The 250,692-nt window shown below is 45.9% G+C and overlaps 1 protein-coding gene across 2 annotated transcripts; it reads left to right on the top strand.

Moving 5' to 3' along the window:
* The first annotated feature begins 53,918 nt into the window (after nucleotides 1-53,918).
* Nucleotides 53,919-206,106, top strand: LOC138566221 (phosphatidylinositol 4,5-bisphosphate 3-kinase catalytic subunit gamma isoform-like). Of its 2 annotated transcripts, XM_069643280.1 has the most exons (12): nucleotides 53,919-54,110; nucleotides 74,457-74,608; nucleotides 76,203-78,117; nucleotides 84,683-84,748; nucleotides 98,424-98,649; nucleotides 104,697-104,791; nucleotides 119,004-119,150; nucleotides 126,930-127,020; nucleotides 155,091-155,224; nucleotides 175,946-176,057; nucleotides 186,056-186,213; nucleotides 202,342-206,106. In XM_069643280.1, the coding sequence occupies exons 3-12, from the start codon at nucleotides 76,210-76,212 to the stop codon at nucleotides 202,603-202,605; spliced, it is 3,201 nt and encodes a 1,066-aa protein (XP_069499381.1). In that variant the 5' UTR covers nucleotides 53,919-54,110; nucleotides 74,457-74,608; nucleotides 76,203-76,209; the 3' UTR covers nucleotides 202,606-206,106. The 2 variants fall into 2 exon arrangements, with proteins under 2 accessions (XP_069499381.1, XP_069499380.1); XM_069643279.1 differs by lacking the exon at nucleotides 74,457-74,608.
* Nucleotides 206,107-250,692: the final 44,586 nt, after the last annotated feature.

The following is a 250,692-nucleotide window of genomic DNA, read 5'->3' on the forward strand; positions in this document are numbered from 1 at the left end:
GGAATTATTTCTCACAAAAATCACTAACAGCTTATGAAAAAATTCCTGATGAGCGCAAATTGTTGAGCAGAACTGCAGTCATGTTCACATCTATGTTCATGCCTGTAATTCAAACAGTGATGAATGCCAAATGGTTACAGGTCACCAAGTGGGAGCTGCTGCAAACTATCAATGCCACTATAAAAGTATGTAATGCCATAAAAGTAGAACTGAAGGTTGATGACCCTCCAGAATAGATATGTCCTTGACATGATTAGAGCTATGGGAGGAGGTGTTTGCACCAAGATCGAAGTATCATGTTGTATATTTATACCATCTCATAACAGCGAGAATGGGACTGTTACGCTCACCTGGTCTCTGTGGAGGCGTTGGGGCATGGTCGCAGCCCTCCCAGGGATGAAACTCCTCTTGTCCGTTCCTCCCTCTGCGTCTGTGTGGGGAATTGCAGTGATGAGCAGTGCGGTTCCTGAGTGAATATAAGGGGGGTCTTATGAGTATGCAGCCTGTGGTCCCTGACCCCTTCTCCAGACCTCTTCTCCATGGATGTGGCTTCCCTGGGGTTGCACTACTTTTGAGGCTCACCTGCTGAATGATGATGATGAGCTCTCTATCCTGCTGCTTCTGGCAGGGGCGCTTGTTGAAGGGAACCGAGTTCCTTCACTGGTCCCTTGTCGTGGAAGTCCAGGCCAGCTGCGACTAGTCCACTTCTCTTGTGGGTGTTTCCCTTGTTTCCACTTGCCCGCTTTTCTTCTGACTGTTGTAATTGTATTTGTAAAGTTTGTTCTCTGTCCTTTGTATGTAATGTCTCTTTTCTCTGCTCTCTCCCCTTGCAGGTTGTGTAGCGGTGCCGGCGGTAGCTGCAGTAGAAGAAGCCGAGCCGGCGGTATGGAGGAGCGGGGCTGAGATGGTCCAACAGCTGGTCAGTAGCCTTTAATGGTGCCTTAGTGTGCACGTTGGGTTTTAAATGCGGCGCGACCCTGGGTTGGGTGTTTTTGGGAGTTCTAACCTTGTCTTGTCTTCTTTTCTCATCTCAGGACTTCGGCTTTGTGGGACAGAGAGTGCAGGTGCTGCGGCGTCGATTCAGGATCTGCCAAGAAGATGGAGCGTTTCCGTGAGATGCGAGCCAGGGTCCAGGTAAGGATGCTGTTGTTTCAGGATTACAAGGTAAGTAGCTGGTCCAGGCGGCGGTGAGCGTCACGTTGCACGGAGGTGCAAAGTATTGCAATGCGTTTGCTTGAGGGATCGGTGGGTTTATATAGTCTTGTTCCAGGCCACGCCCAGTAGCTCTGGCCTGCCTGCTGCCACGCCCTGCCATACCCGATGAGTCAGCACCATAAGACCAGGCCTAGGGAGCCACGCCCGATGAGTCAGCACATGGGATTGTTCTCTGGAATAAAGGCTTCCAGCACCTGGAAAGTTCTTGTAAAATAAAAGCACTCCTGCACTGAAATAAAGTGTGCACTGAAGTAAAATAAAAGCACTCGTGCACTGAAATAAAGTGTTCCTGCTCTCATCTCTACATGAGCCTGGTGCCAAAGGCACCAGGACTGAGTCCAGCCAGGACCCCTGTGTTTATGAGTCCCAAAGGGACATAAGTGAGTCAAGTGACCCATTGCCCCGTCACTAGATGGTGTGGTTTTTGTGCTCTGGGGTCCGTGGCCATGACAGCACTCCCCCTCAAGGCCCCTCTCAAGGGGGTTCCCCCCCTGTACCTTGTTTAGTGGGGTTATTGCGGTGGAACTGCCTGATTAATTGTGGAGAGTGGACATGTTCACTGGGCTCCCAGGTCCGTTCTTGGAGTCCATAACCTTTCCAGTCTATAAGGTAGTATGCACAAGCATTGGCACTCTGCACCTTTCTTCCTCACAAGCATTGGCACTCTGCAAATGTCTGCCGCAAAATCATTTGCACTCTGCACCTTTCGTCTGCAAAAGCATTGGCACTCTGCAACTTTCTGTCGTAAAAGCATTTGCACTATGTACCCTTCTTCTGCACAAGCATTGGCAGTCTGCACCCTTCTACCGTAAAATCATTGGCACTCTGCACCTTTCTTCTGCAAAAGCATTGGTACTCTGCAACATTCTTCTGCCCAAGCATTGGCACTCTGCAACATTCTTCTGCCCAAGCATTGGCACTCAGCAACCTTTCTTCCTCAAAAGCATTGGCACTCTGCACCTTTCTGTCGTAAAAGCTTTTGCACTCTCTGCCCTTCTTCTGCCCAAGCATTGACACTCTGCACCTTTCTTCCAGACACGCCTTGGAACGCTCCACCCTTCTTCCGTAAAAGCATTGGCACTCTCCACCCTTCTTCCGTAAAAGCAATGGCATTCTGCACCCTACTTCTTCACAAGCACTGGCACTCTGCACCTTTCGTCCGCACAAGTATTGGCACTCTGCAACCTTCTTCCGCCCAAGCATTGGCACTATACACCGTTCTTCCTCAAAAGCATTGGCACTCTGCACCTTTCTTCTGCAAAAGCATCGCTACTCTGCAACATTCTTCTGCCCAAGCATTGGCACTCTGCACCTTTCTTCCTCAAAAGCATTGGCACTCTGCACCTTTCTTCCTCAAAAGCATTGGCACTCTGCAACTGTCTGTCGTAAAAGCTTTTGCACTCTCTGCCCTTCTTCTGCCCAAGCATTGACACTCTGCACCTTTCTTCCAGACAATCCTTGGCACTCTCCACCCTTCTTCCGTAAAAGCATTGGTACTCTCCACCCTTCTTCCGTAAAAGCATTGGCATTCTGCACCCTACTTCTTCACAAGCACTGGCCCTCTGCAGCGTTCGGCCACACAAGTATTGGCACTCTGCAACCTTCTTCCGCCCAAGCATTGGCACTATGCACCTTTCTTACAGACAAGCATTGGCACTCTCCACCCTTCCTCCATAAAAGCATTGACATTTTCCACCCTACTTCTTCACAAGCACTGGCACTCTTCACCTTTCGTTCGCACAAGCATTGGCACTCTGCAACCTTCTTACGCCCAAGCATTGGCACTCTGCACCTTTCTTCCTCAAAAGCATTGCCACTCTGCACCTTTCTTCCTCAAAAGCATTGGCACTCTGCAACCTTCTGCCGTCAAAGCATTGGCCCTCTGCACCTTTCTTTCTCACAAGCATTGGCACTCTGCACCCTTCTACTACACAAGCATTGGCACTGTGCACCTTTCTTCCAGACAAGCATTGGCACTCTCCACTCTTCTTCCGTAAAAGCATTGGCATTCGGCACCCAACTTCTTCACAAGCACTGGCACTCTGCACCTTTCGTCTGCACAAGCATTGGCACTCTGCAACCTTCTTCCACCTAAGCATTGGCACTAGGCGCCCTTCTTCCGCCCAAGCACTGGCACTCTGCGCCTTTCTTCCTCAAAAGCATTGGCACTCTGCACCTTTCTTCCTCAAAAGCATTGGCACTGGCACTCTGCACCTTTCTTCCTCAAAAGCATTCGCACTCTGCAACCTTCTGCCGTAAAAGCATTGGCCCTCTGCACCTTTCTTCCTCACAAGCACTGGCACTCTGCAGCTTTCTGCCGTAGAAACATTGGCACTCTACACCCTTCTTCTGCCCAAGCATTGGCACTCTACACACTTCTTCCGTAAAAGCATTGGCATTCTGCATCCTTCTTCCTCACAAGCATTGGAACTCTGCAACCTTCTTCTATAAAAGCCTTCTCCCTCTACACCTTTCTTCCTCCCAAGCATTGGCACTCTGCAGCTTTCGGCCACACAAGTATTGGCACTCTGCAACCTTCTTCCGCCCAAGCATTGGAACTATGCACCTTTCTTCCAGACAAGCATTGGCACTCTCCACCCTTCCTCCATAAAAGCATTGACATTTTGCACCCTACTTCTTCACAAGCACTGGCACTCTTCACCTTTCGCTCGCACAAGCATTGGCACTCTGCAACCTTCTTACGCCCAAGCATTGGCACTCTGCACCTTTCTTCCTCAAAAGCCTTGCCACTCTGCAACCTTCTGCCGTCAAAGCATTGGCCCTCTGCACCTTTCTTTCTCACAAGCATTGGCACTCTGCACCCTTCTACTACACAAGCATTGGCACTGTGCACCTTTCTTCCAGACAAGCATTGGCACTCTCCACTCTTCTTCCGTAAAAGCATTGGCATTCGGCACCCAACTTCTTCACAAGCACTGGCACTCTGCACCTTTCGTCTGCACAAGCATTGGCACTCTGCAACCTTCTTCCACCTAAGCATTGGCACTAGGCACCCTTCTTCCGCCCAAGCACTGGCACTCTGCGCCTTTCTTCCTCAAAAGCATTGGCACTCTGCACCTTTCTTCCTCAAAAGCATTGCCACTGGCACTCTGCACCTTTCTTCCTCAAAAGCATTCGCACTCTGCAACCTTCTGCCGTAAAAGCATTGGCCCTCTGCACCTTTCTTCCTCACAAGCACTGGCACTCTGCAGCTTTCTGCCGTAGAAACATTGGCACTCTACACCCTTCTTCTGCCCAAGCATTGGCACTCTACACACTTCTTCCGTAAAAGCATTGGCACTCTGCATCCTTCTTCCTCACATGCATTGGAACTCTGCAACCTTCTTCCATAAAAGCCTTCTCCCTCTACACCTTTCTTCCTCCCAAGCATTGGCACTCTGCAGCTTTCGGCCACACAAGTATTGGCACTCTACAACCTTCTTCCGCCCAAGCATTGGCACTATGCACCTTTCTTACAGACAAGCATTGGCACTCTCCACCCTTCCTCCATAAAAGCATTGACATTTTGCACCCTACTTCTTCACAAGCACTGGCACTCTTCACCTTTCGTTCGCACAAGCATTGGCACTCTGCAACCTTCTTACGCCCAAGCATTGGCACTCTGCACCTTTCTTCCTCAAAAGCATTGCCACTCTGCACCTTTCTTCCTCAAAAGCATTGGCACTCTGCAACCTTCTGCCGTCAAAGCATTGGCCCTCTGCACCTTTCTTTCTCACAAGCATTGGCACTCTGCACCCTTCTACTACACAAGCATTGGCACTGTGCACCTTTCTTCCAGACAAGCATTGGCACTCTCCACTCTTCTTCCGTAAAAGCATTGGCATTCGGCACCCAACTTCTTCACAAGCACTGGCACTCTGCACCTTTCGTCTGCACAAGCATTGGCACTCTGCAACCTTCTTCCACCTAAGCATTGGCACTAGGCACCCTTCTTCCGCCCAAGCACTGGCACTCTGCGCCTTTCTTCCTCAAAAGCATTGGCACTCTGCACCTTTCTTCCTCAAAAGCATTGGCACCGGCACTCTGCACCTTTCTTCCTCAAAAGCATTCGCACTCTGCAACCTTCTGCCGTAAAAGCATTGGCCCCCTGCACCTTTCTTCCTCACAAGCACTGGCACTCTGCAGCTTTCTGCCGTAGAAACATTGGCACTCTACACCCTTCTTCTGCCCAAGCATTGGCACTCTACACACTTCTTCCGTAAAAGCATTGGCACTCTGCATCCTTCTTCCTCACAAGCATTGGAACTCTGCAACCTTCTTCCATAAAAGCCTTCTCCCTCTACACCTTTCTTCCTCCCAAGCATTGGCACTCTGCAGCTTTCTTCATCACACAAAGGTCATGCACCCTTCTTCCTCAAAAGCATTGGAACTCTGCAACCTTCTGCCATAAAAGCATTCGCCCTCTGCACCTTTCTTCCTCCCAAGCATTGGCACTCTGCAACTTTCTGCCGTAAAAACATTGGCACTCTACACCCTTTTTCCGTAAAAGCATTGGGACTCTGCACCTTTCTTCCCCACAATCATTGGCACTCTGCACCCTTCCTTCACCCAAGCATTGGCACTGTGCACCTTTCTTCATCACACTCATTGGCTCACTGCAACCTTTTGCCGTAAAAGCATGCATTCTCTGCACTGGTCTTCTGCCCAAGCATTGGCACTCTCCACCCTTTTCCCGCACAAGCATTGATACTCTGCACCTTTCTTCCTAAAAATCATTGGCACCCTGCACCCTTCTTCTGTAAAAGCATTGCCTCTCTGCACCCTTCTTCTGTAAAAGCATTGCCTCTCTGCACCCTTCTTCTGCACAAGCATTGGCACTCTGCACATTTCTTCTGCAAAAGCATTGGCACTCTGCAACATTCGTCTGCCCAAGCAATGGCACTCTGCACCCTTCTTCTGCCCAAGCATTGGCACTCTGCACCTTTCTTCCTCAAAAGCATTGGCACTCTGCACCCTTCTTCCGCCCAAGCATTGGCACTCTGCACCCTTCTTCCGCCCAAGCATTGTCACTCTGCACCTTTCTTCCTCAAAATCATTGGCACTCTGCAACCTTCTGCCGTGAAAGCATTGGCACTATGCACCCTTCTTCTGCCCAAGTATTGGCACTCTGCACCTTTCGTCCTCAAAAGCATTGCCTCGCTGCACCCTTCTTCTGCACAAGCATTGTCACTCTGCAACCTTCTGCCGTAAAAGCATTGGCACTCTGCAACATTCTTCTGCCCAAGCATTGGCACGCTGCAATTTTCTTTCTCAAAAGCATTGCCTCTCTGCACCCTTCTTCTGCACAAGCATTGGAACTATGCACCCTTCTTCCGCCCAAGCATTGTCACTCTGCAACATTCTTCTGCCCAAGCATTGGCACTCTGCACCCTTCTACCGCCCAAGCATTGGCACTCTGCACCCTTCTACCGCCCAAGCATTGGCACTCTGCACCCTTCTTCCGCCCAAGCATTGGCACTCTGCACCCTTCTACAGCCCAAGCATTGGCACTCTGCACCATTCTTCCTCACGAGCATTGGCACTCTGCACGCTTCTTCCGCCCAAGCATTGGCACTCTGCACCCTTCTACCGCCCAAGCATTGGCACTCTGCACCTTTCTTCTGCACAAGCATTGGCACTCTGCACCCTTCTACCGCTCAAGCATTGGCACTCTGCACCATTCTTCCTCACGAGCATTGGCACTCTGCACCCTTCTTCCGCCCAAGCATTGGCACTCTGCACCCTTCTACCGCCCAAGCATTGGCACTCTGCACCATTCTTCCTCACGAGCATTGGCACTCTGCACCCTTCTTCCGCCCAAGCATTGGCACTCTGCACCCTTCTACCGCCCAAGCATTGGCACTCTGCACCTTTCTTCCGCACAAGCATTGGCACTCTGCACCCTTCTTATGTAAAATCATTAGCACTCTGCACCATTCTTCCGCCCAAGCATTGGCACTCTGCACTCTTCTACCGCCCAAGCATTGGCACTCTGCACCATTCTTCCTTCGAAAGCATTGGCACTCTGCACCCTTCTACCGCCCAAGCATTGGCACTCTGCACCATTCTTCCTCACAAGCATTGGCACTCTGCACCCTTTCACCGCCCAAGCATTGGCACTCTGCACCCTTCTTCCGCCCAAGCATTGGCACTCTGCACCTTTCTTCCTCAAAAGCATTGGCACTCTGCAACCTTCTGCCGTGAAAGCATTGGCACTATGCACCATTCTTCCGCCCAAGCATTGGCACTCTGCACTCTTCTACCGCCCAAGCATTGGCACTCTGCACCATTCTTCCTTCGAAAGCATTGGCACTCTGCACCCTTCTACCGCCCAAGCATTGGCACTCTGCACCATTCTTCCTCACAAGCATTGGCACTCTGCACCCTTTCACCGCCCAAGCATTGGCACTCTGCACCCTTCTTCCGCCCAAGCATTGGCACTCTGCACCTTTCTTCCTCAAAAGCATTGGCACTCTGCAACCTTCTGCCGTGAAAGCATTGGCACTCTGCACCCTTCTACCGCCCAAGCATTGGCACTCTGCACCTTTCTTCCGCACAAGCATTGGCACTCTGCACCCTTCTTATGTAAAATCATTAGCACTCTGCACCATTCTTCCGCCCAAGCATTGGCACTCTGCACTCTTCTACCGCCCAAGCATTGGCACTCTGCACCATTCTTCCTTCGAAAGCATTGGCACTCTGCACCCTTCTACCGCCCAAGCATTGACACTCTGCACCATTCTTCCTCACGAGCATTGGCACTCTGCACCATTCTTCCTCACGAGCATTGGCACTCTGCACCCTTCTACCGCCCAAGCATTGGCACTCTGCACCCTTCTACCGCCCAAGCATTGGCACTCTGCACCCTTCTTCCGCCCAAGCATTGGCACTCTGCACCCTTCTACAGCCCAAGCATTGGCACTCTGCACCATTCTTTCTCACGAGCATTGGCACTCTGCACGCTTCTTCCGCCCAAGCATTGGCACTCTGCACCCTTCTACCGCCCAAGCATTGGCACTCTGCACCTTTCTTCCGCACAAGCATTGGCACTCTGCACCCTTCTACCGCTCAAGCATTGGCACTCTGCACCATTCTTCCTCACGAGCATTGGCACTCTGCACCCTTCTTCCGCCCAAGCATTGGCACTCTGCACCCTTCTACCGCCCAAGCATTGGCACTCTGCACCTTTCTTCCGCACAAGCATTGGCACTCTGCACCCTTCTTATGTAAAATCATTAGCACTCTGCACCATTCTTCCGCCCAAGCATTGGCACTCTGCACCCTTCTTCCGCCCAAGCATTGGCACTCTGCACCCTTCTACAGCCCAAGCATTGGCACTCTGCACCATTCTTCCTCACGAGCATTGGCACTCTGCACGCTTCTTCCGCCCAAGCATTGGCACTCTGCACCCTTCTACCGCCCAAGCATTGGCACTCTGCACCTTTCTTCCGCACAAGCATTGGCACTCTGCACCCTTCTACCGCTCAAGCATTGGCACTCTGCACCATTCTTCCTCACGAGCATTGGCACTCTGCACCCTTCTTCCGCCCAAGCATTGGCACTCTGCACCCTTCTACCGCCCAAGCATTGGCACTCTGCACCTTTCTTCCGCACAAGCATTGGCACTCTGCACCCTTCTTATGTAAAATCATTAGCACTCTGCACCATTCTTCCGCCCAAGCATTGGCACTCTGCACCCTTCTACCGCCCAAGCATTGGCACTCTGCACCATTCTTCCTTCGAAAGCATTGGCACTCTGCACCCTTCTTCTGCACAAGCATTGGCACTATGCACCTTTCTTCCTCGAAAGCATTGGCACTCTGCACCCTTCTTCTGTAAAAACATTGTCTCTCTGCACCCGGCCAGGCGTACATTCCCAGCGCCCTTTACACAATTTGCAATAAGGAGCGCAAAAAGAAGCCTTAAAGTGATTTTCCTGCCTTTACCAGAAATTGCATGGGTGGGTCCTGTTTCACTCAAGTGCAAATATAATAGGGCCTCAGCGGGCACATTGCAAGGTCCTGGAAAATGGCCTCCACGGAGCCCAATATCCGGGGAAATGAAGGAGTGTGTAAAAGCAGCAGCAGCACCTGATGCCACGTGTGAGGAAGCGGAAAAGAACACATCCGGAGAGCTGGGTGCCTGCAGGGATATAGGCCCACACTCCACTGGCCTTACAACGTGTTAGAAGCAAAATGGCCGAGTGTTGTCATAGCAATAGTATTCATATCAACACAAGGAAGACAAGACTGATGGGCTAGGAAGTCAGAAATATCAAATAGCCCCAAAAATAAATATCTTCCTGTTAAGCTGCCATATTGATAAGGTGAATGGTCCTATATTTCCATCTCTTCCGGCTGGAAAGAACACGCTAGAGCTGACGTAGAAAGCCCCTGCTCTAGTTTAGCGATGCTGAGTCATGCAGCAAACCTTGTGGGCGTTCTCCTGGCACGCAGGTCCCGCTGTGCCTTGCAATGGGTGTCTGCCAACCTCTGCCCTTTTCAGGAGCTGTAACAGGACCCTCCAGCTCCAGGGATCTTGCTCACTTGCCTTGTCTTGTGAGACTGCTTAATGGATGTCATCTTCGCCTCTGTGGCGGGGTTCCCCACTCTAAGCATGAGGGGCACCAACCCTCCTTCATTGGCCTGGGTCTCTCAGAAACACTGTACATCTTGAGGGCAATTTAAAAAGACATTTAAAGGACAAGACAGCATAAGTATCACAGCCATGTTTAATAATACCACGTTTTGTGATTAGGGCTGCATTCATTTAACAGTGTTTTCCGGAAAGGTGTACATGGATCAGTGCATTATGTGGGTGTTGGGAATTGACATCTGGCAAGGGTGTAGAAGCCCTGGCTTTTTTTGATTTTTATTAATTATAAAATGATGCGGGTAATTCCATCTCAGAAAGAATGGCCTGCTAATGAGACCTCCTGTTCATGAGCTCTGTGCCGAAAGCATAACACGCACCTGTGCCCCGAGGCATCAGTAACCTGATCTGCAACCTCTGCTCTCCATTGGCACAGAGCAGGTTCAGATGTCACAGGTGCCCTTTTGGCAGCTGCTGTGTCAGCTAAGTCTCTTAAGCACACAGGCTGCATTTAAAGTCTGCACCTCTACTCCAAAACCACATCCTCACGAGGGATTACTATTCTGGTGGCAGTTTAATCTTTAACCATAAGGTCATACAGAGTTTAGTGTATGGTGGATAGTAATTCGCATAACTATAAGAAGCCACATCTGATTTGTATCATACATATGTCCAACATATGTATGATACATATGTGTGGCCAGGCCAGCTGTGAAAGGTTTGATCAGACAGCCTAGCCCTGCCCGCCAGCAGGGCAAGAGACTGAAAGACGTTGCCGGCCCTTTGATCCTTTATGAGGTCTGGTGAAACCTCTCTCCACCAGGGTGTTGCATACCAAAGGACCTGTTCTCCTATGGGTCACAGAATGGGGCAGAGTTAGTGTAGTCATGGGGAGCTCAGCACAAGTGGGGAAGGGTTCCACAATTTGTTTGTCTCTGTGCCTCACCTTCCTTCCTGCTTCCTTCATTTTCTTTAGTACCAAGCACTTTGGGTATGTGACAAGAAGGCAAAGACCGCTTGTCACAAGAACTGGGATTGGACCCCTTAAAGCATGTGTTTGTCCAAACACCTGTTGACCTTTGCCTATAAAACAGGGGGGCCTTTCACCCCTTCTGTCATTAATCTCGGAACTTTGATACTTCAAAAATAATTTATTTGGACCCTGTGGAGAGAGCAGTCCTTTCCAAAGTCCTTTAGTTCTGTAGTGAAGACAGATGTTCCAAGGCAGATGAAATATCTGCTCCTTAGAGGTCCACAGGGCACGTTGTTTGTGACCTTCTACTGGAGCAAGACCTGCCTCTTTGCCGGCTCCACCGGTGCCCAGGAAATCACTGGAGGTGACGGACCCCTGTATTTTCCAGCCTCCCCTGTGTTTGGGAGAAAATGAACATGGACCTAACTTGCACTGAGCCCCTCACAGCAACCTGGGAGCCAGATCAGGCAGGATCTCTGTGTTTTCGCTGTTGAACCACTTTGAGAAATGTTTTAAATACAGTTTGACACATTCAAAATGCTAGGACCCTGTGGGGCTCTCCCGATCTCTGAACAGCTGTGCTGTACTCTCGAATCAGTTTGTCACCATACTTTGCCAGCTGAGTGTGTCGTTGCACTTGCTCGAAAAAGAAGCTTATTGCTGTAACCGCCAGTTCAAAACGCATGCAACATCATTGTCGATCCACATCGATGATCAAACCGATCCTGGTGGCTTAATTGAACAGAGACCTTCGAACACTGCATTGAACCGGACCATCTAGAATCCCACATCCATTCATCAGAATATGTGCCATAGAACTGACTACCGAACCGACTCTGGTGGGCCTCATGATACAGATTCTTCCAGCCCTGCTTCAAACCACAACGACCTTTAGCTCAGCACTGATCCCCATGTGGAACACCATGACTGCCACATTCGAGCCTGGTTCGAGCCACTTTTAATATGCCAAGAAGTCTGGTTCAAGGTTGTGGAACCTCCAAGAACAGGGAGAAGTTTCTATTGACTCATAATTGCCCCCTTGGTCCATCATTGTGCCACAGAGACTGGTTAGGTCACTGTATATACCTTTTCCTCACACGAGACATGTCCTTTATGAACATTGTGGTTTTTGATTGCTTTTCACCCTTGTTTCATTACCCAGAGAGCTGCACATTTTATCTTTGCATATTCTGTGCTCTTTACACCATGATGAGTTTGTGTCTTGTTTATCTATTCAGTTATTTTTGCAAATTGTGTGTTTAATTAAAGTCTTTATTTTTTTACAAAACCTTGATTGGACATCCTTTTATATTGGGCTGTTGTACTTTGCTGTTTGGGCTGCTACTGGTTCATTTACACCCCCTTTAGTTTCCAAAATTCAAAAGTGTGCAGTTAATGTTATACTCACTTACTTCCATGTTTTGATTGCTACAATGAAACTTGACATGAGCTCTGTACACATCTTGTCAATAGGTGGGTTGTAAGAGCTCTTCCAAGAAAGGGGTCTCCTCTGTGGCAGTAAGGTTTAGAAAGCTGAACTGCTAAAGAGCCTCCAGGCCTTTGAGGAAGATCTTGGGGAGGGAGAGCGCCAAGGGGCCAACAGCGATCTGGTGGTCCCAGCTCTAGACTCATTTCGCTGGGGGTCACAGAAGTAGCAGAGGAGAGCAAGGATGAAAGCAGGCCTCACCACAGCCCCAGTAGAGCAGAGAGTGTAGCCTCTAACCAGTCCCAGGGCTCTGTCAAGTCCCATGGTTTAGCCAGGTCCAAAAGTGATTTCACTAGGACAGAGATGGCTCAGAGAAAATCTAGTGTTATCTTTCCATCTACGGGGGATTACAATGCTCATTGGATTGTGCTAACACCTATTTACAATTACATGGGTTGGAGCGGAACTTATTGAAAACAAAAATGATGGTGTTTGGAAGAGGCAAGAATAATTTTAGTTGGACGATTGTTAACAAGAAAATAGAGGTCGTTGATGAATACAGATATTTTGGTTTGCTTTTTTAAACTGCGGTACATGGCGAAGACATGTAAAGCAGACGTCGAAGAAAGCAACCGTGGCCTTCAGCAGACTTATTCACTTATACAATCAATATGGCGGAAAGCGTTTAGATAAATGCTTTCTGGTTATGAAGTCCAAAATTGATTCAGATGTTCTTTATGGGGCATATGTCTGGGGCGCTTCATCAGCAAAGGAACTGGAGGGTGTTCAAAATCTAGGGTTGCGCAGGCTTTTAGCTTTCCCCCTTAGCTCGCCTGCCGATGCACTCAGATGTGAATTGGGGCTGGTTAATATTACTTTGCTTGCCGAGCAATGGTTTTTGGAATATTTTCTTAAATCACAGATGACTACCTTGGTGAACACGAATCTTATGACGGCTTAGATAAGTAATGACAGGAAAAGATGGTTTACCAGAGGGTGTAATCTGATGATTCATTGGATTTAGCAGATTGTGGCATTTCTGGTCTCTTTCACAGAGCTTCAACGCAAGCCATATCTTTAAAAAAAGATGCAGACCAAGAAACTGCCACATTCTATGCAAGAACCATAAAGGTTCCCTCATTAAAATGTTATATACCATCATTACTAATTACAAACATGTGCCACGGCTAGTAAAACTCAATTCTGCCGAATCAAAGATTTTTGTTGTTGGGTCGTTTGAACAGTTTACCAGCACCATTGCTCGGTTTAGGGAAGATCTGTCCATGTGGGCTGGAAAGACTAGAAGATTTAATGCATTTTTTGATGGTGTGCAGGTGTTTAATAAATTATTTAAGAAAACAACAACTTCGGCCACATTTGATCAGGAATGATATAAGAACATGTGTGGAAGCAATTACTTTTTTAAGCATAGTAATAATGAAATGTTTTTATCCGATGCAGGAAGTTATATTAAGTTCGCTTTTATAGAAATGTGTAGAAGACATAAAGTGGCAACCTAACGAGGACGGATCCCAGTATGTGGTGAATGTTATGCATCTTAAAATCATGTATTTTTATAATTTCTGTAATATTCATAATGTTTTTATATGTACGCATTTTGACTGTTAATGGACTATTTTGTCTGAATAAAAGGCCTATTTATGGTTCTATGATTTTGCAGCCCCAGTTATTTTTTTATGAGTTTTTTTATTAAAACATTTTTTTTAAAACCTAATTGAAAAATATTATTTTTTTATATTTGAGGGGTTTCACCCCCAAGCATCCCATCCCTTATTATATCCCCCCTACCCATTATATTTCCTTACCCACTGCCCTATATTTTTCAATGAGCTTTTCCATTGAAACATTTTCAGCAAAAAACACATAGAAAAATATACTGGCGATGAAACAACGTGGTACCCTATTTATGTAGCCTGCAGTTCTCAAGAAGTGCTGCAAAAGGCCAGAACAATACACCAGGTGCTTTACAGAGCTCAAAAAAGGGGATTCAAACCTTTGAGGTGTTTGCACATCAATCTTTGAAGTATCTGAATGGAGGGGTCACAGGTAACAAAGTTGACCCTTGAGGGCATGTTTAATTTGGTTGCATGCCAGAGTTTCATTGAAAATTGTTAGATGAAGCTACACCAGGATTTAATGGACAAGAGAATCACAGAACCTGGACAGCCAGCCAATGCTGCTGATAGGTTTGTGAGTAAAGTCCATACAAAGGCCCAGACAACCACATCTAAACTAGATATGCAAGCCATTGATAAAAGCAACTCCAAGGAGGGTATGGACACGGTCTTGCCTACCTCCAAAGAAAGGGCCCCAAAAGCATGTTGGGAATTCCACGCCACATGGTTCATCAGCTCCCATAGAAAGGAGGCGTGAGGGTACCCGTAGCATTGGGGCACTCGCCTCTACAGCCCCCATTTATTTTTTCTGTGCAGTGATAAGACACATAGGGGAAGAGATCCAGCTTGCAAGAGTAGAGCAAAACAGGCCATTGTTAGTACTACTCTCATAGTCAATGCAGTAATGTTCCATCTGAGGCCCGGTTCCTGTGAATATGATGATTTTTGAGCATATCTTCATAAATGGGATCAAAGCCCCAGCAGTACTTGATACAGCTGGGAGTATCACGGCTGTCCAGCGATGGTGGGTGCAAGAGTATCAGATCCTTCCTGGCCCAGACAGATTAGTCAGGGGGTGTGATGTCATCACCCGATGCCCACTGGCTATCGTTCAGTTCAGTTAGAGGGGAGAATCTTCCCAGCGCTATTTCGCTGTTAAAGATGCAATTCAAGTGAGCTGTGTTTTAGGGAATTACCTGCCCGATGCCAGAATCATTGCTACGGTCACTAGATCTAAGGCCAAAGAAGCAGCATGAAAGCAGCTCTTCAGGTAATTGGACCAGAAACTCTTCCAGGTGGAGACGGCAAATGACCGGGTCCGCAGGTACTACCCAGCCCACATCCTAAGTCCACTCAGGTGCCTGCTCTTGCCCGACACCACTTAGTGGCCACTGAGGTGCCTACTGAGGTTACACCCCGAGCTCAATGTGGTGACACCCAATTCAGTGGCTTCAGGGTTGCCTACATGCGTAGAAACACAAACTGAGATGGAGGACAAAGAAGTGACGTATCTCTAGGCCTTGCCAGAACGCATTGAGTTGTCAATAGTTGGAGGTCCGAGTCAGGCTGACATTTACAAGGCACAGGGGGATTGTGCCGCTCTGGCTGACCTGTGTGAGCAGGCAGAGAAACAATCTCAGGGAGGGAGACCCTGAGATGTTCAGGGTGTACTGTGAAAATGGTCCCCTGTGCAATGAGCCTAAGAATTTTGGTGCAGGCGCCACCAAAGGTTGGTTGCGCCTCATGCCACAGAAGGTTCCTACTGGACTTCTCATGGAATTCCTTTGGCAGGTCACTTACGAGGGACCAAGACTGCTGACAGGTTGTCTGCCCATTTGTACTGGCCCCAGATGAAAACAAAAAGGAGATTGCCAGGTCCCATCATAGTAGCCAAGCATTAGCTAAGTCTGGAGGGGCACAAAGGCCCCCTTAATTCGATCACCCATTGTTAGACTGCATTTTTAGAGAATAGACATGGACATTGTGGGTCCTTAGGACGCTGAGATGACCCCAGGGAACCAGTACTTCTTGGATGAGGTAGACTATGCCACCCGGTACCCAGAGGCTGTAACCTTGAGAAGCATAAAAGCCCCTGTGGTGGCGAAAGGATTTGATAGGGATATAGTCTCATGTGTTCCCTAAACAAGTTATTTTTGACATGGGATTAAACTTCATATCTGCGAATATGAAGGCCATGAGGGATGAGTGTGGGATTACTTAATAGTTCTCCACTGACTTTCACCCACAGACCAATGAGCTTGTTGTGCGATTCAACAAGACCCTGCAAGGTGAAGGTACGCCCGTGTACGCTCACACCAGAAGGAATGCAACCCGCGAGGGAAAAAAGACCAAGAGATTGATTGCAAGGATATCAAGTTTTATTCGCACAAAGTAAAGGTGCGGGCAAAGGACTCTGCTGCTTGAGAACTTTATGCAGAGTCTGCATGAACAATACATCATAAGGGCACACAGCTTCATCAGTAACATCATTACATGCAGTCGAAAGTCGTAAGACTGCTTGGTGTGAGGGCCTATGCATGGGCCTGCTCCAACGAGGATGCCAGGCGATGATTGGATCCCGTTTCATCCGCTTATCTCTTCTCATGTGGGGTCAGCTGGGCTTGTCTCTCGAGGGACTGAAGGTCAGCCGTTTTACATGTTGCCATTTCAGGGTTACTCTTGTACAATAATGCTACTAAATCATTATGGCATACACTGGTAAACCTGGGGACTGTCACAGGGGGAGGAAGACATTCTCTGCTCGGTTCATATCGCATTCTACGCACCCAAGGCTTCCATCTTCGTTTTGAGCTATGATGTATTCCTCCCTGTACCTCGTACTACGAAGATGTATTTATGGGATAAGGTGAAATGGTCATGTTCGTTTAGATCTTTCATGGCCATTGGTTTTATTGCCGGTGGTCGGAAGTCGCCCAGTATCGTGGAATGCAGGGATTCTTGGACTGGGTCTGTGGTGGGCGCCATTACTCATGGCGGTTGGGTGGGGGTTGGAGGTCTGCTGTTGGCCTGGCTGTGATGAATGTGCACCAAGAGGAGCCTGGTGCTGTCTCATGGCCTTGCAGGGTGCATTCCTTTCTGGTATAATAAGCAATTGCAACAGTTAAGGAACAAAGAGAGGTTTCTATGAGAATCAGCAGCGCAGGTTCATCTGCCCTCAGCATTTGGGCCGGATCAGGTTTCTCCGCCGGGCCTACATTTACCACGCAACCATGTAGGGCTGAATGTGTCTCCCATAATGATAGAATGGCTTCTTTTTTTGCACGTGAACTAAGTCTATCCATCTATAATTCACACAATATTGTATTTGTGCTGGGTTTCTTAGCACAGCCCTTTCCCCCCGGTACATTGCATGTCTATCTATGGGACTTGCCTCACGCTAAAGAGCGTGGGGGGGTGCGAAAGGTTCATTTCCTTCCCAAGATTGGCATAAGTGGCTTTGAAGAGCACCTGAGGAGGAAGTAGGATATTTTCCCAGCATGCCTTCTGTTTGCCTATTAGGAAGTGCCACCAAGCAGTGCAGCGTTCAGCACCTTTGATCACCTGTTTGGCCATACCGTTAGGAACTCATTAAGTCTGGTACGGGAAGAGTGGGAGGGCAGTCCACAATCTCCTTCACACAACATAATCGAGTATGTGCTTGGCATCATATTCAAGATAGGCAAGTATACAGAACAGTGAACCAAGAGTCTGAGGTTCAGCCAGGAGTTTCTGAAGCAATGGCAAGACCAGAAGGTTGCAGTTTCAGAATATACTCCAGGACAAAAGGTCTTAGTTATGGAACCTGTCAAGCCCAATGCCCTTCATGACAAGTGGACTGGCCCCAATGTGGTTCTAGAGATGATCAGTGTGGTTAACTACCTCATTGACACATAGACCCGAAGGCAGATGTGTAGCATCTTCCATGTCAACCAGCTTCAGGGATGACTTTGCGTTGGCTCCGGTCACTGACGAGGAGACAGATCGAGTCCCCGACTTGTTGCACACCTGGTCTGCTGACGGGTCTCTGGAGGGAGTCCAACTCTCCCCAGCTCTAAGTGAACAGCTATTGTACTACAGCCAGCAATGGCTGGGTCAGTATGCAAGTCTGTTCTTATTGACACCAGGTAAAACTGATTAGTGCATCCATGACATTGACAATGGAGACAGTAAACTGGTGAAGAGCAGAATTCACCGGATGTCTGATAAGGTAAAGGACACCATCAAGGAGGAGGTCTGCAGGATGTTGGATTTAGGGGTGATTGAGCCTTCTCACAGCCCATGGGCTAGTCCTAGGGTACTGGTATCTAAAATGTCTAGCAGTGGGAAACCTAAGGTCACACATGCGAGCACACACACACACACACACACAACCGTGTCCTCATATATGCAGTCACCTTCGTATTTATTTTATTTATTGTTCATTTTAACACGCGAGTGTTTTCTAAGCACAGGATTGGGATTCGAACCTGTGTTGTGCCATGATGTCTTGCTTCCAGTACAAACGCGTTGCCCCTGAGCTATCCTTCCTCCTTCATATGGCAATGAAATTAAAAGAGTGCATACAAACAAAACAAGGGCGCAAAGAGTAAATTCAATAGCATAAACGTGCAACTCTTTAGCAGTCCAGGATGCAGGGGAAGAGCCTAATCCAAAGGTTTGAGAGGGGGGCTGAAGGACACTTTTAAAAAACAAGGTGTCACCTACAGTGTCCACATAAGTAGCGGCAGAAGGTGCATTAACCTATTGGGCTGTCAACCTCCCCACTTCCTTTGAGACCAGGATACAGAATATCTATTATGCCTTACATTGGCCCACTAGATCCATCATCATCTCAATTCAGGGATGCGGGGGGATTATTAGAATCACAGAGATGCTAATCATCGGGAGGGTGGGCCATCTATAAGCTGAGCAGAGCATTTAAGTCTTGGGCTTCATCATGCGGGGTTTATTGATATGGGCAGAGCAGGTGCCTGTCCCTCTGATACTGTACATTTGATTGATTAATTGATTTATTGTTTATTTGTATAGCGCCTATACACAATGTGTTTCAAAGCGCTTCAAGGTGGGAGGGAACAAGGGAGAATACAAATACATTCTAAAAAGTCCTTGAAACAAATCATAATGAAAAATAATTATCATAATCATCCTGGCGACATTTCAGATAGTGCAAGGAACAATTAATGAGGAGAGGGGAAAGGGAAAAAAAAGGAGATGTTATGACCACAGGCCCCAGAACACAAACATCACACCATCTAGTGATGGGGCAATGGGTCACTTGACAGCAGTCCCGAGCAGCATCACCTATTACCACCAGTCACCACATAAGCGCAGAGGGCGAACTCGGACACGAGCGACCTCACCCCCGGGAGGGCTGCAACCGTGCCCCGACACCTCCGCAGAGACCAGGTGAGCATCTTCGAATCTCTGCCTGGGTGTCATGAAAACTTCTGAAACGGACCAGTTGCCCCGATTACTGGGAGAGTTACGGGCTGAAGTTCATGCCTCAAGACAGGAAACCAATGCCCTAAGGAGGGATCTAATTGTGAACCGGGAGTGGACATTTGAACTAGCAAGGTAAATGCTCCAGGCACAGGCAGGCCAGGTCCCACTGCCGGGGTATGCCCCTCCAGCCGCGCCTCCACAGCCCACGCCAGTACAGGTGGTTCTTCTAGGGGGGGTTCCCCTGGCCCCACCAGAACGCTTCACAGGCGATCCAAATAAGTACGCCTTCTTTATGAATCAATGTCGCCTACATTTCTTGTGCAGACTTGGGGCATTCCCCAACGATCAAGCGAGAGTGGCATTTGTACTATCATATTTGGGAGGTAGTGCAGCGGACTGGTCAATACCCTTGGTAAACCAGGAGGATCCTTTGCTTCGAGACTTCAGAGGTTTCCAGCGTGAAATGGAGAAACTATTTGCACGGCATACTCAAGGGCGGGCTCTTGACAATTAACTGTTATCACTACGGAAGGGTAATCAAGACTTACTAACATATATCACTTCCTTCAATCGTCTGATAGCACAAACTAACTGGCAAGAGGAGAAAAGAACTACTCTCTTTTACCGAGGGTTGCGAGGGGAACTTAAGGACGTATTAGCCCAAGTAGTAAATCCCCCGGAAAGATGTGCTGAATACATCGACCTGACAGTGCAGCTCAATCACAGATTGCAGGATCGGATATTGGATCAAGCCAAGGCCGAGGGGTAGTCGGTTTTAGGTGCAACCCCGTGAGAATCAAACCAAATTGCACGATCAGTCCCAGCCAATGCAATTCGGAGGTGTGCAGAGCCCACTCACCAAGGCAGAAAGGGAGAAAAGGAGACAGCAGCAGATTTGTTTGTACTGTGGTAAGGCAGGTCACTATCTCCGAGAATGCCCGGTGAAACCACCCAGGAAAGCAGTTGGAGCAACTGACAAGGGTGAAGAAGAAGAACAGAACTCGGGGAAACTCCAACGCCCGGCAAGCGTAGGGGTCCACTTGTCGAGCGGTGAAAAGGAACCTATACAGACCTCACATCTAGTCATCCCTGTGCTCCTGGTAAACCACAAGCAACCGTCAAAAATACATGCCTTGGAGGCATACATTGACAGTGGGACTGTGAGAAAGTACATGGACCAAGATCTGGCTACCCGGATAGGCCTTCCTCTCCGACAGAAGCAGGTTTCGGAAAACGTCACAGCAGTTGATGGATCTCAGCTATCATCCGGCCCAGTGACGCATTACACCTAGAAGGTCATGCTTCTGTGTCAGGGCGGTCACCAAGCGGACATCACCTTCGATCTCATCGGCGCTCCTCAGTTCCAGATGATATTGGGAATGGTCTGGCTGGAGACTCACAATCCCAGGATTGACTGGCGTAAACGAGTTCTGACCTTTCCCTAAGACTGTGCCGACACCTGTTATAGCAAGGGATTCTCATTAAAAGGTCTTACCAACCCAGGTTCGTCGAAGAAAGAAACCATACTGGGCCTCACAAGTTCACTACCACCTGAATACCTGGATTACCAAGATGTCTTGCAATAAGAGCAAGCAAACACCCTACCTCCGCACAGACCGTATGACTGCCAAATTGATCTGGTACCTGGAGCTCAAGTTCCCTGCAGCCGGATTTATGCCCTAACAGAACAGTAAAACCAGCATCTAAATACCTACCTCGATCAGTATCTGGCAAATGGCTTCATTCGTCCGTCCAACTCACCTGCATCCTCGCCCCTCTTTTTATTTGTGCTTAAAAAGGAGGGAGACCTGAGAACTTGCATTGACTAAAGTGCACTTAACCAGAGCACGGTAAAAAAACGGTACCCGTTACCGCTTATCCCCGAGCTCTTGGATCAGGTCATAAATGCTCAGATATATATAAAACTAGACTTACGAGGGGCCTACCATCTAGTAAGAGTCAAAAAAGGAGATGAGTGGAAGACGGCCTTTCGCACGAAATATGGCCTTTCTGAATATCAGGTTATGCCCCTTGGACTGTGTAATGCCCCGGCGGCGTTCCAATTTTTCATGAATGACGTGCTCCGTAAACTGTTGGACGTCTGCTCTCTTGTCTATATTGATGACATTCTTATCTATTCGGCCATCAAGGAGGACCACGTCAACCATGTCCGGGCAGTTTTGGAGAAACTGCGGCAACACTGGCTATATGCCAAATTAGAGAAATGCTTCTATCATGTGACAGAGGTAGAATTCCTTGGCTTTATTCTCACACCATGGCACGTACGGATGGACACGTGCAAGATAGACGCTATCCTTAACTGGCCCTCACTGACATCCATAAAGGGAGTACAGAGTGTACTCGGGTTCGCCAACTTTTATCGCTGGTTCATTCCCGGGATCTTCCAGATCATCCACCCAATCACCTCTTTACTACGGAAAAATACATTTAATTGGTCCGCAGAGGCAGAGAAAGCCTTCCAGGAGCTAAAACAAGCATTTACCACAGCACCAATTCTACGGCATCCTCAACCAGAACTATCATACGTGGTTGAAACTGATGCTTCCAACATAGCAATGGGAGCAGTCCTGTCACAACGAGACCCCGAAACAGGTCAGTTGCCTCCCGTGGCATTCTGGTCTCGCAAGTTTTCAGCCCCTGAATTGAATTATGCAATCACTGATAAAGAACTGCTAGCAATTAAGGCAGCGTTCAAAGCCTGGAGACATTATCTTCTTGGAGCTAGACATACAGTCACCGTCGTCACGGATCATCGCAATCTATAATATCTAAAGACCGCTAAAGCGCAATCATCACGCCAACTCTGCTGGGCTCTCTTCTTTGCGGAATACGACGTTGTCATCACCTAAAGACCCGGAGTATGCAATGGAAAAGTGGACGCCCTGTCTCGCATGAGTGAGGGAGAAGAGGCATTCACTACACCAGACCCCGTGGCCATCATCCCTGAAAGACGATGCACAACACACAGTTCATCGCAACCTGTGGCACCTGTGCACAACACAAGTCCCAAAAACAAAGTCCCGGAGGTCTGCTACGTTCTTTAGAAGTACCCCCAGCACCTTGACATACGCTATCAATGGATTTTATTACAGACCTTCCCTCCTGTAACGGATACAATACCATCTTAGTCATCATAGATCTGTTTTCCAAAATGGCCCACTTTATTCCCCTGAAAGGTCTCCCAACTGCTTCTACTCTGGCTACCGTGTTTTTGGAACAGATTTTCTGGCTACACGGGTTCCCATCAATATTGATATCAGACCGATGAACTCAGTTTGTCTCTGCATTCTGAAAAAGGTGTTGTAAAATTGCCAAAATTGACCTCCGGTTATCTACAAGCCATCACCCCCAAACCGACGGCCAGACCGAACGGACTAACCAGACCCTTGAGCAATACATAAGGTGTATGCTGCAACAAACCGAGGATACCTGGAAGGACATACTTTAGTTAGCAGAAAACACATATAACAACTCCATTCACACCAGTACGGGACGAAGCCCATTCTACATAGTGTACGGTCGACATCCACAGACATCCGTTTTTGACCCACTCGAATCATTAGAAATGCCCACTGTAACGACCTTACACAAAACCATCACCCAGGTTTTTAAGGAAGCAGAAGAGCATCTTGCCAGAGCCAAAGAGAAACAGAAGCAGTTTGCGGATCGACACCGAAGGTAAGCTCCCAACTACCAAGTCGGAGACAAGGTTTGATTAGCATCCAAAAACATCCCACTGAAAGGACCACAGGCGTTCCGTCCCAGATATCTGGGACCCTACACTATCAAGGCTGTGATCAACCCTGCGGCCATGAAATTAGAATTACCGGCCCACATGCGGATCCATCCGGTGTTTCATGTCTCCCTCCTAAAACCATTGAGACCAGGTACGCAGGTCGATACTCCACCGGATCCCGAAATAGTTGAAGGAGAACCAGAATACGAAGTTAAAAGGATCCTAGACTCTAAGATGGTCCGGTCCAAGTTATACTACCTTATAGACTGGAAAGGTTATGGACCCCAAGATCGGACCTGGGATCCCAGTGAGCCTGTCCACGCACCACGATTAATCAGGCAGTTCCACCGCAATAACCCCACTTAACCAGGGCCAGGGGGAAACCACCCATGAGAGGGGCCCTGAAGGGGAGTGCTGTCATGGCCACAGGCCCCAGAACACAAAAACCACACTATCTAGTGATGGGGGCAACGGGTCACTTGACTCACTTATGTCCCTTTGGGACCCATAAACACAGGGGCCCCAGCTGGACTCAGTCCTGGTGCCTTTGGCGCCAGCCTCATATAGAGATGTGAGCATGAACACTTTATTTCAGTGCAGGAGGGCTTTTACTTTATTTCAGTGCAGGAGTGCTTTTATTTTACAAGAACTTTCCAGGAGATCAAATCCTTTATTCCAGAGAACATCCTCATGTGCTGACTCATCGGGTGTGGCTCCCTAGGCCTGGTCTTCATGTGCTGACTTATCGAGTGTGGCAGGGTGTGGCAGGCAGGTTGAACCTGGTGGGCATGGCTTCAGAAGCTCAGCTATACAAGCTGCTCCATCCTTAAGGCCTGTGCTTCGCGTTACTGTGCACTCGCGTGCAACGTGACACTCACCGCCACTTGGACCAGTTTACTTACCTTTGAAACCAGGTGTTCTCCTGCATAATCACCTCCAGGAAATTGGTGCTTCATCGCTTCATCTGCAGACTCATCTCCTGACATCCAGTGATCTTGATCCCGACGCCGCAGCACTGCACTCCGCATCCATAATCTCGTGCCCTGTGAAGAAGAAGAAAGACAGGGTTCGAACACCCGTCCTAGGGGTGCGCCGCATTTGAACCCTGCGCGCCCCCTAGTTAAAAACTTACCAGTTACTGTACCGCTGCAGCTTCGTTCCTCATTCCCTCTGGCTGCCGCCTCGAGCTCTGCAGCTTCTACCGGGCCGACAACATCACCTGCAAGGGAAGAAAGCAAAAAAGCAAACATCAAAAGTGGAATGGACAGCAATACAAGACAACAAACTTTACAATACAACAAAAACAGACGAGGAAAAACAAAGGCAACCAGGAACACTTACCTGATGTATAGTGGCTTAGTCACAACAGGACTGGACTACTACGTGGAAGGGACCAGTGAAGGAACTCGGTCCAGATCATACAAGCACCCCTGCCAGAAGCAGCAGGACAGAGTGCTTGCCAAAACTAATCAACAGGTGAGCTTTCCAGGGACAGCGCATCCCACGGGTACCACGGTTTGGGAGAAGGGGTCTGGAAGGGGATCAGGCGCACAAGCTGGCATACTCACACCCCCTATTCTCCATGCAGGAGCAGTCCCCAGCAGCATCACCTATTACCACCAGTCACCACATAAGTGCAGAGGGTGAAGTCGGACCCGAGCGACCTCACCCCCGGGAGGGCTGCAACCGCGCCCCAACGCGCCCGCAGAGACCAGGTGAGCGTAACAGGAGAACAATAGAAGCAGTAACATTACTATGCCTGACAACAATTGAGGTAGTGCATGAATAACAAGAGGAGGGTGAGGGAAGGGAGGGGGGTAAGGAGAGAGGGAGAAGGAGAGGGACAGAACAAGTAACTATCATGTTAAGCAGAAAGTGCTGGGGGAGTGGGAAGAGAAAGACACAAGGGATGGGAAGACAGACAGGCTGCTATCAAAGGTCATGCATAGCTCTCAACTCACACGCTTTTGGCGGGTTTCACCCGCCTTGTAAAGGGCTGACTCACCCGCCAAGCCTCCTGCACGCCCATACATTCCAATGGGCGTCTCACCCGCCAAAAACAAAATCGGGTGATTTCACCCGCCTTTGCAACACAAATGGTTGAGAGCTATGGGTCATGTGACAAATGATAGGAGTAAGTGCTAGGGGACATAAAAGGGAGGGGGTGGAGGAGGAGAGGGCAGGTGGCTGTGAAAGGAAGTTGACTACAATTACTATGCCTAACGGCAATTGAGGTAGTGCCTGGCTTTAGCAAGAGAAGAGGAAGGGTGGTGGGAGGGGAGGGTAGGTGACTGCGAAAGACAGGCGGCTACAATGACTATGCCTGAATGCAATTGGGGTAGTGCCAGAATTTAACAGGAAGGAAGAAAAGGGGAGGAGGGGAGAAAGGATAGGAGAACACTAATTGAGGAGAGGGGGGAGGGTGGGGTGCAAACAAACGCTCATGGGGGCAAACAGACACTCATGGGGGCAGGGAGGTGGGTGGGTAGCACACACACACACACTCAGGGGGTTAGGGGGTGGGTGGGGGTCACACACACTCATGGGGGGAAGAGGGGTGGGTGCGGGGCAAACAAACCCTCATGGGGGCACGGGGGAGAGTGGGGGTCAAATAAACACTCATGGCGGCAAACAAACACTCATGGGAGGCAGTCCTCCCATGCCTGTTAATGACTTTAATATATGAACACATTACTCTCAGAGGTGAAAGATTTCATAGGCTCTTGCCGTAGCAGCCCTTTTCTATAGGAACCCCAGGCTGAGATGAGAGTCATAGCAGAGTGCTGGCTTCTGCCTTCAACTTCCCCAATTTGGGAGGGCTTAAGCCCCCTCAAACATGTGGCTGCTTCTGCCACTGCCAGGGTGCAACTCAAGCCAGGCAACCGAGAATCAAATACTACCTGACTGCACAGTGAAAGGGAAGACACCCGGACATTAGGACTACAACATGCTCACGGTCATTTGCGCCACAACACTTTCTGGTGGGAGCTCCCCCCACTCTCACACTCAAATGAATTTCTCTGCAAATGGTCAACTACAGGCCTGTCATGGTATCCAGTCAACATATCTGAAACATTACAGACCATAATACCGAAAAACACTGCAAACATTAATTAAATAAATAAAAGGTAGCGGGTTAAAGGGGTTAAAATGTGTCGGGATGGGATTGGGGTGGAGTTATAAGGGTAAAAGAACAGGGGTCTTGAGCCCACCCAAACACATTTTTTTTTAAAATGTATTGTTTTTCAGTATTTTGTCTGTGATGAAATGTCCCACTCTGGTATTGTGGTCAGTAAAATCGCGTATAATCGTGTCTCCAGAGATTTTCTTTCATGAGATGCGAACTTCCATATAAATTGCGCATGTTTTCAAATTCTTTCAGAGAAAACCAAAAAGCAAGTGCTGATTTGATAGCAGATGTGGCTCAACGTATTGATAACCTGGCTACTACTAAATAATCTTCTGTGCGATTAATGGTCATGTTCCGCCATCTAGCGAACACTTTGAAAAAAGCACACGTTCTATAGCCACTCGCCATAGACTGTGGAAGACCAGCCTTCTGATCGATGTTAACGCCTTCCATATATTGACTTTCACTAGATCTCTGGACAGAGAAGTGGTTGGGGTCCAATGAAAAAGTGATCCAGAATCTCAAATGGCAATTCGTGTCTTTCGTGACAGATTGTTTAAGTAGTACAGAAGGATTTTTTTGTTTGATAAAATCTGTTGCAAATTGTGGTTTTTGAAGAATATATTTTTAGTAACATTATCAGAGTGACTAGCTGCACAGTGAAGTAACTCATTAAACTGGCCCACTTTCACAAAATAACTGGCATGTTGGCCACTGCCTTGTTCCCCTATAGGCTGCTCTGAGCATGTCACTGTGAGCACACACATTTTGTTCAGTGTACTGGATTCTGGAACTGAAGGGCGACGTTTTATCAGGGGGCAGATGGCGTCCCCCTGTGTGTTTTTAAAGAATTCAAAAATAAAATGTACTACTTCCACTTGATTCTGTGTGCGGGATTAGAACTGTGCGGCTGTGAGCCAAGAAATCGAATCATGAGACCACAAGAATCTCTTAACCCGGGTATTCTGAAACATTCATATTTTTTTCCTGCTGGACAGGACATAGGCCTTCATTCCGAGTTGGGCGGTAAGGGATACCGGGCACCGGTAAGGAGACCGGTGTCAGTTATTCCTTACCGCCCAATTCCGAGGTCCCTTAGCGGGAACCGCAAAGGACGTGTGGTCGGACCACACGTTCTTTACGGGTCCCGCTAAGGGACCAGGGTGCTAATTACGGGCCTGCCAATAGCAGGCCCGTAATTAGCGCCTTCCCCATTCCCATTGAGCCCTATGGGGGCTCAATGGGAATGGGGAATAGTTGGGTGAATGGGGATTTACCGGGTCCGCACAGGTTGGAATGTCTAGGTAAGTCCTCATTCACCTAGACTAGACACGGACCCGGGTTTGGAGGCAGCCATGGTGCAAATAGCGCCATGGCTACCTCCAAACTCGGAATGAGGGGCATAGTTTTGTACACGTTTTAAGGTATACAAATGTGTTTATCTGCTTGGTAGCGGAAGCAGCTGCGTGTGAGTGCGTTTGCTGAGTTGCAGCGTTGCCCATGTCCACAGTGCGGCTTGCTGCCTGTGGCTTCCTGCTGCAGTTTCCTGGCGAGTTCCTCCCCCCTTCTTTTTGACACTTACAGCCGTGTGCCGGAATCAGCGTTCTGCCTGGCGTAGCCGGCTCGCCGCTGGTTCCGCGTGTGCCGCTTGCCTGCCCTGCCTATTGGCATTCTGCCTGGGTAGCGACACTTGGGCTTTTCAGTGGCGGGCTGGAGCCGGGCTGCTGGCCACATACCTCTGTCATTGCTTCCTCGCTGCTGTTTATTCTGCCTAAGTTATTTAAATAACTAGACACGTGGCATACTGTAGAGGCCATGCTATAACGGTGTGGGTCTCTGAATGTTAATTTATGAACCCCTTCAAGTGATTTATGTGTGTAGTCCATACCTATAACAGACAGTCCTGCCCTGTGCCTTTTGTCACTCTGCCTCCCTGTGTATCCTTAAAGAGAACAGGCGGCCATTTTCTTTTAAATGGCAACTGCAAGGGCTCATTCTGTGAAAAGGATGGGTGGGCAAATTGAAGAGTTCCCTCTCCAGTTCAAAAGTATTGACCTGGGGACCGTGAAGGAATGCGCCGCTGAAAAGTTAAAATCTAAGTCTTTGGAGATGATACCACCTGGGTTAAGGACTTCCCCCACCTGTGTGGGATTAAGAAATGATCACGTGTCCTAGTCCCTGGCAAGAAGTGATCATAGAAGACGACGCCTTCAAGATGAGAGCTGGGATCTAATCAGGGACCGCAATTACTCTCTTTCGTCCATTTCTAGTATAAGCCCAGAGCCGACCACAGGGGAAGTGGTTTGCAGAAATTACCATGTGGGCCCTTTAGATGTTTCATTGGCCGAGAGTCAATTCACTTTGGCTGTGTCCAAGAGCGATGCAGACACCCGCGAAGTGCATGGAGGCCATCGTTGGAGAGTTCCTGGCACATGTTCCATTGATAGAAAGGGTGTGGATGTGGGATCTGCTCGCGTGGTGAGCTGGCAATCCATTAAAGAGAAGATCATGTTGCACACATGGTTTGTCTTCAGTCGATGGGTGGGTGCCTTTCACACAGTGCTACTGCAGCCACTGATTGAAAGGGTTGACTTTCAGTGCCAAACTGATTTAAATGAAAATCAGGCTCCGTCCAATCAGATGGACATAGCCGCTCAAGCAACACCGGTCGATACTAGTCGTGAAGTGACTGGCGTGAATAAAAGCATTGAAATAACAACCAATCCGACCTGCGCTCTTCCAGGTCTTTAATCAGTGCCTGCACCTGGAGACTGGCCATATGCTGCACCTGGGGACTGGCCATGTGCTGCACCTGGGGACTGGTCATGTGCTGCACCTGGGGACTGGCCATGTGCTGCACCCGGAGACTGGCCATGCGCTGCACCTGGGGACTGGCCATGCGCTGCACCTGGGGACTGGCCATGTGCTGCACCTGGGGACTGGCCATGTGCTGCACCTGGAGACTGGCCATGCGCTGCACCTGGGGACTGGCCATGCGCTGCACCTGGGGACTGGCCATGCGCTGCACCTGGAGACTGGCCATGCGCTGCACCTGGAGACTGGCCATGCGCTGCACCTGGGGACTGGCCATGCGCTGCACCTGGAGACTGGCCATGTGTTGACACGTTGGCTGCGCAAAAGACCGTGGCTTCCAAGATTCCCATACAGAGGACCAGCGTTTATCCTCGTGGGAGGGATATTCATTTAAAAAAGTCCACAATGCCAGAGATATTAAATATACAGAATAGATCGCGGTTTGGGGACCATAGGAACATTATTGCAACTGACTTTGATAATCTAATGCCTGCTCGTGTGATTCGCTGGTCAAGTGGCACAGCGAGTAGAGCACTTGCTTTGACATGGGTGCAGAGCCTGCTAACACAGGTTCGAATCCCGGCATGGCCAAACTCAGCCTTTCATCCTAACTCAGCCTTTCTTCCTTCTGAGGTCGATAAATGAGCACCACACACCGTGGGTAATAAAAAGCAGCGCTCAGATACCTGAGGGTTCGTAGCGCTAAATGCCAAATTATTATTAATGCTCAGATGTTTCTATTTTTTGTGTTGTTTTTCTTTGTTATTGTGCATGTGGTATTATTTGTCTAGCGCTCTGAGGCCTACGAGTTAGTGGTGCGTTTAAAAAAAAATGTGTTTCAGACGTATATTCGACTTTTCACGTAACAAAATATTACACAAAAATCAAAAAACAAGAAAAACATTAAGGAAAATTAAATTGTGTTAGTAAACATCTAAAACCAAACTGATTATAATGTAATAAAACCTAATTCATTCAGCACTTTTAAAACTTCTATTGTTAAATATAACTCCTGACCAGATGTCAATCTCTCCCAAAAATCCTCTGAACACACCCATTCCTTTTTTTCTACAAATCGTCTGAAATAATTGATACTCACCTCCACTGTTGCTTGACATTTAATCATTATATGTTTCAATGTCGGCCTTACTCCACTCTTGCAAAGGCACCTTTTCCATTTAGCAAGCAATGGGCCTCATTCTAAGTCTGGCAGTCTGGAAATAAGGGTGCTGCTAGGAACGTACCAGCACCCTTTCTGGACCACCATGCTACAAGTATGCCTGCAGGGGCCGCTGCTCCTGACAGGTCTGATCTGCTGGGGGCACTGGTCCCTGCAGGCATGGTTTTCATGGAAGCACTGGCATCATTAGCAACGGTGCCGGTGCTTCTGTGTCTCCATTCCCGTGATGTCCCGGTGGCACCGGGATATCAGGTGGCGGCACAGTGTTACATGATCTACATGTTTGGCGACTACCCGCCGGTGCCGTACTAGTAACGAGGCCCAATGTTTTAAGAGATCATATTCTCTTGGGAAAGGCGTAATTGTCCTGTGGAATTTCCTGAGTTGGGAAAGACATCTTTGACATGTGCAAATGTATATTAATTTACGTTCACTGCCTGTGATGTCACTCCCCACTGTATACGACAGACTACCCCCACTTTTAGGACTCAAATCCTGCACTTACCTCGTCTAATAGATCCTGGCCCTGCCCCTCGCCTCTCCTGCTTTACAAACTCCTAACACCAAATAGATGTACAACTTTGACACGTACTTTGGTAGATGTAAAACGACATGACCAGAAGAGGGCAGCAGTCCTTTAAAACATACTACAAATAATTAATTTCTAAAAACGCAGTATCTCCTTTAAAAAATCTAAATAAAACACAGAACAATACCAGTTCGTATATGAAGTACAGAATTAGAGTAATTATGTACAATATATGCCAATTAATCATGTATGCAGACTAGACGCGCTTTTAAATGCCATTTATATCTCCCAGAAGGCTGGAGAAGCCCCACCCCATCCCACTGCTCCCACAATGAGAAATATTGTCACACTTGTTATGCCATTTCTAACTGCATAACTGCATGCTCTAACTTTGGTGCGCTCTCCTCACAAGCCAATGACACAATCTTTGACAGCATGCGACTGCCATATTGTCGCAAGGCCATGGACTGCATGTGCAGCTCTGTGCACCCTGCTGCACTGATTTGAAATCTCTGTGCTCTCTGCTGCACTGATCTGAAATCTCTGTGCACTCTACTGCACTGATCTGAAATCTCTGTGCACCCCGTTGAACTGATCTGAAATTTCTGTGCACTCTGCAGCACTGATCTGAAATATTTGTTCACCCTGCTGCACTGATCTGAAATTTCTGTGCTCTCTGCTGCACTGATCTGAAACCTCTGTGCACCCTGCTGCACTTATCTGGAATCTCTGATGCACTGATCTGAAATCTCTGTGCACTCTGCTGCACTGATCTGAAATGTCTGTGTACTCTGCTGCACTGATCTGAAACCTCTGTGCACCCTGCTGCACTTATCTGGAATCTCTACTGCACTGATCTGAAATCTCTGTGCACTCTGCTGCACTGATCTGAAATGTCTGTGTACTCTGCTGCACTGATCTGAACTCTCTGTGCAATCTGTTGCACGGATCTGAAATCTTGGTGCACTCCACTGCACTGAACGGAATTCTCTGTGCACCCCGCTGAACTGATGTGAAATGTCTGGCCACTCCACTGCACTGACTGAAATCTCTGTGCACTCTACTGCACTGATATGAACTCTTTATGCGCTCCACTGCACTGATCTGAAAACTCTGTGCACTCCAGTGCAGTGATCTGTAATCTCTGTGCATTCCGCTGTGTTGATCTGAAATTTCTGTCCACTCTACTGCACTGATATGAACTCTTTATGCACTCTGCTGCACTGATCTGAATTCTCTGCGTACCCTACTGCAATGATCTGAAATTGCTGTGCACTCAGATCTCAAATGGAAGATCTCAGAGAACCATTTGAGACATGAGCAGAATAAACACTACTTTCTCATAAGAACATTATGATAGATTTCTTTCTGCTGGGTGATTCTACAAGATTGAAATGGTAGGAGCCATGAAAGGCCGATTTGTGAAACAGTCTCACTTTCAGACAGGGCTCTGTGTTTTAAAAGCTGGTGTTAGTTTGTTCCCAGATGGCCTGCAATCCACTGGGTGCATAATTGAACTTACCAGCGTTCATATGTAAGACACCACATGCATCAGTAATTGTCATGCCAGCAGCAGTTAGTCCACACAGTACATAACATAAAAGTACATGAAAAAGAATGCAACGCTGTAAATGGGCACATGCAGAAACTGAGCAACATTTTCTCCTGTAGGTTTTTTTTAAAGGTGCATTAACACCCTCACCGGGGGAGCCAGCCAATCAGGTGGCTAGGAAAGCGGGCTTGAACCGCTGTTACAAGCCCACGCTCCAAGCCACCTGAAGGCCGCTCTCCCTGCCGCTCTCCCTGCTGCGGTCTTCCCGCCACCCTCCGCCCTATTTTATTTTGTTCCTGAACCCCCATCCCTCCACTTACCAACGTCAACGTTGACAACATCATACAGCTTATAGTGTTGTGTGAGGCCGGACACACAATGGGCTGAGCCTGGATTCTTCTGGGAGATAAGCTGCATAATGACAAAGATGCGTTATTTATATAGCGCTTTCACCAAAGCGCTTTACAGAGAACATATTTATATACAGTATCACCCAACCGAAACTGGTCCTCATTTATCAACCTCAGAAGGATGTAAGGCTGAGGTAGCCATGTCAGAATTTGAAACTGTGACCGGCAGATCACACACAGATCACAGCAGAGAGCGTGCAACCTGCTGAGCTATCCTACCACCAATCATCCCAACCTTGTCTATCCTTCCCGACCGGGGCTGTAGTTACCTTGTCTGTTTAACAGAGGACTGATGTGTTGATTCTGCTCACCAACTTGCATTCAGGTGTTATAGACCCTTCCTTAGACAGAGTGCAACTCCAGAGAATTATTTATTTATTTGTGTGTTTTGCAGAGTGTTACCTGACACCCTAACATTAATGTGATACGACATGACAGAACAAGTAGCAGAATAACTTGACATGCATCCCAAAAAATGAAGAAGGGGTGAACAGATACATACAAAATAAAAATGATACATTTGCAAAACTCCTTTGAAACATGAGAAATTCACATTTGGTTACAGGGTCACACAGGGGAAGGGGGAATTAAAAAAGGAAAAACACAAGGGCGAAGTGGAGTTAGGTTTAAATTCCCAGGGGGTGAGAATTTGGCAGTCCAAACAGGGGCATGTGAGGGGGCAGGGAGAAGGGCACCCACCCAAAAGGAAAATGAAGATGTACCTCTAGAGCATACATTCAAGTTAACATGCGTTTAGATTTTGAAACAGCAGACAAGCATTGCTGCATATGGCCCTGCAGCTGAAACATCATTTGACGAAGCGTAAGATAGCATAGTGTAGCATACCAAACCCAAGAGAGCATATCATCCTAAAGCATAGAAGGGAATAACGAAGGTACTCGAGCACAGGTACATGCCAAAAACATGTTATAGCCTAGAATTACATAAGCCAGTTTAACAGTCCAGACTGGGCAGAGAGCAACAAATGAACTCAGCACAACACCACCCGAGGCACTCCTTTCAGCTGCCTGAAGCTGCCTGCAGAGGTCAGGGGACCTACAGGAACCATCCATTGTTGATCTATGGGCTGATCAGGTAACCTCTGACCCCAAAGCCACCATCTTTGAAGGGTCTTTCCGTCCTCAGAAGGGCATCTACTGGGCTGAGAGCAACACTGAGCTCAGCCCTGCTGCCGATGGGCATGTCTGCTGTCCCACCTCCTCCCTCCCAACATCGGACGCTCTTTGTCACCACTCCTACTTTACTCCTCGTTACTGGCTGATGTAGGCCTGGGCAACCCAAGCAAAGGGTGAAGAGCAAATGGGGAATCTCAAAGCCTTTATCCAAACCTCTTTGCCTGTGAGTCTTTATGCCACCTCGTCTCCTGCGCCACCCGGCAATACCTAAAATCCACCTAGGACCTTGCCATCTACCCCTGACTGCTACTGTATTAAAATGCATTCTCTCTTCATCTACCTCATCCTGCTATTCTCTCCTGAAGCTCTCTCCAATCACACTACAACCACCCCTTTACTATCCCTTTCCTAAAACTCACAACTCACCACCATCACTAGATCACCTCCATACCCCCTTCTAACAAACAACAGCCGATCACCTACCCGCCCCACCTCCCCTACTCTGACACTAAACTCCTCTACTCTGCCCTGCCACATCAACTGAACAGATCACATCACACATCATTTACAAAGAGAAAAATCACCAAGTAGTACAACATCAAAGAGGTGTTGAGTGACAGTGTATAATATTATTTAGAGTATATATGTGCCAGGATTACTGAGAATTAGGTCATATGAACATACAACCAACTGTAGCAAAAAATACAATGATTTATTCAAACATAAACTTAGATAGGTACAGGACAGAACACCTTCGATATGGACATGTTCTAGGCAAAATAATGACAAGGTAGAGTGCCTATATACAAAATGATGCTAGGTAAGCATTTGTAGAAGAACAGGGTGCCACAGGGTTGTACAGCAATGGACATTCTCTAAAGCACAAATGTAGACAAACTGACAAAAGACACAAAAAGGAAATGGGAAAAGAGAAACCACTAATAGGTACTTTACCCAGGCAACTTAATTGCAAAATTAAATGACTGAATTTGTGTTAATTAATTCTCAGAGCAACATATGTAAAACTAAGTTTAAACATGACATAGATCAAATTGATTAAAACATAGATGAAAAAGTGGCATTGCACTCTGGACACAGTTAATCAATAGTGATGGTTAGGGTCAACGCCATACGCCAAAGGAGAGAGGGCTTTACAAACATTTGCATAGTAATCTAGGCGGAATTAGAATGCACATTGGAGTTTCGGCAGAATTGACAAGTTCAAGCCGCCTTCTTCAGGACCGATAAATCACTACAGGACCCTAAAGAACATGATAAAAACATTGTCTCAGTCTAGTATGAGAGTCACAAAAACACAAATGAAATAATAACATTAACTGAACATTGCACTCTGTAACGCCCAGTCTATTTGCAAAAAGACTTCTTTTATCACTGGCTACTTTCACTCCAGCTCTCCTCCCCTTGGTTTCCTTGCTATCACTGGAAGCTGGATCTCTCCTTCTGACACTGCTGCAGGCCTTCAGGACTCCAATCATTCCTTCTGTCATGCTCCTCGTCTGACGGGCAATGGCGGCGGGGTCTGGCACCCATTCTCTCCTCGCCTTAATATCTTCTCCCCACAAATGTCACGCCGCCTTTGACCGACCTTTCAATTTTCACTCTCAACTATTGCTCTTCCTAACACTACTCCATTTCCATCTATTGCCCTCTGTCCCTAATCGACCATTCTTTGATGAACTTGGGCAATTATTCACAGAAAGTGCTGTAAAAAGCATCATTGCATTGCGACAATATTTAAAAAATGTTCACAGGAAGAACCCTCTCATTCAAAAGTCTTTCTTCTTTCTTTATTGTCGAGTGTCTCTTTCCGAGTGTGTGAAACCTGCTGCATGCGGTCACATGCCAATGTTAACTCGGGCGCTGTAGTTAGTGGAGGCCAACGGGTACAATGAGTTTCTCGTGCCAATCCTGGCGGGCGTAGATTCGCCCCTCTCCTGTGGTCTTTATACTGTCTGAGGACATATTTGATATGTAAAACAAGCGAATGCACTTTCCATTAAACCCAGTCTCTTCTGAATAATAAGAGTCAGGGGTTCAATGTGTGCAAGATGGCGAACGGATCACTTCCGGCTGCCTCTGATTAGGTTCATATACTTGCACAGCACGCATGTTCAGTTATAAACGGTCCTGGCGCGCCTCCTAGCGGGCAAATGAATAACACACCAGTCTGCGAGAAGGCACCATTTTTTTTTCTCTGACAACAAGGATCTACAACGTTGCCCTGGTGTCCACAAGAATCATGCATGAAGAAATGCTTCATTGAATATATTTCAATTGACATTATTTTCAGAATGTCTTGGTCGTTCCACAATCCGAACGGGATAATCTGTGGGTTGTTGAGCCGAACCCCCAGTATAATTTCTTCAATTGCATTTCTTTAGGATGCTGTAAATATTTTTTACGTTTGATAAAGCACAATCCTGGTTTGGTTCAGTGGAGTGCTGTACAACAATATAAATAGCATATTAAGAAATACAAAATTCAAATTACACATTAAAAAAGAAAAATGTGTTCCAAACATCCAGACTACCCATTACTAAATCGAGTTAAAAACAGCACTATGCATGCACAGATGGAAATAAACAAGGATTTAGTTCAGGGCGAAAGAGAATCCAGTCCAGATGGATTGGAAAAGCTGGAAGTGGCGACTATCAAGGATTGGTTTGCCATTATAGTTGTTTTTCGAGGAGGCTATTTGTGATTAATTGACTTTAGCCCTGCCAGAGTACAAGGATGTGTAGAGGCTTAATTGCTCACGCACACTCACACTTCTACAAACCAAGACCCAATGCAAACGGTATAGCGTTCTTTCACCGATGGGTGACATTTGTATGGCTTTTTTTCCAAGTACATTTGACCAAAAAACTAATTGAAATATATAGGGGTTGCGGGGGGGTGTTGGAAAAGTATATATAAGGGGTGGGGGAGGTCGGGAAAAGGTCAAAAACAACAATAGGAGATAGGGGTTTGGGGGAATCCCCCCAAAACCCCACAAAAATAAAAAATAAATCAATTTCAATTTGTTTTTTCAGTAAAAAATACTCTGCAAAAAACCCATTGAAATTTCACCCAACGATGAAATGACATAGAACCATGCAATCATAAAGGTAAAACACGCACAGTCAGGAGATATACCTCCTTTGCCTTTTGTGGTATCGTGTGTCCAGGTAAATATATACTCTTAAGAGGGGTCTGCGTGTGCCTCAGTAGTAACGCAAGCAGAAAAGCATCGCTGTCCAAAATAAAGGAATGACAAATCAAGACTATATAAAAATAGATGTACTTCAATATACTGGCTCTACGGGATCACGTCTCAGTGGCACGATACTCCCTACACTGGTTGCCGATTGAAGCTCACATTAAATTCAGACTTCTAACGATAGTCCTTAAATGCAGACTTGGCACAATGCCTAAATATCTGCAAGATCAAATCTTAGACAAAGCTAACCCAAGGACTCTGAGGTCAAGCAACCAGAATTTACTATTTTACCCACGCTGCAAACTTAAGAAGTTGGAGAAAGGGGACTTTTTTTCTGCTGCACCCAAACTTTGGAATTCCTTCCGTTCCATGCTCGGGCAGCAACCCTCGGTCTCCTCCTTCAAGAAGACCCTCAAGACTTTTCTTTTCTACTGATCATTCACCTCTCTGCTCTCTTTACTGGCCTAGCTTCTTGCTATTAGAGGTTCGACCTCTCCGTTTTCTTTGTCATCTTTTCATCTGTTCGTCATGTCTCACATCCTCACGCCTCAGGGTTCATGGCAGCGCGTTAGAAATTGAATTGAATTGAATAAAACACACCATCTGCAAAAATAACTAAATAGAAAAACACTACACAAAACCCACACCTGAGGAAAGAACAGAGAATGTTATGCTATGCTGTTGTGATTTGAGCCACAAAGTGCTGCCCCTTTCATAGTCTCTAGGCGAGCTGGCCAATCTGAAAAGGAAGGGGGTTGGGAGGGGTTGGTTACTGGGATTGAGAGGGAAAAGCACAAGAGGGCTTTGATGTGCTGTTGATAGCTTCAGTTTGGAGAAAACAGTCACTGTGTGCTGGTTTGTTTTTAGTTGATCGATGTGTGGTCAAGTGGCACAGCGAGTAGAGCGCTCGCTTTGACATTCGTGCAGAGGCTGCTAACCCGGCAGGGCCAAACTCAGCCTTTCATCCTTCCGAGGTCGATAAATGAGCACCACACACCGTGGGTAATAATAAGTAGCGCTCAGATACCTGAGGGTTCGTAGCGCTATATCAATGTCAAATTATTGTTATTATTATTATGGTTGTATATGCATGGTTTATGTGTGTCATGGTTGTTGTGGAGAGTCAGTAGAGTGCTTGTAGTTTGCAATGTTTTATTTTTGTGGCAGAGGTGCGTGTCTGGTTTCTACAGTGTTGGAGAGTGGCTCTGCAGAGTTTTAGAGCGTTTTTAGATTGGCTAGAGACCTTGGCCTTGAGTAAGCAAAGATAGCACAATTCAGCCCTCTGAGAAACAAATCAGGGGTGTAACGCAAGCAATAACAGCCAGGATCTTTAAAAAGGATATATTTTTGGATGCAAAACCTGAATTCATGACCAATGCATTCTTTAGAGCCCAAAACTGGACCAAGGGGCAATTAATAGTCGTTTGTACCTTCTTGAGGTTCTTGGCGGTTCAACAGCATCGAAAACCAGACTTTGTACAGTTGTGTAAGCATGATGAACCAAGTTCGAGCACTGTGTGTCATCGTTGATCCAAGCATGGAGCGGAAGTCAAGCTGGGTCGAATATGGGCTCAGAAGTTCAAAGGTGGCACTCAGGCGATCCAGGTCAGAGTTTTAATCAGGGTCAGTTTGAATTTGAATCGTTTCGAGACAGGATAGCCCCTGTTTAGGGGTGATGAGTGACGCCCCGCCAGTTCAAGTCAAGGTCCAGTATGGGTTCAAAGCTGTATCCCTGAGGTTCCATTATAAGGCTCGGCGAGGTGGCAGTTCAACGTTGAGTGGGTTCCAGTCATTTGGTAACGGCTCAGAGAAAGTCAGCAAAGTGATGTACCACTAGTTCAATTCAAAGTCAAACAAGGAGCAGTTCATTTGAGCTAGTAAGGTGACGGGCACAGCAAGGTATGCGGGGGTGTCGAGGTGGTTTAATATGTGCAACTGAGTTGGGCCGAAGAGTTTGCGTGACTCCAGCCGGTGAGCAGGTGCCAAGCAGAAGCATGTTACAGTTAGAAAATGGTGCACCCTCCACTCCCCACCTAACCGAAGTTTGGACAACCTGCCGCCCGCTGTTTCCTTTGCTGCCTAATTGTCCAACCTGCCTCTACCCCACCTTTAGCTGCGCTCCCTGACATCTCTGCTTCCCTCACTCTGTCCTTCCTCCATGACTTGTAAACCGCTCCGTTGCTTCCCAAAGCTAGGTTTGAGCTCAATAAACACAATAATAATACCCAGCCTCAACTATCACACATATAGAACATTTCTTCAATGCATTCATTCAGCATCCCTTGGGCTCCAATCCACCACCACTCATCAACATTGCAAGCTTCACACTTGATGGCCAGGACTAGCAAGCAAGAAGACAACAGACACAGTCTCTCAGTTGAGAAAGAAAATGACGGATTGAAAGGTCAAGTGGGGACATTTTAAATTACAGGTGGACAAAATCCACCTGATGAATAAAGGTTGACTGGCTCTATCACGGTCACTATCCATACCCCTGAAATGGTTCTTTTGAACACATATTCTAGGCAGCCCTGATCCCATTTGGTGTTGACATTGCTTGATTTCCGCTGGACTCATGGGAGCACGCGGACTGTGGACGGAACTGAGAAAAGTGCTGACCAGCGGGTTTAGTATGCCAAGGCTGAAGGCACCTGCTTGGTGGAATAAACAATGCGACTATTCGTCATGATGAAATCGTCATATGACGTCATAACCACAACCACAAACAGACACTGCAAATGGACTGAATGTTAAGGAATGGGAAGGCGCAGCAGCAGACTCTCAAAGTTTTATTTGGTCAAGACAAACCCAAATTAGGAAAACCTGAATTAAAAAACAGGGAAGAAACTGAACACTCTTACCTCAACTGCCCACCACACCCCTTACTTTCATGATTCACAAGTGTCTCTTGATCCTTTTTTTAAGCCTTCCTCGTCATGGATCCTCTTTCTGCGGTATTTTCTTCTTTCATCTTGTTCACTTGACAATCTTATTTCCTGACTAGAGTCATTACGTGACTCTATGCTGAGCTTTCTCTAGTCCTTAACTCTGAATGCATAGGGTGTCTTCCCTTCTTCCCGTTTCCAGTCTCTGTTTGTTCCTCAGCTGGGGTGGTTAGAACACTTTTTTATAGGTTGTGCATGTCTTTTGTTAAATGATCTTTCTAGTGACAACTCGTCTCCGGGACTGGGAAGAGTTTCCCTCTTCATATAATAGCGGTCTTCCTCGACCAGGTTATTCGTTACTGGCTTTCTCGCTTTCTCACCATTCCAATTATACAGTCTTAGGTTTAATGTCTCGTCCTTAGGAAAGGAACGAGTTTCCTCATATGTATAATGATGTCACGGCCGTCCCTGTGTCCTCCAGTTTCCCCATTGCCTCTCTGTATGCAGGGAAAGGCTGCAGTGTTCGGTGTTCGCTCGTGTGACGCTCTTTGGTATCTGGGATCTCGCGCCACAATCTTGCTGGCGTACCGCTCTCGGCTTCTCGTTGAGTTACTGCCATACACGGGTGCTGGTGATAGGGAGCTTTTCAGGCTTCCAGCAATGGTGCTCTCTGGTTCGCTGTTCTGTCGTACTGCCCTTCACACTGCAGCTGTGGTCACGCCACCACCAGAGACAGGGTTCCTCTCTTCCTTTTTACAATGATTTCTAAACTGTTGCATACGGCGGGCCTCCAGCGTTCTGCTCTAGCATTCTTCGGTTCGTCGAAAGACCTGTGTGGGCTCCACTTCCAGCAGGCGTGATGATATCTGGGGGCTTCCAATGCATCCAATACTCTCCTTTCCACCTTCACCGACTCATCCCAGTTAAATGCAATTCTCTCCTTAAAGAGCATCTCTTTTTCCATATTGATTTCTTGTAGCATTGCCTTTATCCAAATGTAAAGATGCATATTGTTAATCATAGCAGACAGTCCAACATATGCAGCTTGGGTCGGTGGTCTAGGGACTTGCTCAAAGGAACGTGAGTCTTGTTACCCAAAGGGGAGAGTCTCTCCCAGTGTGGTCCTGCTTGCCTTGACCCCTAGAGAGGGTCTTGGGGAGCGGGCTCAATTCCCTAGCATCAATGAGGCAGGCTCACCTTTGGGCATCAGGGATGAATACCTGCGATTCATCACAGCAGACAATGCTTGAGTGACAAGCACAGTGCAGGCAAAGAGTGGAGGAGAAACAGTGGGCAGACAGTGACTGAGGGGGAAGCACAGTGCAGGCAAAGAGTGGTGGAGAAACAGTGGGCAGACAGTGACTGAGGGGGAAGCACAGTGCAGACATTGAGTGGAAGAGAAGGGAAGCAGTGGGCAGACAGTGACTGAGGGGGGAGCACAGTGCAGACATTGAGTGGAAGAGAAGCAGTGGGCAGACAGTGACTGAGGGGGAAGCACAGTGCAGACATTGAGTGGAAGAGAAGCAGTGGGCAGGCAGTGACTGAGGGGGAAGCACAGTGCAGAAATTGAGTGGAAGAGAAGGAGTGGGCAGACAGTGACTGAGGGGGAAGCACAGTGCAGACATTGAGTGGAAGAGAAGCAGTGGGCAGAGAAGTACAGTGCAGACATTGAGTGGAAGAGCAGGAGTGAGAAGATAATACTTGAGTGAGGAGCACAGTGCTTACATTGAGTGGAAGAGAAGCAGTGGGGAGACCATGATTGAGTGAAAAGCACAGTGCAGATATTGGGCGGGTTGCCATCGACCTCGTAACACCATTCTGGCGCCTTATATCCCGGTGCCAATGGGATATTACAAGTCCCAATGGATCGGAATGTCAGGCACCGGAAACTGTGTGTCTCCATTCCCGTGGAGGCCCATAGCACCTGCACCGTTAGCTTCTGTAAATACCATGCCTGCAGGGGCAGAGCTCCCGGCAGCACCGGGCACTGCAGGCATTCTTGTAATCTGGCGGACCGTAAAGGGTGCCGGTACTACCGTCATCCTTATTTCCGGAACCGCCAGACAAAGAAGCAGCGATCATAGAATGATAGAGGGAGAGGTACACAGTGGCTCATTACACGTTTGCCGGTATCCTGCCGCTAATTCCAACGGGATATCAACAAACTGCCCCTACCGTTTCCACCAGCTGATGTCCCGGTATTACTGGGATATTCCAGGTGGCAGAAAAGCCGGTAAATCCCCATTTCATGGAGGGGATTGCTGCAATTACTGGCAACAGTAACACCAGTGCCAGTAATTGCAGCATTCCTTTGCCAGTGGGGGCCTGATTTACCGGCAGCTCAGGACTGGAGGTAAATCAGTGGCCCCCACCTGCAAACTTGCGTTTCGCTCATCTGGAACAATTGCATGTGCCAGAATCACTGGCAATGTTACCAGACTGGCAAACCTGTAATAGGCTGTAGTGGAAGAGCCAGAGTGGACAGACAATAAAGAATCGCAAGGGGAGGGACTATGAAAGACCATAGTGGTACATCCTTCAACGGAATGGCCGAAAAGGGTGCTGCATGACTCCATTTCCCACGGGGTCCTGGTGAAGAGAAAGGAGGTGGACAATGGTGAACAGGCGAATAGGTGATGCGCTTTCCCATGAACCTTTCACCAGGCCACCCTTTCACCGGGACATCCTTTTACCAGGCCATCCATTAAGAGGGGAGAGTGATGGCGTTCACAGGAGACGGCGAACAGCCAATCCGCTGACCTCCTTCCAGAGCGCCGCTGAGAGCCATTACAAGGTGTTCAGGCAAGGCTCCTGGTGGCAGCTGATGGCCACTGTGATGAAAGGGCGTCTTCCAATGTCCAGTGTCTTCACCGCAGGACACAGGTTGCCAGTTTGAAAATTGTGTAGGGTAGCAGGGGGGTATGAGAGGGGGCAGCAGGAGTGTGCAACGGACTGAGGCCGCAGAGAGTTCTTAGTCTGTTGTCAAGCAGATGGCATCTAGACCCGTGGGGCGACAAGCTTTGTGTCTGCCAAACTCCTTCCGGGTCATGCGAGGGTGGAGGGGCAGGTCACCTGATGGCAGTTGAACCCCTGCTTAATGGCTGGGTCTGGATAACCATTCCGCTTATCTCAGGACATAGATGTGCACAGGCCAGCACTTTGACCATTGTGCAGGGCGGCAGAAGAGGCAGGAATGGAGTGAGGCAGATAGTAGGGGGGGAAGTATACTAATCTATACCAACCGATTCAATTCATTTTTTATTCTGTTTTTTTCCCTTCTTTTTTAGATGTTCTTTCTTCTAGCCCTTGCTTGTCTGATTGTTTATTTTCGTGAGCGCCCAGATGCTTTCGGACTTGTTCACTTGGCGTTATACACACAATAAATAAATAAATAAATACATACTGGCGGTGAGCGTTTTTTTCTGTAAGCACTAGTGGTGCAAGGCTCTATGCCACCACAAATGAAGGGCCATGTTGGCCCCTTTCCCTTGCAAGGGGGGCAGATTAGATGTGTTCATGGCTAGTGGGGCCGCTCTTGCTTGTGGCTGCCTAGGCAGCCTGTCAGAATGGCCCTATTGGAGGAGCCCACTTGAGAGACTCAGGGATGGGGCTTCAGCCTGACTGTGCATTAGTCTCTGTCCTCCACATAACCCCCCGACTTCTTCAATAATAATGTCTGTTTTTATATAATGCCTTATTTCAAATTCTTTCCAGTCTAAGTGCTGTAATGACAGGCGGTATTATTACACAATTTAATGGTACTCAGGTTATTTAATTTTTCTTGTTACATGGTTGAGAAAAAGAACTCAACCTTAAACTAGGGAGACCCGATTTTTAAAAAAACAAACCCGGATGGGCCTTCAAAATAGAAGTAGGACTAAGGTAAATACACATACTTTAGTCCTACTTCTATGTCGCTGGCCTGTTGCGGGGTGGGGGTGGAGGTGTGCTAACATGCACACTCCTCTCATTGGAGGAGAGCGCCGGGGAGGGTAAAGGGGAGGAAATGGGGGCATGAAAAGCATTTCACGCCCCCATTCGCGCAAAAAGATTTGCACCGGACCCGACTTTGGGTCCCGACAACAAAAGGGGCCCATATCCGAAACCCCGGATGGGGTGTATAAAAGAAAAAAACTCCCGGGACCCCCGGCCGTCGGGTGATTACCCCGGACTGTCCCGGGAAAACCCAGACGTCTGGTCACCCTACCTTAAACAAACAGTCGGAAGGTAACAAACAGCAGAAAAAATGCAAGAAAAACCATTACATTAAAGTACCATTGTTTCCTTTTAGAAAAGATTCATAGAAATTCATCACAAATGAGTAAAATACATCACCACACAATACATACAATTCATCACATGTTAATCACACATAGTACCCAAGAAACACATATACAATTCATCACAATTTGATCCCATACATCACCGCCCTCTATAAAACATCACAAAACATCACAGAGGGACCCATAGTACATATCAAATATCTACCTTCCAATATCTCCCTTCCATAGAACTCATTACCTCCCATTAAGAGCATAGGTACAGAGCTTCCCATAGTACATATCACATATCTTCCTTCCGTAGAACTCATTACCTCCCATTAAGAGAATAGGTACAGAGCTTCCCAGACTACATATTACATATCTTCCTTTCGTAGAACTCATTACCTCCCATTAAGAGCATAGGTACAGAGCTTCCCATACTACATATCACATATCTTCCTTCCGTAGAACTCATTACCTCCCATTAAAAGCATAGGTACAGAGCTTCCCATAGTACATATCACATATCTTCCTTCCGTAGAACTCATTACCTCCCATTAAGAGCATAGGTACAGAGCTTCCCATACTACATATCACATATCTTCCTTCCGTAGAACTCATTACCTCCCATTAAGAGCATAGGTACAGAGCTTCCCATAGTACATATCACATATCTTCCTTCCGTAGAACTCATTACCTCCCATTAAGAGCATAGGTACAGAGCTTCCCATAGTACATATCACATATCTTCCTTCCGTAGAACTCATTACCTCCCATTAAGAGCATAGGTACAGAGCTTCCCATACTACATATCACATATCTTCCTTCCGTAGAACGCATTACCTCCCATTAAGAGCAGAGGTACAGAGCTTCCCATAGTACATATCACATATCTTCCTTCCGTGGAACGCATTATCTCCCATTAAGAGCAGAGGTACAGAGCTTCCCATACTACATATCACATATCTTCTTTCCGTAGAACTCATTACCTCCCATTAAGAGCATAGGTACAGAGCTTCCCATAGTACATATCACATATCTTCCTTCCGTGGAACGCATTACCTCCCATTAAGAGCATAGGTACAGAGCTTCCCATAGTACATATCACATATCTTCCTTCCATGGAACGCATTACCTCCCATTAAGAGCAGAGGTACAGAGCTTCCCATACTACATATCACATATCTTCCTTCCGTAGAACTCATTACCTCCCATTAAGAGCATAGGTACAGAGCTTCCCAATTCAGAGGTTTAGTAAAATGTACAATGGCTAAAACCGCTAAAGTCTACACGACTTCCTAAAATTCATCCCATATCAATCACACCTGATACCGAAGCAATTCATAGGGATTATTCACAATTTGAAGACAAACATCACAACATTGTATAAAACATCACGACACATAACAATACAGGAAGCCCATCTTCCTCCCCTATGATACAACACCTCCCATTAAGAACACATCTACAAAACCTCCAAATTCAGAGATTTACACAAAAGTGTAATAGCTAGCACCGTGGACGTCATATTTCCAGAGAAAGAGATCTCCCACATGAAGTCATCGTCACCCGATGCAAAGAATCCAGAAAAGTTGTTCATGCAATTCATCGTCTACCTTGAAAGGCTGGACAATAAAACACCAGATGGTTCAGGGTTTCACTTTCCGATACAACCCCACAAACCCGACATCCTGTCTCGGCCCCATATGCAGAACCATATCTTGCCAAAATGTGTTTCGTCTTTAGCAAATTCCAATGAAAGCACAGGAACATATATATGTCTCACGTGCTTTGATGGATATAAGGCCGTGTTCCCTCTGGAGATGGTTATACGAGGGATATGAGTGAAGTTTCTCAATACTTTGAGTCCAATCCCACTAAAGCAGTCATTTCTTAACTTGGGTAGGATTCTCCTTCAGGCCCATGAAAGAACTACGAATGTCCACTAAAAGTGAACTACAAAAGGAGTACATTTCACCCAACGAGACACAGAGCCTTGCCTCCATAATCAATTTCAAGTCCTCAAATAACAAGGCCATTATTGGATTGCAAATTTTTCTCACCAGAGATAGTCATTTCCAACACACTCTTTCACGCAAGGATACAATACCCAATTCGTATTGAATTACATCCATGGGGACAGAGTTGGGTAAGTGTAAAACCCTGCGCCATATCAAGGATTCAAGAAAGGACAAGTAGTCCAATATTGGCCGGGGATATCTGCCACATCCATATAGGATGTTACCTTCGTAAAACATTAGGGTAGGTTTTGGAGAGTAACTACCATAGCTTACATTCACCCTCACTGCTTGATTGGCGAGGGTGACAGAGCGGGACTTCAGCCACGCTTGGAGGCTTGTGTGACCAGGTTTGGATGGAAACTGAAACCCAAGGTAGATCAACAAATCCACCTTTCCAATCAGATCTTGGCCAATCTTCTGGTGAAAAGGGGACTTCTTCCTCCCCCTTGAACAATGCATTATTTTCGATTTTCCTGGATTTATCTGTGGGGCATATTTGTTCATGTAGCCCCAAAAAGTGTCTTTTAGTCTTTGACGCCCCAGACGAGTACAACCGAATAGAAGGAAGCCATCAGCCTATGATATAAAGAAGGGCTGCAAGTGGTGAAGTTTAGGGAAAACAAAAGCTGCCGATTTCAGAAAATCACCAATATCGGATAGCTGCAAGTTGAACAGGCCGGGGGCCAAGACGCAACCCTGCCTGACACCACGATAGGTGGGTATTTGGCGTGATAGTAAGCCGTGATGATTCAAGCAAACATTTGAGGTACAGTATAGGCCCATTATCAACCTCAAAAGTCCCAAAGGCACCGCCCAACTCAGGTTATTGCCCTTGGAAGGGAGAAGAGCTTTACCATCCCTGCCAGGATTCAAACTTGCGATGTCAAAGGTGAGTGCTTAACCTGCGAGCTATCCACCTGGGCATATGACTGCTTTTTTTTCCTCTACCTCCTAGTGCCTTGAAGTGAATTTCCTTCCCATATTGGAACTGTACAAATTACCAATGACATTAAGTAAATAGACTATTCCCTAATTATACTAAAGTCCACCAGCATGAGATCCCTTTCAGTGACTGACACTCACTTCGCCAGTGGCCGCTGATTAAACAAGTATTGGCAACGTGATCAGTTTTGGCTTTTGTGTAAGCATGGGATAGACACTGGGTTCTGCCTTAACGGAACTAACTGGCCATTCATGGTAGCAGGTACTCATACAAAATGGTATGAGTACCTGGGAAATGAGTACCTGGGAATATTAAATTAGGGCCTGGCATATACCTATACAAAAGCCAAAGCAGTTGGCTTTGCTAATGCTTGTTTTTAACAGGACTTTAGTGCATCAACTGCACCCTCCTCATAAATCAAGCATACTTGGCTAATACATTGCTAATACACCAGTGGCAAATTTACAGCTTCAATAAAGCCATTAAATCTTAGAAGACTACAGTGGAAGGTAATAACAATGCACAATTGTATATTATTGCTTGATAAGGCTACCTCAAAGAGATCCAAATATGGCAGGAAGTGGGTGGGAATGTACATAGAGATTAGCAATCTGCTGCCTACTCAACACTCAACCTCACGCAGCACACGAAAGACCCCGCTCACAGGAAAGGTAATATCTTCAACCTCATCATCACTGCCCTGCCCACTCTCGGTCACAACTCTCAATTCACACTCGACTGGTTGGATCATCTGGCAATACCCTTTGACATTAGTCACATCACACCAGTCAAGCAAACCCATCGGGAACCCTACAAACACAACTTCTGATCATTCAAGAACTTCCCAGTGGAGGCTCTCACGGAAGACCTCACCAAACTCCACTTCACATGGTCTGATTTCCCTCTGACTAACCAGGACTGTGACTCACTCCTCCAAAAACTCAACACCACTCTCACAACCAACATCAACCACCATATCCCAATGAAACAACACACCATCGAGCCTAAGCCTTCCGCACCCTGATGCACTCAATAACTCCACTTGAACAAATGAACCATCAGAAAACAAGAGAAGGCTTGATGAAAATCCTGCAGCATATCCGACCTCGCCCTGCTCAAGGAACTCTGTGCTAAACGGAGATGACTGATCATCACTGCCATGGCCAACAATTACCAAAGCACCATAGCCAAGGCCAACAATTAAAGCAGAGCCCTCTTCAAAGCCATCAAGCACTGCATCAACCCTGTTCCAGACCCACCCATACTGCACTCCATCGAGAAAGCCAACACCATCAACTCTTTCCTCAGGAACAAGAACAGCATGATTCACCAGAACACAGGGACACGAACGCTCCAAATTGACAGCACACTACTCATCCCATTTCCTAAAACCACAACCATCTAGACAATTTTCTAGACACTCACTATGGAAGATCTTACTGCCATTCTAGCATCCCTCAAGGCCACATCATATGCGGACAGCACCCCCCCTGCCTCCTTACTCAAGACTCTTCCGACCGAAGAACTCATCCCTTACCTGACAATCATCAGCAGCTCCCAAACTCAAAATTGGACAGGAACGGAGGTGCCTTTCCGAGCCATGTTATATGGACCAATTGAAAGCCTATGCTTGTAAGATGGGCTGCGCGTAAATTGGGCTTTTCGCAAAGTCCACTCGAAAAAATCAAATTTCAACAGGTCACCATAAAATACTATCAGGATATTCAGACTGCCAATGCAAACCTTTTTTACTAAGAAAGTTTAACAAACTCCGAATCAATCTAAGGATCTCCTTTCGGTGGTGAAATTGTTTTCCTCTACCACTCATCTTTCACCTGGGGTCCTGCCTACTCAAGCATTATGTGACTCCCTTTCAGACTTCTTCATTGTTAAGGTGAAAGATATGCAGACAATTATCTCCACAGTTAATCTGTGTAGGGCTGTCCCTTCTTCCTTGATGGACCCTGAGGCTATTGTGAAGGTGTGGGCTAGATTTCCCTTATTTCTCTGTAGATGAAGTTGACAGGCAGTCTCTCATCTTAAATCTGCTGCCCCTTCGGATCCGATTCCACTGGCCACCCTTAAGGCAATCATGCTTGGGATGGTTCCTCTGGTTACTGAAGCCGTGAACCTTGCCTGTCTGTCAGGCTCAATTCCAATTGTACTGTAGAAGGCAATTGTCATCCCCCTCCTGAAAAAAACATCACTGGATGCATCGGTGCTGACTAACTTTCATCCAATTTCTCTTCCTCTGTTTTTCATGAAATTGCTTGAATCTCTGATCTCTCCTCTGCTGTTCTCCTTTTTGGAAGCTTCTTTTTTCTTGGACTCCTTTCTGTCGGGATTCCAACCGGAGCGAGGTACAGGACTGCCCTGGTGTTGGTGGTCGACGATCTGACCATGCTGGTTGACCGGGTGGAGTGGGGGCCCTGATTCTATTAGATCTGTCAGGGGCCTTTGACACCGTCGACCACTCAATCCTGTAGACTCGGCTAGCAGCAGCGGGCCTCTTTGGGCATGCCCTGGCATGTTTTAACTATTTCTTGACTGATAGGAGCCAATCTCTGTTATTGTCACCTTTCTTGTCATCCTCCCATGCACTAACCTGTTGTGTTCCTCAGCGCTCGGTCTTGTCCCCTATGCTCTTCAATATCTATGCTCAGCCGCTGGTCTACCTCATCCACTCCCATGGGCTCTGCTGCTACTCTTATGCAGACGACACCCAGATTCTGGTCCAATTAGATCTGGACTGGGCTGGGGTGGCGTTGGAGCTATGCGAGTGTCTGTCGGCGGAGGGGGGTGGATGAGTGCGAACAGGATTAAGGTGAATGGGGACAAGACAGAAGTCCTGGTGGTGGGTTCTCTCTCCCAGACTCTGCTTTGTGGACGTCCTCGTTCTGGCCCCTCACTCTCAGTGACCTCCCTACTCCCGTGATGGTTGTCAAGAATCTGGGGGTGCTCCTGACATCTTCATTGTCTATAACCCCCCAGGAGAGTGTGGCATGTAAAATGGGGCACTTCCTGCTTTGAGTTCTTCGGAAGGTACTCTCCTTTCTTGCGAGTAATGTGCAGCCGTTGGTAGTGGCATCACTTATCACCAGCTGCATTGATTATTGCAATGCCCTCTATCTGGCACAACCTCTTGTCTCCATTCATCGGCTTCAGCAACTTCAAAGTCTTGAAGCCAGAGGGGCCACCAACTCTCCATAAGGAGCTTACATCAGCCTGTGCTTCGGGCTTTGCATTGGCTTCCGGTGGCCCGGAGAATCAAGTTTAAATGTCGGTGTCTGGTCCATTGGGCAGTCTATGGCCAGGGGGCTAAATATCTCGGAGAACAGTTCTGCTGATATATTCCAGGCCGATCACTCCATTCTGGTGGAGCCAATCTACTGGTGATTCCTAAAATTCTGCGGTCCCGAGTTGGTGGTCGAGCCTTCTCCTTTGCGGCCACAAAATTGTGGAATATCTGACCCCTGCCCGAAGAGGGTTTGTTTTAGCACTCTTTGGAAGGGCTTGAACTTGAAATCATTGTGCCAAGATGCCTTTTGGTGAACGTGCACATTATAAATAGCCCTAACATAAAATAACATAACAAGGTGCCTTCCCCTCAACCCTCAAGAACGGACAAATCCTCTCACTTCTTAAGAACCCAACACTAAACCCTGATGATCTCAGTGACTACCGCCCCATCACCCAACTTCCCTTCCTAGGAAGTAGTAACCATGCAACTCCTCCAACACATCGAAGCCAATAACCTTCGTCAGTCCTACCAATCTGGCTTCAGACCAAGATGCAGCACATAAATCGCTACAGTCCAGGTGATCGACGATGCCCTTAAAATCCTCGAAGATGGCCATCCTTGCCGCCTAGTTCTCGCTGACCTCTCAGCAGCATTTGACATAGTAGACAACCAGACACTCACCAACAATGTACATCGCTGCATGGGGATCAGCAAGATCATCCTCAGCTGGTTCAAATCCCACGTTGACAATCGCCAACAGTTCGTACAAATGGATTCCTCCAGATCACCAACTCTACTGATCAGCTGTGGAGTCCCGCAAGGATCCATCCTGTCCCCAGTGATCTTCACTCTTTACATGAACCCGCTTGGAGCCCTCCTCACTCTGCACAACATCCACATCCACCAATATGGAGATGACACGCAGATCTACCTCACGATATCCTCCATCGAAGACATCCACAGGCTCATGGCCTGCCTCATATTGATCCTGTCCTGGATGTCCAGTGCTTACCTAAAGTCCAACCCCTCCAAGACTGATTCCTACTGCTGACCAACAACACTGAACACTCTGACATCCAGACCTGGCTCTCTGCTATGAATCTCAAAGGATTCACACCCCAGCTGGCCCCCTGTGCCAAGCGCCTTGGGTTCAACATACACCTCGCGTTTAAATGGCACGTAGCAAGTAAGACACAAATGGCCTGGTACCAACTTTCTCTCCTGCGGAAAATCAAGCCCTTCATCCCAGAAAGCAATTTCAGATCCACTGTCCAAGCCTTGGTCCTCAATGGATGGTGTCAATGCCCTTTTGGGAGGACTTCCGGCAACTAGCCTGGCTCTCCTGTGAAGTATTTTGCATGCTTCTGAATGAATCATCAAATGTCTCTGCAGATTCGACATCACCTGACCCTCATCGAACTGCACTGCATCCCGCTGCAATTCTGTATCATTTTGAAATCCTGCTCCATGATCTACAAGGCTGTTACCCTGGAGTCACCAAACTACCCCAACGAGAAACTCAGCTTTCTGGAGACCGACGATCCACCAAGAGTAAAGGCATGTGCAGACTTGAACTCTGCCAGTGAATGAGGGCAAACATCAGAAGAAAGGCCTTCTCTGTCTATGCCCCAAGACTCTGGAACCTCTTCCACATCAACACCCAACGCACCCCGTTCTTTCTATGGTTCAGGAAGACCCTCCTCCTACAAGAATGGCTTCTCCCTAATAGGAGTGAGAAAATGTTCACCCGTGATGCGAAAAGTGCGTAATACGTGCTGGAATGTGCTTCCACCCAGTCCATAAAATCAGCATTATGGTACCGCGGCCACAGAAATTTTGGCCGGATTAATGCGGTTTTGTGTGGAGCATGGCGTTTCGGTCACATGTTAGTCTCGTGTAGCGTGACAAGAATCTTCGCACAGGTTTTGTTTTGTTCAATCCATGATAGTTTCGCGCAGCAAAACGGAAACTTTGTGCAGGTCTTTTTTCGCTCTGTGCTAGGTGTGCGACGCGAGATACTTTGTGCAGGTCTATTTTCGATCCGTACTAGTTTTGTTCAGTGACACGAGAAACTTATTGCAGGTCTTTCTTTGATCTGTTTTAGTTTTGTGCAGCTGCACGAGAATCTTTGTGCTGTTTTCCATGGGCCGCGCTAGTTTTGCGCAGCAACGTGAGAAACTTGGTCTGGCTTATTTTAGAACCCTACTAGTTTTGCGTTGCGGCTAGGTTGGTGCAGCTGCATGAGACACTTCGCTTTGCTTTTTGTTTGATTCGTGGTAGGGTCGCGCAGCAGGCACAAGAAGCTTTGTGCCGTTCTTTTCAATTTGTGCTAGTCTTGTGCAGCAGCATGAGAAACTTTGCTCAGTTTTTTGTTCGATTCGTACTAGGATTGCACAGTGGCATAAGACACTTTGTGCCGCTCTTTTCGATTCGTGATAGGTACGTGCAGCGGCACAAGAAACTTCTTGCCACTCTTTTCGATTCATGCTAGGTTCACACAGTGGCGTGATAAACTTCGTCCCACTCTTTTCAATCCATGCTCGGTTTGCTAAGCGGCATGAAAAACTTTGCACGATCATGTCGGTTCGCGAGACGGCAGAATACCCTTTGCATCGCTCTTTTTGATACGCAGGGGTCGCTGAACAGCGTATTGCAGCAAAACAGATTGCTATCTTAAAGATTATGCTTTTGCAACTGGCAGAACCAAATTTCACATTTTTGCCATGCCCTACTCCCTAAGCCCTAACACCTATGTCCGTACACCATCCACTCCCCACCTTACCCGAGACTGGGTGATCTGAGCCCCACTGTTTCCTGCCGTGGTGACTTGTAGATCTATTGCTGGCTATTACCCGCCATCTCCTGTTCTTAACTCCCCGCTCCATTGTTTCTCTGCTCCCTAACCTTATTCATCCCCATATGATTGTAAGGCGCTCTGCTGCTTTCCGATGCTAGATACGTGCTCAATAAATACCCTATGATAATATTAATAATAATAATAATATTAATTAGCATGGCCATGGGAGGTCAATGGGTGGATAAATATTCAAGCAACACCCCCAAGCTTTGTGTCTCCGCTCATATCCTATCTCCATCTTAGTTGTACTCCAATCCAATTGCTTCATCTTGTAGCTGACCTCTTGGCACACCTAAAAGCCAAAACTAAAAAAATGTTAAGGATTCTAGCGCAGGACTCGCTGTCCTCTCTGAGCTGCCTCCTCCACCTCTGACATCTCGGGAAGTCCTTACATTTCCCTTGGCCAAACCAGCCTTTATGTAAAGGGACTGTCACTTAAGGATTAGCACCACATTATAGCGCTTTCTTCTACTAAAGCCCCAGTCGTTATATACGGCGCGTAATGTAGTACCTGCTTCACGTGACTCGTTAAACTGGACATTGTAACGCCCGCTTGCATTGAGGTGCTCGCCCGTCTGAATTGTTCTTTTCCTGTGTGCAGTGTGTGTGATGCTTCAGTGTGATGTCTGTCTCTTTAAGAAGCTGGCTTCTCACTCCTGCAGGTAAAAGGTTAACCAGGAACGAGGAAGTGGGGAAGCATTAAAACACTCACCTCTGCAGCTGTGCACGGGAAATAAGCGGACATTAGCATAGGAAATCCCCCGGGAGATTCCAGAGCGGACCCACAAAGCAGAATGTTCGCGGACCCCAAACGGCATCGCGCCAGGAGGCCGAAGACATGACCGCAGCAACTTCAGCTTAGTGGGATATTTCATGTTCGTCTTCCAAGTAAGATCCCTCTTGATAAATGCACTTGTTTTTATAACTTTCGATTCTGTATTTGGACGGCTAACGGCATCGTCAGTGTCTCCTCTACCTACAGCGCTCCGTTACTTCTCAGTTAGGTTGGCGCTTTGTGCATGTCACGCATACATACCGCATTTTAGCATACTGTTTTCAGCACTCTCATCGGTGTGACTACATCAAGCACACCGTTCTCTCCATGATTTACTTGTATCAGTTTAGTGCTGATGCACACACAAACATGCAGCTAATATTAATCATATCAGGTTTTGTATAGTTACATAATTGTTCCTTTGTAGCGCCCTTAATACCAGCGAGTGCTTTCTAAGCGCGGGATCGGATTGGAACCTGTTTTGCGCTGCGTTGTCTTGCTTCCAAGACAAGCAGGCATAGCGCTTTAAGGGTGTTTGCCACCTGTTTCTAGGCGTCTAAACATTGCCTTCATTGTTACAGTTTAGCCAACTCAATTGACTAACCTCGGAAGGATGGGTGCTGAGTTAAGAGTGCAGGGAGTCACACCTGTAATTTCAGGCCACACGCATGCGCACGTACTCTAGTCCCTATGCTACCACACAGAAATAACAACTATAAGAAAGTGCTTTAAAAGTGGCATTAACTTTCTTCTCTTATTTGAAAGACACGGTACAGGCACTTCTCAGCATAATGCCCATACTTCTAATGGAGGAGTACCGGCACTTCGTAACAGTAGCCTAGGCACTTCTGTGTTTCCATTTCAAGCGCCTAGATGCTATGTTATTGGGTATTTGTATAGCGCCTTTTACCATTGGTATGATTCTAAACGAAGTGGTGTCCCTATGTTGCCTTCTGGTTCTAGCCCAAGAACACAATATAGTGAGAGGGCAGAGGGAGAGGGGCATGAAGGGCGAGAGAGATTGAGGGAGAGGAGGGCAGATAGGAAATGGGGTGGAGCGAGAGAGAAAGAGGGTAGAGAGGAATGGAGGCAGAGGAAAAATAAGGGGACGGAGGGAGAGTGTAAGAAGAGATGTTGGGGGCCATCTAAGGAGAAGAGTGGAGGAACAGAAGGATGGAGTGAAAGTTGTATGGAGAGTGGGGGAGATGAAGAGACAAAAGCACACTTTACTGATACAGCTTGCGGGAGTGCACAACAGACCTCACTGACAGAGAGAAAACAGAACTCACAGGATCGCACTAAGAGGCACAGATGGGAAGAGAGAGAACCAGGGCTTTAAGTGGGCCGGGGCTAGCTGCGGCCAAACCTGCCTGTCTCCAAAAATGGCTCCTGGGGCGGGGCCCTGCTTGTGCCCACCCCGACTCGCCCCTGCTATGCTGGCACCCCAGGAGCCTGTGCAAGCGAAGTGCTGCACAGTTACACAGACTTCTTTCAGGTGCCAGCACATCAGAAGCACTGACATCTGCAGACAGACAGTGTAACCGTGGCTTCGGGCTGCCAGATGACACTACACTGAAACAGAAGGAGGGATGCAGGACGCCATCTCTCCTTTTGTTCCTCAGCAAAGAGTCATCAGACTGCATGAAGCTCCTCCAGCCCTCTTCCCGCTTCGGAGTACAGAGTCATCAGGCATCAGCAGGGGCATGCTAGGGGGGGCGGTAAGGGGGCTATAGCCCCTGATCTTTTGGTTGTAGCCCCGGATAGAATTTCAGGAGCTACAGCCAAAAGACTAGCTAGCCCCCAGTCCCAACAGTTCCGACATCAGTTTAGCCCTGGGTCTTTTTCAGACCTAGCAACTCCCCTGGGCATCAGGCAGCCTTTTCTTTCAAGGAGCTTGTACATTTTAACCACGCTGCACCTTGAATGAAAGGGCTGCCTGCTGCGTGTGAGAGCTGGGAGGCAATGGTGTCAGACCTTAGTTGCGTCCAGCCCCGAGGACCTGAACACCCCAAAATTAATAGTTCCAGTGTGTCCTAGTTCCCCTGCTTTCACCAGCACCCCATCCCCCTCTGTGGCGAGGCGGGGCTTTCATTAGGGGGCGTGTCCAACATTAGGCCACACCACCTAATGAGAGCCCACCCCTCCAGTTAGCATCCCACTTAATGCAATGGAGAGTACTGAGCCCACAAGAGAGAAAGAGGGGGAGAGAGAGAGAGACAGCCAGACCCCACTGACCCCATGAGAAAAGAAGAGAAAGAGAGAGAGAGAGAGGGAATAAAATGGAGAAACAGAGCTCTCCGCCTGAAACTCAACGAGTGTACCACACTTCAGGGATAGAGTGAATTGAGAGAGTGCACCACACAACACACCTTTCACCCACTCACAGATTGAGCGAGAGAGAAAGACAGCGCATCAAGAGGGCTATACTGACTGTCACACACCACCCTGCCAGCAGGAGAAATAGTGAGAGGTGAAGAAGGAAAGAACGATTGGGGGGTGAGGGAGAGACAGAGGAGGAGCTGGGAAGAGGGAGAGAGACACAGATAGAGGGGGAGTGGGAGAGGAAGGGTGAAAACCAGAACACACTGATGTGAAAAGAAAAAGCATGTGCCATACTGCAGAGAGAGAGATAGAGAGAGAGAGAGACAAAGAGAGAGAGAAAGAGGGAGAGAGCACATCTCACCTCACCCCCACTGAGGGAGAGAGAAAGGGACTGAGAGACAGGGAAAGAAAGACACAGAGAGCGCACACGGAAAGCGCAAGATCAGCCTCTGATATGCAGGGCACAACTATTCCTATTATATAACATTTTAGAGTGCGTCCTTATATTAGCATCCCGTGGAACGATCTGGCCAGGGTAGGGTGACTTAAGCTTTTTCGATTTTTATTTCATAAAATGAAAGAGGTAATTCGTTATTTGAAAAGGAGGTCTACTATCAAGATCTCCCTTACATAAAGGTCCATGCCAAAAGCATTGTGCATACAGGTGCCTTTTGCTGTACCTGTCCCCTGACAGCTGCAGCACAGGGCCTGCAGTGGCACAGGGTTGGTTTAAAGGTCACATGTGCATTCTTAACAACTGCTGGAACACCTAGTTCCTGCAGGCAGATGTGTCTTTTTAACTGACTGCATCTCTGATCAAAATTATAATGATCATGTAACATATGTTAGCCTGGTGACACATACATCTGTGAATATAAGCCATACAGGGTTGTGCCTGGTGGCTACTGAGGTCACACAATTATTCAGCCACAGCTATTTCTTATCCATGCCAGCTCTGACACACCTTTCCCATTGTTCCTCAAACCATCTACTATTATACATCAGTCCTCTCGTAGCTGGGCCCTGCTCAGAGAGCTGACAAATGCATGATATCAAATGCCATGGCTGTATAATTGTGTGTAGCCACCATGCCACAACCAGACATAGCTAATATTAACAGATTTACATGGCACTAGGCTGACTTATTGTTATAATTTGGATCTGCGGTACAGTTACATAAAAGTTATCTCTGCCTGCAAGAAATTGTTGTTTCAGCAGCTATCAGGAATGCTCATGTGACCTTTGAACCCACCCTGTAGCACTGTAGGGTTGGCACAGTGAATGGCAGGTGACCGGTACAGCAAATGCCACTAGCCTCACTCACACCTGTGTGCTGAAAGCTGGAGTCCATTGGAAGCCAACATGGGAAGGGAGTGGAGTTATAGTAGTCAGAGCAGATTAAAGAGGTAGACCAGTCAAGGGGTCCCATCACCTTGATTTCTGTTATGACTATATAAATTCCTGCCCTCTCCCCCATTTCCTGTATGACAAGGCGCTCTGGGTATGATGTCAGAAGGCAAATGTCACTATATTCAGCTACAGTGATTGGACCTCATTCAACAGGCTTGTTTTGAACCACTCCACTGCAAAGGTTTGCCTTCATAAGGAGAGGGCTGCCCCCTCATACTTTGATTAATCTTTGGACCATCAAGAAGAAGGATTCAATGGATCTCTGTCATGAGTGCAGATCATGCCAAAGACCTCCACCATTGAGAAGACAGAGGAATCAGAGGCAAAGGTGAGCTCTGTCCCTGAACCATCTCCAAGAGAAAAGTGGGGGCGAACTGCTGTGGACCAAGCCCTCTCTACTGGCTGGACTTGAACCAGTACCCTGTTCACTGGTGGTGAAGGCCCCCCCCGTAGATGTCAGGAAACCTCCTGGAATGGATGGGCAGAGCTGAAGGAATTACCTTGTTCTGGAGTCCCTGGATTGGAACTCCCAGCCACCCAGAAGCCCGTAAATTGCTGGAATACTGTTCTACCGTATCAAAATGTCTGCGATCGGGCTCTAATGCACCTGACACGCTCTGAGCTGATACCAGACATGTGGCGCTGTTATTCACACGTTCAAACTGCTTGCTGTATTTTGAACCATTCAAATGCTGACTCAAGCCCTTGCCGCGGATGGCCTCAATCAACCCGATCGCTAGCATGAAACCATGGGAACTGACTCAAATGTTGACTTGACTACTGGAAGCCATTATCTCCCCATTTTGGAACGCTTACTAAGCCCAGCAGATCCATCGTCTCGCTGGCAACTGGATCGCTGCCCCAAAACCGTGGAAGCCATGGACTCCCCATCTCGAACGCTGACTCCACCGATGGGGTTTCGTGCCTTTGAAATGACCCGACGCTGACTGTCAGATGGATCGCATAGACTTGAATGTCTTAATTCTGTCTTCACCACAGTAAAAGCGACTAGAAGCCCAGCTTGACACTGTCGAGAACATAGTAACTTTTATGCTCCCCTTCTTTACCCTGCTCTACAAGAAGTATCCTGGAGCGTTGAATATTGACGATAATGTTGCCTGAACAACCGGCTTATTAACCAAGTGTGCTCATTCACATCACGCTTTGTGCTTTCTCTGATTCTTCTACACTGGCAGGTTTTTAGTATTTTTAGTTAGTTTGTTGGCATCTTATTTTTTTTAATTAACGTCTCTTTATGTTTATTGAACTTTGGGCATTATTTTATTTTAGAAGCAATATAGGGTTGCTACTTTTATCAGCTCACAACCCTTCTATAGCCTGTCATTGGCCCACGTTACCTAAAGAAGCAAAGGGGGTATACCTTCGGGGCAGTGCTTGCATCACATTTATGATTGGTATCACTGCTGGTTTAGTAGTAATGTGGGGCTGAGTAGACAGTTGAGGCACTGCTCATCACTGTACTCATGTAGGCTCTTAGCCCTTTCATCGCACTGGGATATGGGGCATGGTTATCAGTTTGGTGCCATGGGGAAGTGCGGTAAGCTTGGCCTTGAAATGGAAGGGTGCCAACATGGCACTGAAGGCATGCCCCTAAACGCTCACACCAGAAAAAATACAACCCACTAGGGAAAAAGGCCCAAGAAACTCTAACAAGGATAATAAGTGTTTATTTCTACAAAATTAGGTACAGCAGCAAAGAACTGCTGCCATGGAACGTTCTGGCGAAAAAGTGGGAAGGCAGAAGCTTAAAAGGGGACACTGCGTCATCGATTGCATCATTTGTATACAGTGAAAATCTGCATGGCTGGTTGGTGCGACCCTATACATAGTCGGCCTACTACATAGGGGATGCCAGGCCATCGGTCGCAGACCAGTCTGTCCGTCTTCCATCACGTGGGGTCTGCTGGGTTCATCGTCTCCGGGGAACCAAGGCCAATGGAGCAATTAGCTACATTTTGTGAACAGTGCTATTCTATTATTATACAGTGCACCCGGCATGCTCAAAGAATGGCGCAGAGGGAGTCTCGAGGTCACCATAACCCACACATACTTCACTCATCCAGATCGCCAAATGGCATCTGCTTTTACACGTGCACTAAACGTCTACATTGAGTACAATATTAATTTTCTGTGGGGACCTTTATAATGCCCTCCTCGCCCCTGGTCTATTATAATTCTTCCAATGGGGCTCGCCTCACCCTAAAGTGCCTGGAGGGCTGGGATGGGTTCACTCTCTTCTCAACATTCCCCCCTTTCATAACTTCTACAGTAACAAACTCCCCTGCACGCATGCACTCATTCTCCCTTCTCACTGCCTGCTCATATCGTGGGCTCCCCTTTTCTGGTATCTAGGCCCTGCACATAGATCGAAAGCTTTACCCTGATCGAGCATATTCCTCAGGCACGCATGTCATATAGATACATTCCCCATCACCTGCCAGATCTACCCATACATACTCATAGTTCTCAGGGTCAGGGGTGGGACAATAGTGGTGTGATACAAATAGTCTACTTTGTCTCCATAGTGGATGGGGATCATGTGGGGGATGGCATTGTCAGTCTGTATTTCACTATCTTTTGTATTGTTAGGTATCTTTGGAACCCCAATTGACACCATCATCATTGCGCTACTAGGTACTACTTTGGCACAACACCGGAAGCCCATTTGGCAGGTACAGAAAATGACCGAGATGAACGTGATGATGGGTACCAGCATCTTGACAATGGCTCCTAACCAGTATGGGGCTTAGTGGAATGCAACGTCAAACCAGTCATTTCCTTGTATTCCTCCTTATTTCTTCATGCGTCTTCCTAGACCATGCACGACTGCAATTATGTGGGATAATGACCCATTCTCCATATCTTCGGAAGGTACAAATGTGCAGCAGGAATCGCAATTGTTCAGCACACACCTACTTCCATCGCCGTCAGCATATCGAGGACATAACGGTTCTGCAACATCATCAGCCTCTGGGCACACAGCTTGACCTTTATGATGTTGAACCCATGCTCGGTGTCATTTGCCAACTGAACCAGCTCCCAGCGTTCAATTTGCGGCCATATTGCATTGGCTGCTGCTTGCACACCGGGTAACAGTAGGGAGGCGAAGAAGGTTTCTGCTCTATTGAGCAGTCTATATTCATCAGGGATTTCAGCAAGTAATGCGACTGAGTCTCTAGATAGGTAGTTTGATCTCTACTTCCTCCGAAGCTTCTCATATTGCTCTCTTCCGGGCAGGATGGAAATTCTGGTGGTGGTAACGGATTCTGTTCTACAAACGTGGGAGAAACAGTCGGGGCTGTATCGGGTATTGGCCTCTCTTGCAAATGTTCTTCTGGGATTACTAATAGGGCTGAAAGCAGTGTTGCCAGCGAACGGTAGCCCCTCCATGATGGTGTGAGGTGTAAGTATGCTTGTTGGTCGCAGACCCAATAATGATCCATCACTGTGGCCGTACTCTCTTCAGGTCTGGAATCAGGAGGAGCTTGTTGCATCGTACGTTCAAGCCAATACAAATAGTTGCTTCACTGTGGAAGCAAAGTTCACATGTTTATTTCTTGATACACCTTCACTGGTTTTCAATTGCTGCAATCCATGTCAACTTTGTGATGTGCTTTGTCCAAATTTGCGTGCAGGTTGCTTCCACTCAAGCCATGAGTTCTTCTTCATATCCCAGGAGGCCCTCTGCCAAGCAGCTGAGTGTGGTCTCTTCCCATCTATTGTTTATATATTTCAGTACTTGGATCACCAGATATGGTTGCTGCAGGCATTAAAAGTCTGTTGGATTTTCGTTACGCTGCAGGGGATCTGGGTTGATGAGCTCAAGTCGCACTCTGTGTTCCTGGAAGGTGCCTTTAACCCTACATAGCGCAAGATGAACCAGGCACTGTGCCTCTATAATTGGTACTTCCTGTGGTACTAATACCTTGGGTTCCACAGACACGTATGGGATTAGTGAACACACGTAGCAGCTGCCATTTGCTGTTTTCTCTCCCTACTGCACTCATATCCTTGTACCAACTGTTGGTCATCACATCGTGTTGCTCAACTTCAGTAGTATCCATGCCTAACCCATGGTATGTGTCATACGTCGCCCTTCGTGCTTTCTGTTTCATTTTCTTATGTGGCTCAATGGGTTCGCTCACAACACTACTATTGCTAATATCATCATAAATGCTTATGTTATGAAAAATATATTTTTTTAAAAATGAGAACATGTTTTCTAATATCATACTTGCACTCATACCTATGTGTACAGGTAACTTCTTGATTTGTTGTCATTGTTTTTACGCTCACTGCAATTGTTATACATATTTACAGTCAGGTTTGTGGTCCTATTGTGGTATTTGGGTATGCCTCCCCTCGCCCCCCCCTCTCTTTTATATGACCTCCGAATATAAATGATGGGCACAAATAAATTCCCAGCAGGGTTATTAAAATGGTAAATAGTCCTGCACCGAAATGCATGCCACACGTATATGAATAGAAACATCTAGGGGCAATTTCATAGCTAACAATTCTCCTAATATACACAGGTTTTTGAAGTTGCTGGTTCTATCGTGTTCTCACCTACAAGGGAAGAAAGAAATAATGCACACAAAACGATAGGAGAGAGAGAGAGAAAGAGGGAAAAAGGGAGAGAGAGAGCTTATACAATTGTTTTCTTTAAATAACTGCGTGTGCGCTAATAAAATAAGGGCCATAATAAATTGGATAATCTGGACATCTACCTAATACTGAGATGCATGATCAATATCTGGTGCATTTAGGGTGGTTGTTCAATGTTTGGGTGTGCCCTGCGGACGTCAGAAAGGTGTATCCAATAGCGAAGCCCCTTTACTTTTACAGCGGGGGGGGGGGGTGGACCATGACATCTGGGATTGTTCCAATTTATGGACAAAACTCCTTATGTAAATGAGTTCTCCTGGTAGCAGCAGTTGTGCCGGCAGGGAACTTGTGGCAGTTGTGTATGTGGTGTTCGATGTGTCTTCTGGTCGGGGCAGTGCAATCTGTCAGGAGATACATTTAATTACATGTGTTAGTGTTGTCAGATATTCTTTCAATTCTTCACCTAAAACCGCTGCTTTCCTACTCCGCAAGAGTGGATACTGGGAGATAAGCCGCCATTTTGGCCACTGCGGCAGTGTTTCCCAGCAAATTTTCATCAGAGTTATTATTATAGGCAGTGCACTTAACGACCACCACTACAAAAGGTTGGGATGTTAATGAACGAAAAGATCAAATCTAAAATGCTGATTGCACATTTAGTGTGCATTCAGCATAGTAGATTAGATCTTTTGTCCATAATACTGAACAGGGGAGGCGGGGTTGCGTGCGTGTCCCCAGCTCCCCCAGTTCGGTATTATGGGCTGCATGGGTTGCGGGGGTATCCCACACATACTTTAAAGGCAGTGCGGGGGACAAACGGGCGAAATCCCAAAATATAAAATTCAAATATACAGGAAAGTGTGCTCCGTGATTTTGTAATTCGATCTTTTGGAATACGTTTGTTTAACGTACATCTGGTTGGGACAGTGCAGGAATCAATATGTCTAGCACCATGACAGACCGGCATACACTGTTGAAGTGACGAATGCAGAGTCAGAATGAATTGTCACGTGGCACCCTTTTGATGCCCGCAGTGCTTCAATGAGCCCTATGAGCTCCGTTGCTTGGGCTGAGTAATGCATTGGTAGTCTTTTCATAATCACTGTCTCATATTCACCTCCCTCGAGGTGCACCACTGTGGCACCGATATGTCTCTGGCTCGTCTCCTGATCAATTGTTGCTGACCCGCCAACAAAGAGAACCTCCCCATCCTTCCAATGTGCTATCTCATGCCTTGGGAATGTCATCTTACTCCCCTTCGTACGTGACACAGTCATGCATTGCTAAGTCCTGTTCTCTACAAATCTTTGTCAGAAAGGCGGCAGAGCTCACTGTCTTGCATAGCACAATATAAATGTCTGGGCTTAAAAGAATAATTTCAAACGCTGAGGCTCTCTGTGTGATCAGGGTGGATTTTGACATTTCTAGAATGGTGAACACTGAATGTTCCATATACAAAGTGTCAGAACATTCCATCACGATTGTGGAGTTTATACTCAATCGCAAAAGCAGCTGCAGCAAAAGCCTGCTCGCAGGCGAACTGTCAATGCATTACTGAGGCCAGTGTCCCACTGTAATAGGCCAATGTCATGCGCCCATTGTACTTTTCTGGGTTAATACTGCAGTCATACGTTGACCGTTAGATTGTGAGAATTTGTAGAACTCCTGTGTATAGTCTGGGGTGCCGAGCACTGGGGCTGAGGATATCACTTTCTTTAAATCATTGAGATTTTTTATCATGTCTGCTGTCCATTCGATTTTCTTATTGTCTTTTTGTGCTTCCTTGAGGGCCTGCAGGAGCGGCCTGGTATATGTGGCATAGTCTAAAATCCATGCTCTGCAGGAGTTGCATAGCCCTAGGAATTTCTGCATATCTTTCACTGTTGTGGGGTGGGGATTGACCTGTCCTAGATACAGCTCTTCCTGCTGACAGTGCTGTAATTTGGCCTTGTCAACCTTGTACCCCTTCCAGGCTAGTAGCTATAGAAGTGTGATGGAGTTTTTCCGGCATTGCTGCTCACTGTCGCTCCATACAAGCAAATCGTCCACGCACTAGATGATCGTACTGGGTACTTGAATCTTTCCTAAGTCAGCGTGCAATATTCAGTTAAAAATGCTTGGGCTCTCGCAATACCCCTAAGGCTAACGAGTGTGTTTGTAGCACTTTTTGCCATGGATAAATGCTGTAAGTTACTGTGAGTCGGGGTGCAGAGGTATCGAAAAAGAAGGCGTTTTTAGATCAACCTCCATAAAGTGGGTTGCCTCCTTGGGGATACTACAAAGAATGGGGTGGGTTCGGGACCACAGGAAAGTCATTCTGTACTACATCATTTAGGGGGCATAAATCCTGAATCATTCTCCTATTGCCCCTGTTGCCTTTTTCACAGGGTATATTGCTGTGTAACATGGTGATGCGGATAGTACTCTTATACCTTGGTTGAGCAGTGCCTGTATCATGTCTTTAATTCCCTCCTCTGCTTCTCTCGATAGTGGGTACAGTTTCACCTGGGGTAGCACTTCCCCCTGCCTGTTATATGCACTGGGGTTACTTCCTTTAAGAGCCTATCATCATGTGGGTTGGTGGTCCACAAATGCTCAAGCACATATTGTAAGTCTTCTACAATGAAGGGGGGAGGGCCACAATGGCCATCAGGGGGCATTGCACTCTTCGATACTGCACCATGATCTCACAGGGGATGCAAATCTCTAGAATAATTTCTCCATTGCTGTCCTTATATGCAAACAATTCTGCATCTATCACCTCCTTAAGAGGTACAGTGGGGTCGATGCAAAGCACTGTATGCCACTCACACTCATGCCTGTCTGTTCATAGTACAACCACTCTCTTCGCTGACACCAACAACCCATCCAGGCCTAGGAACAGGATTGTGCCTGCATCAATTACGGGTACATCACAGGGCGAAGGATGAAATCTGCCAGCACTCTCCAACAACCCATGCCAATTTGTGGCACCGGCTCCACAAGTTCTGTTGTTCAATAAATTAACATATCGGCATCTATGGGTATCCCCGGACCACCACCTCTCCTGCCATTGCATGGATTACCACAATTGCTCTTATCGCACACATTCCTGGCATTGCACAAATAATGCCTTGATCTGTGAATGAGATCATCAAGTTCAACCTGCTGAGCAGATCTGTGCCCAACAAGTTCACAAGAGAACTTTCAGAGTACAATAAGGGAGAGCGCACCTCCCACCTTTACGTCTATATATTTTGTGTACAGAACCATAGCACTAGCCCCAGAGAAGCCCTGCATGTCAAGGGTTTTGCCAAATAATGGGAAGTCCCCTTCACTGATGCATGATTTCTCAGCGCCTGAATCAACCATACAAATGAATTGCTTATTGCCATTCTCTGCCCCCACCAAGGCTTACTCATCTGGGTAGAGGGTCATTGATAGGACTGGGCCACACAATAGTTCTCTCCTATTCATGGTACGTATTTGTACCAGGAAATGAAAATGGGTTTCCCCCACCACCATGGCTGCACCTCGAAAAGGGGCAACCATACCATTTGATGGTACATTAAATGGAGTTGTGCTGCCTCCCTGTTGGAATGTGTGTTGGGGTGTGCATTGTTGTACTGTTTGCTGTTGCTGTGCAGGCGGACCATATATCTGTGGGGACCCATGGGGTTGTGGGCTGTAGTTATATCTCATCCCTTATGAGTTCCTACATTCTCGTGAAAAATTGTGCCATTTCCCACAGTTCCAACTTTGTGAGGATCCCACTCCTCCTCCTCTGGGCCCAATCCCCACAAAACCTCCTCCCCTTGGTCCTCGAAACCCCACTCTTCCTCGCTGCTGTCCTCCTTGTTGCCACTGTTGGCCGGGGTGCTGTGGACACTTGCCCCACTGTCCTTGCCCTCTTTCAGACCAAACTCGAGCTATTCAAGCATTTGAAAACACTTGGGCATTTCCTGCCACCTCTGTCTGCACCGGTGTTGATACTGATGCCTCCACAGCGATTTAAGGTCATTTGTTTTGCAATAGTTTTGCTTCCTCTGCTTGCTGTCTCTGGGCTGTTTCCTTGTCACGCTATTTTATCCTCTTGCAATGGTCTATTATGCTTTGTATTTCAGTCCACCCCTTCGCCTCGATACCCAACATCTAGTCTAGTAACTTTTGCACTTCTTTGGGCAGGCCCTCTTTAATGATAAAGTAGAAAAAGGCTATTGACGGATCCCATGTACTACCCGTCCCCGCTCAACAAATTTCTTGAAACTTAAGAATAAACTGAGAGGGGTCTTTGTCATCAGCCATAGTACACTTCATTATCGATTGTAGGCCAGGTGTGTCAGGGAATTCTTGCTGCAGAGGGTCCCATACTTGTGCCCGGATCTTGTTAAATGATGGTCCATTGTGTGCATCATTTCCCTGAAGTCACTCCCGGGTATCCTGCTTTTACCCACACATCCCCAGCCTGGTTCTAATAGTCGCTACCAATAATTTTTTTATGTCGCTGACTGCCAGGGGGACCCCGGCTGTCTGCTTTTTGAATGCATAAATCCATTTACCCGTCCCTGCTAAAAGGGGCGGGAGCACTTTTATCAAATTATTTTTATCCATCTGCACCCACGGCACATAGTGTGCCCTGCTAGCCCCCTCATGAGTAAGGGGCATTTGCATCTTTGCCCTCTTCCCGTCAACTCTTTTCTCACTTCCTCTTTTCCTTGCTAGTGCCATCCAGCCAACCCTGCTCCTTAACCTACCATTCAACAAACTCTCTACCAAGTGGGTTTGTTCAGGCACTTGCTCCCCTCCTCTTCTTCATCCGCCTCGAGCTCATTGAAGGTGCTCCACCCGTCTTTTTCTCCTCTACCAAGTCCGAAATGTTTGCGCACAGAAATCTTGTCAATACGGCTCTTTTAATTCTTCCTTGCATACAGCTTATACAGGCTATTTATAGCAGCACCCGCATAAATCTTGAAGGTCACTGGAGACAGGCTGGCAAGTAGCAACTTGCAAACCCACTCTTTACTTTAGCAATTGACACAGTTCCTTGAAAGAAGCAACTGGGATGATTCCTGGTCTACTGTTTTAACACTCACTGTTAATAATTCTAACACGATAAGACTTTCTGAGTAATGTAGAAGGGAATTAGTGTTTTATTCACTTTGTTCAACTGCCTTCATTTTGTAGGTTACAGTGTTATTGAAGCATTTTGAATCATGGTCATTCTTTTCACAGTGCTTTTGGATACATGTAGTATTGTGTAAAATGAAAACTAGAGCTGCATTTCTGCTTAATTTTCCTCTGATAGAGGCAGCCGAGTTGCAGCATCATGGGCGTTTCATACTTTGTTTTCTTTTCATCACGAAAGCACATCAATTGCGTTTGATGTCTTGAAGTTTTAGAAGAGCCTACCAGCAAGCAATTGTTTGGCATTTGTGAGAAGGACATTTTTTTTGGTGTTCTACATGAAGGTGTGTTTTATTTCGTCTTAATATTGTACGTGTCTGTGTGCACGTGCATGTATGAAAGGACACTGTACATAGTTTGTTGCCTTGGAGAGCAAGAAATAGCTGGGCATGTAGTCTGACCTTTACTTTAACTCACTTTCTGACCACCCGCCCACTGCAGGCGGGTATGATGGATACAAGTATATATTGTGCTGTGTATATTTTCAGTGGAAAATATTGTACAGGACTGCTATATATTCAGGCAAACTAGCCTAATTTATCAGCAGAGCTGCTATATGCATGTCATGGCACAGTGTTAATTATTCACAGCAGGGCTGATTGAATCACGCCCACATTTCTTAGCAGGACTGCTATGTTTTGGGACAGTACCTGAATTTCTTAAAAGAGCTGCTGTAATGACAGCGCATGATTATGTGTTGGCATTTTCTGCAGGGAGATGATGTACTGAGCAAGAACAGTGTCTGAGCCACTGGTTTCACTACAAAATTCCCGAATCCCATTACTGCGATGTAGAAAACCTTGCATAGAAAACAATAAATGTCCCTCAAAGAATCGATGGGGAGGGGCGTTAGGTACGGGTATTTAATAAAGTGGATGTGTCTGGACGGTGTGTGCAGCGAGCGGTCTCCCACCAGGGACCTCATTTAGGGGTCACCAGAGGTGTCCCTTGCGACTTCTGTGGTCTCCCTTGCGACCTCTAAAAAAAGAAAAATGTTTTTGTTTCCTTTTTCTTTTTTGTAATGCAAGCTCCTGGGCTGTGGCCAGCACCATGTGGCTATTTACTTCTGGAGTGGCTGGCTTTCTTGTTCAGGCCTCTTAAAATAAAGAAGAAAAATAAGAACAGGAGTGCCACAAGTCTAACACTTTCAACACTGACCCTATATAAGAAAGAATAGGAATACCAAATAATGTGCCTTTCTGGAACTCTATACAATAATTGCTAGACTCATTAAAGGTTTATTTCAGGCACACTTCTGGGGGTGAGTCACTGATTTAGTCTGTTCTTAAATGCCTCTACTCAGCCTTTCATCCTTCTGAGGTCAATAAATGAGTACCAATACAGGGTGGGTGATATTGGGTGTATGTTTTTTCTATATACAGCGCTTAAGCGTAAGTGCTATATAATAACACATCATTATCATTTGGTCATGGATGTCTGCTTGCATTCACAGTAATTTGGTAATATGGGTCTATACACACTGATCTTAATGATACATATGGCGATCCATTCTTGTATGAAATGTACATCACATTATAGTGATATCGTAACCATATTTTTCATAGTGTATAATGCTATGTGATGCCACTTCCTGTTTTGTCTACGGGTGAAATGTCGTGTGCCATCGCTTCCCGCGATATCACTTTGGGTGGGGTCAAATTACATCACTTCCTGTGATGTCATCAGGGGGTCAAGGGTCATGTGATGTCACTTCTGCTATGGCTGGCATTTTGGTGAAATGACATCCCTGTCTCCCCCTGCACTAAAAATACAGAACATTTGTCGTTTTACATGCACGATTTTCGACCTCGTTGTAAAAAATCTATTATTTTCACATAGATCCTTCCCACCACCCTCCTGAGCTGGTGTGATGCACACTGGCAGACAGTGTGAGAAGATGACAATGCTGTCATATATTTCAATCCCTTCTACTCTGCCTTGCGCTTTTCAAAACTTCTGCTTTTCCCATGTCACATTACTGAGTCCCACTACCAAAAATCTAGAAAATTTCAAAGCCTCATTATGAATCTACTGACTCATGTAGAATAGTCCAAACAGGCTGAGGCATTTTGACAAGCCAGTTATGTAAGGCAAGCCTCACATGGAACTGCCAGTGCCCTAACCCTATGTGCCTTTCCAAGTCAACAGCCTGTTGAGAAAGGTAGTTCAGTTGGTCAATAACCCTGCTGCAGAGATCATTGTGTAAACTGTTAGTTCAAACCCTATTGATTGGTGAGCTAATGCGTCTGCATCAGAGATATGTGTTTAAGATGCGGGTACCATTCAATTGTAACAGAGCTGACTTAGCTTTCGACTTATCAAAAGGACTACTAAACGTTCAGTGATTCAGAACACACACCTCTCATTGTGATCAAACAATTACTGCGCCTTTTTTACGGCGACCACTGAAAATGATGACTTTCTTATTTCGACCCCATATATATGTGGGGGAATGTGTGCAGTATATAATGAATGTAGGGAGAAGGAGGGGGATATGGGGGGTCTCCCCCTGCATATATATGGGGTGGAAAGGGTGTTGATTCTTATTTTTTTTTTAATCTGCATTTTTGGTGGTTGCATTAAAAACGGCACAGTGATCACATATATCCCCTCTCATCAGGGCTGCTAATGGTTCAGAAGAGACACATCCAATCAGGGCTGCTATACCTCTAATGGCTCAGAAGAAGCACATCCCATGAGGGCTCCTAAACTTGTAATGGCTCAGACCACACACACACATATCTCATCATGGATGCTATACCTGTAATGGCTCAGAACAAGCACATCCCATGAGGGTTGCTACACCTGTAATGGCTCAGAACCCACATCTCATATAGGCTCTTGTACTTGTAATGGCATACAGTGTTTGTAAAGCATCTGCATTCAAGCAAGTTCTGCATCTGGTCAGACACACCTCTAACTCTGTAATTCCCAGCCTAATGGCCAAAAGAAGGTTTGCACCATTTGAAAAAGGAGCACCCAATGGTAAAGCTGCACTGGATTTGTAAATGGACAATTCGTTTTCAGCTTTTTAAATTAGTGCTATGTCAAAAGACAAAAGGGAGAAAACGAGCAACTCTGAACCTAAGCAATACAGGAGAACAAAGTGAGGGGTGGGGGAGAGGCCGCGAGAACAAAGAACAAATGAGACAATCCAAAACAGGAATTCGAGCAACAGGAAGAGAGATACCAATGCGCTACATAAGAGAGCAACAAAGAAAGTGAGAAGGGAACCAGAGGTAAATAATAGAACACACACACACACAGAAGGAGTGAGGGATAGAAGCAGAGCAAAAGAGACACAAAGAGACAGTAAAATAAGAAAACACAGCTCAACAGCAGACAGGGAGATCTGGAAATAGAAAATCCAGATGAGAGAAAGGCAACCCAAAAACATAAGAGGCAGTGCAATAAAGATAATCAAAAGGAGTAGCAAATACAACAGAGCAAATGAAAAACAGACATAGCCAGAGTAATGACATGAGTGAGGAAGAGGAGTTATATCAACCGATATAGAACAATGTAGGTGGCAAACAGCAATATTAGAATGCAGAGATGGAAGAGGAAGAGTGACAGCGCAACAAACCTCAAAACGTGGCATAGCAAGAGTCAGAGGCAGAACATCAGAAAGTGAGAGACTGGGGAGAGATGGAGCAAAAACCTGCAGTGGCTGTCAAGCAGATATTGCCAGGCAGCAACACGAGGCCCGAGAGGCAGAGAAGTGATGCTGCTAGAGTGAGGGACTTGATTTATGATGTAACTAGCTGGCATCTGTAGTAGTTCTTAACAGACTTTTGGTGTCCAGGTATAATGAAGTTGAAGTGGGTAGTGCGCATCGACAAGTTCTTTGTCACTAATATTTTTGAACACAGTTTTAATTTTACGCACAAATTCCAATTCTAAAAACTCGGAGTAAAATACTCTCACGCCAAAATCCCACCTGGAGCACTGGGTGGACACATAAGTCAGGTTGGTATAACCTACTACAGGGTGAGCTGCCAATGGGTATATTCCCCTGTGGTCCGCTGGTGTTCTGCCCTCCTTTCCTGTACAGTCGCCTTTGCTATCCTTCTGCGCACCTCCTCCCTCACAATCTTCTGTATCTTTGAACAATTTCCAGAGTTCTAGTATTTCTTTTCTTTTTTTATAACTGTTTTCCCTTATATTTGGCTATCAAAAATGTGGACATTTGTTCTAGAATACTCTTATTATGGGAGCCTTGCTCTGGCCACGAGTGGGGCATCCCCCTTTTTCTTGTCTCTATAACCTATTGCTTGTGATACTTCTCGATTCTGTCACAATATAGTGAAAGGGCCTTATGCATATTTTCTATAGGCATTTCTCCTCCCATTATATGGTCGTTACTCCTCTGACACGGGGTCACCAATAACCCCAACCTGCACTCTCCTCATCGGTGTGCCCCGCTTCAAAGAGCAGACAGGAATTCTGCAAAGATGGCTCCTGTAAAACCACTCGGTAATACATGTTTTTCGGGACTAGTCGCTGTAGATGGACACGGCCCCTCCGGAGAAGCAGCCTGTACACCTCCCCAGGCACAGGGGGTGCTGGGATCATGTCTGGGTCACCAATTTAAGGCACGCCCCTAAACGCTCACACCAGAAAAAATACAACCTGGTAGGGAAAAAGGTCCAAGAAACTCTTGCAAGGATAGCAAGTGTTTAGTCTACAAAAATAGGCACAGCAGCAAATAACTCTGCTGCCATGGAACGTTCTGGCGAAAAAGAGACTAAGTGGAAGCTTAAAAGAGGTCACAGCATCATCAATTGTATACAGTGAAATCCTGCGTGGCTGGTTGGTGCGACCCTATACATGGTCAGCCTACTGCACAGGGGATGCCGGTCATTGGTCCAAGCCCAGTCTTCCATCACGTGGTTTCTGCTGGGCTCATCATCTCTAGGGAACCAAGGCCAATGGAGCAATTAGCTACATTTTGTGAACAGTGCTACTCTATCAAGGTCACAATAACCCACTCATATCGATGGCGTCTCTCGGCCTGCAAGGCCTTCATCCTCGCTTTTAAACTATAATTTATCCCTCCCTGTTCCTCGCATTACAAATCATGTCATTATAATATAAAGGTGGGACGACCATGCTATTAGACCTTCTATTGTGGATTGGTTTATGGTCGGTGGTCTGGGGTCATTGGGACTGGGACAGTTGTAGGGGCTATAACTCGTAGTTGCCTGGGTGGGGGTCGGAGTCCTGTTCCAGCCTGTTTGTGATAACACGTACACCACAGCGCCCAGTACTGTCTCGCGGCCTTGCAGTGCACATTTTTTCTGAAACAATCATATTGCCAACAATTTCATAACAAAGAGGAATTTCTGTGGCAGTAAGCAGCGTGGGCGCTTGGGCCTATTCAAATTTCCCCTTCAGGCTTGCGGCCTGTGTCTAGCAGACTAAATACTGCATGGCCATGCAGGCCCTATGCTTGACTATGGCCACTTAATATCTGCAAAATGGCATCTGCTTATACACGCACACTACGTCTAAACGTCTACATCGCATACAATATTATGATCGTGTGGGGACCTTTATAACGCCCCCCCCCCTGGTCTATTATACTTCTTCCAATGGGGCTCGCCTCACCCTAAAGCTCCTAGGGGGGTGGGATAGGCTTGATCCCTTCCCACCACCCTTCCGTTATTTTTGCATAGCCTTGCTTAATAGCCTGGCAGTTCATGTTAAGGAGTTAATGGGATGATGATGGGAAAGAAGTGCAAGTATTTAGAACAAGTGAACAGGACATTTTAGAATAAGGTAGGTTCTCTTACTCCTCTCTCTATATTTCGCCAGTTTTTGATTATTTATGACCATTTACACACTCCAGCACAGCTTAATTCATCAAGTCAATCACTCATCCGCACAAATCAATCTATTTTCAGATGGAGTCCAAGTGTGCTTGGCTGCAGATTTCGGGTCTACTCGATCTCCTCATTTGTGTTCCTCATCTTCCGGCATAACTTGTCTACGCTGTTATCCCTTTGCAAACCTAAAGTTCAGCAGAACCGACATAATCCTTCTGGGGCTGAAGTTGTTTGCAATGTCTCTGTCCCATTTCCAAAGGTATAAAGACTTACATGTACCATGTCCATAATTCCATTCTGTGTTGCCTGCCACTAATTCATGGTCTTGATCTCTTGCTGGATTCATAGATAGCCTTGCTGCCACTCCTTTCAGTGTTGACTGCCAATCACTCATGCGCCCCGTAACTCCTGGTCTTGAACTCTCGCTGGATTCATAGGCAGCTTTCTGCCACTCCTTTCTGTGATGGTGAGGGAGAGGGAGAGAGAAAGAGAGAAGGAGGAACAAACCGAGACCATAGAGGGAGAGGGAGAACCGAAGAGAGAGCATAAAGAGAGACAGGGAGAGTGAGAGAGAGAGAAGCAGGGAGAGAGAGAGATAGAGAGAGCGAGAGAGAGAGAGACAGGGAGAAATAGACATAACGATAGAGAAATAGAGAGAGTGAGCAAGAGAGACAGAGATAGAGAGAGAAAGAGACAGACTGGAAGAGAGTGACAGAGAGGGAGAGGGATAGAGAGAGAGAGAGAGAGAGAGAGAGAGAGAGAGAGAGAGCGAGAGTGAGAGAAAGAGAGACAGGGAGAGAGCGAGCAAGAGATAGAGAGATACAGGGAGAGATAGAGAGAGAGATTGAGTGAGAGAGAGAGACAGAGAGAGAGACCGAGAAAGAGACAACATGGTCGCCAAGCGCTAAGACCCTTTCTCGCTCCATGCGCTGGACGTAACGTACTCTATTAATAGACCACGCCTTCCGTGGCTCCGCGCATCTCAATTCTATTGCAAGTAGCCATCAGACGTGTGATCCGTAGCTCGCAGTATTCTTTTTCTGTCCTTGTGCACCTACTCACTCCTTGCCCCTTCCCTTCTTCCTGTTTCCTCTACTCGTGTGCTAGTTGCACTCATCCTAGATCCTTGGATTCCTGGATTCTGCGTACCCAGAACTGAATGCGCCCTGCAGTCGGAAGAGACTCGAGCAGCCTTAGTTAGAACCAGGACCGTCTGCAAGAAGGCAGCGACCAAGGACTCCATCAAAGAACGGACCCAGGTGAGAAGGGGGGCACTCCTTGACACAGGGAGAGAGGGAGGGAGAGAGAGTTTGATCGGCATCTGATATGTTGGAAACAGCCATTTATTAGAACGTCCTCAGAGGCTGAGGGAAGGCGTCTAGCTGGGTTGTCTGGACCCTGACAGGTTTTAAGAATAGTGCTTTCTAGCCAAGATCTGTAAGCCATGCTTAATCATTTGATAAGAGCAGTCCAGAGCTTGATAAAAAGTGGGCTTATGAGCTGAAACGATTCTTTAATTGCTGGGTCCTGCGTGATAATTCATATCCCTGGGTTGGGGGCTTCTTGTAGCAAGCTTGATGTTGAGCGACCCACGGTCTTGGGTTCCTTGTTACCTCCCTGATTAAGGGTTTTGTAGTCAGCCTTTTCAGGGTTCATGATTGAGAAGTTGACTGGCATGGCTTTGCCCTGGCCTATGCCCTTAGTTACAATGATGAGCCCTGCTTGGAATTGTAGCCTGGTCAGAATTGTTATGCCTGTTGTTTGATTGGTCAAGAATTGACCATCTGCTGAAGAGCATTGTGTAACTTACATTTGCATTCATTTGTAGGTAGTGGCCTGATTTCCCTCCAGGTCTTGGCTGGAGGTAAACCCATAACCCCACCAGCAAACTTGTGTTTTGCCAGACCAGTAAAATTGCCGGTGCCAGCATTACCGGCAATTTTACCAGCAATTATTCTGGACAGGCAAACCTGTATGACCCACATTGACTGACGCACAGTTTGTCACACGTAGGTCCAGCAGGCTTAAACCCGAAATCAAGAAGGTGAGGATCCCGGTGAGGTAAGTTCAGGGGCCGGGGAATGCAAGGGGAGAGGGACAGGGGGAGATTGCTGCGGGGCTGCGCAGCAAAAGGAGGAGTGTAGGAGGCGAGGGTCCGATATGGACATGGAAGGAGGAAGTGAAAGCATGACCTTGCGTGAGGCAGCCATTAGCGGACAGCCTTCCGCAACATCGCACTGTCAAAAGCGACATTCGGACTTGGATCCCATTTTGCAGAGAACTCTCCTCTTCGGATATTTCTCTGATAGTCCTCTCTTTTGTGAGCTAATGTTTGACTCGTTACAAGTTGCAGAAGAGTCTGTGGATGTTTCTGAGAAACAAACATAAACTCGTGGATTTATTGAGTGTTTTACTAACTCTTTGAGTGGGCTTGTATAATTTTCAAACTTTCTTGACTTAGCCAAAGCAAAAGAGTCCTACACAAATATATTATCTAGCCTGTTATGTGCTAACCTAGTGAATTTCTAATTAACCCAGTGGTATACAATGGTCAGCACTCAAGAACTGGAACTCCAAGTCGAAATATCCCCACTTATATGCACTATGCTGCCTTGTTGTAACAATGAAGAAATGTCTCTTTTCTTCCTGAGCGCAATGTCTTTAGACTTGGATGTCCAAATATCTCAATAAAGATCACGGTTTGTCTGTAGAGGCAGCACCACATTGGCCCCCACTCCTGTTTCTCATAGGACCAAGGGAAAAGAGCCCCCAGCCGCAGCAATGTCATGAAAGTTTTTATGTGGGTTTAGGACATGTCATATCATTCTGATATTTCTTTTTTTCTTAATACAGAGCTATAATGGCTAAGCGCTCTTTGGGGAAAGTTTTCAACGAAGATCTAAGAAGGCATGATGTTCTGTCGTTCACCATCATTTTACCCACACGGAAGCTGAATGAGAAAGTGTTTGAGAACCTCACTTTAGACCTACCTAGCACCAGCACTGTTAGAAGCCTGCGGCTGAACATTATTCTGGAAGCAAAGAACAAAAGTGCTCAACGACAAGTCTATGAAGTGACGAACCCGGAATCCTACCAGCTCTTGTACAAGAAAGGGGTAGACTGGTATGAGATATACGATGACCAGCAAATTCTCCAGACTCTAGAAGCAGTCAGGTACTGGAAAATGATGGGCGTGCAGAGAGGAGAAATCCACATCAAAAACCGACTGCAAGCTTTCGAAGTCAATGTGGAGCATGAGAAGATGCTGGTAGAACTTATCGGTTGCGATCTTGGGGAGTTACATGTCTCCCAGTCCTACCACGATGAGCTTGCTTTTGCACGAAGGCAACTGGCTCGACCGAGGCAGCTGGAGCTTCGTCAGAGGGATCGAATCTCTTACATCATGGAACCTTGGGCCACATCCATGCCACTTCCGGAAAATCTAAAGGCTTTTGCAACCCACAATCGGCTTGTAACCATATTTCATGGAAAGGAGAGCCTAAAGGTGGACATAAATGTTACTGATCTTCCTGACGCAGTCATTCACAGGTACTTTGTACAGGCGGGCCTCGGACAAAGTGAAACAAAGAACGATTTAGTCTTAAAAGTCTGTAACCGGGAAGAGTATATTGTTGGGAGCAAACCACTGATTGACTTCCTGTGGATACGACATTGCCTGAAATCCAAGCAGGAGATCAACCTGTCCTTGGTCCCGGCTCCTTACAAAGATGAGGATGACTTTACCTCTAACGACTGGCCATTGATCGATGAATTGACAGGCTTTAGAGGCACCCATGAAGACCTACAACTGAAAGACAAAGACGTTGAGCAGATCATAGTGCTCTCCCTATGGGACTGTGACAGGAAATTCCGAGCAAAGATTGTGGGGATTGACATTCCCAACCTACCCACCAAACCTCCCCAACAGGTTTATATTGTGGCCAACATACTCCATGGAAACCGCATTTTGTCATCAGCGACTACGAATCCCAAGGCCTTCACTGATGAAGTTCTGTGGAACATCTGGCTTGAGTTTGACATATTGGTGAAGAACCTTCCGGAATGTGCCAAATTGAACCTCAGTGTGTACGAGGAGAAAAGCGCAGAAACCCTGCTAATGGGAAACAAATGTCCGCAACAGTCGGGCATGGACTGGCAAATGAAAGCCAATTCAAAGCTGCTCTTCTTCGTAAACCTGCTCCTGATCGACCACAGGTCACTCCTGCAGCAAGGCGAGCACGTACTGTACATGTGGCCATACCCAGAGCAAGATGACGAGCTGTTTACGTTTGAGGCAGACAGGATTTCGTCTAAGACTAACCCCAGTATTGAGGACACTGTGGCCATCCACATTTTCCTTGACACATACATCTACCCGGTGGTGCTCCCTTATGCCAGGACCCTAGAGTTGAGTTGCTTGAGTCCAACCGGTACTATTTCCAGTCCCACAAATACAGAGGTGTTCACCTTTCAAGATCCAGACAGTCTTAAAAATATGGACCGATTGAAGGGATTTAAAGAGCAGTGTGCAAACTATGGAAGGAACCTGCCCAAGTACCTGTGTCAGATCCAGTGGGGTGATATGGAGACTGTGCAAGACCTTCATTGGCTGCTGGACCACTGGGATCCCCAGTCCTTGGATATTGCAATTGCCCTGGAACTGCTGAGCATTAACTTTGCCGACAAGAATGTCCGAAGCATGTCTGTGAAGCGACTGGAGGCCTTATCTACCGAGGAGCTGCTGAGGTACCTCCTGCAGCTGGTGCAGGTATTTATATATATACTGTGTGAGCCTTGTATAGTGTCAATGTGCTCTAGCACCTTGAAGCGTCTTTTGTGCTAGATGGAATTACAATAATGATCTTAGACCAAATAATTGGACAGACTCAAAGACTATGGAAAAATACTACTTTATTCTCATTTAATAAAGCAGGGAGAACTGACGGGCATCGGACTGTTGCATGCACACTCACACAGTTGCTTGATTACATTGAGGTCTTATACCCCAATATGCATCACCTATTATGTCATTCTATGTGGCAAATCATGAAACCTAATTAGGGACTTGATTGGTTTAGGGGAACATAGCTACATATAGAATACATAGGGGTTGGTACGGGATACCCCTTATCTTGTCACGATTTATTAGGCGGTCACTCTCTACTCAGGGAGTCCCCTACCTCAAGCAAGGTGGCACGCCCCAAAACCCTTACAGATTCAACTTTAGTGAGGCCTCCAACCTATCTTGCACCACCCCAGCAAATACCCTATGTACCACCAACGAGCTAGGAACCAGGCCGGTGTATTGTAAGGATATATATTTATTTAAGGTTTGTCAAAGAACCACAAATCCACCAAAACATCAGCCACCAATGCTGTGGCACAACGCAATATCACAATTTCAAATTACTTGCACCAATGGACTGACTTGTATTTCTAATTAACTTACAGATACTACAACACACAGGTAACATTTAGAGTATTTACATCAAAACACACACCGAGGATATCTTGCACATTCACAATTATGAAATTCGAAACAACCCCCGGTGATTGATTGGGGTTATCACAATGCTACTCTCTCCCAGCATCCCCCACAACCAGGCTGCAGTTATATATGACCCCTTAATTTAAAGGCAAGGTACAGGGAGTGGGAATACAGTAGCAACATCGTTTGGCTTTTTATTAAAAAGGCAGGGATTGAAACATAGACACAATGAAAAAAAATAGTTTCGGGCTTTTTATTTGAAAGGCAAAGTTTAGGAAAGAAACTCAATAGGAAAATCGTTTTGGGCTTTTTATTTGCATAACATGCAGGGCCTTGGAAAAATCATTTTGGGATTCAAGTAAATAAATGGGACCATTTCATTTTCACACTCTACATTCACTTGAATGGCAGCGTTTTAGGGTTACTTATTTTGGGATTATGGATAATATGCCCACTGCCTGTAGATTGGACAAGGAGTTGGGAGGTGTGGATGGTGGAGGCGGAGGGAGGAGACTTGATTCATCATCCCCAAATGACAGGTGGGTTTAACTTATTCAGTGTCCAACGAGGCAGCTACCCTAATTTTTCAGATAACTGCACACACGTTTATATTTGAGTTCTATATTTTGGGGCGAGTTGGAAAATACTAATCATATCTCGGCACGTCCTTCCTGGGAGGAGCAACCATTTTTATCAATTTACTCCTGAGCCAAAATAGTCACCACCCTGACCCTTCATGATTCAAACCTTACTTTCATAACCTATCATCACCGCAACTTTCCATTCTTCGGAATTATGAGAAGGCGGAATCATAATTGTCTTCATAACTTAACTTGTATACGTCACACAGGATTCATGTTGACATGAAATCCGGCTGGATTCTTATCCCCTTTAATATGAGTCTGGGAGAAGCTCACTCGGACATACGATTCTCTTTTAATTAAAGAAAAGAGGGCCCAATAGTTATCATATGGCAAGGCATCACATGTGTCCCTCAGTTTCACATTGCCCCGCCTATTCCTAGGTTTCATTTCTCCATTGTCACCTGACACGAACATCTGCTTATCAGCGAGGTCTGTTTCATGCACACTGTTTGATCATCCATTAGTGGCTCTGAAGCCATTTCTTGAGGTCCAGTCAGTCCTGAAAAGGTCATTTCTGTTGGCCACTAATGCACAGTTAATGGGCAGACCTGACCTTAAAGGTCATTTCTGCTGGCTGTGTTATCTACAACTCCCACAATTTGGATCTAATTTTCTGTTATTTCTTTGTATTTCTAACTGAACCAGGCCTGCATTTCCTGGGGGACCCGGCCCAGCCCAGGTCATAAATTCAAATTTTCAAAGGCACAGAACAGTTTAGTGGCAAAACACCAGCTGCAGCCATACTTCAGAAAATACAGCTTTAAATCGACAAGATGTGCTAACATGTAATGTTTAACATTATATCTGGGCATGTTGTTTATCATATAATCTTTCTTTACATACGGTTTGGACAGGTTCAAGTTCACTTTAGGCATTATTCACACATAGGCCACAGTTACATAGAAAATCCAACAAGTGGGCCTTTCCCATTTGAATGTCAGTTTATTTGTGAAAATATTGTCTTTCTCTGAAAATTGTCACTTGGCTTCACTTTTTATATGTTAGGCACAATTCCTCCCTGGTATTTGTTGCATGTCTATCATTTCAATGTATCTTTTCCCATCTGTACTGCAGCAGTTTTGAATCTGTCAAAAGGAGCCTTTTCCCTGTTTACACAATGTCAACCTCTGCAGCCCCAAGTTACTTCCCATGCATTGGGCATTTCCATCAGTTTTAGGCTCTCAGGTAGATTCCCCTTCACTTGCTCACCTGTCCATTTTAGTAGATTTGGCTAGGCCAATTTCTTTTCATTTCACTAGGCCGTATGTCAGAAATCACTGTTTTGTATTGGCTTTTATATTTTAATAGAACTTCACATTAGCCAGCTTCCCTCTTACAGTAGGGTCCTAGCATGGCCTCTCAGTCTCTGTCACTCCGGGCTGTATTTTCACCCCGCAATCTGTAGGGCACACCTTGAACTACCTCTAAATACGTATAGTACTGATTATAGTGGACAAAATGGCAGTGGATTGGTCTCTGCAACATTGTATGCTAGGTCGCCCCATACACCCACTGATTGGTTGGCATGCTACCTCAATCTTGGACTTTTGGCTTTTTAGCAGCACATATGTGGAACAAAACTCAGGTGTTTGAATCCTGTCAGACTACTCCCGTTTTCCCAATTAGTCCATCATCTCTCATCGGTCAGCCATGACCCAAAGTGAGCCTGCTCACTGCCCTGGAACATTCAAAGGAGTGTGCGCACACCACTATCGCTGTCTGACACTTTAATTAATATCCCTTATCTTTGACGTCTGAGTCGCATGTAAAGAGACCACAAATGTGTCAATTTCAGTCTCTTATTTACTGCTATTTGATTTAAGTATACAGGGTGCTGTTGCCCCTCTTGGCCTCTATTGCACACTCTACCTTGCATAGATTTCCTACACTTTTAATTGCCTAATACTTAGTCCATTGCAGAAGTGTTCTTCTTCTTTAATCTAAGAGGAATGTCTGCTTCATTCATAATGTATCCTGGTCAACTCCCCTTGTGCCCTGCAATTATTCCTTAAAAAAGAATCCTTGGTCCTAGGCCAACATAGATTTTCTGTTGTTCTGCACATGGAGCGTTCCAGCCTCTCCTGATTCTGCAACCTTGATCTGTCTCCGAGGTAGCTTTTGTTGAATTCGACATGAGCCATCGTCCATTTTCCTATCGTGGTCATCCTAACCACGTAATATGTTCCTTTGTAGGAAGCCACTATATGTTTCCTTTCTACCTTGCGTTACTGCGTATTTACAGCAATTGACCAGTAAGTTACTTCATCTTCTTTGTATTCACGATTACTTTATATATCTTCTTTATGACATCCCTCTGCCCTCGTCAGATTTCACTTTAACGTTCCATGATGTCCAGAGGTGCGTGCTGACATCTTTCCATGCAGCATCCTTCCACACTTTCAGTGCAAGGCTACATTCAATATGGCTGTCTGAGTGCACAGCGTCTGTCATATACTCGATGCCGTATAGGACAAATACAGAGGGTCCCATTTACTGCTATTCTACTATTCCAATATGGCGGCGGTGAGGGGGTGGGAACCAGTGTGAAAGCATCCACCTGCTCCTCTACATCAATATTTCAAACGTGTTACACTCTCCAGGCTTGAGTCACTTCAAAGATACAGAAATAGAAAGAAGCACCAATGGGGAGAGTTCTAGAAAGCAGAGTCTGCAAATCGCATCAATGGCAGATGGAGAGTGCTGGGCTTGGGGCACATTCAATCAACTTTTTTGGTAACATTAGTGGTAGATGGCATTTTAACACATAGACATAAGAAATCAAATGAAACTGCATGGTCGTTACAGATGCAGGAAGCTCACCTGTTAGAGCTCTGTCCAGGCCTCTGGGGCAAAATACATGCAAACCTCCAAACGTGCATATGGATTGCACCAACAGAAGTGACTTCACAGAAAAGGACATTGCAATGAGCATCATCAGTCTTTGATACTTGGAGGCACCATGCAAGTGACTTTAGAATAGTTTGCCATACGTAAGCCAAGTGGCAAATAAGTTTGTGGTGTAAAATACCTAAATTGCACTTTTATGGAGAACATCTATAGTCGGTAGGCTTTTGCTTTATAACAGTATGATATATTAACATAAACTATGAAGTGAATCACTTACAGAGCTGCAGATAAAATAAAGTGTGATTCAATGATTTGCCCATGATCACACACTTTGGTTAAATGGTGAAATTGAGATACGGACAACTTAAGCAACTGTACACATCTTTACAGGTTTACTTGACATAGATATTTACTTTGGGTCTAGTTTGCAATTCACGTGCTTAAGTCACTGTGGGTGCAAACTGCCCTCCCCACCCACGTGCCTGGCACGCCACTGCCCTTATATGAGGTTGTCCCAAGTGATGTAATTTCTGTCCCAACTGCACCGAAAAGGACATGATTCCCCTGACGCTTTGGCCAGGCTTGGGGACCCCTAATGGCTGCCACTGTCTATGGTGTGGTGTGTTCTGCCTAGCGTTCACACTCGCATAGACCTTTGCTCAAACACATAAGAAGACACTGGAATACAAAATATGGATGAAAATGGCAGCATTTATTTTACATTTTATTCCATCCAGCAATTCTGTATGATTGACGGGACCCCTTCAAGTCATTGAAGAATAGTGCCCATTACCTGGAACGACTTCCCATGACCCGGAAGCACTTCCCAGGCCCCAAACAACATGTAGGTCTAACCGGGACAGGTATTGAGATCCAGCAAAATAAAGAACAAATGGGTTTGGTTCCCGGGCCTAAAAACACACCTCTTTTCGTTACACCTGTCTTCTTAGCATTGTTGAATACTGTGCGCTGTTGGTTTATTTTAATTTCATTCTGTCCCATAGAACTCTCATGCATTTGGGTTTCAGCGCTTTAAAAACATACCTTCACATTTACGGTACCCAGTCATTTCACCGAAAACAAACAAAACAGAGTAGTACATTTCACTGAAGTACATAATACCGAAAAACACCTTCACATTTACATATAGGAGGAATACAATTGCGCTTATTAGGCTTGAAACCCAAGTTAAGACTATATGTTGTTCCAATCTTCCCAAAATAAGCTGTAAGAGTTTAAAAGGTTTACACACCTTTGAAGCGAGTGACCTAGTTTTGAAGGCCTCCTGAAACCTGTTCACTGTCAAATATCAGTTCTGAGGTTCTCTTCCCTGGGACGAGAGATACTGTGAACTGATGGCTTAGAATTGTTGAACTCACAAGACAAAAGAGGATTTTTTATACCATGTAGGAACAGATATTGTAATAAAGTCAACAGAAGCGTAGAGACAATTATCCCAAAGGCTTGCAGTTATATAATAGAGAGGTAGCGAATGCGAGAAGGAGAGGAAAATAGAGCGAAAGGAAAGAGAAAGCCACTGAATATGGGGCCGTAGAATATGGCGGAAAGACCTCGATCGCTTCAGTTACCGCAGCCGGTGTACACTCCACCGGATTTAATGATCATCCACATAAACATAAAACATAGTAGAAGGGATAAATAAATATTAAAGCACTTTCAAATAGCTGGCTGTGCCATCTGTTTATAGAATAGTGCAACACTTAGCTGAGGGAATCCGTCCAGAAGGTGAGTCTGGGACCAGGGTTTTGCTCTGGATGAAACAGGTGCTATATCTTTGAGTCAGTACAATAAAGTTAAGGTCTGAACATGTTCATTCTGATTTCTCCCTTAAAAAATATATGTTAATAACATGTTTTGACAAACTCAACGACAATCCTCCATATACATGCGGCTGGTTTTACCATCCTAAAAAAATATGAATTACTAGAAAATATACTTCTTCTCAAATCCAAACAAGAGGTCTCTCAACACTTAATAATTTAGGATTGGCTATTATAGGATATACGCAGGGAGACAGGCCAATACTTTCTTGCAGCACAAGTAGTTCTAAAGTAAAGGTGCTTTTTTATTTAAAAAAACGTGTCTGCTATATATTTAGGAAGTCTAAATCGTAATGTTTTAGACTCTTTGATATTTTAGATGCTTGTCATGGCTATTTTAGACTTTGTTTTTTGTACTTCTAAGTTTATGGACTCCTTATTTTAAAGAGATCCTTTTTAGGATGGTGAGGAGTCAGAATCATGTCCCTAAAGTTTTTGGTAATTTAAATAGTTATGTTGCTGTCCTTCATAATCACATGTATTTTAACACTGATGTCTCTGCTATATTTTCAGGCTTTGAAGTTTGAAACCTACCATGATAGCGCGCTGGCCAGGTTTCTCATTCGGCGGTCCCTGAAGGTAAGCTGAACATAATATGTATAAGGTTTCACTTCCTGTCCGCCTGCTAGCACCTCCCCTCCACCAGCTACGGTATTAGGTATTTTCCTGCTCTATTGAACACAGGCAACAAAGACAGTGTACCTAGGCCCGCAAGCTGGCCAGCCTGCCAAGCCAAAGCCCTTGCCACACACGAGCACATGCAGGGGGTGAGGCTCGGCCATGTTGGATGAAGTAATTCGCAGGTACAAGGTAAGTGTGTGTGTGTGTGTGTGTGTGTGTCTGGGCGCATGAATGTCTGCGTGTGTCTGGAAGTGTTGGAGGTTTATGAGCGCAATGTTTGAGTGAAACCCCCTGATTGAAAAACAGTGGGGCGGATGACGGAGCGGTTCCAAGTGGTTTCGGCGAGTGACTCCCCCTGAAATGGTCATAATCCCACATTTGGAAGACTGCACAAAATTGATCTACAAAGGGATTTATATCGGTGCAGTCTTCAGCAATCATAAAATAAGCAGTACATCCCTAGCTAGGGGGTATTGCCAGGTCAGGTATGCCACGGGGAGTAATTTAGAAGCCCAAGCGAAGTGAGTGCTTTAACGTTATCCCTGGGGCATTACCTTTCCCGGTAATGATCCCCTCCCGTGCCCCGCAGGGAGGGTTGTATTGCTATTAGAATCCCGGCATATTGTACCAGGATACTAAGAGATTTTATTTTCAAGTTGAGAAATGTTGTGCTTGTCGATTCTCAACTTGAAGAAAAAAAAACTACAAACCAAGATGGCCGCCATAGATCAGGGAGAAGGAAACTACACATAGTCCCTTCTCTCCTTTCATGGGGGCCATTGCCAGGAAGGAGATGTGCCGGGAATACTGAGTGTTTCCGGTGCCGGCAAGGGATGCAGGAGCACAAGATAAGCGAGGAAGAGGTGGGTGAGAGATGTGGAAATTGAGGGGTGTGGGGAGCAGGGTAAAGGTAGCATGCGCACACTTATCTGATTCCTGGTGGGGAAGATGGTGGCCTCTCACTGTTGAAGAGGCTCAAAGCGGGGGTTTTACCATGTGGTAAAGCCACCGTTCTGAGCCTCCTGATTGGATGGGAGGCCTCCACAACCCCCCCCCAGCCGGGTGCTAAAATGTGATAGTAGCCCTGCTACCTCGTCATTAGAAGGACCACATGTGGTTCTGAATTCCCGGGTTCAATGCCACCTTGCTTTATGTGTCATGCTGGGGAACAACAGAACAGCAGACACACATGGAATGAAGGTCACTGCTTCTTATATTTTTGTGCATGTCTTCCTACAGGATCTATGTGAGTTCTCCAGACCATACCAAAGGAAAAACCTCATGTCTAGAGGTGTCTGGATGGAGTGGTAGCAAAATATAGGCACATGTCTACCCTAGAAGGACGAGTCCAAATGTCTACCCAGAATGAAGCGCAGTTCCAGGGATGCAGACCTTGCGTGCTGCTATTTCCTAGTCACTCATAGTCGCAGGTTGCGTATAGCTCCACAGCGCACCTCCTTGGATCTACCGTCTCCTGGGTAGACTCCTGTGTGCGGGTATCACGACCACGGTTAGCATTCCTTGGCTTCCAATGTGTAGACCGATCGACATGCCTCTTGTGAATCCTCCTGGCCCTGGATGTTGCCCAGAAACAATTGCCAGCAGGTATTTTTCTACCCCTGTCAGGGGACCTGGGCAGACTGAAGTTATAATGACCTACCAGTCAGGGGTCACCCTAAGTTGCCTTTCGTGTAGAGCACATTAAAGGCACTAGTGAAGCTTCTCCCACTTGGGTGTCTCTAGGTCCTGCCTGCCTCTGGTCTACAGCCCCCAGCAGGCTTTCAGGCATTTTTTGATTCCTTAGGTAGCTTCTGGCTCATGCAAAATCTGGTTGTAGGTGACTTGTTCGAAATACAAAGGATCGAATGCCTTTTTTTCGACACCAAAATTGGCGGCAAAAAAAGTCTTGAATGCTTTTTTTTTCATTTTTTTATTAAAGGGGAGGGGTCCCCCCAACCCATGTTTTCTTTTTAAAAAAAACTTTTTTATGCATACTAAACTAAAAAAGATCTAAATGAATAAATAAAAAAAGCATTCAAACTTTTTTTCGGTCCTTTTGGTTTTGAAAAAAAGGGCATTCGATCCTGTTTTTTTCAAAACTGTGACTGGACACCATAAAATCCATTGTGCCCTTGGCCTCGTGTCCCTAATACTCATCTGTACAGCTCAGGAGTCTGGTCTCCAGGCTCCTTCTCGTCTTCTCCTCTTTGTCACCATCTCACCAACCCTTCTTCTTAACTCCTTCACTGCCTTGCTTTTTCTGCCTGCTTTTATACTGCATTCGACCCTCTTAAGTGACTTAAAAATGTTAGTGATTGGTTAGTTGGTTAATCCTCCCTCCTGTTAGTCCACAGCGGCATAACTGATTATGGCATGTCGCCAATTCTTACCTTCTCCCCTTTTACTATTCACGTAGCTCGCGAGAGCCTGGATCTCCCTCTGATCCCCCATCCTCTAGTGAGCAAGCAATGAGGAGCGCATACGTTGCTGTGAGCCTCGTACTCACTTCTCTGTGTTTTTCCCTGAGTCGATGTATGCATGTTATTGCAGCAGAACTGCTCAAGATCTTTCAGAACTATACATGATCCCTAATCGTTATCTCTTGCACCCAAGACATTACTCAACTCAAGACTTTGGGGAGGCGAGAGAGGTTCTGGGAGATCCTTAATTTACTGCCTTCAAAGATCTCTTTGTGATGCTGGTGGCTATCCTGTCCCCCAGAGCCTTGTGCCCACCCTGTTTCCTGTGCCAATAATCGTGCCTAGCAGGCCATCGTGGCACCTACTAACGAGGGAGGGGTCCTACAGTTAGCACCGCTCTGGCACCAGACAGCAATCGCATTGTTTTAGGCCATCATTACGAGGTTGGTGGTATCCCGTTGATAGTACTGGCGGGATACCACCAAATGGAATTAGCATTTCCGTCGCCTGATAGCCCGGTATTTCTGGGATATTACACTCTGCAGGAATGCCATCAATTCCCCATTCCATGGAGTCCTACAGGAGTCCCTAATACTCCGATAATACCGGTGGCGGATATTCAGAAAATTCCCCCCATGGAGCACATTTTATTTTCGGTGCTGGTAACTCCGGCAGTTTTCTGCCAGTGGGAGTGATTTATCTCCAGCTCTTAGCTGGAGGTAAATCAGTCACCCCCATGCAAACTTGTAGTTTCCTGTGTGGGAAAAGTGCCGTTGGTTTCCTGTGTGGGAAAAGTGCCGTTACCGGGTCCCGTGTGGGGACCAGGGAGCTAACAACGGGCCGGTCTTAATCGGCCCGTTGTTAGCTCCCTCTCCCATTGAGCCCTATGGGGGCTCAAATGGGAATGGGGAAGGTCCGGGCCTGGCTTCCCTGAGGGTTCCCTGAGGGAGGAATTACCGGGCCCTCCGAACTCAGAATGGCCCGGTAATTCCCCATTCAGGGAACCCTGTAAAGGATCCTGGTTTGGCGGCAGCCATGGAGCTAGTAGCTCCATGGCTGCCGCCAAACTCGTAATGAGGCCCAGTTAAACTTTGTCTTATGGCGGGGTTTTCCGTTCTTGGGGCAGGGGATTTCCAGGGCCCAGATCCTCTTACGTGTAAACCAGGAGGCTTCTATTAGTCCCCTGACCGCCATTACACTCTGCCTTCAGCTTTTGCCTCCCCCTCCTCAGGTCCCATTTGCCAGGCTGTTAGCAAGCAGGTTCTTTCGCCACAAATTATTACTATCTCTCTGTGGCCATCTCTCCTCTCCTCCTCTCCCTCCTCCACCTCCTTCTTAATATTCCTCATTCTTGACATTACGCTCAACCACCTTCTCTTGGCTTCTAAGCTCCCTCCTGTTCGTTTTTCACCACTCTTCCTCCTTAGGACTCTCCGACTCTCTTTCCTTGATGTCTTTCGCAACCCATATGAATAAATACTCTTCTCCCTTCATGCTGATCTCTCCAACATCATCCTTATTTACTTCTTCCGCCCTTCCTTCTTTATCTCACTGTCCAGCCACAAACCCCTTTCTGATATTCCTCCTTGTTTCGGTTACAGGTCAAAGGTTCAAATGAAAAAGAAATGAAAAAGGATCGAATGACAAAAGGGTCGAATCAAAAGGACCGAAAACAAAAGGGTCGACATTTTTAAAAAAAATTTTTTAGGGGTGTCCCCCGCAAAACCCCTTTTTTGTGGTAAACACACTTTTGTTTCCTATATGGAAACCCCCAAAAGATATATATTCTAAAAAAAAATGTGAAATGTGTATATAAAATAAGTATGTTTTAGGTCCTATTGACTCGACCCTATGGCATTCGATCCTTTTGGATTTGAACCTTTGACTGGACACCCCTTGTTGCTCCTTCCCTCCTCACCGCTTTGATCTTCACCCCCTCTTTAATCTCCACCTCCTCCTTCCACTAGACTTCCTTTTCCTTTGCCACTTCCTCTGCATGCCCTCTGCCCTCTTCTCTCCAGCCACCTTCATTCTTTTCTCAACCCTAGTACTCTCCAAGACTGCTCCTGCATCTCTACACACCCACTCTGCTATGGTAAAGCCCCTGGTTGTTATAACAGCTCAGGACTAACCCTGGGGGTCACTCCCCCTAGGTTTTATTGAATTAAATCAGCTGTTCAGCCTGATTTTTCTCCAAGTGGGAATGGATACACCATAATAGTCTGTGGGTTTTCTGCCCCTATCTGGCCACAGCCCCCTTCCAGCGATGTGGTACAGGTCTTGGTGTAGGCCGGCCATCATTTTGAAATGCCAATTTGCTTGTGTGTGGAGCGGGCTGCTTCATGCTCCTCTGTCAGTGGTGTGTCCAGACTCTTTTAACTGAGGTGGCCCAAGTGGCATGAAGTACACGCACACACACACATAATGATCATAGTTTAGGATAATGGCGTGGCCAATCAAATTCCAGTGGTAGCATGTGCCAGCCCAGGCCACTTCCTGGACACGTCACTGTCCATCTGTAATTGTGCAGTAGTGCATGCGACTCCCAAGATGAGAGGATTCCCAATGCGAGGTTGCGTGTGCACACGTGTGCCTGCCAGACCTTGCACTGCTATACCCGGTCATAGATTGCTCTGCCTCAAGCGACTCCCAATCTCTATCGCTCTATGAACAGAGTCAGTGACCACGCCTTCTCCAGTAGCCCTAATGTGGCCATACCCAGGGTTCCAGCGATCTTGAAGGACGTTCTCTTGGGAGATGGAGTCCCTGCTAAAACCACAGGAGCCCTATTTTGCCAAAAGAAGAGCTAGTGTTTTCGATGGTTCCTCTAGAAGTAGAACGTCTCTTAAAGGGATACTGCGGGACTTTATTTACTGTGACCAGCCCCTGCCCTTGAGGTCTATGTGCTAAGTCCATTGAAATCTTGCCACAGCTTTTCTTTATCCCTCCCACTCCTGCTGGGAGATGCATTTTGGTTGGCCCACGCTGGGAGGGGAACTCATAAAGAACTCTTTCTTGTTGTGATTTCCTAGTTTTGAGGAAGAAAAATTACTGAGGCATCTCGAGTTGCTAAAGTTAATGATTATTGAAAAAAAAAAGTCATTACCTATCACACAAAACGATGCATACTAAATTGCTTCGTGGGGCAGTCTTTTCTAAATTAAATCATTTGGCTTGTTTTGAATGCTATCCAAGAAAGAAGTAACCTGTACACCATATCATGTGGTGGTAAACGAAGCACAAGTAACTTTCCACTTTTATACAACTGTTTTGACAATTTTAGATTCCTTTCTGTATTTATTTCAGGACAAAATAGAGCTAGGCACTGTAAGACATTGTTTTCAGTTTATATCATGCGGCGATTTCTTGACTGTGTTAAAATGGCCACTGTGGCGTAGGAGTATAAGGGTGCATGGCATACTCAGCCCTCACAGCTCTGCAAAACAAGAGCAGTCCCAATTATGGTGGTAAAACATACACCTTTGTCTTTTGCGGTAGTGTGGGCCGAGCGGAGCAAATGTGATCCATCAGCAACCCAAACAGCAACGTATGACAGTCCAAAATAAACAGAATGTCCAATCAAGTTCCTTTAAAATATATTCACTTTAACTAAACACAACTGCAATAATAACTAGATAGAAAACACACTTCACAAAACCCACTCCCATGGAAAGAACACAGAATATGCAAAGATCGAAAGATGCAGCACTCTGGGTAAGGAAAAAAGGGGAGGGAGGCAATAAAGAACCGCAATGTTTGTAAAGGATATTTTCTGGTGTGAGAACGAGATTAAAGGTGCCTTAACTAGTCTCTAGGTCGGGCGGGGCCGAAGGATGGTCCAAGGGGGCAGTTATCAGTCAATAATATTCGACATCATTGAACCAGGATTCTCCGTACTGTTTGTTCCGTTCAAAGCAGGCCAGTCTGGAATTTGATGGTTGTGTTGTTTCAGACAGGGACTGGATTTTGAGCTTGGGTCGAGCTGAAGTTTGCTGCGCCTCAAAGCAGCCTTCGAAGAAGTGGGCTCCAAACACATATAAAGTGGGCGACCCTGTGTATGAGTAAATCTGTGTATGGGTTTCAAAGGGCTGCAGATATTGCAGGTACATCAAACAGGAACCCAATGTCATTTGACAAACAAAACAAATTGCGACTGTGAAGAGGAAACCACATCATGAAATGTCAAACACTTTTAGAAAAATAGTCATGGAGTTATTTTCATGAATAAATGTGCTGTCAATTCATAGAAATATATCAAATATTTCAGACAACTGGCTCATTAACAGTCACACAGACTGTTCTATCCCCAGACTAACAGGCAGGCAGAAACTCAAATCCCCTTTAGTGGACCGATCCCCATAGTGTACAGAAAAGGACCCAAAATTCTCATTCTCATGGAGAAATATTATATGAGCCATTGACACGTCTCTAGATTCTGATTTAGTGCAAGCAACATAGGTCCATTAGTCCATATTATACAGTATTGCTTAGAGAGAAAACATGGCGACCTATCTAAACATTTGATCGCATTGTGCAAATATAGGACATAGTTTAAGGTAAGGAAAACCATTGGCACCAGCAGCCAAAACTTAAGTTGGCTATTTATGAAATAAAATACCTTAAACTATGTAGTTTAGTGCAGATTGTAAGGGTCACCTGGGTCGGTTCAATACTCGGTTTGATGGCAACGATGCTGGTGACTGGATGCACAGTTTGAGTCAGGTGGCTCGGTGTGGCGTTCAATGATCACGGTTCGGTTTGACTGTTGATGAAGAACAGAAACCAAGATGCTGGCGGTTTGAAAGGTGGTTGGACATGGCGGGGACAAGGTGAGCTTCAAGTTGGAGCTGAGACAACCAGGCGCTCAGATGACACAGTGCAGCGGCAAACGGGTTCAGGCATGTGATACGGTAACACAAAGATTGGTCGAGTGCCAAATCCGGCTCTGGAGGGTCCTGTGGATTTGATGGGGTAGAACAGGCTTGAATCACTGCTTGCAGCAGTTTGATTGTAAACACACAAGCAACCTGGCTGTCTTGGCTCTTGGGTGCTGTGAGTCTGACTCCGGTGCCTCAGGAACAAGTGTAGTCATTGTTCCTGGGTTCCGAAGCCTGGGGGGGCGGTCACACACCTTCACCACACCTTTAACATGGTGATGCCCTGGGCAGCAGTGTGACTGGCAGAGATGAAGGCCTTGCTCCAGCAACAGTCACCCTCAATATGCCCTGGGGATGGGTAGGGAGCAGGGCTTGCCTCTGCGTTGGACACCTCACTGGCAGAATTCAACTCTCACAACAGAGGTCCTGGAAGGATTGGGAGACCCCTTCTTTTAAAGACATAAATCCACAAGTTATTGAACAAATGGAAGCCTGTGTTAAGGGGTCAAGCCCTGTTCTTGAGGCAAGTGGTCTTTGCCTTCTGATATCACAGAACCAAAGTGATTTGTGTTACTAGAAGTGTAGGGAACAGAAAGGAAGAGCGCTCTAGTGAGAAACAAGATGGTGGAATCTTCCTCCGGCTACTCTGAGCTGCCTACACTAAGTATGCCCACTTCCCTTGGCAATAGCATTTAAGACCCTTTTGATATGCAGCACGCGGGCATGAGGTTCCTCCTTTTGTATAGAATGCACCCTTTCACTTCTGTTTCCCAGGATAGCTGCTGCTGGGAAGCTGTCCTGCTGGAGAGAGGTGTTACCACATCTCACAAAGGATCAAAAGAAGAGGCTCAGCGATTCAAGCCCCTGCACTGCAAATGGCAGGGTCAAGCTGTCTGAGCAGAATACACATAACCCTACCAAGGTGGGCTGGGCTCACAGCGATGACTCATGTATGATATACATTTGATGTGGCTTTGACAAATATGAAAGATACTAGCCACCATACCTTCAACTAAGGTATGGGTTATATTTAAAGTTTGAAACTGCCACCGGTATAGTGAGTCTCATAGTTATGTGGTTTGGGAACAAAGGTGCATGTCTTAAATGCAGCCCCTGTGCTGAACTGACTTGGCTGTCAGTGGAGCTGTCAAAAGGGTACCTGTGCTCACTAAAGCTGCTCTGTTCCACTGGAGAGCAGGCACTGCAGATCAGGAAACTGATTCTGAAGGACACAGGTGTGAGCTATGCTTTTGGCATTGAGTGCGCTGAAAGGGAGGCCAGGTTTTCAGGCCACCCTTCCTGAGATAGAATTACCTGCATCATTTTATTATTATAAAAATCAAAAGTGCCAAGGCTTCTACACCTTTGCCAGATGGCAATCCTTCACATTAACATTAGAACGTGAGACCATAATTAGTTCTACAGGTTTATTAGGTGGACATGTTATCCAGGTGTGCAGAACTCACTTTGTTCCATCATCACAGTGCTCTTTTCCTTTAAATCTTGCTAACCCTTGGGGCCAGTCTTCCAATTAGCCAATGGATTTGGGAACTATGGATTCAAGTTCCGGCATGCAACTTATCTCCTTCCAGTCCCATTTGTCTTTAGGAACCTGGCCTTTCATTTCCAATATGCAGCATTTCTCCTTTCAATGAGTTCCTCTGTGGGCCCTAGGAACATTGCCTGAATGTTCTAGCATGCAGCATTTCTCCTTTCAATGAGTTCCTATGTGGGCTCTAGGAACATTGCCCGAATGTTCTAGCATGCAGCATTTCTCCTTTCAATGAGTTCCTCTGTGGGCTCTAGGAACATTTCCCGAATGTTCTAGCATGCAGCATTTCTCCTTTCAATGAGTTCCTATGTGGGCTCTAGGAACATTGCCCGAATGTTCTAGCATGCAGCATTTCTCCTTTCAATGAGTTCCTCTGTGGGCTCTAGGAGCATTTCCCGAATGTTCTAGCATGCAGCATTTCTCCTTTCAATGAGTTCCTATGTGGGCTCTAGGAACATTGCCCGAATGTTCTAGCATGCAGCATTTCTCCTTTCAATTAGTTCCTCTGTGGGCTCTAGGAGCATTGCCCGAATGTTCTAACATGCAGCATTTCTCCTTTCAATTAGTTCCTCTGTGGGCCCTAGGAACATTGCCCGAATGTTCTAGCATGCAGCATTTCTCCTTTCAATTAGTTCCTCTGTGGGCCCTAGGAACATTGCCCGAATGTTCTAGCATGCACCATTTCTCCTTTCAGTGAGTTCCTCTGTGGGCTCTAGGAACATTGCCCGAATGTTCTAGCATGCAGCAATTCTCCATACAATGAGTTCCTCTGACTCTCCTCCATCTCAGCCACTGACTCTCCTCCATCACGCAACTGACTCTCCTCCATCTCTGCCACTGACTCTCCTCCATCTCTGCCACTGACTCTCCTCCCTCTCAGCCACTGACTCTCCTCCATCTCTGCCACTGACTCTCCTCCATCTCTGCCACTGACTCTCCATCTCTGCCACTGACTCTCCATCTCTGCCACTGACTCTCCTCCATATCTGCCACTGACTCTCCTCCATCTCTGCCACTGACTCTCCTCCATCTCAGCCGCTGACTCTCCTCCATCACGCAACTGACTCTCCTCCATCTCTGCCACTGACTCTCCTCCATCTCAGCCACTGACTCTCCTCCATCTCTGCCGCTGACTCTCCTCCATCTCAGCCGCTGACTCTCCTCCATCATGCAACTGACTCTCCTCCATCTCTGCCACTGACTCTCCTCCATCTCTGCCACTGACTCTCCTCCATAGTCTCCTCCATCTCAGCAGCTGACTGTCCTCCATCTCTGCCACTGACTCTCCTCCATCTCTGCTGCTGACTCTCCTCCATTTCAGCAGCTTACTGTTTTCCGGCTACCTGGGTATGGTGGTGCTCGTCTTCTTCTCACTGCTGCTTGCATACACATCTCGCCACTGTTCACATCTTGCCCACCTCTCCTGATCTGCAGTTCTGACAGTGACCATCAGTGTTACCTACCATACCTAAGGGCAGTCAGGAATGTATCGCACCTTGCTGCTGGCACGGAGGGCATTTGAATTTTATTTTCTAGGAGCTTTAAGTAATATACCATGTAGCACCATGTGACATTTCACACCCTAACATATTACATCCTATAAACGTGCAGCACAAATTACCCTTCTATGCAATGCCATAAATCCTGCCATAACACGCCATACACCTTATCATGATATAGCATATACTGCAAAACACATGTAGGCTGCCATGTAACATAGCATACAGTTTAGAATAACACTACAGACCATGCAACATAAAATACCTTGTTGCATCAAATGGCATTCTAAGTAACATGTCATGCCTTGTAGCATAACACATCATGTCATTACACACCTTTTTTTTTTAGAAATGATATAACACATAGGGCCTCATTACACGGTAGGCGGTGAGCCATGGCACTATTAGCGTCATGGCTCATGCCGGTAAAATACCGGCACCGCCTTGGCGGAAAGGGGATTTACCGCCCCATTCCAAGGTTAGTGGGGCGGTAAATCCCCCTTCCGCCATTGCCCTTCCCCATTCCCATTTCTGCCCCATAGGGCTCTATGGGAATGGGGAAGGCGCTAATTACGGCACCGCAATTTTGCGGTGCCGTAATTAGCTCCGAGGTCCCTTAGTGGGTTGGTTTTTAACGCCTGCAAAAAGCAGGCGTCAAAGCACCAACCCGCTAAGGGACCTCGTAGTAAGGCGGTAATGGTTAACGGTCACCGTTACCATTAACGGTGGCCGTTAACCATTACCGCATTCCGTGTAATGAGGCCCATTGTCTCACATAGCATAGCATTGCGTATAACGTATCACGAAGTATAATATGACACACCAATAACATAGCTCTCCTTGTATGTATCCTAATATAACATACCAGGTAACTTAACTCCCTTTTAGCATTATATAACATACCATATAAAAAAGTAAACATTGTATAATTTAGCATGCTAACGCATATAACATAATTTGTAATGTAACATACCATAGACCATAACTCACCTTACAGCATTCCATAACATACCTTGTAACAACATATCTTAAAACCTAATACCAACACGGCAGCCTGCAATATCTGTATAAAAGTCTGGGCATTGTTTTCTTATTATCACCCTGGCAGGGGAAGCCAGCCAATCAGGTGGCTAGGAACAAGAGCTTCATGGGCTTAATCCGCCGGTGAATGCCCGCGTTGACACGCCACCATCTCCGCCCCAACCCTCCATCTCTTTTTTGTGTGTTTTGTTTCACCCTTCCACCCCACACCTTATTTCTGTGGCAGAGAGTGGTGCCGCCGAAGCTGCTCCTTCTCCCCAGCTCCCGCTGCCCACCAATGAAAGGGAAAATGGGCTACGTACGGAGCCCCACCTTCCCTTACCACGGCATCCATCTTGGAAAAGTATTTTCTGCCGTTCAAGGTGACGCATGCGGCGGTCCGTAGAACGAAGGAAAATACTTTTTTCTTTTTAGCACTCCGGGTTGCTAATAGCCTTAATTTGCTGTTCCAAGGGCTGAAACGGGGGTAACAGCCCGGTGAACTCGTTATTTGCCCTCACTTGGCTTGGGCCCTTAACTTGGGCTGCCGGGTCGTTACACCGGTTCCAGGCCTTGGAACGGGTAGTTAAGGCTTAAAAATACCCCCTACCAGTGCTGGAAATGGAAAGAATTTACTGGGGGATCCCTCTTATCCTTGGAGGGTCGGAGCAGCAGGGAGGATTGGGGCAGGGCCGAGGGACGTGACTGCAGGCTAGATCACGCAATACAATATCTCTTCATAGAACCCAACCCTGGCAATTTGCCTGAAAGCAAAGAGCATTATGGGAACATAAGAATGTCCACAATTTTCTATTTGACTAGATCTTATAGAGATTCAGTGAGAAATCCTTTTGAGTGAATAATGGAAGTTGGGCTCTGCAGTTTTTATTGGTCACAATACTCACCCTATCAAACATGTACATTGCAGGACATATATAACAGTTTGGACAGCTGCAAAAAAGTGTGTGAGGCTTTGGCAGGTTCTGTAATACTGTTCAGTGCCGAGTCTAGAAGTGTCTTGCAGCTCGGTCTTGTTCTGGTCTATTTCTATAAAAAGAATATTGCAAGCCACCTCAGTGTGGCTATAAGAACAGTTCCTCTATTTGGTCACGGAACTCCTCATTGACTTGCAATACCCTAATAAAGTACGGTAAGGGGGTACAGTACCCCATATATTAGCTATCATACCCTGTACCACAATAAAGCCTACTGCATGAGACCGCTCACCTTGCATCATAACACAGCATAGCTGTGCACGTGGCATAAGATAAGGTGCCACTGCACAACACAAGGGTACAGTGCCACACAGAGACAACATTCATTTCAGCATAATAACCCATCTAGCAAAGCACGCACCGTTATCCACAGTGCAGCATAACATAACATTGCATGCAACGTAACCCTCCTCGTAGCATAAACTAACATGCCATATTACATATCTTGTAGCATACTGTGACTCATCACGTAACATAGCTCACTTACTAGCCTGGCATAACGGCCCAGGCAGTAACATTGAGTTCAGAGGATATGCTGCGGCCTGCCATCATGTCTCAATTTTCCTCCTTTTCCTCCTGCCCTCGCCTCTTCCAAGCACAAAGAAGTGGTGTGTTTTTGTAAGTGGCACTATAAAATGACCAAATAAATAAATATATAAATCCATTCCATGCCAGCTGATACTGTAGTTGACATAGTAAGGTACCATAACTTAACATACTCTACAATTAATCGGTACGACGTTCATCCATCGCCTGTTTTTTTTCGCAGCACTTTTTGGCGAACAGTTTTTGCCAAAAAATCTATTCAAAATATGGAAGGGTGGTAAGGGCATATAAGGGGTAGGGTAGGGTGGGGTATAGGAAATAAATAAAAGGGGCTGGGGTGTTTGGGGGAACCCCCCCCCAAAAATGACATTCGATGCATTTTTTTGGCAAAAGAAATCGGCAAAAAAGCTGCAAGAAATATAACCCAATTAATCCTGACGCTCTATGACATGACACACTCAGTAACAAAGCCTAACACTCGATAACACAACACACCCAAACACAGTACAGGAAGCCATGTATTGTGCTTGCTCTAGCCCAGAGGCGTAGCCAGGATTGTCTAACAAGGGGGGCCTGAAGCCCACCGCAGTGACATTAACACCTGTAAATGTAGACACAGTGCTGCTGAGTGAGCATTTGCAGATTTTGGGGGCGGGGGGCTTGCCCACTGAGGCACTACCCTGTGCATGCCCCTGCTCTAACCTTGTCTGTGGATCTTCTCTAGAGTAAGCGGCTTGGGCACTTCTTCTTCTGGTACCTGCGGAGTGAAATCAGCGGCTCGCCGTGCTACCGCGATCGCTTTGCCGTCATCCTTGAAGCGTACTTGAGGGGGTGCCGGCGCTCCATACTCGAGGGATTCCAGAAGCAGGTGCAGTTGGTGGAGAAACTGCACCGAGTGGCCACAGACATCAAAAAGGTCTTACCGGAGAGGGGTGACATCCCGGCTGATGGTGCGTATCACACAATAGTCTCAAATGCAGAGGGTATGTCATTGCTCATCTTAGAATAATTACAATGCATTTTCATTTCTAGAATTTCGATAAAAGTGTATAAAACTGTTAAAGCTATTGAGCCAAATCCTGCTACATAGGCAGTGGCGTGTCCAGGGAGTGGCCTGGCGTGGCACGTGCTAGCCCTGGAATCTGATTGGCCACCCCCAGGTGCCATTCCATCATCCTAAACTATGATCATTCTGTGTGTGTGTGCTTGTACTTCATGCCACCTCTGCATATGGCAGTGCTCCACCTGGCCCACCCCAGTCACAAGAGTCTGGTCACGCCACAGGCCCAAGCGAGTGAGACCTTTCAAGCGCTTAATTTGTGCTGGTGGTTGCCGGTGCTCTCCCGGGCTTGGCACTGGAACATATTTCCGACCATGACTACCATTACTGATGGTGAAAAGCAGTGACGTAGCTGTCCCGCTTCATTTACGTTCACATGAAAAAGTAGCGCAGGTCCGCCCTGGATCGTTGTTTTTTATGAACATGGAAATGAGCCTGGCTTGCAGCGGGCTGAGGCTGAAGTGGACACTCGTGCTGTGTGAGAGGCTCACCTGCACCCCTGACTTTCATCGTCACTGAGCTCTGCTTCTCTGACACCCTCCTCCATGCGCTCTGTAACCTATACACATCAAAAAGTGATATCTGTGTGCTGTGCTTTCATCACACAGAGGTGTTTGCACCAAGTTAATGCTCCACCGTCCACACTCCATCCCCTTCCCACCTAACCTTAGAGTGGGCGATCTGCCTCCCCACCCCCCATTTCCGCCCCCTGCTTCCTCTCTCCCTGTTTCCGCCCCCTGCTTCCTCCTCCACCCCCTGCTTCCGCCCCCCTGTTTCCACTCCCTGCTCCCCCCTGTTTCCACCCCCTGTTTTCCCCCGTTTCCTCAATCTGCTTCCTCTCTCCCTGTTTCCTCCCTTTGATTGATTGTAGATCCCTTGTTGTCAGTAACCCACGTTTCCTCCACATCCTCATTGTTTCCCCTCCTCCTCCGATCCCTTGTATCTCTGCTTCCCTCACTGTGTCCTTCCTCCTATAGCTGGTAAAGCGCTCCCTTGCTTCCCGAAGTCAGGTCCGAGCTCAATAAATAGCCCAGTAATGATTTGATCGCTTTAAGTTCATTTGTGGTTGAACTTGCTGTGGCAGAGGGCACTGCATCTGGGCGCAGATGTTCATAGAATTGTGAGCAAGAATGTGCTTAAGGACGAAAAGAAGGCTGAATGGGTTATCTGAACAACTGGGCTCTTAATTGCCTCTGGAATATGAAGAGGGATTCCAATATGAGCTTGAGCTGGTAATAATATGGCGTTAACCTCCCATTCCAAGGGCAGGAATGGGTGTTAACGCCCCGGGCCCTGACCAAACCGAGCTCATGGACTGAGATCGCTGGTTTCAGCCCACATTCCTAGCCACTTGATTGGCTGGCTCTCCCACGCAGGGTGCTAATATTAATGACAATAATAATAATTCAGGGGTATTTTTCACAGGTTTGGAAATTGCCCCAATCTTGGCAGAGAAACGGGCTATGGTGTACCTCTCAACCTTTGAGGGACACAGGGTGGCATGGAAGCATTGGCTGCAGGGAGTCCATGAAGGCAGATAGTGCCTATATGTGAGCCAAAACCTCATATATATCGCAGAAATATTTATATATAGTACATACCTTATGTATAGGTTACGTGTGCTGTATTTCTCACCGACACGCTGCCGGAGAGTAACAGCACGGTACACATGAACACAGGCCCAGTCCACTGTTAGTCCCCCTTCCTCCATCAGCACTCGGATGGATGGAGCACCGCTGTTAAAAGTTGCTTTTACAAACTCCTTGGAGACAGGCAGAGGGTCCCGCCCTCTTCCATGCAGCCCTTGGACCCAATCAAATGAGACCCTGGGTGGCCTGGCCAATCATGGCACTCCAAAATGGCCCTACGCATGGCAGTGCAGCATGGTAGGTGTGTGAGGAACTCAGTTCAAGGCACAGATAGAGATCGACCCAGGGGTGGAGTGGGTACCAAAAATAATGATCAAAGTGGCCCCATATTACATATTTTCAGCCAGCCCAACCCATATCCCATGAGAACATGTGGAAATAAAATGGGTTATTACACAAATAGGCCCATGGGGCACAGGCCTACCAAGAAATCTTCAGAGGTCCCTAAAGGCCCGTCCAGTCTTAGCACGACCACGTAGCGCAACCTCATGCGCGGCCCCACTAATGACATGCCCGACCAGTGCAAGCGCAGGCGTGCCCGGCCAGAACAGCAGAAGCAGGCTGAGTGATAACATGAGGACAGGAATCATTATTGCATGGGTGGTCTGCGATGAAGGTGCAGGGCGGAACACAGGGTTGACTTGAAGCCAATAGGGCAGTCGCCCCTAGCAGTAGTGTCTAGTTCCGCGCGCTGCCCCTTAGCCGCTTGCATTACTAGAGTTGCAGGCAACAGTTACCAATAAACAGCGAGCAACAATGTATGGACAGCACATCAGCCCTTGCTGTTGGCAAACACGCTGTATTTATGTCCGCCTGAGAAGTATGGCTTAGGATCTGAGGGCCTCTCAGACCAAACTAGTCTTCAGGACGTATTGGACCGCATAATTAATGTTTAAGAGACGCCTTCTGGGGCGTGATCAAGGTTGGAAATGTGAGCAGACATGGGGTACGTTGAGCCAACCCCTCTGGTTTGGCAACAAGTCTAGAGAATTTTTGGTAAGGGGTGAACCATTCCTAGAAGGGCTTTCCTTTTGATTCTTGAGGACGTCGCCATGCCGGCTGCTACGAAGTTGCCAGTTTGCGTTGGTGGAAATCCTCCAATTCCCTCTGTGTTGGTGATTGGGAGGAGGACTGGTTGACTTTGCCCAAGTACGAGAGGGCCCTTTTCAGGCATAGAGGGGAGACTCAGTGACATTTGGGGACTGCTCCTGAATGTGTAGGGCTAATGTGCCTACAGACTATGTGCTTTGTAATGATTCATTTTATGGAATGTCTTGCCCTGCTGTTATTGCAGCGATGTCCTGCTGCGTTGATTATCTGTGTGTTTTCATGATACATGATCTGTTCCTTTTGTATCGGGAGGCTAGGTCAAGGACAACGCGCTCGCCTTGGAAGCAGGACGACCCCGAGCACCACAGGTTCGATCCCCGGGTCCGCGCTTAGAAACCTCTGGGTATTAAGCACGTTATAAATAACCTATCGTATATCGCCACCACATGGTTATCCTACTTATGGTAATTTGTGTTACTCTGGTTCTGCTTCTTCCAGGGATTCTGTTTTCAATGTATTATTGATACTCAATCTTGCCTTTGTGTTATTGATGTTTAAAATAAAGAAATTAATTACAAATGAAAACAATGCTGCTGCCTGTCCAGCAGGTCACACCTTTATAGAACCCAGTGAGGAATGTATGTATTTGCTTGCACTTACTATAGCGGGGGTGTAGGGGCTCCATGGAGACTTGGGGGCTCTTTTAAATAGGCACTAGCAGGGTAAGAAGTGAGGATCATGGGGCTCAGCCCCGGAACTCAGACTCTCAACATATGGTAAGAGAACATGATCACCATTTTACCCTCCCAATCTCAAGGCTGTCCAAACAAGCATATGTGTATTATTGTTACCAACACTTCTATATTCTGGTGAGTGAGGACCAATTCCTGTGTCAATTATGTACTTCGTGATTCAAGAATGCAAGCCTCTTATCAAAGATATATTGTGAAATATAAAGATCTGTGGCTATTCTTATCTTCCCAAAATGCTCTTTGATTTTATGCAAAGCAGCCAGAAACCCTCATTGCTGCTTTCTGTCTCCTCCCCCTTTCTCGTGTGGGTATTTTGACAGAGTCCAAAAGGAGTGTTGCAAACTGTTCATCCTGGAATGATCTCCTTCCCTCGGAAAATATTTTGTTTGGTTATTTTAGATTTTGATAACATTCCTATTATGCACTACAATAAATACTGGAAACGATCATTCCATGATCATGTGCTTTGCTCAGTAACACAAGTGTAACATTCCTATCATGACCAGAATATATCCTGCATGTGATCATCAAGCATGTGCATTGCAACATTTGAATCAGACCAACCTGCAATGTTAGCACAATTAAATATGATATGATAGGTTATTTATAACGTGCATAATAGCCTGAGGTTTCTAATCCTGGGGATCGAACCTGTGTTGCTCTGTGTTATCTTGCTTCCTAGGTGAGCACGTTGCCCCTGAGCTATCCTCACGTTGCCCCGAGCTAGCTATCAATGGATTCTTTTGATGAGAACACATGCCTTTGTGTCTGTCAAAATGTCCTTTCTTTGTTACAATGGTCTTGCACCGATTCAAACCAATGATCTGTTTTCTTTTCTGAGCACTAAGGCAATGTTTCATTTGGCCTGCAGGCCACTGATTGGTTGGTTGTGCTGCTAAAGCCACACACGCGTTACAGTATGCACAAACACCAATAATTAACAAGAATAGGAAATAAAAATGTAGACCATGCGGCATGCTCCCCAGGTTCGTCAATAGCCAACCACACATTGCAGAGCCTTTAAGTGATCCTGTTACCCAACTCAAACGGATAACAAGCCATCAGTGAGATGGCGCTATGCGCAGGGCAAACACAATGCTTGGCTCCAAATTTAAATCCATTCCCCACTTTGAGAGCTGCCTCTGCCAATGTTGCCCTCCTCCTAGTTTTAAGCATACAATAACACCCCCCTTAACCCCCCCCCCCGCCTTCAAGACATCTGTGATTTTCCTCTGGTCGCGCTGCTGTCAGCAACAACTGGGGTGGCTCTAGTAAAAGTACACTTTACATGGGGATTCTCGGCCACAGGGAGTGATAGAGAGACAGAGACTGAGTTAGACAAAGAGAGAAGGGGAGCGAAAAGAGAGAGTGAGTGAAAGGTAGCAAACTAATGCAGGGGCACAGAGAGCTACAGTGAGAGCACTAATCTGCTTATAACGCCCTGGGTAAGCTCGTGCTCACTATTCCCTGCAACCCTACATGGTATGCCAGTATAACATTCTGTCTTGTACGGGCCATTCACCGGTGACCATCTAATGTATGTCTGTAGAGACTACCAATGTGTCGCTCTTTGTTGCTGCCTGAAGCTAAGTTTGCACCAATACATATAGAAATGAAAATACATATTGTATTTTATTTGGTTATTTATATAGCACTCTTTCCCATTTGTATGACCTCAATGCGCTTTATATAAATGAAACATACTGGCCATCGCTTTAGCACAGTAGTCATCAGCACTGGCTTCACATGCTCGCAAAAATAGTGTGAACTCAAATCTAGACCCGTTGTTGCCTTTGTTGCATGTGCCCTTTGTCTTGTTTTACACACATCACACTGGATTTTCCCACTCACGTTGTTTACTTACCGCACTATGATTGTTGTGTCTCATAAAATCATCTTGGTACAAGGATGTAATTGGAGACATGAATATAGAGGAGCACGCCAGCTGAGGGGGTTCAGTGCTCGCCGCTGAGACCTGTGAGCGAGCGAAGCTCTCGCTGCATAAACATGTGCACAGGGTTGGAATGGGACCAAAAATGGGCTTTCAGCACCAATAAAAAAAGGTCGCATAATTGCAAATCACCCTTCACTATATGCGTTGGGTGTAGCCGGTAGTGACTTTTAATGTCTATTGGTCAATAACATTGCTCAACACTACAAGCTGCTCAGTGATTATCTCAAGAAAGGAGGCCCCTTTGTCCCAGAAAAGCGATCCACATTGCCCCAGAAAAGTGGTCCTTACTTAGCAGATGGGCCAGCCTTTCAGCATTGCCCTATTGCCCTCAAGGCCAGTCCTATCCTACCTTTTTACATGAGCCAATCCAAGGCCCGGCTGATGTCCGGTAGTAAAGAGAACAAGGTATTCTCGTGAGACTGCTTCCTGCATAATGACCCCATTGCTCGCACCTGCATCTGATTCGAGCTTCCTTGCTTTTGCCCTGCTGAGACACTGCTGATAATCCATCCTATGCTTTGATTTCCCTCAGCCTCCACCCAGCTCCAAGAAATGCTGCAGGCTGCAGACCTACCCAAAAACTTCCAGGTGCCCTTTGACCCCCGGATTCAAGCGGGAGAAATTCTGGTAAGGCACGCTTAAGAGGTTCGTTCTCTTGTGGTTCCCCAGAGCTGTTAATGATCCGACTACATGCAGCTGTTAGGCGTCTTTAATTACTCTCACGCGACACACCTTCAACGTGATGAATCTATGCCACGCGCTTCTTGCCTACACAGGGCATGGACGTATGGTGCCATAGGCAAAGTGTTATATTAGGGGGAGCGCCCTCCCCGGACAGCGATTCCTTCCTATTGTAGGACTGCCACTGCCTACCAGCCTTTCATAGCCTCTCTTGGGGTGTCCAAGGAATTCATATGGGAAAACCCCAAGACACCACTCGAGTAAATCTCGCCACAAACTCATCCCAAGAACTAAATAAACATTATATTTTTAAAGGGAAATTTCTAGTCCTTCTGGTTAGGGGTTGAGTTCCCACACTCCTGTGACCCACACGTCCTATTTTACGTGTTTCAAGTCTATTTCATTAAAAAACAACACATGAAATAACATTAAGGAGATGAGCTGAGTGAACCCATCCTGCAAAACGCGTGCCATTCTCACGCACACACGCACGCACCCACGCGCATATGCAAACACACACGTGCACACGCACACTTTCACGCACCCACCCATTACACGGGAAAAGCGTTCTGCACTTCCAAGTTCAAATCACAAGTCAGGGTAAGTTTTTTTTTTTTTTTTTTTTTTTCTTACGAGTTTTATACTTGCCCCTAGGAAATAGTAACACCTGTTATTGCAGCGGCTAGAAACTGGAGGTGCCTGGCTTGAAGCGCTGTATACAACATCATTATTTGTTTACGCTATGTTGAATGTGTACAATGTACCTTCTAGAAGTCTCCTTGCTGCCAGTCCGTAGCCGCCATGTTGGAAACGCGACCTCGCCCCTTCTGAGAGGCAGGGCTTGAAGGGTTAAGTTAGAGGGCTCGGTTTACAGACAAGAGGCCCTTACAAGATAAGTGTGAGTGAGTGAGTGAGTGAGTGAGTGAGGCACATTGAGGTCAAAGCACTTCTTTAGCTGTCCCAAAAAACTGAAGAGGTTATGAAACATCACCCACCCCAGAGAGGCGCACAGAAGCTGACACTCTTTCCATTGGCTGTTTGGAATCTCAGAGATGTGAGGGTTTTATATTTAAAGTTGCAGTGAAGTGTACTCATTTATTTATTTATTTATTTATTTATTTATACAACGCGCCGAACCCTGAGGTAGCTGGCCTTTTCCCAGTCAGCCCTTTTGTGCTATGTGCAGTCTTGGTGTTTGAAATGCCGGGCCTGGTTCCTTCCCTCCAACCCCTTTTCCAAAATTAACTGTAGGAATCCTGTGATTGGGCTCCCCCGAGGGAACACTTTCTATGGAAAGTGATGTGTGCGGGCACAGGAGACAGCAGGCAGGAACCAGGCGGAGACCGTAGGTACACAAGGAAAAGATGGTTGGGTAGGAAAATAGGGGAATGCATCCTTGTAGACCAGGCTCCCATGTAGAAGTCCTCTCTATCTGTCACCTCTGTACCATGGAGGGTCTCCAGGTTCCAACCAACCACAGCATTCCATTAGTTACTACATATGCACACTACAGAAAAGCATCAGTAGCCTTCCAGAAGCTCCTGGCCAACGGCAGATCACTTCATTCTAGGTGCCAGACCGACAGTGGGATTTTGGCCAACAGGATTTGGCCCGATTGTTTTCAATCCAGAGTACCCTGGTGGCATTTTCACCAAGCCCCTGTTTGACCTCCTGGACGCCATCGGCATATCGTACACCAACTACGCGGATGACACCCAAATCCACCTCCCGTTGTCCAGCCATTATGAAGAAGGTTCCCTATCCATCAAAAAATATACTCGACTATCCAAGCAGGGATGGCTACCAACTTCCTCTGCTTAAACGATGATCAGACCGAGATCCTATTGGTGGGATCACCAGCTATACTCAAGAAGCTCAACGCTCAATTCTCAGCATTGACAATAGATGGAAACCACATCCCCATCTCAAAGTCAGTAAAAACATTGGGTGTCCACCTAGATGCCTCACAATCCCTCACCAAACAAGTGATAGCAATCGCCTCTTCAGCTGCATACACAGCTAAACTTACACGTCCAGACAATTCCTCGCACCTACCAGCTGCCTCACTGCAAGATAGCAAGAGCAGTCACAGAGGCAAGAGTAGACTACTGCAATGCACTCTTTGCAAGGACCTCCAAAGCAAAGATTGACTAGACGCTGGTCATTTAAAATAACGCCTGAAAAGCAGCGCTCAACATTTCCAAAAGAGACCACATCTTCGCAGCGCGAAAGGAAGTTCATTGGCTTCAAATTCGAGAAAGAATTATATTCAAAACACTCTCCATTACACACGAATGCCTAACTAATGCTACCCCACAATATCCCAGAAAATCGTGATGTCCAACTCAACTAGACCGATAAGGTCATTCCATGCTCACCGCCTTGTACCATTGAAAATGTAAAAGAGCGAGAGGAGGAGGCTCCAGTTTCCTGCCACTGGCAGGGAACCTCTGGAACAACCTTCCATCTGCCTTAAGATCTGAAGACCTATCTGGCCATTCTGCAAGGCCCTCAAAACCCCGCTGTTCGCCTAAAATGATGCTCCACCAAAACACTATATCCTAATTATCTATTCATTGTATGTAGCTCTTCTGCAACAGTACCCTGATGCCCCCAAGTTCATGCGCTTTACAACTTTTAAATATAAATAAATAAATGAACTTGGACTACGAATCCCAAGAGGCATCAGAGCTAGCCATGTTCTCCTTCCAGCAAGGCTACACCACTAATTTGTAGCAGGCACTTTTTGATGTTATTACTCAAGTCTCATTGTGTGCCTCATGTAGTTGGCTTTGTTCATGGACCTCTTGCCATTGCTACCTGTGAAGAGGAAGAACCTCTAGCTCACAACAACCGGCAGCCGGTTGACGAGAGCGGTCACGAGTCAGTACCCGAATGCGGCCGCGAGTTGCTTGAACGAGACCGCTAGACAAGCAAACCTGGCCGCGACTCGGAAAGGAAAAGCATTTGCGGTTCAGAAATTGACCGCGTGTCAGAACTTGGCAAGGAAGCAAACGGCGCCCGCGGTACGGAATTCGACCGCGGGTCGCACTTATACAACGTGTCGGATGAAACCGATAAGAAACATAACACACCCAATACGCCACGCAGAATTGGGGTTGGTCGGATAGCCCGGTCCCCGAACATGAGGCAGCAATAATACCTGCTCCTGCCTGTTACTTACTACACTCACCTGAAGTTCTCCCCAGCAACAGTCAGAACCAGACAGGAGGGACATGGGAGAGTGTAACGGAGCAACCCTTGACCAGAGAGAAAGGGGGCAGGGCGTCAGGGAATATTTATAGACGTGACAACAAAGATGCCTCTGATTGGTTGATTAGTGTTTTTTCCCTATATAAGAGTGAAACTGACAAAGGACGGTGTGTGTTTCTTCCACGCTCTTTCAGAACATTCGACCTTAGGAAGTGAGAGTCACACCAGAGAGGCTCTGGGCCTATGAAGATTGAAAGGAGGAATTTGAAGACTCATCCATACCGAAGAAAACTGAATTAGTGTTATTTTTTTTTCTTCCACCTGAATAAAGGATTTTAATTTTCTTCATCCCTGCCTTCCTGCCTCATCCTTACAAATTTGGTGGCAGCGGTGGGATATGGCAACGCAATGGAGGCTATTATAAAAGCGCTGGCGGAAGTACAACAACTGCAGCAGGCAATACAAGTGCACTCTCACCAAGCCCAAACTGATCGCCAGGCATTGCAGCAGGCTTTGCAATTACAAGTCGCCAATCAAGATGCTTTAAAAAAAGTGACGGAAGCAGTGGTTGCTAGAGGGAACCCCTCGGCGCCAACAGCAGTCTTACAAAAATTCCAACCTGGCGAGGACCCCTGCTATTTTTTTACTAACTTTGAGAGGGTTGCCAGGAATGCTCAGTGGCCAGTGGAGAAGTGGGGACACTTCATAGCACCATTGGTAACCGGAAGCATGCAAGGGGCCTCTCAGGCAACCAACCCCGCAGGAGATGCATCTTACACAGAGATAAAAAGGACAATCCTAGAAAGGATGGGAATGGATGATGAAGCTTATCGGATAAAACTACAGGAGACAAAACTTAAGCCGGGGGAAACCCCCAGACAACTCTACTACCGCATCCATGACATCACTGACAAATGGTTGAAACCCACCAGTAGTAGTGTACAAGAGGTAGTAGACAAAATAAAGCTGGAGCAGTTTACTGAGCACTTCTACCTCCCATGCAATGATGGGTAAAGCGGTTTATAGTCATAATGTCGAAAAAAAATGTCGACAAACAAAAATGTCGAAAAAAAATTTTCAAAAACAAAAATGTCGACATCCTATACTTATAATGTAAAAAGTCATTTTTTAGAAAAAAAAATGTCGAAAAAAAAATGTCACTTAGAACTATCAACACCTCACCCAACACCCCCCTGCCACCCCCCTCCACACCCCCCACCACCACCCTCCCACCCCTCATACTCAACACATTCTAATCATATATTTAATTAATTAATTTATTTATTCATTTATTATTTTTTTCAATAAATAAATAACCAAAAAGAGTATCATTTACTATTGGGGGGGTCCCCCCCAACCCCCCTCACCCAACACCCCCCTGCCACCCCCCCCACACCCCCGTCCAACCACCCTCTCACCCCTCATACTCAACACATTCTAATTATATATTTATTTATTTATTTATTTATTCAATAAATAAATAACCAAAAATAGTTTAATTTACTATGGGGGGGTCCCCCCAAACCCCTCACCCAACACCCCCCTGCCACCCCCCACACCCCCCCAACCACCCTCTCACCCTCATTCTCAACACATAGTAATTATATTTATTTATTTATTTATTTATTTATTTATTCAATATTAAATAAATAAAAAGAGTATCATTTACTATGGGGGGGTCCTCCCAAACCCCCTCACCCAACACCCCCCTGCCACCCCCCCACACCCCCCCAACCACCCTCTCACCCTCATTCTCAACACATAGTAATTATATATTTATTTATTTATTTATTTATTCAATAATTAAATAAATAAAAAGAGTATCATTTACTATGGGGATGTTCCCCCAACCCCTCTCACCCAAGACCCCCTGCCACCCCCCCACACCCTCCACTCCTCATACTCAACATATCTTAGTTATATATATTTATTTATTTATTCATACAATAAATACCAAATTTCAAAAAAATATCGAAAAAATGTCGACATTATTGTTTGTCGACATTATTTTTTTCGACATTTATTTTTCGAAATTTTGACTGTCGATATTTTGACTGTCGACATTATGACTGCCCACCGGGTAAAGCAACACCATCGACCTACCATACCAGAAGCTATAGATATCGCCTCCGCCTTCCAGAAGGCCGGTACTTCCAAGGGTGGGCCACCAGATATACCCAGAGCTACACTCATGAAGGGGACAGGAGTCGGAGAACTGAAAATCCCTAGGGGAGATCCAAAAACTGTGTCCTGGCCTAACATAAATCGACAACCACAGTGCTTCGATTGTGGCAACTGGGGACATATTGCAAGGTTTTGCCCCAGGAAGGTCAAACCGGCTGAACCTATGGAGATCGGGTTTCTACAAGGGAAAGAGTATCGCAGAAGTCGAGATCCATACTTCCTAGATGTGAGAGTAAACGGAACAAATAGACGAGCCCTCCTTCACAGCGGAAGTGAACAGATAGCAGTCCGACCAGAAAGTGGGTCAGCGTGAGGGGCTGTGTCACAAATCCCAATCAAATGTGTACATGGGGATATTAAGACCTACCCCTCGAAAGAAGTAGTCATAGAGGTAAAGAGGGTTGAAAACAAGATGAAGGTTGCCATCATGCCCCACTTAACCACCCCGGTTTTATTAGGAACAGAACTCCCTTCTTTCCAAGAGTGTTTTCAAGAAGTTGAATGTTTACAAAATGCATCCTTCTCCCATGTAGACATTGGGGGTAATCCAATTTACAGACCCAAGAAAAGCAGGAGTGAAGTCAGACGAGGGAAAAGGGAGTGGGCTGAAGGAACCAAATATACAGGGTTCATAGATTGGATGCCAGAGGCCAAGTGTCCCACATACCGCAGTGAATTAAGAACTGACCCTACCTTGAAGGTGGCATGGGAGCAATCTATTCCCTATCCCGAGAAGGGAATAACCTATCCCTGGTTCAAATCCACAAAGGGTTTATTATATCGAGTGACTAAGGATCAACCAGATAGCGAACTTGAACAATTATTAGTGCCCCTGAGTTACCGAAAGACCGTAATAAAACTGGCCCATGATGACACTACGGGAGGCCATCTGGCCAGAGAAAAAACCTTGGAGAAAGTGTTAAAAAGGTTTTACTGGCCAGGACTCTATAGGGACATTGGGTGGTATTGTGAAGAATGTGCAGTATGTCAGAAGACCAATCCCAGGCTACCTCCTTAGGCCCCGTTACAACCTATGCCATTGATAAAGGAACCCTTCTATAGGATTGGGATTGATATTGTGTGATCTCTGGAACCTAACAGTCACGGCCACAAGTACATCCTAGTCCTTGTAGACTATGCAACGAGGTACCCCGAAGCCTTCCCAATGAGAGGCATCAGTGCAACTAATGTGTGCAACGTCTTGGTACCTTTCTTTGCCCGGGTTGGGTTACCGGCGGAAATCATCACTGACCAAGGAAGGAATTTCGTCTCTGGCGTCATGCAGGCCGTATGTAAACAACTGAAAATACGTCAACTCAGAACGTCGGTATATCATCCTCAAACAAATGGTCTCGTAGAGAGATATAACAAAACTATTAAACATATGTTAAAGAAGATCACTGAACCAGCAGGTGCAAATTGGGATAGAGTTCTACCATGGGTACTCATGGTGCTCAGAGACACTCCTCAATCCTCCACAGGGTTTTCTCCGTTCGAACTGTTATTTGGACAAAAACCCAGAACACTGTTAGACATAGCAAGGAGTGAGTGGGAAGACCAAGAAGAGGAAATACCACTTACCGATTATGTCTTAGAATTACGAGAAAACCTGTCCAAATTAAGGGACCTGGCACAAGATAATCTGGGTAAAGCCCAGCTAACCCAGGAGAAATACTACAACCGCAACTCCAGAATACGATCTTTTAAAAAAGGGGACAAGGTGTTGGTGTTGTTACCTACATCCTACAACAAGATGTTGGCCCAATGGAGAGGACCTTATAAAGTATTGGATGTCTTGGGCCCAGTGAACTACCTGATCGAACAACCTGACAGAAAGGAGAAATCAAAAAACTACCACATAAATCTGTTAAAAGAATGGAAAGAAGGCTCGGAGAAACCTATTGACATCAAAACCATGAATGTGACGCAGGCCACTAATATGCACAATCAAACAGCCCTTCAGTCAGTTCAATGGGGGTCTGAACTGACAGAAAAGGAAAAGAAAGAACTGCTGGATGTACTTACCCCGCTAGAAATGTATTTTCCTCTGTACCTGGAAAAACCCACCTAATAGAACATAAAATAGAGACCCTCCCAAACCAGTTCGTGAGGGTACGACCATATAGGTTACCCGAAAGCAAAAGAGAGGCGGTCCAGAAAGAGGTGGACGAAATGTTGAAAATGGGAGTCATTGAACGATCCACAAGTCACTTGTCATCCCCAATCGTTCTAGTTCCAAAACCGGACGGATCCACTCGGTTTTGTATGGACTACAGAAAATTGAACGGCATATCAACATACCAAGCCTACCCTATGCCCCGCGTAGACGAGTTGTTAGAAAAGCTGGGTGTTGCACATTATCTGACTACAATAGACCTTACCAAAGGTTACTGGCAGATCCCTTTAAGACTGGAGGACAAAGTCAAAACTGCCTTTTCAATACCATCAGGATTGTACCAGTTCACGGTCTTGTCGTTTGGACTGCATGGAGCGCCGGCTACGTTGCAATCCCTTATGAATCAAATATTAGCACCACATGGTGAATATTGTTCAGCCTACTTGGACGATATAATTGTATATAGCACTTGTTGGAACGACCATCTCATACACCTTCAGAAAGTAATAACAGACCTCGATGTGGCAGGGTTGAAAATCAATCCCAAGAAAACAACTATAGGGGCACAACGTACTAGGTGTCTAGGGTACCTGGTGGGGGGAGGAAAAATTAGACCATAGTTGGACAAAGTGGATGCCATCCTAAAACTTCCTCTATCGAACAATCGCAAACAGATACGTGCCTTTCTAGAGTTCGTAGGCTATTACCGGAGTTTTATTCCCATGTTTTCATCAATAGCAACGCCTTTGACAGAAGCCTTGAAATCATCCTACAAACGGGATATTCACTCCGATCCTAAAGCGCTCCAAGCTTTTCAACAATTGAAACAAGCCATTTCGGTGTTACCGGTTCTCAGGCCCCAACTTTAAAGAGGAGTTCTTTTTACAGATGCCTCAGGTTCCGGTCTAAGAGCAGTATTTTCCCAGGGCACTGAGGAGGACTTATATCCCATTGCTTTCATAAGCCGAAAACTCCTGAGACATGAGGAGACTTATTCTACAATCAAGAAAGAGTGTCTAGCCATCAAATGGGCAGTGGAGACTTTGAAATATTATCTACTAGGACGAACATTCACAGTTTTTACGGACCACGCACCCTTACAGTGGCTAGCAGTTCAAAAAAATTCAAATCAGCGTGTTCTGTGGTGGTTCTTGACTCTACAAGCGTTTTGTTTCAAAACCATTCATAAGCCCGCTGCCTTCCAAGTGGTCCCAGACTACCTATCCAGAAGTGTTGATCGTCCCGACCGGCTCGATTCTTCGGGGAGGGTTTGTGAAGAGAAAGAACCTCTAGCTCACAACAACCGGCAGCCGGTTGACGAGAGCGGTCACGAGTCAGTACCCGAATGCGGCCGCGGCTGCGAGTTGCTTCAACGAGACCACCAGAGAAGTAAACCTGGCTGCGACTCGGAAAGGAAAAGCATCTGCGGTTCAGAAATTGACCGCGTGTCAGAACTTGGCAAGGAAGCAAACGGCGCCCGTGGTACGGAATTCGACCGCGGGTCGCACTTATACAACGTGTCGGATGAAACCGATAAGAAACATAACACACCCAATACGGCCACACGGAATTGGGGTTGGTCGGATAGCTCGGTCCCCGAACATGAGGCAGCAATAATACCCGCTCCCTGGGCCTGTTACTTACTACACTCACCTGAAGTTCTCCCCAGCAACAGTCAGAACCAGACCGGAGAGACATGGGGGAGTGTAACGGAGCAACCCTTGACCAGAGAGAAAGGGGGCAGGGCTTCGGGGAATATTTATAGACGTGACAACAAAGATGCCTCTGATTGGTTGATTAGTGTTTTTTCCCTATATAAGAGTGAAACTGACAACGGACGGTGTGTGTTTCTTCCACGCTCTTTCAGAACATTTGACCTGAGGAAGAGAGTCACACCAGAGAGGCTCTGGGCCTATGAAGATTGAAAGGAGGAATTTGAAGACTCATCCATACCGAAGAAAACTAAATTAGTTTTTATTTTATTTTTTTTCTTCCACCTGAATAAAGGATTTTAATTTTCTTCATCCCTGCCTTCCTGCCTCATCCTTACACTACCGTAAAGGCTACATTGTAGAACTAACACACAGTAGCCAAATTGTCTTGAAGGATATCAACTGTGGACCCTTATGATTGAAAGATTTTGGGGCAGTGAACCTGCTTTGCAAGGCAAGAGCAGCACTTGCCAAGGAGCCCGTTTTAGGGCTAAAAAGAACTTTCAGGGTGCACCTGGCTAGTCCCTTGCCAGTCAACACTAACAGAGTATTGGGAGGATAGCTCAGGGGCAACGTGTTCGCCTTGGAAGCAAAACGACATGGAGCATCACGGGTTCAATCCCCGGGTCCACGCTTAGAAACCTCTGGGTATTAAGCGCGTTATAAATATCATATCATATCATATCATGGTTTGCGCTGATGGATTGGTTTGGCCACAGAAAGAAGAGCAGCTGGGAGCTCCTAGAAACCATGGCAGGCAATTACTCCACTCCCTGCAGTCCAGAGGTTGGGAGGGTCGGCTATCCAAAATCAGGCAGTGACTGATGCCTGCGGCAGATCGGCAAGAACTGTGGTTCTTGCCACACCAGCCTATGCCGCAAAGTCACCTAGGCCATCATGTTATCTCCCATTACTTCGTTGCCAGGATACGTACCACCAAGGTACCCAGAATTGACCTCTCCCGAGGATAAGTCACACCCAAGGCAGCAAGTAGACCTGCTCTCCATCCTTCTCTAGCTGATGCAACTGATGGTACCACCATCCCGACATATTCTTGGAAAATGTTGTAACCTCCAGCCGAATGAGGCCAGGCCAGGTATGGGGTTGCCTATCGTCACAGGTGTAATTGTATCAGCGGAGAAGGGAGGCTAGTCCTAGAAGTAACCACGCAGACACAATGAAAGGATTGGTAAAGTTGCTTTAGTACATGTGTTTGTGCCTCTGCCCTGCCAGAGACTGTGGGCTAATGTGCCACGAAGATTCCATTCCAGGATCTTGAGGATATTGGATATTGGTGTTCCCAGGGGTGGGGTGCAGGGGGTTATGGAACTTGTAGTAGAACCGCGCCATGTTTGACAGGAATAAACTGGCATGATCTGTGAGCCCTGGGCATCCCGTGCACCTACGGTGACTATAGGCATGTCGTATGCCTGCGCAAGGCCCAGAAGACCCAGACCCAGGCTGTGTGTAAGGCGGTCTGCGGTGCCATGTAGGGATGGCGGGCAGGGAAAGATCCGGGCTTCCCAGTGCCGCTGCAGGAGCGAGGCGGGCAGCGACCAGACGGTGCCGCTTTGGGACAGGACGGCACCCGTGGCAAGACAGGTCAGGCTGCAGGTGTGGACTGGGAACCAAAAGGAACCATGGAAATAATTTTCAAAATAGCCCCATATTACAGATTTTCAGCAAACCCAACCCTTTTCCTATCAGAAAATGTGGAAATATCACACAAAAGAGGCCCAGGGTGCAGAGGCCTCCCAGGAAATCTGAAGAGTTCCCCATAGGCCAGTCCACTCCTGCCCAGGGTGCAGAGGCCTCCCAGGAAATCTACAAAGTTCCCTATAGGCCAGTCCACTCCTGCCTAGGGTGTGGAGGCCCACAAGGAAATCTCCAGAGATCCCTATAGGTCAATCCATCCCTGGCCAGGGTGCAGAGGCCCACCAGGAAATCTCCAGAGTTCCCTATAGGCCAGTCCACTCCTGCCTAGGGTGCAGAGGCCCACCAGGAAATGTCCAGAGTTCTCTATAGGCCAGTCCAATTCTGCCCAGGATGCAGAGGCCTACTGGGAAACCCCAAGAGTTCCCTATAGGGCAGTCCACTCCTACCCAGGGTGCAGAGGCCTACAGGGAATATTCCAGAGTTCTCTATAGACCAGTTCACTCCTGCCCAGGGTGCAGATGCCCACCAGAGCATCTCCGGAGTTCTCACCAGGAAATCTCCAGAGTTCCCTATAAGCCAGTCCTTTTCTTTCCAGGGTGCAGAGGCCCACCGGGAAATCTCCAGAGTTCCCTATAGGCCAGTCCACTCCTGCCCAGGGTGCAGAGGCCTACCGTGAATTCTCCAGAGTTCCATATAGACCAGTTCACTCGTGGCCAGGGTGCAGAGGCCCACCAGAACACCCCCAGAGTTCTCTATAGACCAGTCCACCCCTGCCCGCAAGCAGGGGTTGGGCACATAATATGTCCTGGGCAGTAGATTGCGATGGCTGGTGGGGGGCAGGCAGTCTTCCCTGGGGCCAGATGGAGTGGCCTGTGAGTATCTACAAGACCCCACCGCCCGGCTGCTTAATCAGATTATCCTGCACCTGTGAACTGGAGGCAAGTGAAGTCACCGGCCGTTGTGTCCGATGTGGCAATGGAGCGTCGGAGGAGTCTGGCAGGTTTGTCAGTGTCCCCAGAGGTAGGTGGACTTTGAACAGAGACCAACGAGGGACTCGCCTGCAGGAGGCTCGCCCAACTCAAGCAGAAATGTGCGGGATGCGGGAAGATCAGTAACCTCCCCCTCCGCAGTGGAAATGAGCCAGTGCTTTAAGTGGCCTGCCAAATCAAGCTGGGGTCCTTATGAGGGCGTGCCCGAAAAGGGGCGTCGCCTGGCAGGGGGTCGGTGCCACAATTAAGAGGCAACACTTGTCTAAGCTGAATACCACGTGTTAGGCCCCTGTTAGAGCCCCGGGTCAATTTTGCAAAAGGTGATGTGGCCTAAAGGACGCATTCAAATCAGGTAAGAGTTGCCTCCTAATTTTGGCACCGAGCCCCCTGCCAGGCACCACTTTGCACTGATTATCACCCTCGCACCTGGGGTGAGAGGGTGATGATCCCTGCATTTCTAATGTCTTGGCTTCTAGTGGGCTGGGGATAGCAGGGATCATTAGGGATCCCTGTCACGGCCCAGTCTCTGACACAATTGTCAGAGCCTGCCAGGGCTCTGCCCCAACTAGCCCTGGCCCACTTAAACCCCTGGATATAGCCCTGGGATTGAAACCTGCACTACCATGGAGGAAAGGAGTGCACATTAATCAGAAACTGTGAGGTAGGATGAGCAACCCTTGAATACCACCTTGGCAGCTCAGGGTTGGGGCAATCCATGGTCTAGTGTTGGACTCCAATGTCAAAAGGACTAAGATTGTCCAATGACAATGTGGGCTGTGCATAGACCATGGCTTTGCCGTAAGGAGGCAGGACAATTAGTTAGGGCAGACTACAGCTGCCAATATTAGTTCATAAGAAGGGTGTTATGACTCGTTGAAGAAAGGGATGAACTGTGACGCGTCCAGAAAGATATGTGTTTGGGCCTGTTCAAGGTTCACTAGTTGAGGAGGTTGCCAGAGAGGTCTTTCACTTAACCCTATCAATAAATGGAGCAATCAGTGATATACACATTTATTTTTCTCTAACCTCTATACATTAGGATCTGGGGTCCTATTAAACATACATTAACTTAGTAGATGATCTGGGCTAAAAGAACAGGATGGTGATTTCATTTGTTCAAAGAAAAGGTTTTTTTATGCAGTAGGCAATGATTGATTCAAGAGAACGAGCCTACAGGTGTTTCAAGCTCTTCTTCGGGGCTCTTAAACATTGATCGAAAACGCCATGATTAGTAATTAAATTCACCACTAAACATGTTGGTTTACACATATCAAGATATATCTAACATACAAATGTAAAACACAAGAAAAGATGGACAGCAACAAACAATACCATTTATGTATTTACTGGATCTTAATTATATAGAGATTATAGCAGAAATACCCGTGTAGATCACTGAATTTTGGGAACGCGCCGTTCGAAACCAAACCATTGTTTGTACCGTTTATTAATATAATTGCCCTCAAGGAATAAAAACTCCCTCCCGCCCCCGTGTACTGGCCTCATTACAATCATGGAACACAGAACGTAGCCCACCGCCTGTTGGAATATTGAACATGTCGGTGTTGTAAATTACTCTGCACACCTTCTTGTCCAGCTGGTCTGGAGGGTGGGATGGCTCCAGTGCAGTCCCGCCCTGGTCTGGGGGTTAGGAAGGTGCACAAGCAAACAGGCCAGGGCAGAATACACCAGGTCTACAAAGTAGCTCTAAAAAGTAGCTCTATGGACGATAGGTTGGTTGTCAAAACTTTAAATTTAAGAATGTTTACCGGCACCGCCATACTTGAAATGATCCCCATATTTCTTTGCCCCAATGGTCATGTCTAGAATGGTCCTTTTAAGGACAAAGAAATATGGTAAAAAGAGTGTCTTTCGCTATGAGCATCTTCCTCCTCATACTACTGCCCGATGGCGTTGTGGAAGAGATGATAAAGGTCATGGGGCCCCAGGGCCCTCTTCACTGGAACATTGCATTACACATTCCTTTTTTCCTCAAAGAAACATAAGATCGTTAGTTCCCGGCACTACGTGAATTAATTTTAAGAAAACTACATTTTTGCTAACATTATGTCATTTCATCACTGGGTATGGAATATGTATTATTTAAAATATGTTAAATTAAATTTGGATCTCTTCTCTGTAGTTCTATATTCATAAACTTTGAGTCAGCTATGTGAACCTCCTATTAAATTAATCAGGTTTGCTTATATGTGCTTTTCCCTTTGGTATTACATTTATTATTTCCATAAGGTTCACAGAGAGACCATTATTATAATTCTTCTTTGCAGGTGAGCAAGTGCAAAGTTATGGCCTCCAAGAAGAAGCCGCTTTGGCTGGAGTTCAGCTGCCGCGAGTCGGACGTTGTTGATGGCCCACCAATCGGCGTCATCTTCAAGCACGGCGATGATCTGCGGCAGGACATGATGATTGTCCAGGTAATCGGGATGCCTCACTTTAATGAGGACTCTGGGCTCTGGGATGAGGGGAAGAAGGCCAGGTTATCATTCTCTGTGTGGGGCGGTTTAGTGGACATGCGGATTATGCTATGCGAAGTAGCAAGATATCAGACCATTACTGGTGAGCAGGACGTTGGATCAGGTCGGGTGAAGAAAGAAATACAGACCATATAGAGGAACAGGAATGTAGGTAATAGGGAGTGATGCTATGCCAGGTTGTGATAAGAGATTAGGAAAACTAGTAAAAATTGAAGGAAATTAGGCTATCATAGGAGAATTTAAAATCGGGACATGGGGAATACCAGGCAATCATCCCATGATAGTGGACGATGGAGGTCTGTACGGAAGGGAGAGGTCCACTACACAACCAGGTGCTGAGGAAATACTAAGTCAACACACAAGAAATATTACTGTCAGAAATTCTACAAAAAAAGCATATCATTATCAATTTTTATCAATCATCTAAATGCTCTTATTCATTGGCATCTGAAAATGTTTATATCCTGTTAACTAAATTAGGGATCTAACATGTACAATTGTTGACAACCACTTTAGTTCATGTCATCTATTGTATCACTTGAAAACAGTCATTCATTTTCATTTTACTTAAGGGTATTTCTTATTCTGTTTTGAATTATTTCACAATTAAAAAAATAATAAAATATACATTATTTAATTATTTTTCTATTACATCACTTAACAATACACACTGTTTTGTTTACATCCCATAACAATTCAAAGTGTGTTTTGTTATACACTTTGTATTGTTATGGGATGTAAAAAAACATTGTGTATTTCTATGTGATGTAATAGTAAAAAGGTGAAAGATTTTTGTTTTAAAATATTTTAATTAAGAAATAATTCAGAACAGAATAAGAAATAAATGGATGTAAAATAAAAATGAATGACTGTTGCAAGTGATTCAATAGATGAAAGGAAGTAACCGGCTCAATGAAGAAACTGACAGAAGCTGACTGCAGGGTACGGTACACCACGTGGGCGCCAAAAGCAGACTAGAAGCTTCGGAGCGTTTGCCGGTACCGAAAAGGCAGCTTTGCATCACCTGAGCCCGGAGAGATGCTGAACAGAAGAGCGGGAGTCATGAGAGGCACCGAAGCTGCAAAGTAAAGATGCCAAGATGGAACAGGATGCTGAAGAGCCGCAGGATTACTGCGGGTGAACCGAGCCAGTGAGTTCACCCAAGGGAAGCTGGGACACTGGTGCGTTTTGTCAACCCTCTCGAAAGCAACTAACATTGAATGAAGTATGTGTGATATAGCGTGCATGGAATCTTACTTAAAGAGACAGAATGAAGGAAATATAAAAGACTGTCAAGTTTTAAATGGATGCCTTATACCAATAAGGAAAGCCATGGCAGGATAGTATATCAGGAGAGTCAAGGCAGAACAGAATAAATATAACAGACTAGTACATCTGTAAATGCATGCAGTGCACATATGAGGAAAGCCCTGGCAGGAGAGAATACCAGGCCAATTCAAGTTGCAAGAGAAATGCTCTGGCAGGAGAGAATACCAGGCCAATTCAAGTTGCAAGAGAAATGCTCTGGCAGGAGAGTGTACCAGGCAGATTCAAATCACAAGAGCATACATATGAGAAAAGCCCTGGCAGGAGAGTATACTAGGCACATTCAAATCACAAGAGCATACATATGAGAAAAGGCCTTGCGGGAGAGTATACCAGGCAGATGTAAGCTGCAAACATATTAATATAAGAAAGTCCTGGTAAAGAAGCATACCAGGAAAGGTCAAGTTGAACAGTGTGTAAAATACATCACCTAAGGAGGTACTGCCAAGGATACAGCAGGACTGGCAAAAAGCAGAGTTAAAACATATCAAAGAGAAGAGAAAACCTGGCAGAAGAGTACACCATGTATCCTACCAAGATACAGACTAACAGCCAAGTTGTTATGTATACCAATTGTGTTGTTGATCAAGATAAACCTAAGGAACTTATATTCTATTCCTGAAAGTATAAAACAGAGTGAAGAGAAATCCAGGGGAAGGGAACCACACTCTGGAACAAGGAACTCTATCCTTCTGGAACCTTCTGTGTTGGAGTTACGCATTGCCTTTTCGAACATGTATACACTACACAAGTCCAAAGACATTTTTCCCTTTCACCTTAGAGTACATTTTTTTAGAATGTGAAGGCTAGAAAAGTTATTTGGACAAAGGACGTTTTGCTTTGGACATCCTGACATTGGACGGATCCTTAGTTTTGTTTAAGGCAGGGAAATACTTCTTAGAGTAGAGATAGAGGCATTTTTCAACCCCCTTTTCATTTATAATTAAGGTTTCTGGTCAAAACCATGAATCCCCTGTGTCCGCGTCTCATTCCTGGCTCCTCACAGAAGGCAGATCATTACTTTGTCAATAAGGACTTTTTACAGTAGTGTTGTTCGCACTAGAATGTTCTGGAGATTTGAGCACTTTGTTTGTCCCTCTACCAAGGATGCACCTGCTTCAAATATCTTTTTTGATGCAGTGTATTCCACTGAGGACGGTCTATAGCCAAATTTTAGCTCACTGCATCCTTCACAGAGGAGAAATAGCAATTTGCATATCAGTCTGGTCTCACCCAAAAGGGCAGTCCAGCAGTGAAATGCTGGGCAATTCTTCTCTGAACAAAAGTACCATCAGCAACCCAGACACGTGTTTCGGCCTTGTTGGGCTTCATCAGTGAGACAAAGCCAAGCTTCTAGATTACCCGTACTTACTTACGTACTTTTTGACCTGGTTTTACTGTGTAAACCTTGGGCACTTTGGCTTATCTATGCATATATAAAAGTAAAAATGTGTTTGTGTGTGGCAGGGTTTGTGTCGAAGCCTTGTTACTTATACAATTCCACACTGTTTCACCAATATGCACCAAATTTCACATAATTGACTGTGAGGACAATCCGGAACATTACTGGCTACATGACATTTGGACACCCCACCCGTTTCCCTGGATTTCAGCAAAAGTCAACATTTGTTCGTGGGTTTGTGGCTTGGCGAAGCATTGTTCCTTACACAATTCCACAACGTTTCCTCAATCTGCACCACATTCTGCATAGTTACCTGCTAGGACCCTTGGGACATTAATGGCTACATGACATTTGGACAGGGTTAACATCGGGATCCTCTCTTTATGATATGTTTGTGGTGAATCCTAAATGGGTACTTTGAGCCTATCCGACAGCTCCCCGATATGCTTAGCTAACACAGTTTGGTCTCACTCAACATTGTGTGAACACGTTTTCATTCACATATGTTTCCTTTTTGTGATTTTGTAAATGCCAATAAACGAAAACAAAAATGTTGCCAGGAATCAATCAAAATTCACAATTGGGTATATCATGCAGCCTTGTTAATTTGTAGAACATGTCCATTTAAATAATCTTCTGCCTTTTGGTGGAAATAATACATTGTACTAGTTGTCTGTATTTTCATTGGCGGTGTAGTGTTGTTGTGAGACTTTTTCAAGGTATTAGAGAACTTAGGGGGTTATCTTCAACTTCTATCACCCAGTCATGAAAATGTAGGGTTGTAGGACCTGGAAGTGGGCTGCTATTAGCAGATCACATGATCGGATCTCTTTCTCCCTTCCTAACTAACTGCAAATGATGCATTGTTTTCCATCAGAGTAGGGGACTCCAAATGACATTTGAAGCCTGAAGTTGCCAAGCCCCAAAATGTTTCGGGTTTGTCAAATCAGTCTATCAATTATTAATATTATTATTATAGGGTATTTATTGACCGTGGACCTAGCTCTGGGAAGCAACGGGTCGCTTTGCAATCCTAGGGGGAAGAACACAGCGAGGGAAGCAGAGAAAAAAAGGAGCAGGGGCTAAGAGGGAAGAGCGAAGGTTGGCAATTGGCAGCAAGGGCTCTACAAGCCAACAAGGGGACAGGCAGTGGGGAGCAGAACATTGACCCATTCCAGAACAAGCGGTCAACCATTCTTTTAAAAAAAATGTCATTATTAACTTTGATTTATAGATGCAACAACTGCAGAAAAAAGCTGCTTTGTGATGCTAGTCTGCCACAACAGACAACGAAACGCAGACGCCAATTTGGTTCAGCATTCTTTATCTGGTATCAATATCTTTGTGTCGCTGCATCTTTAATATTTGCTGTGAGCACATACATTTGATGACAGTCAATATAATTGTCTATGTGAAATTTTGAAGATGACAATTTCCATACAAATGAGGACATTAGTGAAGCACAAGACTCACAGAAGAGCGCTGTTAGGCAAAGTGTGTATGCAGTACCCTTTGGGACCACTACACAAAACTAGGACTACAGGTGTAAGGAAAACCAACCATTGGTATAAGTCTGTACTACACAGTTTTGTGGTAGCGCTGCTGAGCAGTCAGGCTTATCTCAAGGGGGAATGTGAGCGGTAAGGATGTTACACAGAGGTCTATAATTACGAGTATTTAAATAGACTCTTATAATCAAGGTTGCTTGGTAAAACACTTATTAATTTATTTCACAGTCATTTATAAAACATTCACTAGAAGGAAGCAATCTATATCACACAAAAATATACTTCAGTACTTTACACTATCAGGTTCTGAGGCATTTACACTACTTTGAAGGAGGAGCAAAATGACATTCAGAGGATTTGAAGTAGGAGCAAAAAGGCATATGTTAATAAAACAAACATTACGTTTACTCTAAAACAGTGCAAATAGTTTGAGTTCCCCAGAGGAGTTGGTTCTATGCAATAGGTTAGGCCAAAGTCAATGGGCTAAAGTCTTGTATAGGATAAAGCAGTTCTGGAAGTTAAACGGAAAAGTCTTTGCCAAAGTTCCCAGAAGTAGTTCGTAAAAATAAAATGTGTATGTTGGGTCACAAGCTGACTAGGCCTGCAAGTTGCCAAAGTTTCAATCACTTTTGCAGTGAGAGGTAAGTTCTCTCGGTTGGGTTTTCACAGTACCTTACAATGAAGAAAAAGAGGCAGCTGAAGACATCTGTTCCTGGCAGTTCCTCTAGATCTCACTGTTCCTGAGCCTCAGTCATGGGGACAAGAGGGAGGATGTCGGGGGACTCCTGCACTGCACAGGGACTGGTCAAAAAGCTGGCAAAAGCTAAACTTCGATTCCGGTAGCGGTAGTCAAGCACACAAACTGGTGTCCCTCTCCCTGGCTATTCGGTTTCCTGCAGCACTCTGAGGAAAATACAACGAGCTCCGAGAATGGTATCCAAGTGACTTACGAGTTGATTGGTCCCACCAACTCAAAGGGAGAAGTCGTCCTTGAAGGGTTTCTCTGTCGAGATGAACTTGGCAATTCAGACCTGCAGCAGGGCTTCACCGCATAAACCAATTGTCCAGGAGTTGCATCAGCCGTCCTCTTCCAGCTCCTCTTCGGTTCTTTCGTTCCAGTGATCGACTCTGCCTTCCAAGCCAAGAGACTCACCTTTTATCCAGTTTCCTCCCATTCATCCCAGCCTAGTTGCCACTCACCAAGCAGGGTGGCTGTCCTTGCTGGACAGTCAGCCCGCCAATCACGCCAGAGTGCATTTGGGTCTCCTAGGAGACTAAACACAGGGAGTTTCAGGCACCTCCCTCACTTCCTGTGCACCCCAGACACTCGGGTGCCAGAGGCGGTCTTCAGTTGTGCAGCCCGCCAAAGGCGTAGAAACAAAGGGACCAAACCTGGTTTGGTGCGCAGAGACAAGCTCTAGTAGGACCTTTCAAAAAAGAAATGGCGACAAAAGAAGACTGGGACCTGTTTAAAAAAAAGCGGGTCAGACGCCATCTTGAAAAACATTACTCCCGCAATTTAATGCTAACGGTGTTCGTGGTCGGGGAAAAATCATGGTAGTTCGTTGTAAAACCAATGCCACCAGCCATTTCCATAGGAAAGTGTAGCATTGGACTGCTACATGAGTTTATAGACATAGGGGAGTCTAAGTCACCCCTCCAGAACTCTATTGTAAGATGGGGTGTGCTGGGTCTACGAATTTGAAAAGACTAGTAAAGTCAATTTCACTTTACTTTCTCCAGGAAACAGTAGTTTATCCCAGAGAAAGTATTTAAACCTCAGGAATGCCTAAAAGGCTTCCCTGTGTCACTGCTCTGAGGGTGCTGTGTGACACTCATGAAAAGATGATGCCTATGGAGTTATCTAAAACTCCATAATCAAAGAACACAAGAGTAAAAAACATTCAAAATACATGCGAGAGTGGGGAAAAAAGGCACACACTCTCCAGGTAAAAAAAAACAAGTCCTCAAAATCCAGCAAAGTTACTTTGTGTCTCTAAGGTGAGGGGAATTAGCATATTTATGAGAAGTCTCCCTTAAAAGTGGAACCTCCTACCCAATTGCATTTGTACCACTATTTTCTTTTAACATTTTCTTGTAATAATATTTTTCTTTAGCTTAAATTTAGACCACTAACAGAGAAATCATATTCAACGTCAACATAATATAATATAACCTTTCAGAAAATGAGAGAACACAAACAGCATTCTCTCAGATCAGGCCATAGAGCGGACCACTGGTGTGCTAAACAACACAACGCATTGCATGAAAATGGGGAATAACAGCACACACTCTAGACACCCTCCACCCTCAGGACGGGGACCAAGACTAACACAAACATGTCAACAGAGAAGGGATAATAACATTCACGAATATTGGCTGCTAGTTTCAGGACGTGTACAGCCCTAGGAAGCAAGACCATTGCCATCATAGCTATCCAGGTGTTTTCTTTTTGGCAATTAGCTATTGCATTGGGGTACAGCTAGGAAGAACATGGTATGCGAGGAGGGACACAGCATGTAGTTGTTGTTTGGTTATTTACTCACCTACTGTCTGTCCACGGCCCGCCCTAATGCCTACTGCCATTTCCAAACACTTCTTATCACTACCCACCCAAAAAAAAACATCTTCCTGGGATCTCTTTGAGCTAGATTTATCAGGCAGTGACACCAACATTTGTGCTCAGAGTGTCTGCCAGTGTTATTTCAAAGCTGTTTTCTGAAGGTTAATGGCTTGATTGGCGCTGTGAATCTGCTACTGGTTTAATAAAAATGTGTTAACCAAGCATGCCTTCAGCCACCTGATTTATGAGCAGTTTGTGTCCCTTACAACAAGCCACAGCAAAGCCAGGAGTTTTGGCTTGTTTATTAGTTTTTGCCACTCACTGCTATAATATGCCATTTGATCACACACATTTTCAGCTGTACTTTTAATCCTATTATGGCTATGCATACCCAAATGGTAGATCTGTTGGCTTTGCCAATTCTTGTTCTGTATAGATGTTGCTGAGAAATTTCACAGAGCCATTGTTTCCAGTTTGTCATGGGAGGATAAACTCTCTCTTGAAGGGTTGAGGACTCCTCACGCCACTGTTAATGACTGAGTTTGAGGTTGCCTACTTTTCCTACCTTGAGTCAGTGCGCTTTGGCTTTAACGGAGGTCAACTGAGCTTTGTAGAATTCATGGCAGTTCCCAGCAGACGGTGCATCTGATTGGTAATGCTGAATCAGAATCAATATTCTTTACGCGTCTCTGAAAGACCAGTTGGGATGGTATTTGGTCGGTCACAGGAAAGTTCAGATCTATAACTTACCCTGTTCCAGCTGTCAATACATGGCAGAGGCATGGCCTAGCTAGCATGTTTCTATATCCCTGTCTGGCTGGGACCCTCAAGTGTATGTGTCACAGCTCTTGTGTGTAGTTCCCATTCATAGTCCTGGTGGTGTGGCACGGGTGTGGTGACCCTTCCTCATGTCATTTCAGATGCTGGTGATTATGGATTCCATCTGGCAGGAGCACTCCCTGGACCTGAACCTGGTTCCCTATGGCTGCATTTCCACAGGATACAAGATTGGTATGGCCAGTTACTCCTTCCATACCCGTGCATGCAATTCTCCATGTTACTCCCATGTTACCAGTGCTCTCGCCTCTTCTTGAGCCTGCCCCTTTACTTATATACTTCCTTAACAAACTGTTCAACTTTGCAACCTTTACCCTCTACTACCAATACTGCCGCTCAACCCCCGAGCCCCTGCTCTCCACATTCGTGATGGTTGAACCACTATACATCACAGATCCTGCTTCAAATTCTTTCTACCCATCTCTAAATCTATCCTGCCCTAACTGGCCCTGTCAGTGGCCTTGAAGGCTACACTGCATCTATCCAGAATATCAGCCCTCCCCATAGATTCTTCTCCATTGTATATAATGTCTATCTGATCTTTGAACTGTGTGTTTTTCTATATCTACTATATGTATGTACTGTATATTAGCATCCGGGAATGTGTGTGCAAACAATCAGGTTGCTCGGAATGCTGGCTGGAGGAGGGGATTGATCATGTGATCTGCTACTAACAGCCCACTTCCAGGTCTTACAACTCTACATTTTCATGACTGTGTGATAGTCAGAAGATGAAGATAACCCCAACCTCCCTAATACCTTGAAAATGTCTCACCACACCAACAATGAAAAAACAGATAACTGGTACAATGTATTATTTCCACCAAAAAGCAGAAGATTATTTAAATGTATCTACTGATGCAAGACAGCGTTCCAAACCGCTTGACAGCTGCTTCCCCAACCCACCAACTTCCCGCACTCTCACTTCCCTTCCTTTCTTTATTTTAAACCCCTCCCGCTTGCTTGATTAGTGCGGCGTGAGCTGCTTCCTCCCTGTGTCATTTCTAGCCACCATGGAAATGGAAGAGGGGCTCCGTACGTAGTCTTCCATGGTGGCCAAGTATTTCATTTCAATAAATGGAACTCCGCCAGGCGTCACCGCATTCCAGCGAAATTGCTCTCAGCGCCCTGGGTTACTGGATAGTCAATTCAGGGTGCTAATAGCGTTATTGTCCTCTCTGGCCTGCTCGATCAGGTGGTATTGGCCCTGGGACCCTACTTAAATGCCCTCACTCCGCTCGGGCCTTTAACTCAGGCCACAGGCCCATGCCACCGATCCAGACCATATTTTGGGTATTAACGCTTAATTGCTTACAAGACCAAATAGACATCTTCCCACTTGAAGATAGCTTGATGCTCTCAGTAGCCAGACCCAAAGTATCCAGGAGGAAAGACTAAAACCCAGTGCTGTGTGAATGTTTAACATTTTGAAATCAACCTCATTGTTATTGTTGCCACCAGCCTCACTGGGGAAGGTTGACACATGTGCAAGGTCTAGGAACGAGTTCCGTGAACCAGGCATCCCAAAGTGGGTGCAGAAGCTACTAGTAACGCTCCCCTGTGTGGCCTGAGAACATATGCCCTGTTCCTAGAGACTGGGAGACCCCTTCACGGGCCACACGCAGGAACGCCTTGTGTGGCCTGCAAGCTTTGCACCCCTCACCAAACAAAGGCTTACCGACCAGAGAATGTATTGCAAGAGACTTCGACCTGCATGGTACACCATGAAGGGGACAATATATACGAGTATGGGGTCCTCTTTTTTTTAAAAGGGGGCTATTGTGGATGAGGACCAGGGGATTCGACAAACCTACAGGTTCCACAAACAGCTACCCTGCTTTCACACACTTAGGCTGTGGGAGCTCAAAAATCCCGCTATATAGAACTGCGTAACATTATTTAGGCAGAATACTGTGGTCAGTGAAAATCTATTTGCATATTTTATTCAAAAACAAATGTAAAAACATGGAGATAAAATACAAAATTATACACAAGTAACTGTTGTATCCAACAGAAATAAAGGTCTACTGATGTCTGAAAGGCTTAGTTGCAGCCATGCACACACAATAGCCCTCCACATGTAGGGCCTGATTCATGGAAGTGTTTTATAATGGCGCAATCCCATAGGAAAACGCTCTGGTAATCATGCCTAGTGTCTACACACTTTTTTGTGTTTCTAGATGCAAAAGGACACATTTATGACCCAATCTTGTTTCTGTGTTCTCTTGTCTTCAGGACACAAGTTCTTAATCAGATTACATGTATTTTCCAGTACATGTCATCAAGCACATTGGACGCTACAGATCACAGACACAAACTAATTGAAAAACCTGAGCATAGATATTTAGTATATGCTGACATGATCTATATCCAAATTCAACTAGCCTTCTATTGCTTAGTTGTGTGTGAAGCTATTTTGAGGAATGCGTCATTTAATGAGGCTGTCCGATGTGTTACATTTTAAATTGCTTTAACGGATCCAAGACGGAAACACAGTAGCTGTTTATGCAGTGCAGTGCACATGGAATGGCAACGACTTTAACCACGAATGAACAGTGCTGAAGCTGCACTGATGGAAGACAAGCCTTTGCTTCAGCATATCACACCACTGCCCCTCGAAATGAAATGAACCGAAATCCGATGCATGTTCAGGTCTCATGGAATGAGATGACGAGAAGGATCACATGTATCAGTTTTCCAGGATAGCTTAGGATTTAGTATGTTGCTCCAATATAAGTTTACTTTAATTAACCAGTCTTCTGCCCCTTGAGTAATGTAACTTCAGCAAATCCTTTGCCAGTACTTCATTGATGAGCAAAGGAAGACTTCCTTTAACTTGTGTAATTGAAAAAACTTACTGGGCCTTTTCTCTATATGCGATAAACCTATCACCAGGAATCTGGCGGGGCGTGATACTTTCTGATTTACTAATTTATTTATTGTGTTTTGGTCTCAAAATAACCTTTCACAAATTTCACAGCATAAAAAAACATCAAAGAGAAAAAGAAAAGGAGAGAGAAAGAGAAAAAAAACATAACATGCGTTAAATGAAGAAAAGGAAAAAGTAACATTGTACAACTAGAGATTAATCATTATTGATCATAAAAAGCCCTAGTAATAAATTAAAATCATTCAAAGAATTATTTGAAAATGTCCTACCATATTTAAGTTGTTGACGCTGCGGTATCTTGCATTATTCTTGTAACAGAAAGTGAATGGGGATAACGAACCACTGGGCAGCTCAGCCAAAAATACCGAAGAAAACAAATTCGTTATTGTGAACACGTTTTCTCTAATTTCTTTACTTCTTTTTTACTTTACTTTTAAATGTTTGCAATACTCGGCCATGGACCTGTGGGCTTAAGGGCGCAACAAACAAAGACTCACAAAAAACAAGAGCCAGAACCATTACTCAGGTCAGGGACCAGTAGAGAGAACTTTAGGTGAACAGGAGGGTCTTGAGTTTCCTCTTAAAGGGTTCTGTAGATTTCAAGCATCTAAGCTCCAATGGTAATTCGTTCCAAGCCTTTAGGGGCTGAGAGATGAAAGGCTCCCTTAGAGGCCTTCACTGTCCTGCATCTGGGAATAGTCAATTGCTCCTGGTTGTTGGATCTCAGAACTCTCCTTTGGGTTTTTTCAGTTAATAGATCCTGCAGGTAGGCCGGCATTACACCTTGCCTACATTTGTGTGTGATTGTTAACAGCCGAAACCTGATCCTTGACCCAATCGGGAGCCAATGCAGAGCCTGTCTCTCAGCTGACACCTGGTCTCTTCTCCAGAGTCCCACAACCACACAAACTGCCCTTTTCTGGACAACCTGTAGCCTATTGCAATCAGTTTTATTAATGCCCACGAGGAGGCTGCTACAATAGTCCAGGTTGGATCCAACAATTGCCCTTGCAATGGTTTCTGCATTAGATTTGGTGATAAAAGGTCTGAGATGAGGGAGGAGCTTGATATAGTAGGCCAGTGAAGATACTACACATCCAATGTGATCCTTCATGCTAAGGTGTTGATCGAGAATAACATGTAAGGTTTTGACCTTCTTTGATGGAATTATTTTAGAGTCACCAATATGAAAACTTTCATATGTAGGGCCAAGTTTTTTAATCATATTTGGAGCGCCAACTAATAGCAGCTCAGTGTTAGTCCTATTTAAAGCTAGGTTGTTTATTACTACCCAGTTATCAATCCTATTGAGTTGTGCTTCATCGGTATCATGAAGTTCAAAGATCGGGATGACACACTGCATATCGTCCGCGTAGTTGGTAACATCACCCCCTCTTGGACCAAAAGAGCAAAAAATGGGAATGTAAAGATATTGTACAAGCAGGGGGAGACGCTAATTTCGTCAATTATATAGCACTTCATGCCATATTCCTCCAGCTTCTAGATGCTGTAACTATGGATGTCTCTATTATATCCCACTCTGGGTGCTCAATGTATCAACCTGGGTTGGTAGGGATGGGCTGACTTGGACCTAAGGGGATATTGAATAGATAGCGGACGGCATCCTCCTGTCCTCAAAGCAGGTGTGTTATTCATTCATTCATTTTTCATTTGTATAGCGCCTTTCACCATAACTACGGTCCCAATGTGCTGTTGGTTGAACGCCCTCGGAGGGACCAGAGTCCAATATTTGGGAGAAATGGGAGGTGCTATAATGCGTGTGTGCATTTCAGCCATTAAAGTTATGCACGAGCTATTCTCCCATTACAGATGTGTATGTGTTTCTGCAGGTTCATATCGGCAAGCATAGGACATGAGGACCTTCTCGCATTACTGGAAACTGACATTCAAGTGCTTCAGTTAATCTAGTAGAAGCTGTGGCCAGACTCAGTGCACTTGTTTATTCAGCATGCTCCAGAGAATATGATTGAGTGCAGTTTAGAAGTGTGAACTGAAAGCACTGCATTTCACTCCAGTGCATAGATGGAAAGTGATATTGCAGACTATTCAAGGTTGCCCAAATTAAATCAAGCAGGTACCCTGACATTACTTTGATTCTCTTCAATTTGCTGTTAATGGGCCTCATTACAACCTTGGTGCTAAGTGCACCAACTTTACCACCATGGTGTAAACTCCGTTTACACCATGGTGGATGGCGGATTTACCGCCCCATTCCAAGGTGAGTGGGGCGGTAAATCCCCATTTCCCATTTTCCCTTCCCCATTCCCATTTTTGCCCCATAGGGCATAATGGGAGTGGGGAAGGCGCTAATTACGCCGCCGTAAATTACGGCGGCGTAATTAGCACCATGGCAGGTTAGCGCCATGGATTTTAACGCCTGCTAAAAGCAGGCGTTAAAATCAGAATCAGGCGTTAAGGGTTAACGGTGCCGTTAACCCTTAACGCCTGAGTTGTAATGAGGCCCAATGTATTGTTTGAGATCCAGGGGAGCAGTTTCGGCCTTTCAGGATACCAGGGATTAAGCAGTGGTATCACTCTCCCTAACACCTGGGTCCACACACCCTCCACTCCCCACCTTACCTGAGACTGGGTGATCTGTTCCCCACTGTCTCCCCCATTGGTTGCTTGTATATCCCTTACTAGCGATTGCCCCCCTGCCCTGTTGTTAGCTCCCCACTCTTTATTTCTCTGCTTCCTTGACCATGTTCCACCTATGATTGTAAAGCGCCTTATTGCTTCCCAAAGCTAGATTCATGCTCAATAAACAACTTAATAATAATAACAATGATATGACTGATGAGCATCAGAGCTGGATTGCTGCAGCAACCCTCAACATTGCCTATGATGCCGGCGTTCCTTGGTCAATAACTGCATGATCTGGTCAAAATGACCGGCATCGCTATTACGCATCCCCTCCTTCCGCAAAAATGCAACTCAGATCTGGTTTATTCTTAATTACTGCGTCCGATTTTCTTTACCCGATATCCATATGCCACCATTGCACACCTCCCTACCATTTTCAAAACTCCCATTGATGTTAAGAGTTGATATAGGACTAGTTAAGCCTATTTTCTATACATATAGTTACAGCATGATTAGCCAATATCATCTCTATAAACAGTAGTGTGGCCTCAAACTCAAGGGAGGTTTCACCACAGTGGAGCTTTCTCGAATTTAAATAATTAGTTCTGCCCGTGCATTTAATGTTTTAATCCCTTAACCTTACCCCATTATACCCCATAACTCCCTGTATCAATAGTTAACCTCAAGAGCTTGTAATGATAGTGTTTCATATACTTTTACAATTTGAGATAGGAACTGCCCAGCTGACTCTACTATTTCACATGTCATATTTTCAGAACACTTATCTGTTAGTTACCCTAAAACTAATACCATGCAGGGGTATTCAGGGGTATTCAGGGCAAATCGCTCTCAGGGAGAATGACCCAGTCCCTATTTCCTGCAATAACTCTACTATTCTGCCAGCTTGGGTCACTCCTATATTACTGTATTGAGCATCATACCTACAATGACTAGTAGCGCTCTTACATGTGCAACTGGTGGTAATTGTATCACCGGTGCTAAACATTGAGCAAATGCACTCGGCAGTCGTGTTGCAGCCTGTGTAATACAGAATGAAGAAAAGAGATGTTGAGCCAGTCAGGAGTACATTAGGATTTTTGCAATGGAGTCAGAAAAGTTTTGGGAGGATAGCTCAGGGGCAACGTGCTTTTCCTTGGAAGCAAGAGGACATGGAGCACCACATGTTTGATCCCCGGATCCGCGCTTAGAAACCTCTGGGTATTAAGCATGTTATAAATAACATATCATATCATAAATGGCTTTGCCCATTTAATCTGCCTGTTTGGAAAAGGTCAAATATTTTCGACCAAGTAGACCTAAACCAGTGTAAATGGGTGCCTATATTGTTTCAATTCACGAGAAAGAGAATAGGAGTGATGTTAATAACCATTGACCCATCTCTCTATAGCGTCATGTGTAACATTTTCTGCCTGGCAGTGATCTCTAGACTGCAGCACTGCTCAGCCTTAGTTTAAATGTAATGCAATATGCTACAAGGTACATCTGGAGCAAACTGTTTGATCAACGTTCCACCGGTTTAGGTCTACTTGGTCGAAAATATTTGACCTTTTCCAAATTGACCTATTTTTTTAAATTGTTTTTTTGGTAGAAAATGGGGGAAGGGCCGTAACTCCCCCGTACTCCCCCACCTTAACCTATTCCCTTACCCCACCCCATACATTTATTTAATTGAATTTGATCGAAAAAACGATCAAAATAATTCGGTCAAATCTAAAAGGTCAAATGATTTTTGCTCAAGTATGCTAATACCGGATTCTAAATCATTGTGGGATTTCGACTCCTGCAGAGCATCCCACTTCTTCTCCCAAGCTTTGGATGAACAAGAACAAGGCTCAGAGGAGATCACAATTTTGCACCTTGTGGACGAGTCTGAATTTCTGCAGCACAAGCGGTCGGGGAAGAGTGTGGATGGATGGGAAAACTGATTCCATGACATTCCACTGCATTCCACTGATCTCAGGGCAGACAATGACTGGGTGAATTGGATCCGAGAAGAAAGAGAAGACCCCAGGCATTGATAGTATGCCAGTGGACTCTGTCAGAGTAATGTGGATGTCTGGGCCCCATGTCCTGCAACTTATTTAATGCTGTATGATGTATGCGTATTTTCCAGTGGTCAAATTGGAAAAGGTCAAATATTTTCAACCAAGTAGACCTAAAACCCCAGAAATGATTTAGAATCCTTCCGGTCTATGGCCAGCACTAGATCTGCAAAGACTCTTTCTACACCGTTCCTTTTCGGAAAGTCTTCATTTCAGCTGTTCCCACTTCTTTCACTGATCTACCAGCCCTGATGGATTTAGCAAGTGGCTGCTTGGGCTCAGGTCACTCGGCATCAAACCACCTGGAATTTGGCCACACACTACTCCCTTTACCAGGTTTCTTCTGGGCTTTGCCCGGGGCATCGCAAACCGACTGATTTTGTCAAAAGTCTCTATTACCAGAATGACCACCTGAATGTATCACTATCCGCTGCAAGTACACATGCCAGTTGGCTGTGCCCCAAGTGTCCTTGGTATGAGTGCATCCTCATTGAGTAGCCATCCATGCACCTCGCGGCCATTGGCTGTGACCCCAGTATCTGTGGCCCTTGCCCAGGAATGGGTAGTAGCATTTCTGTTGTAAATAGATCATCTAGAGAGATGCACAGGAACTTATGATAACTTTTTAGGATGCATTATGTTCATGCATAATACCAGGGACCAATCAGGACATTGTTACCTATACTGGTTGTACTGCTGAATGAGCCATACCGATACAGACGGACAATAAGTCACTAGTCATTAGGGCCGGGAGGTTAGCTCTGGGGCAACGTGTTTGTCTTGGAAGCAAGCCGGTAACATGTTTGCCTTGGAAGCAAGAGAACACTGAGCAGCATGGGTTTGAATCCCGGTCTCGTGCCCAGAAACTGGGCTCCGGTATTAAGCGTGTTATAAAAGAACAATTATAGTATATTTGATGCCTGCACTGAATAATGAGCCACACTGTACGGCATGATGGGACTCATTATCTATGAGTCTGCAGTGTCTAAAGAGCCTCCCCTGCACTACCTATGAGGGTCAATATTATCTATCCTGCTTCTACTAACCAACAGGCCTCATCCGCTCTGCCTGGCGGGGGACAATATTCTATAACCTATGCGGGGAAACTGCTTAGGGACTGGGACGGTCCAGCCGCCAACCAATGAATTTCTCACAGGGTGGATGAGCAGAGACCCTGCCGGCTTTCAGTCCCTACAGAAACACAGTAACTTGGTCTCATGAAAGCCCTGTGGTTTCCCGGACACAGGAACTGCATCTCTCAGAGTACACCACAAGGACTGTAAGAGGATTCAATTCAACACTACAGCTAAGTCAACGCCTAGTCTATAATACTGAATGAAAACCCTTATTGATATATCTTTAGGTCCAGTTCATGCGTTCTGGATGACTACCCCTATATAACACCCCTCTCTTGGAATCCCCCTGACCCCACTGAGCCAAGAAGTAGTTCTGTTTTGCAAGTTAAAAGGGTTTATTTGATAATTTAAACAATAGATATATATATGACACTTTATAATAAATTAATAATTGAATATCACACTTAATCTGATATGATACAGATTAACAACAGAGAATCTGGCACTAGCACACTTCTTTATAATTACTGAGGAGTTGAGATGAAATGGATAAGGTAGCACACTGGTAAATAGGTACAGAAGTATAATGTGGTAGAGAATGCTTTATAGGGTTCAAGGAAATGCAAGGTTGAATGAATGAAATGCAGTATAGAAAATACTCAATATGATTTCAATAAAACAATGTAATCACTTTTCTCTGGCTATTCACTCCCCCCCTCTTTATGCAATGCAAGGGAATGGGAGGAAAGCACACAGTTCTCAGAAATGCAATCAATGTAATTCAGTTCAACTCAGCTAGCTTAGACAACAGAAAACAGATAGGAGTTTTGAAATATCAATGGATGAGAAATATGCTAAATTTGCTTTTAATTCCCTTTCAGAGGTTCAGGGTGAGTGGTATCTAGTTAATATTAGTCCAGGCTCACACTAGCAATGATTCAGGAATGATTAGCAGGTTAAACGAATTTCTGGCAAATGGAAGGCAAGCAGCAGCAGTTTTTACATGTGAAGAAATTTGCAAATCGTGGTAAAATTCGCGAATGCGTGTTCCGCGATTGCGGTAAAACTATAAGGAATGCGGATCTAGGTGCGATTCAAAGCTAAGATTCTAAGCTTTCAAATAAAAGTTACTGCAAGTCTCTAGCACAAACGGTTACGGAGATATGAGCGATTTAATAAGGTCGTTTTTCAGATTTGAAATTTTCAAATTCAAAAAGACAAGTGCAGCTTGCAACTAAAAATGACAAGTGACAGCTTTACAAATGACAGGTGACAGTTAGGAGGCAGTTCTACTTAGATTAAATAGATTGAATTATATTATTTTACTAGGAGATTGGTTCTGCACAGTTTTCTAGGTACTCACACTATATTCTTGAGTGAAATGGGCCATGCCACGGATCTGGTCAGATTTTAAATTCGCCTCTGGTCTCTGCACTTCACAGTGATCTGGGTCAGCTCTCTCTGGTTCTCTGGTCTGGGTCTCTAGTTCTGGATAGATTGAAGTCTCTAGTTTGGCTCTCTGGAGGTTTGATGAATTTGAAGTCTGGATCTCTGGATGTTGTATGGTCCGGCAGAGTGCGTTGCAGCAAATGGAATTGAAGGTCCCTATCTGTCCTGTCTGTCTGCTTTTATGTGTTTAGAATGTGGGTGTGTTCTAGCATCACTGACCCTACCTCTCTCTCAGCTTCTAATTGGTCAAACCTCCATTTATCAATTGATTGGGGAATGAACTGTGAGTCAGAGGGATGTCATTTTATGGCTTGCAGATAGGACACTCCTCTGTCAGATTGCACACATTCTATATTTGATAATAAAAGACATATTTCAGAGTTACACAGTTGTTTGAAATTACATATACATGGTGTGGCTGAATTTAGCCATGTCTCTGTCCAAATCTGCTGTTTCTAAGAGCTTGCATTCAGAAATGGCACATAATTGACTTTTTAACTGATTTTTCAATTTCTGACATTGACCCAACTTTACATACATGTGCGCAGGGAGTACGGACATTAACTGATGAAGTTTCAGATTTTTAACATGCATACATTTAGAGTAATATCCACTTTTCCGCTAAAACCCCCCTGAACACGCCACCGGGTCGAAAAACCTCTTAAAATGTGGGCAGAAAAATCACAAGAATTATGGTGTCATTTATAAAATTTTCACATGTCCGCACCATGAGTTATTAATCTTTTTCTAAACAATATTCTGGCTACAAAGGGGTGTGGTTTTCTCTCAGCACAAGGTAGAATACTGGTTTATCCAGTTCTGCCAAGCCAGCTTGCTCTCACAGGCAGTGCCCCTCCCCTTTCCTCAGGAGGAAGCCACTTTTTACGACCATTTACGACTCCTGCCAATAAAACCTTTGCCTGAGCCAGGACAGGGCTTTGTTCACTTTCCTGCAGAGCACAGGTAATTCAATTATCAGATAGATGGCATATCCTTAGTGTGGGCAGCAAAAGGAAGGTTGGCCTGGGAACACAGTGGTGACTCAAGTTTCACTCCTGATGGGGGTAGCTGCCAAGCAAAATCAAGTTCCTTAAGCCAGACCTTCAGCTAACTGGCAGGTTTTTTGTTGCTTTTTAACTTAACTTGCAATTTTACACATGCAGCTAGAATGCTGATTCTAAGTGCAAAACTATGACATTTCAACAGTTACAAAGGCATGTGACACCAAACATAGGTCACTCATTTAACCTAAACATTTTCGATTTTAGTGTCTTTAAATCCAGTGCAACTTAAACTACTGCAATCCACAGCTCAGCCAGTCTTGTTATAACCCTTGTCTTAAGATCTTCATTTCCCAGATTTTGTAGGCACACAAAACTCCATTCTGCCAAATGTCTGCTGGTGTTCAGTAAATACTTTGCACATATTGCAATGTTTGAAAATAGGCATTTTGACTTGCCTTCAGAGAAACACAGGGTGGTTTTAAACTGCCGGCTTTTGGATAGTGGTGAGTACTGGTACTGCACCCATTTTTGGGATTTAAGAAAATGAATTCCCAACAGTTATGGGTTTGCTTTTGGCAATCAGCATTGCCATTCCCAATGGTTTCAGACTACTGTGTGGGTCGTCCAATGGTGGTTTTAGGCAGTGTCCTTCTGTGCCCATAACATCGGCAAAAATGAGTGGCAGCCTATTCTTCATGCATTGCCCTGTGCATTTTCTGGGAAGCTCTGGCCATCATGAGGTTTTCCATGTCAGTACTACACAGTTTTGAGGTAGGGCTCGGATGCATGGGTAAATACATCCCACAAGCCCCCCTCTTGCGATGGCCATTCTATTTCACGAATGGGACTCGCAAGACCTGGGATGTTTCCTCATCTTCTTCCAATAGATGGCACAGTTCAGCATCTTTTCCTCCATCCGGTCGGATCGATCGGTTCTCCTCGCCGGTCCTGATGGGAGTATTGGGCGGTCCACTGGGCCCATTGGATCTTCGTTCCCGGTCTCCGGATCGTCCTTCTTGGTCATTCTTCATGGTTTCATCTCTCCTAGGATGATAAAGCAAAAGCGGCAATATCTACTCATAGACGATTTTTTTTTTTTTTTCCACCACTGTTGAGATAGTGGGGCAGCATATGCATTTTATCATAATGAAACATTACATTCTTATTTTGAAAAAAAAACAGTATAACTAAGAGACAGTTTCATGCAAATCACAATATTTTAGAGACTAGATGTGGTATGTTTTATGATTGGAACTGAATTAGTCTGAGACAGTACCCGCTAGGATTCCAGAGGATTCCTCCAGTTGTTGCAGAGTGTGCCTGGGATGGCAACATTTCAACTGGTTTATGTGGACCCACTTGTCTTCCCCCTCTGCCGAAGGACCTTTGGGGATGTGGATTTTGTAGGCCACAGGTGAGATCTTGTCGATGATCTCAAAGGGTCCTTTCCATGTAGGCAAAAAGTTGCGCTGCTTGGCCTGGTTCCTTTGGAAGTTGTATAGATAGACCCGGTCCCCCACCTGATATTCCTTCCTGGAAGTCTTCAGGTCATAGTGGGTCTTCATGCTATCAGCCGATCTTTCTAGATTCCGCTGAGTGTAAGCAAAAGCATGTTGGAGGTGTTTCCTTAAATTCTCCACATACTCATGAGTAGTGGAGGCATTTATCAGTGTCTGCTCTTGGGTCCTGTAGAGCAAATGCTGCGGAAGCACCATCTTGCGCCCAGTCATCAACTCAAATGGTGACATTTTGTTTGCAGATGAAGGGGTAGATCTGATAGCCATTAGGACCAGAGGTAATCGGATATCCCAACTTGGCCCAGAATCTGCCACAAACTTCTTTAATATGCTCACAATTGTCCGGTTATATCTCTCTACTGCCCCAGAAGAAGCTGGCCGGTAAGCAATATGCAGCTTTCTCTTGACCCCCAGTATCTCCCACATCTTTGTCATTACCTCACTGGTGAAGTGGCTACCTCTGTCTGACTCAATCCTTTGAGGTAGACCAAAACGGGAAAAGATGTGGTTAATCATCAAGGCAGCTGCAGTTTCTGCCTTGCAATTTGGGGCTGGGAGACATTCCACCCACTTGGTAAACAAGCATGTCACAGTCAACATGTACTTATTCCCCCTAGCCGAGCGAATCACAGGGCCTACAAAGTCGATTTGTAAATCTGACCATGGCAGTGTCATCCCCCGCTTTTGTAAAGGTGCCCGGTGTGTGAGGGATGTCGGCTGAAATTGTGCACACACAAGACAACCCTTCAAATATTGGTTGAGGTCCTGGCCCATGTGTGGCCAGTATGCAACCTCTCTTAAGATTTCCAGTGTTGTGTGAAACCCCCTATGACCGGCGGTGGCCGCATCATGGGCGTGACTTAACATCAGGCTTCGGAATGAGGTAGGAACCACCCACTGATCGTGGCCAGCTTTGGATTTCCTTACCAGCAAACCGTCTTGGATCCGGAACATTTTTGGACATTTCATCAACACTCTTAGGTCCTCTTTCCCAATGTAATCGGTATCCGTCAGGGGAAAGTTCTCAGGGTCCTCCAGGTGCTGGTAAAATTTACCAATAATTGGATCCCCCTTCTGAGCGGTAATCAAATCAGCATCAGGGGTCTCCTTACTCCATTGTGCAATTGAAAGGTCGTTGTGAGCATTTGTCTGGGACCTAGTGATAGCAGTGACCTGGATTTCCCCCAACAGGGACTCAATCTCAATTAGATCCCCTTGGATGGCCCCGGTCTTGGCCAACTGATCAGCTAAGTCATTTCCAGTTTTGTCTGGTCCCTCTACTTTGGAATGACCCTTGATCTTCTTCCAATAGATGGTCATCTCGTTCGAGGTGACCAGATCATCAATGTTTTGGATCAACTTCCCATGTTTCAAGTGTTTGTTGTTAGCACATAACATGCCTCTGGTTTTCCAATTAACCAGGTGCTCCACGAACCCGTTCCGTACATAATCCGAATCTGTGATTATGACCAGTTCGTGGAGTTGATGTTGGACAGCAGTGAGGATGGCCTGATGCACAGCCATCAATTCTGCCACCTGACTACTTCGGGGACCAATTTTGTATCCAGCGGAGGGTTCTGGGGACTCATTCACCCATGCATTCCCTACGCCGGCCACCAGTTCTTTCTCCCCGTTGTTGTCAACATGGTAAGAGCATCCATCCACATAGACAGTGGGCATTCCCTCACACTTGTCTTCTTCAAAGACCTTGTGTGGGGAATTAAGGTATGCCTCCATGTTGTCCTTGATTTTTAGACTTTCGTCCTCGAGACAGTTTTCTCTGGCACAATCATGCAAGTCAGCCAGACCTTGCGCGAGGGGACTCTTCTTGTTTTGGCCATATCGGACCTCCACAGGAAAGCCTTGCATTGACAGAATCCAGGAAGTAATTCGGGAATTACTCACATTTCCGGCCCGGATTCTGTCACTTTGGAGATATTGGAGAGGCTGGTGTGGAGTCTCCACTATGATGTGTTCCCCCTGGATAAACGGGCGGTAATTCTTCAATGCCCACACCGTTGCCAGGAGTGCCTTCTCACAATCGTTGAATTTTTCCTCCACAGAGGATAAAGTTTTGCTCGCATAGGAGATTACCTTATTGACCTTGTCATGCTTTTGGTATAATACTGCCGTCAAGCACGTATCAGAGAACCCCGTCTCCAGGAAGAACTCCTTGTTTCTGACAGGGTAAGCTAGGCAAGGCGCTTGTGAGAGGCTTCTTTTGAGTTGTTTTACCGCCTCGGCTTGTTCTGGACCCCATCCCCACTTGACCCCCCCCTTCAGGAGATGAATCAGGGGTCTGGTGATCTCTGCGTAGCCCTCAATGAACTTTCTGCTGTAATTAGTCAGTCCAAGGAGGCTCCTTAGTTCCCGCAGAGTTGTGGGGTCTTTCAGTTTCTGAAGTGCTTCCACTTTCTTTTCCTGGGGACAGAGACCCTGAGGAGTAATCTCATGCCCCAAGAAATTAACACGGGTTCTACACCACTGTGCTTTCTGAAAGGAAAGTTTTGCTCCGGCAGCCCTCAACTGTGTCAGAACATAACGGATCTCCGCTATGTGTTCCTCAACAGTTGAGCTTTTGATGAGGACATCATCTACATAAGCCAGGTTACCCCTCGCACCCAGGTCGGGCATGGCCTTATGTAGGAAAATATTGAACTCATTACCGGAGTTGAGGTATCCGAAGGGAGTCCGGGTCCATGTGTACTGCTGGCCCCCAAAGGTAAAAGCCAGCTTGTATTGGTCCTCCCTACTGACAGGCACAGTCCAGTATCCATTGGTCAGGTCTATTGCTGTGAATACCTGTGACCCCTGGATCTGGGCCAGCCCTTGGTCAATGTAGGGCAGAGGCCATCGGGAAGTATGGACCCGTTTGTTGAGCTCCCTAAGGTCGGCGCAGAGTCTCCACTGGCCGTTTGGCTTTAATATCCCCAGCACCGGATTATTGAAGGTGCTGTGGACTGGACGGATTATTCCCCGGGACTCAAGGTTCTTAATTATTTCAGTAAGGGACTCCATTGATGCGAGAGGCAAGCGATATTGCTTCACAAACACAGGAGTCATGCCAGGGTCCGTGGGGATTGTTGTGGTGTGGATGTCGGTGCGACCACAGTCATATGAGTCTACCGCAAAGAGATCTTGGAAATCCAAGAAAACTTGTTTCAACTTTTGCCTTTGTTCCAGAGTCACACAGGCATCAGCTAGGTTGACTCTCTCTTCCACCATCTGCCTGAAGCCTGGAAAGACTTCTGGTTTGGCTATCTCAGCGGCCTCCTCCAACTGGGTGGAGAAGTCCCTGGTCAGAGTGCTGATTTGGACCGGAGGCTTCAGGTGGGAAAGGCAGCCCTCATGTACCTGGAAAATCACCTCATCCCTCCTGAAGTCACAAGTCACATCTTTCTTACCATACGGGCAGGAAGTGTACACCAGGAAGTTCCCCCCATGCCGGGTAAAAATCCTGTCTGGTGTTGTATTGTCATCACTGTCACTGTCAAAACAGTCCTTGGGGATTGGTCCTAACAGTTCGTTACCTAAATCCATGGAAAAATGTCGGTCATCAACCGCCATTCCAATAATGGTGCCTGCGGCTAGAGTAACACTCTTTAAGTCGCTGTTATCCACCTCTATTGGAATGGTGTCATGTTCTAGGTTGACTAATGGAGTTGGGTTTACCCCCAACCCTTGCTGTTGGAGAGAAGCATTTAGATGTATGTAAGCATCAGGGTTTTTCAACTCTTGTCCCCTTTTGACTTTCACTTCCAGGGAGAATTGTCGGGTCCTTTCCGGGATGGTGACTTCCTCTTTAACCTGAATTTCAACTGCATAAGGTAGCAATTGAGCTGACCTAAATGCTTTTTCTGGATCATCAAAGCCCATGGGATTATCCGCTAATCGGGACCAAGCTTTGAAGTTTATTAGGTCCAAACTAATGGCAAAGCGATTGAGAATGTCACTGCCTAAGTAAAAGGCGGCAGGGACGTCTCGCACGACCCAACAATTGTGGACTATGCTCTTGTTGCCAATGGAGATTTTGAGCATACACCTGCTTGGCAGGAGATGTTTGGAATTAGGTGCTTCCAGGTCCATTTCCCATTTGTCTATCAGTTTGAAGGTGGGAATGGCTGGATCTTTTGGGAGTTGGCGAAACATGGCTTCACTGATGAAGCTCTTACCGTTGTTCACACACACTCGAGCGAGAACAGAGTCCTTCCCATCATTTAACTGAACAGGGATGAACAACTGCTCTCCAATTTGCTGAATATCAGCCAGGCTCTGAGCTGATTTCACATCTTTCTGGACTATAGGAGTGGGAGTTTCTGATTGTGGATTAGTATAGAATCTCAGAGTGTTTCCTTCCAGCGTGGAGTACCACTTTAGACTGGAAGGAAGGTTGATTTTCAGAAACAGAGAGGACCCCCCATCACCAGTCTGTTGTCCTACTGCTATTACTGTCACGTCTGGAATTTGGCTATTCTGGAAGTGAAATTCTACTTGGTCAGATTTTTGTTCAATCATGTGGCAGGTGCCGTTTAAACTAACATGGTTGACACTCTGTTTTAATTTTATTGGTCGGCTAGTCTGGGTCCAGAGGACCTTGTTTACACAATCTATTAGGGGTGACAACCTTCTCAGGAGGTCATTCCCTAGTAAACAAGGGGTGCCCTCCGGGGTCACAACTATGACCGGGTGTTTCAACTTGTGTCGCCCAATTTTAATGTCCAAGTCTGCAGTCCCCTCAACGGGAATTTCCTTCCCGTCAAAGTTCTGCAGTTGTCCAGGAAGAGAGGTGAGAGGAATTTGGTAATTCTCTCCCCTTCCTGCATTCAGTTCATCAAAGGCCCTTCTGGACAGAAGGGTAGCTTGAGATCCAGTGTCCACCAGTGCCAAGATTGTACCCTGCCCCTGTACTTGTACCGGGGCATAATATCTTCCCTCCTTCTCCTCAAGGGGGCACAGATAATGCACATTTTTGGACAACTGGTGGGCTAACTTTCTGGTTTTGGACATCGCTAGCGAAGAGATTTGGGCAGAATTCTGTGGAGAGTCTTGGGAATCTGAAAGAAAAAGTTGGCAACTGGAGATCAGAGCCATTGTGGGTTCCCCTGGCTCCGGTTCTGGGCCGCCCCCCCCTTTTTGGAGGCAGTCACCAGGATGGGTTTGAACCAGGGGATTTTCTTGCTGTTGGTTCTGGGATGAGATGGTGGGCGGCGGTAGCTCAGTCTCCACATCTCCCCAGTCTGGATTTGCATTCCTAGGGACCCATTTTTCTTTGGGAGGAGTTCCCCCCTCTCTGAAGGAGAAGATCCTTTTCTCAGGATCCTCTGAGGATCCCTCTCCCTCAAATTGGAAGATCTGTACCTCCTCCTCAAACTGAGTCTGTTTGGGTCTTTTGTTTCTCCTACCCCCCCTCTGCTCCTTAGGAGGCAGACTTTCAGGGGCAAGAGATTTTGTTTCCGGTTCCTGGGTTTCCAGGGGCTGTTTACAAGTGAGGAAGGAAGCTTCCTCCAAGGCTTTACACCCCCCTCCCCTTTGTGCCTCCTCCCTGGGAACCGGTGAGTTATCGGGGTGCTGCCCCCGTCATTGTTCTGGAGCACCAGGTCCAAAGTTGGGTGCGTTCTGCGCCGGCACGCCCATCTGAGGGTTCTGCTGAGCCCTCAGTATGTGACCCAGATCCCGCACCATGTTTTGAACCTGGCGCTCTAACTGGGAAACCCGCTCAGGCTGATACGGGGCCCTGTTTTCTCCCCTGGGCTGATCCCGGGAAGGGTAGCTGTCCCTTCTTTGGTAGTACCCCTGGTTGGGAAGATTTGGGTACCCCTCCACCCTTGGCCTCCCCTCTCCCGGATTCAGTGGTCTGGGCTCAGGGAATTGGGGAAAGAAGGATGGATGGTTTTGGGGCTGAAAGTCGGGAGGATATCTGGGGAAAAAGTTCTGCCCAGGGTTTGGTAAATTTCTGCCCTCCTGTGGGAAGTTTGGAGGGAAGTTCCCTGGGTTAGGTCCTTGGCTGGATCCCCCCCCTTGGGCTGGAGGAGTCCACACATAACCCAGGATGGGTCGATTTCCCTTGTAACGTGGACTTACATAATCAGGAGAGCGAGGGACCCCATTTGTGGGGCTGCCTCCCTGGCTCCCTGTCTGTGACTGGCCCGAGGACCTTCTGGGCCTAGCATTATTAGGTGCAGGTAGGTTTTTAGGCCCCCCCATCTCCAAATCCAAAACGGGGGTGACCTTTACCTCTGCCACCTTGGCAGCAGCAGGGGTGCTGTTGGCTTTGGGGTTTTTCTGGGCATTGCTTTTATTTTCTATGGGCTTCTGCACCTCATAGATCCGGGTAGCCTGTTCAATGACCCAGTCTAAAGATCTTTTCTCATGAAAATCCCTCACAAGCTGGGTCATGATATATTTGGGCAAGGCATGGAAAAACGTATTTATAAACTCTCTACTATCTGTGCGCACCCTTCTTGTGGTCTGTGCAAAAGCACGCTTTAACTCCTGCACAAATTCTTGTGGGGCCTGATCCTCCCCACATTGCAAATTGTAGGCTGCCTTGCGAGCCTCTTGAGGATTTCTGTGAACAGAAAAATGTTTCAGGATGGCCGCCTTATAGGTGGACCATCTTAAATGATTTTGGTCCTCCAGCCCCGCAAAGAAACTGGAGTATTCCGGGGAGAAGGTCCACTTTACATATTGAATGCAGCTTTGGCTGTCCTTCAAATGGAAAGTCTCCATCATTTGTTCAAACAACTCTAAGTGCTCCCAAACAGAATACTTAGCGTTCTTATGGTAAGGCGCGATGACGCTCCTGATCGCCTTAATCTGCTTTAAGGGGTCCTTAAGCAAGGCCCTTTTTGCCTTATTGGCCTTTTTGGTTCGGGTAACCCTTGTCCATTCTTCCTCGGACTCAGAGGCACTGCTCCCAGAGGTTCCCGTCTGTTCTTCCAGGTTTTCCCGGATTCTGCGAGCCTGGGAATGGCTGGCAGAATGTGGGGACCTGGTCTCCTGTGTCCTGCGCAGTTCAGAGGAGTCTTCAGATTCCTCCTTGCTGCCAGGATTTGATGGGTACCCCCTCCACTGACCTAACTGGGCAGAGGTTTTCAGGATGCCCTTAATGGGCCTACTCTCCTGGGGTTCCCCATTGAACTGTACTGTACTTGGGTGCCCATACCCGGATGCCCACCCCTCCATTCCTGAGTGTTACTGGCCTATGAGCCCCCTACTCTTAGCTGGATAGTAATCTGCCATCCCTGCGGCCCTGTGCTCATGTGCGCCAGGGGACATGGGGGTGGTAGAGTCCAGGGACTGGGGGAGATGAAGGCCCCTGGGGTTAGGGCTCCTGCGGTTATGGTCAGGAGTCTCTCTTTCCCAGCGGACCTCATCTCTATCCGCCCCTGCTCCCTGTTGCAATGCAAGAGCCTGCATTTGTGCTTTCAGTTCCTCTGTTAAGGCCTTACTCGACTCTATCAGTCTCTCCTGCATCGCTACCTGTTGTTGGAGCCTATCATTGTGTTGACAGAGGGCCTCATTTTCCCTCTGTGCTTCCTGGTTGGTCCTGGAGAACTGGGCCAGTCTTTGCTGCAGGAGGGTTACCTCCTGAGCTGTGTCCCTATTGGCCTGCTCCTTTCTTGCTAGAGCATCCTCCACCCTCCTGGTGTGCTCTAGCAAGTTCTGGTGCTCTTTTTGGAGGTCACCCAGTCCCTGGTGGGTCAGGTGATTTTCTTCCATTTTTCTTTTTAAATGGCAGACTTCCTGGCCTAAGGTATCCCTTTCCTGACTGAGAGCCTGCATCTGTGCTGCCAGGTCGTCCCTTTGCCTTTGGAAGGCACCAGCATTCTGGCGCTCCTGATCAAACTCTGCCTGGGTATCCAGGTCTTTCAGAATTAGTTTGTTGCTCTCTGCCTTCTCTCTATCTAGGTGGCTTTTCAGGGTGACTACCTGCTCAGCACATGCCCTATTGAAGTCTAGCTGTTGCTCCAGCTTTTTCTGGCTTTGCAGTAGGGAGTCCAAACCTTCTTGGTGTTCCTTCTGCAAGGCCAGAAATCTGGTATCCTGTTCTGACTTTTCCTTTTGCAGCACATCCATATCCTCCTTTATTTTAGTGATGTACAGTCTGCTGTCCTTTTCTGACTCCTGGCTCCTCTGCAGCCTCTGCTCAGAAGAGACCAGGTCAGATTGGACCTTCTCTAACACCATCTGTTGCCTATTTGCCAGATTTTGGCTTTCAGCACATCTATCCTGCATGTCTCCCATATATAGGTACAGGTATGCTGCTATCCTGGCAATCTTATTGTGTTCCTCTTTGGCTTTAGGAGCCATATATAGTTCACTCAGGGCCACATGTAATGGACCCTGATCTCTATATATATCTGACCCTGTTTCAGTGACCTGTTGTGTGATTGCCTGCAACCACGCATCCTGGCCCTGTTCGGTCCATTCACCTCTCACAAATAGCTTATGCAAGAGGTGCTCTCTGGCCATTTTCATGTCTACTAAGGTCGTCATTCTAGAGATTGGTCTCTGTCCTGACTTACAGAAGTTTGTATTTTATTTTTGCAGAACAGAACTTTTCTTGGAGTGTCCCTTTTGAGGAGTGCTTCACAGCGTAATGCAGCGTGGTGATCCGACCGGATGTATGTATCCCGTCAGTTAGCACACTGTATTAAGCTGCACAAGTGGTATTCTAACCCAAACGTCCGGCTCGAGCCCCCAATTTGTAAGAGGATTCAATTCAACACTACAGCTAAGTCAACGCCTAGTCTATAATACTGAATGAAAACCCTTATTGATATATCTTTAGGTCCAGTTCATGCGTTCTGGATGACTACCCCTATATAACACCCCTCTCTTGGAATCCCCCTGACCCCACTGAGCCAAGAAGTAGTTCTGTTTTGCAAGTTAAAAGGGTTTATTTGATAATTTAAACAATAGATATATATATGACACTTTATAATAAATTAATAATTGAATATCACACTTAATCTGATATGATACAGATTAACAACAGAGAATCTGGCACTAGCACACTTCTTTATAATTACTAAGGAGTTGAGATGAAATGGATAAGGTAGCACACTGGTAAATAGGTACAGAAGTATAATGTGGTAGAGAATGCTTTATAGGGTTCAAGGAAATGCAAGGTTGAATGAATGAAATGCAGTATAGAAAATACTCAATATGATTTCAATAAAACAATGTAATCACTTTTCTCTGGCTATTCACTCCCCCCCTCTTTATGCAATGCAAGGGAATGGGAGGAAAGCACACAGTTCTCAGAAATGCAATCAATGTAATTCAGTTCACCCCAGCAAGCTTAGACAACAGAAAACAGATAGGAGTTTTGAAATATCAATGGATGAGAAATATGCTAAATTTGCTTTTAATTCCCTTTCAGAGGTTCAGGGTGAGTGGTATCTAGTTAATATTAGTCCAGGCTCACACTAGCAATGATTCAGGAATGATTAGCAGGTTAAACGAATTTCTGGCAAATGGAAGGCAAGCAGCAGCAGTTTTTACATGTGAAGAAATTTGCAAATCGCGGTAAAATTCGCGAATGCGTGTTCCGCGATTGCGGTAAAACTATAAGGGGTAGGAATGCGGATCTAGGTGCGATTCAAAGCTAAGATTCTAAGCTTTCAAATAAAAGTTACTGCAAGTCTCTAGGACAAACGGTTACGGAGATATGAGCGATTTAATAGAGGTTGTTTTTCAGATTTGAAATTTTCAAATTCAAAAAGACAAGTGCAGCTTGCAACTAAAAATGACAAGTGACAGCTTTACAAATGACAGGTGACAGTTAGGAGGCAGTTCTACTTAGATTAAATAGATTGAATTATATTATTTTACTAGGAGATTGGTTCTGCACAGTTTTCTAGGTACTCACACTATATTCTTGAGTGAAATGGGCCACGCCACGGATCTGGTCAGATTTTAAATTCGCCTCTGGTCTCTGCACTTCACAGTGATCTGGGTCAGCTCTCTCTGGTTCTCTGGTCTGGGTCTCTAGTTCTGGATAGATTGAAGTCTCTAGTTTGGCTCTCTGGAGGTTTGATGAATTTGAAGTCTTGATCTCTGGATGTTGTATGGTCCGGCAGAGTGCGTTGCAGCAAATGGAATTGAAGGTCCCTATCTGTCCTGTCTGTCTGCTTTTATGTGTTTAGAATGTGGGTGTGTTCTAGCATCACTGACCCTACCTCTCTCTCAGCTTCTAATTGGTCAAACTTCCATTTATCAATTGATTGGGGAATGAACTGTGAGTCAGAGGGATGTCATTTTATGGCTTGCAGATAGGACACTCCTCTGTCAGATTGCACACATTCTATATTTGATAATAAAAGACATATTTCAGAGTTACACAGTTGTTTGAAATTACATATACATGGTGTGGCTGAATTTAGCCATGTCTCTGTCCAAATCTGCTGTTTCTAAGAGCTTGCATTCAGAAATGGCACATAATTGACTTTTTAACTGATTTTTCAATTTCTGACATTGACCCAACTTTACATACATGTGCGCAGGGAGTACGGACATTAACTGATGAAGTTTCAGATTTTTAACATGCATACATTTAGAGTAATATCCACTTTTCCGCTAAAACCCCCCTGAACACGCCACCGGGTCGAAAAACCTCTTAAAATGTGGGCAGAAAAATCACAAGAATTATGGTGTCATTTATAAAATTTTCACATGTCCGCACCATGAGTTATTAATCTTTTTCTAAACAATATTATGGCTACAAAGGGGTGTGGTTTTCTGTCAGCACAAGGTAGAATACTGGTTTATCCAGTTCTGCCAAGCCAGCTTGCTCTCACAGGCAGTGCCCCTCCCCTTTCCTCAGGAGGAAGCCACTTTTTATGACCATTTATGACTCCTGCCAATAAAACCTTTGCCTGAGCCAGGACAGGGCTTTGTTCACTTTCCTGCAGAGCACAGGTAATTCAATTATCAGATAGATGGCATATCCTTAGTGTGGGCAGCAAAAGGAAGGTTGGCCTGGGAACACAGTGGTGACTCAAGTTTCACTCCTGATGGGGGTAGCTGCCAAGCAAAATCAAGTTCCTTAAACCAGACCTTCAGCTAACTGGCAGGTTTTTTGTAGCTTTTTAACTTAACTTGCAATTTTACACATGCAGCTAGAATGCTGATTCTAAGTGCAAAACTATGACATTTCAACAGTTACAAAGGCATGTGACACCAAACATAGGTCACTCATTTAACCTAAACATTTTCGATTTTAGTGTCTTTAAATCCAGTGCAACTTAAACTGCTGCAATCCACAGCTCAGCCAGTCTTGTTATAACCCTTGTCTTAAGATCTTCATTTCCCAGATTTTGTAGGCACACAAAACTCCATTCTGCCAAATGTCTGCTGGTGTTCAGTAAATACTTTGCACATATTGCAATGTTTGAAAATAGGCATTTTGACTTGCCTTCAGAGAAACACAGGGTGGTTTTAAACTGCCGGCTTTTGGATAGTGGTGAGTACTGGTACTGCACCCATTTTTGGGATTTAAGAAAATGAATTCCCAACAGTTATGGGTTTGCTTTTGGCAATCAGCATTGCCATTCCCAATGGTTTCAGACTACTGTGTGGGTCGTCCAATGGTGGTTTTAGGCAGTGTCCTTCTGTGCCCATAACATCGGCAAAAATGAGTGGCAGCCTATTCTTCATGCATTGCCCTGTGCATTTTCTGGGAAGCTCTGGCCATCATGAGGTTTTCCATGTCAGTACTGCACAGTTTTGAGGTAGGGCTCGGATGCATGGGTAAATACATCCCACAGGACCCAGCACAGTCCATGGACCTCAATACAAATTGTAGGACAAACCACTAAAGACTCCATGCAAACCTGTAGAGTTGACAAATTTCCATTATTTGATTTACCCGAACAAAAACAACCAGCGCCCATACCATGGGAACTACCTGGTGGCAAAGACTGCAAAATGCAGCGAAGTCGCCTAACTACGAAAACAATTCCACCGCAGGTGCTTCTGAAACCTCACTCTTCCTATTAAGATGTTAAGGAAACTGTTGCCCAATAATACCATCACTGCCCTTAACTAAAAAATACATACCAAGGAGAAAAAGAGTACTGAAAGGAATGACCAATCCCAGAGAGGGAATTAACAACGTTAGGGGAATAACCAATCAGAACCAGCTTTAGGGAATACTCCACAGCCTCCTGGGTATTAAGGACACTAGGAAAGTTCACTCAGGTGTGTAGACCTAAAGGAAGCAGAGGGAGCTTAAGGAAGGCTGAAAGGAATGCTGCCTGACGGGAGGCTCTCCAATGAGAATTCCTTGACAGAAGCGCTGCCTGGGAGAAGGCAACCCAGAGCAGGAAGATTGACAGGACAGTGACCTGGAGGAAGGTGGTCCAGAACTTTAGGGCTTGGATAGAAGACCTAACCTCTCACATTGAGTGGACGCTCTGCTGTAAGAGGATGACCAGACTGTGGCCAGAACACTGTTGGGATCCATGGGTAATTGGAAGATCAGAACCTCAGACTTACCACCATAGACCCAAGGACAATAGAAAGGGAGAAAGATGGAACCTGTGATGTAAGGAAGACACAATATCACCCGCCTGACAAGGACTCCAAGGAACAGGGGAGAAATTCTCATTACTGCTATAGTCGATCCTGACAATGCCAAGGTCTGAAAGATACCTGTCATGGATCAGGACAATTCCATGGTCTGGAAGATACCTGTCGCGGGTCCCAACGATGCCAAGGACTGGAAGATACCTGTCATGGATCCTGACAATGCCAAGGTCTGAAAGATACCTGTCGCGGGTCCTGACAATGCCAAGGGCTGGAAGATACCGGTCGCAGGTCCCGACGATGCCAAGGTCTGAAAGATACCTGACATGGATCCTGACCATGCCAAGGGCTGGAAGATACCTGTTGCGGGTTCCGACAATGCCATGGTCTGAACGATACCTGTCATGGATCCTGACAATGCCAAGGTGTGAAAGATACCTGTCGTGAATCCTGACAATGCCAAGATCTGGAAGATACCTGTCACGGGTCCCAACGATGCCAAGGTGTGAAAGATACCTGTTGTAGATCCTAACAATGCCAAGGTCTGGAAGATGGCCATCACAGGCCCCGACGATGCCAAGGTCTGAAAGATACTTCTTTCAAATTCTGATAACGCTAAGGTCTGGGAGAGACCTTTTGAGAATACCTGAAACCCAAAGTCAGGAAGTGGCCAGCTTACAAACACTGAGAAACCCAAGGGCTTGGAAAATCCCTAGGGAAACTCCTACACCACTGTCGAGAAGCCTAGAGGAGAGATGGCCATTAAGGCTGTAATATGGCCGTGAGAGGGCTTGAAATGCAAGGCAAAAGCAGAGAGTCCTGAAGAAGAGGACAGACTGTGATTAACTACTGCAAGAACCTCCCCAGAGAAATACCTCTGTTTGGTTGTATTAGAATAGGAAGACCACTTTTAATCATACAATGCCATTCACCCCGCACATGTTTTGCTCTTACTCCAGCACTTTCTTAAGGCTTTGAAAATAAATCGGTAGAAGGTATGGTACACCAGCATAATAGCTGAAAGAAGTGGGGTGCAGGCTCCTGCCTTGAAAAGGGGCCGCCAGCTGGTAGTATTGACTAGTGGGGCATCCCTCTACTACGTGAAAGTGGGTCATCCTGGTTTAATCTGCATATAATGCTTAGTGGGGGGGGGCATCACTATGTAGTCTACACTGCCTGATAAGCCCCATTTATAGTGCAAGATGGCATCGTTATTATCTAAACCACCAGTGGGAAGGCTAGCCAGATGAAGCTATCATTTATTTATTTGTATGTATAAAGTGCATAAACCCGAGGGCATCAAGGCGCTGTTGCGAACCAGTTACACCGTGCATATCCTTGAGGAAAAAACAATTACAGACAGGTAAGTCTGGAGCAAAGGTCAACCCTGGTCGCTCCCAAGTACATGGTCAGGCAGGGCAATGTTTAGGTGAATAGCGCTTCCCAGTGGGAGTTTTCTGGCCACCATAATGCTTAATGGGGCTGTATCTGACCTGCCTGAAAGTGGTCTTTATCGAGTGTACAGCATTTACATTGCTTTTCTGTACAGACTGGTTGGTATAACTACTTGTATGTGGGTTGTGTGTGCATAGTGCCATATGTGTTCTGATTGTGTGCATGTACTTGCGTTGATGTGTCTGACCAGGCGTGTGTGCATGTGTGTCTGTGTATGAGGGCGTGCATGTGTGTAGACGTGCTCTATGTTAAGATAGCCGTCTTGACCTTCTTTATTAAACTAATGGAATGGCCCCCAAACGTTGGACATGTTCTAGGCTCTAGGCACCAGGCAGGGCAATGAATGATGAACGCGGCACCGCATCAATGCGCTACAGGAGTGCTCCCTAGCAGACTCAAGCTGTATGGGCATTGCCAGTGTGACAACTGGATGCTGAGTAAAGCATCACAACCTTGAATCACAGGAAGGTTGTGAAATGCATGTATTTTATTTTATTATTTATAACGCACTTAATACCCACAGGTTAATAAGTGCGGACCCAGGCTCGAACCTGTGTTGCTCCGTGTCGTCTTGCTTAGGCGAGCACGTTGCCCCTGAGCTATCCTCCCAAGACCATTGACCCACTTTTCAAAAGGAGTTGTGGTGGCACACTTAGTAATAGAATTTAAGAGGATCACAGAGAGAGTCACACGGGAGAACGTTAGTCTCCAGCTCCGCCTTTGTTCTCGCGCTTACTGTGTACAATATTAAAGATCATGCCAGATGGACATGGCTTCGAGGCGTGTAAAACACAGCAAGAACTACTATAGCATTCACTCCTGCGCTGGTGGGCATGCAGGCAGAGTAACAGCCCACCAGCCCGAGCCTAGGTAGGCACATGAGGAGCCTGTATTGCCCCACAGCAGGGGGTAATATCTATTCGCACTCCTAGGCTTTGTCCAGGGTGTAAATAGTTTAAATGGTTCTTTTTTTGGGAGCGAGCTGCCCGCGTCTTGTATGTGCCCAATCCCCCATCAAAAAAAAGAGAAACAAGATGGCTACTGCCATGGTTAAGATCATTTCTGTTGTAGCTGCCCAGCGCAGTGAGAAGGAGCGAGCAAACGGAACTGGGCCAGCGGGTAAGTAAGGGAGGGGGATGTTGGTATTGATGTGGGGGTTTGGTTCAGAAGGGTCTGAAAGAGGGAGTGGGGGGTGCAGCGCTGAAGCGCTGAATGAAAGCTGGCTGTACCATTCACCACTCACCACGCAGGTGGACCATGGGATGGAATGTGGAACAGGGAACATGTAGAGTAAGATCTAGATTCTGTTTCAGTTGAAAGGCTGACTTGGATGTATCCGGTGGGGACAAGTGAAGCACTTATTAAAGCGCATTTTCCTCACTTAGCTGTGGTCCTTTCAATGGCATCACCCGAGGAAGGGGTGCGGGCGACTTGTGAAACACGGGTAGACATTTGTAGTGTCTGAGGGTGTTTCCTGCCACTTCCCCGAGTCCAAATTAAGAACATCTTTGATTTAAGTTGCAACTCCCCCAGCACCCTTCCTGCACCCGCATGCACATATGAATATTTGGGAGTCTGGCAGAGTTATTTGTTGACATGGCACGTTGTGTGTTTGGGATGCTTTCATGACTTGAATGATGTCCTTCACGCAGGAATGATCGAGATTGTCAGAGACTCCAGAACCATTGCATCTGTCCAAAGGTCCAAGGGAGCCACGGGGACCCAGGTGTTCAAGGACGATGCTCTGCACAGCTGGCTCAGGACGGAATGCAAGATTGAAGAAAAGGTGAGATGGTGTGAGATGGGACCTAATGCAGCATCCCCAAAGCACTGGACAGACACGGGGTGAGGGCCAGATGCCCAGAAAGGAGGTTCATCTCCTGGTGCCTCTGGAAACTGGCACAGGAGGCTGCCCAAGGTGGCAAAGGCATCGCTAGGTGCTGGGCTAGCGGGGCTATAGTCCCGGGTCTTTCGTTTGTATCTCCGGATAGAAGCTCTGCGGCTACAACCAAAAGGCTAGCTAGCCCGAGTCCCGACAGTCGCGACATTAGCGTAGCCCCGCATCGTTTCCAGACCTAGCAACACCCCTGCCAGGTGGCATGAAACCTCCTTCCCTAAAAAGCTAAGATTATAAACCAGGGTTTCATTCAATAACACAAAAGAATTAGTTTGAATTACAGAGGGCTTTGCATACAAATTAGAACTTCTGATTTTTTTTAACAGTAAATAGAGCTTTATCTAATAAAAAGCAGAATTTTAAATTCCAGAATCCTGCTTTTTTTCAATAATGGACCTGCTTTTGAATTACAAATAGGGATTCATTTCATACTTTGATTTGAAATTCCAAATGGTTAATTAGGGATTTGGCCAAGAAAAAGACATGGGGCCTGATAAAATCCCTTTCTCATTCAAAAAGCCTTTTGCAAATCAGACCCATGATTGTAAACTCCTCGTAGGGCTTCATCCAATAAGAGGGCCAGAGTGTGAACTCCAGAGACAGCTTCATGCAATAGGAAACCTATTAAATCCATATAGCATGGCATTCAGTGAGAAATACATTACATATGGTTTGAAATGGTGCAAAGAAATAAAACAAACATATGAAAACCAATAGTTTGGGCTTTTGCATTGGTTCATTGCATTTTAGATTTATAGGTATGCATTTGTGCCGGAGAACAGCTGTGACAAAGGGCTGTCATGAAGGGGAAGCACTGCCACAAAGGACAAAGACTGTAACAAAGGACCACAACAAAGGAAGAGGGACTTTGTGAAAGGTGGAGGACTATGGTGAAGGTGTAGGACTAGGTAGAAGGGAATGTCTGTGAGTGAGCAGAAGGACTATGGTGAAGGTGTAGGACTAGGTAGAAGGGAATGTCTGTGAGTGAGCAGAAGGACTATGGTGAAGGTGTAGGACTAGGTAGAAGGGAATGTCTGTGAGTGAGCAGAAGGACTATGATGGACTATGGTGAAGGTGTAGGACTAGGAAGAAGGGGAATGTCTGGGAGTGAGCAGAAGGACTATGATGGACTATGGTGAAGGTGTAGGATTAGGAAGAAGGGGAATGTCTGGGAGTGAGCAGAAGGACTATGATGGACTATGGTGAAGGTGTAGGATTAGGAAGAAGGGGAATGTCTGTGAGTGAGCAGAAGGACTATGATGGACTATGGTGTAGGATTAGGAAGAAGGGGAATGTCTGTAAGTGAGCAGAAGGACTATGATGGACTATGGTGAAGGTGTAGGATTAGGAAGAAGGGGAATGTCTGTGAGTGAGCAGAAGGACTATGATGGACTATGGTGAAGGTGTAGGATTAGGAAGAAGGGGAATGTCTGTGAGTGAGCAGAAGGACTATGATGGACTATGGTGAAGGTGTAGGATTAGGAAGAAGGGGAATGTCTGGGAGTGAGCAGAAGGACTATGATGGACTATGGTGAAGGTGTAGGATTAGGAAGAAGGGGAATGTCTGGGAGTGAGCAGAAGGACTATGAGGAAGGACTATGGTGAAGGTGTAGGTCTAGGAAGAAGGGGAATGTCTGTCAGTGAGGAGAAGGACTATGAGGAAGGATTATGCTGAAGGTGTAGGATTAGGAAGAAGGGGAATGTCTGTGAGTGAGCAGAAGGACTATGATGGACTATGGTGAAGGTGTAGGATTAGGAAGAAGGGGAATGTCTGGGAATGAGCAGAAGGACTATGATGGACTATGGCGAAGGTGTAGGATTAGGAAGAAGGGGAATGTCTGTGAGTGAGCAGAAGGACTATGATGGACTATGGTGTAGGATTAGGAAGAAGGGGAATGTCTGTAAGTGAGCAGAAGGACTATGATGGACTATGGTGAAGGTGTAGGATTAGGAAGAAGGGGAATGTCTGTGAGTGAGCAGAAGGACTATGATGGACTATGGTGAAGGTGTAGGATTAGGAAGAAGGGGAATGTCTGTGAGTGAGCAGAAGGACTATGATGGACTATGGTGAAGGTGTAGGATTAGGAAGAAGGGGAATGTCTGGGAGTGAGCAGAAGGACTATGATGGACTATGGTGAAGGTGTAGGATTAGGAAGAAGGGGAATGTCTGGGAGTGAGCAGAAGGACTATGAGGAAGGACTATGGTGAAGGTGTAGGTCTAGGAAGAAGGGGAATGTCTGTCAGTGAGGAGAAGGACTATGAGGAAGGATTATGCTGAAGGTGTAGGATTAGGAAGAAGGGGAATGTCTGTGAGTGAGCAGAAGGACTATGATGGACTATGGTGAAGGTGTAGGATTAGGAAGAAGGGGAATGTCTGGGAGTGAGCAGAAGGACTATGAGGAAGGACTATGGTGAAGGTGTAGGTCTAGGAAGAAGGAGAATGTCTGTCAGTGAGGAGAAGGACTATGAGGAAGGATTATGCTGAAGGTGTAGGATTAGGAAGAAGGGGAATGTCTGTGAGTGAGCAGAAGGACTATGATGGACTATGGTGAAGGTGTAGGAGTAGGAAGAATGGGAATATCTGGGAGTGAACAGAAGGACTATGATGAAGGACTATGGTGAAGGTATAGGACTAGGAAGAAGGGGAATATCTGAGTGAGCAGAAGGACTATGATGAAGGACTATGGTGAAGGTATAGGACTAGGTAGAAGGGAATGTCTGGGAGTGAGCAGAAGGACTATGAGGAAGGACTATGGTGAATGTGTAGGACTAGGAAGAAGGGGAATGTCTGTGTGTGAGCTGAAGGTCTATGAGGAAGGACTATGGTGAAGGTGTAGGACTAGGAAGAAGGGGAATGTCTGTCAGTGAGCAGAAGGACTATGAGGAAGGACTATGGTGAAGGTGTAGGATTAGGAAGAAGGGGAATGTCTGGGAGTGAGCAGAAGGACTATGAGGAAGGACTATGGTGAAGGTGTAGGAGTAGGAAGAAGGGGAATGTCTGTGAGTGAGCAGAAGGTCTATGAGGAAGGACTATGGTGAAGGTGTAGGACTAGGAAGAAGGGGAATGTCTGTGAGTGAGCAGAAGGACTATGAGGAAGGACTATGGTGAAGGGCTATGGTGAAGGTGTAGGACTAGAAAGAAAGGGAATTTCTGGGAGTGAGCAGAAGGACTATGATGAAGGACTATGGTGAAGGTGTAGGACTAGGAAGCAAGGAAATGTCTGTGAGTGAGCGGAAGGTCTATGAGGAAGGACTATGGTAAGGGTGTGGGACTAGGAAGAAGGGGAATGTCTGTGTGGGCAGAAGGACTATGAGGAAGGACTATGGTGAAGCTGTAGGACTAGGAAGAAGGGGAATATCTGTCAGTGAGGAGAAGGACTATGAGAAAGGACTATGGTGAAGGACTATGGTGAAGGTGTAGGACTAGGAAGAAGGGGAATATCTGAGTGAGCAGAAGGACTATGAGGAAGGACTATGATGAAGGTGTAGGACTAGAAAGAAAGGGAATGTCTGGGAGTGAGCAGAAGGACTATGATGAAGGACTATGGTAAGGGTGTGGGACTAGGAAGAAGGGGAATGTCTGTGTGGGCAGAAGGACTATGAGGAAGGACTATGGTGAAGGTGTAGGACTAGGAAGAAGGGGAATATCTGTCAGTGAGGAGAAGGACTATGGTGAAGGACTATGGTGAAGGACTATGGTGAAGGTGTAGGACTAGGAAGAATGGGAATATCTGAGTGAGCAGAAGGACTATGAGGAAGGACTATGGTGAAGGTGTAGGATTAGGAAGAAGGGTAATGTCTGCAATGAGCAGAAGCACTATGAGGAAGGACTATGGTGAAGGACTATGGTGAAGGTGTAGGACTAGGAAGAAGGGGAATATCTGAGTGAGCAGAAGGACTATGAGGAAGGACTATGATGAAGGTGTAGGACTAGAAAGAAAGGGAATGTCTGGGAGTGAGCAGAAAGACTATGATGAAGGACTATGGTAAGGGTGTGGGACTAGGAAGAAGGGGAATGTCTGTGTGGGCAGAAGGACTATGAGGAAGGACTATGGTGAAGGTGTAGGACTAGGAAGAAGGGGAATATCTGTCAGTGAGGAGAAGGACTATGAGGAAGGACTATGGTGAAGGACTATGGTGAAGGTGTAGGACTAGGAAGAAGGGGAATATCTGAGTGAGCAGAAGGACTATGAGGAAGGACTATGATGAAGGTGTAGGACTAGAAAGAAAGGGAATGCCTGGGAGTGAGCAGAAGGACTATGATGAAGGACTATGGTAAGGGTGTGGGACTAGGAAGAAGGGGAATGTCTGTGTGGGCGGAATGACTATGAGGAAGGACTATGGTGAAGGTGTAGGACTAGGAAGAAGGGGAATATCTGTCAGTGAGGAGAAGGACTATGAGGAAGGACTATGGTGAAGGACTATGGTGAAGGTGTAGGCCTAGGAAGAATGGGAATATCTGAGTGAGCAGAAGGACTATGAGGAAGGACTATGATGAAGGTGTAGGACTAGAAAGAAAGGGAATGTCTGGGAGTGAGCAGAAGGACTATGATGAAGGACTATGGTAAGGGTGTGGGACTAGGAAGAAGGGGAATGTCTGTGTGGGCAGAAGGACTATGAGGAAGGACTATGGTGAAGGACTATGGTGAAGGTGTAGGACTAGGAAGAAGGGGAATATCTGAGTGAGCAGAAGGACTATGAGGAAGGACTATGATGAAGGTGTAGGACTAGAAAGAAAGGGAATGTCTGGGAGTGAGCAGAAGGACTATGATGAAGGACTATGGTAAGGGTGTGGGACTAGGAAGAAGGGGAATGTCTGTGTGGGCAGAAGGACTATGAGGAAGGACTATGGTGAAGGTGTAGGACTAGGAAGAAGGGGAATATCTGTCAGTGAGGAGAATGACTATGAGGAAGGACTATGGTGAAGGACTATGGTGAAGGTGTAGGACTAGGAAGAAGGGGAATATCTGAGTGAGCAGAAGGACTATGAGGAAGGACTATGAGGAAGGTGTAGGACTAGAAAGAAAGGGAATGTCTGGGAGTGAGCAGAAGGACTATGATGAAGGACTATGGTAAGGGTGTGGGACTAGGAAGAAGGGGAATGTCTGTGTGGGCAGAAGGACTATGAGGAATGACTATGGTGAAGGTGTAGGACTAGGAAGAAGGGGAATATCTGTCAGTGAGGAGAAGGACTATGAGGAAGGACTATGGTGAAGGACTATGGTGAAGGTGTAGGACTAGGAAGAATGGGAATATCTGAGTGAGCAGAAGGACTATGAGGAAGGACTATGGTGAAGGTGTAGGATTAGGAAGAATGGGAATGTCTGTCAGTGAGGAGAAGGACTATGAGGAAGGACTATGGTGAAAGTGTAGGACTAGGAAGAAGGGGGGATGTCTGTGGGCCTCATTCCGAGTACAGCGCTAACCAATGGCGCTATTAACGCCTTGGTTGACGCCGTACCCGGACCGGCAGCGCCTTGGTGGTTGGCGGAATTACCGCCCCATTCCAAGGTTGGCGGGGCGGTAATTCCCCAATCCCCATTTACCCTTCCCCATTCCCATTCTTGCCCCATAGGGCATAATGGGAGTGGGGAAGGCGTCAATTACGCCACCGTAAATTACGGTGGCGTAATTAACATCAAGGTCCCTTAGCGCCATGGTATTTAACGCCTGCTAAAAGCAGGTGTTAAAAGCACCATGGCGCTAAGGGAACTCGGAGTATGGCGGTAAGGGATTACCGCCACCGCTCTCGTTAGCGGTGGCCGCTATCCCTTAACGCCATACTCGGAATGAGGCCCTGTGAGTGAGCAGAAGGACTATGGGGAAGGACTATGGTGAAGGTGTTGGACTAGGAAGAAGGGGAATGTCTGTCAGTGAGGAGAAGGACTATGAGGAAGGACTATGGTGAAGCTGTGGGACTAGGAAGAAGGGGAATGTCTGTCAGTGAGGAGTAGGACTATGAGGAAAGACTATGGTGAAGGTGTAGGACTAGGAAGAAGGGGAATGTCTGTCTGTGAGGAGAAGGACTATGAGGAAGGACTATGGGTAAGGTGTAGGACTAGGAAGAAGGGGAATGTCTGTGTAGTCATAAGGACTATGAGGAAGGACTATGGTGAAGGTGTAGGACTAGGAAGAAGGGGAATGTCTGGGAATGAACAGAAGGACTATGTAGAAGGTGTGGGATTAGGAAGAAGGGGGATCTCTGTGACTGAGCAGAAGGACTATGAGGAAGGACTATGGTGAAGGTGTAGGACAAGGAAGAAGGGGGATGTCTGTCAGTGAGGAGAAGGACTATGAGGAAGACTATGGTGAAGGTGTAGGACTATGAAGAAGGGAATGTCTGTCAGTGAGGAGAAGGACTATGAGGAAGGACTATGGTGAAGGTGTAGGACTAGGAAGAAGGGAGTGAGCAGAAGGACTATGAGGAAGGACTACAGTGAAGGTGTAGGACTAAGAAGAAGGGGAATGTCTGTGTGGGCAGAAGGACTATGAGGAAGGACTATGGTGAAGGTGTAGGAGTAGGAAGAAGGGAAGAAGGGGAATGTCTGTCAGTGAGGAGAAGGACTATGAGGAAGGACTATGGTGAAGGTGTAGGACTAGGAAGAAGGGGAATGTCTGTCAGTGAGGAGAAAGACTATGAGGAAGGACTATGGTGAAGGTGTAGGACTAGGAAGAAGGGAGTGAGCAGGAGGACTATGAGGAAGGATTATGGTGAAGGTGTAGGATTAGGAAGAAGGGGAATGTCTGTCAGTTAGGAGAAGGACTATGAGGAAGGACTATGGTGAAGGTGTAGGATTAGGAAGAAGGGGAATGTCTGTGTGGGCAGAAGGACTATGAGGAGGACTATGGTGAAGGACTATGGTGAAGGTGTAGGACTAGGAAGAAGGGGAATATCTGAGTGAGCAGAAGGACTATGAGGAAGGACTATGGTAAAGGTGTAGGACTAGGAAGAAGGGAGTGAGCAGAAGGACTATGAGGAAGGACTATGGTGAAGGTGTAGGACTAGGAAGAAGGGGAATGTCTGTCAGTGAGGAGAAGGACTATGAGGAAGGACTATGATGATAGTGTAGGACTTGGAAGAAGGGGAATGTCTGTCAGTGAGGAGAAGGATTGTGAGGAAGGACTATGGTTAAAGTGTAGGACTACGAAGAAGGGGAATGTCTGGGAATGAACAGAAGGACTATGAAGACGGACTATGATGAAGGTGTGGGATTAGGAAGAAGGGGGATGTCTGTGAGTGAGCAGAAGGACTATGAGGAAGGACTATGGTGAAGGTGTAGGACTAGGAAGAAGGGGGATGTCTGTCAGTGAGGAGAAGGACTATGGTGAAGGTGTAGGACTAGGAAGAAGGGGAATGTCTGTCAGTGCGGGGAAGGGCTATGAGGAAGGACTATGGTGAAGGTGTAGGACTAGGAAGAAGGGGAATGTCTGTCAGTGAGCAGAAGGACTTTGAGGAAGGACTATGGTGAAGGTGTAGGACTAGGAAGAAGGGGAATGTCTGTGTTGGCGGAAGGACTATGAGGAAGGACTATGGTGAAGGTGTAGGACTAGGAAGAAGGGGAATGTCTGTCAGTGAGGAGAAGGACTATGATGAAGGACTATGGTAAGGGTGTGGGACTAGGAAGAAGGGGAATGTCTGTGTGGGCAGAAGGACTATGAGGAAGGACTATGGTGAAGGTGTAGGACTAGGAAGAAGGGGAATATCTGTCAGTGAGGAGAATGACTATGAGGAAGGACTATGGTGAAGGACTATGGTGAAGGTGTAGGACTAGGAAGAAGGGGAATATCTGAGTGAGCAGAAGGACTATGAGGAAGGACTATGATGAAGGTGTAGGACTAGAAAGAAAGGGAATGTCTGGGAGTGAGCAGAAGGACTATGATGAAGGACTATGGTAAGGGTGTGGGACTAGGAAGAAGGGGAATGTCTGTGTGGGCAGAAGGACTATGAGGAAGGACTATGGTGAAGGTGTAGGACTAGGAAGAAGGGGAATATCTGTCAGTGAGGAGAAGGACTATGAGGAAGGACTATGGTGAAGGACTATGGTGAAGGTGTAGGACTAGGAAGAATGGGAATATCTGAGTGAGCAGAAGGACTATGAGGAAGGACTATGGTGAAGGTGTAGGATTAGGAAGAATGGGAATGTCTGTCAGTGAGGAGAAGGACTATGAGGAAGGACTATGGTAAAAGTGTAGGACTAGGAAGAAGGGGGGATGTCTGTGAGTGAGCAGAAGGACTATGAGGAAGGACTATGGTGAAGGTGTAGGACTAGGAAGAAGGGAGTGAGCAGAAGGACTATGGGGAAGGACTATGGTGAAGGTGTTGGACTAGGAAGAAGGGGAATGTCTGTCAGTGAGGAGAAGGACTATGAGGAAGGACTATGGTGAAGCTGTGGGACTAGGAAGAAGGGGAATGTCTGTCAGTGAGGAGTAGGACTATGAGGAAAGACTATGGTGAAGGTGTAGGACTAGGAAGAAGGGGAATGTCTGTCTGTGAGGAGAAGGACTATGAGGAAGGACTATGGGTAAGGTGTAGGACTAGGAAGAAGGGGAATGTCTGTGTAGTCATAAGGACTATGAGGAAGGACTATGGTGAAGGTGTAGGACTAGGAAGAAGGGGAATGTCTGGGAATGAACAGAAGGACTATGTAGAAGGTGTGGGATTAGGAAGAAGGGGGATCTCTGTGACTGAGCAGAAGGACTATGAGGAAGGACTATGGTGAAGGTGTAGGACAAGGAAGAAGGGGGATGTCTGTCAGTGAGGAGAAGGACTATGAGGAAGACTATGGTGAAGGTGTAGGACTATGAAGAAGGGAATGTCTGTCAGTGAGGAGAAGGACTATGAGGAAGGACTATGGTGAAGGTGTAGGACTAGGAAGAAGGGAGTGAGCAGAAGGACTATGAGGAAGGACTACAGTGAAGGTGTAGGACTAAGAAGAAGGGGAATGTCTGTGTGGGCAGAAGGACTATGAGGAAGGACTATGGTGAAGGTGTAGGAGTAGGAAGAAGGGAAGAAGGGGAATGTCTGTCAGTGAGGAGAAGGACTATGAGGAAGGACTATGGTGAAGGTGTAGGACTAGGAAGAAGGGGAATGTCTGTCAGTGAGGAGAAAGACTATGAGGAAGGACTATGGTGAAGGTGTAGGACTAGGAAGAAGGGAGTGAGCAGGAGGACTATGAGGAAGGATTATGGTGAAGGTGTAGGATTAGGAAGAAGGGGAATGTCTGTCAGTTAGGAGAAGGACTATGAGGAAGGACTATGGTGAAGGTGTAGGATTAGGAAGAAGGGGAATGTCTGTGTGGGCAGAAGGACTATGAGGAGGACTATGGTGAAGGACTATGGTGAAGGTGTAGGACTAGGAAGAAGGGGAATATCTGAGTGAGCAGAAGGACTATGAGGAAGGACTATGGTAAAGGTGTAGGACTAGGAAGAAGGGAGTGAGCAGAAGGACTATGAGGAAGGACTATGGTGAAGGTGTAGGACTAGGAAGAAGGGGAATGTCTGTCAGTGAGGAGAAGGAGTATGAGGAAGGACTATGATGATAGTGTAGGACTTGGAAGAAGGGGAATGTCTGTCAGTGAGGAGAAGGATTGTGAGGAAGGACTATGGTTAAAGTGTAGGACTACGAAGAAGGGGAATGTCTGGGAATGAACAGAAGGACTATGAAGACGGACTATGATGAAGGTGTGGGATTAGGAAGAAGGGGGATGTCTGTGAGTGAGCAGAAGGACTATGAGGAAGGACTATGGTGAAGGTGTAGGACTAGGAAGAAGGGGGATGTCTGTCAGTGAGGAGAAGGACTATGGTGAAGGTGTAGGACTAGGAAGAAGGGGAATGTCTGTCAGTGCGGGGAAGGGCTATGAGGAAGGACTATGGTGAAGGTGTAGGACTAGGAAGAAGGGGAATGTCTGTCAGTGAGCAGAAGGACTTTGAGGAAGGACTATGGTGAAGGTGTAGGACTAGGAAGAAGGGGAATGTCTGTGTTGGCGGAAGGACTATGAGGAAGGACTATGGTGAAGGTGTAGGACTAGGAAGAAGGGGAATGTCTGTCAGTGAGGAGAAGGACTATGAGGAAGGACTATGGTGAAGGTGTAGGACTAGGAAGAAGGGGAATGTCTGTCAGTGAGGAGAAGGTCTATGAGGAAGGACTATGGTGAAGGTGTAGGACTAGGAAGAAGGGAGTGAGCAGAAGGACTATGAGGAAGGACTATGTTGAAGGTGTAGGACTAGGAAGAAGGGGAATGTCTGTCAGTGAGGAGAAGGACTATGAGGAAAGACTATGGTGAAGGTGTAGGATTAGGAAGAAGGGGGATGTCTGGGAGTGAGCAGAAGGACTATGAGGAAGGACTATGGTGAAGGTGTAGGACTAGGAAGAAGGGGAATGTCTGTGAGTGAGCAGAAGGACTATGAGGAAGGACTATTGTGAAGGTGTAGGACTAGGAAGAAAGGGAATGTCTGTGTGGGCAGAAGGACTATGAGGAAGGACTATGGTGAAGATGTAGGACTAGGAAGAAGGGGAATGTCTGTCAGTGAGCAGAAGGACTTTGAGGAAGGACTATGGTGAAGGTGTAGGATTAGGAAGAAGGGGAATGTCTGGGAGTGAGCAGAAGGACTATGAGGAAGGACTATGGTGAAGGTGTAGGACTAGGAAGAAGGGGAATGTCTGTGAGTGAGCAGAAGGACTATGAGGAAGGACTATGGTGAAGGTGTAGGACTAGGAAGAAAGGGAATGTCTGTGTGGGCAGAAGGACTATGAGGAAGGACTATGGTGAAGGTGTAGGACTAGGAAGAAGGGGAATGTCTGAGAGTGAGCAGAAAGACTATGAGGAAGGACTATGGTGAAGGTGTAGGACTAGGAAGAAGGAGAATGTCTCTGAGTGAGCAGAAGGACTATGAGGAAGGACTATGGTGAAGGCGGAGGACTAGTAAGAAGGGGAATGTCTGTTAGTGAGGAGAAGCTGACCACAAAAGTGATGGGTGGAAGGTTTCGAATGAATCTAAACCACTGGCAAATGCTCTGGGCAACCTTCCACACCACCGTTTATTAGCCCTTCTGCGCCATTGCAAAAGGGGACCAGCCATGTGCAAATCAGTCAGCAGCTGCTGCCACCGAAGGTAGCAGCCCAGCCCGAACTGCTAGGCCAGGTCCCCTCTGCACAGAAAACCAAGCAACCCCAGACATGTTTCGGCCTTGTTGGACCTCCTCAGTGAGGTGCAGCCTGGTCTCTGTGGCGCAGCGAGCAAGGGACCCACGTCTGGGCATACCCTCTCTCACAAGGAGAAACAAACTGACCACAAAAGTGATGGGTGGAAGGTTTCGAATGAATCTAAACCACTGGCAATTGCTCTGGGCAACCTTCCACACCACCGTTTTTTAGCCCGTCTGCGCCATTGCAAAAGGGGACCAGCCATGTGCAAATCAGTCAGCAGCTGCCGCCACCGAAGGTAGCAGCCCAGCCCGAACTGCTAGGCCAGGTCCCCTCTGCACAGAAAACCAAGCAACCCCAGACATGTTTCGGCCTTGTTGGACCACCTCAGTGAGGTGCAGCCTGGTTCCCTGTGGCGCAGCGAGCAAGGGACCCACGTCTGGGCATTCCCTCTCTCACAAGGAGAAACAAACTGACCACAAAAGTGATGGGTGGAAGGTTTCAAATGAATCTAAACCACTGGCAATTGCTCTGGGCAACCTTCCACACCACCGTTTTTTAGCCCGTCTGCGCCATTGCAAAAGGGGACCAGCCATGTGCAAATCAGTCAGCAGCTGCCGCCACCGAAGGTAGCAGCCCAGCCCGAACTGCTAGGCCAGGTCCCCTCTGCACAGAAAACCAAGCAACCCCAGACATGTTTCGGCCTTGTTGGACCTCCTCAGTGAGGTGCAGCCTGGTTCCCTGTGGCGCAGCGAGCAAGGGACCCACGTCTGGGCATACCCTCTCTCACAAGGAGAAACAAACTGACCACAAAAGTGATGGGTGGAAGGTTTCGAATGAATCTAAACCACTGGCAATTGCTAGTGAGGAGAAGGACTATGAGGAAGGACTATGATGCTAGTGTAGGACTAGGAAGAAGGGGAATGTCTGTCAGTGAGCAGAAGGACTATGAGGAAGGACTATGGTGAAGGTGTAGGATTAGGAAGAAGGGGAATGTCTGGGGGTGAGCAGAAGGACTATGTGGAAGGACTATGGTGAAGGTGTAGGACTAGGAAGAAGGGGAATGTCTGTGAGTGAGCAGAAGGACTATGAGGAAGGACTATGGTAAAGGTGTAGGACTAGGAAGAAGGGGAATGTCTGTGTGGGCAGAAGGACTATGAGGAAGGACTATGATGAAGGCGTAGGACTAGGAAGAAGGGGAATGTCTGTCAGTGAGCAGAAGGACTATGAGGAAGGACTATGGTGAAGGTGTAGGATTAGGAAGAAGGGAAATGTCTGGGAGTGAGCAGAAGGACTATGAGGAAGGACTATGGTGAAGGTGTAGGACCAGGAAGAAGGGGAATGTCTGCGAGTGAGCAGAAGGACTATGAGGAAGGATTATGGTGAAGGTGTAGGAGTAGGAAGAAGGAGAATGCCTTTGAATGAGCAGAAGGACTATGAGGAAGGACTATGGTGAAGGTGTGGGACTAGGAAGAAGGGGGATGTCTCTGAGTGAGCAGAAGAACTATGATGTATGACTCTCAAGTCTGTGCTTGGAGAAGCGACTCAACCGCAGAGAGTTGGAGGAAGACGAGTGGAGGGATTGGGAAGGTGAGTATTTAGGAACAGAGCGTTGCAGATAGAGTGGGCCCAGTCCCCAGAGGGCCTTGTACACAATGGAAAGGGTTTTGAACTTAATCCTTCCAGCCAGGGGGAGCCAGTGAAGGGATTTCAGCCCCAGAGAGATGCGGACCCTGGGCTTGAGGCCAAGGATAAGTCTCACGGTTCTGTTCTGGATGAGTTGAAGAGGACGGAGGGTAGAAGAGGACAGGTTGAGAAAGAGGCTGTTGCAGTAGATCAGCCTAGAGAGGACCAGGGCTTTGGAGATGGTGAGTGTCTGGCGGAAGGTGAGAAAATGTAGCAAAACTGGTAGCAAGCCTTTTTAGAGATATCCGCAATGTTAGATGAAAAGGAGAGAGTGGAGTCGAAGATGATCCCCAGATTTTTTGCCTCGTTGGTAGGTGGAGGCACAGGGCCAAGCGAGGCCAGCCAGAGAGAAAGAGGGAAGGTAGGAGCAGGGGTCCTGATGAGGACAATCTCTGTCTTACTGGCATTGAGGCAGAGGTCGTTTGGAACACACCACTACTGAATTGCGGCTAGTCACGTATTAGTGAGGAAGAGGAAGATGCCGAGGGTAGCCTGAAGGAGAGCTGCGTGTCATTCGCGTAACACTGAAAGTTGGAGGCAAAGGTGGTTATCATACGGCCAGGGGGGCCTTGTAGCCATTGAAAAACCAGGTGGATAGGTTATATCCCTGGGGGAAACACAGCACATGGATTGATTGATTCCACCTGGGATGGGTGGTTGGAGAGGAAGAAGATTAGCCATGCCAGGGCGTGATCAGTGAGGCCCAGGGTATCATAGAGACGTGCAATCAGGGTGTTGTGGTTCACTGTATTGCAGGCAGAGGAGAGGTTGAGTAGAAGGAGGACAGAGAGAGAGAATCAAAATTTGAGGGCAGATCTTCACCAGTGTTCAGAAGAGCAGTTTCAGTGCCTTTGGGTGCCCTAAAGCCAGACTGGTGGTCATGGAAGCAACCAACAGATTCAGTGGGGATGGTAAACTGAGAAATAGCCAACTTGTCCAGGAGATTGCCCAGGAAAGGAGTGATGGAGATCGGGCTATAGTTTGCCGGAATGGAAGTGTCAGCACAAGGTTTTTTGAGGAGAGGGCTCACAAGGGAGTGCTTAAGAGCAGTGTGGAAAACTCAAGTGGCGAAGGAGAGGTTGCAGAGGTCAGCCAAAGCTGGGGCGAGAGAGTCAATGTTGTCCTGGATGTTTTTTAAGGGACCAGGGTCCACCGGTTTGAAGGAGCCTTTCATAGACCGGACTTGTCTAGTGACCTCCTCAGGTGTGACAGGTGAGAGAGAAGAGAGAAGAAGGGAAGGGGTGGCCAAGAGCGGTACAAGAAATGTTGGTGTATGAGGTGGCGAGGAAGAGAGAGAGGATAGGATATCCTGTGTTTTTGAGGTGAAGTGCGCTGCCAGTGCTGAGCAAAGGGCCTGGGTGGGTGCAATGGAGGTGGAGGCTGCAGTAGGGTTGACTAGTTCCATGCAGACTTTGAAAAGTTTGGCAGTGTTATTGGATGCCGCAGAGAAGCAGGCTTCAATAAAGACTCTTTCTTGGACCGCATGCAGAGTCTATACTGCCTTTGAAGGAGGCGGCAGGCCAGCTTGTCAGAGGGTGCGCCCGAGGAATTCCATTTCCGTTCGGCTGCCCTGCACTTGCGTTTCAGGGCAGCCGGTTCGGAGTCGTACCAAGAGTTTCACTTTTTGGTAGGCTTCAGTCTTACCCTCATGACAGGGGCGGTGTTGGAAACGGAGAGGTTAAAGTTAGAGAGGGCTGTGTCAGGGTGGGAGTCAGCAGCAGGAGTAGAAGGAGCAGAGTAGGTAGAGTCAAAGGCAGCTACTGACACTCTTTTCATGGGTCGGGTGACCTTGTAGGCGGGAGGCAGTGTTCGGCTTACTGAAACAAGAGGAGAAGAGACCGTCAAATGAGAAGTGAGGAGAGAGTGATCAGTCCAGGAGAGAGAAGTATTGAGAGAGAGAGATAGATAGATAGAGGAATTTCAGTTGAGATGAGAGTATCTAAGGTGTGGCCTGTGGTGTGCTTTGGGCCAGAGGGTAAGATGGAAAGAAAGATAGAGTCGCAGAGATTGTGGAAAGGTCCTGAAGAATCGGGTGAGTTGAGATTGATGTTGAGATCACCCAGTGGAAGGAGTTGAGAAGAGGGGAAAGGAGTGAGGAGGCCAGGTCAGCCAATTCTGAAAGGAAGAGGGAGGGCTGACCCGGTGTCTGATAGAAGGTGGCTAGCAGGAGTGAAGAGCTAGGAGAGAGGGAGAGCCTGCAGACCTGAGTGGGAATGACAGACACAGGATCCACTCAGGGAAGATCATTGCTACTCCCCCACCTGATCTGTTAGGTCTAGGCAGAGAGAGTATCTTTTAGCCTTCTGGGAGAAGTTTGTCAAAACTCGTGACAGAGCTATCCTTGAACCAAGTTTCAGCGAGGACAACAACATCAAGATCCAGGAGTTCAAGGAGGTTGCAGATGTCTGAGGAGTGTTTGACAGCTGAGCAAGTGTTAAGCGTGGCATTGTGGAGCAGATTGCCATCTGTGAAAGACTTACGGGGGAGCAGGGGACAGTGATCCCCCCATTAAGTGGCGAGAGTGCCTGAGGGACAGAGGTAGAAGGGGGCAGTGGAGCCAAGGCCGGAAAGGGAGCCAGGACTTCAGTGGTTGAGAATGGAGCCAGTGTGGGAGTGGCCGCTGGGGGGCAAGGGAGCCCCAGATACAGTGTTAGTGGGTGGCAGGTTCATCAACGAGGAGGAGGCTGACAAGGTTGTCAATGTGGGGGGTGGTGCCAAAGAGGCGGTGGCAAGGGTAGAAAGGTGGTAGGCGAGGCAGCAAGAGAGCGAAGGAGGATATAGCTGGCAAGGGAGCCAAGGTGGGCACAGCTGGCAAGGGAATCAGGTATGCCAAAGGAGCTGGTGCAGAAGGAGAAGGGAGGTTGACAAGGCAAGGGAGGAGTCTATCAAAGAGTATAAGGTTGGGTTGAGGACCCTGTGCCATGATGGTACCACTGTGGTAGACATTGATGATGACCCTGGAGCGGAGAGGAGGGCAAGAAGGACTTCCCAGCGGGTGCCACCATTGATGGGTGAGGAAGAGAAAGGAGAGAGAAGAGCGATCATAGGGAGTGTCCATAGGTTGGGTGAGAAAACGACAAAGAAGATGTTGGTGAGAGTCTCTCTGGCAGAGGCAGTGTTGTAGGTGTTTGCAATCGGAAAGGCCTGGGTTAGAGCGCAGAAAATCCATCTTGAGTTTCTTCCTGCCCGTCTTAGTGAGGGTGAAGGATAAGAGATAGAGAAGGAGTTTGAGAAGATAGGAGCGATAGAGAGCGCCGTAGCAAACTGCAGAGAGTAAGGTACACTTAACCAAGCTGAGGCCACAGAGGCACAGGGAGAGCAGTAGGGAGGTTGGGGGGGGGGGCAGGGCTTAAAACAGGGAGAAAAACACTGGGAGCTGGGGGGAAGTAATGTGCCAGAAAACAGTGAACATGCAGAGGAAAGGGGGATAGCGGTTGCAGGGCTGAAGGGAATAACCATATAGAGAGACACTAGGAACTGAGGGGGAGGGAGCAGGTAACAAACCAGAGCTGCGGGCGGAGGGATAACCAATCACTGTAATCTTAACAATGAACAATGTGAACACAATGGGAAATGACAAGGGTGAGGGAACAGATAGCAGACTAGAAAGAGAACAGAGGGGTTGGACTTATCAACACATTCTCATGATAATCAGGATGTGCACACCGCTAAAACGGACTTAAAACGTCAGCAGCACAATCTGGATGTGCACGCAGCTAAAAACAAATTTAAAACAGCAGCAGTACAATCAGGATGTGCACAAAGTTATATTCGACGTTAGCAACAGCAGGGCAATCTGGATGTGCACACAGTTATATTTGACTTCAGCAACAGCATGGCAATCTGGATGTTCACACAGTTAAATTCGACTTTAGCAGCAGCAGGGCAATCTGGATGTGCACACAGTTATATTTGACTTCAGCAACAGCATGGCAATCTGGATGTTCACACAGTTAAATTCGACTTTAGCAGCAGCAGGGCAATCTGGATGTGCACACAGCGAAACGATTTTCTTTTTTTTGTTTAGGTCAGCGGGTATATAAGCAGGATAGTACAGGGGTGTAGCAATGGAGGTAAAAGTCCAGGAAGACGTGGATTTTATGATTTGGTGTTTTGGAAAAGAGATAAGAAAAAGGTGTCTTCTAAAGATAGTTAATAGAGATTGTCAGGAGAGACTCGAAGTCCAGAGGATGATGCAGGCAGCATAGAAATTGTCCACACTTACGTGATCGCTGAGGGGGCGATCACATAGCCCAAGAACACCAGGATGGGGTTGCCAGCATCCAGGTGCATGATGAAGGATTGAGAAAGTTAAGAGGCAGCCTCATGGTGGATCTGGAGGTACTGCAGCAGCCTCAATTCCTGCTGCCTCCGTCGGTGGAGTCGGGAGGGGAACCATGACAGAGAAGGTACATTTTTTGTATACATAATATGCATGGGGAGGAACAATGCTCTTTTGATAACAAAAGGAGGTGCAATAGATAAGAAAACAGATTTAATGAGACACAGCAAGCTTCTTACAATGGGGTGAGTTTGAGAACCATTCTGACCAGGTTGTGGAGGTGAGTAAATGGAACAGTCACCAGGGACAATACATGAATGGACATACATAGATTAAGGACAACTAACAACCATTTTTAAGTGCAGGTAGGTGGTATGGCCAGCTGTGCTCGGGCGTGACCATGATGGGTGAAGCGCTAGAATGGAGGCAGAGAAAGTGAGGGACAGAGGCAGGTTAGAGGCAAGGGAAAAATGTTAGCTTGTAGGCAGATGAGAGGTAGGTTAAGAGGGTAACTCAGAGGTGAGGTGGTGGGCTTTTAGTTTGGTTTTGAACACATCTATTTGGACTGTTTCCTGGATGTCCACGGGAAGAGAATTCCATGCCAGTGGATCAAGAAGATAAAAGAACGGATGCAGGATGAAGCACAAGGAGGATGAGGGCCCACAAGGGTAGAGGAGGAGGCAGAGCAGAGATTACGAGAAGGAATGATGAAGGAAAGGACTCTGATGAATGAGAGGTCAATGACGCAGGAAGGAGACTGTGAGGAAGGACAAGGACTGTGATGAAGATGCACTGTGATAAAGGACTGTTATGAAGGAGAAGGACTGGGATTAAAGGGAGGAACTGTGTTGAAGGATTATGATGAAAGGAAGAAACTGTAATGAAGGTGAAGGACTGTGATGAAAGGGAGGAACCGTGATGAAGGACTGTGATGAAAGGAAGGAACTGTGATAAAGGACAAGAACTGTGATGAAAGGGAGGAACTGTGATGAACGAGCAGGACTGTGATGAAAGGGAGGATCTGTGATGAAGGAGGAGGACTGTGATGAAAGGGAGGAACTGTGATGAAGGAGAAGGACTGTGATGAAAGGGGGAACTGTGATGAAGGAGGATTGTGATGAAAGGGAGGAACTGTGATGAACGAGAAGGGCTGTGATGAAGGAGAAAGACTGTGATGAAGGAGAAGGACAAACAAGGACTGTGACAAAGTATCATGATGAAGCAAAAGGACTAGGGCGAAGGGCAATGATGAAGGAAAAGGGCTATGATGAAGGTGTATGATCATGAATGAAGGAGTAAGAAGAAGGAGGATTAGGCCAAAGCAGAAGGTCCATCATAAAGGGCTCCAAGAAAGAATAGTGAGTGAAAGGACACAATAACAATTTCCTAGGCAGCCAATAGCATGCCAATAGCATTTTCTGTTGCTGTGCAAACTAATTCTTCCCCATAGCATTATTTGGAACACTTAGTGGTGCAAGAATCAAAAACAGAAGCAAGATATTGTGTACTCAACAGGTTTGTTTGCATGCACACCAGGAAAGAGAAAGCAAGCACAGAAATCCCATATTCTCAGGAATTCTTTGGCTTCGCCAACATTCAGACACAACTAAAAACAAAGAGAAAATCCATGTTCAACTATTTAATCCGCTCGCCTAATGAGACATAGAGCCTACAGTTTATTCTGCAGTCTGTACTCGATATATACCTTTGCACTAGTAAAAAAGTGGTGAGAGGGGTTTGGCAGAATTGGTGATGCTTTTCTACTAGGGATGTAGCAAAGGTGTGTCCATCTTATCCAGTCGCAGTCCTTGATAAACCAAGCCTTGCATTACATCAAAAAATGAAAACAAAATGAGGTTATACTCTTTGTGGTTTTTAAAAAATATATATTTTTATTAATTCTTTAGTTTAATAACATATAAACTTTAAGCATATTTGCAGACAATAAATAAATTGGAAGAAATGCGTGATATAAAATCAGATAATCAACTTGATATAATCATTCAAAACAGTCACCTACAATACAAATAAACAAAATAGTCGACCTATATGTAATAAGTTTCTTCAATCGATTGTAGAAATATATAAAAAGTATGTGTTTTTAAGTAATAGACACTAGAGAACATTAATTCTGCCCCATTGTCAAATGTGAAAAATCCCACTACACTTAACCAAAAATCAGTTTCTTTATTTCTTATTAGGCAAATGTCAAGCATAATTTGCTTAATGTTTGCCCTGCATTAAACATCTTTAGATTGTGTGTATTGAAGCAAAATGTGTTTTCCCCATTCTTTAGGACCCGGAGAGCAAAAATGTATTTGCTCAATTTGGTTTACAGAAGCAGTGTTCTGTAATACACCATATTTTACTTTGAGGACGATTATTTAAGACTTTGTAAGATTACTTTAAACAAACCTTTATTAAATGGGGCAAAGAATATTTATGTGTTGGAAATATTGTCCAAGAAAGAAAGAATAAAATGAAGTCAGATGTGCAACATTGTGCAATTTTGTTATGAAACTGCACTCTACATTTCGAAAAGCTTCATGAAAATAGTGAAGGTGGCTGACAATAAAACATGTAATGAGATCATTTGTAGTAAATAAACTCAGCAAACATTTTTTGCTACTTTTAAATGCTGCAAAGTTGCTATAAAAAAGAAAGTTTGGGAAATGCGCTTGGAATTATCTCAGCAAACTAAGTTTAAAGATGTCACACCGCAGGCTATATGAACGACAATTATCCAAAGGCAGTTTGGTGGTATGTGTCAAAGCCTAAGACAAATTAGCAAAAGAAGAGTGACAGAGCTCACAAGTGTACATTTCCATTTTTGTGACTTGAAATGTACATCTTCACACTTACGAAACAAAGCTCATTTTAATGATATAGAGACTGATTTACAAACGGTTTTTAGAATGGTGTAATCCCAGGCCCTTCATTCTGTAATTTATATTCCCATTTTTTGTTGAAATGTTATCTAATTCTTCACGAGTTCCTGGTCCTATAACGCGTTTCACTTGTGCTAAACGCTTGCTGAGCTAATGTGACTATTAGTGAACAAAATCACGTGTCACTAAGAGTTTTGACACAAAAGTTGAGGGTATAGTATTGCCTGTGTTTGCACAAAAGGTAAACATTTGACAATCTAATGGAGGATTTGATTGACTGCCAATGTATGGCCAAAGGACATAAGCAGACAATCAAAACTACAAACACATCTAAAATCTAGTGCTGGTTATTGTTTTATATATCTTACATTAGCTTTGCCCAAGTAAAACAACTTTGTTAAAAACATTTAATCTTTTGGTATTTCTGGTTTTAAGGAATTACGCTAAGATCAAATGATTAAGATGATAAATCTTGTCTTGATGGCATGGTTATTTGCCACAAGGACAGTGTATCATTCCATGGCAGGGCCATGGTTGTGTTTTCCAGGACTCGCTTGTGTAGGCCAAGGCTCATGAGCTCTTCTGTATTTTTTTCCATTTCTATTATCAGTACTACGAAGCTATGGAGAGGTTTGTCACCTCATGCGCTGGGTACTCGATAGCAACCTACATCCTAGGAATCGGAGATCGTCACAATGATAACATCATGATCACCAACCAAGGTACTGTGTGGCTGTGTAAACATCATGATCACCAACCAAGGTAGTGTGTGGCCATGTTAACATCATGATCACCAACCAAGGTACTATGTGGCTGTGTTAACATCATGATCACCAACCAAGGTAGTGTGTGGCCATGTTAACATCATGATCACCAACCAAGGTACTGTGTGGCTGTGTTAACATCATGATCACCAACCAAGGTACTATGTGGCTGTGTTAACATCATGATCACCAACCAAGGTACTGTGTGGCTGTGCAAACATCATGATCACCAAACAAGGGACTGTGTGGCTGTGTAAACATCATGATCACCAACCAAGGTAGTGTGTGGCCATGTTAACATCATGATCACCAACCAAGGTACTATGTGGCTGTGTTAACATCATGATCACCAACCAAGGTAGTGTGTGGCCATGTTAACATCATGATCACCAACCAAGGTACTATGTGGCTGTGTTAACATCATGATCACCAACCAAGGTACTGTGTGGCTGTGTAAACATCATGATCACCAACCAAGGGACTGTGTGGCTGTGTTAACATCATGATCACCAACCAAGGTACTGTGTGGCTGTGTAAACCTCATGATCACCAACTAAGGTACTTGGCGGCTGTGTTAACCTCATGATCACCAACCAAGGTACTGTGTGGCCATGTTAACATTGTGACCACTAACCAAGGTACTGTGTGGCCATGTCAACATCACCAACCAAGGTACTGTGTGGACGTGTTTAGTGTGAGCGACATGCTTCTGGAATGCAGGCATAAGCAAGAAATTGTCAATTCGGGAGTTGTTGACTGTGGAGCCAAGAGACAGAAGGTTAAATTAGAGTTTTGGGCCTCATTGCAAGTTGGGTGGTGTGGGTAAAACGTGGTGGCATTACCGTATAACGCTGCTTAATACACCCCCCAACTATAAGTTCGGCCAAAAGGTAGAAGGTACATCTCCAGCTATGATCTGGAGATAAATCCACCGACTTTATGCCAAATGTCGGCAGGATGCTAGAATTACTGCAGTGGTAATTCTGCCGGCGCTGCTTCTCCGAAATTTGGCCTAAAGCGGGTGGATTTATCTCCAGATCAGAGCTGGAGATGTATCCTCCAACTATCTGTCAAACTTATATTTGGGTGGCACAGTAATCCCACATGGAGTCCCATTGACTCCAATAAAATGAGGACTTACTCCACCACCGCCACTTCTAATTCAGCGGTACTACTGCCAGACCAAGTGGTCCTAAAAGTAATTCCGGTTGGTTTTACCGCGAGATACCACCAAACTTGTTATGAGGCCCAAAATGTGGAGTACAAAGAGAAATATAAGAAGACCCCCCCCCCCCTTCCTAACACAGAAAGGAAAACAGAGGATTTCATGAACGATGAGAAGTCGGTATTAGAAAAGATATGTTGAAGAAATGAATACCTGCTTTCCCTGTCGGCTGAATGGTTATAACATTTGTGTTTGTACTTTTCTTCAAGAACTTGGTGTTACTTCAATCAGTAATTACTTACAAAGAAAGCAACAGAGAGCAGAGGCAGTCCTGGGGTAAGGTGCCTCTACATAAGAGCATTGATGGATTGAATGACAGATGATAAAAGGGTAAGATAAGGACCTTGACCAGGGACAGGACATTACTGCGGCTTAGAATGGATCAATTTGACTCATTTAAAAGACATCAACGAATTGCACCATACAGTAATTATTTTAAAAATGCCAAAGGTGCCACTTGCACTCTGCTAATTATATTTTCTATTGCATTCCTCTCAGTATATAGAAATATCATGACTTTCACAAGTGTTGCTTTTGTTTTAGCTTTGATTTCATAAAAAATGTGTGTGATCTGTCAAAAGATCTACATTCCTTTTCAGTTGTTTTTCTTTTACTTGCAAAATTAAACTTCAGTTCTACTAATTTGAAAATGTAGTTGGAGTCGGCATTTGTACCATGCAGGAAAGTTTGCCCACATCATAACTTTCTTCCGTATCACAAATCAATGACACTTTCCACTTAGGAGCTGAAAACCAGTAACAATTTTCGTAAATAAATCGTGCAACTGGTTCTACTCCCTAACAATTAAACTTGGCTCTCTAAGAATGACACTTTTGGAACAATTTCTCTTGTAAAATATCATTCTTCGCCGTCAAACACCTCTCACATCACTGAACTAAAGATTGCATTTGAAAAATAGAACAAAATCTTTAGGTGAGGGCGAGACATGCAGCAGGACAGGAAATAAAACAAGAGTAAGAAGACCAAATTACCCCCAAACAAGAACAAACAAAAAAGAACAGAAGGAAATAAGGAGTAAAAAAAAAACAATACAAAATCCAAAAGTAATTATTCAAAACAATAGGGAGAAAAATGAAGAAGAACACTAGAAAACCGAGAGAGAGAGGGAGAGAGAGAGATCGAGAACGAGAGAGAACACACCAGAACGTAAATTCACAAGTCGGAAATGGCCCGAGCTATTTGTACAGTAGCATAGATATTCTGCACTCTGTACACTGCCAAAAGGAGAAACACATTAGTCAAGTCAGTGGGTAAGTGAGGCCAACAGAATCTTGGAAATCGCCTAATATGATGGCAACTTCGGTGGAATTATCTGTGTTGCAAAGGGTGTGTCGCTGTTAATTATGCAAAGCAGGGAATTCCTTTCCACCGAAGCAAGGTGGCCCACAATAAAGCATTTTTATTTTAGGTTCAGTTTGGTGAGAGCTCCAACCTATCTCGCACCCAAACCCCAACAAACAACCTGTGTCACTAACGGACTAGGAACCAGGCCGGTGTGTAGTAAACATATTTATTTATTTAATATTTTACACAATCCCAACATCAGCCACCAATGCTGTGGCAACACCCAAGATCACGCAGTAACTCGGTTATATAAAACAACACAGGTGAAATTTTGAAACATGCCATAATAGTTTACACAGATCCCCCACCCTCCAGGTCTCAATTAATAGCCTGATTCATGGAATTATTTGCGTGAAAAATGCATATTTGTGTGCCTTTCTGCCTGAAAATCCCCATACTTCATACAGGGATTTTCGGTCAGAAAGGCGTGCAAATCTGCGTTTTTTTAATCAGGCTATAAATATGACCCCTTTGATTGAAAGGCAAGGTGCAAGGATTGCGGGCACAATGGGAAAATCGTTTTTGCTGCTGATTGTAAAAGGTGCTGTTTGGGAAAGGAATTCAATTGGAAAACCTCGTTTTGGGCTTGTTATTTAAAAGGCAAGGTTGGGAAAAAGGAACAAACTGAAATGAAAATCGTTTTTCAACACACTTGAAAATAAAAGGGCAGGACTTGATAAGGTGGGGTCAGAGAAAAATGGAACCAAAAGGGACATTTTGTTTTTGTACACACAGACAGATGTGATGCAATACTTTGTCATTTGATTTAACATGAATGAAGAATTTCTTTCATTTTTGCACCCTCCAGCCTGACTTGAAATGTGGTGTTTTGTAGATTACTTCCTTTTGGGATTATGGACAACACCCCCCCCCAACTTTCTATGTGGTAGTCAAGGATTTCAGAAACAGTCAACCAAGTCTTTATGGGCTATACCAGCTGTAACACACTGGGCATGAGCTATTGTTAGTTTCGAATTCTAACAACCCTCATCCCACGAGTTTCTATATGGGAATTCATTGATTTACTTTCATCAAATGTGCTAAGGATCTACACAGCTTCCCGCTCCTCACACTTTAATGGAAAATTTTAAGGATGGCTGCTCCCAACGCAATGCAATTTTCACAGAGAGGGTGGTTTTCAATGGGGAATTTACTTTGAATGGATATAATAAATGGTGCGAAGGGCCTAGCATGTTTTACCCCCTCCTTGACTGCCAATGGAAAGGGATAAAGGCAGGTGACTCCCAACACAATTGATGGCTTTGGGATATATATACTTACATGGGAGGCTTTGGTCAGGTCAAACAGCAGGGCTCCTCTGAGGACAGGTCTGGTCAAGGGCTTTCAATCTGGGATTTCCTCCTGCACCCAGACTCCTTCTGCTCTTCTGGTTTGGGTCCCAGCTAGTTTTTATATGTCTCCGCCCCTGTCTCCAAAGCAAAGATTGAGGTCTCTCTACTAGTTGTTCCTTGCAAGAATCCAGCAGCAGCTCCCTCCTGCAATAATTCTCAAAAAGCCCAGTTCTGATACAAACGGCTCCTTTTACAGGGCTAGTGACACTGCAATCTTGTCACAATCCCAGCGGTCGGGATTGACTAGTTTTCTCCATTCACCTCCCCCCACCACATCCCCTGCCTACTGATAGGACCAGGAGTTGAGAGATAGGTATGATGTAGGCTGAGGGAGGAGAAAATATACCTCATTACAAATTGACAAGGATTCCTGCATCTTTTGTTCTGAAAAATCTCATACTGTAATAACTTCCTTGTTCTTTCAAATAACCCCATGATATATATAAATATATGAGTTCTATATTTTATGACGAATCAGACCATACTAATTTTATTTTGGCATGCCCTTCCTGAGCAGAACAACCATTTTGCAAATTTTTCTGCTACGCCGAAATAGCTTAAATTGGGCAGTTCCCAATTTAAACATTATTTTCACGATCTACACCCGTGCCAACTCTCCCAATGCTCAGGTGTATGTAAATGGAAAACATCATACTTTTCCACATAACTTAAATTATTTACATCACGTAAATTTCATTTTTACACAGTCCCAGTGGGCTTTTTCTTCTGTTTAATTTGAACCGAGGTTGGCTCACTCAGACACACAATACTCCTTTTATTTGGGAAACACGTGTTTCAAAGTTTAATCAATGGCAGGTCACAACATGGCCCCAATGAGTAGGTTTCCATTTCCCTGAAAACATGTGACCAGCCATCTTGTCTATCAGTGTTTATCTTAATATGTCCTTCTGCTGGGCATCAAAGGCCTTGCACATTGCTTAATGTACAGTTTTATGGAAAGCTTGACCTCAAGGTTACTTCTGCAGGCCATGTTAGCAGCAACTAATTGACAACCAGACATTCTTCTTGGTTGGCCCCACTCCAAAAAACTTTGAGTTCAGATTTCAAAGGGTCTTTGTTCTGAACTAATTGCACTTTTTATGGGGCTCCTAACCTTACAGGTCATGTCTGTTGGCTGTGTTATCAACAATTCACTGTAGCTGAAATTTCTCCTCCATCATTTCTTTGTATTTTTTTCCTCTTTAAATTGAAAACCAGACAGGTTTCCCCTAGAGAACACAAACCAACAGGTCATGGGTCACAGTTTCGTTTCAGTGGAAAAGCCCCTCTACATCCATGCTTTTCAAAGTACAGATTTAGATCAACCAAAGGTTTTTACCTTTTGACATTTTGCACGGCATTGTGTTTAACCGTTTGTATAGTAAATTACATTTAAACCTGTTGTTCATAACATATAGTTTTAGCTTCCATAATATTAACCCTGAGGTACATTCAGAATTGCACCAAATAGGCCAGTTAACAGAGAGCACCAGTGTTCACTTCTACCACAAATAGGCCTCTCCTTTTAAATTATGTCATTTTAATGTTAAAAAGTATGTGTTTTTATTTGTGACGCATACAAAGTGCTTGGTTTCACTGTAGATTTCTGGATCACAGTCTCATGTTGAATAATGATAATGTACACACTGCTGTCTCTTTAAGTAGAAAGTGTAGCTTTCCATGGATTTAGGAAAACAGCATTTTCAGCCACATATGTCTTTTGCAATGCATTGGGCACATCCAGCACTTTTAAGTTTTCAGGCACATTTTCCATCACTTGAACGCCTGCTCATTTTAGTAAAGTTGAAAGAGGCCCATTTCTGTTCATGTCCCACGCCTTAACTCAGAAACAGAGGTTTTCTGGAACTGGCCTGCATTTTCCAATGGGTAGCACCAGTCAGCATCACTCTTAAACACTGCCTGGCCTGGTATTTTATTTCTGACATTCTGGGGATATATTTTACCACACCTGTGAATATCTCTTTGTAAGTTATCTCTTTTACTGCCATACGGATTTGCTCCCTATTTTTGCAGTTAATGAAACTGATGCATGGGGAGAAAACATAATTTGCCCAGCATCATACTCCTTGATGAAGAGGAAAATACCAAATTAGAACCTATATCTGCCAGTTCTGAGGTGTGGGAGCATCTGACCTTTGGGAAAAATCTGATCTGACCTGCCGGAATATTTGACCTTTGGCGTATATATGACCCATGGATAGTATATGATCTTTGGAGAGTAATTATCTTGCAAGGTGTATTTGACCTGAGGAGAGTGTCACAACTGTTGAGAGTATTCATTATTATCATTATTGTTATTATTATTAATACAGTATTTATAGATTGCAGACCTAGCACTGGGAAGCAATGGAGTACTTTAAAAGTCATAGGTGAAAGGACAAAGTGAGGGAAGATGATCACAACTGATCAATGCGAATGAGAGGGGAACCAACAACCGGGGAGGGTGAGAGCGGACAATTTTGCAGCATGGGGTCTACAAGCAACTAAGGGAGACAACAGAGGAGAGCAGATCTCCCAGCCTCAGGTTAGGAGGGGAGGGGAGCAGAGGGGTGTCAACCTAGAGTTTTAAGGAGAAGGAACTTTGGTAGAGAATCTGACCTTTGATATCTGACTTTCAAAGTGCATCTAACCTGTGGAGAGTATCCTTCACCTCCTTTTGCATAGATGGCAACATCATCCCCGTTTCCAAACATGTAGAAACGATATGCGTTTAACTGGACGCAGAACTGAACATGCAAAAACACATCAATGCTATCGCCTCCGCCACAACTTATTCTACCAAACTCATCAGCCTTTCCAGGAAATTCCTCACTTCCAACAACTGCCTTACCCTAGCCAGAGCCATCATAGGGAGTAAACTAGACTATTGCAATGCCATTCTAGCTGGGACCTCAACCAAAAATCTTCACAAACTCCAACTGCTGCAAAACAACGCCCTCCAAGCAGTCTGGGGCTTGAGGCGCTCCGACCACATCTCCCACATCAGACGGGAGGCTCATTGGCTTCCCATCAAAGCCTGCATTGAGTTAAAACTCCTAGCCATCACTCGTCTGTGCTTACACAACAATGCCCCCTCTTATCTCACTAAACGTATCACTAAGAAACACTAGATACCTTACAATTTCCACCTATACATGAATTGGCCGGTGCTGCTGTGGGTGCCCTGATCCAGGGTCCATGTAGGTGAGCATCCGCTGCTTCCAGGTTCTCAGCGCCGGCTCAACTCAGCTGCGAGGATACCTTGTTCCCGCCCGGGCAGCCGCTGGTTGCTCCTACCAGCATGCCGGGGTCCACGACTCTCTGTTTTTCCACTATCCCCAGACTGCTATGGCGCTCGCTCTCTGCTTGGCCCAGCTGCTCTCTCGGCTCCTTCTTCACCTCTGCTGAGCGTCCTCTGCGTCTCTGCTTCCCCAGGCCGCTCCGGCGTCCACCAACATCCTATCTACGCTTTTCTTTTGACTCCTTCACTAGCGCTCCTCTGCCACCGATTTTTCCTCTTGCTGCTTACCACGACCTTGCCTCCATCTCTGCCTCTTGCTCTCCTTTCTGCCACTCACTGAACTGCCCGATCTCTCATGCCTTACAGACTGTTGCGTCTGCCATTTTGGGTTTACTGCTCCTCCACCCTTGGCTGCCCGCCCTCCCAGCCGACCTCCGCCTGACCGATTCCGTTACTGTCAACAAAACCGATCCTTCTCACTTCACCCCTTAATATCTGCTTGTTATTGCTATAGTTAGGGGGTGTTAAGGGGTATTATGACCTTTTGTCAGTTCCTGCCAGCACTCTAAAAGAGGTATTTTATTTAGTCCCCCCCCCTCCTCCACTGCCCCAATTAACACAGTGTGTCATTCAAACCTTGAAGACTGCAAAGTGTGCAGGGGTTTGGCATCTGAAATGCACGCCTCTCTGAAGACGCTGCAAATCACTTACACAAAAAGGCGGAGTTAAGGAACTGCACAAGGGGACCGTGGAGCTGCAATGTTTTTCAAAATGCATCATTTCTCGAGGAAGTGGATGACTTCCTGGTATTTCACTTCCATGCAATTACTTTGTGGCAAAGTAATTTATTTAAATAGGTTGTTTGGGGATCAGGAGTATAAGGGAGTTTTAAGGGGAGGTGAGAAGAGAAGGAGTGTGCTAGGTGGGTCAATGTGGTATGGGGAGAAACCACCAGTATTACAAAAATATATATTTTTTTTAAAGCTGAAAAGTAATTTCATAGAATTTAATTACCACAAAGTTATTCACTTCAATGTAACAACATACAACTGTATTTGGCTACATGAGACTAACTCTCCCAGGCAAAGTATCTTACATGAGGAGCGTCAATGACCTCTTTAGAGTTTCTGACTTAAGACGTGTGCTCCATCTCACGTATGGGTGGGCAATGGACTGCCGGGTGGTGCCTGACCCAATCAGAATGGCTGATCTTTTAAGAGTGTTGAGCTCAGCAGAGTATCTGTCCTTTGAGTTTAACTGACCAGATGACAGCCTCTGCTGTGTGGATATTGCCTGTCTGTTGGAGAGTAGATGACAGCCTCTGCTTTGGGGAGATTGCCAGTCTGTTGGACAGTAGATGACAGCCTCTGCTTTGGGGAGATTGCCAGTCTGTTGGACAGTGGAGGATGACAGCCTCTGATTTGGTGTTATTGCCTGTCTTGTGGAGAGTAGATGACAGCCTCTGCTTTGGGGAGAGTGCCTGTCTGTTGGAGAGTAGTTGACAGCCTCTGCTTTGGGGAGATTGCCAGTCTGTTGGACAGTAGATGACAGCCTCTGCTTTGGGGAGATTTCCAGTCTGTTGGACAGTGGATGACACCCTCTGCTTTGGTGATATTGCCTGTCTGGTGTAGAGTAGATGACAGCCTCTGCTTTGGGGAGAGTGCCTGTCTGTTGGAGAGTAGATGACAGCCTCTGTTTTGGGGGGATTGCCTGTCTTGTCTGTTGGGGAGCAGATGACAGCCTCTGCTTTGGGGAGGTTGCCTGTCTGTTGGAGAGTAGTTGACAGCCTCTGCTTTGTGGAGGGTGCATGTCTGTTGGAGAGTAGTTGACAGCCTCTGCTGTGTGGATATTGCCTGTCTGTTGGAGTGTATCTGGCCCATTAAGACGGCCTGACCGGTAGAATATATCTGTGGAGAATGCCTGTCTAGTTTTAAATCGTTGCATGATAGGCAGTATCTGACCCGTAGTGAGTATATATCCCCTACAGAGAATCTATCAAAGGGGGAGTAGCTGGTGTGTGGAGACTATACAGATCACAGGCATAATTGAACTCATTGCCAATACTTGATTGGTGCAGCTGTCTGACCCATGGAGTGTCTCGTCTGTTGATACTATCTAACTTTGTAATGTATCTGGCTTTTGAGGTGTACCAGACATGAAGATAGCATCTGTCCTGTGACTAGTATCTGAATGTTGTGGCATAGCTGATTGTTGCATCTGACCCATTAAAGGTTCCTATGACATGGATTGTATCTGAGCTTGGGACAGTATCAGACTTGTGAAGATTGCCTGACCTGTTGATTGCATCTGATCTGTGGAGAGTACCTGGCAATGGAGAGTACCCTGGCCATGGAGAGCACCTGGCCATGGAGAGCACCAGGCCATGGAGAGCACCTGGCCATGTAGAGTACCCTGGCCATAGAGATTACCCTGGCATGAAGAGCACCTGGCCATGGAGAGCAACTGGCTGTGGATAGTACCCTAGCCATGGAGAGTACCCTGGCTATGGAGAGTACCCTGGCCATGGAGAGTACCCTAGCCATGGAGAGTACCCTGGCCATGGAGAGTACCTGGCCATGGAGAGTACCTAGCCATGGGGTGAGCACTCCATGGCGAGGTACTCTCCATGGCCATGGAGAGCACCAGGCCATGGAGAGCACCTGGCCATGGGGAGCCCCTGGCCATGGAGAGTACCAGGCCATGGAGAGCACCTGACCTGTCAATATGACCTGACACATGGAACGCCTCTAATCTCTCTGCATCTCTTTTCCAGGGAATCTTTTCCACATCGATTTTGGGCACATTCTAGGGAACACCAAGCGATTCATGGGGGTGAACAGGGAGTGGGTGCCGTTCGTCCTCACACCAGACTTCCTTTATGTGATGGGGCGGACGAAAGGGAAGTCCAGCCTCTACTTTCAGAGATTCAAGGTAGGTGGCAAACCAGAAGCCTGTTGATCTCCTGGTTTTACTGTGCTGAATATTTAATCCACATTTCATGTCTATTTTCTGCTGACTAACTGATGCTTCTTTCTCACCCTGGGCAAAAGCATCAGCTGTTAAAGTTAACAAGTACTTTAGCATTAAGGAGGAACCCCGGGGGGCACTCATAAAGCAAATAACAGAGTGTGGTCTCTATCTATTTCCGAGTAGGGGTAACTATTAATGATCATGAGATAGAGACTGGTTTGGCAAGTTGAAACACTGAAAGCTTAGTACAAATAGGTTTTCAGTCTCATTAAAACACAATGTTAATCATCGATACAACAAAAATTCATACAAGAATCAAAACATGATCATCTTAAAACCCAAACAGATGGACCTCTTCACTGGTCCTGTTCGTTTACAGTTTCCACAAGGGTGAGCTGGGTAACACAACATACATGGATTGTTGAACGACTTTTTAACACGGTTGTCGTCTGGTTGATAGTGTAGAAAAAAACAGAACTCATACATGAGCCACAGTGCCCTTCTTGATTTCTTTACCACTGTCTATTAATTAGCAGTTTGTATTCTCAACATGTTTCAGTATACATAAATGTAGAACATTCATCAGGAGTAGATAACCCAGCATTTAAAAAAAAGAAAAAACGCGTAGATGCGCTTTGGTGTTTGTGGTGGTTCAAACATAGTTTTACTAACCAATAATCTTGACCTGCATCGGTTTCTTGAGGGTAAGACGACTGAGATTAGTGTTAGTAGGTATTCTGGTGTGTCCATCTCGGTGCCTCACTTGTGTCGCGTAGGTGACCTCTCTATGGTAGTTGGCGTTAGCGGCACCGCCTCAAGATCTGGTATGGCTGTTCAAATCTTCTAAATGCCCCTGTGCTTCTCTGTGGGTGTCCGGTTTCACAAAGCCTCCTTGCGGTTTGTTCAAGCGCGCAAGGTAGGAGCGTCGGTATGATCGCATCTCCTTTATCGATTACAATCTGTCACATTTTGCCATTGCATCACAAATTAGTATCAATGGGTTACATCAACATAAGAACATTTTACAAACAAACAAAACTGTCTTCACATGATGTTACAAAATACTTTTGGGGTCATTTCTGTAACTATTGCTTCAGAGTGCTACAAGTTTCTAATTTTACTTGGTTGTGAATATCTTCGCAGGGGGGCATAATTTCCCTGCACCCTCCTTATTGCACCTCATCTGAATAAAGTATGCGCTCAGGGAGGTTTGTCGTCGGACGGATGGAACATGTCCCATATCAAATTTTTCCATGTATCATATGCAACATTCACACCCTCATCACACCTGGATATCGCCTCCGCCCAATACTCTAGTCTCCATTTCAGCCCAGTGTTCAAATTACTTCTGCCATTTCGTATATTGTGGGCCACTGGGAGCCTTCCATGCCATGGCAATGGTTCTTTTGGCCAATATACATGTCATGTCCATAAAGTTAACTACATGTTTAATTTGACTCATTCTTGGGTAGATGCCCAGTAAGCATTCTTTGGGCATCCTTTTATAGCACGCTATGCCAGCTTTCCCACAGGCTTCTGCTATTCGATCCCAGAATTGTTGTACTCGCCTGCACTCCCAGAACATGTGCATCAATCCCGCAGCTTCTGCCCTGTATCAAGGGGACAATCGGCTAGAAGTAGTGAGGAACTTGGCCAACCTGAGCGGTGTCATGTACGTGCGGTATAGGAAATTGAGTTGAATCAACCAGAACCTAGCATTTCCGGACACTTTCTGAGGGTATGCTAGTGCTTTCTCCCATTCTTTTTCAGTTATGTCCCTTTTCAGGTCCCCCTCCCACTGATCTTTCAGCGTTGCACTCATAGGGTTGGGCCTATCCACCAGGTGACTGTATATTCTAGACACTGGTCTCCAACCGTCTCCCAGACTGTACATCAGGGTCATTAAGGGGGTTGCTTCAGGTTCTTCCGGCAACTATCCCATTTGCATTTAGCTATCTGTTTAACCTTCTGGTACCATAGGAATTGCCCCGCAGGCAGCCCCTCCTTTTCTAGCAGTGATCCAAACTCTCTAAACCCTCCCTCGTCATACATATCCCCCCACGTATAAACACCCCATCTCGCCCAGTATCTCGCCACTTGCATATCCGTTTCACTTTTACAGACATCAGCAGCTAATGGGGTCTCGGGTGAGTAGGGCTGCCCAAGCTTCATCAGCACCTTGGTTCTATTCCACACCAGTCTACCCAGCAGTACAATCATGGAGACCCTGCCCAGGCATTTTAGTGGTACCCACAGTACTTCCTTCAGTTGTATTGGAGTTACCAACTGCCGCAGCAGAGCAATCTCTGACGTGGCCTCTTCTGAAAGCCATCTAGCCACGAAACTGAGTTACGCCGCTAAGTAGTATTCCTCCAAGTCTGGTAACTGGATCCCTCCCTCCCGGTTTGGGAGAGTTAACGTGATCAGCGTCAGTTTGGTTTTAGGATCTATGCTGATTAACAGAAAATGATCCTAGGGGAATGCTGATAAATAGCTGATGTCCTCTGAGGCTGTGCTAGTAAATAGGTGGTGGTCTTAGGATCTATGCTGATTAATAGAAAATGATCCTAGGGGAATGCTGATAAATAGCTGATGTCCTCTGAGGCTGTGCTAGTAAATAGGTGGTGGTCTTAGGATCTATGCTGATTAATAGAAAATGATCCTAGGGGAATGCTGATAAATAGCTGATGTCCTCTGAGGGGTATCAGGTAATAATATTCCTATATATGTGGTCGTCGTATATAATGTCACCGGGAGAAGTTTGTGACAACATTATATAGAGAAACCAGTGATGAGGTCAACTTTGGACATCGATGTGACCCATCCTAAACTGATGACCACTTGAACTATCTGTTGTTGTGGCTTTTCATATATATTTATTATATATCTCTTTCTCTCTCTTTTTTATGAAGACAATAAGTAAATCAATTGTTATGACTTTTTAGGATAAAGTTGTACCTTGCATGTATTATTGTGATGGATGTATGAATGGTTATTGGATGCCTGTGTACGAATGAGATGGATTATATGTGAAACTATGTGAAATTATGTGTTCTTAATTCCTTTCCTGCGATGTAAAATTATTGAGTGCTATGATTAATTCTCGATTAAAATTTGATATTTAAATAATGGATCAGGTTCAATTAAATTTCTTGATTCCTTCTGTCTCCAAAATTGTATCCTCTGGTTTTCTTCCGTAATTAGTAATGTACTAATACCCTGACCCAGAGTGTGGGGTTTCCTGTGTCCTTCAGATAAATATATAAACATTATATAGGTGACCATATATATAGGGACAGGGGCAGAGAGGGTTGCAGGGGTGTTCCCCGCTCCCCATGAAAAATAATTAAGGGTTTGGGGGTGCAGGGGTGTCCCCTGCATGTTCCATGTAATAATGTCCCCACAAAAAACGCCAATTTTTTGTCGATTTCTTTGCATGGCAATATTTTTCAGGGGACATTATTACATGGAACCCTCTGAGGCTTTGCTAGTAAATAGATGGTGGTCTCAGATTTATGCTGATTAACAGAAAATGATCCTAAGGTAATGCTGTTAAATAGCTCATGTCCTCAGAGGCTGTGCTAGTAAATAGGTGGTGGTCTTAGGATCTATGCTGATTAACAGAAAATGATCCTAGGGGAATGCTGATAAATAGCTGATGTCCTCCGGGGCTGTGCTAGTAAATAGGTGGTGGTCTTAGGATCTATGCTGATTAACAGGAAATGATGTGGGGATGTTCTGCTCGCACTTCCTGATTTGCAGACCTGCTCGTCTTGGCCACACCCCCTTGATATAAAAGGAGAAGGGACATCCTGGTGGGTGAAGCACGCGGGGTGGTGTTTTGCTTGCACTTCCTAAATTCCGGACCTGATTGCCTTGGCCACGCCCCCCTGGACATAAGAGAGGGGAAATCCTGCAGGGTGAAGCCGTGGGGACAAGGGCATGGGCGGTGTTGTGCATCCACAGGGTGTTAGGCATCTGCGGTAAAGGTTGCCGCTAACTCACCACAACACACTGTTCATCAGAAGAAGAGTGTTGTTGCATCTGTACAATAAGGTGAGGAGCCGCACAAAGGGGGGTTTAATTGAGCTGTTAGCCCTCCTATCGAACGCCAGCTAGCTCACCCCTGCATCGTCATTGTCGCTGCTATGGCTGACACGGAGACTGCCACCTCCTACCTTTACAAAGTTTCCCTCTGTTTGCCAAGCCAAAGAGGAAAGTCTTGTCAAAACAGGTTCACCCCTGTTCCTCCAAAACAATCAAGGACCACATTGACACCCTGGCTCCTGTTCTGGCTGACTTCTGCAACCACTCCTCCACCACTGGAGTCTTCCCTTCCCCCCGAGGCACACTCTTGTGCACCCTCTTCTTAAGAAACCCTTTGCTAACCCTTCCTGCCCGGCTAACTATCGCACAATCTCCATCACTTCTTTCCGAAGAGGAAATTCTTAACAGATAAACGTAATCTGGTGGAATTGCCCATAACAGGTTCGGCCCACAGCTGCACCAAGAAGCAGCTTCGAAGCCCTATTAAGATCACAGGCGATGCCTACAGCTTGATCAAGCAGATCAACCACTTTCTTGAAAGTACTTTGTACATTGTGTGGTGCAAAACTACGGATCATACCTCAGAGGACAACCCACCCGCTTGTAATAGTGACAGAGGGCATCATGGGGCGATGGTATGTAGTGGGGGGCTTTGGGGGTTGGACCATATTGCGACCAGCCCTGTCATTTGCAGACTGTCTCCACATGGATTGGCCCAACTGAGTGGGGGTCAACCTGGGTAATGGCAAACTAGGGGCCCAAAAGCATACTGCCCCCATACCTGCAGCTAAAGATTATTCCTCCCCCACCCCCATGCCTTCTATCCTGAAGAATCCTCTAGAAAACATGCCCCTAGTGATTAGCCTGATACCGACAGAGTGCAAAAGCCTGTAACATCCAGCCTGGAGGGCACCAAAGATGCTAGACCCCTGAAATCTGCGTCAGACCCTCCTAAAGGGACATAGGGCCCCCAGCCTTGAGGCCAAGTGGCCCATCAGCATTGAGAGACTTTGAATACCTATATTGTCAGTTGAGGCATTCACTGCCACTTTCTCACCCCCGACTCCTCCCTTGGCTGACTCACACCCTGACACAGCCCTTTCCATGCTCCACTCTGCTATTTCTGATACTCTCGATGTTCTTGCCCCTGCTATGAGGGTCTGCTTGAAGCCCAAAGCCAAGTGCAACTCTTGGTACGACTCAGACCTCATCGCCCTTAAACGCAAGTGCAGGGTGGCTGAGAGGAAATGGCACGCTTCCGGTATACCCTTTGACAAACTGGCCTGTCGCCTGCTACAATTGCAATACCAGCTCTCTGTCCGCACCAAGAAGAGATCCCACATCCAAGCCCACGTCTCTGCAGCATCTAACAACTCGGCTGGCCAATCCTGCTGCAGTCCCCTCCCAGGCCCTATGCACAGCCCTGGCTTCTCAGTTCATCTCTAAAACTGAGGACATCCTGTCCTCTCTCTCTCTTCCTCTCTCCCTCCTCCCTCTACTCCCTGCTCTTCCTCTGGCCCTTCTTTGGCCACCTCTCCTCCCTCCTTCTCTGCCTTTCCCCTGTTCTCTCCAGACAAGGTTTCTAGACAAGTCCGATCTATGAAAGTCTCATCAAAACAGGTTCACCCATCTTCCTCCAAAACCATCAAGGACCACATTGACACCCTGGCTCCTGTTCTGGCTGACATCTGCAACTACTCCTTCACCACTGGAGTATTCACTTCCCCTGAAGCACTCCCTTGTGCACCATCTTCTTAAGAAACCCTCTGCCGACCCTTCCTGCCATGCTAACTATCCCCCAATTTCCATCACTCCTTTCCTGGGCAAACCTCTTGAAAAGCTGGCCATCTCCCAGCTTAATCTTCACACTGAATCTGTTGGTTATCTCCATGACCATCGGTCTGGCTTCAGAGCTGCCAGAAGCACAGAAACTGCTCTCTTGAACATCTGTGAAGACCTGCTCTCCAACCTTGATTACAACACCCCCTGTGTCTTCATCGTACTTGATCTCTCTTCTGCATTTGACACGGACAGCCATGCCATCCAGCTCAACCTTCTGTGTGATAACCTGGGTATCACTGATCAGGCCCTGGCTTGGCTGACTTCTTTCCTCTCCGATCGACCTCCAGGTCCTACTTGGGTCCTTCTCCTCTATCTCAATCTCTACTTGTGGTGTTCCTCAGGGGTCTAACCTCTCTCCCTGGCTGTTCAACCAATACCTGGCACTTCTTGCCCACCGCCTTGACGCTCTCTGCCCCAACTTTCACTGCTATGCGGATGACACTCAACTCATTTTCAGGCTCCCTTCCGCCACCTCTTTTCCTTCTCTCATCTCTGACTGTCTGTCTTCTATCCAGGAGTAGTGTGCCACCAATGATCTCCGCCTTAATGCCAGCAAGACTGAGATTCTCCTCATCAGCACACCTGCTCCCTCATTTCCTGTCACTCTCTGGCTGGCCTCTCTTGGCCCTCTTCCTGCTCCCACCTTTGAAGCTAAAAACCTTGGGGTCATCTTCAACTCCGCCCTCTCCTTCTCTTCTCACATCTCTGATGTCTCTTAGAAGTCACACTACCAGCTGCAACTCCTCAGAGGTATTCTTCCTTTCCTCTCCTTCCTCCAGAAACTCACTGTCTCCAGAGCTCTGGGTCTCTCTAGACTGGAATACTGCAACAGCCGCTTTCTTAAAATCTGCCTACCTCTACTCTCCGCCCTCTGCAACTCATCCAAAACAGGACTGCGACACTTGTCCTTGCCCTCAAGCCCAGGGATTGTATCTCTCCAGGACTGAAATCTCTGCACTGGCTCCCAGTGGCAGTGAGTATTAAATTCCAAACCCTCTGCATTGTCCACAAGGCATTCTGGGGCCTGACCCCTCAATACCTTCAACTCTCTCTTCCTAAATATCTTCCTTCTCGAGCGATTCGCTCTTCCAGCTCCAACTCCCTCAGGGTCACCCGCTTCTCCAAGCAACGAGTTGGTGGTAGATCTCTTTCTTCTGCTGGTGCCTCCCTCCGGAACAGCCTCCTGACTTCTCTGAAACTTGAGGAGAACCATCTCCGGTTCCGGAAGCACCTCAAGACCTTCCTCTTTGCTTCTGCTTTCTCTCCGCCTCTCCCCTGCTCATCTCCTGGCTGAAACCAAATCTGTACTGGTTACCTGGCTACACTCTGATCTCGGGCCCAGGCCCCTTCCACGCCAGATGCACACCTGCACTGCAACCCTGGAAACCCTTTCACTCAGGGACTGTTGTATCCCTCCAGCCCCTCCTTACCAGCACTTGACACCAGATGTCTGCACTTACCCTTGCACTTGCCACCAACTGGCCGCACTTTTTATTAATTGTCTTTATTATTCTACTGTTTATCCTATGCACTGCACTGCCCCCTTTCCCTTTCCCCCGCACTTTTCCCCTTGCCCCCTCCCCTGCAATTGCGCAATCTCAATGACACCTGGCCTAGTAAAATTGTTGCCTGTCCTCCCTCTGTACCCCCTCCCTTGCCTCGTCGTGCCTTGAAACACTTGTGTATAGGCGCGTTATAAATGCCATATCATATCATATGGCTATGTCTGTCGTTAATGCGAGCTATCTATTCTAATTATGATTAACAGGTGATGTTCCTAGGGGAGTGCTGATAAATAGCCCATGTCCTCAGTGGCATCGATAGTAATCAGGTGGTGGTTTTAGGGTCTATGCTGATTAACAGGTGATGTTCCTAGGGGAGTGCTTATAAATAGCCCATGTCCTCAGCCGCTTCGATAGTAATCAGGTGGTGGTTTTAGGGTCTATGCTGATTAACAGGTGATGTTCCTAGGGGAGTGCTGATAAATAGCTCATGTCCTCAGTGGCTTCGATAGTAATCAGGTGGTGGTCTGAGGGTCTATGCTGATTAACAGGTGATGTTCCTAGGGGAGTGCTGATAAATAGCCCATGTCCTCAGCCGCTTCGATAGTAATCAGGTGGTGGTTTTAGGGTCTATGCTGATTAACAGGTGATGTTCCTAGGGGAGTGCTGATAAATAGCTCATGTCCTCAGTGGCTTCGATAGTAATCAGGTGGTGGTCTGAGGGTCTATGCTGATTAACAGGTGATGTTCCTAGGGGAGTGCTGATAAATAGCCCATGTCCTCAGCCGCTTCGATAGTAATCAGGTGGTGGTTTTAGGGTCTATGCTGATTAACAGGTGATGATCCTAGGGGAATGCTGATAAATAGCTCATGTCCTCAGTGGCTTCGATAGTAATCAGGTGGTGGTCTGAGGGTCTATGCTGATTAACAGGTGATGTTCCTAGGGGAGTGCTGATAAATAGCTCATGTCCTAAGTGGCTTCGATAGTAATCACATGGTGGTCTGAGTGTCTATGCTGATTAACAGGGGCTGTTCCTAGGGGAATGCTGATAAATAGCTGGTGTGCCTGTGGGCAACCAACGACGGATGCCCTTTAGTTTTGTTGTCACAAATAGTTGATTATCTTAGAGGATGGGCCAGATAAATACTACTTATTTTAAGCAGCTGTGCTAATAAGCAAGTGGCGGGTAGGGGTTATGTTAACAGGAGATTGTCTTAGGGGGTTTCCCCCTCTCTCTGTCCCTCTGCCCCACTTTTACTCTCCCTTTCACTCTCTCTATATCCCTTTCCTTCTATCGTTGACTCATCTCTTTGTCATATCTCATTTTGTCCCTTGTGAGTCATTCCTTCACGTTTCTTCATTTAATAACTTGCCTGACTCGTCACAAGAACATGTTATTTATTATTAGTGATCACTTGTAACATTAATATTTCAACGGGTGTGCTACTATATCCTAATTACTAGCTGTTCATCATATATCTATGCATGTGTATGTAGCCCTTGCATAAAAAGTGCATGTGCAGAGCTGGTGCTATGCCGTATGCAGTGATAAAATTGCGGCAAAAATGTTGCCTGTGCAAAAAATCACGGCAGAAATGCTGTGGTATGACCCGGTAAAGGTGTACCCCATTATACCATTTAAGGCGAGCAGCGGTTACGGGGGTGTCTCCTCTTCCCTTAAATGGTATAATTGGTCCGGGAGTTGCGGGGGTGTCCCTTGCATCCTTTACATGGATTGTGGTGGCAAAACCACTGCCTTTTTGCCGCGATATTTTGCGTTCACGCCCATTTTTGCCACGATTTTAACACAAGGAACCTGCTATGCTGTTCTAAGCACTACTGTGGGACCAATAAAGAGCTGAGAAAGCGAGACCTGTGAAATAAACCTCTAAAGGAAACACTGCGGGAGTAACCTGTTGAATACGCAGGTGGCCACACCTCCATGCTAGTGGCATCCGCCTGTTCTCTATCAAGGCAGTGTCATCCTGGGCGAGAATGGCGAGTTTGACATGTAGGTATGTGAAAAAGCAAAGTGCAACAGGTGGGGACAGGTAGAGGTTAGTGGGAAGAAGAATTGCCCTGCAAGTTTTAAAGGGGGCTAGCAGCACCACCAGCCAGAAATATAAGGAGGACTAGCAGAACGATTGAAGAGATTTCGAACAAAAAACACAACCCATGTTCTTAAACCCTAAAAGGTAGACCACCCTATATTCCTTTTCCTAGAAACAAACCAGCATGATAGCCAAGACGAATAATTGAATCAAGAGGATAACATGCATCCCACCAAACATGTACTACATGGTCTCTGAACCCAAATTGTATCTGTGTCTAAAACTAACACCCCCCCAAAATGGGAACTTCAGCCCGCATTACAAACCCTAGAAAACCCTAGAAAACCTCATTACGCTGTACTCGTGGATAATCATATTGCTGAGTATTAGCCCACCCTAAACCTGCAGTCTGCAACGAAAAATTCAACATACCCAAAGGGGGCACAACATTAAAAGACAAACGACTGTTGGCTGCTTACTTGTGTCCCTGGTGTGGCTCCTGCGGTACTGAATGGTGCTCTCTGTCGTTACTTCATTTCAACCCGCTCTGCCGTGGGTGACCTGTGTCCCTGGTGTGGCTCCTGCGGTACTGAATGCTGCTCTCTGCCGTTACTTCATTTCAACCCGCTCTGCCGTGGGTGATGTGTCCCAGGTGTGGCTCCTATGGTACTGAATGCTGCTCTCTGTTGTCACTTCATTTCAACCCGCTCTCCTGTGGAGGACTTGTGTTCTTAGTGTGGCTCCTGCAGTACTGAATGCTGCTTTCTGTCGTTACTTCATTTCAACCCGCTCTGCCGTGGGTGACTTGTGTCCCTGGTGTGGATCCTGTAGTACTGAATGCTGCTCTCTGCCGTTACTTCATTTGAACCCGATCTGCCGTGGGTGACTTATGTCCCTGGTGTGGCTCCTGCGGTACTGAATGCTGCTCTCTGTTGTCACTTCATTTCAACCCGCTCTCCTGTGGAGAACTTGTGTTCTTAGTGTGGCTCCTGCGGTACTGAATGCTGCTCTCTGTCGTTACTTCATTTCAACCCGCTCTGCCGTGGGTGACCTGTGTCCCTGGTGCGGCTCTTGCGGTACTGAATGCTGCTCTCTGTCGTTACTTCATTTCAACCCGCTCTGCCGTGGGTGACCTGTGTCCCTGGTGCGGCTCTTGCGGTACTGAATGCTGCTCTCTGTCGTTACTTCATTTCAGCCCACTGTGCCGTGGGTGGTGTGTCCCTGGTGTGGCTTCTGCGGTACTGAATGCTGCTCTCTGTCGTTATTTCATTTCAACCCGCTCTGCCGTGGGTGACCTGTGTCCCTGGTGCGGCTCTTGCGGTACTGAATGCTGCTCTCTGTCGTTACTTCATTTCAGCCCACTGTGCCGTGGGTGGTGTGTCCCTGGTGTGGCTTCTGCTGTACTGAATGCTGCTCTCTGTCGTTACTTCATTTCAACCCGATCTGCCGTGAGTAACGTGTCCATGTTGTAACTCCTGCATTACTGAATGCTGCTCTCTGTCGTTACTTCATTTCAACCCGCTCTCCACAGGTGACTTTGGTGAGCAGGGTTCCTCGCAAGCCCTCATGAGTGAGGGTGAAGAAGCAGTTCTCCCTTAGGTGGGAGATGAAGAGAATGGGCCTCATTACAGGTCCGGCAGTAACCGTGCTGGTAAAACCAGCAGGTAGCCGCTGGACCCATAAACAGTTACTGGCGCCTGACTTGCCAGTAACACCGGGGTATTACAACCCCGGCAGCCGGAAAGTCAGACCCCGGTAAAATGTTGTTCCCCATTCCTATAGAGTCCCGTAGGACTCTATAGGAATGGGGACCAGGGAAACACTGGCACCGGCAATAACGGTGCCAGTGCTTCCGTGAAACTCTGTGGGTGTGTGCCAGTCCGCTCTGCAGGTCAGCCTGCCGGGCGGGAGGGCACCCGCCCAGGGAGGGCACCCGCCCATCAGAGTTGTGCTTTGCCGGTCCGGAAACAACAGTGCCGATAAGTTTACCGGCACAGTTGTTCCCAGACTGGCAAGGTTGTAATAAGGCCCATTGGACCTCATTACAAGTTTGGAGGTAGCCTTGCCTGTAATGCAGGCAGGCTACCTCTAAACTTGCAAAGAAATCTGGCACCCGCGAATGGGCAATTATCGGGTCATTACGGCCCAGCCGGACCCGGTAATTGCCCATCTGCAGATGCTGGAATATGATGCTCCCCATTCACATTCGAGCCACATAGGGCTCAATGGGAATGGGGAGATCGGATGCACCGGCACCGTTCATAACGGCGCCGGTGCATCCGACATGCTGTGCTCGCGTGTGCCTTTCAGTCCGCCATGTCTGACCTGGTGGACTGAAAGGCACCCGCGAGCACAACTCATAGTTTGCCGGTCCGGGAACTACGGTACCAGCAAGCTTACCGGCAGCGCTGTTTCCGGACCGCCAAGGTTGTATGTTTTAGGTAACTTCACTTTGGTAGAAACCTGCTGGCCACGAGTGTCTTAGGGACCCTATTTGTTTGCTTCTTTCCATTTCTTTACTTCTAATAATAATTATTTTGTTAGACACGCCCCATACCTGCAAACCATGGCTTGCATTGGGGCTTCTCTTGATTTACTTTCAGTTTTCAGCTCCTTTTTCCTTTATTAGTTTGAGCGATTAGGTGTCGCTTGCAACACTAAGCTGAAACTTTTGCATTGGAGTACAGATAGGGGATACGATGAGGCATACACAGTCTGTATGTGTATGGTTATTTTCCCACCTATTGACTGCCCATGGCCATGATAATCCCTATGACCATGCCCACACAGTTCCTGCCCCTGCCCACCCAAGACACCTCCTCACGGGAACTCTGAGTTCTCTTTAAACAAGCCCTACCATCAATATTTGCACTCAAAGTGCCTAACAGTATTCTTTTCAGAGCAGTATTCAGAGAATTAATGACATAACTGGATTTGTAAACCCGCTACTGGTGTAATAAAAATGTCTTAACCAGGTCTGCCTTCAGCCGCTCAATTTAAAAGCACTCTGTGTGTCCTTCACTGAAGTCCTATTAAAAACAAGCGTTCGCAAAGTCATCCGTTTTGCTTTGTGTTATTAGGTCTTTTCCAGACACTGCTATTAGATGCCCAGGTTCTTTTTGCAGCTGCTACCATCAATGGCCAGTTAATACCACTACAGCAGTGCCTGGCAAGTGCCTTTCCCATGTCTACACAAAGGCCCACACTGTTGGCATTGCCAGTACTTGTCTTTCCTCTTGCTGCCACTGCAAGCGGCGGGTGACATTGAGGTGATCTTTTCCTTCTCTCTGGCGCCCATGCAAGTCGTGAGTGATTTGAGGCCAGAATGTCTTCCTTTCACTTCCTCCTTTTTCTTAAAGGCATCCCACAGACATCGAGTGGCTCTAGGGCTGACAGCAATTTCTAATCTGCATGTTTTAGCCACTGATGCAGAGGCAACTCTGATAAATGCTCTCTACAAAGAGTGGCTATGAGGGGAAGCTGGGATGTTCAGTTTTAGGAGAGGAGCGGCCGAGATGGGAATGCCAGGGTTTAGGATTGTGCGTTTGAGGCTGTGTATGTGCCTGAGTACTCTCTCTCTCTCTCTCTCTCTCTCTCTCTCTCTCTCTCTCTCCCTCTCTCTCCCTCCCTTTCTCTCTCTCTCTCTCTCTCTCTCTCTGTCTCTCTCTCTCACTTTCTCTCTCTCTCTCTCTCTCTCTCTCTCTGTCTCTCTCTCTCCCTTTCTCTCTCTCTCTCTCTCTCTGTCTCTCTCTCTCTCCGTCTCTCTCCCTCTCTCTTGCTCTCTCCCTGCAGTCTTTCTCTGTCAAATCTCTCTCTCTCTCTCTCTCTGTTTCCCTCCCTGCAGTCTTTCTCTGTCAAAATCTCTCTCCCTCCCTCTCTCTCTCTCTCTCTCTCTTCATCTCTCTCTCCCCCTCTCTCTCTCTCTTTCACTCTCTCTCTCTCTCTAATAAGAATGTTACTGAGCAAAGTACATTATGCAAATCTTGAATAACCATATAACTTATTTTCCAAAGACAGTGGACCTCATTACAAGTTCGGCGGTAGCCTTGCCAGTAAAACCGACAGTCTGCCGCTGAACTTGTGAATTATTCCGGCGCCTGGCAATGGGGAAATACAGTGCCATTACAGCCTTGGAGGACCCTGTATTTCCCCCTTGCCAGGCGAAAAGGCACCCGCGAGCAGAACTCGTAGTTTGCCAATCTGGTAACAATGGTACAGGCAAGCTTACTGGTACCGTTGTTACCTGACCGGCAAAGATGTAATGAGACCCAGTCTTGTACACATTCATGATGAGAAATGTGAATGGAACAAATAGAACCAAAGAGAGTTCTTGGCTGCTTTGCATAAAATCATAGAGCATTTTGGGAATACAAGACTCACGACAGATCTTTATATTTGAAAACTATATCCTTGATAAAGGGGTTGCATGCTTGACTCACTATGTACATAGTTCACACTGGACTTGGTGCTCATTTCATTTTTCACAACACTCACCCTAACATTAAAATGTTTGTAACAATGAACCTTCGATTGTCATTCGGACAGTCTAAGGCAGTAGCTATGAGGATGAAGTGGTTTTCTTCTAGTTTTTGGATAATTTTAAAGAGAAGGTGCTGGATCTCAGTGTGAAAATGCCATGTCCCCAAATTACAGAGAACCTTAGTGATTTATACATGGAGCATATTGCGTTGGTGACAGTTAGGAGTAAGTTGTACTGTGTTTTGCCTTGCTTATAAATATAGGTCAATTCGACAAGTGTCCCCCCCAACAAAATAAACCTGACTTGTTTAGTGTGGAATCGTCCAGAGGGTGGGGGGTTAATTACAGTTTCCCATTTCATTGTGTTTGGACCAATTTTTCCTCTCAACTACAGCCAGGCTTGCTGGACAGATTGGCGGAAGTGCTTCACAAGGACCGCCCATCTGCTCCGACTTATAATCCTTTTGTTGTTTGGAGGAAATCCTTCCAGAATCTTCAAAAGTGCCAAAACATGGATTCATGATACCTGGGTCCTCCTATTAAAATACACTGACCCTTATATCACTTTTGGGCCACACAATTGGCTGGTTGGGTTGTGATTCACAAGTCCATTTTTGGGGATCCCAGGTCCCTAGCCTGGAAATCCAGTAAGGGCCACTCAGATTGAAACTGTCTAATCTGGTTGTAGGCAGGGAGAAACCATTTTATTAGTGGGCCACCGTTGTGGCCCACTGACATTTTTCAGAGTCGAGCCACTGCTGCAAAACCTTTTAAATGGCTTAGATTGGGGCCCATTTGCGGTCACCCCGACCCTAGTAAGGGCGAAAGGGGGCGAGGGGGACACCCAGAGTGGTCCAATATGCCTCAAAAATATTTTTTAAAAGGCGGTTAGGCTTCAGTCGAATTGGGTTCAGCGTGTCCCAGTGGACACTCTTAAGGGCTTGAGTGGGCGAAGTTAAGGGCCTTTGCCCACTCTGGCGAGGACCAAGGACAGGCCTTGCATAGAGATACATAGGTCACAGGCCATGGCAAGTGGCCACTCAGCTAGGTGAGGTGAGGCGGAACCTATGGAAAGTCCAAAGCCACACGAAGAAGCCCAGCTGCCATGCCCAGCTAGTCTGTCAGGTGTTTCTGGGACTGACCGGGCAGATCAGAAGAGAATGTTTCTCTCAAGGACCCACTGGCCATGGCCGCAGGCTGTAGCAGTGGGCAAGTTGGGTCGTTGGGAGGTTCCTCGACAGGGCCGAAGGCCATACACAGTGGGGTTTGAATTCCAATAGGGTGCAATGTGAGACAAGTTTTCGTTTGGAGTGTTAAAGAGTTTTTCTCTTGTCTTAATGTTGGCAATCCCAACCTTAGTCCTTAGTGGATGTTACATGTTGTGTGTGTACCTTTACGGTTGAATTCCCAATCTTTGTAGACTTCAAGTGCCAGATTACAGAACTGTTGCACCTGTCAAATCTAATTATGCATGGTATTAACAATAGGGTCTTAGTAGGAAACCTTTGCATTATTACAAGGTATTAGCAATAGGGAAAAGTTTGCCTTAAGGACAATTAGGCGGTAATGGAATTACTGCCACTTTTCACGCTCCGCCATACATCGAGCATGGCCTGGGAGTGGGGGATTTACCTGCAGCATCATGCCGGAGGTAAATCCTCCCACTTTCCCCTGAAAATCTGCAAAATCGGCAGAATTATCACGGAAATACAGCCACCGGTAATTCTGACAAAAATACCCCCGTAGAGTCCAATGCACTCTCTCAGAAAATGGGGATTAACTATGCCACCAGCACTTGCAAATCCAGTGGTAATTCCGCCGGACCAAGTGGCGGTAACGGTAATTCCGTTGGCCAGTATTCCATCGGATTTACCACTGAAATGCTGCCCAACTCGTAATGAGGTTCAATATATTTATATCTTAAAACAGAAAATCCTGATATAACTATCTCACCTGTTCATGGTTTCTCTCCAGCACTCATGATGTGATATGATATGACATTGCATTTATATGCGCCTATACACAAGTGCTTCAAGGCGCGTGTTTCATGTGGGGCAGTGTAAGACACAGAAATGCTTGCGATGTATTCTTGTAATGTTGTGGGGCTGGATGGATTGTGTTCTCTCACACCAGGCTCCTCTTACAAGTCTCTTTTCTCTGTCCTTAGGATATCTGCACTCAGGCGTACATCGCTCTACGCTCACACTCCCAGCTCCTGGTCACGCTCTTCTCCCTGATGATGCTGACGGGACTCCCCGAGCTGTCCAATGACGCGGACCTCCACTACCTGAAGGAGGCTCTGGCTCTAGGGAGAGGAGAGGACTTCGCCAAGAAGCATCTGCTCTACCAGATCTCCATCTGCGAGAACCTGAACTGGACTGTCCAGGCCAACTGGTGGATCCACCTAAAGATTGGCAACAAGCAGAGCTGATAGGGGGATCCAGGGTGCCGGAAGCCAGCCAGGGATCTCCTGGACTCTCAGGCGTGTGCCTGCACTGGACATGAACAAGAAAGGCGACGTGAGATGGTGCGACTCCTGTGGATCACCAGAACCATAGTCTAGCTCGATTCTGTGCAAGCCAGGAGTTCTAAGCAATGGATCTCATAGAACCATGGGATCTGCCCATGCAAGGGAATTGCAGATCCCATCCTGTGTGTTCTTTCATCAGCTGATACTTTCCACACAGACCCTGCAATATCTGGAGGTCGCTCCCCTGATCTGTCGCAGGCTTTTGAATTGCTTCATTGTGTGATTGTTCGCTATTTTGACTGGGAATGTGGCCCATGATTTCAGAGCGATTTCCTAAAATATATATTTTCTGATGTTGCTCTTCAGACTTGCCATTTCTAAGGGCAGGACTCTTTTTGCTCAGTTCATTATGTCTTTATATGTATTTATTCATGTTTAGAAATGTGAATGTCTCCATCCTATCCCTGCCTCGCCTACAATCCATTGGATATTTCGCATGACCCTGGGCTATTCCTCTAATAAGACTTGGCCTGCCCCATATAGATTTCTAGTTTTTTGTCTGTCTCCATAACTCAGAGTTCTGCAACTTTTGGCTTTCCAGATGTTTGGATAATGGATGCTTTGACCCCCCTCCATTGGTCGTGCTACCTAGGGCTGAAGGAGGTTGTATACCAAAACAGCTAGCGAGCCAAAGGTTGTAGACCCCTGACATAACTGGCCCCTTTATTTCATGTGAACTCTGACCAGTGATGTGTACTCTGGTGGTAAAACCTTATTTTGGTTTTGGTTTTAAGCTTTCTCACCTTTCACTCATGGCCAATATCCTTGACTCCTTCTATTGTTGCAAAGTCACAAGAACATTATTTTGACCACTATGATTATTGCATTTGTGTCACACACGAAAACCAAGATCCCCCACATTAATGTATGCATTTGTTCATACATTCATTCATTGATACATTCATGCATTCATTCATTAATTCATTCATTCATTACCATATTTACCAGTGTTTTACCCAATTTTCCTAATCCCTCATCATGTGGAACCCGGAGGCAGACCAAAATGGGAAAGGCTGTGTGGGAGACCCCAGGCAGGGCCACAGTTTTGGACCAGGGAGTTTACAGACCCCACTGCGAGTGTGTTGTGTATGTGCACTGGGACCCCCCTCTGGCAATAACAGGCAGGCCATACAGAAAAGTGGGAACATAAATAAAGGTACCGAAGTCTTTGCGGCAATCAGGGACATATTTCTTACATGCAGAGAAGTAAACTCATTGCCAGAAAGAGAAAGGGAGAGAGAAAGGGGGAGAGAGTGAGAGAAGTGCACAGTGAGGGAGGTGCCCGTTGAGGGAGGTGCACAGTAGTCGTGGCAAAAGGCACACAGTGTGAGATGTAAGAGGTACACAGTGAGAGGCAAGAGGTGCACAGTGAGAGAGGCGAGGGGCACACAGTGAGACAGTGTGATGCTGGAAATGCATCGGAGGGACAGGGCCTCCGTATCCTTGTCCTTTACTGCTTTTTATCTTGTGTTCTGTTGTGTTTTCTGCACAGGAGTCCATTTGGGACTCCTGGCGGTGCAGCTCTCTCTTTTGGTTTGGTGTACAGACCCATGGGACTCCCTTATGGTACCCATGGGTGGGGGTACATCCCTGTGCCCCTCGTGTATGTTTTTGGGCACATGTGTGTGGCCCACAGAGCAGGGTATCGGCTGGTGGCAGCTCCATGCTGAATTTGACAGGTGCCCTGAGTATCCTCCATTTTGGGAATACCCAGGCCCTGCCACTGGAATCAGTTGATTCCTGATAGGTAAATAGATGGCCCCCTGTGGCCTCTTGCTTTCTATTGCCTGTTACCTTGTTTTCCGAAAGTCCTGGGAACCCCTGTCTCTGTCCCTTCCCCCTGACCGGCTGTTTGGTGGAAGGTCCGTATATGGTGTTGTTGTGAAGTTCTGGCCAGACTGGCTGGAGCCTTCCCAATGACTGTATGTTGTGGGTACGCCTGTGGGTGGGACCTGGGTGAATGGAGTGTGTGACAAATATGCATTCTGTGTTGTGGGTGTCTAGTATCTGGTGTTTGACAAAATGACTGAGACAGCCCTGCCCGAAACTGGTATGAATGCAGTGTGGAGTGTTGAATGGCTGAGTACTTGTCCCAATACACATAACTTGTTGTGCGTGTCTGGAGAGGAGTGAATGACCTGAATGCACTATGCACCTGATTGGATGCCTGCCTAAATGAATGCCCTTCTGACTGATTGGTTGCCTGAGTGTGACCCAGCAGAATGAATGGGAGATCAACTAGTATATCTGAGGGCCTCTCACTGCTGGAATTCGTGTTTAGAAGCTGAAGAGAAAATGGAGTTGAAACTGAAGCTTAACCTTGAATCCCTGCTGGACGAGAAGAATTGCTGTTGCTCTCCTTCACAATGTGAAAGCTGCTGTGTCTCCAAGGACTGACCCAGAGAGGACCTGGTAAGGCACCCTCTTCCCGAGCTACGAGGGATGATCATGCACCAGCTGATCTTTGCCAAAGCTCCCCGGTAGACAGACCTACGACAGGCTGCCTACCAGAGACAGGGATCACCGCGGAATCCCAAAGAGAAGCGCCCGGACTGTTGTCCACCACTATCGACGACTGCCGTCGCCGACCGGAGCCACCGTGCTCCCGTTTGCCTAAGAACTCTTGATTCAAGGACGCTCTTGTCCGCATCGTCGCTTGCTTGATCCCGCTGGCGAAGACTAGACCGTCGATGCGCCGAGGAGTATCTGCTGGTGGGTTTCCCACCACCCAAAGACCACAGAGACGCCAAGGACTCGATGCCCTTGCTGGGCCACAGTTCTTCATACCTTTTGTGGTCCAGAACTATCGTCATCGAGGTGCCCCGCACGCCTTTTCCTTGCAGGACGTTTAAGCTTCCCCGTCGACCAGCACTGCTAGGATAGAAGCGGCCACTTCACCGCCGTAGTTCACCGTGTTCTCCGTCAGATGTTCGATGACCCGTGACTCCTGCCTTAAAGGGAGGGCACTCAAGAAGGGCCGTCGATTCCCCAACGATGAACGCTACAATTCCAGGTACATTGGGGCTGTAGAACTATTGTAGAGGGAAATAAGACTCATAGAACAATATATGGACTGGGCTTGTGATACATCTTTGCTTTACAGGTTACCCAGGTGGGGGGATCTCCACACAGAGCTGTGCTTAACGGTAGAGGCCAGTATTCTACCTATTGTTTAAACCATCTTGCTTTCCTTCCTATTTCTATTGCTGGTTTCCTTGTTATTGATTTGTGTGACATTTTGACAGTATAGTTGATGCACTATAATGAGATCTGATAATAATTGTTGTGCCACTTTAGAACTGTATATATCTACCATTGTTGATTTTCTGAGTGCAAAGTGAGTTATTGTGATAGTGTACAACCCCTTGAATATTAATTATATAAAGACTGTGTTTTAACCAATACAGTGTGTGGACATTCCTTTGTGGGGGCTTGGGGACTACACTGTACTTAAGATCCAGCCTGCATCATCTGAGAAGCTAGGCCTTGATTACTCGCCCATTGCTACCACAATAGAGAATCTTGGATGGGGCCCTCTGTGCCTCTCCTCTACCATATAGAGAGCAGAAGTACAGACACCCCCCTCCAGTCTTTACAGACAGGCAAGAGGAACACAGTGAGAGAGGCAAGATGCACACAGTGAGAGGCGGCAGAGAGATGAGCACAGTGAGAGGCGAGAGACACAGTGAGAGAGGCAAGAGGCACACAGTGAGAGGTGCACAATGAGTGAGAGGCTTAGAGTGAGTGGGAGGTGCACGGTGAGGGAGGCAGTGGGGAGCAGGCACAGAGACACAGAGAGAGAGCCAAGGGGGAGCAGGCATAGAGACCCAGAGAGGCAGGGGGAGCAGGGCAGAGAGACACAAAGAGAGAGGCAGGGAGCACAAGGGAGCACAGGGGCATGGGAGAGAGAGAGAGAGCACAGGGGCAAAAGAGAGAGGGAGACAAGGGGGCAAGGCAGGGAGGCCAGGAAAAAAGCTGGGGGAAGCAGGGCAGAGAGGAGAACTTGGTCTGGGGAGAAGATGGGGAAAATGAAGAGAAGACAGGGGAACAATGGTACCTGCTATAAGAGGCCCCTCTGCTCTCAACTCCTCACGGTCAGCACACAGCACTGCTGCAGATATAAAAAGAGCCCCAGCCCAGATCCCCTGTCCACTGAAAATGCTGTTGCTCCACTCCTGCAGAGCCATCCCCACTACCCAACACCAAGAAAGGGGAGGGTAATTATAGGGTCTAGGGAACCAGTTTCTTTGTGGATCCCTGGGGTGAGGAGATGGCATTGCAGGGCAGGTGGGCATACATTCTCAGGTAATTACAGGGTTTGGGACAAGTGGGCCTCCAGAGACTGCCCCACCCCACCTATAATGAACACAAGAAGTGGACTGACAGGGTGTACAACGACAAGCCAGCTGTCACTGGGTAGTGGAGGAGGGTCTCAGGAAATGTGAGTAAAGATTCAGCCCTAGGCAGCATATTACACTGGAAATGGTTTCTGGCTCACAGAGACTAAACAGATTTTCCGACAAGGGGATTTGGCCAGGCCTTTGGCAGGAATGTGATCCCTTTGTCGCTGGCTTAAGCTGGTTGCCTAGGATGGGGACAGGGGTAACTGTTTTTTTTGGATGGAATGAAGTCCCCACAGTGGGAAATGTTCATTTTGCCAGAAACAACCAACTATAGGGATTATGAAGATATCGTGCAGTAGCACCTGGAGCGTATCAAGTGCTAGACGGGCTTACCACAATAACTGATTTCAAGCCCTAATAACTGGAGAGATTCAAAGAATATGGCAAAACACTTTTATCAATTCACTGAAGGAGGGAAATCTGGCAAACATAACAAATCGTAGCTCACACACTCTCAAATACATTTCAGTTACACAAATGCGTTATATGTACATCTGCTATGATGTCATTCTTTGTGTCAAATAGTAAAAACCTATCGGGTGGAGGGATAGGTTAAGAGAACATATATAACTATAGCTTATTTAGGGATTAGCAACATCCCTGGCTGCCCGTTATCTGGTAGGCACGCTTCAGACTACCTCTAACTATGTACAATACAAATAATAGTAGAATAATAGCAGCAGATTAACTTCTGCAACAGTGTATAATCCATCATCGCATAGGCCATCCTGATTGGTTGGTATCTCTTCCAAACTTGGACATTTGACTCGTTAGCAGCATATGAGCAAAACAAAACCAAGGTGTGGAGAACAGCTTCAGACTAACTGCCCACTTGGCTAATTAACCTACCATCTCTCATCAGTTAGGCCCTAAACCAAGGCCTCTTCTTTGTAGTTGACCTTGCTAACTGTCTCTTCCTCTGAACTTGAAAGGGGATGAAAGGTATATTGCTATCTTCATCTGGAGCTTTATGAATAGGCTTTATTTTCTGATCTTGCACCACATGTGAGGAGACCATGATTATATCCATTTTATCCTCCTATTTAGTGCTATTTGATTCAATAATACTCGGTGCTATTACTCTCCTAGGCCTCTGGAGATTAGGTTGCTCTGTCTTGCATATGATTTCTGCATCTCCTGGCACTTCCAAATGTTTACTCCTTTACTTAATCTAAGAGAAACACGTCCTACGTACATGGCTTATCCTCTTTGATTCCTTTTGTGCTTTGCAATTGCTTCTTGCTGTGGCATCCTTGATCCTGAGCCAAGCAAATCTTTGTTCTTGCAAAAATTAATATTTTCAGTGCCTGTCAGCTCTGCGGTCTTGGTCTCTCTCCTTGGGGGTGTAGCTTACTATTATACAAAACCAACGTCCATCTTCTCAACATGGCTGCTTTACTCGCGTTATATTTCCTACATTTAGCCAGCTTCTTTATGTGTAATCTACCTTTCGTTTCTACTGCATCTCTTCTTACTTCGCTTCTCAGTGTATAGGATTTCTTTACATTTGCATAATCAGTTACTTTATTACTTCAGTCACATCTTCATTCTTTAAGTATTTGCATATCGTTTCAGTACGCCCTCGTCTCTTCTCTTCATAATGTCACTTTACACCTGTCAGACTTTGTTTATAGTTCTTCTATGTCCAGTGGTGTCTGCAGACTTCCTTTTTCTACATCAGTTCGAGGGTACATTCAATACGATTGTCTGAGCGCATAACGTCTTTCATATCTTCGATGCAGTATTGGGACGATACCAGGTGTCATGCATAGTGCTTTCTTGCTGTTCTTCCAGTATCATGGAGATGAGGGAGTGGGCTCCATGATTGACGTGTCCATCTGCTTCTCTACAATACAAATATAGTGATCAGGCAATGTTGTAACCAAGTACAGTGAAGCTGAAAGCATTAATGCAATAGTTAAATACCAGACAAAATACCCACACTGGGGAACACGCAAGCACTTGACAGAAATTAACCACAATCATTGATAGCAAAGAAATAGTAGTCAGGGGCGAAAATGCAGTCAAGATGCAAAATACATTTGGAAAAAATGAAAGTCATGCAATACATGTGAGGGGGATATGAGCCATGGTCAAGTATGATCCAGGGGTTGGGCAACAGTTTGATATGAGGCACCAGAGTAGTTTTCAGATGACATATCGTGCAAGCAACCCCACAACATCATCCAAGACATATGAAAGCAGTTTTACAGAGAAGCAGTCTTTTATACACCCAGAAAATCTTTGGATGTATGTATGCTCCAGGGAAGTGATATGAGCAGCATGGTGAAAGATTTAATCAGAGGAGTATGGAACTACAAATCCCTGCTTTGATCCAATGAGTGCACACAGTCCACCATGAAAAGCCAATATCATGTTGTGTTTTTCAGAGCCAGAACTCCCTCTGCTCGGCATCTAATGTTCCCAGCAATCCAGCAGTTTTATTCACCACCACTTCCAGAATTGCCTGCAACCAATGTAGAGCCCAACCTTCTCTCCTGACACCTATCTGTGGTATTAATCTGGTGCCATACAGCTGTGCGTCCATTAGAGGAGTGTATGTTCTCACAGTGTCATGGGATTGTTGTAGATCACAGGCATTTCGAATCTTGCAAGGATGTCTTTCTTTGGTGACCATTATGGCTGGCACCACATGGCCCAGAGTGCAGCTGCCACTCCAGACTTTAGGCAGCTGCTTGTAGGCCTTTCTATCGCAGATCTGGACGAGTTCTTCAGATGCCAACCATGTGTCTCTTGGCTGGCACTCAGGCGAGGGTATCTTGCATACCCGGCAGGCAATGTAAGGTAGAAAGTGGTATCATAGAGAGAGGACATACAGTTTGCTCCATAGCTAGTGGCGTTCATGCAACCAGAGCACTGTGGACTGGCATCTGGTGGTGGTGCCCACATCTTCTGCCCCTTCTTCTCTTTCCCACTTGAAGCACACAGGGAAGGTGTCCTTGTACCATACCTCAGAACCACTTTTTCCAGGTGTGCACTGAGCTTCCCGGAATGGTGGAGGAGATACTGGCAGGTACAGACTGGAGCGGGAACTATGCGACATGATGGTGAGGCATATGGGCACAGATCCAGGAAGTGGTCTGATTGAGTTTGCGGGCTGCCAAATGGCAGATCTGGAGGTCGTCTGTTGACGCAGGAGGGAGGAGCAGAGGGAGCAGAGAAAGTGTGATTAACTGGCTGATAGCAGAAATTACGGATTGGCTTTGGGGACCCACGGGGAGCAATAACACCCAGTTGGAGCAAAGTGTGTGTAGATGAGTCTGAGTCTCTCTGTCCTCCAAGTCTTTTTCGGGAAGCAGATGATACACTTATAATAAAGTATACTTGGTACACTGTAGCCGTATGATGGTTACATTGAGCTATAGATGACATTCAAAAGCGGAACTGTTACTCCTCAAACGCAAGTCTACCTCCAAACATACAATACTACAAATATTGCAACTCACAAATGCAAAAAAGACAAAGGGAAACATATTTACTTTGAGATTAAGCTTGAAACAAAATCCAAAATTAAAAAAAGAAAGAGAAAAAATGTATAAAATAAAATATTACAATTTACAATTATTAAAGTAAAAAAATATATAATTATTAAAATTGAAAATGCTAACATTTAAATTTAAAATGAAAATCAATTAAAATTCGAAAACAAAATCCAAAATTAAAAGAGAACAAAATCATATTAAATAATATTAAAATGTACAATTATTAAAATACAAAACATACACATTTTAAAATAATAAAGTTGAAAATGCCAAAGTAAAACCTTGAAATCAAAATTACATTTCAAAACCTAAAACTTGATTTTTGTTGAAAATTAATATTATTCTAATCATTTAAAAAATATAAAATGTTCACTGTCAAAATACTAAGGTCCAATAAAATCACAGTTCAAGGGACCACAGTCCAAGAAAATAGAGAGACTGGTCACATGCTGGCAGGGTTTCTGAACTGGGTCGAGGGCAAATTTTGGGGAAACAAAATTGTCTATGCTCTGGGGCGCAGTATCCTAGCTCCCCCTGCTGCACTAATGTAAGCTTTGCTGGCCTGGCACAGGTTGTGCCTCGCTGACCTGGCTGTAGATCTGTCTCATGACTGTAGTAAGGTTCTGAAATATGCCAGAACTGAATCATCAGTCAGTGCCAAAAGCAACCTGTTCACAGAGGGAGGAGCTGAAGCCGACAGGGGCATTGTTCCCATCATGCTCTCAAATAGAGAGAGTCCAGCAAAGCGGCTGGCCATGCCTCATATGTACATGAGGGCAAGGGGCAATTCATCTGGTCAACTTAGTCCTGTCTGTGTGCACACATTTACCAGCTTGTAGCTCTGCATTCTTCCTTTCTCTTTACCCCAAGCTTTGTGTTCTATTTCGTTCCTAAGGTAGCCTGCAGTGTGTGTAGCAATTGTGTCAGTTTTGCTACAGGATCTTGTATGGAGATCTGGGGAGAATGGATCAGGGACACAGAACTTGCAACAGCGTGCAGACAAGAGGGTAGGGCAAAAGCGAGAGGGTCAATCGGAGTGCTGTCGTGGGCCAGAAGATACAGTGCACCACAATGATACAGGCACCTTAGATGATATGCCCTCTATTACAGACTCTGGGGCATACAGTAACTCCCCCAGCCTCCATGTGAAGAAGGAGGTTCCTGAATCCACCAGCATCCTGGCATGCCATTTACCTACCTATGCTGTCACGTAGGGGCCACTGGATGGGAAGGGGATGGTTAGGGTGAGGAGTTTGGGTGCCAGGAGTACTTCACCTGTGTCCAGTTCCCATCAAGTTTGAGGGAACTGGAAGGGACTCTGGTCTGGTTGCTGGGTCCAGGGATGCAAGGAAATGCCAGAAGAGGCACCTTGACTGTTTTTACTACTGGCTAGGAGATGATAGGAATTAGTCTGGGATCCAGCCTGGGATTGTCCAGGCTGGGGTGCTGGGCCAGTACCAGCTTTGTGATCTGGAAGTCTAGGCTGAGTGGGGAGCTGAAAGGGACCCAGCGGGTACGGTGCAGGTAGCTGTGATTTGCTCTGAGCAGACAGGGCTGAATCCGCTGAGGACAGTTGAACTTCCAGTGGTCCCATTACTTACAATAGGCACACTGGTCCAGATGCACGCAGTGACCCAACTGGGATGGGCACCAGGCTGGGGGTGGATTATGGCTTGGGACATGCTGAGGCGTGTACTGAGTGCTCTGATAGCCCCAGTACTGGGGGTGCACAAGGGGCATCTGGGAGTGGTGAATGATTCCTCATCTACCTCCCCCGCTAAATTTGTGCTGTCTTCTAGAAGCCCCATGCTTGCCCCCATAGGATTACAGTACAGGGGCTGATGCAATAGGGGCATATACCCAAGGGGCAGGAACTGGGAAGGAAGCAGAATAGCTGGGTGGGGGAGCAAGCGTAGAAAAATCTTGGACATTCTCTTGGGCAGAATGGGTCACTGGGGGCAACACTGGGAACAGGCGGGGACCACAACCATAACTAGGGGTCATTTCTAATTTTCTCTAGATTAGGCTGTTCTAGCTTCCTCTCTAGGGTCACTTGTTCCAGCCACTTCTTCCTCACCACAGACACACTTTGCGGGGACCACAAAGTGTAGGCCTTCCACTGCCTAATTGCTGTGTTTGCTTTCTCCCTTTTAAGAACCTCATGCACCGCAGCTAGGTGAGTCTCATCATGACGCACCCTCATATCTCGTTGACTACGTCACTCTAAAATCATCACAACGATCTCTTAGATCTAGTAGCTCCACCTCGCTGGACATAGCACGATACAAGAGCAAAGGGCAGAAGGCACCAGCTTCTCAGTTGCAGCCCCCGCTCTTTGGAACACTTTACCCACATCTATAACAATTGGACAATCCTACCCTGCTTGTAAAAAGCTGATCGAAACCTGGCTGTTTGACAAATATGAGTAATGCCACCTGCTTTATGCTCATATGCTGGTACCTGTAACTGATACTATTATGTGACTAACGCTGTGATAACTTTGAGTTTGGGTGTTTAACAAATGCTATAAATAAATAATAAAATAAAGGAGCCTTATAGGGGCCAGAACAGTAGGTTCTGACGCTTGGTCTGTTTATGCCATACTGGCATCCACCTGACAATGTCTGGGCCATGCACTATAATAGCCGTGAATGCCACAGGGGATTTGGGGGAAAGGCTCACTCCTGGCTTGCAGAATGTCCCATTCTGACAGGCAGAAAGATGTTGTACACAAACTTAGATTTTTTGACCAATACTAAATCACTACAGGGTGTAGGTCAGCACCAATGAGTCCCTACTATCCAAGTCTGTCGTCCAGAATACCTCTACTGCACTCACAATCGCTCACAGGCACTCACAGATGCACACTCACAGACAGTCAACTAGGGAAGGGGTTGGATGATGAACTGTTGCAGGACAGGTGGCACGGTTGTGCCAAGCTACTGGTCCACTTCCAAAAGGCGAGTCAAGTACAATTCCCAGGGATCCCTGAAAACCTACTCGGATTCTGAGGTCAGGCGGGCACTCTGCACAAAAGAGTTCCAAGAACAGATGATCTCTCGAACAGTACATAAAGTACAGATGATCCTTATGCACTGAACATGTTGCCACATTTTCTGCCCAGTCAGTTGAAATGAGCAAATGTATAGTTATAGCTGCATCGCTAAGGGCACTTATAGGGTACTCACGCCATTTCAGAGGGAAATTATTCTTCGATGTGAATACGTTGTACGCTATGACCTTTAAGATAGAAGGTTTATCTAGGCCAACTAAGGCTTTCCGAAGGAAGGCACATTGTTTCCACGTCACCTGTGAATAAAGTGATGAAAGGCCTAGCTCATAGCGAATTAACGCTATGGGCGTGCCATTTGGCAATTGCAATACTTGTTTCGAATAGATGGACTCTATGCTGTCTCATAATTTGCGTTCTTTCAGCAGACTAGACTCTACACCATATAATAAGATTGGTGTTACTTTCATCTTATAAAACATGATGATGTTTCATTGAGAACTTTCCAAATTTTCTAAAGAGTATTTTAGTTTGAGACACCAAAGATTGCAGTTTGTTTTTCATTTCACATGTCTATTGGATCAAGGATTTTCTGTGTTGAATTACCACACCTAGGTATCTGTACTGGTATACGTTATCAAGTTTACACTGCCGTAAGAGCCATTTGTGATTGCATGTTTTTGACTTCCGTTTAGGATTGCAAATGACTATCTGAGATTGATGAATGTTGATATTTAAATTATTGGCCTGAGCATACATGCCAAGTTTTTCCAGCATGTTTTGTAATCCCCTCTGTGTTTGTGATAAGAGAACTAAGTCATCCGTGTATAATAAGCACAGGATTTGCTGTGTTCCGATTTTCGGGGGGATCGCCCACACAATTTGTCAGAGAATCACCTATATCTAGAATGTAAAAGTTAAACAAAAAGGAGGCTAAGGCACAGCCTTGCTTCAGGCCTCTGTGCGTGATTATTGTTGGAGATAGCATTCCATCTAAATATATGCGTACACGCATTGACGTGTTTGTATGAAGCAGTGTTATTATTGATAGCAAAGAAAGAGGACAGTTATGTTTTTTGAGTTTGAGCAAAAGCAAAGACCGATCTATTGAGTCAAATTCGGCTCTAAAATCAATAAAGCCCCAATACAGTGGCTGTCCTTGTGTCAATTGGTGAGCCTGGATCATGGCAAGGGCAAATATGTTAGGGATGGTGCCCAGTTCCTTAACAAAGCCCGATTGGAATGGATCTAATAATGATTTCTCTTCAAACCAGGCATTTAATTCCTTGAGTATTATCCTGCAAAAGATTTTACCAGGAGCGTCTAACCGGAACCGTTATCGCTTGAGTCCATGTTTGTGGGAGTTTTTGACTATGATTGACAGCAGTGAAGATGTTGAACAAGATAGAGGCCCAGAGTTCCGGGTGCATTTGTATGACAAAATTAGACAGGCCTGCAGGGCCAACTGCTTTCGATTTACTAGCAGTTTTTATGAGTTGGAGAATCTCAGGTTCGTCAAAAGCCAATTCGAAAGTGATCGGTGTGTTTAATGCATCTAAACTCGGGCTGTTTACTGGGACAGCATAACGTTCACTAAAATGTGTGATCCAAAGATGCGTATTATCACCAGAGGACTGAGTACAGATTTGGTGATGACCCAGGGCTTGGTTCAATACTGCCCACATTTTAGAGATGTTTTTACTAGCAAGGGTGTTCAGCATATCAGCTCCATCTTTCTGATAGAGCAGTATCCTGTGCCCCTTTACCCAGGTCCTGTAGTTGTTGTGTAATTTTTTTGACAAAGCCGCTCTGACAGCGGGGGGATGTGCAGCAAGTTTTTTCAGTTCAGCCGGATATGCAGTTTTTTTTTACCGTATCAAATTGTCAAAAATATGCAAATGTTTTTGTCGTTTGTTGGCGAGCATTTCTGTTTGCTGAAATGCCTGAAACGTATTGCTATATATAATGCCAACATTATCTAGCGCCTTATCATCACTCGAGTTTGACTTTTTTAAAGTTCATTTAAGTGTATTAAAACATCCTCCAACCATCAGAGACGGCTTCTGCCTGTATTCACCACCAAACATCCTTTCACAGACTCATTCCTAGTGGGATTGCATTTTACCTGAACACCCAATTCTGTTGATAACATATTATGATCGCTAGCATCGGAAGTGATGACATTACATTTTTGCACAGTCGGCCACAACGCCGTATTCACAGATATAATCAATGACTGACGACGATGTACCTTTGCGCCAGGTCGACGCAGGTGGTATATCTGATGCAAAGGCACCATTTAGAACATGCAAACCTCTATATTGAACCAGAGATCTCCAACACAAAAGTCTCGAACTAATGTGCCCACTCATGTTGTCCGTACACTTTAGGTTTAAATCACAAGCAAGTATTAGAAATGTGGTGTAATGATCTTCAACCACCATATCTAATAAGTAGTGAAAGTCCTTAAAAAAACACTCATCACTTCTTGCAGCAGGGTTCCAATACACATTCAAAACAGCATAACCATCAACAGGTGTTTTAACTCTGACCAGCAACATACATTCATTTGGGACGGCCCACAAGCTAGAGGAAAGACCATGGCTCTTCTTAACCGCAGTAATAAGCCCTGACATCGGTCTCCCCACTGATGACTTAATGGCATGATTTATAAATACTTCATAGCCTTCCCAAATTGGGGGTATGGTTAACCATGTCTCTTGTAGGAATACTAGATTGTGACTATTTAACTGATGTTGATTGTTATTTACGAGATGCTTATAACCTCTCGTGTTCCTGCTGACAAGAGAGAGCGATTGAGGCCTTGCGGTCAGGCCTAGTTATTTTTGCTCTGTGTTATGCTGACAAATACACGGCTTGTTAGAGGGGGTGTTATTTCCAGTTTTTTTGGTCACTGGGAGATCAGATGGAGTTGACTTTGCTGAGATGGAACCGCTTGAGAGGAATGTTGATCAATACTGAGGTCAAAGCCCAGGTTGGCTAGAGAATCTTTCGCCTGCCAAATTAGGTTCTGAACCACTCTAGATTGCATCCAGAGTTTCACTACATTTAAATTCCTTTTGTCAACAAATTCGCCCAATGCTAAGTCAGCAGACACAATGGGCCTCATTCCGAGTACGGCGCTAACCAATGGCGCTATTAACGCCTTGGTTGACACCGTACCCGGACCGGCAGCGCCTTGGTGGATGGCGGAATCACCGGATTCCCCATTCACCAAGGCTCTTCCCCATTCCCAAATGAGCCCCCATATGGCTCAATGGGAATGGGGAAGATGCAAATAACGGTGACCGTTCATTACGGTCACCGTTATTGGCTTGGAGGCCCCTTTGCGCCCTCGACTTTAACACCTGCTCAAAGCAGGCGTTAAGGGCGAGGGCGCAGAGGGAACTCGGAGTATGGCGGTAAGGGATCACCGCCACCGGTCTCGTTACCGGTGGCCGCTATCCCTTACCGCCATACTCGGAATGAGGCCCAATATCTTCTAACTGTTGGATGTCTGAAAATATTGCCATCACTGCCCTACGATTTAAATCATATTGGGTGGAAGGGGACGGTTTGCAACCTAGAATTAAGGAGTGTGGTGCAGGGGTTTTCTTGATAATGGTGAATTTCCCTTTTGTTAACTTTTCGCTCTTGGGCTTTTCAGCTTCCATCACTCTTTTTTTTGGAGAAGTGGTGGACTGAAGATTCCCCAGTGCGCTCTCAATCAAGCGAATGACGGCTCCAGAAAGATCATTCATAGGAGGAGTGTCATTCGCTTGTGTGTTTGAGGTTTGAACTGGGGGTGCTCGCTCAGGATAGGAGCACCGACCCCTGTTTTTGGAATGTCGTGAGCTTCTGACAGAGTCGGGAATGTGCCCGTCATGCCTATCTTTGAAGATGGATCCTGACCATTAAGTGATTCATTGCATGGGGGACTTTGCACGGTTGGCTTAGGTTGAGAGCACTCACTCTATTTGGGGTTGAGTGTGTCCAGACATGTAGGCATCAACCGCCTTTCTAATTTTGGCTCTATTCTCATTATCACTTAACACCTTCTTTACTTTAGATTTCTAGACCGCACATTGAGCCTGATTGTTGGAATCCTTATTGTCACTAGACGGGGTGGGGCAGGCTATATTCTGTTGCGTTATCACTTGCAAAAGTTCATTCAAGGGGGCGTAGCTTAGCGCTTGTGCAGGTTGAAAGCTCAACAGGTCCATTTTCTTCTTGATGTGCATTTGTAAGGAGTATTTCTTTTTAATGGCCTGGGAAGCAAGCACCTGATTTTTTTTTGGTAGCGAAATTGCTTTGATAAACTGTTTTGTTGACGCTCCTCCCATATGCTTTGAGGCAGCTTTATTTTTAGATAATCTTTGATCCAGTTTTCTCATATTCTTGGCCCCATTATTCGGTAACTGTTGTGCTTCTACTGAACTCGGAGCCATTGCTTTTTTATAAGAACCAGAGGCAACTGGAGTAAAAATAGAATAGAGTTTCCCTTGGGGAGTTGCAGTAGACATAGTTGGCAGACTCACAATCGTCTCTTGAGGCAAATGGTTGGCAATTAATGGTGGGTCATATATGATTGAATCAATGCATGGAAGGACGGATGTGATTCCACTGCTCTCTCCTATCTTTGTGGGGGCGATTGCAGGAGGTCTTTGTTCAGGCACATTATCGGTCTGGCAAGCTACAGAGGTCAAAGACACTTTGAGTGGCAAAGCAGAGATGCTGTAAACTAAATCTTGTTGTGCCTCATGCTTTGTCAACTCATGTAGCGATAATACTTCCTGAAAAGTCACCTCTTGCATTAATTATCTATTGTCTACAGATTGATATATTTTACCAAGTGCCTGAATGGCCAAATTCATGGCTTTCAAAGGAGACATCTAATGACGTCTCAATTTTATGTATGCATAATGACGTGTTTATTCCCTGTGTATTGGTCTGCATTCCACTAGTTTCAGAACATGAAATGGAGGAAACAGTTTCTATTGTGGTATGCGATACCTCAGAAAACATCATTGGGGATTGTGATAGATTTTCTGATAGTATCTTATTTGAAAAAACAGAATCATTGAGATCTTTTTATTTTTTTGGCCTCAGATAACATCAGAGACCTTCAAATAGATGGATTCAATTGGTTGGCCAGTGGTTGGAATATTATCAAGCATGACCGTGTCAGAGATGGAATGATGGGAATTTGACAATTTCGCAGGCTGCTCCTGCTCATTTCTTTCTAAGGCAATTGGGGCTGTTAACAATGCTTGGGCTGGCAAGTTAGACAGAGCACTACCAGGTAAATCGTGTTGACTCATGGTCTGATCCCTTTCCAAACTGGTCCTCGCTTTGTGTGCCGAGAGCGAACCACTACAAAACATGCGTATGTCCATGTTGAGCGATCCCCTCTAATAAGGGGGAAATGAACACATATGCACACCTGAATAGTTTAGGAATTGACATGTTTGGTAGTTTGTAGATAAGTAATGAGGTGCAGAGGAGAGTGCCACAACCCTGACACGAGGTTGTGAGTTTTACAAAACAAAAGAAGGAAGGTTATCCACAAGTTGTGGACCCCTCGCGTCCCCAGCACACTCAAGGTACTGTCACTAGACAGTCAATAGGTATGGTTTTCTAAAAATGGTTCTGTATAGCCATATGAGTCAACATGTTTAAAGAAGAGTATTTAACAGATAATTATGAAGGTAATTTTTTTACTAATACAATGTATGTTTACAAAAAAAGGGGTTAAACATTGATATTTCTACCACCAGTTACTGTTTAGTAATGTTTATAATAGATAGTCTTCACCGTAATTCCAAGATAACAAATATTTGTTTATTCACAAAAATTATTCTGTTGGTAATTGTAAAATTTCACATATTCACATACATCAAGTTTTGTCAACTTCAAATAAATTATATATAATGCAAAATTATGCAGATATGTAACAGTCTTTGTTATTTTTCACAGATAGTGGTACATAGTATTCTCAACGCGTTTCGGGAAGATGCCCTTCATCGGGAGTAGTTATTAGAGTCAAAGTCTATTCATCTCCATAGACCTTCTTCATTTTCTAAACTTCACTGTTGAGTTTTCAGGATATCTATAGGAGGGATCATAATGCTCAGAATCTGGCTGGCTCACATTTCACAGCTGTTGCTTAATAATAGGGTCTACCATACATTATGGAGTTTCCTACCTCGCATAGGTGCCCCCAGGTTGTCTTTAATGCTGTAGTGACAACAGTGGTTCAAGATCACTTCCAGTAGATTGTCTTGGTAAGTGAATCACCTATAATTCAAAATTGAATCTACTTAGTACCGGGACAATGCATAATATGGAGGTTTGTTGTGTGTATCATCTGGGGATAGGGGAGGGGTGACAGAGAAAAGTACCTTAGTCCTATGTCTGTGTAGAATTCATCTATGGAGGCTTGAATATCACAGGTTTCCAGTGATTCTGATGGTGTTTCAGTTGCTAAGCTGATAAAAGAAAAACACCAAGGGGGTTCTAGTTGTTTAAGCACTTAGAGCATCATTATGCATCAATCTAGCTTAAATGAATGGAGGCAATAGTGGGAGACAAGGTATTGTGGGACGTGATGAGCCATCAGTCATAAAACTGATTACGTGGTCATTATTAGACTAGCTGTAGAGTCTTACCTTAGGAAAATTGCTGGGAGGAGCAGTTGGAAAGTAGGATCCATCTCGAACTTCAATTCCAGAACGAGTGCTGCTATGCTTGGAGCTCGAAAAAGCAGGCACTAAGATGGCATCAGGCGGCACGTACGGGATGACGTCACATGCCATTGTGATCGGTTCACCTGAGTGAGTTCTAATGGAGATTGCGGGCAGACCCATCCAATACAGGATGCGGTCTGTCAACCTGATGGCTGAAAAAAACGTTCAACAGGTGACAATAAAAAGTGCTCATGAGATATAATGTCCACAAATAAAGGGATTGAAAGTATGACCCTATAGGGATATTAAATCGATGGATGCAGATGTTACAGGAGAGAGCATTTTAATATATGGATACAGATGTTTCCGGATAGCGCATTTTAATATAGGATGACTAATACATCATAACTATCGATGACTGGAATACAGTATCCACATGGTTAGTTGAAAATCTGATTGGAGGAATCTATTGATGATTAGATATGTTGTGTGTGTGTATGACTAATTTATGGTATCCACCTATGTACTAGGGAATCTGGCTGGAAGGATCTACAAAAGATCTGTTGCAAGTCCATATAGAGTAAATGAATAGTTGGAGGAAGAGTATGACACATTCTAAACCTTTAATTATATGTTCTTAACTCAACCTTAGGGCACCTGCACTCACAATCTATTAAAATGAACGTACTCACAGATTGGGTGTACTAAATTATATAATTTTGGTGATGATTATTCCATCTGAAGGTTATATGCTGACAGCCACTTTTCAGGAGATAAAACCACCTTAACAGTATGCATAGGGTTGTCCAGTCCCATTAATTGAGGACCAAACACTACTGTAGGCTTGAATCTGTATTGAGCCTATCCTATTAGGGATGTTCAATGGCTATGTGTGTTGTAAATATAGTTTATAAGAAGGACCCTAGGTGGAAATCTTCGTTCATTCCATAGGGATTCATACTGTCAAGTTTGTCAATCCAGTATAATTTGCACTGATCCAATCTTTTGGCATGGTTGCCACCTCTTGGTGCTTTTGAGACAACTTCTAGTATCTGGAAACGTAATTGTGCCACTGTATGTCTGTTTTCCGTGAAATGCTGCGCCACAGGTGATCGTACATTCTTTGTCCTGATGTTACGTTTGTGCTCATTGCACCTCTCTTTCATTTTCCTTCTTGTCTGTCCCACATAATAGATCCCACATGGGCAACTCAGTGCATAGATGACTTACTTAGAGTGGCAGGTGGCAAAGTGTTTTAATTTGATCTTGGCCCCCCGTTCTTGGATGTATTATGTAGTCCCCTTTGATGATGTTGTTGCAATTACCACAATGTAGGCATGCAAAGGTTCCAGGTTTTCTGGTTTGTAGTGTTTGCTGTTGTTGAACCGGGGTGCGCTCTGCTCTTACCAATTGATCCCGAAAATGTCTCCCTCTTTTGTAGGCGATTAACGGTGGTTCAGGGAAGAGTTTCTGTAGATGGGGATCCATCTGGATGATCCTCCAGTGTTTTCTTATATGATGACTTTGACTTGAATATTTAAGAGTGTATAGGAACGGTATCTCCTTGTGTTCTGTTTTTTTGCGGAGAAGTTCTTCTCTTGATTTCAAGTTCGATCTTTCCTTTGCAGCACTGATAATATTTGCTAGGTAGCCTCTCTCTAGATATTTGTTGGTCATTTTATCCATTTCAATCGTAAGTGTCGATTCAACAGAAGTGATTCTTTTGGCCCTAAGAAACTGGCTATACAGTTAATTGTTTTTTAAGTGTCTTGGGTGATGACTAAGGTAATGTAGGCTATTGTTAGCATCAGTGGGTTTTGTGAATAGGTTTGTAATGATTTCTCCATCCTTAAGTTCCAGTTCAACATCCAGGTAGTGGATTCTTGGATTTCCTATCTCCATTGTGAACTTGATTCTATCGTTCACTGTATTGATATATGCTAGGAATGTGTCAAGGGACTCTTTGTTGCCTCTCCAAATGACGAACACATCATCAATATATCTCAGCCAACAAATGAGTTTGGCTCCCCAAACTGAATGTGATATTATTTTCTGAGTTTCCAAGTGATGAATGAATAAATTGGCGTATACTGGCGCCATTGCTGAGCCCATTGAGGTGCCGGATGCCTGTAAGTAGAATTGTTGGTTGAATCTAAAGAAGTTGTTCTGCAGAATGATGGTAGCTAGTTCGTATGAATGTTCTTTCTGCGTTGCACTCTTGTTCTTGTAACAGTGCCCATTCCAGTGTTTCTAGGCCGTTGTCGTGGGGAATGAAGGTATAGAGACTTTGTACATTGAATGTTACTAATAGGTCTCCCTGTTGTAAATCCTGAAAATTCTGTATGTTGTTCAAAAAATTTGTTGGGTCTCGTAAGTAAGTGCTAGTCTTTTGTACTATAGGTTGAAGTATCTGATCTACATAGATGGCAAGTGGATGGAATAGGCTGTCAGTTCCTGCAACTATTGGTCTTAGAGGTGGTCCCAGTAGTTGTTTGTGTATTTTGGGAAGTCCATAGAGCACAGATATTATTGGGTCTGTTTTATGTAGGAAGCGTCTAGTTTTTTCTGTTATCCAACCATTCTCTGCTGCTTTCTCTAGAATTTCGTCAATCATTGTCGCGATTCTGACTGTGGGATTCTCATCAATAGGGATGTAAGTGTCTCTGTCTTCCAGTAGTCTTAAACATTGGGAGTTGTAGAAAGAGGTATCCATAATAACTATGGCTCCTCCTTTGTCCACTGGTTTCAGTGTAATCGTGTTGTCATCAGCCAATTCCTTGATTATTTTGCTCTGATGTTTACGGATGTTGTATTGTCTCACTTTGTTGTAATCAACTTTTTTTCAGTTGATTTAACATGTGAGTTTCAAAATGTTTTAGAGTCGTATTCTGGATAGGGGGGTCAAATGTGCTCTTAGGTTTGATTTCCAAGAATTCTGTCTGTGAATGATTTTCAGTTGGAGGTTGTAAATCGAAGATGACTTTGAGTCTCATTTTTCTCATGAGTCTATATAGATTAACACGTTCTTCCAAGTGTGCAGTATTCTGTGTTGGAGTGAATGAGAGGCCCACGTTCAGTACTTCCAATTGGTTATTGGAAAGTGGTTTGGAAGATAAATTAACTGTTAAGTGTTGTTGGCTTTTTTCTTGGACCTTAGATTTCTTGAGCCCTCTTCGTGTGATCTTTCGTCTAAAAAATCCTGTGGAGTTCCTGCTGATGTCGTGGCTGTTTATGAGTTGTGAAATATACCACCCTTGGGTTGCTTGTTCTGGGAAGATCCTCCCTGGTATTCTTTCTTCCTCTTGCTTCTTCACCACTTGAGGGGATGTCATTGCTCTTGTCACTGGTGTCCTGTCTAGTTTCACTTGGCAGTGGTATATTGGGACGAGGTGCTCTGTTAGTTTGATAGAATTCTTGCCATGTATATACAATGTCTTGGGAATAGTCAAGGGTATCTCTCCTAAATTTGCGGACCTTCCTCTGTTTGATTTCCTTTTTGTACTGTTCTAAGGATGTATTGATGTCTTCTGGTATGGTTTTGAGTTCTTCGCTGGTTTTGAGGGAACTCAGTTCACTCAATTCACTGATTTCATTGTCCAGTTTAGACACTGATTTTGATAGCTCCTCTATTGTCAACAATATTAGATCCAATGAGCACTTATTTAATATCTGTTCCCACTTCTTCATAAAGTCAGGGACTTCTTTGCACAATGTTGGTTTCAGGTAGACTCTTAAGCCCCTTGGTATCCTCTGAGCCCGGGAATACTGTGCTAGGGTTGTGGCATGTAGCTTCTGAGAGATCTCTTTACGTGTTCTTTTTTCTAGTCGGAAGATAATTTATTCCTGATTTGTAGCAGCTGAGGTTGTAGTTTCTATGTCTTTAATTAAACCTAAAATGCGATTTGCCTCTTCTTCATTGACTCCAAAGGTTGTTGCATGTTCATCAGTAATTGCATTGATTTTAGAAAATAACATATTTTCCTGGGTAATTTAATTAAATGTTCTATTGGGTGCAACTTGTGTTGTTGTGTCACACACTCAAGGAGTGGAAAGCTATACAACAAGGGGGAAATTAACACATATGCACTCCCCCTCTAATACCTTTACTTATGACCGGCGTGGAATTCAGATGCGTTAGAGTTTGGGAGAATTGAATTCTCTATAGCGGGTGGTATGGTGAGACAGGATGGCATTACTGATTTTAAAGTAAGTACCTTCATAATACTGGAACACCGACTGCTCATTAATCAACGCCGCCCGCAACTGTTTAACGTGCGCAACGATAAAAGCAGAAGTCACCAGGAAGTGTTCCCCGACCCTCCACCGCAACGACAAGGCGAAGGAAGAGACAAAGAGGTACTTCCTGGTACTTCGCTCGGTGCGCGCGCACTGGGGCTCGTGGGAGTCTGGTTATGTGGCCGGTGACAAGAAGTGGGCGTGGCTTCAATGTTGAAACACTGTAAAATGTAAGTAAACAGCTATTAACGTATATTCCTGCCGGTTTATACGATCAAGTTTAGGCTACTACGGTCAATTACCGTCCACACAAACGTCCACAGAATAACACCAGGAAGAACGAAGCTTGCACAGGAAGAATACTGAGATCCAGGGTCCAGCGGATAGCATGCCGAGGCAAAGCAGTACTTCCTGGTACTTCACTCGGTGCGCACGCGCTGGTTTGCGCGGGAGGCTGGTTATGTGGGCGGTGACAAGAAGTGGGCGTGGCTTCAATGTTGAAACACGTTAGTCCACAGAATAACGCCAGGAAAAACGAAGCTTGCACAGGAAGAATACTGAGGTCCAGGGTCCAGCGGATAGCATGCCGAGGCAAAGAGGTACTTCCTGGTACTTCGCTCGGTGCAGTATTTGGATGACCTTCTCCTTTCCTGGGTAAATCCCTTCCCTAGGGTTTCAAAGTCAACTTCAAAGTGTTTTAACGAACAGATAAGTCTTGACCCAGTTCTTATCAGTTCTTCAAAATGTTCAGAGCAAAGGAAACATCTTAAACCAGTTCTTACCAGTTCTTGTAAGTTCCAAGTCAAAACAAAAGTTCATCAAACAGAAATCCACTGGTAACAATTCTCCGGCTTTGGTTGAAAAGATCCCCTTCCAATTCCAGCCAAGAAAATAGCACCAATGGTAATCCTGGATCTCTTCTTCCCAAGATTATTTGCCAAAATTCAAAGAATAAGTATATAACTTCATCTACAACTTTATACTTAATTAGGACCTCTGCACTACATTCATTACAATTGTCAGGTTGGTTCTCTTTGGGTTTCTGCTTTCCTCTTAACAGCCACCCTTCTACTGGTGTTACATTGAGATCAGTCACCTCTCTCCCACAGTATACTACTACTCCAAACCACATCAATGTAACATCCACTGACAGTTGTTATACACCACTACAGTTCAGGAACTTCTGCTTCAGTCTTATATGTTAGAGTTATTAGTCATATATTGACAAGACACCTCTAGAGGTAGGCAAGGCACTCTTCCTTTCAATAATAAAAAAAAAAAATAATTTGGCATTTATGTAGCGCTACGAACCCTCAGGTATCTGAGCGCTGCTTATTATTACCCACGGTGTGTGGTGCTCATTTATCGACCTCGGAAGGATGAAACGCTGAGTTTGGCGCTGCCGGGATTCGAACCTGCGTTCGCAGGCTCTGCACTGATGTCAAAGCGAGCGCTCTACTCGCTGTGCCACTTGACCGGCTAAATAAATTCCAAGAAAAGGTGCAGCCTCTTTGCCTATTCTGTCTGTCTCATTGCCACATAACCTGTGTCTGCCCCAAGACTGACTTCCTCTCAGCTTCCTCTCAGCTTCGGCAGTCTTTAGCATTACAGGTTGGTTCCTTAATATTGTTTACAAGCACCCAGCTCCATTCCCCAGCTTTACTCACACCTTCTCTGCTCCAGAAATTACCCAGAAGCTGTAATGCCACTCCTTCAGCTTCAGGTAACAATGCCACACGTGTATCAGGGGCTACTGGACTATTAACAACTTTATAGATTAGGTGGATAGGGGTTTAAACAGGCTATATTACACTATGGAAAGGGTTTGCTTCTTGGCTTGGTTAATGTGTGTTCTCCTCATCATATTATTACTTCTGGTAACAAAGAATGATAGTTCAGAATACCAAACTGTTCAGTCTTCATAGGGAAAACGTATTTAGGCACATGCGACTATTCTTTAAGATAGATCTGTAATCTTAAAGGACTGCAAGTAATTGTTTTCCCAAACAATCTCACAGAGATGATTTCGGACTTCTCTCTGGACACACAATTGGCCACACATGACCTTCCATTGATGCTGTATTCACTTGTAACTCAACAGTCAGTGTTAAGCTTTCGGAATGGTCTTCACAGGCATTCCCTTTTCAATTTAGGATACCCAACCACTCCAGTAACAGAAAGAAATGTTCAACAATGGAGATAATGTACTTTCCTTCTTACGCAAACACTACGGCTTTCACTATTAGTGCGTGTGCTACATTTCCATTGTTAGAAATGAATTCAGAACAACGAACAGATTTGACCTGCTTCCAGGTATACGCGAGTTACTTTAGAGCTGGATATAGCTACCGGCAAGGCTTGCTGAGTGAACCTGAACGCCGAACTTCACTCACCGGCTCCAGGAACACTGCAGTTGCAGGCTGCTTCACCTTCCCGACATTCATCGACTTCTACTACTGCTCCGGGCTCTATTTGAGATGCACACCCTTCTACAGCATGTTTTTCCTGCGTCCCTTGGCTTGCCTTCTGCTACGGGCCTTGGGCTTCAGCACGGTCACAGCTCTGCAATCACAGCTACTTGGCTCACCTGGTGAAAGCTCCACTCTCAACACGTCTTCCTCACTGCAGCCACGGCAATACAGGTTTTGAGACCACAGGACCCTCTCAGAACTTGCAGGTGAAATCTGCTGTCTCCAGGTTCTGGTGTCTCTTGTGTGCTCCCACTTCCTTGTGAATTCTTAGCCTTGTACTTCTACTCTTCCACTACTACTGCCAGCCTTCTAGCTCCTGCTCCAGCTCCTTCCTTCTCTCCTTTTCGTCTGAGGCCTTTTATGCCTCATGGGTTTCTCAATTGACTTCAGGTGTGAGCCATTAGTTTCAATTGCCTTACTCCTGAAATGGCTTTTAGGCCTAATTGCCTGACTACTACATCTGTATGCTTCTTCAGCCCTCTTCCTCATCTCAGTCCCTCTAGAATTCTGAGACATGTAGTTTGCTTCATCAAAGTTATATTTTCCACCTCTTGATTACATTTAAGGGTAGATTGAATTCCCTTAATCATTTTAACAGAGGGCCTGTAGGTTTCAACTTTTGCAAAGGAGGGTTGTTTACAGAAGGCAACTTTTCCACAATCTCTTGTAGCGTACCCTTGGCATTGAAAAGTGCCCTTAATTGTAGAAACCAAAAGGAGTTTTTCTTTTGATATAATATGCTTTGGTGTTACAGCCTTAGGGTTTGGCCCCTTAGATTTCATAGGAGGTTGAGAGACATTAAAAGGACAATAAGCCACAACCTACGGTGGTAAGAGTCTGCCTGTCAGAGAAAAGAAACTGTGTCTCATCCCACAGAATCTCCGCACTACCCTGGGCCCTGTCTTCAGCCAGGTGATCCTCCTGCAGTACACCAGCCCAAGGGTTGGGAGCAGGAGGTGTCTGCCTTTCCCTGGCCACCTTGGAGGAGACTTTAGGCAGCATTTCAGTGAGGAATCGTCAGGATTCTTCACATATTCGTCCCCTAAAGACCTGACCCCACAGACCAAGTTCCTGTTCCTCTCCTACTTCTGCCTCCTCCACATTCCTAGCAGGTCCACCATTTTCCCAGTCCCAGACTGGATTACTGTCAAAGAAATCTCTGCAGACCCATGAATCATAGGGAGATTATGAGATGTTTCTTCCCATTTTGTGAGTAATAGGTTTTACCTGCTTTCTTCGTTTCATTTGAGCCACATGAAAATCCATAAATTAAACCATGGAACTTCATTTCCCAAAACCAAAAATGCAGGAAGATCAGGTATTACTGCCACTAATACTGAAAATGTCTTTCCTAGAATTGTTGGAAAAGATCCTATATACTGTGCCTACAAGAGAGAACAATCAATATTGGAACTGAGGTGAGGGTATGCCCTGTAAGACTGGGTTTGGTCTACTTATTTAGGCTTTCAGAATAGAGATGTGTGCTCAATGATCAGAATATACGTTAGCAAGCACAATGTTTTTGATGATGACAGTAGAGAATGTGGTAAGATGTGGGCTGTCTCTCTCCAGACCACTGTTAATTGTGAAGGACAAGAATTGTGATTGTCGTATAAACCTGTATAACATTTATTGGCTACAAGTTTGAAGCACTAGTATTTTATAAAGTATATACTTGATGCATCCTAATGGTGATTAGGAGTGGCTAGGTTAAGCAAAATAACCAATTATGCCAATGTAGTAATTTGTATGTTTTGTACGTACCCCCAACTATAGAAACCGGAACCATAGAGAGTAGTCTATGGGAAGCACAAGACATCTTTCTGCCCCTGAAGAATGTCCAGTTAATAGTACCATCCAGGACAGAAACTTATATAAGTCGGGCCAAGTTGTTGTACACAGTAGGAAATAAGAACAATTGAGTTTGCTACTGTCGTGTGTTTTCAAGTATTTGTTTAACTTGAATATGTGTGGTAAAATCAGCACTTTTAAAAATTGTATATCTTTTATGTGGTGTAAATGCATTTTTTAGCAAAATGTTTTTTGATACTTGTGCTGTTTAGCAAATGAATTAAAATATGATATTTTAAATGTTGGATAGATGTCTTGATTTTATTAGACTTTACACAGCCTATATTTGTTTGAATGGCTGCGTGATCAGGTTTCAGATTACTGAGGGTAACATGTTGTGTTAAAGAAATATGTATATGTCCCTTCTTTTGATTAAATAAATAGGACATCCCCACTTGGCAGGAGGGGTATCACCATAGTGTGGGGCAACGCACATATGAAATAATGTTTCCTAGAATTGTAACATCAAGGATGGGTAAGGGTTGTTTCTCTATTTCTCTATGTACACAATGTAGCCCATACATTTCCAATTAGATGGAAGAAGACTGGCTTGCACAGCAGAGCTTCTGCTCCCAGTGTCTAATTGGGACCAACGGGGTTTCCCTTGGGATATTGCAGGAACTCCATAGCTGGTTTTCTCTCCAGTACAAGGAGTAGAGTGGGGGGGGAGGCAGTGCTTATCAGGTTCTCGAGATTCTGTAATAACTTTGTCTTCAGTAGAATTTTACATCAAAGGAGTTGGAAAATGATTGTGTTCTATTTTATATGTTATATTTTAATGATTCGTATAAAGGTTTTCTTTCTGTTTGTAAAGGTAAAATTTGATTAAAAAAACATTTTCCCTGGTTTATTTCTCACACTTTTCTTATTTTTCTTCCCTTTTTGAAGAGGTTTCTCTGGGCTTTCTATTAGCATCTCATTGGGGTGGACGCAGAGGATACTTGTATTAGATGGATGAGCCCTTGTTTCTTTATCTTGCCCACCCTATCTGGGATCGTTTAACAATGGATGGTGGGGGAATCAATTCTATGTGAGGGGCAACATCTCGCATGAGTCATGGGTCATGTGTGGATGCCATCATTTAAGACGTTTAATGGGCCAGCCAAGCAGCTGCAAGTTCACACTTATTCTTTTTTTTTTTTTTTTTTTTTATTGTGATATAACCTCATTTGGTTTTTTTTTCACATACAAAAACAATACATATATACATATAAGAGAAACATCATATTTATAAAATATATCTAAATAACATTTGATATCAATTCGTAACAATTTTATAAAATTAGCATATTAAAATTAAATTCATCACGTCAATATCTCATTTGTTTTCCCTTATTTTGACAATAAATCAACAGTATTCTGACGAGATAAAACCTGTCTTTTCCAAGACCCTTAAAATATTTAAGGTTAATTTTGTTTCATGACCCGCAATCATTCTGTCCCAGAAGGCATCGGAAGATAATCTATCCAATGACCCAACTGAATTCCCTAGATATTCCACCCTAGTTTTCCAAGTGCCTTTACAGAATCTTAGCAGGTGCTCTAGCGTTTGTTTACTTGAATCTGAGCATTCCATGCATAAACTGCGAGCCCCTTCAGTGACTCCCCATTTGGTTAACACTGATCCAGTTTTGATCAAATTTAACCGTACCCTCATAAAATGTTGTCTTCCTTTTGGGTTAGGGAACTTCATCAAGTATCTTGGTACTACACCCTGTTTTTTCCCGTACTTAAGAAACCCTTCAGGAATGGAGGATGATCTCACCGTGTCCCCTGTTGAGATCCAGTCTCTCAGAGATAAGGACTTCTTAACTTTCAGCGGGTTTGAACTCAGAGTTAATTTATCTGATTCACAATAAGTCAGCAGATTTTCTGCCGTCTTTTTGAGTTCTGTCAAAATGAGTGAGGAATCTAAATTCATATTTTCTAGGAGATTTTCATATAATGTATTAGTCATTGGCTCAATAATTGATCTATACAAGGACAGGATTTTCCAGTCAGCTCGTATCTGAGAGTTGTCGTGTGTAATCCTTTAGGCAATCCTAATACCTGTTTCCAAATGTAACCCTTATTCTATGATTGATGAATGCAGACAGTTTTCACCCAGTAGTCCTGTGTCCAGAACATATAGAGAACCTTTAAAAACTAGGCTCCAGACATTTGCACAAAATGTGTTGTTTGATGTTTTTGATGATGTTGAGGATCTCCATGAGATGGGGTCCCATGTGTGTTCTGTGCAATAGTACAATGCCTTTTTACCTGTCAAACATGAGCCCATCCTGTGGCCCAAATACACTTTCTGGGAACACTGTCCAGTGCCTTTCCAAACCGACAGTCCTGAATTCAAAGCACAGTTCCCATATATTTCTCACAGACCATACCAAGCAGGGGATTTACATGTTTGAAAATCAGTATAGGTTCCCTCCAGAGTCAAAAGATGCACAGCACATGTATTTTGCAGATTCAGTCGTTTTTGACAGAGAATACTTTTCAAACATGAATGAAAAAACATGGCGGGAAACTGTCCCTCTTTGGTCCACTTGGGGTCAACGGATATGGCAAATTAAAGGTGGTCACACATTAGACATGGCATGAAGATTCCCACATTTGATGTATTTTTTTAATTATATGCAGTTCCAGACCACCTGCGGTAAAAGGAACTTGAGCTTGTACCCAGAATGGAAGGGGGGAGAAGGTGAGTTCTGGAGTGCGTCCCATAGATGAGATAAAGAACGCAATGGCACCCAGCATATTACCTATGCATCAGGTAGCCCTGTATTATGGTCGTTGAAAGCACATGAATGCAATAAAAGAAAAGCAGGAACCAGTGTGGGCCCATATAGGGCGTGGAACTCCCATAACACCTCCCTGACACAAGCTATATCCATAGGTGAGCTGTGCCAAGGAATGCTTTCACAGTATCGCCCGAGTGAGGTGATACAATCTCTAGATAACCTCATAAAAGAAGAGAATTGGAAAGCTATCCTACAGTCAGCTGCTGGTCTGAGGCGCTCCCAGAGCGGGCGTGTCAGGAGAGCAGCTACCTGCACCACCTCTGACCCTATGGTACCTTGTGAGGTGGGACAAGCGTCTATAACAGGTAGAGCGTACACTTGGTCACAAGCAATAATGCAAATCCTGCAGACTGAAAGTGAGGCAGCGCGACTAGGATTTTTTATGATCAAATGCTAGAACAGGGCTTCTATCCGCTAAGAGATGTCATTACAGATGTAGTGGGATTGGTTCAGAATGACCTGTCTATGATGAGAAGAGAATAAGATGCAACCGTAAGTCTTTCTGTGGTAACAGATTTTCTGGACACTCTTAGCAGAGGAGTCCCAGATTGGAATGCAATTTCATGGGCAGAACAAAAAAAGGCACATAACATGTCCAAGGTTGCCATACGCCAGGTACTGTCAGGCCCTATGTTCTTGTTGCTTAGTGTAGTTATAAAAGGTTTTGCAGCATCATCTGCCTGGGTACCAGGCATAACTAATTGGATTTTGCATGGTGTGTTAAATATTCCCCTTCCGACGGCTCCTTCCATGGTATGTCAGGAACTGCATTCCTGGGGTAATGTGCACTTGGTTAATGACACTTGCATCCGGGACGACTATGCAGTGCCTTATTCACATGCATATGTATCACCTTCAAGTCCTGAATAACACTGTACTCATTACCTAAATGCAAAGGCTCCACTCACATAGTTTGCGTGCATGCTATGCCAGTGAATTCCTGTGACAGTAACACTAAATGCACGCTTCATGTTGCACCAATTGCATCCTTTCACAGTCAAGTACACAGCTTATCTAATGGCTCATATCTGGGGCAATACATGTTGTCATGTTGCAATTGGGGTTCCAATGGAGTACACATGTAAAGTGCTGTGGGTTTATTCTGAATCCACCCAGGCCATCACAATTCAAATTCCTAGTCTCAAGATAAACCACTAGAATTTCCAAAATTAAGTTTGCATATGCATACCTGCAAAACATGTGTCTGAAAGTGTGCAGCAGGGAAGAGTTTTATCTTGAAGCACACTCTGCAGGGGTCAAACAGATTGAATCTCTAATAGCCTCCGAAGATACGGTGGAAGAGGCTATGCACGTTTTAATTGACAGCTCACAGTTAACTGGCATGAATACTGGTTTCTCTCTGGTTACAATGGCTGCCACAAAGATTCTTCGAAAAGGGCTGACCAGGCTGGACATGTTCATTAAAACTCTGACTTATTTGCCAAATGCTATGGCATAGAGAATCCTCACAACTGGACCGGATAAGATGCGTCCACCATCTCTTAGCCCAGCAGAAGCTTGTGTGTCTCTTTGCCAGCCTCGTCCGCTGCCACCCAATCTAAACCTTACACAACTACAGAACAGTACTTTTCCAGAAAACTCACCTGCTGATAATATTTCACAGGCATTCCGCCAATATGCCATGTGGAATATCGTAACAAGTAAACACATTCTGTTTGGGAGCTGAAAGTACTGCTTGCGGCCCCTGTGGCATTATCAAGCAGTAATTCAACACAGTCCTTGGGCCTCATTACGACCCAGACGCTAAGTGGTTAATGGCGCCGTAAAGGCTGCGGCGCCATTAACCACTTAGCGCCTTACTACGAGGTCCCTTTGCGGGACCCGACCTGAACGGCTGGTCTGGACCAGCCGTTAAAGTAGGGACCCGCAAAGGGACCTCGCAGGCAATTACGGTACCGCAATTTGCAGTACCGTAATTGCCGCCTTCCCCATTCCCATTGAGCCCTATGGGGCTAAAATGGGAATGGGGAAGGGCCATGGGTAAATGAGGAAATACCGCCCCGCCAACCTTGGAATGGGGCGGGATGTATAATGTTCTATAGGGTTTTTTTTTATGTGTAGCAAATGATATTCTTAGATTATGAATTATTTTAACGCATATCAAATATGCAAACTATGTGGTTTGCAGCTTTAAATTGTTTGGCACCAAACGCGCTTGTGAGATGGTGTCCAGTTTTTATGTGTTCGCTCCCGGCTTTGTTCTTCATGCAGTTTGTGTACTCTTTTTTTGAGCATTTTTTTTTTCTCCTAATTTTGGGTCGGTTTGAGACGGCTCCACCTTTGCCAGTTGAAAGATGAAACTGAAAGCCCCCGCTAGTCTTAGGCTCAATTTATGTTATTAATTGGAAATTCTCATAGTGAAAATGTGTATGCTGTTTTTCTACTGGTTGCTTTGGAATGGGGCAAGCAAGACGAAACTATGGAAGGATACTGCACCGGCTGCTAAAATATTTATAGCTTTGTTAGAGACATAGGCAGATCGCTTGCATGGCGGGCACAGAGGGTCTTTAGTGATGGGAGAGTGGGCTTTCCCCATTCGAAGATCGGTCCATGCGATAGATCTGCCCTGGGAACTCTGCAGTATTTGGAAGAAGCAGAGAAGATGTGGTTGGGCATGGTGCCTTCTGAAATCTTTTATTGGGGCAGAGCAGCAAGGTCTTTGAAAAGTATAAACTGGCCTACAGCAGAGGGAGGTGGTGGAGAGATATAGCAGGAGGACCATTGTGCTCAGAATAGATTACTGGTGAGTTGGCTATTTCATGGTTGGGGAGGAGTCAGAGTTGGCTGCTCTAATTTGGTGGCGTTCTCTCCCTACCTTTCGTATTATTAAGGTGGACATGAAAGGAGAGGTTCGGGTTTGGACTGGGGGACTTTGTGATGGCTCTCAAAGGATGTGTATTTGATAGCAGATCATTCGGGATCTCCAGTGGCAGCATGCCACTGGTATAAAGTCCTACAAGGAGTGCAATGTATGGACATTCAAATGAGGCTTCAGTGAATACAAGGAGCAGCAGTAGGAGAAGCGGAGAGGTGTTATAACATGAGGTCTTAGTAAAGGGGGGCAGGTAGAGGAAAGATGCTGAGACTTCTCTGGCCTGCATCTGAGCGTAACGGGAAACCCACATGGAAACTGCCTATTTTGGGGTAAAGGGTCTAACATTTGAATAATTTGAAATCATGATTTTGAGCCTGATCTGTCTGCCAACTTCCAAAGGATTCAAGGATTGCGTCCTAATCTATGAGATAACCTGAGATAGAAGCTGTCTGAGTCATATAACCGAAACAAAAGCCCAAGTCTTATAAGGACTTGTGAACGCACATTCAAACTTACTAGATTTGTTTAGATTTGGTTTGAAGACCACCATATTAAAAGACCTTCTTGATCTGTCATGAATCCACCATTCTAAATTGTAGGGTGCAGTTGTATCTCACGGGGTTGCGGGGCGGGGCGACATTTGCAAATATAGGGTACACCTGGTTCAGTTAGGGCTAACTACGATACCTCGACATGGGCAGCAGATACGTCTTAGGGTCCATTTCTACTGGGACCACAAGTGTTTTAGTTAGGGCTATTCGGTGGCGCTTGCACTCGGTTCACTGCATACTTTTGACTTCATCATAATTTAAATACTCTAGAAGCACCTCTGAGGCTTTTCTCAAGCTACAATGCAAGGCAGCCCCCCAAACATCATGTTGAAAAGGGCCCCTACCGACCTGGTCCCTGACACATCTTCATCTGGTACTTCTAGCACTGTCTAGGCCTGTTCTTATTAATGCAGGCCAAGCAAGCATTTGGTCTTGAGTTTACCAATCATGGAAGACCTCATAGCCACGTTTAAAGGGAGAGAGGTCCAAGGTCTGGCCGCTTGAAGAGAGAATCAGCAGCCATTATGCGAGTCTAGTTTAGAACAAGCGTTGGCAAAGCCATTCGATCTGGCTTTTATTTTACATGTGCATGCGTTTCTTAGTTCTGTATGAATAAGTGAATGGATTAGTGTGATTGAGTGGATGGCTGCGGCTGTGCAGCTGGACACAAGCACCGTTGGATGCTATTGTGTGGGTGGGGGATGCTGATTTAGTAAATTAATCTCTTCATTAGGGATCAAGGAGCCTGACAACCCCCCCGCCCCCCCATCACCACACCATGTCATGCGCTGCCTTCTAAACTTGCATCTAATTTTGAGTATGATGATTGGCAGAACTTGGCCATGCCAAGTCCTAAACAATGGTGTGGATTTAGAGTCTAATAAAAGGGATCATAGAATAACCATGGCTTCCATTTGGCCAGAATAAAGAATGCATTCTTGTTCTTGCTGCAAAATGGTATGTAGAACACTGCGCATTGGACCGCGACTGCCCTCTAGGCAGGTACGGAGGTGACCACTCCATTAGAGATAATGAACTTTGCTAAGATCTTGAAACAGCTATAAGAATCCTCTATACATAATTCTTCTCTGTGCATTTTTCCTTTTCTAAGCCTCTCTTCTAAATTTTGGCAAGACTCCAGAAACAAAAGCCTGACATCACAGCCATTTTATCCTCACATCCACTCTTTAGGAAGTCTGAAGGAAGTATGCATGATTCCTGGTCCCAAACAGGTTAATACAAGGGTGAGTATTGCAAAAAAGCAACACGAGAAGCAATCCCAATGTGCGTTATGTAATTAGTAATTCAAACATTGAACCGTTTATTACATACATATTTGTCAAATATAAAATATCTCTGGTCAGTCACAAATGCACTTTGGTTTTATTCAAAGCAGCCAGTAACCCTTGTGGTGCTATGTGTCCTTTTCCCCTTTCTTACAGGGGTAGTTTGAAAGAGTACAACAGGAGTGTACCAGACTGTCCACCTTAGAATGATAACATTATTTCAGAGAATAAGTCATAATGTTCTCCTAGGTCGTGCTAATATGCAATTGCTCAGTAAGACAGGTGTAACATTCTTATTATGGTTGCAACATAAACAGGAAGTATTCTTTAGAACGGAACACTGTGCATTCTTTAGAAAAGAACCAGTTGATCATATTAGTACAGATCAATAATGCACCTTTTTAGTAGCTTATTCTGCTAAGAATGCACACCATTTTGCCTCTCAAAATGACCTTGCTTCTTGGGAAGGGATGCGCTGAGATTTACAAGTCAGTTCTGTTTCTTCTGTTAAAGGCATGATCTGGTAAAAATGTTTATTGTCCCTACGGGTCGGCCATGTTTTTTTAAGTGGCTCGATTTTAGAAAGATTTCCTATGGACCTTACCCGAGTTTTCGTCCATTAAATGCACGCGAAAACAGGCACCTGGGCGCTGCCATTTTGTGATAATCCTATCATTTCCCCCATCGTCCTGGCTGACCTGCTTTTGCGGCACTAAATCAAATCCCCCGCCCCTGAGTCTGACATTATCAAAACATTCATATTCCCCGCCTCTCTCCGTGACGTTACTGTGCTGCGTAGTCAAACGCGCCCAGTCGCCTTCTGCGCGACTCCACACAGAACCCGGAAACCAACACAGATCAACTCACAACACAGCGCGCCACAATTCGGAATATGAAACTGTACTTTAAAATGAAACAGCAACACGGTACATTTGGTAAAGTACATTTATTTGACATTAAATGTTTAGAGAATATTCAGCAATTGCCATATGAACTCCGAAAGCCATTTATTTTCTTTTATCTGTATCCGCAATAACTGTTCCGTTTCATCTTGAGTCACGCGCTGTTCCTTTATGGTACACAGGGTGTTCATTTTCGTATAAAGAATCACTTTGGAAGCACGTTGAACAGCAAGGCTGTTCCATCAACTAGGCACTAGTCCAGCGTAAGGGCATGTGGGCCCTTGGCGATCGTCCCATAATATGGTGATCGTGCTCCAGTTGTTGACACGAAGCTGCAGGTGTCTGCTGAAGAATCCATCCGCCGGTGTCTCAAACAGATGGCAGTGGCAGAATGGGATCAAATACCTGTTATGAAAAAAAAAAATTATAATTAGTCTCGCTAGCCGAACTTCATTAATATTACTCATTTTATTTATTACGGCCGATCAGAAACTATTTGCTTGCAAGGATAGTTCAATGGAGTATGTTCGTCTCTAAAATCAATGCGAAAAGTAACGAGATAAATCGAGGCCAACACACAATGAGAAACGACTGTTTGTCTACATGCCTGTGTAATGATATGATATATGATAAGGCATGTGTAACGCGCCTATACACAAGTGTTTCAAGGCGCGACGAGGCAGGGGGGGGACAAGGGGAGACAGACAACGATACTACTAGGCCAGGTGTCATTCAGATCGCGCAAGGGGAAGGGGAGAGGGGGACAAAAGTGCTGTACATGGTTAGTAGAATACAAGATAAATAATAGGGCCAGCTGGTGGCAAGTGCAAGGTAAGTGCCGGGAGAAGGGGCTGAAGGATACAGAGACAGTCCCGTAGTGCAGGTAGGCAGTTCAGGGAAGAGTGGATGGGCCAAGCAACGAGATAGTTGAAACCTGTGGACCTGCATGCCCATGTGCCCACTACGAACACGTTTCTCTTTCTTTTCCTAGCTCTTCATTCATTCATTTATTCATGCATCCATTCATTAATTCTTCATTCCGGTATAAAAGCGTCTAAAGATGTACTCACATTATATTTGAAATTTCCATTGTGTCTCTGCGTAATGCAGTCTGTAAATCTGACTGTGCTCTTGACAACGATTTTTCGTATACTGAACTAATATGAAACTCGGTCTAGTTTCAGAATTTTCTGCTTATCATCTCTTACGTTATTGCACACCCCCTTCAAATGAAGTTCTTTCGGCATGGTCCCTGTCTCAAGGTCAAAAAACAATACAACCTTATACTTTCAGTGCGACTTGTGGGCCTCTTCTGGCCGTGAGCTGAAAATCAAAGCCGCTGACCTTCACTAGAAATGAGCATACATTCTTTCTTTGCAACATCCCGTAGTAAAGCCATCTGTGAGAAATAAAAGTTTCGAATCCATCTATGTAGTGCGCCTCAATGTGAAAATGAAAACTGGCTTCTCTCCCAAATGCCACGGCCCGCTTGGCGCGTTCTAAGGCCCCCAATTCTGTCCCCGTTGTCTGCGAGCTTTGCAGCCCCAAAGAATCATAACTATGGAGACATTTAATTTTTGGATGAAGGTCAGGGAAAGTATAGAGTACCAGAGGAGTTCAGTTAAAAGTGAGATGTATTGTTTGTTTGTTTTATTGTTTGCAATACGCAAGCCTCCCCTACCAATAACAGTGCGCAACAGTGCGCAGCATTTACATTTACATGAGATGAGACATGAGAAAAATATATACATACACATATATGAGGTGAATAGAGAGAGAATTCAAAGATGACACCCAGCAATTTCGCCACCCATGATGGTGAAGGTAGGGGTTAGGGTTCCAGGTACACTGTACAATAACATTTATTTACAAAAAGACAATCGTATTGCAATTATATACATATAGACATGGTCAGCAATATTCAGACAATGGTCAGCTTGTTCGCCACCCATGATGGTGAAGGTAGGGGTTAGGGTTCCAGGTACACTGTACAATAACATTTATTTACAAAAAGACAATCGTATTGCAATTATAGACATATAGACATGGTCAGCAATATTCAGACAATGGTCAGCTTGTTCGCCACCCATGATGGTGAAGGTAGGGGTTAGGGTTCCAGGTACACTGTACAGTAACATTTATTTACAAAAAGACAATCGTGTTGCAATTATTTAAACCGGGATTTGTACCTCACAACCAGCTCCCCTTTGGGTGGACATGGCACAGTTGCAATGTTCGGTGGCAACGCATCACTACTCTGCACAGAAGCGTCCAAAATTCCATATCTGTGCTTCTCTAACACAGCAACAATAAGGCCTTTCACAAAGTCGAACTGCATTTCATCATAGACTGGTTGGATCACCCATTGCTTCGTTCGTTTTGAAAAGCGCTTATTGTAGCGAGGCATCCTTACTTTACCCCTAGTCCTAGATTGTTCACGTCTGGCATTGCTGTTATGGGCCAAGACCGCTAGTAGAGTGCGATGTTTCATGCCCCGATAGCTAAAATGCAAGCGCTTTGGTCTGTACTTGAGGCACATATTGTGGAACACCTCCAAATCTCCTGTCTGACAGAATTCTGTCAGTCCTCTCAAATCTTTTGATAGAGTTTTGTCGAAAACAATCTTCTCAATGGCTTTGTGTGTTGGTGAAGATGGATTCAACCACTTCTTCTTCCGTGCCTCCTCTGGGGACAAAGGGCCATGTTCACATTGGTTGAAATGTTGGTTTTTTCTGACCAGCGGTGCACGTTGGTTCAGTGGTGCATCAGTGACCGCCATTTTTCAAGTAGTATTTCCACTGACCCTTCACAAGTTTTTGAGCTCCACCAAAGATGGTTTGTGATAGACTGGGACCACTGCAAAATACTTTCAAAACCTTTCTTTTTTCCTGCAGCCGAGATTTTCTTACTGATTGATTTAGCAAGATGCCATACGTCAAATTGATGATTAATATTTGGGAACTGCTCTCTCATTGTCTTGCCAATTGAAACGTGTCTGTCCGTGGCTATGAGTTCGATGTCCATTCCCCTTGATTGTAGATCTTGCACTGATTTTATAAATCCTAGTTTCTCCATGGCCACTGAGGATGTACATTGTGACACCTGCACGACCAACAAACTCACAATTTTCTTACTATCCATTTCCTGAAAGTGGTAGGTGCAGTACTTGGCAGAAAATCCAGGGCTGTCGCACTGTCCATCACCGGCTAGCCTGAATCGTTTCCCTTCGAATGTACTTGCTAGAGACAATTGTTCAATTTTCCAAGCATCACTAATGGCCGGAAACAGATAATCATGTTGGTATTTGTAGTACTGCGTTTTAGAAATGAAATGGAGTCCCACAAACTGAAAGAAAGCCTCTAACTTTCTAAAACTGGAGCCACTAAAAAGTGACGCAGCTGCACACAGTAGATTACCTGCTGGCATTTTCCCCAGCATCGGTTGTGCAGACCATGAGAACATATGATTTAATCTACAGGCAGCCTTTATTTTGACGTTACTGCCTTTTATTTGACGAGTCACATTATTCAATGGCTTCCCACATACTTTCCCACTAACGGAATGCCCACATTTCAGCATACTTATAATATCCATCAAACAACTGTCGATTACTATGTATTTGCTCTCTTTCATTAGATTGTCATCCGGCGTCAACGTTGTTTCGGCCTGTGACGTTGTGGAGATTTCAACACATTGGAAAGTAATATCGCTGATATCAAGTTCTGATGCGTTGATGGATGCTGCTGGTTCATTCTCAGTCATTTCAACATCTGTTACTTCAGCATTAATGGTAGAACACAACAATGTCGACAGGTTTTTGGGTGGCAATTTTTTGGCGGGTGTAGATTGTGTGACTTGATCTTCAATATGCGGTGGTGCGGTCTCACTGTAGCAATGGTCCAATGCAACTTTGCTGTATTCTCCAAACTCAGCAAATTCAGTTTCTGGCCATTGGACAGGAGCATCTCGAGCCTGAACACGCTGGGCCTCAATGAATAGTTCCTCCATAGTGTACATGGTCTGGCAAGCAACATCTCTCATTCGCTTCACTGTCTGTCTATGTATAGTTCTGACACCCACGGGTAACTAGAGGAGAGATTGGAAAAGGGATGTTCAGTTTAAACACAAGATAAAGTGTAGTCCAATTGACTGGAAAAAAAACATATAATAGTCCCCAGCACAAACATTTTTGAAAAGTTATGAACTGTTTGTGACTAACCTTTTTTTGGTTTCTTTTCTTTGCAACTTTTTTGACTCGACCTTCAACATCTGCACGCTGTAGCTCCAATTTGTTTCCGCATGTCCTCCCTTCCTCTTGTGCTGCAACGACTATATTTTCTGTATCCGCATAGACAGCACGGAATGAGGCTCCATCGACTCCCTGAAACATAGTACTTTCATTACTATGTATCAAAATATTGTTAGCATAAAACACACGTGAGGACGAACACACAGGTACATCTCAATAGCCAAACACAATTTAAACATTGTTTTGAACAATCAAACGACAAGTATTCGACCAGTGATGATGTAGTTCGATGGAACTGTCAGTATCCATACCTCTGGCTCCGCATGGACTGCCATGAATGGTTGTATTGGAGCGGAGGAATCAGCATCTCCCTGAAACACAGTACTTGCATTAGTATGGTTTTCAATATTTGCAACATAACACACACTTGGCGTCGACGGCACAGGTACATATAAAGAGTTAACCACAAATGATGCAGTCTAAAACAATAAAGGAAACTCAAAATATGCAGATTTCAACGACTGATTTCACCGATTCCTTTACATCTGCATCTAAATGGGATGTTTTGATTGTAGTCGAAGCTCCATCGTCTCCCTGAAACACAGCACTTGCGTTAATAGGGAAGAAAGTCTAGCAAATGTATTCACGTTATATGATCACGCATGATGGAGCTGTCAGTATCCATACCTCGTGCTGCTGAAGAATATATATGGATGTTGCAAATGTAGTGCGCACTTCCGAAAGCTGTTGCGCCGATTCGTATACGCAAGGTCCCGCTTCCACTTCCCCTGGAATTACTTGAATGTCAGGCTCTGCATCAAGTGCAGGGGTTGACGCTCCATCAACTGCCTGAAAGATAGTACTCGCATTGGTAAGGATTACAATATTGAAAACATAACACACACCTGGGGTCGACAGCACTGGTACATATCAATGGCTAACCACGAATGAAACATTGCGTAGAACAATCAAGCGACAAGAATTACAGCTCTGATGATGACGCTCGATGGAGCTGTCAGTATCCATACCTCCTACTGGTGAGGAACATCTAGAAATGTTGTAGATGTGGCGGACGCTTCAGCATCTCCCTGAAAGACATTACTTGCATTAGTATGGATAACGTTAATTATAACTGAAAACAAACACCAGTGGACGATAACTAAGGTGTATATCAATTGGAAAGCACTAACCAAACATTCGAAAAAATAGTTACACGATAGAATAAAACTATTACTTGACACGCATAAAACAAGTCTGTAGTGGAGTAGCGTAGCAAGATTACCTGATACGCGCTAGAAGTGGTTGATAACTGCGAGCATGTCAAGGATGTAGAATGTTCTTGCTTCAGATTGAAGGGAGAGTCAAGAAGTTGTAAAGGTAAATTATTGATTGATAATGAAATGCCAATATTAAAAATAGCCATGTAAGGCGACAGAATACTTGAAACATGCGCAATATAGCACAGTTCCCTGTTCCCATATATATACTTTTCGTTTGTGGGTTATGAAATCGAAAAAGAATTTATTGAAAAATGTCATTATTCAAAAAGCTATACACTCATATCAATATCGAAAGTATTACAAGGGATACAACACCTAAAATATCAATCCATTAGGCTACCTACACACTGCCGCAAGGCCTAAAGCTAAATCCGGACACTTGACTCACCAGAGGCGGAATGTAGACGAATAGAGTGGGAATAGCGTTTGCGAGCAATTTCCATGTGGTTCGCTGTTTATTCTTCTTTGTTACCCAAGATGTGGCGTACATGTCCAAGGAAAAGTGCAGGCTGCAGATGCGGTATCGATCACCCCTCTTGTCCTGTAAGACTTGTTGAACTCTACTTTCAAGCTCATCCAGTGGATATCCGCAATGTCTGACCCATTCTCTGATTCGATCAACAGTTTTCGGGAACACATGCACTGTAGTGCCTTCAGATTTCGCATGGGTCTTCGAAGGGCAACCGCTAATCGAACAGGCAGGCATTGTTGAGAAATCTGAAAAGTAAATATCGACATTATTATACAATATTCATGAATAAAGATTTGATGCAAAACTCTATACTAAACTCTGAACATGTGACTCGTCCCTTGGATGTTCTGTCTTGCACGAGAAGGAAACATGCTTACATTATAGACTGGACCCCCGAAGGATGCAATTCGATGACAATTGACACAGATGAAAATAAATAGATCTATTGATAGCATAGCAATGGAAATTCAAGTCAATAGCAATGAGACCAATGAACATAGCACTATTGGGTACTCTACTCGCAAATAGATAGAAATTTAAAAATCTGCGAAATATGACCAGGATACATGGCCTTACCTTGACCAACAAACAGTTGGATTCAGCAAGCAGAGCAGTATGTTGCGGGAGACTAGGTGGATGGCCACAGGTAGCGCACTGATGGGTATGCTCGAAGCGGTCACAGAAGTTCACGGATAGCACGACGACGAGCAGATTAGCATAGATCTCAGTGGTTCCCAGGTAGCATGTTCAGGAGTTGACTTGCAAAGCACAAAGATGTTCTCATGAGACATATCGAGTGGTTTTTAAAGTATTAGAAACTGGGGTGTGTTTGTGAATGAATGACGTATGTATGTCGTGGTATTAGGGGGGCGGCCTGCTTGAAGGGGAGGCCTGCATGGAGACACGGTGTCTGAGGAGGCCATGTGACCGATGGCCCCTTGGCGTGGGATACCTTTTCAAGTGTACATGTAGTTTAGCACCTTTGCCTTTCGCGCCCCTGACAGCGTGCATCCACTGGCGCGCACCTCCTTTGATAGAGGGTGGGTGGGATCGAGGGGCCTGGGGCATGCAGATAAGGCACAGGAAGACTGCCGAATGGTGACACACATATGTGGATTGCAGGGGGGCGGCCTGCATCAAGGGGAGGCCTGCATGGAGACACAGTGTCTGAGGAGGCCATGTGACCGATGGCCCCTTGGCGTGGGATACCTTTTCAAGTGTACATGTAGTTTAGCACCTTTGCCTTTCGCGCTCCTGACAGCGTGCATCCACTGGCGCGCACCTCCTTTGATAGAGGGTGGGTGGGATCGAGGGGCCTGGGGCGTGCAGATAAGGCACAGGAAGACTGCCGAATGGTGACACACTTATGTGGATTGCAGGGGGCGGCCTGCATCAAGGGGAGGCCTGCATGGAGACACGGTGTCTGAGGAGGGCATGTGACCGATGGCCCCTTGGCGTGGGATACCTTTTCAAGTGTACATGTAGTTTAGCACCTTTGCCTTTCGCGCCCCTGACAGCGCGCATCCACTGGCGCGCACCTCCTTTGATAGAGGGTGGGTGGGATCGAGGGGCCTGGGGCGTGCAGATAAGGCACAGGAAGACTGCTGAGTGGAGACCCCTTGCCCTCTTCTGCAGTATATCTTTGCCTATCAATAACAAATGCCACATATCGGAGATTCTTGTGAGCACAGACCCACACTTCAAACAATGTATTATAGTGGTCAAGACCCTTGACCTAAGGCCTGTATAATACAATGTTAATTGATATTATAGATATATGTGTGGCTTTTATAGAGACATAACCTACTGAAAGACTTTGAACAAGTGTTATTTAGTGCGTGCATTATCGAGAATATTTTATTTTAGCTTAGATAAATAGTGACCACCATGCTTCACAGCGACCATAACCTTCACCAATTCGGCGCACAGATGTCTGACGTCCATCCTTGAATGGAGACACACTTGATTCATTTAAAAAATCGAAACAACCGTTGTTAAAATATATGTGGTGTTTTATTTTGTAACTTATTTTCATGACACAAAAATACAAGACTTTAAAGATTATACAGGTCAGGTTGCAGCACAGCGTGAGAAAATCCCCTGTACTGACCGCTGTCACTCGGGACCATTTCTCTTATGGCACGAACGGCACAGGCGGGTATCACTCTTCGAACGCGGTGTCCAAGCCTGCCGTGGAGCCACCATGTAAAGGAACGATAGGCCACCAGCCTGTACCACCTGTGAAAAGTGAAAAATGAAACAAACTGTTTTTAAATGACCAAGATAAGTTTTTCCCCCCCAGTGCCAAGCCCTTTTTGGTGATTTCGGTATTGCAACACTCAATACTTTCTAACATTTTCTCCTTAATTAACCCCTTCAGTGCCAAGGACGAGGTAATCCCAAGGACGAGATATCTCGTCCTTGGCACTTAAAAGGTTATTAAACGTTTGTTGTCAATGACAATTCTTGTAACTAATGGCATTCAGCACGGACAAATGCTATCTAGACAATGCGCACTATTGAACGACTTTCATGCGTTACTATGAGATGAATATATAATTTTGGATATAGTAGAAGACCATGAAATAGGAGTGGCATTAGAAGCAGAGTATACTTACTCGTTACTCGGATTACGAGGACGAACAATTGCGCGAAGTTCGTGCATAAGCACCATCATTATTCTCAAAACGGCCCGTGTGAGGCAGGCTGCCCTGAAGTCTGGCAGCTCGGTGATGTATTGCGGTCGTGGCTCGCCTTCCGAAATGTAGGCCAGGCATCCCGAGTTTTCTCGGCAGCAGCAGTTCTCGTCCTCGGTTGGCATTAGCTCGCACTGATTGCATGTGCACCAGGTGGAGACGCCGTCCATGCGACTAGGCCCAGGCACTTCATCTGTTGAATCGTCCTCCCAACTGTTGTCCGAATCCCCATCGTTTTCGCATGCTTCTCTTTCCAGTAGTTCCTCCTCGGTATACTCGGGCTCGTACATGTAGGGCATTATTGTAGCCATTGTGTGGTAAACAAAGTACAATAATTAACAGAGATGGTACAGGTGTTCACACCGGCTACAAGCGGCGAAGGTAGCTGACCAGAGCACAGAAATGAGTCACAGAATAACACAGAGAGAGGAATGGAATCGAAAATCTACTGCTGTGTGTTGTGAAACGGTCTGTTTATACTTATTGAGGAAAGAGGCGTCCTGCCATTTCCATGGCGACACGTCATTAGCTGAGGCGCAGCGATTGTTGACACGAGATGTGCTTTGGCGTTGGGAAATGGGCGGTACGCGTCTGCTGATGACAGGATCAGGGGCGGGGGATTTGATTTAGTGCCGCAAAAGCAGGTCAGCCAGGTCGATGGGGGAAATGATAGGATTATCACAAAATGGCAGCGCCCAGGTACCTGTTTTCGCGTGCGTTTAATGTACGAAAACTCGGGTAAGGTCCATAGGAAATTTTTCTAAAATCGAGCCACTTTGGCTTAAAAAAACATGCCGACCCGTAGGGACAATAATATTTTTTACCGGATCATGCCTTTAACAGCAATGAGTAATACTGTGGGCTGCCCACTTTCTAGTGGTGCTGAGCTCACACATTTGTTATAATATGCACAAACACTAAACAAGTAGCAAATAACAAACACAAATGTTGACCTGGTCCTCTGGTCCCATACAAAGTCTGTCAGAATCCCAGCCAGCCCCGCAGAGCATGCAGGGCAAGTGCAATGAAGCTTTGAATGGTTCCATGTACTTAGTGGTGTTTCACTTAAATATACTGTCATCCAAAGCACTGTATTTATCAGTGCCAATATATAAGGAAACAGTAACATCCCAGCGCAGATGGCTCCCTGTGCCCTGTTGACAGCGGGAGCACGCCTGAATGGTAGCTTTGACAGAGAGAGAGAGTGAGACAGAGGCATGCAGAGAGACAGAGCGAGTGAGAGACAGAAACAGAGAGGCAGAGAGAGAAAGAGAGCACATGTAGGGATGGGGAAGAGAGAGAGAGAGAGAGAGAAGGAGAGAGAGGAGGAGAGAGAGAGAGAAGGAGAGAGAGAGAGAAAGAGATAGAGAGAGAAAGAGAGAGAGACAGGGTGTGTGAGAGAGAGAGAGAGAGAGAGAGAGAGAGAGAGAGAGAGAGAGAAAGAGAGAGAGATTGCCATATGATATCGGGCATTGTTATGAGCTGCATAGTGGTGGGGGAGGGGATGGAAAGCAGTATCAGACCTACCTCTTGATCAATTAGAGGATTTTCAGCTTTTATATAGTGTCTCCTGCCATATTCCTCCTACTAATTTTAATGGCTTAAGAGTGGCAGGGATTCCTGGCTGTCAGGCACTGACAACAGAACATGGATGACCGCATTCTCCACTAGTTGGTGAGCAGGAGCAAGGGGATCAAGGTCATCTGGCTAAGCCCCGCCCACCTGTCAATTACCTTAAACTGTTGGCGTCTTCCTGTTTTGCCACCCTATTTCTCTACATAAGTAGTCCTCTGGCCTCTTTTCCTTTGCAGTCGGTGAGCAGGTGCAAGTGCATCTAAGTCACCTGGCCTAAGCCCTGCCCAGGAGCTACAGATGGTATCTGCCAGTGTCAGCTAGGGAAGCAAGATACCTGCAGCCGCCAACCTGCTGCTGCCAAGCAGGGCGGGCAGCAATCACTGCACTCCTCTAAGAGGACCCATCCCTCAAATTAATTCTATTTCACTTATCGCACCACCCGTACCTCAGTTAATTATATTTGTTTAGCCACCCCTCACATATCCCTATGAAAGTCGCATTTGTTCTTTTTCCCTCTTTTTAGGCAAGTCGAATCTGGGTGGTTTTTACACTGTGGATTGTGACCCATGATGCTCCCTTCCACTCTCTAGGTCGCCACCCCGTCGGGTTACCGTTGTACTGTTGTGTGTCTCCTGTCTGCTCTGCCTTTGTGTCCCTACTGTGTGACCCCCACCCCCCTCTGCGCTTCCTGTGTTGTGCGGTGCAGGTCTGAGTATCTCCTTCTCTCTTTCACTCCCTCCTCTTCCTACTTTCCTCCTCACATCCTCTATGGTGCTTTCCGTCTCTCCCGTCTTCCGTAACTGCTACTATATCTCCTTTCCTAAATCTGGACAGAAGAGGTTCTAGGGGGACATCCTGGTCTCCAACCCAGGCCTCCCCATCGCTGACACCTACACTAGTGCCTCCTCCAGACAGACTCTCCACGACATCCTCTTTGTCGTTCCCTCACCAGACCCATGGACCCCTCATATGGTCTCAGTTCTCTCTCCTATATCTTCCTCTCCCATTAATGGTGGCACTCTGTGGGAGGTCCTCTTGGCCTCCTTCCACTCTTCCAAGACCTTCATTAATGTCTGTCTGAATGGCACCGTCTTGGTCCAGGGCCATCAGTACAATCTCCTCCCTATCGATGGACGTCCCCCACGTCTTATCAACTTCCGTCTTCTCCTGCTACTCCTACTAGCACCTCTCTGGCTCTTCTGCAATCTCCTGCCTCTGCCGCCATGCTGGCACCTCCCTCCTCCTCTCTGACTACTATCCCACCTCCTGTTATCATCTATGCCCATCCTTGAGCCCCTCTACCACTTCTGCTGGGTGTTCCTCAAGCCTGTACCCCTCCCTGGAAGACTTTCAAATGTTGCAACCTGCTCCATGTCGCTACTCTCAACTCCCGCTCTGCCGTCAAACACTCCTGTGACATCTGGCACCACCTCGGAGAACTTGACCTGGATGCCCTTAGCTCTCAACGAGACATGGTTCACGGCCAGCTCTGTCACACGTTTTGACATTCTTCTCCCAAATGGGCACAAGATCCTCTCCAAGCTCAGAACCAACTGACCTGCAGATGGAGCAGCTCTGATATCTTTCCGGTGTTGGACCCTGCTTTTGTCATTCCTATGCAGACTACTCCTTTTTTGAATGACTGGTCTGCAGGCTCTCTATCTCTCCTGGCCTCTCGCTGCCTGTGGCCACCATCTACAGGCCTCGTGGCCAGGTTGCCCGCTACTTCTCAGAGTAGGCTGACCCCTCCTCCTTTCTCCTTTCTCCTTGCCTCTACCTCTCAGCTTCTCCTCCTTGGAGGCCTCAACATCCACCTGGATGCTTCTAATCCATCCTCTGGGCTCTTCCACAACCTCTGTGACACTCTCTGTCTTTCCATTCTACCCACTAATCAGACACACACTGCGGGACACACCTTGAATGTTCTCATCTCCTCAGACATCCCCTCTCGAACTCTCTCACCACTCCTCTCTCTTGGACTGACCACTTTCTGCTTTTCTCTCACATAAAACTCTCTGTCCCAGCACTGCCACCTACCTTCCCGGTCATTCGGCCCATGAAGCGTGTGTCAGTGGATGCCTTTGCCTCTACTTTCTCTGCTCCTCCTACTCCTGTGGCTGACTCACACTCTGACACAGCCCTCTTTATCCTGCATCTTTCTATCTCCAATGCTCTGGACATCCTTGCACCTGTCATGAGAATCCGTCTGAAGCTTACCTTCAAGTCCAATTCTTGGTATGACTCCAATCTCGCTGCCCTGAAACGCAACTGCAGGATGGTTGAGAGGAAGTAGAGCGCTTTGGCCACATCCTCTGACAAACTGGCTTACCGCCTGCTCCAAAGGCAATACAGACTCTCTTTTCTGTCCAATAGGAGAGTCCACATCCAAGCCTGCATCTCTGCTGCCTCTAACAACACAGCCAAATTCTTTAAAATCTGCAAGGAGCTGGCCAATCCTTCTGCAGTCTCCCTCTCTCCTGTTCCCTCCGTGCACGGCTCTGGCTTCTCACTTCACTGCTAAAACCCAGGACATACTGTCCTTGCTCTCCTCTTCCTCTACCTTTCTCGGCACCCCTCTGGCCGCTACTCCATCTCCTCCTCCTTTCTCCTCTTTCTCTCTGACAAAACCTGACGATGTTTCTAGACAAGTCCCATCCATGAAAGTGTCATCCAAACAGGTGCTTCCCTGCTTCTCCAGAACCAACAAGGACCACATTGACACCCTCACTCCAGTTAGGCCGATTTCTGCAATCACTCTTTTGCCACTGGATCTTTCCCCTCTCTCCTCAAGTACTCCCTGGTGCACCCCCTCCTTAAAAAGCCTTCTGCCGACCCTACCTGTCTGGCAAACTATCGCCCAATCTCTATCACTCCTTTCCTGGGCAAACTTCTGAAAAAGTTGTCCATCTCCCACCTTACTCTCCACATTGAACCTGTTGATTGTCACCATCCGTCTGGCTTCAGAGCAGCCAGAATACGGAAACTGCTCCCCTGAGCACTCGTGAAGATGGGATCGGGATTGTTTTACTGAAGTTGAAAAGTTTGTGGCAAAATTGACCGTAGTCGCAGGGTCCCTTTTTCTTTTTTTGTTTTGTTTTTATTCGTGTCCCCTGCTTCCAATGTCGAGGAAGGGGGACAACCACGCAACCCCCAATCTGAAAATGCTGAACATGGGGAGTGGGGGAC

The sequence above is a fragment of the Ambystoma mexicanum genome, chromosome 2p (genome assembly GCF_040938575.1).
Source record: "Ambystoma mexicanum isolate Mex_15411 chromosome 2p, UKY_AmexF1_1, whole genome shotgun sequence".
Taxonomy (NCBI): domain Eukaryota; kingdom Metazoa; phylum Chordata; class Amphibia; order Caudata; family Ambystomatidae; genus Ambystoma; species Ambystoma mexicanum.

Coding starts and splice junctions, on each gene's coding strand:
- LOC138566221 (XM_069643280.1), top strand. CDS start 76,210: ATGGCTAAGCGCTCTTTGGGGAAAGTTTTCAACGAAGATCTAAGAAGG. Junction 104,792..119,003: donor TTCAAGCGGGAGAAATTCTG/GTAAGGCACGCT, acceptor TCTTCTTTGCAG/GTGAGCAAGTGCAAAGTTAT. Junction 119,151..126,929: donor AGGACATGATGATTGTCCAG/GTAATCGGGATG, acceptor ATGTCATTTCAG/ATGCTGGTGATTATGGATTC.